Source organism: Ochlerotatus camptorhynchus, unplaced genomic scaffold, assembly GCF_037179485.1.
Source record: "Ochlerotatus camptorhynchus isolate MF236.1 unplaced genomic scaffold, CSIRO-AGI_Acam_v1.1 ptg000103l, whole genome shotgun sequence".
Taxonomy (NCBI): domain Eukaryota; kingdom Metazoa; phylum Arthropoda; class Insecta; order Diptera; family Culicidae; genus Ochlerotatus; species Ochlerotatus camptorhynchus.
Genome location: NW_027040593.1, coordinates 1,812,416 through 2,038,173, shown reverse-complemented (window position 1 = coordinate 2,038,173; position 225,758 = coordinate 1,812,416). Strand labels below are relative to the sequence as shown.

The 225,758-nt window shown below is 40.4% G+C and overlaps 4 protein-coding genes and 1 pseudogene across 8 annotated transcripts; 2 read left to right on the top strand and 3 right to left on the bottom strand.

Moving 5' to 3' along the window:
* Nucleotides 1-104: 104 nt before the first annotated feature.
* Nucleotides 105-3,266, bottom strand: LOC135699176 (uncharacterized; the record flags this gene model as incomplete). The annotated part of the gene is made up of 1 exon (XM_065219402.1): nucleotides 105-3,266. A coding segment is annotated over exon 1 (3,162 nt), but the record flags the coding sequence as incomplete, so codon positions are not given.
* Nucleotides 3,267-4,133: 867 nt separating this feature from the next.
* LOC135699175 (uncharacterized) lies at nucleotides 4,134-4,946 on the bottom strand. Its single transcript, XM_065219400.1, has one exon. The coding sequence runs from the start codon at nucleotides 4,944-4,946 to the stop codon at nucleotides 4,134-4,136; it is 813 nt and encodes a 270-aa protein (XP_065075472.1).
* Nucleotides 4,947-25,977: 21,031 nt separating this feature from the next.
* Nucleotides 25,978-27,240, top strand: LOC135699148 (allantoicase-like). The gene is made up of 2 exons (XM_065219365.1): nucleotides 25,978-26,092; nucleotides 26,159-27,240. The coding sequence occupies exons 1-2, from the start codon at nucleotides 26,000-26,002 to the stop codon at nucleotides 27,218-27,220; spliced, it is 1,155 nt and encodes a 384-aa protein (XP_065075437.1). The 5' UTR covers nucleotides 25,978-25,999; the 3' UTR covers nucleotides 27,221-27,240.
* Nucleotides 27,241-40,136: 12,896 nt separating this feature from the next.
* Nucleotides 40,137-211,585, bottom strand: LOC135699159 (protein phosphatase PP2A 55 kDa regulatory subunit). Of its 5 annotated transcripts, XM_065219385.1 has the most exons (6): nucleotides 210,480-211,585; nucleotides 183,751-184,467; nucleotides 156,250-156,540; nucleotides 81,606-81,757; nucleotides 53,286-54,095; nucleotides 40,137-41,932 (listed from the first exon to the last, which is right to left on the bottom strand). In XM_065219385.1, exons 2-6 carry the CDS (start codon nucleotides 183,851-183,853, stop codon nucleotides 41,564-41,566), a joined length of 1,725 nt encoding a protein of 574 aa, XP_065075457.1. In that variant the 5' UTR covers nucleotides 183,854-184,467; nucleotides 210,480-211,585; the 3' UTR covers nucleotides 40,137-41,563. The 5 variants fall into 5 exon arrangements, with proteins under 5 accessions (XP_065075457.1, XP_065075460.1, XP_065075459.1 ...); XM_065219388.1 differs by lacking the exons at nucleotides 156,250-156,540; nucleotides 183,751-184,467; nucleotides 210,480-211,585 and adding exons at nucleotides 138,903-139,671; nucleotides 145,991-146,065; XM_065219387.1 differs by lacking the exons at nucleotides 156,250-156,540; nucleotides 183,751-184,467; nucleotides 210,480-211,585 and adding exons at nucleotides 138,903-139,671; nucleotides 145,700-145,873.
* Nucleotides 175,972-177,244, top strand: LOC135699163 (uncharacterized; annotated as a pseudogene).
* Nucleotides 211,586-225,758: the final 14,173 nt, after the last annotated feature.

Below are 225,758 nucleotides of genomic sequence, written 5' to 3'. Positions count from 1 at the left end.
GAATTCAGGATGGCTTCTATTTGTGGCAACACTGTAGACATTTCGTCATGCTGGAGCACTCTGTCGCCGATAGTGCGCTTGAAATGCCCTTTGAACGATTTCACCGCGGCTTCCCATAAGCCGCCGAAATTGGGAGATCTTGCCGGAATGAATCGAAACTCTATTCCTTCCTCTACTGCTCCGCGTGCAACAGAATCGTGGAATCCTTGATCCATGAATAACTGCCGTAATTCATCCAACTGACGCTTGGCTCCAACAAAGTTCAGGGCATTGTCGCACATGACTAGGGCTGGTCTTCCCCTGCGTGCCACAAATCGTTTGAAGGCAGCAAGAAAGGCTTCACTGGTCAAATCGCTCACCAGTTCAAGATGGACTGCCTTCGTTACAAGGCAGACGAAGATTGCGACAAAGTGTTTCCTAGGGAAGGATCTGCGGATTGGATAGCTAATCAGGAACGGTCCGCAGTAATCCACGCCTACGTTCAGGAATGGTGGCGCTGGAGATACACGTTCGGATGGAAGGTCAGCCATTAGCTGATCCAAAACCTTCGGTCTGTTACGGAAGCACTGGACGCATTCATGAATGACAGTGTTGGCTAGGCTTCTGATGCGTGTTACCCAGAATCGCTCCCGCACTGTGGACACAAGCAGCTGCATCCCAGAATGGAAGTTCTTGCGATGATAATAGTCTAGGACCAACTTGGCCAACGGATGACGGTGACACAGGATTATCGGATGCTTCCGACTTGCTGATACTGGTGCCTTTGCTAATCGACCTCCTACACGTAATACTCCATCGATGAAGATAGGGTTGAGCTTGTTCAACTTTGACGACTGGCTGATAGACTTTCCTTTCTCCAATGCAGCGAATTCCATCGGAAACGATTCTCGTTGTGCCAGTCGAACCAGGACTGCTAGTGCTTCTTCATGCTCAGGATACGACAGGAAAGCAGTACGCCTCTCATCTCTATGCTGTGTATTATGGACGAAACGGCGTATTCTTGCGATCAATCGGACCAAGATAAAGAGCGACGAACGAAGGCTGAATATTTCACTGACTGGTTCCGATGTTGCTGGCAGTGCAACGATCTTTCTTTCCTCCAGGAGTGCTTGATCAACTTCTTCTTCTGGAACATTCGACGGCCATATACTAGCATCTTGGCGAAGCCACAGAGGACCTTCGAACCACAGCTTTTCATACTGTAACTGGGCTGGAATCATTCCTCGAGAGATAATGTCGGCCGGATTGTCTGCACCGGCTACATGCTTCCAGGAACTTCCCTTTGTAATGTGCTGGATTTCAGACACTCGATTCGCCACGAACATCTGCCATCTCGATGGCAAGGATGACAACCAGTACATCACGATCGTAGAATCGGTCCAAAAGTGAGCTGTGTGGTGGATACCGGTACTGCTCACGAACTTCTCGTACAGATGACTGAGGAGTAGCGCGCCTGACAATTCCAGTCGTGGTGTAGTTTGTTCCCTTTTCTTCCGCTTGAGATCCTCTAGAGGTGCAACTTTGGATTTCGCTGTGATGAGACGAACTTCCACTGATCCGTTGAATGTGGTACTCCGGAGGTACAGACATGCTCCGTAGGCTTTCTTGGACGCATCGCAAAAGCCGTGAATTTGAATTGAAGCAAGGTCCGTGCAGAACGCCACCCACCGAGGAATCGAAAGCGAATCTAAAGCCGAGAGATTTCTCCTGTATTCGATCCAGAAGTTCTGCATTGCTTCTGGTAGCGATTCATCCCAGTCACTCTTCTGTCTCCATAAATCTTGCACGAACATCTTCGCAATGATGACGACTGGTCCCACCAGGCCAAGAGGATCGAATAATCGAGCCGTGTCCGCAAGTACAACTCGTTTGGTAATAACTGCATCTGCATTCCAGACGGGTGACCGAAATAGGAAGCAATCAGTGCTCGTATTCCACAGCAGACCTAATGTTTTGACAGGAGCGTTCGACATATCAAGGTCCAAGGCAGATTGATCATCTACGAGATGAGTTGGTAACTCAGCCAGAAGAGCACTGGAGTTGGAATTCCACTTTCTCAAGTTAAATCCACCCGAGGAGGTTAGCTCAACCATTTCCTTCACCAAACGGATAATGGCTTCGATGTCATCGGCTCCAGTCAACATGTCATCGACGTAAAAATCATTCTTCATCGCCTTCGCTGCAACGGGATACTTGTCGGACTCAAGCTCTGCTAGACGTTGCAAACACTTGGTAGCTAAGTAAGGTGCGCACGCTGTCCCGTATGTGACTGTAGTCAACTGGTAGATACGAATTGGCTCGTTCGGTGAGTTTCTCCACAAGATGCATTGAAGTCGTTGATCCAACAGGTACACCAGTATCATTCGGTACAACTTCTCGACGTCTGCAACAACTGCTATTCGATGGAGGCGGAAACGGAGCTGAATTGATAAAAGATCGTCTTGCACGACTGGACCGACCATTAGCGCATCGTTCAGGGAAACGCCCATGGAAGTTTTGCAAGACGCATCGAACACCACACGCAGTTTTGTGGTGGTGCTGTCCGGCTTAAATACAGCGTGGTGTGGGAGAAAGTATATCGGGAAATCTGAATCGTTGATGTCCACTTGCTTCATATGGCCTAACCGCTCGTACTCGTGAATAAAATCCTGGTACTGAGCTTTCAGATCTGGATTTGCTTCCAAGCGTCTTTCCAGGGCGAGAAAACGTTTAGTAGCGATTAGTTCAGATTCTCCAAGCTGCTGCATCACGAACTCCTTCTTCGGTAGGGACACTACAAATCTTCCACTGCTGTCCCGTGTTGTTGTTTCGTCGAAAACAGCTTCGCACGATGACTCTTCCACAGAATGGATGCTGCTGGATTTGCAGGATTCCAGCTCCCAAAATCGTGCTAACTGGTCTTGGATGTCCGCTAGTGTACATGAATATGACACTGCTTGAGGCGGATTTACTGGTTGATTTGGAATGGGACCAGACACGACCCAGCCAAAGACGGTGTTCTGCAGAGTTGGGCCGGTTTTCGATATCTTGTTGCGCCCATCGGTAAGGAGATCAAAGTAATACTCCGCTCCAATGATGATATCGATGGGTCCTGGATCACTGAACTGCGGGTCTGCCAACACGATGCTGCTAGGAAGAATCCATTGACCGGTGCTGACCTTTCGAACGGGAAGTGTTGCTGTCAACTCTGGTAGCACATAGAACGGCATGTTTTCGGTATACGACGAAATATCACCAGATCGGGGAGAGATGAATGCCTTGACCATCCTTCGCGATATGGATTTTGATCCTCCAATTCCTTGGACCGCCAAATAATCCGGGAATCCTTGAAGTTTTAACCTTTGACAGAAATTGGTGCTCATAAAGCAATATTGCGAACACGAATCTAGTAAAGCTCTGGCTAGTCGTGTCACTCCGTACTGATTTTTAACGCACACCACAGCAGTGGATAGCAGTACGTCTCGAGTACGGTTTTGGTTACTGATTGACAGTGAAATTGTGTTCTGACTAGTGCATGTCTGGTTTGTGGTGAACAGTGGTTTAGTGTTCTGCGAGAGTGTAATAGGGAGAGCGCTTGTGGAAGGTTGAGTGGTTTGGTTGGGTATAGACTGGCCTTGAGTGTGTGATTGTGTCTGGTGTTGCTGTTGGTTCGCTGATGAAGATTTCGCTTGCGACGAGACGGAGGATTTGACAGACTGATTTGAGTCATTGTGCAACAGGGAATGATGTTTCTGTTGGCAATGGTGGCAGGACCCCTTGACGCACGACTTCGACTGATGTCCTGCTGATAAGCAGTTGAGGCATAATTTGTTTCGTCGTGCCATGTCGTAGCGTTCGGGAACCTTCAGTTTCAGGAACTTGATGCAGCGGAATGCAGAATGGAATGCCTCTCCACAAAATGCGCACTTGTTCCACGATTGAACTGCAGAATTACTCACTCCAAGCTTGGGCCGTTTCTCCTGGACTGGGATGGACTTCACGGGAGCGACTGATTGTAGTACGGAACAGTGTCCGCGCAGAAACTGGATTAGGTTCGTGTATGTGGGAACCTCTTTCGAGTTGTGATGTGTCTCCCAGTGTCGAAGAGTAGCGGAATCTAAGCGCGAGCAAACCATGTGTACTAATATGGTGCTTCAATTGGCGGTCTCCTCTCCGATTTTCTGCAGCATCAACAAGTGTTTCTCGAAATCACCAACCAGCTTACTCAGTGATTCGTAACTCTCCTTCTTCATAACTTCTACCGCAAACAAGGAATCCAAATGGGCCTTGACGATTAACTTTTTGTTTTCGTACCTCCGTTCCAGTGTTGTCCAAGCTACCTCGTAATTTACTTCGGACATCTCCACCGAGTTGATCTCTTGTAGAGCTTCGCCCGTCAGTGAAGATCGTAGGTACGAGAACTTATCCACAGCTGTCAACTGTTGGTTATTGTGTATCAAGCTACGGAAAGTGTCTCGGAAGGTGACCCACTCCATGAGTTGTCCACTAAAGTTCGGCAGTCTTATTTCAGGCAATTTTACTCTCGAACCATTGGCTGGAACGGCTTGCGGTACTGGTCGGGCATCAGGTCTAACTCCAACAAGATCAGGCTTCGGCATTAACCTTGAAAGAGCAGCCTTCAAGTTGTAGTAGCTGTTTTCAATCTTCATAACGATCTGCACGTTTTCTTCCTCTCTCGCCTTCTTCACAGCATCTATGCGAACTTGATGTTGTTCCTTGGATATCTTGATTTCAGTTTCTTCTGCAGGAACAATGTCATCCGTCAACAACTCAATTCTTCGACGGACTGTGTGGAATTCCTTGAACACCTCCTCCAATCTTTGCAAGCGGATTTCCACCTGATCACTCTGCTCCTCTTCATAATGATCTACGAAATACTGCATACCATCGAGAGTCCTCCGAATGTTCCTTTCCTGCTTCTGAAGTTCACGAAGATCGTTAGTCATGTTCACTACTCACTAACAGCACTAATTACTAAGAAATTGAATAGGACACTTCACTGCCACCGATACTATCACTTCCACTGTGCACTTTTTATTCACAATAAACTCCTCATCGACTCAACGTCCCGCGCGATCTCGCGAAGCTTTGGATAAAACTGTGAAGATTGACAACAGCGAGTGGAGAAACCAAACAGACAACAACCAACAGGAGAAAAAGCCAACAATTGCAAGACCAACCGTCCAATTCCGTGGAGAAAATTGCAGATACTGCCAAGGCTCGATCCCAATGGAGAAAAACACTCAGAAATAATCGAAATTTCAATTTATTTACCACTGTTCAATTACATGCAGTTTGACTCCGGCGGTTACATGCAAAACCACCACAAACCATCACAGATCATGCAACTAGTACTTCCCCGTTTCCAGCTGTGTCGGTCGTCTCGGTGCTATTGGTGTGTATTGTTGTTCTCCTCAACTGGTGCAGGAACGTGCAGCAAACTGCCTAATATCGCCTGTCTATTCTTCACTGCTATCGTCACACTTTTTATACCGCAGCTACCGTCGCCATCACACGGCACTTGTGTTACGTTAGGGTCACTGCTCTTCAAAAAAACTGCAGACCACGTATGAAAAACACTTTTTCCATAAATCACTGTTCTTTATCTTCGTGATCACACGCACTGAATCGGTCCTTTTTCAGGTGAAAAGTCCCCGAAATCCGGTTCGAAGGACCAAAAATGTTCGCACAGGATCACAAATTGATCGGATTTCGGACCTTACACTTTAATTAATTGCGGTTATTTGCAACGGGAACTGAATTTATTCTTCTTCAAAAAAAGGTCACAGGAATAATGATAAAAAACATCTGTATACGCGCGCGATTGGTGGATAACTAATTTATTGCCCCTATCAGCTGTTCACTCGTACCTACAATCTACTCGTGGAAAGGAGATTAGCTGATAAGAGAGGATCGTGAGAGCTGTGTGTGAGAGTAGGTGAAGTACGATTTCGTGTGGAACATGTTTGGTGGTAGGGTGCTTCTATTTATGTTCAAACAATGATAATTGGTTTGAACACATACTTTTTAAATAACTCAACGCATACCTGGTTACATTAGCCTCGATCCTGGTGTCTTCATATCTGCATGGCAGCTACTTATCCATTAGTCCATATACATATTGGTCAATCAACGAATTTTTGTCTATCTTACAAAATCATTAGATTCTAGATTAAGTTCAACATCTTATAAGACTGTTGTTGAGTTTATTATAATTTTATATGCCAGTAACGCTATACGACATTGTTTTGATCGAAATACGATGCATTCCCAATTACATCATAACATATGTGATTATTAGGACACTGCTACGATCATTAAATGGACCGCTAAATGATTAAGGAACAGCAGCAAAATGCTTTTTAATCAATGTTCCCAAACCAGTGGATACTAGCAATAGTACAAATTCGTCACACCAATTATTACTCCATTTTCATAGATTATTATGTGATAAGAAATTTCAGTTTCAATAAAAAACAGTTTTGGTTGATTATTGCAATTCACTTCACTATTATGTAAAGGGAAATGTGTTACATTATAAACTTTAAGAATGATATCAAAATAACAAAACTGGCTACTCTGGCACTTCATCAGTAGTGATCGGTAAATGTAAATAAACATTCGTTTTCCACTACACTGCCCTCATCACATCGAACAGCTACTTCTTCTCGTCGATTAATCACAGTAAGTTGAATTAAAACTTTATCCTCTTAAATAAACTAAAAACAAAAACAAATCTTTCAGATGTACGGAGTTGCGCAGTTTATAGAAAACGGCCGATTTCAGGTTCTGGCAGCACCCATGAGCTGGATACAAAAAGAGTTCCGATTGAAGTGATCCTAAGAATGAAAGTACAGTTTTTTTTTAAATCGTTAAATTGCTTTTAGTAAAATTTGGTTTTACCTTGGTATCGTTCATTTTCAACTATATCTTCTAAAATTTCTTTCGAATCATCCATACCGTGAGTATTCATTTCATTATCCAAAGCTTCCGTGGCCTCATTAAATTCTTCAGAGGTGACAGAAGCAGAAGAAGAAATCAATGAACTAGAATAATGCTGTTGGTCCACATCGTTATTTTTATCCGAATTATTTTGAGAAATCTGAGGGATGATCCTTTTTTTATGCTTTTGAAGCAAGCGACTGTACGTTCCACTCTTGCGGATTCGCGTCAACTTATTTTTTAAAACAAATGTATTCATACTCCGCCTGATTTTCCTGATTTTCCGAATATTTGTTTTTAATCGTAGATAGAACAATGATTCCACAATCAAATAAATAAAAACAGACAGATATGCAATATAAAATAACTTCATGTGTATCTATATGTAATGTTCATCAACTTCTCGCAATATGATTTCGGGTGGACAAATACGGTGATTTATGCAACTAGGGAAAAAAGTTTTATTTCAATCATAAAAAAATCGTTATATGTAATCTTTTTACAACTTGATGCAATATTGGCTGCCGTTATATGCAATTCTAATTTAATATGCGTGTATATACGACTTGATTTGAACATTCTTTTACGATTTATGGTTTGCTGGGTCACCTGACAAGCGAACCGGACAGCGACAACGATCTATTTGAAGGGAGGGAAAGTGTAGTAGCCCCTTCATTCTCACTGGAGAGACCGCAGCAGGCTGGAGGATCCGTCCGGGACGTCTTACCCCAACCCGTTGATGGTGAATCCTCCTCTGCGGTTGATTTTGAAGCAGCAGAACGATATTGTGCCTACAAACCTACCATAATACCACCACTTACGACTACACAACACACCCACACGGCGAATGAGAACGACTCAAATTTGAGTTTAGTTCACTCATAACCGCCAAAGGTGCAGGAACTCAGCAATGAGTAAATTTGCCTCATGGTTTCTGTTGGATCATAGCAATCACTGGAACACTATATAAACGGTTCAATTGACAAGTATTGAGGCATGATACGTTAGTCGTCGAACAAATCAAGCAAACCCTTGGCGAGATGGTCTGTGTGAGCGGTCTTAGCCGTCAAAAATAAGGACAACACAAAGGAAAAATCAAGCAAACCCTACAAGGCAAAATTCCGAGGCGTATACATCGTCAATCACATCGCTCAACACTCAAGCAAGCGAAAGTTCGTGCCAACATTCATCAACGGCGTGGAAACCAAGCTACAACTGGACACAGCGAGCGACATCACGGTAATCTCGAAGCAAACCTGGAACTATCTGGGCAAACCAACCATTGAAGCAACGAACGCGTCAGGCAAGCCGCTCCATTTGATGGGTGAGTTCGGGTGCGAAGTGAGAATCAACGGCAAAACTTCACAAGGAAGATGCTTCGTCACAACGGCTGCTAATCTGAACCTGCTAGGCATCGACTGGATCGAACCCCAAAAACCAATCGATCAGCAAGTACGAGAATTCCAGGCCAAGCACGCAGATGTGTTCAACGATTCACTAGGACATTGCAAGAACCTAAAGGTAAAGCTTATCCTCAAACCTAATGCTCAACCTGTGTTCTGTCCCAAGCGGCCAGTTCTTTTCAACACAATTCCATTGGACGATGCTGAAATTACACGGTTGGAATCATTGGGTATCATGCATTTCTCTGAGTGAGCTGCCCCAATCGTGGCTGTACGTAAACCAAACGGCCGGGTTCGTATCTGTGCGGACTATTCAACAGGACTCAATGCGGCGTTAGAAGCTAATCACTACCCGCTTCCCACTCCGGAGGAAATTTTCGCCCAACTCAATGGCAGTTCCGTATTCAGCACCATTGACCTCTCCGATGCATACTTGCAGCTCGTGGTCGATGCCGATATAAAAAAGCTGCTCACCATCAATACGCATCGGAGTTTATTCCGGTTCAATCGCTTCGCTCCAGGGGTGAAGTCTGCACCGGAGGCATTCCAACGACTGGTTGATGGAATGATTGCGGGAATACCTGGCGTCCGCTCTTTCATCGACGATTGGAGTCGCATGCAGCATCAAGGAGTATGGATTCCACGTCAAGGCAGAGAAGTGTAGCTTCTTCCAGTCGCAAATCCGCTACTTGGGACACATCGTGGACCGACAATGCCACCTCCAACCAACGTCACTGAGCTGCGATCTTTTCTGGGCGCGGTCAACTTCTACGGAAGATTCGTGCGCAACCTACACTGCCCATAATCGCATATCAGTCCCATCTTTGCTTGATTTCCTATCCATATGGGACTGTTATGCGATTATGGGCAGTACAAAAATTGCGCTATCCCATCGACAAGCTTCTCAAGAAATAAACGAAATGGAAATGGACATCCGAGTGTCAGCAAACTTTCGAAAAGTTCAAGACAGTTCTTCAATCAAAATTTTTGTTGACGCACTACGACGCCAAGCTGCCGATCATCGTGGCAGCAGACGCCTCAAGCACTGGCATCGGTGCAGTAAGCTTTCACCAGTTTCCCGATAGCATCATAAAGGCTGTGCAACACACTTCGATGACACCTGCACCCGAACAACGTAATTATGAACAACGTGAAAAGGAAGGACTTGCGTTAGTCTACGCATTGACGAAGTTCCATAAGTATTTGCTCGGACGACATTTCACATTGTTGACCGACCACAAGTCATTGACCGACCACGCAGATTTGATGTTATCCCGGCTCATCGACCGAACCAATCCACCAGAGGAAGAATTTGTGATTGCAGCACTCACCATGGAAGAAGATTTGGTAAGCATCCTGGCAGACACAACGGAAAAAGTACCAGTTTCTTTCGCAGCATTTTGAAAGGCAGCACTCTTCAAACCGTTGCAAAGCATATCCATGATGGTTGGCCCAAAAAACTCTCTTCGATGCTGAAGTTCAACCCTACTACAACAGACGAGAATCACTCATTGTAATCGACGGCTGCGTGTTGTTCGGTGATAGAGTGGTCGTTCCCAACATGTTTCGACAAAGAATCCTGCAACAATTCCACCGTGGTCATCCAGTTATGGTTCGTATGAAGGCAATAGCAAGAAGCTTTGTATACTGGCCCGGTGTGGATAACGAGATCGAGGAATTCGTCAAACGCTGCGCACCATGTTCCACAACTGGTAAAGCTCCGACGAAAACGATACTAGAATCGTGGCCCATTCCAAGTAAACCCTGGTCCCGGATTCATGTAGATGGTGTCTACTTTCTGGTGGTAGTCGACCCGCACTCCAAGTGGCCTGAGATGCACGTAACCAAATCGACAACAGCGAAAGCCACCAAAACCAGTCATTTGCTACGTTTGGTGTACCCGAGATAATAGTATCCGACAATGGCACTCAATTTTCAGGACACGGATTCCAAGTATTCTGCACCAATCTCGGTATTCGGCACATCCGCACCCTGTTGACTTGCGAGGAAATTGAAGGAATTGATTCGATAATAACTGGTTTCAGCGCACCCAAGCAGTCGAACCAAACATATGGTTGAATTTAGGCTGTCGCCCATGCCACAACTCGAAGGGAGTGTATTCCATTGTAGCAGATGGAAGACGGTTACAGATGTAGCATGCCGTCATCACCGCCTCACCCCAGTACTTCTTCTCCATTTTTGCTTCGGACAATAGACAACGTGTCATTTCCATCAACGTACGGTTAGCTCTCTCCGACTTGCCGTTCTGCTGTGGACTGTACGGCGCTGCTTGTTGAAGTGTGATTCCATTCTCCAGTAGGAACATTTTAAGTCTCGTGCTCGAATATTCGCCTCCACCATCCGTTCGCAAAACTTTCGGCTTTCTACCGAACATGTTCTGCACCAAACTGACATAATGACGATTCTTATGAAAAGCTTCAGATTTTGCCTTCAGCAGATAGACGACTGTGTATTTACTGTAGTCATCTATCATCGTCATGACGTAGACGTTGCCACTCGGAGTAGCGACCTCCATAGCACCACAAAGGTAGGAGTGCACCACATCAAGAATTTCTTGTGACTTTGATCGCGATTTTGGAAATGGCGCCCTGGCCAACATCCCCTCACAGCACACACCGCACACCGATCGTATGCCGCAGTCGGTTACCTTCAAGTCCGTTCCCATTCCTTCACTCAAAATTCGCTTCACTGAATCCGGGTGCCGGTGACCTAGACGCCGATGCCAAAGATGCTGGCACAAGTCTGAATGTCCCACCGCTGACAAAACCGACTGCTGAACTACCTGCTTAATACAGTATTGATATCTGACATCTGCCGAGTTAAAGCTCACCAGAAAACCTTCGTCGACGATCCGACTCACGGATAAGAGGTTTCCAGCCAAGCCAGGAACAAACAGGACATTTTTAATGCATATGATTTTCGATTCACCGTTTTCTGCCATCACAGTCAGCTTGCAGGAGCCCATACTTTTAGCTGAAATTTTTTTTCATCCGCCAGACAGACGCTTTCGCTAGAATCCACCAACGCACTCAGGAAATCCACTCGACCTGTCATATGCTTCGTACATCCGGAATCCAGGATCCACTTATCACTTCCAGACTCTTCTGCATTAGCATTGTAACAGTTTTCTTCAAGGCTCGTCGTTGAAAAACACACTTCGAAGTCTTTTTCTTCCTTTTTCGTCACTGACACTTTCACCTTCTGCGACTTTTCCTGGGAGTACTTTTGCTTTTCTTGCGGCTCCTTGTTTGCTTTGGGACAATCCCTTCTAAAATGTCCCTCTTGCTTGCAATAATGACACACTTTATTCTTCATCTTATCGTCACTGCGGGTCGACACTTTCAACACCTTGTTCAACGTATTATTTTCGCACCGCCGCCTCCACTCGTCAAGCAGTTTGCCCTTTACATACTCTAGCTTGAGCTCTTCGACGGGACGGCTTTCCAGTGCCGTAATCAGCGCGTTATAGTTCTCCGGAAGACTCGACAGAATGATGGCGATAATCCAATGATCCTCCAGTTTCTCACCCATACCAGTTAAAGCCTGGTACGCAGCTGAAAAGAAAACGGAAAAGTAATTTTTGAGGATTTTTCCCAAAAGAAAATTTGACAGCTATAGTCTGCTAAATTTTGAGATTATAGCGAGATGTCGTCAAATTGTAAAATCAACACTTATTAGTGTTTATGTTGTTTAAATGCATCCAAAACATCAGTTTTGCAATAAACGGCAACATTACCTAACGGAATAATTGATCAGACCATTATTCCGCAAGGAAAGTGAAATTGCATTCAGAATGCGCCACCTTCATGTCGATCACGATACTAATGTAATCGATCTTTCCTTTACCGATTTCTTTTGAACTGCGTACTGGGTCAAGAAATGCTGAGGAAAAGTAATTTCTTTTGCATTCCGTGTCCTATCCGGTAGCACATAAAAACGTCATTACTTTTCAGCTGCGTACCAGGCTTAAACGATGTACGAGTTCGGTCGCTTCCATGAGATGCTCCGACATGTTACCTCCCTTTGTCAAGTGTAAGGAACACAATCGCCGAAGAACGTGAATCTTGTTACATAGGGATCCCCGCTCGTGATAATTTTTCAACGCTAGCCACATTTCGTTTGCAGCTGTGGCTCCCATGACGTGACATAACTGGTTGTTATCAAGAGCCAAACCAATTGTGGCCCTAGCCTTACCATCCTTTGTAGTCCAGTCCGCTGTAGGCGCATCCGGCTTTGCCGACGATACCACTTCAAGGAGTTCCTCCTTCAACAACAGTAGCTCCATTCGGAACTTTCAACTACTCCAGTTGAAGTTATTCAACCGCTCCATTAGGATTTTCGCTTCCGCCATTTTGTTCGCCAACACACAATGGACTCCGAACGGATGGCAAAAAAAATCTACCACACTTTTCGATTCGATTCGCGATCAAACCACTTTATAAAACTCGCGCCGCGCAACTGGGCCCATAACCTGTTGACTTGCAAGGAAATTGAAGGAATTGATTCGATAATAACTGGTTTAATGAACAACTTAAAAGAAATTTTATTGAACGTCTTTCTCTTCCGGTAGTACAGTAACGAACGAATTGCATCAGCCTACAAAACGGCTGATGTCGGTCGATGCACGCATCGTAGTTGGCTGCGTCAGCAAAGCTGTCAAACGTGAAAAACATCGATTGGGCACACACTTATTACCAACACACCCCACCTTACCATCCACAATTCAACGGTTTGGCTGACAGATTTGTGGACACCGTGAAAAGAAGCCTTCGGGAAAATTCGTTCGGGTTGCAAACATTCCTGCAAGTATATCGCTCAACTCCAACAAGCGATCTCGGCAGAAAATTCCCTGCTGAAATGATGTTGGGTAGGTCGATACGCATCGTCTCTTCGCTGCTGCTGCCTAGTAAGCACACCACCACATCCAGAGACAGACAAAAGCAGAACGACGCTTTCAACAGGAAACACGGCGCATTTAAGAAGAGTTTCCAGCATGGCGATTTGGTGTATGCCAAGGTTCATCAAGCAAATTCTTGGCAATAGAAACCAGCGATGGTCGTTACAACGGTTTTCTCGCAGATAGGCATAGGTTGATCCAATTGCATGCTAACCAGCTAAAGAGTCGAGTTCAAGAAACCAGTCCATCAGAACATTCGACGCCACTTTCGGTTTTCTTCGACGAGTTTGGATTGACCGTTCCAGCAACAGTCATTCCTCCAGAAGAACCTGCAGCAACACCGCGTTTAGAGGAACAACTTTTGGACGACTCAGAAATTCTGGAGTTAACGGATTCAGATTTCTCCAATCCAGCATTAGACGCTGAATCTGAAGGTATTGACGATCCAGAACCAACAGATGCAATTGAGGAGGCAGCCCATCCGGGAACTCCACTCTTGGAGAGAGGACGGCATATGATTCAACTTCCGGCCCGTTTCAAACCCTACTGGATGACAAAACCTTAAGGGGGAAATGTTGGATCATAGCAATCACTGGAACACTATATAAACGGTGCAACTGACAAGTATTGAGGCATGATACGTTAGACCTTGAATAAAGAAACATCTCTAGTATTTATCAAACTATCTTTCTATTCCGGAACTACTTTCCGGACACATCAGTTTCCAGAAAATTTCACTCAGTTCAGTTGTACCAATAGACTGAGTGAATCCAATCTATACTTTTCTCATATTCGGGATGTTTTTCCTGGACGAACCTGGAAAAACATGAGGCAAATTTATTCATCGCTGAGTTCCTGCACTGAATTTGATTTATGAGTTAACTAAACTAAAATTTGGGTAATTCTCATTCGCCGTGCAGCACAATCGAAAATTCGTCGTTCGCCAACGCAAGCCACCACAGCATCTCGATCGCCCCGACGCTATCGTTTCTAGTAACCGATCTGGGGGGAAGAAGAGATGAAAGTAGCTTATCCACTTCCTACTTTGGGAGGGTCTGCTCGGGGGGAAGAAGGCGGTCCGGACCATCCGGATATATTGTCCTCGTAATTCTCCTCCCGGTTTTCGGTCGGTGAAGTCCGTTGTCGTCAGCAGCAACGTCGAGACACATTTCCACCGTCATCATCATCACATCAGCAAAGCATGATCGTAGCCCGAACCGGAGTCTATTCGGTATTCCACAATCGACGTGGAATGGGAGAGCGTAAAGTAATCTCCCCTTCCCAGGCACGGATTGGATATCCAGGGGGACGGGAGTGGGACCAGTAACGAGTGGAATCCGGCATCATCTTCGTCATCAGCAACTTTCAGCAGTAGTCAACCCACGAAATGTTTTGCCCTGCCCTCCAGTGCAACAAACGTGTTCTACGTGTTAACATCAGCGAGCTCATCAGCCAGCATGAGACGAAAGTGGATAATCGTGTGGTCGCGCCAGGCCACCCTGCTTCTTCAAACCGGTAGTCGTCGGTCAGCAAGGAGTGGGCCTTGCCATCCATGAGGGGAAAACTTCTGAGAGCACTGAAGCGCAGCAGAACAGCAGGATTTTGAAGCAGTTCAAGGAAGCAAAGGCACCCACTAAGAAGGCAGTGAAGGAAGCTAAGGAACGTTCGTGAGAGGATATATCACCTAGCAGCACAACGGCTGACATATGGCAGACGATGAACACCCTGAGAAGCAAACGACAATACAGCAAGGCGATTATCAAGCGACCCGATGGCTATCCGGAGAAGGCGGAAGAAATAGCAGAAGAACTGGCCAAGCACTACTGTGAGAGATCGGCGACCTCAAGCTATCCTCAACTGTTTCAAACATCGAAGGAAAGAGCGGAACGGGATCGCGTGGATTTTCTTCCGATATTCACGGAATTCACCCACGATGAGCTTCTGTGGGCACTCGACAAAGGACGTAGTGTCTCTACAGGTCCTGACTCGGTAGGCTATCCGACGATCCGACGTTTGCCAGTATCCGTTAAAATCGCACTGTTGCAGCTTCTAAACAGCTATCAGCTGGCGAACCGGAATAATACTGCCGATTCCTAAGGCAAATTGTTGTGAATCTGGACCTGCTTGCAGTTGCAGTTGATTTTCAGAGTGGTGCCGCATACTGTCACCGTGCTTCTCTATGCGGACGATATGTTGGTGGTACGGAGGAATAAGGAGCATCTTCTGTGTCGAGATCTTCAGGCTACAGCGACAAGTTGACGAGCGTCGGCTTCAAAATGTCCGCGTCAAAATCAAACATTTTTTACGGCAGTCCCAACGCCCGACGAAAACCCAGCAACGATATCTTCCGAGGACGAATCAACTGAACGTTGTTGGCGTCGAGCTTGACCGGTCACAGTCCTCCAAACTAAATTGCAAGATAGTCAAAACCACGTGCGATTCTACACACTTAGATTTTTTTGCCGAGATGGGCACCACTGAGCAGCTCGGCATTTTATTTTGCTGGAAATTCAGCAAAAAATATGTTTGTTAGCTGAGATCTTGGCAAAATTCCCGTTTGTTAGCTGAATCTCGGCATGTTTTTCACTGAGATCCAGTAAAATAAAATGCCGAGCTGCTCGGTGGTGCCCATCTCGGCGAAAAAATCTAAGTGTGTAGGCTGCGGATCTTGAAGATGATCGGGGTTAAACTTCCGCAACGCGATTATCTGTTGTGTATCGGATCGGCAATCGTCACGTCGCGAATTATCTACGGTATCAGGCTCGTCAGTAGAGCAACGGATTAGATGGTGCAGACTCTTGCACCCATCTACAACCGGACCGTCCGGTTCGCCTGGGGCGTACGTCACCAGTTCGATTCCAGCGATCATGGCTGAAGCAGGCACATTGCCGTTCGATCTTCGATCTAATGGTTCTGCAAGCTATAATTCGTGTTGCAATTCGTTTGATGGAGAAGGATTCCAGGAACATCGATCTTCCAGTTGTGGAACGAGTGTCCGATCGCCTGGTGACGGTTGATGTGGACCTTCCAAACATCGCTGTACGGACACGTCTCGCCAACCGAGAGTGGTATGAACCCAAACCGCGTATTGTTTGGGACAGTGCGTACAGTGCGTCCCAGCATGCAGGAGTTGCTGGCAAACTGGTTTAATCGTGCTTTGGCCATTTATACGGATGGCTCTAAGTGCGAGAACATAGTTGGAGCACGTGCAATAGGTCTTCCGTCACAGTGTAGCGTATTTTCGGCGGAGGCCTTTGCAATCTAGTCGGCCGTCATCGCAGCGAGAGCATCAATCGAACGTGTTATCATTCTGTCTGATTCGGCCAGCTATCTTTCGACCATAGAGAGTGGAAGATCGCAGCATCCGTGGATCCAGGAAATCGAGCGCTTATTACGTGGACGGCCGATCCAACTTTGTTGGATCCCTGGTCATGCCAGAATCCGCGGTAACGAAGAAGCAGATCGACTGGCCAGTGAAGCACGAAATAGTTCACCAATCAACGTCGCTGTACCAAGGAATGATGCCATAAAGAATATGAGAAGCACGTTGGGCACAATTGACAGATGTCAAGCTGAAGGAGGTCAACAGGGAAACGAAGAAGTGGATCGATCAGTACAGTTCTGCCGATCAACGCGTACTCACTCATCTGTCATACTAGGCTTACGCATAAGTTTCTGCTGAAGAAAACATCTCCGCCAGCATGTGAATGCTCTGGGACCGTTGTTGACGCGTTCGTCAGTTTATTCTGCACTACAGGAAATTTTAAGCGGCCAGGACGGAATACGGAATCGATTCCACAAGCCTTTATACGGCGTTACGCTACGACAAGGATACTGAGAAGCGGTTGCTGAAGTTCCTGCACACAACCAACGTTTATTGGAAATTTTGAAGGGCGAGATAGAAAGGAACGGAAATGGCAGGATGTAGGAAGAAAACGGAGCGGCGGAAAACTGCTGTAATAATTGATGAAGCCAATGAAGACACGGATGCAGATAAAGATAAAGCAGGCGATGCAAAAGAAGAAACGAAGTCTGCAATTAATTGGAGAAGATAATAGGGAGGAAATCAAAGAAAATGAAGCAGAAAAGGAAAGTGCGACAACAGGCGCAAATGAATATGAAGATGGAAAAGGATGAAGATAAAGATGAAGCAAAATATCCCCAATAAACGTACTATAGGAATCTTGACTGTATGCTATAAGCAATAAGCTTGAAATTCAATGTAGTAGTAATAAAAATGTTATTTTTAAGCAATAAAAACAGTTTTACAGAAGTCGCGGATTTCGCGGATCAAATTTTGAAAATCTTGTAACAGCCCTGAATGTTTGCGGGTATCTCGAGAGAAAAGGTCGTTAGGAATTTTCTTGCTCGCTATATTATTCTAACCCTCCATTTCGCTTAAGAATCCGGCTGGTGAACAAAAGTGCGTTAATTACCTTACGTTCTAACTTAAGTTCAGTTTGATTTCAGTTTCATCTTTCGCCACTATCATCAGCAGTTATCAAGCCATCGGTTCTTCGAGTAAACCCTGCACAGCTATGTTAGAGCATGTTCATGGATCCGTAGTCCAACACGAATGATTGAATGCTAAAATACAGTTTAAAAAGATAAATTTGAAGATTAGTTTCTTGTACGTTTCGAATCCTACTCCCTGCTGAATAAAACACACACACTACGTTATGTTTCGTTTACCTCCGTTTCCGCTCAGTAGTTGAGCAAGCCTTCCTTCTTTTCTCTTTCCGTTTCGTTCCGTGGGTGAGCTAGAGCAATATATTTTGTACATTTCTGGATCAACAATAGAAAAGGGCCCATCAGCATTTGTAAACAAACCGTTCCAAAGCTCATTCCTTACAAATCGAAGGCCGTCCACACAAACCAACACCATCATCGTGTAGGTGGAAGTTTTCCCTATTCGATGATGGTGTTGGTTTGCGTGGGTGGCCTTCGCTTTGTGAGTAAATGTCTTTGGAACGGTTTGTTTACAAATGTTGATGGGCCCTTTTCTATTGTTGATCCAGATTTTGGTAAATTCCTTAATACCTCTAGCTTTAAAGGACTTGACGTTTCCATAAGGTTAGTTGTTGCCGTTAGCCGATGTGCGGTATAAGAGGTGAGGAGAAAGGAAACTAGTGGACTCTTTCATTCTGACGGTGTTCTTATGCAACAGCAGACGTGACGTCACGTCTGTTGCTGCGTAAGAAGACGCGAGAACGAAAGAGTCCACTAGTTTCCTTTCTCCTCACCTCTTATACCGCACATCGGCCGTTAGCAACCAACGACCAAGGAGGTGGCACCCTACCCGAGCAAAGTCCAGCATCAAAATGACAGCAAATTGAAATCAAGTTTTGATACCAACATGAAACTGAAATCATAATTTGATTTCAGTTTAAGCAATTGACAAATTTGATACCAAATTTTGATTTCCTTTTGCTGTACATTTGCTCTTTAAAAATGTGTTGTTGGGATTTTAATTTCATTACCTTAGCATAACATCAAATTGAATACTTATTTTGTTATCAACAGGAAAAATTAACATCTAATTGAGTTTTCAGTTTGCTCTCACTGATAGCAGAAATAGTTTTCAATGTGATGTCACAGGAAGATTTTTTTGCTCTCAATTTTGATATTTTAACCGTTCAAACGACCAAAACGACAGCAACCTGAGTAATCATTATCAGCGAAATCAAAACATCAAATTTAGATTTTAATTTGATCTCAGACTTTGCTCGGGTATCTTTACTAATAACAAGTAGCCATAGACGCGGGACCGGCTTAGATTTACATGTGATCACATTTTTATGCTAACTACGAAAAGATGGCGGCGATGAGACCGTTCAAGAGGTCCCCTGAGAGAAATTCTCATTCATCGGGCAAAGTTATAAACGCGACCACTGGTCTATCTAAATCGAGAGTGGTGCATAAGTCAGTGAGTTTGATCAAAATCTCAACGAAATTTCGTGAACGGTTACAAAGCGCATCTAGCACAGTTGAGATCCGGCGAAACTCTCGCCACAGAAGCGTAAAACCCTAGATGTAGAAGAAGAATAAAAAGAAAAAGTATACACGATCATGCAGTAGCATCAACAATCAATACGAAACTAACGATTTTAAATTGGCTCACCACTTTAGTAGCCTATTGGTCCCAAGCAAACGATTAACGTACCCTATTCTAGTTGAAATTCTATTACTACACTATGTTTGTTTTGATTCGCTATGAAAGTTTGACAGATAACATCAGGGGTGTGTGGATTCATGCAGAACATGCAGGGGTGAGTGAAATAGCTTGGGACTGCTTGGGACCGTTGTTCTGGTACTGAGTGAGCCAAAAATAATAATGATTTTCTTCGGGACCCAGTGGTCTTAGAGTTACCTCTATGGTAGCATGGCGGAATTTCTTATAAAGAGGTAGTAGTAGATTGGGAAAACGATGCCACAACAGAATGGTCAACCTCTGGTTCAGCTACGAGATGAAGGTTGGATCAGATCCTTAGAATACTAGGATCAAGGAAGGTGAGGCAAGATGGGTCATCTACTTGATTTATTTTTTTGATTGTCAACATCAACAGGGTCAATGTAGTGCCCCACAGCTTATTTTAATAAACAAACCATAATCGAAGAAATTAAAGTGACGATTCACTCACAGATGGCGAGTGGGTGAAAATGGTAATGACGTTTGATATCTGCCAAATTGCATGACATTTTTTGACGTAGGACTACGTCTTTGATTTCTATATGGGGTACACTTTGTGAAAACCGAAAATGGAACATGTAACAAATTAAGAAAGATTTTGAACGTTAATAACTCAGCTGCCTCTGGTCCAATTTCAATAATTTTATCACCAATCGATCAGAAATATGGCTACGCATCGATAACAAGAAACTATTGAAAAACTGGTAAATGACCAGCATTGTCCAAAAGCGTCGAATTAACTAACAAATCCACCAATTACCTACATGCATATGCTGCTTCCCCAGCACAGTCGTCAGATAGTAGTAAGTAGACGTAACAAGTCGAAAAGGCATTCGCCTCCGATCCTTGGGCGCGTGCGAATAGGGAGGATGGAATTGCGTAATATTTTGCACACTCATCGCCATATTCAGAACCAAACGCAAATTCTTCGAGATAACCACCATTTTCGTCAATTTCCTCATTTTCTGGCAGATTTTTTAGGTTTTCCACAGGAAACCATGAGACAAATTTACTCATCGCTGAGTTCCTGCACTTTTGGCGATTATGAGTGAACTAAACTCAAATTTGGGTCGTTCTCATTCGCCATGTACGCAAAAGGAAAAGAGCCAGTGTCGCTACTTGATACCAAACTACTCATAATGGGAGGAGTCTTTATAGCTTTTATACCACTTGGTTGCACATCATTCTGCTTTAACCTGACAAGATATAAAAGAGCGCTGCTGTATGGCATTAGCTAACAACCAACCAGGACGCAAGAAGGACAAAGTCCCGGCATTTCGGACGGAGGATTTCCCGCCTCTTCGTGCTCCTCAGCCAAGGCAAGCAAATTCGCGGGTGCATACTGCTCAAGCAACTTCTGGTGATTCTGCTGGCCAAAGCTCTCCATCCCCCCCTGGATTCTGGAGACAACCACCAGCGCAAAACAATAACCCCGATCTATTCTCAGCGGATGAACTGATGGAAATTTTCGTCAACATGTCCGGTGCTCTTCGTAAGTGCCGCAATAAACCCGAACAGATCCAAGTGCTCGGTAAGTTCATCATCCAGTATGGTGTCTAAACCGCTAACCATCGCTACCTGGAACGCTTGCTCTGTAAAAGCAAAACAGATTGAGCTTGCCGACTTCCTCCGCAAGCACAGTATCGACGTGGGCCTTCTAACCGAGACCCATCTAAAGTCCGGCGACAGCTTCTGGTTGCCTGACCACAACATTATCCGGCTTGATCGCACCAGCTCCAGGGGGGGGGGTGGTGTAGCGGTCATCGTCAGAAAGGGAATCAAGTTCTGCACTCTGCCCCACGTCCGCACTTCTATCATCGAGGCAGTTAGTGTGGAGGTGGAATCACCAACTGGAAACGTCCGGTTTATCGCTGTTTACTGCCCAAGCCAGTGCACCGCCAACAATGGACTAGGAACTCAATTCAAGAACGACCTGACCGCCATCACCCGTACTAGATCCCGATTCATCGTTGGGGCGACCTGAATGCCCGCCATGAAGCTTGGCGGAACTACCAGCGGAACCGGAATGGATGTCTATTGTTCGACCACGCACAACATGGACTGTACACTGTGCAGTTTCCGGACGAACCAACTTTTATCTCTCCAGCGGGAAATCCGTCCACCCTGGACTTTTTCCTGTCAAACATAGGACTATCCAAGCCGGGGGCGCACAACGATCTCAGCTCCGACCACCAACCGGTGGTGACTGAAGTCGGTGTCAACGTGGTTCCTGCTAGAAGCTGCCTGCGTAAAGACTACCACCATGTCAACTGGGTGTAGTACGGACGAATGGTGGACAGCAACATCGATGAAAATCCACTGCTCGACACTGTAGATGATATCGACCGGGCGTTGGAAGGACTCCAACAGGCCATATCCGTGGCAGACGAGGCGTGTGTTCGACAAGTTCCTGTGAGGGGTAAGTTTGTTGCTATTGATTCCCACACCCAATTATTGATTCGGTTGAGAAATGTTCGTAGACGCCAGTTTCAGAGGACTGGAGATCTGGGCAAAAAACGTGAAATGGCCGATCTGAACAGGCAGATTGCTTCCAGAATGGACTCACTCCGAAATGAAAGTTTCGGACGTGTTGTCCAGAATCTGGACGACCGCTCCAGACCATTCTGGAAGGTAGCCAAGGTCCTGAAAAATCATCCCAAACCCGTTCCACCTCTCAAAGTCGAAAATGATGACGATCGGCTTTTAATTACCCCACAGGAGAAAGCAAATGCGATCGACGTGCATGTCGCTTCATCACATTTGCTTGGCTCGACTATCCAAAGTCCGCTCGAAGATCAGGTTGCGCAATGCGTTCAAAACCTTGATGCCTCCCCTTGTGTCGTGCCTCCGGTGGATATGATTACAGTACAACAGATTTGCTCAGCGCTGAAATGCACCAAGAACATGAAGGCTCCCGGGTTTGACGGTATATTCAACTTGATCTTGAAGAGACTCAGCATGAAAGTGCAGTCTCTTCTAACTGCTATCTTTAACAGATGTTTGGAACTGCACTACTTTCCAAGCATCTGGAAAATAGCAAAAATCATACCAATCCGCAAACCCGGTAAGGATCCAACATTGCCTTCAAGCTACAGACCAATCAGCCTCCTTTCAGCGCTGAGCAAATTGTTCGAGAAACTCATTCTCAATCGTTTGCTCAAGTTTGTCGAGGAAAATAACATTCTTCTTCCGGAACAGTTAGGTTTCAGAAAGGGGCACTCCACCAATCACCAGCTAGTGCGGGTGATGAATAACATCCGAAGTAACAAAGCTGTATCCAAGTCCACAGCCATGGCCTTGTTAGACGTTGAGAAAGCGTTTGATAATGTCTGGCACAATGGGCTTGTATACAAGCTTTGTAACTTCAACTTCCCATTACATCTGGTTAAAATCACCCGTAACTACCTCCAGCAAAGGTCGTTTAAGGTATCGTTTCGACACGTTTTCCATCCCAGCAGGTGTCCCGCAAGGCAGTCTGCTGGGCCCCTTGCTTTACAGCATTTACACTTCCGACATTTCTCCCCTCGGAGACGGTTGCGTGTTTTTCCTGTTCGCAGATGATACCGCAATAGCCGTCAAAGGAAGGATGCCTCGCGAAATAACGAACAAACTTCAACGATGCCTTAACGCCTTTGCTGATTATGCCACCACGTGGAAAATCAAAATCAATCCCCCCTATTCTGCGAGTCACGTGACTCTCTCTCACCGGTGAGGTGACAATAGTCACCTCGTGTGAGGTGACTCTCCATTTGATTTGCATGGAGAGTCACCTCACACGAGGTGACAATTGTCACCTCACCGGTGAGAGAGAGTCACGTGACTCGCAGAATAAGGGGGAATGCCTCCAAAACACAAGCGATCATGTTCCTCCATCGGCAATCGCCCAAACTGAAACCGGCTCCATCTTGTACTGTAATCATGGATGGCACAAGGGTTGAGTGGTCCGCCGAAGCAGTGGCGTCGCCCTAACCTCAATCTACCTGTTCAACAACTCTCAAAACGTAAACAAACAAAACAATATTGGTTTCAATGGATACAAATCAGTGAAACTAGAAGATCCTATGTCTTTTGAAACTGATTTGAATGTAAACATGACCCTAAATAACGTTTTCAAAGTTGTTGAACAGGTAAAAAGTGAGGTTACGCGACGCCACTGCGCCGAAGTAACCTATCTCGGGATGTTGTTTGACGAAAAGCTTCTATTCCGCTCGCATGTGGAGAAAACCGTAATCAAGTGTTCCGCCTTGGTTAGGTGTCTGTATCCGCTGATTTGCCGTAGATCCCGCCTCTCAAAGGTGAACAAACTGGCCGTCTACAAACAAATCATAGCACCTGCGATCCTCTACGCAGCTCCGGTGTGGGAATCATGTGCACAGACTCACAGGAACAAAATCCAGGTCGCTCAGAATAGAGTGCTGAGGATGGTACTTGATCGTCCTTTTGACACTAGAATAAGAAATTTACACGAAGAGGCAGGCATTGCCAAAATAGATTCCAGAATTAACGAAATTAAGACTAAATTTGCACAAAAATGTAATTTATCAGAACATGCTTTGATAAGCAATTTGCATATAGTAGGTTAGGTGTATATAGTAGTTGTAGTTGTAAATAGTAGTTATAAGTAGTTTCCCTTTTCAAATTTAAAACAAACCAATCCCACCAAGGTGGTCATACTTTAAAATAGGCCTGATAGGACTAGTAACTGTAAATAATAATTAAAATCTCAAATGAACTAAAGTTGAAAAGACGCATCTGTGTCACTTGAAAAATTCATAAATGTAAACCACACAAACACAAGAAATAAAGATCATTTTAAGTCAAGTAAGTAAGTCAATGGCATTAGCTCATTTTCGCTTCGGACGGCAGCAATAGCAGCAGTAGGAAGGTGGTGGGTAGTCCACTCCTTCACACCTAACAAGCAACAATTGACTGGTCGTGGCAAAGGAGGAAAAGGTCTGGTAAAGGAGGCGCCAAGCGTCATCGCAAAGTTCTTCGAGATAACCGCCATCGGTCGTCTGGCTCGCCGTGGTATCTCCGGTCTGATCTACGAGGTGTGCTGAAGGTGTTCCTGGAAAATGAGGTCCGTGATGCTGACACCTACACTAAACACGCCAAGCGTAAGTGGCCATGGATGTCCTCTTCAATAAAACGGCCCTTTTCATGGCCATCAAGCTTACATCAGTAAAGAGTTGGAATAGAATTTATCTGTGCTTGTTTGTCCATATTCAGAACGACAAGCCCCCAACGATTACACAAAATGCTCTCTAGAGTTGTAATCTTGCAACCAAATTTGGAAGCAGGGGTGCAAGTGATTTTGATTGATTCTCTTAATCAACTTTCTCTTTGAAAAAAAATACTACAAATTTGGTACGCCTACAATTCAAAAATGGAAAGAGTTGAGATAATAGATAATTGATCAATTAAAAGAACTAAATGCTCTTCACATTTATTCCGTCCACTAGCGGTCCTACGTCAAGCTTCCGTTCGTGCCCCTAGGCACAGACTCTTCTACTTTTTTAGTACATCATCATGTTTGTAATTGCGGATCTTAAAACTAGGTGTCGCATGACCAGTTTTGGCTTTGCTTTGATTCGGCAATTGGGGTAGCATTGTTGATTTTGATAAACAAATAAATTAACAAATGAGCTAGTTGACCCATCTATACATTATAGCACAGAGAACAGACGTCCAACTTCGGTCAGAAACTTGTGTAAAGATAAGTGTGAACGTTGCCGTTACGTAGTGCTAGCATTTCTTGATTTCCTCTATAAATTTTCCACTTTCGACCAGTTTCGGTTGAAAATTACTACTCGGCGCTACCGCCACTTGGTGTCTAGTGTAAGATGGGCAACGGCATCAGGTTGTCAAAGAAGGTTTTTTAAGTGGGGAAGTCGGAGTTGATGGCGCTTAAGTCGAATAGGAATCTTTACACTAGATTTTACATAAATTTAGTTCGAGCCTCAACGTCTGTTCTCTCTTTAATGATCGCTTAGAGCTATGGAAGATTTCGCCTTTATGCTGTGATATCCTGGAATATACATGGTATTTATTGCATATAACGAAGATTTATGAATCCATGCCTGTAATTTCAACTTCTATCTTTATTGATCCTTTTATACACTGAAGTAAAACATATCATAGATCTTATGTATACCACATATGCCTCGTTCAAAGCGACGATGGACAATGTGCAAAAGTTGTCTAACAGAGATTACCTCATCCCGTAGATAGGCATTACAAATGCGAACTCACGTTATCAATACAGGTAGCAAAGAAGAAGTTATCATCAACCGATGAAACATTCCCCTCACATTCTGTCCAACACCAACAGCCTACCCTTGTGCCACCACCGATAAGACGCAATTGGACGGACGAGCCGCACTGATAACCAAGTCAATTCAGCGTCCGACTGACCGTTTGCCAGAGTAACCTACATTGTTTTCGTAGCTGATTCTCGTTCGCTTCCTATCTGTTGTTAACTTCTGATGTAATTCAAAAAAACATCTGCCCTCCTCGTCAGCAGCAGCATCATTTAGCGTTTAGTATATGGCCGTCTTTGAACTCGGAAGGACAATGTCGGGCGCACAGAAGCTTCAGGAACCTGCATTCGTGCAGCTTAGCGAACTGGCATCGGAGGGTGTAAGATTGTTCAAAGTTGACCTTTAACTTGTGCACTTCTAACGGAACTTTTGCATCTCCCCCCAGAGCGGTGGTCGAATCTGCTTCGCCACGGACGATTGGTTTGCCCCGGCCGAATGGATGCTGAAGGATACCGAACCGGTGTTTATCCCGGACAAGTACACCTCCTATGGCAAGTGGATGGATGGTTGGGAGACGCGCCGCAAGCGGATTGCAGGTCATGATTGGTGTATCGTAAGGTTAGCGGCGCCAACGGCCATCAAGGGTATCCTGGTGGATACGGCGCATTTCACGGGGAATTACGCGCCAAAGTTTTCGATCCAAGGGGCACGTCTGACTAGTGCCGAAGAAAACATGATTCCGGAACGAGGTGAGGAGATGATAGGAACTGCGTGCAGTGAGAAGGATTCTAAAATGATGGCTCAGTTAAAAAGTGAGCAATGGACGAAGATCGTCGGGATGACTGCGTTGAAACCAGGCTACGAAGATACCCGGAAGCAGTACTTCACCATTGGCAATTGCAACGAAGTATTCACCCATCTGCGGGTCAACATGTATCCGGATGGGGGTATTGCGAGGCTGCGAGTTTTCGGAGAAGTTCAACCGGACTTGGCAGCTGTCAAGGGGAAGGCGATTGACTTGATTGGAATGCTAAGTGGAGGTCAATGTCTGGGCTTTTCCAACGCCCACTACGGTCATCCACGGAACTTGATCAAACCGAATCGTGGTCTCAACATGGGAGATGGCTGGGAAACTGCACGGAGACTGGACCGACCGGCGATCTTGACGACGAACGACAAAGGAATCCTGCAGGTGCCCGGCTGTGAATGGGCAATTTTCAAACTATGCGCGAAGGGTTTCGTGGACCGGATCGTGGTTGATACCAATCATTTTAAGGGAAATTTTCCCGATAATGTTAAGATTGAGGCTGCCTTGCTGGGTGATGAACAGACGGTACTTTCGACGCAGTGGAAAATTATGCTGGATAACAGTAAGCTGTCGGCCCATAAGGAACACACTTTCGACGATGAATCACTTGAATTTCGGGGTCCATGTACTCACGTGAGAATAACGATGGCCCCGGATGGAGGAATTTCCAGAGTGCGAATGTTTGGAAAGGTTTTGTGAGATGGCATTTCAATAACAGATTAATTTTAAATAAAGTTAATAAACGCTTTCTTATCTTTCAAACATGACGCAGACTATTTTTACCGGATAGTTATGGTACGCACGTTACGTAGGAAGATTTTTTTTTTCAAATCTAGATACAACTGAATTTAGGGCGTAACAGCTTTTGTAAACAATGACTTCTCGGGATGATTTCCCGAAAGTCATGGCTCGCCCTGACAAATCGACATTGAATATGTTGATTTGTGTAGGCTTGTCTTGAATTCCTAGAAATCAACGAGAAAAGTCATTGTTTACAAAAGCTGTTACGCCCTAATGCCAGCTCTATCTAGAAATGTGCATGTCGAGATCATCTTATCAGTTGCAGACAGGAAATGTTTACGTTTCAGATCATATCCTAACTTTACGAGCTTGTGTAGGGGCAGTTTTAATGCGTAGCGAAACGTGATACTTACGGGCTGTTCATTAACAAAGTTGACAATATTTTATTTTTGGGATTATTGTAATCTACCATATTAATAATTGAATTGTCGTTCAGTCCGCATCGTGCTCTCTTGCCGTGCGGATCTATTTACTTTTTGCTGAAGTGTTACCAATCGGTGGAAACTAACGATTTTAAATTGACTCACTACTTGACAAGCCTATTGATCCCAAGTACATCTATAAGTGCACTTCATCCTAATTGTAATTGTTCAGTGTATAGGCTGTGCCAACCGCTAAGTTGGCTTATCTAGTGTCTAACCCCCTAGTTCATACACATACTGTCCTTCCCGTTACACTCGTCAGCTCGTGCGATACTCTAGACACACATGGGTGGTCGTATCCGGGTCCTTTCCTGGGTAGGGTCGTGTCCGTTCAGGTTCTGGTACATTAACTTAACTCACATGATAATAATACTTACCAACTCACCTTTGGATTATAATGTCGATAATGCTGAAACTATATGAAGGTTAGTGATCAATGTTAGGTGTGTGCTGTGATGGAGTAGTAATTGAAGGGAATAAGGTTCTGATGTGGATTATAGGTAATTCTAAAAAAGGGTAAATCATGCAAGCACACACCTTTTACAATTCTTATCCTACTTATCAGTTCCGTCCAGTATAAATTGGCTTTCTCCAACCGGCTTGATTCTTTCTGACTGCTTGCTCTTTCCGATGAATGGCTTATTTAATTCTTCTTTTCTTGCTCATGCTTTCTCGCTATTTTTCCTCCTATTGAACATTTGGCCGTGTTCCCATTTGTTCTCAGGCAGGTCATATTGGTACATGAGAGAAAGAAAGAAATAGAACAAGTTAAGTGTGAGCCGCATGCGTTGGTTAGTCGTTTGGGTCATGGGGTGTTCCCTACTTTATTAGCCTCTCTTCAGCTCTCAGATCGCCCCCTCCCCCAAACTATTGCGGATGAAAAAGAACCCATATTTGGTAGCCTCTCGCGAGCTGCAATGCAAACGACACTATTAACAAACTAATCTAGAACTGGGCTTAAACATATAACATTTTCTAAGACTGATCATGATTAATATAGTATCAATAATGAGAATTGTATGAAGAAAAGACTATCCCAAAAGAAAGTTCCCTAGCAATAAAACTATTACTCCGTGCTAATCTGAGTTATTTCAAAATGCGAATCCACAAACAACATACACAGAAACTATACCCGATCTCAACAAACTCTACCGAAATCAGAACTGCTGAACTACTCGGTAAGATTTGGACATTTCAATTTGATTGTATTAAGCTACTTTATATCGAGTTTTTTTTTTTTTTAATAATTGCAACATGTGAATAATGCAGAACGAGTTTTAAATTGTTCTAGAGCCAAATTGGTTTTATAAAATAAAATATCCACCTGCACTGTATTGTACATTTAGAAATCATTAGACCCTAACCCACTTACTTGGCCAGACTTCAGCATCAACCGGTCGGCAGTGCCCTCTACACTTCAAGTTCCCTTTGTTTCAAATTCATCTCAAATTTCATACTTTACCCGAGTGTTGATTAATCACAATACAAATTGTGACCGAGCGCAGACTTAAGGTTATTAGACTATTAAATAATCTAGGTCCCTTTTAGGATTATATATAAACAAAAACCAATTTTTGCCGGCAGTGTTATTATAGAAGAACTCTCTCTACAATGTCGCATTTATGGTCATTGTAGACAGCTTTAGTGCGGGAGTTAGATGGTGATAGCTCTATTGCAGATCCAGCAACTTATTTCAGAATGTCTGGAGAGTCACGCCCATTCCGAGGTTACTTTCACTCACAATAAGCCCCGCATGTATGCATCACCGTTATCAAATGGATATTGGTTATATATACACACTTTCAGGCAGGGTTACTTCCACTCACTTCGCTATAAAAAATGTTTTTCGGAATTATGGAATCATTGGATGCAATTATGAAAGTTTGTACTTGTCAGAAACAAGAAGAGGTTGGAAGGTATGCATTTGACACATAAAACCTGTCAATTTCGCTTTCAGTGCATCACAATCAGCGAATTTATGACTCGTGAGCGTTCACTCAGAGTGAGTGCTCACGAGTCGTAAAATCGTTGATTGTGACGCACTGACAGCAATAATGTCAGGTTTTATGTGTCAAACACCTAGTTTACAACCTTATCTTGAGACTTACAACTACTAACTATCATTATAATATCTAATGATTTCATAATTCCGAAAAACATTTTTTTATAGCAAGTGAGTGGAAGCAAGCCTGCTTCCAGGTTCGAAAATATTTTTCAAACCTGGCATGTATTTAGTTTAATTTTGACATTAATTTTTTTTTTTAATAATTGGAAAGCTCTCACCATATTCTGCTCTTGCGCCGTCGTTAATTGCATCTTTTGGAATCCCTTGGACTTTTTCTCTAACGCTTTGTATTTCATTCCGTGCTTCACCGGCAATTTCCTTCCGTAGATCGTCCTTGGTTGGTTCCTTGGTTCTAATATGATTCCGCTTTTTTGGTCGGTTTCATGTCCACCATCTGTCATTGAATTGCCATGGTGATCTGGGACGAGGCTCACGTCCAAAGTCGCTGGTCCACCGAGCGCTCCGTGTGCGAAAAAAGAATGAAAGAAATACGAAAGGGATCAGTTTCAAGAAATGACAGTTTCATAATATTCCCCAACTAACCATACTCAAGTAAAGTAAGAATATACAAGCTATATTGCGACTATATGGTAACTTGGGTACTCATATGGCCGTCAGAATGGTTCATCGGTTGCGAAGTGAAGTATTTCTGAAAGTGATGCGTTATATCTCTCAATGTTACCTCAATGTTATATCACAGACAAGAAGACACAACACATTGAACATTTATCATTGTCAACCCTACCGCCATCTGTCGTATATACTTTAATGTATAAACATGCAATGCACTTAACAGATGGTTGCAGCAACCGGTTGAAACTAACGATTTTAAATTGGCTAACTACTTGATTAGCCTATTGGTCCCAAACAAATCGATTAACGTACCCCATTCTAGTTAAAATTCTAGTACTACACTATGTTTGTTTTGATTCGCTATGAAAATTTGACAGATAAAATGAGGGGTTCGTGGATTTTCCTATGTTTCGAGGGGTGCACCGATTAGCTTGGGACCGAAGAGAGTACCAGAGCTGAGCCAAAAAGTTGAGCACGTTTCTTCGGGACCTTCTGGTCTTAGAGTTACCTCTATGGTGTTACTGCTACCTAAAACTACAACAAATGTAAACAACCCTTTCCAGTGCTCAATATTAGCTGCAATTGTTCTACCTTGTTCGACTCTTATTCCTCTTCGATCCTTGTTTGGACCCTACCTGAGATAATCCTACTAGGAAAATTCCTCTTCGATCCTTCAGATTCTCCATGACGCCTGTTGGATAGCCGGCTTACCTCCTTCGATGTGTAGTGGCAGTGGAGCATCCGTGCCGACTCCAACACTGTTGTACCTCTTTACCAGAATATCCCAAGCTATCTGGTAATTCGCCTTGGTAATTTTCAGTGGATCCATTAGGCTTTTAGGTTCACCTTGAAGACACCCTTTCAAATAATGAAATTTCTTCACCTCTGGTAAATCAGTCCTCCAGTGGATGAGCGAGGTGAACAGGTCTCGGAAGCTCAACCAGTCATCGATGTCACCGTTGAATGATTGGAGTTTGATCTGCGGTAACCGGACATGACCGACAACACCTGACATTCCCCCTTATTCTGCGAGTCACGTGACTCTCTGTCACCGGTGAGGTGACAATTGTCACCTCACCGGTGAGAGAGAGTCACGTGACTCGCAGAATAAGGGGGATTGATTGTTCATGGGCGGATTGTTCCAACTCAGAAGAAACGCGAAGGGCCTTGCTTTTGTCCAACAGGAAGGTTTTGGCTTCATAATAGCGATCGCTCAAGTGCTTGCGTAACTTACTATAATAATTCTCCTAATCCTCGAAGTCTTCATGAGATTTTAGCTCGACCAAATTCTCACTAAATCTCTCCCACAAATCATCGATCCGTTCTAATCGAACTTCGACTTGAGTACCGGTGGTTTCATCAGAAAACTTCTGAATGAAAGACCAAATGTCATCGAACTAGGATTTCAAATCGTCCAATTGAATCCTCAGTTGCTTCAGGGATGACAATCCTTTCCGGGTGGTTTTGATGTGATGTCGAACAATCGGTAAAGAAATTGGAGGTGTAGTATTCCGCGTGTAGTCTCCGCTTCGGCGGACATATACTGCTCGCTATTACTGACCTGGCAAAACAGGTAACTGTTCTGAATCCAAATTCGAACCAAAGTAGCAAAAGGTCCGATTACGTCACATCAATCTTGCCTCGGTAGGGATCATTCAATTTTAGGTTGAAGTTCACAGAAGAGAAGAATTTAGGGTGTAATATCCAGATAAACCTAAGCCTCGGCTGGGCATATACTGTGGCAACCTACCTGGAGGTACCAACAGCAGTACCAATCCAAAGTTATCAAATTTCCACACCAAATTGGTATAAATGTGGCCTTGATCGCGGACAATGTGAACTCCAGAACGTGTGTGTGCAGGATGCAGTGCGAAGAGGAATAATGGCTATGTAGCAATCGTATGGCTAGCTTCGGTAGGACATACACCGTGCAACTAACCTGGAGGACTAACAGCTTCACCAACCAGAACGAAAAACCAGTCGAGGATGCAAATTGGGGTTTATCAGCAGACTTGCTCTAACGAACAGTTCAATTGCAGGGCTTGCGTGGCATTAATTGAAGAGGATGTACGGAAATTTCATTTAAAATGGTGTATTTCTGTATACCTAGCTCGGCAGTGACATATACAATAAAGCTCACTCACCGGGGAGGGAGTAAATGGCCGCTCCCTCTGCTGCCACCGTCCGTTGCAATCGTCCTTCACAGCGAAAACCAGGGTCGCCGACTTATGCGGGATGCACAATCGTTCCTTTGCTGAACCGTCTGCTGTAATCAGCTTGAATGCCGTCCTCAGTTCTCCGTATCACCGAAGATTCTCCGTTCCTTGCAACGAATCCAATAGCATGCATCGAAAGGATGGCGTTAGTGTAATGTAAGAAATGCTTCGGCTAGACATACACCGAACTTATGAATATTTACCTGGCCAAAGCAGATATTTCTGCTAATTCGATGCTCTGCGTAGCTACGGATGACCAAGGTTTGATCCAAATTCAGCCAAATTTCTCTGCATGCACTAATGGTCCTCGAAAGTCTCCACAGCATTCACAGGTATCCACCGATTTCACTCCTCAAAGGATTCCAAATTCCAAAATGGGTCCAATATTCGTCCACTTTCCTAAGCGGCGATGGCGCAATTTGTCCACAAACAAAAACCAGTGATTGTCCTATTATTCGCCGATTTGGTGAAGGCGGTCCACTAAAGGCTCCTTGGATCCGCGATGGCGATGAGCCAATTATGTCCTATCTCGCGATGGCGATTTCGCGCGAGTACGATGGCGCTCACTTGGCACTGTTGGTTTCGGTGTGGCGCAATTCCGTCCAACTGGTCCCCGGGTTAGGAATCCGGTTCGAAGGACCAAAATGTTGGATAGCCGGCTTACCTCCTTCGATGTGTAGTGGCAGTGGAGCCTCCGTGCCGACTCCAACACTGTTTGGGGACTCTGTTGTTGTTGGTGTTTCTTTTGGGGTGGAACGGGGTGCGGAATTCCAGGGAGTATTCTTCTTCTCCAGAGACACAAAAAGGACACTCGCGGATTGGCCAAACACTAGTCTACGAAAACTACATTTATTCCACATTTAACAAATTACTATTCACAAACAAACTTAATGCTAACAATTTAAATATTCTTCGTCCCCGATGGGAGCATCAACCGTTTCCAACGGCTACCGAAACCAACTAACTCCCGTCTCCCGATCTGATCATCGCTTGACCCGTGGCAATGTAGAACAAATCTCCCTCTCGCACTGTCCGTCCGTTCGGTCCAGCTTCGCACTCGTCGTTCGATCATCTCATCTGCTGCTCTCGATGCTATCCCTTACGTGTGGACAATAGACGCATCTCCACTTGTAGTCTAATCCCTTTGTTGGCTGCAGATCAGCTGTAGCAGCGACGGTGATAGCTCTCCAGGGTTGTAGTTTTCTAGGGGTCTTACTCTCGTACACAATCTCTTGATCCCCCTTCAGATGAGATTCATTTGAGCAATCAATTTGATATGTTCACAGGCAAAATTCCATTAAATTTTCCGGGCTTAATGCCAAGAACGAAAAGGTCCCCCTATTGTGATAACCACTTCCGATTTCCACACTATCCGCATGGAACTTTTGAACTTCGTTAAATTCATGTTTTCACTTCAAATTGGGCGTCGGGGTGAATGCCGTGTATTGACTGAAACCTTGGACGGATTCAAACGTTTTCTCAAGAATATTACTGAGAAGCAGCACATTTGTTTTACTTACGACACCAACACTGTTCAAGGTTGTCTTGAAAGGTATGCCCAGTGGTGAATCCCTGGATCAGATCAAAGATGGATTGATACAATTACTTGGAGTCAAAATAAATATGAAATACTGTCCTGACGATTCGCGCTACGGGATTTCTAATGATATTTATTTAGTTCACTTCAAGTCTAGTCAACCTACGATTCGTCTAATTTTGCATAGCATTTGCAATGTAAAATTAGACGAACTATACGTTGTATTCGGGGTACTCGTATACAACGTATATTCGTTATAAGTCAGGTAACACAGTAGCCTTATGCTCCATGTCCGAGTGATGATCCTGGACACCGAAGGGGCAGCGAGCGAAGGAGCTTAGTTGCTTGAGGAAGTATTTTCCCTCTTCTCCTGTTTCCTTTCACAACCTTTCCAGAAAATTATATTTTGATGATGATAAATTTTGCTCCCACGGAGCTATACTTGATGCTCAAGCTGGGCTCTTGCCAACCTGAGAGGGATGCGGAGTTCGTTCTCGGGTGTACATCGAGCAGAAATTTTAACTTCGTGGTGCGCTCGCGCAAAGCAGTAAACTTGGAGCTTCGTGATATATTCGTAGAGAGCTTGCCTCTTGATGGCTTCTCCCAGTGCGCATGAATGAGTGTTTTTGTATTGTATTCGAGAAAGAAGTGCACAACCAAGAAATGAAAAAAAAAAAACATTATGGAACGTATGCATAAAATTTTATTTGCGTTTCTGCGACATCTTGCAACCAACTTAAGGTTATGAATTATTCGATTCAGACTCCACCAGATTTAAACAACGCTAGACCAACAATTGAAATAGGCAGAACAACCAAACGTAAACAATGGCTTTAAACAAAAATTCCTCGAAAATCGAAGCTCATCCAAACAATCTTTTTTTTTTATAATCCATTTATTTGTCAAGGCTCAAATGCGTTAGCTTTGCGGAGCCGAATATTTTTTACATAATTGTGTGTGAATATCATTTTCTTACAACTAATGTTAGTAGAACGGGGGCCGATTACTCGCGGTTTACTCGAGATTAGGGATTACATTTATTTATCATTTGGAGGGAGGACAAGGGAAAGCATTTTGAACTAATTTAAAACTTAAACGTAAAGGATGACTAAAACACAGAACATTAAACACATACATCAACAGCTTTAAGAAAGTCGTAAATAAGCTTCATAAAGTCGATATCACGGCAAGCCAAGACGTCTCTAATTGGCTTAAAGGGTTGTTTTCCTCGGACCCTAAAGGCCCACGCACATTAGATCTGGATCGGACGCGTTGCGGCAAAGTGACAGCTAAATCTATTGTCTAACTGTCAAATTTACGTCAACGCAACGCAAACGGATCTAATGTGGGTGGCCCTTAAGGGAATCACACAGAACGGATCTCGTCTCATGATGCAAGGAGCAGGACCAAACAACATGCTCGATGTCGTGATAACCGTTTCCACAGGTACATAAGTTGCTGTCGGCGAGCGTGATACGGAAGAGGTGGGCGTTTAACGAACAGTGATTGGACATGAGCCTGGACATTACACGAATAAAATCACGACTCATATCGAACCCTTTGAACCAGGGTTTGATCGACACCTGTGGGACAATAGAATGTAGCCATCTTCCCAGATCACCATCATTCCACTTTTGTTGCCTGTTGGCGAGGACTTGCTGACGAGAAATCGTGAAAAATTCGTGGTAGGCGATTTGTCGCTCGTAAATATCGCCTTCCATAGCGCCCACCTTGGCCAGCGAGTCCGCTTTCTCATTGCCCGGGATAGAGCAATGAGAAGGGACCCAAACCAAGGTGATGATATGCGAGCTGTTTGATAAAGCACTCAATGACGATCGTATTTCCTGGAGGAAATACGCTGAGTGCTTTATCGGCCTCATTGAACGCATAGCCTCCAGAGAGCTTAGGCTATCCGTAAAAATGAAATAATGGTCACGTGGAAGTGAGGCAATACGCTCTAACGTATACGATATAGCTGCTAATTCAGCAACGTATACCGAACAAAGCTTTTGAAGCTTGCATGAGGCGCGCTATGAAGATCGTGGAATACTCCAAAACCAGTGGACGCATTTATCACCGACCCATCTGTGAAAAATCTCTTCTCGGTGGGGACGTGGCGGTATTTGTTCGCAAAAATAGTTGGGACAATCAGGGAACGATGAGGCTCTGGAATTCCTTGAATCTCCTGCCTCATTGTGAGATCGAATCTCACGGAGGAACAACTGAAATGATGGGAGACAGCGCGATTGGGGTTGAACGAGGAGGGGCCAATGTCCAGAGTCATGCCCCCTTATTCTGCGAGTCACGTGACTCTCTCTCACCGGTGAGGTGACTATTGTCACCTCACCGGTGAGAGAGAGTCACGTGACTCGCAGAATAGGGGGGATGTACTCGTAGTGCAAGCTCATGAATCGTGTTTGAGGATTCCGCTCTAGCAGCTTCTCAAAGTTTTCGATCACCAGCGGGCTCATGACTTCACAGCGGATGAGGAACCGGAAGGATAAATCTGCAAAACGATTTGTTAAGGGGAGGACGCCCGCAAGCACTTCAAGACTCATGGTATGCGTCGATTTCATACAACCTAGCGCGATTCGAATGCAACGATATTGAATCCTTTGGAGCTTCAATATGTGCGTTCCCGCCGCCGATTGAAATCAAAAGCTACCGTACTCCAAAATCGAGAGAATGGTGGTCTTGTAGAGTCTTATCAGATCTTCCGGATGGGCTCCCCATGAAGTGCCGGTAATGGAACGAAGGAAATTGATTCGCTGTTGGCATCTCTGCCCCAGATACGCTATGTGTTTTCCCCAAGTGCACTTGGAATCGAACCAGACACCTAAATACTTAAACGACATGCTGTGAGTGATTGTTCTACCCATAAGTTGAAGCTGAAACTGTGCTGGACAAAGCTTCCTAGAAAAAAACAACCATCTCTGTTTTCTCCGGAGAGAATTCGATACCCAGATTCATTGCCAAGTAGACAAATTATCCAAGGTATCTTGCAATGGTCCTTGCAGGTCCGGTGCTGTTGGTCCAACCATGGAAACCACGCCGTCATCTGCAAGCTGCCTTAGCGTGCAATTTTCGGCCAGACATTCATCAATGTCTTTGACATAGAAATTGTACAGGAGGGACTTAAACATGACCCTTGTGGAAGACCCATGTAGCTGATTCGTGCAATTTCCGAGTTGCCATGAGAGAAGCTCATTCGTTTCTCGGACAACAAATTAAACAGGAAATTGTTGATAATCGGAGAAGACCCACTCGCATGGAGTTTGTCCGAAAGGATGTCGATTAATGTCCAAGAAAACGGAACCCATCTGCTGTTTTTTCAGCATAGGCTGATTGGATTTCAGTTGAAAGCAACGCAAGGCAGTCGTTCGTCCCTTTGCCCCTACGGAATCCAAATTGCGTATCTGAGAGTAAGCCATTCGCCTCGACCCACTTGTCCAGACGAAGAAGAATCATTTGTTCTAACAGCTTCCGAATACACGACAGCATCGCGATGGGACGGTACGAATTATGATCCGACGCGGGTTTACCGGGTATCTGGATGACGATAACTCTTACTTGTCTCCAATCATCCGGAACAACGTTGAGCTCAAGGAATCGATTGAACAAGTTCAACAATCGCCTCTTTATGACTTCTGGGAGGTTCTTGAGCAGGTTGAACTTGATTCGATCAATTCCCGGAGCCGAGTTATTGCATGAAAGAAGAGCAATTGAGAAATCTACCATCGAAAACGGGGAGTCCATGTCATCGTTTTCCAGCGGCGGATCGCGAGTGTTGCGTCGAACCGGAACTGAATCGGGACAAACCTTACGCGCGAAGTCGAAAATCCACTTGTTAGAGTACTCCTTGTCCTCGTTGACCGACGATGCCGCGTTACGCATTCTCCTGCCGACATTCCAGAGCGTTTGCATGGAAGTCTCTCGCGATAGCCCTTCGACGAACCGACGCCAGTAACCGCGGTTTTTGGCCCTGACCAAGCTCTTAAACTTTTCCTCTAGCTCCGTATACCGCTCAAAGTATTCGCGGGAACCGTATTTACGAAACTGTTTAAACGCGGTAGACTTCTCGTTATTCACGTCGGTGCATTCCTGGTCCCACCACACAGTGGGAGGACGTTTGCGAATGGTAGTGCCAGGAACAGGCTTCGTTTGTGCTTGAAGCGCGCAATCCAATATGAGCCGCGATAGGAAGGAGTACTCATCCAACGGAGAGAGAACGTCGACCGATTCTGAACCGTCACGGACCGCGTTCGCCTATTCTTCCCAATTGATTTTTCTCGTGAGATCGTACGCGATGTTGATTGGACACTGTGAAGATGAACCGTTGGAAATCGAAATTTTGATGGGCAAATGATCACTACCATAGGGGTCTTGGATTACCTCCCACATGCAATCCAATGATAGTATGTTCGAACAGAGTGATCCAAACAATCTAACACCACAGACAAACAGACATAACGCTCGCAAGTTATTCATCAAACAAGCATTTAACGGACAATTTAAAACTATCGTAGTTGGTAGTGCCGCCACCTGTGGCGCTCATAGTCATTTCCCTTTCGTTTGACGTTTACACACTACCGTCATCTGTTCAGCGTAGTTCCCACCACAGTGTACTCAAGAGATGGCGGTGATGTTTTGGCGACTATGTTTTACAGTGAGAATTATTCAATGGGTTATGTCTGTTTGTCGGTGCTAACACCATCATCTGATAGAGCAAACTTCCTTTATCGAGTTGTTAGAATTTTAGTTTACGTGGTAGTGGTAGTTTTAATTCTTGAGAATTTTGTGTTCAAAGTCATTGCTTACGTTGGGTTGTTCCGCCTATTTCAATTGTTGGTCCAGAAAGATTTCCAAGCTACCGTGTGTGCAGCGAGGGTAGCGAATTGAATGAATGAACGTGTTATAAGGCAACAGGAGAACACGAAAACATCACCAAGGGATAATACGGAGTAATTAGTGCTTTTACTAGTTTTTCCCTCGTACATTCTAAGTGAGATATATATTTTCGTTTATCCACTCATAAAGCACTTAGCGGGAAAAACGATCAAAGATTTTTTTGTGACTGAGTTTGAGTAACCCAAAAAGTGGTCTCCAAGTTAAACAAATAAAACATCAATCTCTCAAAATGTTACGTTCTCTGGGAATGGTCCTATAGTCCATAGAATGTATTGTTATGTATCATATTATTGAATGTAAGAACCGTGCATCAATCAAAGGTCGTGCGTGCTCTCTCCGAATGCATAACGAAGCTCTATATTTACGGCCGATGTAAATCACACCTCACTCAAGAACGAACCCCGCATCACTCATCGTAATGCGTGTTTGTAGAAGTCCAGCTTAAGCATCAATCTGAACTCGAACTCTTTTGCGCTCTTTGGATTTGACATCATTGCTCTTAATATGTGAGGGATGAACTAGCTCACGATGAATAAGCATCTATACGGAGTTTATGCAAGCCTGGGTGACTCTCCGTGCAAATCAAATGGAGAGTCACCTCAGTCGCGGTAACTTTAGTCACCTCACTCACGGCGCAGAATAGGCCTCAATATGTCTTGCTGCAATCAGAAACGAGGAAGATGTGGCGGATTGACCACGTGCACCAACCCATTCGTTGACGTTAATCCACATTTGTTTTTGTATCGACCGTGGACCGTTAGTAGACACCTTCTGTAGATTATTTGGCAAATCACCACTTCATGGAGAAAACACTCCGTTCAGTCAACGGCTGCTGATCAGATTATCTCGGCAGGGCTTTCGAAGCTTCCAAAAATAACACCACATCTTTTTTTTATCTGTTCCAACAAAAGCGTTCGGTCGGATGATGATGACGACGACGACGACGAGAAAAGCGCTCCCAAACCCTTCCTCACTCTACGCTGTGCCTCACTTTCTCTCTCGCTCTCGTTCGTTCGTAGTTCACTCACATCGCAAGCCAAACTTTGCCATTTCTTATTTCCGAATGTTCTGTGTGTTTTTTTTTTTGTTTCACTCTCTTAGCTTCATATTCGTTTTCTTCTTGTTCCACAATTGTTTTGCTTTTTGTTACATGATTAATGGTCTTCTTTTTTTCATTAAAAAAAAAAGGAAAAGCTGGAGAAAGATTCCGCCGCCATCGCGGCTCTTTCAGAACTTTCCAGAATTGTGTTTGTGTTTGTGTGTGTGTGTGTGTATGTGTAAGTCTGTGTTTGGATGGGTGGTATGATACCATCGCCATCCGGCGGAGATGACCCCTGCCAATTAAAGCAAATACTTTCAATAATCTATGTTCATAATAATAAAGAATGCAACAAGTTGGTATGTGTGTACCATTTTAAGTTTGTGTAAGTCTGTCGTTTGTTTGTTTACTATCTGTGGGGCTTCATGATTTGCTTGTTTCATTGTAACTTTTGTTTATGTGTTTTGATTTCATTTCTCCCACTGAGGGTCACTGATTTTCGCACTGTTTTCCGATAAAGGACTAATCAATAAAACTGATGATGACGATGATGATGATGATGATGTTGATGTTGATGGCGTTGCGATATTAACTCTCTGCTCACTGCTGCTGTGGCTGCTTTTGTTGTTACTGGATGATAAAGATGATCAAATTTAAGACTAAACTATCAATTAATTGATAATAATCGTAATCGTTTCGGCTGTTGTTGTTGCTGCTGCTGCTGCTGCTGTTGCTCCTTCATGCCTTTCCTTTCTTCCTATTTTTTTTTGTGTTTGTTTTTTAAACATTTTACATCTATCACACATCCATCCGTCCGTCATGCACACTTTTCTAATCGTGTCCCCATTCATACATGCATCCATACACGATTTACATGCGCCGCTGCTGTGTTTATTTTTGTTGTTGCTGCTGCTGCTGCTGCTGCACTCGTCTTCTTATCTCAATTTTCTGTGTGTGTGTTTTTTTAGTCCTGCATTTATTTTTTGTTGATTTTCTTGTTTTTTTTTTATCTTTTGCTCTGCTTGCTACTTTTCGTTTAATTAAGGATAATTCTGTAATAATAATTGTTTTTTTTTCTTTGCCTTCCTTGCTTCTCCTTTATGCTGCTGTTTATGTGTGAGTTCTCCGTTTGTTTGTATTTGTTTCTCCTCTATTTATGGTATATTATAAAAAGCTTTCACATTGTTTGTTGTTGTGTTTTAATTTCATAACTTCTCCTCTCTTGTATCATTTCTATTCGAAATATACCACCATGATTCTATTTGCTATATTACGCTTCTCGAATTCAACTCTCTGCATTTTCCTGCGCTCAATACTAATCTGCGTACCACTTTCGGCCTCTCATACCCATCATCGATCGTATTGTTCGCTGACGCTCTGCCACTCTTGATCAGTTTCTTGCATCTCTTCTCTTCCCTTTTTTTTTGTTTGTTTCAGCCTAAACATTTATAATTGATTATTACTACTACGCTTACTATTAGCTAAAACTTATCCTGAAATATAAATAGATTATTGGTAGCGGCGACGGCGATGATGTTCTCGAGGGGGTGCCAGGCGGTGTGCAGGATCTTCTTGTTGAAGTCCAAACAGTCGACGCTGATTTCGTCCTTTTTCCGCTTGCCCCCGGTGCAGACCTTGCGCGGCTTCAGGACCGTCTTCGGCTTGATGATGTCCCGGGACGCTTCCAGCGTGACGTCCTTCTTGCTGTTGCGGTCGAACACGCGGAAGAAGTTGTTGTAGCTGCCGGTCATGATCGAACTGTCGTTGCCGTTCCAGCAGCACTCGAACTTGTCGAAGATGCAGTCGTTCTCGTACAGTGAGCACAGCTTCGTGCGGAGGTATTCGTGCACCTGGAAGGGGAGAGGCGATAAGAAGCATTAGCGAATCAGTATGCAAATTTGGACCGTGTTGGAGGACATCCAAAAGATTTTTTTCTCATTTCAATACATACAGGGAATCTGGTTCCAACTAGACCGTTTGAAGGGACGGAGATAACCATCGACTTAATATAAAACGTAGACACATATCGAGATATGGAGAGTTGAGTGTACTTCTGTCCGGTACTGTACAGTCTTCTAGAACTACTCCAGAACTTTCTGAACCTCCACAAAATTATACTGCTTTGAGATTCCTTAACAGTTGGAGTCAGATTATCAATTATCTACCTAAATAATGATAACATCATTACCGCTTCCGGTTTTCCAAATTCCAATATGGCTACTTCCGGTTTGTGGAACACTGCCAAATACTCTACAATATGGGTATTTTCTGAACGGAACCGATATGCAGAGGCCAACAATCGAAATCCGGTTTTCTAAACTCCAAGATAACGACTCCTGATTCGTGGGAAACTGTCAAACATCCAACAATATGGATATTTACAGAACGGGGACGACGTGTAGAGGCCGGAAATCGATGTTTGACGCCGTTTTGGAATCCAAGATGGCGACATCCGGTTTTCTACAACCCAAGATTATTTTTCTACAACCCAAGGTTATTTTCGAAACGAGGACAACGAGTAGGGGCCGGAAATCGATGTTTGACGTCATTCTGGAATCCAAAAAGGCGACTTTCAATGTAAAATACCGATTTAATTTAATGTTTTGAAAACTGGAACGATGTGTAGAGGCAGCAAATCAACGTTTGACATCATTTTGAGATTCAAAATGGCGACTTCCGGTTTGTGAGCTACTGTCAAGTACTCTCAGTACTCTACAATATGGGTATTTTTGGAACGGGGACGATGTTCAGAGACCAGAAATTGATGTTTGATGCCGTTTTTGAGTCCAATATGGCGACTTTCAGTTTTCTAAAATCCAAACTGTTGATTTGTGGAAAACTGTCACCCAACAATATGAACGAGACGATATGTAGAAGCCGATGTTTGACGCCATTTTGGAATCCAAGATGACGGCATCCGGTTTTCTAAAATCCTAGCTAACTGTCAAATGTCCTTCAATATGGTTTTATGATTTTGGGATTCAAGATGGCTACTTCCGGTTTGTGGGAAACTGCCAAATACTCTACAATATGGGTGTTTTTTGAAACGGGGACGATGTGAAGAGGCTGGAAATCGACGTTTGATGTCATTTTTTAATCCAATTTGGCAACTTCCGTTTTTCTAAAATCCAAGATAACGACTTCTGATTTGTGGAAAACTGTCAAACACCCAACAATATGGATATTTACAGAACGGGGACGACGAACGTGTAGAGGTCGGAAATCGAATTCAAGTGAAAAACTTTCAAATACCGACCAATACAAATGATTTCGGAACAGGGACGATGTGCAGAGACCGGAAATCGATGTTTGATGCCACTTTGCAATTCAAGATGGCGACTTCCGGTTTGTGGAAAACTGTCAACTACCCTAAAATATGGTATTTTTGGTACGGGAACGACGAGTAAAGGGCGGAAATCGATGTTTGATGCCATTTTAAGGTCCAAGATAACGGCTTCCGGATGTAAGGATGTGTCAAATACCCAACAATATGAGTATTTTTTAAATGGAGACGACGTGTAGAAGCCGGAAATATGTTTAATGTCATTCTGGAATCCAAGATGGCGACTTCCAGTTTGCGTAAAACTGTCAAATATTCTCCAATATGTGAAACTGGAACGAGAGTAAAGGTCGGAAATTGATTTTTGACGCCATTTTGAAATCCAAGATGGCGACATCCACTTTGAAAAATTGTCAAATACCCAACAATATGGGTATGTTTGGAACAGGGCCGACGTTCTCAGGCCGATAAACTATGTTAGATGCATTTTTATTCATCACAAATGGCGACTTCCAGGTTTTACTAAACTGGCAATATGGATATTTTTAAACCTAACAATAAGGATAGTTTTAGAACGACAACGACGTGTTGAGGCCGGAAACCAAAATGGCAACTTCTGGCTCTTAACAACTGTTAAGTACCCCACAATAAGGGGAATTTTTTGGAACTGAGATGATGTGTAGAGGTCGGAAATCTTCGAATGACTTCATTTTGCATTCCAATATGGCAACTTCCGGTTCTAGCAAAATTTCCAAAAAAATACGAAATGTCCAGAAAATTTGACGGAAATTCAGGGAAGCTCCGAGAACATCAATGAAGTGCCGAGAACTTCTTGATCGTTCTGAAATTTTCAGAAAAATTCCGAGAACTTTACTACCCTATGCGACACAACAATTTCATTAGCATTTTTGGCGAAAATGAGTTATACATTGGAATCGATTGTCAAAGTAACATCGCTTTTCAATTGTACACGAAAATTGTCGTATTTTGTTCAGAAAATGTCGCGAAAAATACCAAAATTAGGTTGTCCCATCTATAAGAGTCCACGGAGAAAACAATCTTCAACTGCGATTCTCAGCTTACTGTTTTAACGAAAGGGACAACTATGCTGAAAAAGGCAGTTTAAGAAAGAAGGAATTTCCAAAAGAAATGCTGAAAACTTCATTAAAATTTAGAATACATCATGGTCTAGGAGATTTAGGGGAGTTCCGAGAACTTCAGTAAAATTTCGAAACTGTAGGTTAGAATTTCACCAAATACAATTTCCTTCTGAGAACTGACATAAAGTTCTCGGAACTAAGTTCCCGTAATTTTTGAAAAGTATTCGTTGCTCTCTAGAAAACTCATAAGTTCTTGAAATTCGTATTTGAACACACTAAGAGTTCCTTGAACGTCCGTGAAGTTCTCGGAAATGTCCGTAACTTACCTCAAGTTTCCATAACAGTCCTCAAATATACGGAACTTTCCTGAAGCTCACGGAACTTTTCATATTTGTTCAGTGCTTCCCTGAAAGTCTAGGAATAGTTAAAGAATTCTCGAAACTTCCCTGAAAGTCTAGGAATAGTAAAAGAATTCTCGGACCATCCCAAAAATATTCGAAATTCGCAGAAAAAACTAGAAATTTCAGAGCTTCCCGGAAATTCCGATTTTTTTTTTAATTCGAGAACTTTCTTGAAGATCTGAGAATTTCCCACAAATTCATAGAATGATTCATAGATCATAGAACTTTCATAAAATTCCTTAAATTTCCCTAAAATTCCGAGAAATTCTCAGAATTTCCGAAAGCTCCCAAATCTTCCGAGAACTTCTATCAAATCTTAATATTCTTGGATTTTTTTAGAAGGTCTTGGATTGTCTGGGAAGTTGACAATCCGAGAACTTCTTAAATATTCCAAAAATAGTAGAGAGTTTTTCAAAAGCTTCGGTAACTAATCAGAAGTTCTGGGACTTGCCATAAATTTCTAGAACTTCACAGAAAATCCAACCACTTCCCAGAAGTTTTGTGTACTTCTCTCACAAATTCTGAGCACTACTAGATCTAGGATCTTCTAGATCTAGGAACGTCCCTTAAATTCCGAAAGTTTCCCAGAATACCCGCGAACTTCCCAGAAAATCCGAAAACTTCCCAGAAATTACTAGATATTTCCAAAAAATCCAAGAATTTCCCATAAAATTTTAGAACTTCTGAGAAATTCCAAAAACTTCTAGAAGATCCGAGTATTTCCCATAAATTCGGACAGCTTTCCAGAATTTTCGAGTGTTTCTCGGAAGATCTTCCAAAAAAAATCCAACAACTTCCCAGCAGTTGTGTGTACTTCTCTCACAAATTTCGAGTACTACTAGATCTCAAACTTCCTAGCAGGTTCGAGAATTTCCCAGAAATTACTAGAACTTTCTCAAAAATCCTAGAACTTCTCAAAAATTATGTAAATATTAGAGAGATTTTCAGAAGTTTCGGTAGCTACTCAGAAGTTCTGGGAACTGCACTGAAGTTCCGGAGACTTCCCATAAATTTCTAGAACTTCACAGAGGATCCAACAACTTTTCATCAGGTCTGTGTGCTTCTCTCGCAAGTTCCGAGTACTTCTAAATCTAGATCTTCTAGATCTCGGAACGTCTCATAAATTTCGAGAGTTTCCAGAAGACTCTCGAACTTCCCAGAAATTACTAGCACTTTTCAAAATATCCGAAAATTTCTCAGAATTTTTCAGCAATTTCAAAAGTTTCTAGAAGATCCAAGTACATCTCAGAAATTCTGATAGCTTTCCAGAATATTCGAAAGCTTCCCATAAGTTCCGAGAATTTCTCAGAAGATCTTCCCTAAAAATCCAACAACTTCCCAGAAGTTCTGTGTACTTCTCTCGCAAATCTCGAGTACTACTAGATCTAGATCTTCTCGATTTCGGAACGTCCCATCAATTCCGAGTTTTCCAGAAGACCCTCGAACTTTCTAGCAGCTGCGAGAATTTCCCAGAAATTACTAGAACTTTCCCAGAAATTACTAGAACTTTCCCAAAAATCCGAGAATTTTCCAGAAGATCTCAGAACTTCCCAGAAAATCCTAGAACTTCTCATAAATTCTAAAAATATTAGAGAGCTTATTAGAAGTTCCAGCAACTACTCAGAAGTTCTGGGAACTGCACTGAAGTTCCGGGGACTTCCCATAAATTTCGAGAACTTCACAGAAGATCCTATAACTTTCTAGAACTGCTTCTCTCACAAATTCCGTGTACTTCTAGACCTAGTTCTTGGAAAGCCCCTAAGTTTTAAGAGTTTCCCAGAAGACCCTTGAACTTCCTAGCAAACCCTCGAACTTCCCAGAAATTACTATAACTTTTCAAAATATCCGAGACTTTCTCAGAAGCTCTCAGAACTTCTCAGTAATTTCAAAAGCTTCTAGAAGATCCAAGTACATCCCAGAAATTCTGATAGCTTTTCAGAATATTCGAAAGCTTCCCATAAGTTCCGAGAATTTCTTAGAAGATCTTCCCAACAAAATCCAACAACTTCACAGAAGTTCTGTGTACCTCTCTCGCAAATTTCAAGTACTACTAGATCTAGATCTTCAAGATTTCGGAACGTCTCATAAATTCCGAGTTTTTCAGAAGACTCTCGAGCTTCCTAGCAGATCCAAAAAATCCTACAATTTTCCAGAAGATCTCAGAAATTCCAAAAACTTTTAGAAGATCCAAGTACATCCCAGAAATTCTGACAGCTTTCCATAAGTCCCGAGAATTCCTCGGAAGACCTTCCCAACAAAATTAAACAACTTCCCAGAAGTTCTGCGTACTTCTCTCACAAATTCCAAGTACTGCTAGATCTAGATCTTCTAGATCTCGGAACGTCCCATAAATTCCGAGAGTTTGAGAGTTTCCCAGAAGACTCTCAAATTTCCCAGAAATTAATAGAACTTTCCAAAAATTCCAAAAATTTCCCACAAGATCTAAGAACTTCTCAGAAATTCCCATAATATCTATTACCGAGAGCTTCCCATATGTTCCGAGAATTTCTCAGAAGATCTTCCCAAAAAAAAATCAACAGCTTCCTAGAAGTTCTGTGGACTTCTCTCACAAATTCTGAGTGCTACTAGATCTAGATCTTCTAGATTTCTTTTTTCTTTTTTTTTTTTTTTCTTTCTTCCAACAAATTCGAGAATTTCCCACAAGTTCTCATAGCTTTCAGAAATTCCAAAAACTTCTCGAAGATCTTAGAATTCCTAGAGCTTCTTATAAGTTCCGAGAATCTCTTAGAAGATTTGCGAATTTCCCAGAAGAAGAACTCACTAGACATTCTGAGGACTTTTCAAAAATTCCTAGAACTGCCCAGAATTTCCGACAGATCCTTACAAGATTCGTGCACTTCGTAGAACATCCGAGAACTGACAGTTTTCCAGAATTACCGAGAGCTTCCTATATGTACCGAGAATTTCTCAGAAGACCAACAACCTCCCAGAAGTTCTGTGTACTTCTCTCGCAAATCTCGAGTACTACTAGATCTAAATCTTCTCGATTTCGAAACGTCCCATCAATTCCGAGTTTTCCAGAAGACTCTCGAACTTCCTAGCAGGTGCGAGAATTTCCCAGAAATTACTAGAACTTTCCCAAAAATACTCTCAAACCTCCTAGCAGATCCAAAAAATCCTAAAATTTTCCTGAAGATCTCAGAACTGCTTATAAATTCCAAATTTTTTTAAAAAGATCCAAGTACTTCCCAAAAATTCTGCTTTCAATAAGTTCCGAGAATTTCTCGGAAGATCTTCCCAACAAAATTAAACAACTTCCTAGAAGTTCTACGTACTTCTCTCACAAATTTCAAGTACTGCAAGATCTAGATCTTCTAGATCTCGGATCGTCCCATAAATTCCGAGAGTTTCCCAGAAGACTCTCAAACTTCCCAGAAATTAGTAGAACGTTCCAAAAAATCCGAGAATTTCTCACAAGATCTAAGAACTTCTCAGAAATTCCCAAAACATCTAGAAGATCCGAGTACTTCCCAGAATTCTGACAGTTTTCCAGAATTACCGAGAACTTCCCATATGTTCCGAGAATTTCTCAGAAGATCTTCCATAAAAAATTCAACAGCTTCTCAGAAGTTCTGTGGACTTCTGTAACAAATTCTAAGTAGTAGATCAAAAAATCCGTGAATTTCCCGCAAGATCTCATAGCTTTTCAGAAATTCCAAAAACTTCTAGAAGATCCTAGACTTCACAGAATTTTCAAGAGCTTCCCATAAGTCCCGAGAATCTCTTAGAAGATTTGCGAATTTCCCATGAGAAGAACTTACTAGACATTCTGAGGACTTCTCGAAAATTCCTAGAACTGCCCAGAATTTCCGACAACTGTTCAGAATTTCCGACAGATCCTTACAAGATGCGTGCACTTCGTAGAACATCCGAGAACTGACAGTTTGTGTTCCTAGAATTTCTCAGAAGATCTTCCCAAAAAAATCAACAACTTCCCAGAAGTTCTGTGGACTTCTCTCACAAATTCTGAGTACTACTAGATCTAGATCTTCTAGGTTTCTTTCCAAAAAATCCGGGAATTTCCCACATAAATCTCATAAATTTTCAAAGATTCCAAAAACTTCTAGAAGATTTTCAAGAGCTTCCCACACGTTCCGAGAATTTCTGGGAAGTTTTGAGAACTTCTCAAAAAAAAATCCGTAGATTTACAACGAACTCCAAAAACTTCCCAAAAATTTCGAAAGCTTTCCAGAAGTTCCATAAATTTTCCAGAAGATTCAAGAACTTCACAAATTTCCCAGAAATTCAAAAAAAAACCTTCCCATCAGTTCCGAGAGCTGTCCAGAATTTTCGAAAGCTTTCCAGAAATTCCGAGAGTCTCTTAGAAGATTTGCGAATTTCCCAGAAGAAGAACTTACTAGAAATTCTGAGGACTTCTCGAAAATTCCTAGACCTGCCCAGAATTTCCGAAAACTTCTCAGAATTTCCGACAGCTCCTGACAAGATGCGTAGCTTTCCAGAATTACCGAGTGCTTCCCATATGTTCCGAGAATTTCTCAGAAGATCTTCCCAAAAAAAAATCAACAACTTCCCAGAAGTTCTGTAGACTTCTCCCACAAATTCTGAGTACTACTAGATCTAGATCTTCTAGATTTATTTCCAGAAAATCCGGGAATTTCCCACAAGAGCTCATAACTTTTCAGAAATTCCAAAAACTTCTAGAAGATCCTAGACTTTCCAGAATTTTCAAGAGCTTCCCATAAGTCCTGAGAATTTCTCGGAAGATTTGACAACTTCCCAAAAAAATCCGTGGATTTACAACGAACTCCGAAAACTTCCCAAACATTTCAAAAGCTTTCCAGAAGATCCATAAACTTTCCAGAAGAACCAAGAACTTCACAAAATTCCGAGAACTTTCCAAAAAAAAGCCTTCCCATCAGTTTGGAGAGCTGTCCAGAATTTTCGAAAGCTTGCCAGAAATTCCGAGAATCTCTTAGAAGATTTGCAAAGAACTTACTAGAAAGTCTAGGACTGATCAGAATTTCCGACAACTTCTCAAAATTTCCGACAGATCCTTACAAGATGCGTGCATTTCGTAGAACATCCGAGAACGACCCACAATTTATGTGAGCTTTCCAGAAGTGTCTTCTTAGAACTGTTCAGAAGATACTTGAGTTTAACAGAAAATGTCGAGAAGATCGACAAATTTCACAGAAATTCCAAGAGTCGTTCAGAAAACTTTCCAGAAATTCGGAGACTTTGCAGAGGTCTGCAAATTTTTCAAGAAATCTTGAGAACTTTTGAGATGTTCTAAGAACTTAAAAATAATTCAAAGAACGTCCCTCAATTTTCTAAATCTTCCCAGAAGTTTCAGGAACTATCCAGAATATAAGATAGAGGAAATGACGGCTTCGGCATGACAGACTATTTTCGGCAACCCAAATTGAAACACTATTTTCACTGGATTTTATTACGAAAACACTTCGCTGAATGCATGCAAACGATTTTTTATGCTTTCAGCTTCAATTTGACTATATTTTTACCACTGAGAAAAAGCAATCTAGCAAGGTTTTCTTGAAATGAAACACACGCACTACAAATTGTAGCTGATTTCGAGTTGCCGATAATAGAACAGCAGATTTACATGCAGTTCAAATGGAGCGGTTGCCGAAGAAAAACTGGTTGCCGACAATACTCGCTCTCACTAGAGAAGATTGGAGCTTTGTAAAAGCGTTTAAAAACAGTTTTTGACAATTCTTTCGACTGAAATTGTTAGAGCAGCTGGCAGCAAAAGATTGTAGACAAACCAATACTGCATATGTGTGCGTTCCATAGAGAAAAAGGCTATAGAAAGAAGGTCGCTGCTTAGGTTGCCGAGAATACGTAAATTCCCCTACTAAGAAATTGAAAACTTCCCACATTTTCTGAGATTTTCCCAGAGTTTTGAAGAACTTTCTCGATGATCCCTTCAATATCGAATTAGGAAGAAGTGACGGTATAATCATTTGAATAAGATTTCCATTAAGATGTTTGTTCGAGACTTCTGGTTCACCAGGTATTTATTTTTCTGATAATACCAATCAATATGAATTGATTGCAGACTACTAAGGTATTTTCATGAAGATCTACAATAGATCATCAATTCAAATTACATTTCCTAGATATTCATTGCAAGTTGAGCCGAAATTGTTAAAACATCTGCAGGTGATCAAAGATCTCGGTGAAGCCCTCTGGTTGTTTGTTCAAGACTTTAGGTTCATCAGGTACTATTCTGAAGATCGCCATCTGCCCAGCAATCCTAATCTCTCTCTGTTGCTGTTGCCTAAAAATCTCTGTTGAATCCTCTGGATGTTTATTCAAGATTTCAAGACCATCTGCATTTAACCACAGACAAACAGACGTAGCTCTTTGAAAAACTTGTTCTTGAAAACATATAACCTCAGTAACGACATCTCTCTGGCTTCTCGCGGAAAATAAGCTTGCTCGCTAACTCTTAAACAATATTGCATAAAAGTTCTATAGAATGTATAGAAACGTCAAAGTGATCCGATGCCAGCGCTGCGGCGAGTAGTTCGCGGAACTGATAATATTCAAATCAACCGTTAAATGCATGAACGAAGATACACAATGAAGAGTTACGTCTGCTTGTCTGTGATTTAACGGTTAGCAGTTCTATGAAGTAAGATATTTTCCCCCGATACCGCCTAGTATATGAGACGCCCCTCTACTCTATAGGTTGGCTTGCCGTTCCTTATGAAGAGGCCTGCACACGTCTATGGAAGCCAGTCACAACTTTGAGTGGATGCATAAACACTATGGTGGGTCATATTTGTATGGCGGATCACAACTCACTGCAGAGCAGTGGGCTTTAGATGTGAATTGAGCTCCCCTCAACTACCAAATTTGAACGAATTTGGTTACGTTCTGGGTTTGCGGGAGAATTTGGAATTTTGTATGGGAAAAGGAACAAAACGTTTCATTTGCTTGCCAAAAATTCAAAAAAGGCTCAAATTTTACCAAACCTTGAACTAAGATTGGTTATAGGGTAAGGTTGGGTCACGGGCAAGATGAGTTAATTCGACAGTAAGCATGCATAAGGGCGTAAACGCGATGATCGATTCTCTTCGTCGATTTTCTCTATTGCTAATAACTTGCTTGGATTAACGTTTCTCGGTGCGTTTGCTGTTACATTTGATACCCAGTACAACCAGTTACAACACTACATTGAACAAATTCCAGAAAATTGTTTCGCTTAGCTGTAGCAATGTAAAGAGAAAATCGATCATCGCGTTTACGCCCTTATGCATGCTCACTGTTGAATTGTTCCGCGCATACCTTCAGGCGTATACGCGTAGCTTGCAGGTTATGTGCGGAGAACTTGGTCTAAAGTAAAATAATAATAACTTTTTGTCTAGAAGTCGAATCGATTTACAGTTTTGGACCAAGTTGTTCCGCTTAGTATACTCAATCCATATCCGAGGTTAGGTAAAAATTGAGCTGTATTTAAATTTTTGACAGGTAGTTGAAATTCCCATGCAAACTTCACCGCTCTCCCGCGAATACAGAGCTTAACCAAATTCGATCAAAATGTTGCGCAGCTGTGGGGAACAGGGGGTTGTTATATTGTGGGTGGCACCAAAGCATCAGAGCGCATAGAGCGTTGAGAGATCCACTCAAAATTGTGGGTGTTTTTTTATAGGTAGGAACTTTAACACATTGTAGGTCATTCGTGACTTATCCGGGGATGAGATATGAACTTGTGACCGTTAGCGTGAGCGGCATGGATGTTAACCAGCATGGATGGACCATGCTATGCCGGGCTCTTCCCCAGAGGGGAATAAACGTAGTGAGTAAATTAACACAGAACCATTGGGATGTCCAGGGTGTCCCGTTGTACTCACTGCATAATGGGTAAAAATAGCCCTAGAATCACTGGAAAGTCTTTAGCTTTACTACCAAATGATTTCCTTTCACATATCTTCAGGATCCTAACAAATTAGGCTAGACCGTATTCAGAAATCCTTCAAAAGTTCCACGAAATTGGACGTAAATTTCCCTATCAACACGACTGATGAGAGTAACTCAGAATTGAGTCTAATTCGACTCAAAATGGAAAAAAAGTGGTGGTGAGAACAATTTTCCTCGATTTTCCCAAAAAAAATTGGCTCATATAAGGAAAACCAATGCAAATTTTACCTAGTTTACGACTATACTCATTAGACTGAGTAAAATATTCATCGATTTTCCTGGTATTCGAGCCGATTTTTGAGGAAAATATTACTCATCCACACTGAGTAGCACCACTTTTTACAATTTTAAGTTACTTTCAACGGTCGTGAACGAATCCTCTAGTGATTCCAATCTTCTTTACAATTATCATGCATCGACTCAACTATTCAACCTGCAAAATAGAGCAATAATGTTTACTGAAAATCTAAACAAACAAAAAACCCACACTCACCGGATACGTCTCGATCGGTTTCGTCTCCATGTGCAGATCCCACACCTTAATACTCAGATAATCTCGGGATATCATGTACCGGCCGGTGTTGCTCAGCTTGACGTCACTGATCGAGCTGATGATCTCGCGAAAAAAGCTCTTGTTGGTGATGTCCACGTCCTCCGGTTCCTCGAACAGTTTCGCGTGCCGGTCGCAGAGCGCGGACGAGCGCATATCACATAACCTAATTGTACCCTTGCTGCTCGAGTACACGAACACGTTGCACTCGGTCGGATGGAACTCGGCCGCCGTGATGACCTCCGTCAGTTCCTCCATGTTGGCCGGCTTGATGTCGACGATGTTGAAGCTCTGGTCGGTGATCTCCAGGTGCCACAGGTTGAGCCGGAGGTCGTCCGCCGAGAGGTACGTCTCCTGGTCCGAGTTGACCGATATCGAGTTGATGTGGTAGGTGTGAGCATTGGCGAAGATCCGACGGGGCGACGCCTCCACCATCAGGTCCATTGGCTTTATCGCTGGCACCCGCAGCGCGCTGATCGACGACGGATCACGCACGCTGCCGTTGTCCTCCCGCGTGTTGTACCCTTCGACCCGTTTGTCCCGCTCCGAGACCTTCCACAGCTTTATCGTCTTGTCGTTGGTCGACAGCAGGAAGTGCGACTGGTTCTTGCGCTTCAGCCATCGGATCTTGTTGATTTTCTCCTCTATTTCTAGTGACTTCAGATAGTCGAACTCGGGCTCGTGTGACTGGAAGGTGGAATAGACGTTGTACTCGCCGCGCCGCGGGGTGGACGATTTCGAGGCAGGATCTCTCTGCGAAATAGAAAGAGACAAATGGTTCCGTTTAAAATCGATTCGTAGCAGGACATTAGCATTTGGGGAACTGCGGGGTAAAATGATCAAATTGAATTGTCTGTGTGCATGAATGGTCCGCCCTTAAAACGTCAAGTGTTCATTTTGCTCGCATTTCCCCTACAGTGTTGGCTGGTCGACCGACGTCAGTCGGGGCTTATTATGCCAAAAAAAAAAAAACGGGGACAAGGACAACGGAGAAAATCATTTATTAATTATTGAGTCTTTAAGAGACACGCGACATGAGTTTTTAGAACCGAGCGGCAATTGAAGGATGAGTAGGAGGAGGAGGAGAAGAAGTGGACGAGTGAGTGTACTGCTCATGTTGTAGTAGGAAGTGGAACAACATAGAAAGCACACTCCATCTCGCTCTCTATGGCTTTATGGTCGGTTCTCGTCAGACTCTGTGCTCGCTTCGAATGGAGCACTTCACTTCTGCTGAGCTTGTCAAATCGATTGAAACACCAACCGCACTCGTCGTGGGTAGGCACTAGGCAGCAGAGCTAGTTCGCTTTTTGTCAGCCAATTTTTCTTGAATGGTGATGGTTACCTTTTACGTCAAGAATCGTCCCGGTTAGGATTGGACTTAGATGTTGTTGATGTCGCCAGTTTGAAGGTCGCCAGTTTGAAGGTACGAACGAATAAGATTGACAATTTCAATCATGCTTCAAAATTTGCGCCCACGTGCTTTAGTGGATTTGTTAGTTCTCTTGTAAGCTGCTACAAGGGCGGGGGTTTTTTTTTGCAAAAAAATGTGGCATGGACAGCCGTTAAAAACTCGGTGGTTGGTGCATAAATGACGTAGTATGTTTTTGACCGATTTTTGGCCCCGTCCTCCCCTTTCGCAGCGTATTTGTTTATATCCTAAACAAGGCCAGGCATAATTTCTGTAGACCCTTTATCCTAAACAGCTGCGTCATTGCATGGTCCAAGTGAACTACACGAGCGATTACTTTGTGCAAATCTTGAATAGTTTGGAAATCATCTAACTTTAAGGAAGCTCAAAAAGAAGAAATTCAAAGCTCTCTTCCGAACTTTCTATAAATTATTTAACATTCTGTGAGCCTTCCTGAACCCTTTCTGGAACAACAACAGAGTATGTACTCTAATAAACTTTCTTAAAGATTTTTGTTATTTCAAAGGCTCAATCGGGTTAGCTTTACGGGGCCGACAATTCATTGTTTTGTAACAACATTTAGATAATTCTACTTACATAGGTCTAGTAGGAGTTGGGCCAAATACTCGCGGTTTACCCGAGGTTAGAGGGGTACATTGTCGAAGGATAGGATCAGGAGAGGAGCTTTGTGGTGGGGTTTCGTTAGCTCATCAGAGCGTTGCCCGTCTTGAGGATCCCTGTATTTCTTTGAGTTCTTCTTGCAATTCTTTGGGGATTCCTAAAATCTTCAAATGTTTTCTTAATCCATCCGATTTGTTTCTCAAGCACTTATATTAAGTACCCTAAACTTCTCTTACGTTGCCTGAATTTCTTTGAAGTTCCCTGAACTGTTCTGAGGGTTCCTAAGCTCCCATAATATATTTTAAACTTATGCGAACTTGTAAGAAGTACTCTACAGGTTGACATAAGCAAAGGCAATAAAGTTTCCTTGGATCACACCATATGAAATCAAAAACAGCATTTACGAGGAACTATGAGGTCTTAAAATAATCCTGAAGAACTGATCTTGAAGTTCTACATGCTCAATGAAGTTTTTCTCGATGTCCCGAGGATGTCCAGAGAGCTTAGTAAGAGCTCATTACATCAGGGAAGCTACACATTTGTGTTAACAAATATCTAAGATTCTCCAAATCATACTGAAGTTCAGATCTTGATGTTGTTTAGGCTCAACGAGATTTTGTACGACATTCAGACTTAATATTGGCATTTGTAGAGCCTCATGTAGCCCCCTTACATCATGTAAGATATAAAGTTGAAATGACAAAATAACTCAAGTCCTCCAAATCATCCAGAAATTAAGATCTTCAAGTTCTACAGGCTCAACCAAAGTCTTGTACGATGTACTTGAATTCATGAAGCTACATGGGACCTCATCGCATCATGTGAGCCGTATAGATGAGTTAAAACAATATCTAAGATTCTCCAAATCACCATGGAGTTCAGATTTTGAGATTCTACATGCTCAACGGGATATCGTACGACATTTCGACTATTTTTTTTTTTGCATTCAGTGAAGTCTTACATGACGTCTCGTATGACGTTCCAACGTTCGAGTTTGTATAGCAATGTGAAAACTTATTACATCATGTATGACATATTTTTGTCAATCAAACTGCTAATATTCGATGGGTTTTCTAAAGCTTCAAAACATCGTGCAATTATCAAGACCCAATCCTCAATATAACCTGGAGACCCCAAAATATGTTGTCATTACAACTACATATTCCACAGTGAGTGAATCTGAGGTTCGCCTGAACGTCCGTATGAACTTTATGAAAATTTCCAAGATATTCAAGGAAGCATTTGAGAAGTTCGGAGTGTTCCCCAAGTTTACCCGGACAGTTACGATAACTTCCCAAACGGGTCTGAGCTTCGTTAAGGTTCCATAGAGAACCATGAAGCTCAGGGAGTTTCTCTTAAGATCTGGAATCTTTTCTAAAATTCACTGAATTGATTTTTGAAATTCTCCTGAGTTTCTCTCTACTAAACTTGTATGAAGTTTTCGGACTGCTTCTACTCATGTTTGTTTTAGCCAGTCTAAGCTTCTTCGAAGTTCACTGAACTGTTCCCTGAAGCTCTATGCACTCTCAGAAAGTTTCTGCGATTTTCAAGGAACCTTTGACAGAATCCAAATGTTTTTGATTTTCTCCTGAACATTTTCGATTATCTCTCTAACTTATCTGAGGTTCTCTGTGTCTCTTTGAGGTTCCTTAGCATGCACTAAATTTTCGTGAGTTTTGAAATAATTCGATAGTTTTCTCCCAAAATTCGCTGAATTTCTGTGAAGGTTTCTTTTTCCTCAATCTTGTAAGCTTTTTTGAAATTTCTCTGAACTTCTCGGAAATTCTTCTGAACTTCTATGAGGCATCCTAAATAAGTCATTCTGAGGTTCCTGTGATGTTCACTGAACATTTTCCGATCCAGAAGATCTGAAGATCTCAAAACTGCTCATAAATTCCAAAAACTATTAAAAGATTCAAGTACTTCCCAGAAATTCTGCTTTCCATAAGTTCCGATAATTTCTCGGAAGATCTTCCCAACAAAATTATACAACTTCCCAGAAGTTCTGCGTACTTCTCTCACAAATTCCAAGTACTGCTAGATCTAGATCTTCTAGATCTCGGATCGTCATATAAATTCCGAGAGTTTCCCAGAAGACTCTCGAACTTCCCAGAAATTAGTAGAACTTTCCAAAAAATCCAAGAATTTCCCACAAGATCTTAGAACGTCTCAGAAATTCCAAAAACATCTAGAAGATCCGAGTACTTCCCAGAATTCTGACAGTTTTTCAGAATTACCGAGAGCTTCCCATATGTTCCGAGAATTTCTCAGAAGATCTTCCCAAAAAAATCAACAACTTCCCAGAAGTTCTGTGGACTTCTCTCACAAATTCTGAGTACTACTAGATCTAGATCATCTAGGTTTCTTTCCAAAAAATCCGGGAATTTCCCACAAGATCTCATAAATTTTAAGGAATTCGAAAAACTTCTAGAAGATCCTAGACTTTCCAGAATTTTCAAGAGCTTCCCATAAGTTCCGAGAATTTCCCGGAAGATTTGACAACTTCCCAAAAAAATCCGTGAAAACTTCCCAAAAATTTCAAAAGCTTTCCAGAAGTTCCATAAACTTTCCAGAAGAACCAAGAACTTCACAATATTCCGAGAACTCCCAAAAAAAAAGCCTTCCCATCAGTTCCGAGAGCTGTCCAGAATTTTCGAAAGCTTTCCAGAAATTCCGAGAATCTCTTAGAAGATTTGCGAAGAACTTACGGGAAATTCTGAGGACTCATCAGAATTTCCGACAACTTCTCAGAATTTCTGACAGATCCTTACAAGATGCGATCCTGAACATTTTCCGAAGTACTATGAACTCTCAGAGATCTTCTGAGAAATTGAAGGAGCAGTTGAGAAGTTCGATTATCTTCTCAGAAATTCGCAGAAATTCTCCTTTAACTTTCTTGAAATTCTCCTGAGCTTCTCTGAACTTTACTGAAGTTCTTCTAAACTTCTAAGATGTTTCCTGAGACTGTCTGAGTTTCTCTGAAGTTCACTAAACTGTTTCCTGGAGTTATATGAACTCTCAGATTTTTTGGATACCGTCAGGGATCATTTGTGAAGTTCGGAGTGACACTGAAGTTTTCCAGGACATTTACGATAATTTCTCAAGTTTCTCTGAGCCTCTTTGAGTTTCGACCTGTGAGGTCCAATAAATTCCGTGAGTTTCTCGATAGTTCTGAATTTTGAGTGAAGATGGTTGCTTTTAACTTTGTGAGCTTCTCAAAGGTTCGTCCGAACTTCTTTGAAATTCTTCTAAATTCTATGAGGTTTTCTTTGAGTCACTTGGAGGTTCCATGATGTTCACTAACTACTTCTGAACTTCCATAAACTCTTAGATCACTACTGAGATTTTCAGGGAGCAGTTGGGAAGCTCGAAGTGTTTCTGAGGTTCTCCTGGACATTTGCAATACTCCCTCCTAGACTACTCCGAAGTTCCATAAGTTTCTCCGAAGTACCATGATCTTCCCAGAAATTCGCTGAAGGTAAGAACCCTTAACTTAACTTTTTTGAAAGATCTTCTACTCTTCGCTGTTGTCTCCTGAGCTTATCTTGAGGTTCTTCAAAGTTCTATGAACTGTCAGAAATTTTCTGATATTTTTAATGAGCCTCTACGTTAAACTACCAAACTTTTTTGAGATTCTCTGAGTCTCTTGTTCCCTGGACTACTCTGAAGTTCCATCAGTTTCTCTGGAGATCGGTTACTGCTTGATTTTCACGGACCAGTTGAGAAGTTCGGAGCGTTTCTTAGATTCTCCAGGACATTTACATACTACAAGTCTACTCTGAAGTTCCACAAGACTCTCTGAAATTCGATAATCTGTTAAAAAATTCGCGAAATTTCTGTGAAGCTTTCCATTAACTTTTTTTGAAATTTTCCTGAGCTTCTCTGAAGTTCTTCTATACTTCTCTGTTGTTTCTCAAAAGTTCACCAAACTGTTTCTTTGTGTTCAATGAACTCTCTCAACATTTCTGAGCTTTTCAAGGAGAATTTAAGAAGTTCAGAGTGTTTTCTAGATGACCCAGAAGTTACACGATTTTTTTTCTAAAATTTTCAGAAATGCACAGAATATTTCTCTGAACTTCAACTAAGTTGAAGGATTCCTGAGCTTCTCTGAGATTCATCCGTTCTTCGAAATTCATCTAAATTTATATGAGGTTTTCTTTGAGTCAATCTGAGGTTCCCATGATGGACTATTTCCGAACTTCTATAAACTCTCTGAGATGTTCAGGGAGCATTTGAGAAGGTCGAAGTGTTTCTGAAGTTCTCCCGGACATTTACAACATTCCCAAGACTACTCTGATGTTCCATGAGATTCTCCGATGTTTGATAATTTTCTCCGAGATTTGCTAAATTTCTGTGCAGGTTTCCTTTAATTCCTTTTAAATTTTCCTGATCTTCTTTGAAGTTCTTCTATACTTCTCTGCTGTTTCTCAGAACTTCACTAAACTGTTTCTTGATGTTCTATGAACTCTCCCAAAATTTCTGACATATTCTGGGAGAATTTGAGAAGTTCGGAATGTTTCCTAAACTACTCTGGGAGTTACACGATTTTTCTGAAGTTCGATAATCTTTTCTGAAATTCGCAGAATTTCTCTGAAGATTTGCTTCTACTTCTTTGAAGGTTTCCTGAGCGTCTCTGAGGTTCCTCCAAACTTTTTTGACATTATTCTAAACTTCTATGAGGTTTTCTCTGAGCCACTCCGAGGTTCCCATGAAGTTCGTTCGAACTTCTAGAAATTCTCAGAGGGCTACTGAGATGTTCAGGGAGCAGTTGAGAAGTTCGGTGTGTTTCTGAGGTTCTCTTGGACATTTGCGATTATCTGGTGTTCAATGAGTTTCTCTGAAGACCGATAATCTTCTCAGAAATTCATTAAATTTATATGAAGCTATCCATTAACTTCGTCGAAATTTTCCTGAGATTCTCTGAAGTTCTTCTATATCTGCTGTTTCTCAAAAGTTCACTAAACTGTTTATAGATATTCTATGAACTCTCCCAAAATTTCTGAGATTTTCATGGAGAATTAGATATGTTCAGACTGTTCTCTAGAATACTCTGAAGTTACACGAGTGTTTTTGAAGTTTGTGCTGCTCTGAGGTTCCTCCGAACTTCTTTGATATTCTTCTACACTTCTATGAGGTTTTCTCTGAGTCACTCAGAGGTTCTCATGAAGTTCAGTAGACTTGTCTGAGCATCTACAAAATCTCAGAGAACTACTGAGATGTTCAGATACCAATTGAGAAGTTTGGAGCGTTTCTGAGATTTTCCTGGACATTTACGATAATCTCCCCAAGACTGCTATGAAGCTCCATGAGTTTCTCTGAAGTTCCATAATCCTCTCAGAAATTTGCTAAATTTCTCTGGAGACTTTAACTAAACTTCTATGAAGTTCTCCTGACCTTCTCTGAAGTGCTTCTATTCTTCTCTGTTGTTTCCTGGATAGTCTGACCGTATATTGAGGTTGTCTGAAGTTCCACTCTCTCAGAAAGTTTCTAGGATTTTTGGGGATCATTTGAGATATTCCGAGTATTTTTTACGTTGTCCTGAGCATTTACGATTAACTACCAAACTTGTCTGAGAATCTCTGAGTCTCTTTGAGGTTTGTTAGACTATTCTGAAGCTCCACGAGTTTCTCTGAAGCTCGATAATCTTCTCCAATATTCGCTAAATTTTTGTGATGCTTTCCATTAAGTCTTTTGGAAAATTTTCCTATCATCCTTCTACAATCTACAAAATTTTCCTGAGGTTCTCTGAGTCTCTTTGAGGTTTCCTAGACTACTCTGTAGTTCCACGAGTTTCTCTGAAGATCGGTAACAGGTGAAATTTTCAAGGAGCAGTTGAGAAGTTCAGGGTGTTTCTGAGATACTTTTGGACATTCACGACATCCTTAAGACTACTTTGAAGTTCCATAAGTTTCTCCGAAGCTCGATAATATTCTGATAAGTTTTTGATATTTTTAGTGAGCCTTTACGTTAAACTAACAAACTTTTCTGAGGTCCTCTGAGCCTCTTTCAGGTCTTCTAGACTACTCTGAAGTTAAATCAGTTTCTCTGAAGATCTACTGCTTAGATGTTTAAGAAGCAGTTGAGAAGTTCGGAGTGCTTCTTAGATTCTCCTGGACATTTACATACTACAAGTCTACTCTGAAGTTCCATGAATTTATCTGAAGTTCGATAATCTTCTCCAAAATTCGCAGAATTTCTGTGAAGATTTCCTATAATTTAACTGAAATTTTCCTGAGTTTCTCTGAAGTTGTTCTATGCTTCTCTGTTCTTTCTCAGAAGTTCACCAAACTGTTTCTTGATGTTCTATGAACTCTCCAAATTGTCTGAGATTTTCAAGGAGATTTAAGAAGTTCAGAGCGTTCCCTTGATTACTCTGAAGTTACACAACTTTTTCTGAAGTTCGATAATATTTTCTAAAATTAGCTGAATTTCTTTGAACTTTAACTAATTTGGGTCCTGAGCTTCTCTGAGGTTCCTCCGAACTTCTTTGAAATTCTTCCAAACTTCTATCAGGTTTTCTTTGAGTAACTTTGAGGTTCCCATGATGTTCACTAGACCATTTCCGAACTTCTATAAACTCTCAGAGAACTACTGAGATGTTCAGGGAGCAATTGAAAAGGTCAAATTGTTTCTAAGGTTCTCCTGGACATTTACAACATTCCCAAGACTACTCTGAAGTTCCATGAGTTTCTCTGATGTTCGATAATCTTTTCCGAAATTCGCTAAATGTCTGTGAAGGTTTACTTTAATTCCGTTTAAATTTTCCTCAGCTTCTCTGAAATTCTTCTATACTTCTTTGCTGTTTCTCCAACAGTTCACTAAGCTGTGTCTTGATGGTCTATGACCTGTCCCAAAAATTTTGAGATTTTCTGGGAGAATTTGAGAAGTTCGGAGTGTTCCCTAAACTACTCTGGAGTTACAAGAGTTTTCTGAAGTTCGATAATCTTTTCTAAAATTCGCAGAATTTCGCTGAAGATTTCCTTTTACTTCTTTGAAGGTTTCCTGAGCGTTTCTGAGGTTCTTCCAAACTTTTTTGTGATTATCCTAAACTTCTATGAGGTTTTCTCTGAGTCACTTTGAGGTTCCCATGAAGTTCACTAGACTTTTTTTTCGAACTTCTAGAAACTCTCAGAGGGCTACTGAGATGTTCAGGAAGTAGTTGAGAAGTGCGGAGTGCTTCTGAATTTCTCCTGGACATTTGCGATTATCTGATGTTCCATGAGTTTCTCTGATGTTCGATAATCTTCTCCAAAAGTCACTCAATTTCTCTGAAGGTATGCTTTAATTCCTTCGAAATTTCCTGAGCTTCTCTGAAGTTCTTCCATACTTTTCTGCTGTTTCTCAACAGTTCACTAAACTGTGTCTTGATGTTCTATGAACTCTCAGAAAATTTCTGAGGCTTTCAGGGATAATTAGAGAAGTTCGTAGTGTTTGTGAGGTTTTCTTGGATGATAATCTGTCAAACTTCTCTGAGTACCTTGGGGTTTCATAGAGTATTCATTCCAAAAGTACCTTTAGTTACTTGGAAGTTCCATAATCTTCACCTAAAAGTAATCCAGAGCTTTTCTGAGAATTCCTAAGTCATTCTTAGACTCTTTTGAAGTTTTAGTTGCGAAGTTCTTAGTGATCTCATGGACATCTATGAAGATCTCCTGAATTTATCTGAAATTCACTTCTTTAAAGATTTCCAGTTCTAGACTGAAGTTCTGATGGGCTTCTCTAGAGATTCTAGGGCCTTCCCAAAAGTTCCTATTTATCTGAAACTGTTCTAAAATTTTCTGACGTTTTTGGAATTAACCTAAGGTCACCATGAACTTCACTGAAGATTGTTAAACTGTTTTCTGAAGTTCTATGAGCTCTCAGTGAATGTCTGGAGTATTAGGAGGCCGGTTGAGAGCTTCAGAAAACTTCTGACAGTCAGAATCTGATGCTGTGGAATTTCAATAACTTCATAGCAGTTTAGAGGGGTACGGCGAAGTGAGAGAATTTTGGCCATCTTTAGAGAGGTTCTGCCAACCTCAAAACGGTTAAGCAACGGACGATTTCAGGGAGCTTGATGGGTGATGATGGGTTGAAAATTCTAAGATGCTTTAGAAGACTTCAGAACTGTTTGAAGAGTTAGAAATCCGTCCTGGGAAATTTCAAAAATATTCTGAAAATTAAAGGACCTTCAACTGATGCAATCAAGAAATTTTAGATTCAAAAAGAGGGGTACGGCGATGCTAATTTTTTGGAAATCTTCAGAGAGGTTCTGCAAACCTCAGAACGGTTAAGCAAACTATGGAGCTTTGAAGGTGTTCGGAGAGCTCTGGACGGCTTATGGGAGCTTGATGGGTGATGATGACTTCCAATTCTAAGATGCTTTAGGAGACTTCGGAACTGTTTGAAGAGTTTGAAATCCGTCCTGGGGAATTTCAAAAATATTCTGAAAATTGAAGGGCCTTCAAGTTATTTCATCAAGAAATTTTAGATTCAAAATGGCCATCCTTAGAGAGCTTCTGCGAACCTCAGAACTGTTAAGCAAACTTTGGAGCTTCAGAGGTGTTCGGATAACTCTTGATTTCAGGTAGCTTGATGGGTGATGATGAGTGCAAACTCTAAGATGCTTTAGGAGAAAACTGTTTGACGAGTTTGAAATTCGTCCTGGGGAATTTCAAAAATATTTTGAACATTAAAGGGCCTTCAAGTGATTTAATCAAGAAATTTTAGATTCAAAAAGAGGGATACGGCGAAGTTTTTGGCCATCTTTAGAGAGGTAGAGGTATTCGGAGAGCTCAGGATGATTGATGAGTGATGATGAGTACAAATTCTAAGATGCTTTAGGAGTAAATTGAATGGCCTACAAGTGATTTAATCAAGAAATTTAAGTTTCAAAAAATCTTCTGTATAACCAAGATATATGAAAATCTCCACTTTGAGATTCTTAAGCTCGCTGAATTTCTCGAAATTACCACAAAATGTTCTTTTAAATTTATGTCGAATCCATGACAGAAGATCACAGAGACGAAAGATGAACATAAACGTAAAGGGCAAAAGGCTGAATTAAACTCAAAGGGCCCAAAGTCCGAAATTGACGAAAGGTCAAAATAGAAAACAAAAGGATAAAATGTCGAATGGAAAAGAAAACGATTAAATGCAAAAGTTAAGAAAGTCAACACCAAAATCGACAAATACGTCCCAAAGAATCGCATATGATTCAAAAGAAACTCAAAAATATCAAAACAATGAATTTGACCGTTCGTCCATTTGACTTTGAGTTCTTTTGACTTTTTGTCTGTTCGGCGTTTTCAAGTCGACCCTTTGTCCCTTTAGTTCATTCGATCTATTGTCCTCAGACACCCCCTTGTACTTGTATTCCACCTTTTAAATATGTTAATACGACAAAGGCTCAATCGGAGTAGCTTTACGGGGCCGTTGAACGTCTTTTGTTAGTAGAACGAGGACCGATTACTCGCGACATGGCCGAGATTAGGGGTAACAATTGTTAAACGTGTGATGGGGACTCAAAACCACGAACACAAGGGTTTTATTTAAAAGTGTATCTGCATCGTCTTTGTTCTGTTGTATTCGACAGATTCGCCCTTTTGTCCATTCGAATTTGACAAGGAAGCGAAAATATGAATTTCGTCTTCCCCGTCATAGTGCATTCGGCCCACGCGCGCTTCTCCAACGATGATGTACGTGTGAACATTAAGTAAAATATTCCACAGTTCATGCCAGAAGCTACTGACCGATACACATCAATTGCCGTTGGATGTGAAAAGGGTTGGGCGGACGAGATCACACTATCATACTACGGTGCTGTAAATCGACACCCCCATGCGGCGGTAATTGCAAGCGATAAATGCACATGCAAACATGAACACTTTCGTTCGTTTAAAGCATTGGCAAGCTCGGCCGACTGTAATAATAATCAATAAAAGCTGTTGTCCGTTGCTACCGCCAATCATACGGTTCTGTGCCTTTTGGGTTGATTTTGGTAAGCGGGGTTAAATGAGTGGGGCGAAGAGACCACCCTCTATCCACGAAATGTTCGGTACAGGGAGCTCGCATTCAAACTGTTTAAATTGAGTGCCCTGATGATCCCTTCCAAGTTATATTGCAAGTTTTATCGAGGTTTTAAAGCTTAAGTCATGATCCACAAGAGCACTAAAATTGCGTTTTTTTTTAATTAAAAAGCTGTGTGTTTAGAAGGCATTTTTGCGCTCTACAAAGCTGTTGAAAACCTTCTAAAAAACGAAAGGACAGACACAATGTCGCCATTTACCGATTATTTGTTTAGCAAAGCATCCCACTATCCAAATCAGTGCTGTTTATTCCCCGTCACTTATATCGAGATTTTTACTTCAAAGGAAACATTGCTGATTTTAACGATCGATTTACGAGTGTCAAAATGAAAGTCCATCCGGCCATCGAGAAGTAGATTGATTAAATTGCCCTCTCGCTGACACAGACCGCTGCAGCTGCACTGCACCCACCCAGCAGCCGCTCCCCCTGAGACCAACTGGAGATAATTGAATCAAAGTTATTTTTTTTTAAACTTAAATACCCATACACCGCAACACGTTGACAACCGACGAGTTCGAGCCAAGCTCAAGCCAAGACAGCTGATGAAAACACAACCGGACTTACGTAACCGCTCTATCTCTGAGTATCCACAGGCTGCCAAATTTGGAACTTCCTTTGATTGAATCGGCTTTCGGGTAGGTATGAATGTATTTTTGGCATTCGTTCGGACACGAATTGCCGAGACGCTAATGATTATTATTGCGACATACATATTTCGACCCACGTGTGAGTGTGTGTGTGCGTGCGAAAAACGAGTTGAACGTGAACCGGTTTCGTCATTTTCGGTGTTTATCTTTTCACCTCAATAATAGAAAGAGTGATTTATTTGCAATCACTTTCACCTAGAACCATTCGATTCTCACTCAGCATTGCTCGCTATCTTACACTACCAACAGCGAGCTTTCTCCACAGAGCAAGGGAGTTGGAATCCAGTGACCGAGATCAAAACAAACATTGCTCTTTCTGTTCGATGGACGACCAACGATGATGAAACACGTAGAACAGACAGGCGGAAGGTGATCGCATTGCGACCGCGACAAAAAACAACACTGTTTACATTAACCTAGTGGCAACCCGCACCGAAGATACACACACACACACACACAACCACATTATATGAATTATTTGTCGGAGACAAAAGGCTTGTGCTGGTTACTTTTTGCGTCTTAGTCTCACCGCAGTAGGTACATATGGGAGATTATAATCATCGTTAGAAGGCATGGTACTTTTGCGTGTGTTGCTATCTTTTTGAAGTGCCGAAGCATGAAATTGAAGGAGGAAAAAGTAGCACCACTAAGGCCATCTACCTACCTACAACAAGTCTATCACATTTTCTCAGTGACGGGCGTGTGTGTGTTGCTGCGGGGCGTGTATTACTGCGAGCAAAAATATACACCTCTATATAGCGAATCGAGGTACACGAGTCCTAACCAGACGGCGGTGACCTACATTCGAGAGAGCGCGGACCTACGCGGGTGATGTTTTGACAGTGATTTATTTGTCACCAATTTTCGGGGTATGGTTGCCGATATGAAATGGACGTGAACCTCTGGGAATCTTAACAAATATGGTTAGGAACGGCCCAGGGTGGCCCAAAACCGATTTCTTGCTAAAATTTCGACAAGAACAAATTGTAATTGCTTTCTGAATAGGAACGATTGTGGCTATTTTTTCCCCGGATATCTGGAACCGAAACAATAGAATGGTCACCTATGGTTGTGATCGAATTTAGGAAAACAAACCTTAAGGAAAGGAAGCCTCAGAGAAAATCCGACCATGATCCCACATCAACTATTGGTTTCAACCTATTTGGTTTTGTGATCTGCATAGTTCAAGATTGGTTCATCGGTTCAAGCAGGTATCTTGAACACACCTGAGATATGGCAATATGGTCAAAAAGAGCTTAAAATGGTTATAAATTGCAAAATTAAAAAAAAATATGTCTTCCACACTAATTGTTATAGGGATTTTACACACTATAAATAGTCCCAAGAATGAGGAGCATATTTAAGTTTAGTTACCCGGCGCCATACCACCCTTCAGGGCGTTCCAGGCAACAATGCATACATTCAGGCGTGAAGGAACGTACCGCTGTAAAAAAAACAGTACTTTGCAGATTAGAACGCAAATAATCCTGCCAAATATTCAAATGCACACAAATTTAAGGTAACAACCTTTAGTTTGAAATCAGTATCCTATTCTTCATTTAGCATCTAAACAAGGAAGACTCTAAAGCTACCTTCAAGTTATATGCAATAAAATATTCCAATGAACTTAAACGCAAAGGGTGGTAGTTTTGAAGTATTTTGGCCTGATTATCATTCAGGATCATTCTCAAGGACCCATTTGACAATTCCTGGAACAAGAAAGTGATGCCATGAATATTTAAATCTAACTAAAGGAGATGGGAAATACGAAAATTGAATGTTTTTGGAAAACCACCACCCTTTGCGTTTAAGTTCATTGGAACATTTTATTCCATATAACTTGAAGGTAGCTCTAGTGTCTTCCTTGTTTACATAATAAATGAAGAATGCGATACTGAGTTCAAACTAAATGTAGTTTTCTTAAATTTGTGTGCATTTGAATAAAACATAAAGTTGCAAATACTGAAGAAAGAAATACGGATCGGAACAATCGGTAAATGACCTACGCGACGAAATAAGGACTACGATTGGAAACTCGGAACATGGAACTGCAAATCACTCGGCTTCCCGGGCTGCGATAGGTTAATCTATGACGAACTTCAATAACCCAGCTTCGAAGTCGAAGCACTGCAGGAACTTTGCTGGACGGGACAAAAGGTTTGGAAAAGCGGGCATCGAGCGGGTACTTTCTACCAGAGAGGGATGTCAAAATCGTCATCGGCTACATGACCACTCAGATAGGACGGGAGGCAATGTATAGACCGGCCAAACAGCTTGCATGCCGTATCGAACGACAATCGGCCAACGATGCGTGAACTTTGCAGCCTCTCGGGGTATGGTAGTTCGAAGTACCTTTTTCCCCCGCAAGGATATCCACAAAGCCACCTGGAGTTCACCTGACCAACACACAGAAAACCAAATCGATCACGTTCTAATCGACGGGAAATTCTTCCCCGACATTATCAACGTCCGCACGTAGATTCAGACCATTACCTAGTTGCAGTATGCACACCCGTCGAAGTCGAACGTCGCGACCCAACATTGAGCAATTACGGGACGCCAGAGTTGCCCAGGACTACGCGCAGCAGCTAGAAGTTGCGCTACCTACGGAAGAGCACCTTGGCGCAGCTTCTCTTGAAGATGGCTGGAGGGACATCCGTTCCACCACAGTTAGTACTGCTTCAAAGGCACTAGGTACTGCGATCCCGGACCGAAGAAATGACTGCTTTGACGGCGAATGTAAACTGTTAGTAGAGGAGAAGAATGCAGCACGGGCAAGAATGCCGCAACACCGCACGAGATTGAATGTGGAGCGATACAGACAAGCGCGGAACAGACAGCAGGAAGACCGAGATCGTGAGGCGATGGAAAATCTGTACCGCGTAGACACACGGAAGTTCTACGAGAAGCTAAATAGTTCGCGCAAAGGCTACGTGCCGCAAGCCGATATGTGCAAGGACTTAGACGGTAACCTTCACACGAACGAGTGTGAGGTGATTGAGAGGTGGAAGCAGTACTATGACGAGCACCTCAACGGTGATGCAGCAGAAAACGAAGGTGGCACGGCAACAGACCTTGGAGCACGCTCAGAAGACGACAGGCTACCGGCCCCTGATCTTCAAGAAGTTGAGGAGGAGATCGGTCGGCTGAAGAACAACAAAGCAACTGGTGTAGATCAACTACCAAGTGAGCTATTAAAATACGGTGGTGAAGCACTGGCTAGAGCGCTGCACTGGGTAATTGCCAAGATTTGGGAGGAGGAGATATTACCGGAGGAGTGGATGGAAGGTGTCGTATGCCCAATCTACAAAAAGGGCGACAAGTTGGATTGCTGCAACTACCGCGCGAACACACTGCTGAGCGCCACTTACAAGGTACTCTCCCAAATTCAATGCCACCGCCTATCACCATTTGGAGTTCGTGGAGCAATACCAGGCGGGATTCATGGGTGCCCGCGCTACCACGGACCAAATTTTCGCGATTCGGCAGGTTCTGCAAAAATGCCGCGAATACAACGTGCCCACACATCATTTGTTCATCGATTTCAAATCCGCATACGACACAATCGATTGAGATCAGCTATGGCAGATTATGCACGAGTACGGATTTCCGGACAAACTGACGCGATTGGTCAAAGCGACGATGGATCGAGTGTTGTGCGTTGTTCGAGTATCGGGGACACTCTCGAGTCCCTTTGAATCTCGAAGGGGGTTACGGCAGGGTGATGGACTTTCGTGTCTGCTATTCAACATCGCGTTAGAAGGTGTGATCAGAAGAGCTGGGATAGACACGAGTGGCACGATATTCAGGTAGTCCATCCAGCTTCTTGGCTTCGCCGGTGACATAGACATTATATAGAAACGTATATCAGACTGAAGGCTGAAGCTAGACGGATTGGACCTGCGGGAAGACAATGTTAGCCTCCCACCCCGAGTCCAGATTGACGGTGACGAAATCGAGGTGGTCGATGAGTTCGTGTATTTGGGCTCACTGGTGACCGCCGAAAATGATACCAGAAGAGAAATTCAAAATTCAAAGACGCATTATGGCAGGGAACTTTGGACTTCGGAGGACGCTCCGGTCGAATAAAATTCGCCGCCGCAAGAAGTTGACTAAGACGCTGATTATACCGGTGGTGCTCTACGGCCACGAGACCTGAATGCTCTTGTTTTCGAACAGAAGAAGTTGCGTACCATCTACGGTGAAGTGCAGATGGATGACAGCACCTTGAGGAGGCGAATGAACCACGAATTGCACCAGCTGCTGGGAGAACCATCCGTCGTCCAAATTGCAAAAATTGGGCGACTACGGTGGGCTGGGCACGTCGTAAGAATGCCGCACTTGAAAATGGTTCTCGAAATCGACTCAACAGTAACAAGAAAAAGAGGCGCGCAGCGGGCAAGGTGGCAGTTCAAACGGACACGAAATCAGCGCATTTCTTCCATTTTGCCCTTGACTGCCCCGCTGTTTCGTCGAAGTCGCTGCTTTGAAATTGACCAGTATTTTTCGATTGGTCGAAATTCCGGGCAATTAGGAGGATTCATTAGCTTGGGGACAAAATCGATCTTGTTGGCAGCATACCACTCCAGAACCATCTTGGAGTAGTGGCAGCTGGCCAAATCGGGCCAAAAGATGACTTTGCCCCTATGCTTTCAGATGAACGGCAATACACACTTTTTCAGGCATTCTTCGATGTAAACTTGGGATGTCATCGTCGAGGATGTGACGAATGGTTCCGTTTTCAGGCCACTGAACTGCAAATCGCTTACCAAATCATGGCCTTCTTCGCGAACTTGTAGGCAAACACGAACTTGAATCTTCCCGGCCCATCCCCACGTCCAGTCGCGATGTAAAACTTTTAACCGGGAAGCTGCTTAAAATCGAGTTTGACGTATTTTTCGTCAAAACACGGTCGTACAAGAGCCTTGCACTGCTTCATGTGCCGGTTCGGAAGTTTACTGGCTTTGTACGACTTGTATCTTTCCCTGGCAAGGATGTTCCGCACCGTTTGAAAGTTGGCGTTGTACCTTCTGGCCACATCTCGGATCGAAAGACCGGGGTTGGCTTTAACGTACCTCAACAACTTGCTGCGCAGCTGACGATCCCTGATTCCAGTTTTTTCGTAGGTCCGCTGATTCCTTGCCACACTCAGCGTTTCCTTGTAGGTTTTAAGCATTCGACGAACTGTTGTTTTCGGCATCTTCATCACTTTAGCCAGCTTGGAACCGAACCACTCCGGATTTTCCAGGTGTTTGTGCTAGCGGCGCGCGTGTGGCGTACCAATTTACTTTTAGTCAGCCTTTAGAACTCCCTTTGATGTTCCCTTATAATTTGCTTCATAATATTCAAGAAATTGTCTCCAGAAGGCTCTTTGATGCACTCTTAAGATCATTCAAATTTATTATTTAGGTTCGCTGTATTACCTACGAATTCCCAAGGAATTCTCCTCAAATAAACTCTGCTCAGTATTCAGTAGCTCCTGAAATTTCCATGGAATTATGTTCTGAACTCCACTCAGAATTCTCTAAAAGTAGGCCCCTTAAATTCCATGAAATGCTTCTCAGAAATCTAGAGGAACTCTACTTTAATTTCTCTTCAAATAATTACAGGAATAGTATTGAAACTCTCCTAAGTATTCCTTTGAAATTTACCCCAAAAGTTCCTTAAAACTATCCTTTGGAATCATCCTCAAAATGTTAATTGAGTTCTCTTCAGAATTCCTCCTTACTCTCTTGAAATTCTACTCACGAGTACCTTGGAGTTCTCCTTACAAATCCCTTAGTCAGAACTATCCTTGGAATTACTATGGAATGCTTCTCAGAATGTTCATGGAAATTTCCTTTGAATCCTTTACTCAGGATGCTTTTGGAATGATTATACTCAAAACTACCTTGGAATTCTCCTTAAATTTCATCTGGAGTTCAACAGAATTCCTTAAATTGTGATCAAATTCATTCATTAAAGTCCATTAGCTGAGAAGCTTTTGCAATAGCGGTGCCGGTAAGCGTGATTACCTCTCACCCCAGCAGGCCTGGGTTCAATCCCAGTCGGCGCCACTGGGATGTTCTGAGGCATAACATCTCTGATCAAGCCTTCCTTCGGAAGGGAAGTAAAGCCGTTGGTCCCCGGTTCTTTAGTTGATGGGTCGATAGGCAGGGTCCAGATCCTTGCAAATTTCTCCCAGTCTGATTTTATTAGGTAAAGGGTTTTCAAAAATTTGTCTAAGTTTAAAATCTGAAGAAATTATTCATGATTCAGAATTCCAAAAAAAAAAACAATTCAAGATTTAGAAGATAAATCCATTACAGAATTATTATGTTAAAAGAATAAAAGTGAATAACGAGGAAGGTAAAGTTGATTGTATTTTTTTTTTAATTCTGGAGAAGTTTCCTTGGTGTACTATACTATATTCTATTCAAATGTTTAAGAATTGCTTGATGTGAGCATTTCAAAATTCCCAGAGAATTCCAAGTTTTTCCAGGACATAAAAATCCCTGAGGATTCTCGGTTATCCAGGTTTCTCAAGGTAGACTTCAGGGAGAAGTACAGAGACCTTAAACCTATTTCAGAAGTCTTAAAGTAAGAGCATAGAGAACTTGTTTAACAATTGCATAGACCTTATGACTTAAGTAGATGTCAGAGAACTGAGTGAGTGAGTGAGTGAAGATCGCAAGGCTTCAGGGAAAAATCTAGAGGCCTAGTGGGCTTAGAAGTGAAACGAAGTGAAATAAGTCCAGATACTGGTTAGGAAGTCATTTGGAAAAAATCAAGAGCATTTGAAGAGCAAGTCTAGAGGCAAATCGGAGGCTTCAGAGTCTGGATTTCATAGGCCTCAGAGGCAAGTCCAGTGGCCTAATGTGACCAGATTCCACAGTTCTCGTGGAACAGCTCCATGGACCTCAGGGGTATGTCCAGTATCCTCAAGAAGTACTTTGAGTTGAGAAGACAAGGATTTAAGTTTTATTATAGCCTAAGAAACCATGATTTAGCGATTTAGCCTAAGAAACCAATTCCTGCAAGTCTGCTTTGAAATTTAGATAAATTTTTAAATGTTGCTAGCAATTGAACTTAGATGACTTACGGGGCGAATAAAGAGGCAAAACTCAATTATGGAACAAGATCAAATGCCTAATTTTGTTGAGAATTTTAGATGTTCAGAAATGTTCTCGATTTTAACAATTGCCGAAGAGCAATATGTAAATATACTGAAGATTTCAATGTCTATTCGATCAGGGTGTCGACTCAACGAAAAAAAAAACAAAATTCCCTGATATTCCCTGATTTTCCAGTAATTTTCAAAAAGAAATCCAGGTTCAGTGCCTACCCGGTTTAGGCAATAAAGCGTTCCATACATTTTATAGAATGCAAAAATGACAGAGTCTTGCCAAAAGCGGGAAGGATTCGCATTCTACCCTAAGGCTTAAATTCATCCAAATTTTGGAAATTATCGGGGTTTAAGTTTTTTAAATTAGGCACAAAACTGAAAGCGATGAAGCCGAAAGTTAAATGGATAATTTCTAAGACAGCACCGAAGTCTCCACAATTTGTGTATGAAAATGTCGCTCAAAACTTTAAGGCTTTTAAGTGATTGTTCTCAAGCTTTCGTTCAAAGATCTCTCCAGAATTCTTCTAAAATAAATTTGAAATCCCTTGAAATTGTTTTTTTTTTTTTTATAATAGTACAGAAATTCTCTGTAGAAAACTCCAAAAAATTCTTAAAATTCAACATTTTTTCAAATTTTTAACTGTTTCTAAGAATTTACTGTAGCTTAATTTTTTTTTAATTTGCATGAAATTCTCCGTAGAATTCACCTCAGACCTACAATAGAAAATGGCCTATTAGCTATTGTGAGCAAAAATTGTAATCCCCCTTCCCTGCCACCGATCTGGCAGGGGAAATTCTCCCGCCGAGAATTGTCTTCAAATTTTACTCAGAATTATTTCGGAGTTCTCCTCTAAATTCTTCTGTAAACTGCATGGAATTCTTATTAACATTCTTTAGAAATTCCTTTCGAAATGCGCTTAGAATTATACTCAGACTATCCTTATAAATCTTCGCATACTTATTTTGGAATTTTACCCTCAAAATTCGCGATCCTTGGTATTTTTCAAGAATCCTGAAATCCTCTTCACTCTTGGGAGATCTAGTAAAAGCTCTCCTAGAGGTTTTCCTAAAAGCTACCTAGAAAATATTCTCTGAAATACCTTGGTGTTATCTCTAGAATTCATTCTAAAATCTGCTCAAATTTGCCTTGAAAAAACATTCTAAAATTCACTTAATAGTTCTTCAAAGTGTTACTGCAGTTATCCTGAAAATCTATACCAGTCCAAGGTCTTGAAATCTTATTGTTTTCGAAGAGAGGACGAGGTATATTTTTCCAGATTTGTCATGGGATTTTCCCGGTGACTTCAAATTCCAGCTTTTTCCAGTTTCCCCGGGTCACTGGTTACTCTGCATTTCACATATGAAACACTTGTTTTTAATCCCATTATATTTGTTTTGCCTTGAGCACATTTTGAGACCCAGCTCCGTAAGAAAATTATTCCGGATAATACGCATAACCAAAAGCTAATTCGTAGGTGGATTCCTCCGGTGTGAAATCGTAAAAACAGCGCTTTCACCTCCAACATTCTGTAAGTTAATTCCATTTAAATTGCAATAGCAGCAACATTACAATACTAAAACTTTACTGATAAGATCATTTGACGAGCTAACCAGGTTCCCAATGAAGACCTAACATACTTAATATAGCCACTCTATGCTGTCAAAGCAATGCTTGTCTACGTATATTTGAATCATTATTCAATAATAAAAGTGCTGCACCAAGCAATGAAAAAAAACCTCTCAAGAAAGACTATTATCCTGATTTCTCATTAAGTTAGTTCTCTGAGCTAATCAAGCTGTTAAGAACACAATAAGGAACAAGAACTAGAAGTATTCAGAAAAAAATCATTATCTTCTCTTAAAATTGGGTTTAGACAAGGCAAGTCAATTGACCAACTCAGTTTAATTCAACCGACTTGAACTAGTATTTGAGTAACTTTTGCTCCACTTACAAAAATGCAACATCAAGCATCGAGCAACCACAACTTCGCAACTCTATTTCAAATTTAAAATTGAAAACCATCCTCAAACTACAACGAGTAATTAAGTTGTATGAAACTAGCGAAGCCAGCCATACTTATTAATATGTTTCTGTTATAAAGAAATATTTCCCTGACTTTGAATGAAATTCCCTGACAATCTCTGATTTTCCAGTTTCAAAAAGGATTTCCCTGATATTCCCTGATTTTCCAGGTTTTTTTCAGGTAGTCGACACCCTGTCGATTAAAAAGCAAGGGCCAAATCTAAAAATCACAGAGCGCTTATGTTGGGAAAAGTCCAGAGGCCTTGTAGAATAAGAAATCTTATAGGAAAAGTTGAAAGGTTTTGTGATGTAAGTCCAAAAGTCTTGGTGGACAAGTTAAGACGACTTTCTGAGCAAATCCACAATAATTATGGTATGAAATGGATTATCATAGGCGCCGGTGGTGGAAAGCGTTACTGCTTCTCACTCCAAAAGACCTGGGTTCAATCCCAGTCGGCGCCGTCGGGATTTTCTGAGGCATAAACTCTCCATGAATTGATGGATCGATAGATAGGATCCAGGAGTGGGATCTGCCTCCCTGGCGTCGATAGAATTGCAGGGCTGGTAGCCATCACTGCTGTCAAAAATAGTGATTTTAGTGACCATGTTGAAGAAATAAGTGACTAAATAGTGACTGATAGTTGTAAAAATAGTGACTGAAAAGTGACCCTGAATTGAATTAAAAATAAATTTTATTGAAAACTCTTAGGAATTTCTGAGGAGCACAACTCCTGTGAACTTCAAAGGAAAATTCCAAGGGCATTCTGAGAACAATTTCATAAAGTGTGTGGGAGTCCTTGGATTTTTTTTTTAATATTAAAAGAAGGATTACAATTAAATCTGATAATAACTCCAGGATATCTTCAAATGAATTAGGAAAATAAATTCAGGAGAGCTTTCCAAACAAATTATGAGAAGAAATCTAAGGAAATTGTGAGTAGAAATGCCAATGAATTCTTAGGAGACTTTCAATGTGAGTAGAATTCCAAGGAAAGGAATGAGATTCAAAAGGAAATCTGAAATGAATTCAATGAATATTCTGATAATTATTGTGGAGAATTTCAAGGTAATTCCGATAAAAACTAAAAGAAAATTGAATTCGGAGGATAGCTTCAATTTCCGTTGAATATGAAATGGACTATTCTGAGAACTTCCCAAATTTTTCCTATGAAGTTCTCGAAATGTTTCTGAATACCACAATACTTTTTCTAAATTTCTGGAACTTTTGTGCTCCCGCAATTTTCATGGAATTAGAATGAAATAATTAGTATAGTTTTATGATTTTCACTTAAGTTCTCACGATTTTTCTAAAGTTCATGAAACTTCCATTAAATTATCGACACTAATTTAAAACTTCTTCAATAGTCTAGACTTTCCGGATGTTATTAACACCGCCTAAACGAATTTCTTTAAAGTTCTCTAGGTTGCCCTGAATTTATCAGCAACTTTAATTAAATTAATTGATTTACCTTGAGGTTTGGACAATTTTCCTTGAGTATTCTAACCATTTAAAACGCTCACTTATTTTCCCTGAACTATGGTTACCTGAAGTTCTCTAAATTTGTTTGTCCGGCAAATTTTCTGATATATATTATATATTTAAAATTCCCTGACGTTTTTAGGTCAATCATAGAATTCTTGGAATACCCCATAATTCCACGGAATTCCTTGTAAGTCGCTGCAAATTTGCTTAAGTTAATGGGATTATTCTGAAGCTATTTGATCGTCCTCGAAGTACTCGGAACTTCGCTGAATATCATGAAACTATCTAAATTCTAAGTTCTCTGGAATTTCTTGAAGATATTTATCGCTGCTTGTTAAAAGTTCTCGCATTTTTTTTAAATGAATGGAACTTCGTTGATATTATCTAATCAACTTAGCTAAACTTTCGTATTTTTTAAAGTTCTTGATATTTCCATGATATAACACCCTTAAAATACTCTCACGTTTTCCGGATGTTCATATAATTTTTATCACGTTCCAGAAGTTCTATCGGAGCTTTGTTGAAGCTTCCGGAACTTCTTTAAGGTTTCTATAATTTTCATTAACTTATTTGAACTGCCCTTGATTATCTTATCTGTCTTGATGTTCTCGAAGCTTCCCTAAAGCCCTCAATTCTATTGAAAATAAATTTCCCTGAAATTCTTTGGACTTCTGTGAAGTTCCTGAAATATTTATGAAGTTTTCTTAAATTATCTGATGGTCTCTGTACTTTCCTGAAATTCTCGGAACATCTTAAGGGTTCTCAATTTTCCTAAATTTACGATTATAGATATTTAAACTGCTCTAAAAAGTCTGAACTAAAGTCATGGGAACTGCTCTTAAGATCTGAATTTTCCCAAAGATCTCTAGATCGAGCTATTCTGAGGTGCTTAGATTTTCTTTAAATTTGCACAATACCCCTCAACGTTTCTATATTTCTCAAGTTTGCTTAACACCTGTGATGTGTTCTGAAATTCTAGGAACTTCATAAATGTTTCTGAACTTTTTTAGAATGTTAAAAGAACCGATTTGAAGATCTTAAAGCTTCCAGTAAGTTCCCCATAATTTCAGTGTGTTAACTTCCCTTATGTTCCCGCAGTTTGTTTATGGAGCTTTACTGAAATTCTCAGAATATCCTCTCATTCCTCAGAACTTCTTCAAAGTTCCTGCAATTGTTGTGAAGTTAATGGGACTGCAATGAAGATCTCTTATATTTCATAAAGTTAATTACGAACTTGAAATAATTCATTTAATGTTTTCCTTAATTCAGGCACTTTGACAACTTTCAATATCATGAACTTGTACATGGAATACGAAACTACAAGACATTCAGGGCTGGTAGTACTGGTGCGATATAATAGTAGTGACTTTAGTGACTAAAATTACGGAAATAGTGACCAAATAGTGACTTTTAAATAATAAATAAGTAACCAATGGTGACATTTATGTAATGACTCAGAAACTCAAATAAGGTTTAATATTCAAATAAACTGTTTTTGTCATGGAACTTAAAATCACATTCCATGTATTCCTCTAATTATATCAAAACTCTCAACTGAATCTCCTATTAAAAGCATTTAAAGTGCAATTTTCGGATTTTCAAAAAAAAAATTAAATGTTGCTGGTTGAGCGATATACGTTAAAATTAATGTATAAACCAATAAAGCATAATAAACCAGCATAAATAGGGTTAAATAGATCATTACAACGACAGTATTTTTTCAAAGATCTTGAATTTGATTCTACCTTTGAAATCTTTCAAATTTTGATATAACTTTGATAATTCTCTAAGAATATTTAATTTTTTTTTTCAGGATGATCTCAAGAACTTTTTTAAAATTATTCCACTCCTCTTAAACTTGCTTCTAAAACAAGCTTAACAAAAATAATATTGCATTCTTGAAATTCTTTGCAGAACAATGGAAATAGATTATTTTTGTAGTTGGATATGCTAAACGTCAAATATCAGACTTAAAGTGAACATTTTAATAGAGTATAGAGTTCATAGTTCCGTTGTACTACGGCAGTGTAAAAATTGTATATAGAAAGTAAAAAGGGAGCTTAAAACATTTTTTAGGAATGTACAAATCGGGTAGAGCATCCCTTTTACCAAACTCATTGATGAAGGATAGTGAGGGGTGTTTCACCCCGCCACACTGGCAAAAGGGATAATCGCCAATTTGCTCATGTGCCTCCGATGTGCGGAAACAGTTCTATCAATTGTTTCACACTCAAATCGCCATCTGACGTAAACATCTACCTGATTTCTCTACCTAATTCGTACCTTCCTTAAAAATGTCCTTTGCTCGCTTTCTACTTCTACTTTCTATACACAATTTTCACACTACCGCACTACAACGTAACTATCAACTCTATGCCTTCATCTCCTCATCTATCGTATAAAATGTTCACTTTAAGTCTGATATTTGACGTTAAGCATCTCCAACTATGTAAATCGATAACTTTACGCATGAATTAATAAATCATAATTAGTTAAAGTAGATTATATTCGATTTTTAATTATTCTTCCAGGATTTCCATGAAGACTCTTCCCATAAATCCATTTCAAATTTACTTGAATTCTCTTTAGAATTTCCATGTTATTAACCTCATAAATATCATAAATTTATGCTCAAAATAATCTTGGACTTCTCTGGACAGTATTTTCTCAGAATTCTCAAAAAAAAAAATCCATCCCAGAATACCCTTTGAAACTCTTCGAAGAATTCCTTTAAGATTGAACCCTCAAAAGCCGATTCCATTGGAATTCTTCTCGGAATTTATTTCGAACTCTCTAGAGTTCTCATGCTTCCATCCCGAGGAGGGCGACTCTATCTACGATGCAGGGAAACGATTCTGAAGAATTCCTGCAAAAATATTATGCGCGATGCAAGTAGATGCGAGAAATGAAAGAAGATTGATTCGCTAGTGTGAGATTTGTTGAGCATCTAGAATTGAGATTTAGATGTGTCGCCCCCCTCGTTCCATCCTCAGAAATCATCCCAGAATTCTTTTGTAACTTCCTTAGTGCTAAGTACTCAAATTAAAAATGTTGTTGATATTGTTCCATTTCACTCTATTTTAGCTGTGAAAAAGTGACTTTGGTGACTATTTTTAGGGAAATAGTGACTTTAGTGACTTTTTGGTGTGTAAAGTGACTTTTTAGTGACTGACTTCAAAATAGTGACAAAGCCACTAAAAAGTGACCAGCTACCAGCCCTGGACATTGAATGTTTTTAGATTTTGGACTTACTCAAATTAAGTACGTTTTTTTAAACTGTGAACAGTGAAAAATTAAGTTCAACATTCATTGGATTTGATTACAAACTTGTTTCTTTAAAACTGATTACCATGTCTTAAAAACGCTTGGGTTAATTACTGTTGATCTTCCAGAAAAAGCATATTTTGAACGCATTAAAAAAAAACTTTCTTATTATAAGCCTTGAATTTATCCGTTAAAGTTCTGGGAAAACCTGGAAAACGCAGGAAATTTTATTTAGAAAAATGAGTTGACAGCCTGTAGATAGAGAAAGACGATTAAACGTCACAAAGCAAATAATGATCAATATTGAAATAAATTGACGCTAAAATAGTTGAAAATAGTGACTGATTACAAGAATAAGTGACTTTAGTGACATGACCTTAAAACAAGAGACTTTTTAGTGACTGACTTGAAAAAAGTGACTCACTACCAGCCCTGGAATTGGTACTCAAGTGTACGGAAAACAAATCAAGAGAAAAATTATAAATCAAACAAATCCAACAACCTTGGGGGAAAATCCAGAGACTTGCAGAATAACTCGGATGCTTTGCGGGACAAATCTAAGAGTCTGCTGGACATCAGATTCCTGATATATCCAAGGGAGATGTTGGAAATGTGTTAACAAAATAAGTGATCAACTATACCGAAACTGTAGAGATATGATCGAAAGATTACAAGGGCAAGTTCCACAGAACTTCAGAGTGCTTTCGTCCAGTGCCATCAACAGCCTTGTCTGTGGACTCTGTGATTCATTCCGCAGCACTGTACAGCTCAAACAATTTCGAAAGAAAATCTATAGAGCTTTGATAGTAAGATCAGATAATGTTTTTGACATGTCCAGGGGATCTGTTAACTCCCAAAGGCAAGTACAACGAACCTCAATGCCCTCAATACTGGAGAATGTCCTAGAAGTGCACAGTGGACCTCGGGAAATATTCAGAAAGCATCAAGTGCTAGTTTCGATACTCAAATGTGCTATTTTAGAGCAGCCCAATAACTTCTAGGACAAAAGTAAGAAATGGTTTAAGTCCTGATGATCTGGATTACAGTTTCGAACAACCTCTTGGGAAAATACAATGGATTTCAACGTAAGAACCCTGTGGGTAAATATATTGGAAGGAGCCAAATTTGATCCTTAAAAAAATTGTGAACTCGTCCTCGAACTTGTCTTCTTAAACTAGCCTTGAAGTCCCATTGATCCTGAACCTTTCCCTACCGACTGGCTTCCAGAATTAAGTTGGATTTACCCACAATGAGATGGTCTTTGAAGTCGTCGAAGATCATTAGACCGGCTCTCTAAATGTCTTACAATGATCCCTTAATTTTATCCTAATCTAAGTTGGATTCCAGGCACATAAACCGAGGAAATTTTGCCACCATCTAATTCCCCGTAGATGCATACGTCCCACGAACGGAACGCTTCCTATCAATCATCGTTTCCATTTCGATTTTCCATACAAGAAACACGTTCCCCGGTTTGAAAATTCAATTAATGCCATCCTCCTTTCACAAGCAGCCAGTCACTGCAAATCTCCTTCCTCCAATCAATTGATGTAATCAACAACAACAACAACAGGACCGGACACGTGTCCGAATCCATATCAGGAATCCGTTTCGCACTGTATTCCCATCTCCCTTTCTCCTCACCTGGAATATGACAACTCGGCCGCCCTTGTCGCCGGTGGCCAGCAGCTCGCCATCGTGGTTGAACTCCACACACGAGATGATGTCCGCGTCGGTGACATCGTCGTCGAGGGCACCCTTTATCTGTGAAAAGCACCAGGATGTATCGCCATTGCCTAGAAATGAGAAAGAAAGCAGAAATTAGTACACTTCCATATATTGATTCAATCGAAACGATGACGACAACGGCGAACGGGGGTACATCCCGACTAAAAAAAACAATATGCATTAACTGGACGACGTTTCAATTATAAGTTGTCATTCGCCACCCAACACAGTTCGGTGTGCATTGCATGTAAAGCTATCTACAGATTTGTATATTAGAATTGTTTCGAAATGTAATTTTTATCCGGGGACGTTGGTCCACCGTTTCAATGTAAGTACATAGCAGCATTTATGAAACGACGACGGCATAAATGGAAGAGACAACCAGTGGAAAGTGGCAAACAGCGAGTCTGGGTGCACCATCTGGTCAATCAAATGACGGCAGCAAATCAAAACTCGTTTGCCATAACCTCAAATCGATATCTTGGACAGCAATGGTTTTACACGGTTCGAGTTCAGTTATGGGTAGACGCGTGTTTGATCTGTGCTCATGTCCACGATTAGTTGGTATGGTGTGTATGTTGGTGCTGTCATACGCATGTAGGTGCATGATTTTGAACGGAGATTGACCAGTTTGGGAAGGGGAAAATTGGATCGTTTGCCGGTGGCTTAGATTCAAGTATATTGAGAAAATGTTTCTAGATATAACCTGTTCAGAGAGTTCCTGCTGCAGATCTAGATGATCAGGATCTCAAGATGTAGTAGGAACAAACATAGTTATGCACACTGTCACCTACCTGAAAGTACGTAGCCTTCTTAACAACGTTGTCGAAGAAAGCAACTATCCTCCAGATGACCAGGATCTCAAGACACCGAGAACTTTCCTAAAGTTGGCACTTAATGCTGATTATGTGGCAAATTACACTGGAGTCGCTTTTTACGCGGGTGATACGTCCCGCGTAAAAAAAAACCGCGTAAAAAAAAACCGCGTAAATTCCGGAATCCGCGTAAAAAAAAACCGCGTAAATTCCGAAATCCGCGTAAAAAAAAACCGAGTAAAAAAAAAACCGTGGAAGAAAAAACCGCGTAAAAAGCGATATACCGCGTAAATTCTGAAATCCGCGTAAAAAAAAACCAAAATCCGCGTAAAAAAAAACCGCGTAAATTCCGGAATCCGCGTAAAAAAAAACCGCGTAAATTCCGAAATCCGCGTAAAAAAAAACCGCGTAAAAAAAAACCGTGTAAAAAAAAACCGCGTAAAAAGCGACTCCAGTGTATAAGACCCGTATTTTTTTTTTTATCATTAGGGTGACCATTTCCATGTTAGAGTTAGTTTAAATCTTAAAAAATTCCGGTTGTTAATATTCAACAAAAAACAAAATTGAACGCATTTTGAAGAACGTTCTGAAAGGAATTTACTGAAAGAATAAAAAAAAATGTGATTTAAGAAGATTCCCAAGATTCTGGGGCTTTAAAATTTGTGTAGAGTCTGAAACTAGAACTTCTTTTTTTTTCAAAATTTGTGATTAATAACAATCTTTGTGATGCGATTTGGAGAAACAATAATTAAAATGTGAGATTTTAAAAACATTTCAAGATCACAGATTTAAAAAAAAAATATCATACTTATGAGTCGTGGAGTCATAATTGTCACATTCTGAGACTTGGAAGCATTTTAAGGGTTATAACAAATTACAGAACAATCTATGGAATCTAGCGGACAAACCCTGGAATTTTGAGTAAAATTTAAAAGAATTCAAAGTGTTGATTTCAAACAAATATTGAAAAAGATTCCCACACAGTTTTCAAAGGAGAAGTTCTGAGCAGAATTCCAGAATTATTCTGACATGAAGTCCTTATAAATTCTTAGATGAATTTGAAGGGATTTCTGTGGAGAAGAATGCAGGTTCTTAATTAAATTGTTAGGTAATTTTTGGAAGATTTAAAAAGGAGTTGTGAAAAACAAAACTTTGAGGAAAATTCCTACGTGATTCTGAGAAGATTTGTATGGGGATCGTGAGAAAAATGACAGATGAATTTTAAGAAGAATACCAAGAGAATTATGATCAGAATTCAACAAAAAACAGAGTTCTTAGAATGTTCTGGTAATAATTTTCACCCTAGTGCGAAAGATTCATCACAGAACTCCAAGAAAATTGTTTGCTAAAAATTTGCTGATAATTAGAAAGAAATTTTTCAAAATACTCCAAGGGGTTTATAAATAAAATTTCAAAAGATTTCTGCTGTTTTGAACAGAGTTAAAAGAAATTTTTGAAAAGATTTTCAAAGAAATCAAAGTTTCCTATAGGCTCAAGGGAATTCTAAGAAGGATTCCAATTAAATTCTTAGAAAGGGTTGCAAGGAAATTCCACTTAGAATTCAACGGTAATTATTACGCGGAGTGTTTTCTGGTTTATTTCAGAACAATTTCAAAATAATTCAGAGCAGAATTCCAAGTTAATTCTGGAATTCATGTCTTGAGAATTTTGAACGAAAAATTAAATCGGGGGAATAATTCAGTTTCGGTATTTACAAATATTTGTTTCCTAAGTCCAGCATCTTCAATATTTTCTTTGAAGGACCATGCACTTTACATCTGAAATTGAAACGACAAAAATCAATTTGCAATATTGCTGAGTGATTTAATTCTAAAAACAATAAGACGGGAAACTAAAAAAAATTATACTGCAAATAGAGCAAGACATTCATCTGGTAAAGGATCACTCTGTTTTAATGGTTTATTCTGAAAATTCTGGTGTAAAAATCTCTGTTTTAATGGTTTATTCTGAAAATTCTGGTGTAAAAATCTCTGTTTTAATGGTTTATTCTGAAAATTCTGGTGTAAAAATTTGTTCCTATGGTATGGTTAATTTATTTTCCCGTTTTTCTCGTCGAATTCCCGGGTTTTTCTCGGTTACTTTTCAAATTCCCGGTTTTCCCAGTTTGCTGGCCACCCTGAGAGTAGTCCAATTTTTTTTTTCAAGAATGACTTTTTTCAAAAATTTATAACTTTTGAAACCTTGGGCCGATTTCAAAGCTTAAAATATCAAACGGAAGGTAATTAAACACACTGTTTAGAAAAAAAATTATTTAAAAAAAATAATTTTGCCCAATATTATTATGCGACTATACTATACTCAACTATACTATTTTATAATAAACTATGTGACTATGTTAGCCAGTGGCGTTTCCATAACCTCAATCTACCTGTTCTACAACTAGCAAAACATAAACAATCGTCAAAATATTGATTGCAATGGATAGATATCGAGTAAACTAGAAGATTAAGTGTATTTTTCAACCGATTCGAGTATAAATATGGCATTAAAGGGCGAACACGAAATTATTGCGACACCGAAAATGTCATGCCAATTTTCTTATAATGTTTAGAATCAAACCAAAATTTTAGGGTAGTTTTATACATATATTTACTTCAAAAATCAAAAGAAAAGTTAATCGATGGAGCCTTGAGTGTAAAATTGAACGCATTTTTGCTTGATGCCCTCCATCAAAGTCTTTACAGTGTCATCCGGTACCAGTTTCTCAGTTTTTTTTCCATTTTCTTAACATGTCCTTCTCGTCTTTGACTGTCTTCTTGCTCTTCCGAAGTTCCCGCTTCATTATTGCCCAGTACTGCTCCACCGGGCGCAGCTCCGGACAGTTTGGCGGATTCATGTCCTTTGGAACAAAATGGACAGAATTGGCCTCATACCACTCCAGGACACTTTTAGAATAGTGGTATGATGCCAAATCTGGCCAAAATAGCGGAGCTTCGTCGTGCTGCTGCAAGAACGGCAAAAGGCGCTTCTCGAGGCACTCAGATTTGTAGATCTCGCCATTTACTGTGCCCTTTGTCACGAAAGGCTCTCTCCTCAGTCCGCAAGAGCAGATGGCCTGCCAAATGAGATATTTGGAGGCGAACTTCGACATTTTCTTCTTCTTAAATTTGTCGTCCACATCGAACTTGCTCTTGCCGGTGAAAAACCCCGGAGTTTGCTTAAAATCGGCTTTTATATACGTTTCGTCGTCCATCACACAGCAGCCATATTTTGTCAGCATCTTCTCGTAGAGCTTCCGTGCCCGAGTTTTAGCCGTCGATTGTTGCCGCTCATCGCGGTTTGGGAAGTTCTGTACCTTGTATGTATGTAGTCCAGCTCTCTTCTTTGCATTCTGGACGTAGCTCTGCACTGAAAATAAAATTTCGTTTATACTACGAAAACGTTCGTTTGTGCCACGAATTCATTCGTTGCTATCTGCAACGAAATATATTCGTACTATATATGAAGCGAGATTCGTTTAATGTACCAACCTAATTGATTTCGTAGCATTCTTGCATTTTACGAATCGCTACGAATTATTCGTATGTAAAAATGCCAATGACGAAGAAAAGTACGAATAATTAGTAGACCTATAAAACAGCATTCATACATTGTACGATAAATAATACACACTTACGAAAGTTTCGTTGAAAAGTAAGAGTGACTTTCTAGCAATTGTTGTATGTACGAAAAAGTTAGTACATTCACATCTGCCCAACAATCAGTGCCAGCAGAAACAACAATAATATGAATATGGTCACCTGGGAAGACAACAGCAGAGTACTGGTGGAACAAACAATCATCATCAAATATACAAAAAAACAAATAATCATTACAATTTTACTTCTTTATTTGTCGCACTAAATATCACTCAGCGCAAACAAACCCGCTGATACGCATTGTACAACGATTTTTAATTCATATTCGGGGCATCATCACTCTGCACGTCTTTAATTCCGTGGGTTGTTTTGTCGCTGGATTTCCGCTAACACTGATTAATTAGGAACAAATCCATTGGGTAATTTCGTTTCGTAACTTGCATCCATCCAACGTGGACAGCACAAACATCCTGCGATGAAGGAATTTAAAATAAAATTCAACTGGATTAGCTGCAAACCGGATTCCATACGGGAACCACATCCTGCAAATTATCAATTGGATTATTAGTATCATCAACACATCACATCACAACACATTAATGTACTTACCGTTTTTAATATTTAGCTGTCTCATGATGATGATCGAGTTCTTCTAGCTGCCCAGGAACTAAATTGTATGCTATAAACTGATTTGCACTGACGACCAAAAGGTAGTTTTAATATCCGTACGAAATTCAGTTCGTGTATTCTACGAATTAAGTGTAATGTTGAAATTTTATCTGATGACATGCAATAGGAATGTTTCGCAGATCAAACGAAATAATTGTTTTATCTACGAAACCCGTTTTTACGAAATGAGCAAAAGAGAAATTACGAATAAAAAATTTCAGTGTGCGACATGCCGATCTTTTTAGCCAAATCACGGCTTGAGACGTTGGGATTTGCTTTAATCATCCGCTTCACCTTTCCCTCCGTCTTTTTGTTCTCCGGTCCCGGTTTTCTTCCAGCTCCTTTGCCGTGGTCCAACGTCAACCGCTCCTGGAACCGCCTCAACACTCTGGAGACGGTTGAATGGTGAGTGTTCAACATTTTTCCCAACTGCCGGTGCGACAGGTCAGGAAATTCCAGGTGTTTGGAAAGAATTTGTTCTCTCAACTCGCGTTGGTTCACCTCCATTTTCGTTGAATCGAAAAACACGACTTCGAGTTTGACAGCATGTTCACAATACACATCAATGAGAAAGTGTGCAAAATTTGGTTGATTTTTACCCAATGGTTAAAAAGTTATGCCCTGTTGAATGTGTCGCAATAATTTCGTGTTCGCCCTTTAAATCTTGGTTTGAAAGTTTCTATGCGCCACTGATGATAGCTATGCATCTATGGAGACGCATGGTTGCCCTAATGAAAAAATAGAAAAGAGCGGATCTTATAGTTTATCACAAGGAACAAAATCACCAATTTTTTTCGAAATTCTGAGAACCACGATATCGTTTTACTATGGAATGGCTGTATTATTCGAAAGATCAATAACCGATCAACAATTCAACTGATGTCTCTCAGCAGTTCCATTTCAAATGGCGAAATTCACGCAAAAAGTAATTGTTTAAGTTTGCAGCATTGGCCCTTACGAAAGTAAGCATTGACGTTGACGGTGACTCTACAACTCTTTACTCCTGGTAAAATCCCATAAGCATCTGACAATCTGTGCATGAAATCTAGCGGACTTAGTCTTATTTCTTCATTCCTCCAGCAAGCCGCCGTTTCTTCACGCAAAGATTGACAGAATCATATGGGATTTTCATAGGAGTGAAGAGTTACAGAGTGACCGAAGAGGTGAATTGTCAATAGTCACAGTAATGCAATGCGGAATGAGATGTAAACAGGTGAGGCCCAGATAATTTGTCGTCTCTTTTGTTCCTCCGCTGTTTAAATGCTTGACTGAGTTGGGCTTCTCAAAGGATTTTTAGCTAGTATTTTCAAGTTGGTCAGAAGCCAATCAAGAGCGTTGTTATTCAATAATATTTCCTATTTACAGATGCAATATTTCTTCGTCTCTTCAAACTTTTTGGTTTATATTGGATTCATTACGGAAATCATGTTAATTGCATGTAATTTAAAGCAAACAATTCGAAGATTTGATGATTACGATTTACACCTAAAACCTGTGGTATGTTGAAATATTTTTAACTGTGCTTTCAGTGGGTCAACTTATGGTTTCATCACGAAACATCCAGTTGATGCATATTAACGATTATTTTCGTTAGTACATAGTGCTTAACTTTGATACAGTTAGCTGCGAGTCTTACCCTGGGACCTTAGCCATAGTGGTCGAAAAAAATTGATATGATTGTGTGTAGCTCCTCCTTTGCCTTTTCGATCAACAAGAATCAACCTTACCACGTTTTTTTGAATTTTTTTTTCAATTGACGGCAATTCAGAAACGTAGGGAGTGTTGAAATCTTGGATATTGCAGGTATTGATAAGTGCTCGATATAATTTATCGTCCTGTCTGCAAAATTCTTGCGAATGGAACGTTGCAAAGTCAGCTCAAAACACTGCATATTTTTCAAATGGGACTTCTGACTCTTGTTCCAAATTTTGTTGCTTCTATCTGGACTTCAAAATGTAAGCACTTAATGTCAAATTTACGTGGTTGTGTTTTTCCTCCTACGAAACCTAATGAAAACAAAGTTTGATGCAATTGATTCCAAAAAATTAGAACATGTCCAAAGAAGGAAATGTTACATACATGTTTCTGCTAAGTTTACCACAGTTTTGCTGTGTGAAATTTGTTAAAGTTAGCTATATAATTATAAATAAAGCACATAAATGGTTAAGGAAATAGTAAGACATTAGTTCAGGAGTGCTAGGAACACATAGAATTATAAACCACGGTAGAATTATTTAAAAGAATTGACAAGCCCCTTGATCCCCTTTCTCATTTTACAGCTGGTATAATCAATTTGACAGCTTGATGTCCAACTATACCACTTCAAATCACTGAAATGGGGTCGATTTTTGTTGATCGAGTTCCACATATGTTATGTGCCTTCAGATGATCCAATACATCCATAAAGTTTGACCAGGAATTATTCCAAAGACCTTCATCTCCATAAAATTCTTTAGATATTTTAAGACTTCAGGTTGATCAGGTATTGTTCGTAAGTGCTTCAACTGTCCAGCACTTCAAGTCACGTTTTTCATAAACGTTTTTAAAGAAATCAGATTTTTCAGGAAATATTTCAAAGAACTGCAGTAGATTAAAGATCTCCATAAAGTCCTTCCGATATTTTCTCAAGACTTCAGGTTGGTCGGAAGATTATCCACTGTCCCAAAATTCAAGTCACGTATCTCAGATATAATTGAAAGATAGCAGGTTTATCAGGAATTATTACAAAGACCTTCAGTAGATTAAACATCTTCCTAAAGTTTTTGAGATATTCTCATGAAGATTTCAGGTTCATAAAACATTATTTCAAAGACCTCCAGTTGGTCAACGATATCCATAAATTCCTTAGGATATTTTTTTAAGACTACAGGTTTATCAGGAACTATGCTTAAGATCTCCAGCGGTACAACAATTCAAATCATGTCTCCCGGATTTTCACTAAAGATATTAACTTCATCAGAAATTCAGTTGATCAAATGTCTTCACAAAATTCGATGGATATTTTTTAAGACTTCAAGTTGATCAGATATTGCTCTGAAGACTGTGGCGTCACGTCCACATGTGCAACCTGTGCACGGCACAGGTGTAAATAATTAAAAAAAAAAATGCCGTTAGATTTTTATAGATTTTATGGTCACATTATAGCTGTACTTCTTTACTCCAGACCACAAGTGACCATGAATACATTATTTTATAGAATGGTTCAATTTAATCTTCGACCTTGGTTTGCTTCAAAAAGGATAAAATTCAGATCGAATGGTCTGCCTAATCCCTAATGCATTGATTTCTAAGCATGTCGATATCACTACCATGACAAAACTCGTTAAATAGTGCACCTAAAAGCGGGCTTTTTTGGGTGGCGGGTGGCAAGTTTGTGAATGGTTAAATGGCTGATGTAAGCCAAGCAGACCTTCTATCACCTCTTGAAACATATCACAAATTTTCCATAATACATGGCGGTTTGCACCACTAATTCTAATTGAAACCTTCAGCAGTCACGCGTCAAACGGGAGCAACACGGAAACAGCAGTCTGGTACGCTTTGGACGTGTATCATACTTGCAGATATGAGTGTGTGATTTTCAATTAGAATAACATTTATGATGTATGGGTGCCTAAAGCGTGCATTTCTCGCTGTGCACTTGGATATCTGATTTGCAGGCAAAGAGAGTAATGGAGAAAGAGAGCGCAAAAACTCGCTCTCACTCTCTTGTCAGTTGTAAATCTCTTCAATTACCGATGGTTGCGCCGGTGCGCCTGTCAAAACTTATGAGCTTCCCCTGGTTCATTCTGATAGTGTTGTTCTGATGAATAAAGAGTAGATTAATTCAAGTTTGCTACCCAGGGGACTTCAGGAATTTTCTCTAGGTTATGACACTGTTTTGTATCAAAAAATGTTTTTGGAAGTGTTTGACGGATATTATTCATTACATATGTCCCTCGAATTCATGGAGCATTGAAAAATAAAAAAATAAACTAATATGTGGTGGTAAACTATAAAGAAACAAAGTTTGGTGCACAGGTAAACAAATGAGGCAATTCTTTGGATGTTTGCTACAGGTTGATCAGGTCAATCCGTCTCGACGAAGGTGGCCGGCATCCATCATAAAGAATTCAAGCCAAAGGTCTCAGCTAATGCAGCAACAGTTTCGTATCCATTGTCTTGTTCTGACAGTCATTCAATTGGAAGATGTCCTGTGTTTCTTGGGAAGGATTTCAGCCTGAAACGCGAGGTGGTTTCCCAGAAACGATTATGTTGGTACTGCTTAAGCTTCGGTCATCAATCCAAGAAGTGTAGTTCCAAATTCACTGGTCGAACTTGTCACGACAGACATCATTCTATCTTGCACGATTCCATTCCGATGAAGAAGTTCTACCGAGTCGTCGAATCCTACTGCGCCATCAGCTTCCTCGGTTCAACAGTCGCTTCCTTCCACGTCACTAATCGTGGAACCTTCTAGCTCCCACCAAGTCAGCATGGCAGTCCAAACTGCAAGCACAATGACGTTACTGGAAAAGGTTGTTCTCAACATGATGGACCATTATGGTAAAACACCCACGAATTCCATTTCGAAACCGCTGGCTAAGAATCTCTACAGTCGTTGTTCTACAGTGAACGTGAACGTGGACCATCTACACAGAAAGTCAATACTGTCATTACCGCAACCATCGAGTCGGGAGATCGAACGATCTCGATGAAATTGCAGTTTTTGGTATTGAGCTGCCAACCACACCGATTGACATTTCGACATGGAAGATTCCGAATGTCAGGTGGGTCGAGACTTCATTCGTGTGATGTCTCGCCTCATGTCCAATCACTATTCGTTAAACTCTCACTTGTTCCGTGTTGGGCTGGGGGACAGCAATCTCTGTGAATGTGGACAAGGTTACCAAGACGCAGATCACATCATTTGGTCTTGTGCTGAGCATCGTGGAGTCAGATCTGAGCTGTACGATTTCCTTCGGACTCGAGGTAGACAACCTAATGTACCAGTTCGGGATGTTTTGACTAGACGCGACCTGGAGTTTATGAAACTCATATATGTTTTCCAGAAGAATATTAACCTTAGATTGTAAGTTTGATTAACTTGTGTTTAGTTTGTCTTTTGTGCATTTGGATTTTTTTTGTAATAATTGTAAAATTATACAGCTGATAACAAGTTGAATAGAAATTTCATGTTTTAGAAATAGTGAAATCTCCTCCTCCCTCTCCCCATCCATAAAATTGTAAATCTTCACTAACCTCGAGACGACCACGAGTATTCGATTCAATCCCTGTAACTCTAGATTTAAGATTAGGATTAAGTATGTATAACAAAAATGACAACTTAGCTCTGTAAAGTTTATACGATTGAGCCTGTACAAATTAATCTGTGGTGTACAGACACGGACGGATATGGAAGACCGAATAAACGAACGCAAAATCAACGATTTAACTTGTATTTATTTCCGCTTCAATTCTTCGCGTCGTGACACGTTCGCGATTTACTTTTTCTACCTCTCCCTCCGGAAGTGGTCTCTCTCTCTGAATGTCAGTGGCAACCAGGGGTGTGCCAATCTCCACAAATCAATTCATGAAAAAAAAAAGATTCCGGATGTAAAGCTAGCAGATCCTCAGTTCAGTATTCCCGGAAGTGTCGACATCGTCATCGGCAGTGAAGCTTACCATTTGGTTGGGCGGTTAGTGGTTCCGCAGCTCGTACGGCTACCTGCATTCCATGGTTCTGCTATCTCTCCATCGCAGATGAATGGCTGGAAGCCACGCTACAAAGGTTCTGGGAAATGGAAACAATTCCATCGGATTCGGTCCAGTCCACGGAAGAAAGTCGTTGTGAGGAGCTGTACGCTGCAACGACAACGCGCAATTCGTCAGGAAGGTACATCGTGCGTCTCTCACGGGTTGAAGAACCCGAAATCATTCTCGGAGAATCCAGATCAATAGCAGATCGACGCTTCCTGAGCTTGGAACGTCGACTCGAGCGAGATCCTGCGACCACGGACTCGTATCATAGGACACATGAAGAAGGTGGAAGGGCCTGTAGATGACCAAATTCAACACTGCTACATTCCACATCACGTCGTATTCAAGGAATCATTATTCAAATGTTTAAGAATTGCTTGATGCGAGCATTTCAAAATTCCCAGAGGATTCCCTTAGGATTCTCGGTTATCCAGGTTTCTAAATGTAGTTATTAACCTGATAGACTTCAGGGAGAAGTATACAGACCTAAAACGGGCCAATATTGAAGGCTTGTGATATATGTTCAGAGACCTTGCAAATTATTTCAGAAGTCTTAAAGTAAGAGCATAGAGAACTTGTTTAACAATTGCATAGACCTGAAGCAGATGTCAGAGAACTGAGTGAGTGACCACATTCAACACTGCTACATTCCACATCACGTCTTATTCAAGGAATCCAGTACGACCACGAAGGACAGGGTTGTCTTCGACACGCCATGCAAGACTTCGTCGGGTTATTCCTTGAACGACTTTCTGCTTGTTGGACCTGTTGGATCTCTACTCGATCTATTTGAGATTCCGGACAAGAGTTGTCGCCATCGTAGCAGATGTTGAGTATCGACAAGTGCTGCATCATCTGATCGACCTAGTATTCCTTCGCATAAGTTATCGCAGAAGTCCCACCGATCCAATCGCCACATACGAACTACAGACTGTCACCTACGGAACAACAAACGCTTCATGCTTGGCAACGAAGACACTTCAGCAGATCGCGAAGGATCATGAACATTTGTATCTCACTGCAGTTGACTCGGTCGTTGAAGATTTCTACGTCGACGATTTTTTGTCTGCAGCATCGGATGTGGAATCTGCTATTATTATCCGCTGAAGAAGTGTGCGTCAAACGCCCAAGAAGTTCCACCAAAGGATCTGCCCATTCAGGCTCTCCACAATTTACAGGATGAGCAGACAATCCCCACCGTTGGTCTACTTTGGGAACCAACCACCGATATGCTACGGTTCAAGGTTGAACTGCCTCTTCCTGCTGCCATCCTAACAAAGCGGAAAGTGATGTCGTACATCGCTCAAATGTTCGACGCACTGGGATTATTGGGTCCAACGACAACCAAGGCAAAGTTTGTGGACGTTGAAGCGCGATGGTGTTTCCTGTGAATGGGATTCTTCACTACCAGAGAAACTTCAAGACGAGTGGAAGCAGTTTCACTCTACGCTCCACATACTCGCTGATATGCGTATTCTTCGATGGTGGACTCAACAATATCCAGCTACATTTCTTCGCCTAACTAATAACCGAAGATTTAAGGTAAGTAAAGGGGAAAATCTATACACCTCTTTAATATTTAAAATTCCCAAGAACTTGGTAGCCTTGAAATTTTTATCTAGGGGATGAGTACTTAAGGGGGTTAGATTTTGATATGTCTTTAGTGGGAATGACAATGATTAAGACTGCACATTGTAGTCGAAAAACGTATCTGTCATGAATACCAACATTAATTAAGTGGAATTAAATGCAATCATTCATTTCATGTCTCCCAAGTATTCTTTCAAGATATCACGGTGACCAGGAATTATTCCAAAAACTATCAGTTGATCAAAGATCTTCATAAAGCTGTTTGGATATGTTTACAAGACTTAAGGTGGATCAGATATTGATCCGAAGATCTCACACTGTCCAACAATTTAAATCATGTTTACCGGATATTCTCTCGAGCTTCATCAGAATTTATTCTATATACCTTCAATTAATCAAAGATTTCCATTAAGTCCTTTGGATAGAAGACTTAAGTCACTTGGGTAGAAGAATTCGAGACACATCTGTAAGATATTTTCGCAGGATAGCAAGTTGATCAAGAATTATTCCAAAGCCCTTTAGGTGAATAAAGGTTCAGAGAAGTTTACACAACTATAAGTGGTGCTATAGGAGAATCTGAAGATATTTTCAGGGAAATACTAAGGAGAGTTTCAAGAGAATTCCAAATAGATTAATAAAACAAATAAATTAATTTTCAAGATTCCGTGCACATAAATGCAAGATCCTGGATTAACAAAAAACCTTAAAATTTTAAGACTTCAATTGAGATCAAATTTCAAGATCCAAACTGTTTAAAATTATGGAGCTACAAATTTCAGAAAATTCCTTTATGGACGTGCATTAAATATCATAGAAATAGTGAAATTTTCTAAAATTGTAACATGAAATGTTTTTGTGGTTCTAAAACTTTCTAAATATTCAAAATGCCAGACTCTGGGACATTGCGTGGATTTTAAGATAATCTCAGGCTTAATTTTCGGTATCCTGTACAATGGAAAAAAAATCCGGGCTTGAAGAAATATTCAAGATTTTCAAGAGAAATATTTCGGCTACAACCGAATATCGAAATCCTCCAATCAAATTCCCGGTTCTCCCGATTCAATGGTCACCCTGTCCGAGTGTATTCAGCGCCTAAAAGTCAACGTTGAACCATGCAAATTATTTCGAATTGAAAGTACCTGGCCGTGTAAAAACAACAAATTCTGCTCACGACTGACAACTAAATTGACTGAGCCAAGCCCATCAGAAAAGGTCAATTTGGGCACCAATTTGCTGTAGAACCTACCAGTATTTCACCTTTCCAGGGTAAGAGTAGCAGTAGCAAACCAAATGTGGTAACGACAACGAACCCCTTTTTTCTCGCCCTCGAATCACGTGACACGAAAAGCAACTTTCCTCGAAAGGATAATCCGTGTGCAGCTCTAGCTCGCCACACTCGGTCGAGCTGCGGTGGGTTTCACAGCAAAACAAATCCTTTCCCTCCTGGTGGGCTCCATCTTCCTCCACCCACTGCAAATTTCGCTCGATTGTTCCGCCACCAGACGGGACAAGCTCAGAGAAAATGGGGACCGGCGGCGGTGCATGGCATTTCAAGAATAGACGTCATTCTTTTGCTTTTCCACTCGATTGCCGTCCGCATGAATATTTATCCGATAGGTAGCAGGTAGGGGGAAGACAGTCCAAAATGCACCCCCGGGGCAATTTGAATTTGATGAGCAGCTTGAACTACCATATATGCACCCAAAAAGCTATGAAAAACCACAAGGGGCTTTTTTCCCCGAGGTGCATTTTGGCCTGCACTACCCTACCTACCCTAAATGGTGTATACTTTACTCAAGCTTGAAAAGCATGCGACTCAACTGAGGTGGAATGGGTGAAATTTGCGAAAGGGGAAAAATTGATTGACAAATCAAAATCGGCCAGCTTAGGAAGTGGGAACATTTTGAAGGTGATAAATCTTTACAACCTTCGTTATCAATCAGTTATCGCATTCGAACAGGTTGTAAATGGAAGGAATGTGGCGTACGGTTGACTCTAATCGGAATTTACAAGCTCACACATAAAATGCGAAATGTGAGGGGTGATTTTCGGGACTCAGGTATTCCCGCTGGGGATTCCCGGAAGAACTTACGTTGAAATTCATTTTGGGATTGAGGAATAATTTTTGAACCAATTTGACAATCTTCAACGCATGCCATAAGGTAAGATTTGTTTCTAGAATCGCTCGTGGACATTCCCGTGAAATGCATTTGTTTTGCATTCATATTGGATATTCTCCTCTACAATGGTATCGGCGGAACCACTCGGAATCGAAAACATTTGTTATCATTTCGTGGATAGAGGACAGTCTCTTTTCCCCTCTAAATATGACAACTCCCCTCCCCTTGCCAGCAGAACCAACTTCGTTTTGATCTCCATCAAAGACTATGCATTTCCATGTAAATCAACTCCAACAATCAGCAGTTCTCTTATCTCGAAATGGCCAGACAAACTCCCTCCTTTCATCCACTGGGCGCTCACACCAACAACAAGACACCATAACAGATCACGTTGATTTCTAATCTGACCTCGTTGGGGCACCGTTCGTTCGTTGTTTGTGTAGTATACCTACTTACATACATCTCCATATTGCTGCAATTTACGCACCCCGTCTATCGTATCACGGAATCGGCATTTAATCTCGGCGTTGACAACGTAGCTACAACGTTAACGACGACGGTGGCCGCCATGACAGCTGTCCTATTATGGCGAAGGGGTAATTCCAGGTCACCGTTCTCGCGGTGGTGGTACAGCGAAGTAAGTTTTTCATTATTAAGGTGTAATGGAAATTATTCGTTCGCTTACATGCTCTGATCTCGCGTTGTCAATGCACACGTAAACAGTGGTGAGCGAATTGAGTTGACTTTTTAATTTTCGGTAAAATTGCCATTTCCTTCCGGGTCACACACAGTGATAGGGTTTAGACCTGTGCGCCGGTCCAATAATCGGCGGCGACGTGCGTGGCGTAATTTGAAAAAGAGAACTTCTGCGTACTTCGGGGAAGTTCCAAGGACTTCAGAAAATTTTCATATCTTTCCTTCTAATCCATCGTACTTCAGAGTACTTCGGGGAAGTTCTAAGATAATCGAAAAAGTTTTACTAACTTCAAAAACGTCTACGAAATGTTGAAAACATATCCAATAGTCTTTTCTGAAATCATCGATCAGCTGATAAATCTTTGAATAAATCCTTATCAACAAGCAAAGTCTGAAGGAATATCTAAAAGTCTTTATTTTGATTTTGATCAATTACTAGTGCAACGTGAACGTCTTCGACCATTTTTTTTGTTTTCCATTACTTTCTGATCAGCCTGTCATGTTGAAAGAATATCTGAGAGACATTTGAAATTTTGAATACTTGGAGATCTGCGCAATGAAACGTGATCTTTCTAGACCTTTCTACATTATAGAGATCTTTGATCAACTGATGGCCTATTGAATAACTGCTGATCAACCCACATAATATCTGAGATACATGATTTGAATAACTGGATAGATGTAGACCTTCAGAATAATATGTTATCAATCTGAATTCTGTAACTATCCAAAGGACTTTATGGAAATGTTTAATCAATTAAAGGTCTCTGAAATAATTCCTGATCAATCTGCAAGCTTTAGAGATTGTGTTGAATCATCTGACTTATTGAACAATAGAGATCATCAGGATATTGTCTGATCAACATGAAGTCTTGCATGCCATAATATCTAGAGGACTTAATAAAGGTTTTTGATCAAAAGTACCTGTGCAAAAAAAATCCTGAAATCCTGAAAGGAACAGGATTTGAAAAACTGTACAGTTGGAGATCTTCAGAATAATTCCTGATCAACCTGATGTCGTGACACAAAATATCAAGAAGACAGATCAATTGAAAGTTTTAGAAATAATTCCTGATTAACCTGTTTTGAATTATTGGCCATAGATCGTCATAATAATACCTGGTCATTGCCTTGACAAAATATCCAAAGTACTTTATGCTGGTCTTTGAAAAATTTAAGGTTTTGGAATAAGTTCTGACTATCCTAACTAATCCTAATATCTCAGAGATATTACTTGATCCATTGAACAATTGGAGATCTTCAGAATAATTCCTTATCAACCTCCAGTCTTGTGAAATGATCCAGAAAACAATATGGAGAACTTCGATCCACTGAAGATTTTGGAATATTTCCTAATCATCCTTCTATCTTGAGAGAATACCTAAGAAATATGAATTAATTTAGTGAACAGTCGGAGATCTCCAGAATAATACCAGATCAACGAGAAGTCTTGACAAAATATCCAAAGAACTTTTTGGAGATCGCTGATCAACCTGATGTCGTGACAAACCATCTAGAAGACTGTAAGCAGATCTTCGATAAATTTGGGGTTTTTGGAATAATTCTGGATCAACCCCTTTTCTGAGAAACACGATTTTAAATACAGAATAGTTGGACAGTAATTCCCGATACACTAGTAGTCTTGAATTATTATCCAGAGGACGTTATGACAATCAATTGAACGTTTTTGGAATGATTCTTGGTCAACCCACTATCTTGCTAGAATATCTAAGGCCGATGCCATAGTGCGAGCGAAGACAAGTGAAGAAGCGATGAAAGGAATGTTAGAAATAATATCAATAATGAGAATTTCCATTATTGATATTATTCCTTACATTCTTTTCAACGCTTCGCTCGCCTCTTCGCTTCGCTCTAACTAAGAGATTCGATAAGATAATCATTAATCAACCAGAAGAATTGACATCCAGAGTATTTGACCAACTGAAGTACATTAGAATAATTCCTGTTCAATCTGCTTTCTAAAAAAAAAATTGAGATTGGAATTACTGGACTGTTGGAGACCTCCAGAATAAAACCTGATGGACAGAATATACAGAGAACATGATGTAGGACTTTGATGATCTGATGGTCTCTGGAATTGATCCTGATCAACCTGCTTTGATACGAGAACATCTAACGGACATGATTTATTTAACAGTAAAAGATCCAGAGAACGTTATGCAGGTCCTTGATCATCTGAAGGTCTATGGAATAATTCCAGATCAACATACTTTCTTGTGAGAATCTCTTAGAGACATGATTTGTTTTATTGAACAATTAGAGATCGTCAGAATAATTGGAAGCATATTCAGAATATTTTCAAAGCCACCTGGAATCACGAGAGAATTTCCAGGAGGCGTTAATTGAAATGCTGGACGGCTGATAATCTTCAGAATAATACCTGATCATCCTGAAAACATCCAGCGGTCTTCATCGATGTCTTTGATCACTTGAAGGTCTTTGGGAAAAATTTCGAGCAACTTAGTATCATAACTGAAAATCTAAGAGACGTGAATTGAATTGTTGGACAAATTAATATCTTCAGAAAAAAATCCTACGATCCTCGATCAATATTTTTTTCCCTTGATTTGTTTTCCCTACTGAGTACCAATGCTACCGACCCCAGGGAGGCAGCTCCCACATCTGGACCATACCTATCGACCTAACAACTCATAGACCTGGGACCAACGGATTTACTTCCCTTCCGAATGGGGAGAGTGGAAATTCCAACTCTCTGTCTTTAACATTTCATAAATAGAGGGCGGGCTCTTCCCCCCTCTCATTGGGGCATCCTTCTGTTGGATGGCTTCTTTTTTGACCGGTTGTATGATTCTGCTGTTGGAAGGGTATTCTCAATCATCCCGTAGATGCACGTCGGCGATGTTGCCCACGGATCTACCCAATCCGTTTTTGGCCCTTCACACCATGGCAGATTGAGTACAATTAGAGGTTATTAAGCTTGATCAAGTCGAACAGCGAGGACAGCCCACAGCTACTGAAAAAAAAATCTTGAAATTGATTTAGGATCACATGCTAAATAATATCAACATGAAGCTTTCTTAGCTAGAGAATGTTAAGAAGAGGATAGATTAATAGTTCGGCTAGAGTACGGCAGTGTGAAAATTGAACAGAAGTTGAAATTGAGCGAAAGACCAATAATGCGACAATACGCACTCCTTTACCTAACTCATACATTGATGGGTGAGGGGATTTGAGGTATGTCCTCAAATCCACATGCAAAAGAAGCGCATTTGACTTGCTCAATCTATCCTCTTCAGATCTTTTTCTAGCTATTGAATTATCGCACTAAAGCTTCATGTTGATATTAGTTTATCATTTCCTCCCAACTCTGAAAATTTATGATTTGCTTCGGCCAAATGTCCTTTCCTTTTAGGTTGACATCGCCACTATCAAACTTGTTCGGAACCTGAACATTTCAGCGATGGATGCAAATACTCTCGTTTGTATTTTGAGGGAATTTACCACTTTTACGGATGTTCCGGATCTTCCGGCGGACCATCTCGTAGTCACCAGAGTTCATATTCCGAACACAACTTCGAGTTCAATCTGATAAGATGTCTATGAGTGATTTTGAAAAAAACCACGGAGCTCTTGGATCAGTTTCATGAATTGACCACTTTTACGAATGTTCCGGATCTTCCGGCCTACCCTCTTGTAGTCTCCAGAGTCCGTATTCCGAACATAACTGCGAGTTCAATATGATAAGATGTCTAAGAGTCGTTTCCAAAAAATCTTCCGGATCTTCCAGCGGACCATCTCGTAGTCTCCAGAGTCCATATTCCGAACACAACTCCGAGTTCAATATGATAAGATGTCTATGAGTGGTTTCAAGTGGATCAGTTTCATGAATTGGCCACTTTTACGGATCTTCCGGATCTTCCAGCGGACCATCTCGTAGTCTCCATAGTCCATATTCCGAACATAACTGCGAGTTCAATATGATAAGATGTCTAAGAGTCGTTTCCAAAAAATCTTCCAGATCTTCCAGCGGACCATCTCGTAGTCTCCAGAGTCCATATTCCGAACACAACTCCGAGTTCAATATGATAAGATGTCTATGAGTGGTTTCAAGTGGATCAGTTTCATGAATTGGCCACTTTTACGGATCTTCCGGATCTTCCGGCGGACCATCTCGTAGTCTCCAGAGTCAATATTCCGAACATAACTGCGAGTTCAATATGATAAGATGTCTAAGAGTCGTTTCCAAACATTCTTCCGGATCTTCCAGCGGACCATCTCGTAGTCTCCAGAGTCCATATTCCGAACACAACTCCGAGTTCAATATGATAAGATGTCTATGAGTGGTTTCAAGTGGATCAGTTTCATGAATTGGCCACTTTTACGGATCTTCCGGATCTTCCAGCGGACCATCTTGTAGTCTCCATAGTCCATATTCCGAACATAATTGCGAGTTCAATATGATAAGATGTCTAAGAGTCGTTTCCAAAAAATCTTCTGGATCTTCCAGCGGACCATCTCGTAGTCTCCAGAGTCCATATTCCGAACACAACTTCGAGTTCAATCTGATAAGATGTCTATGAGTGGTTTCAAAAAACCACGAAACTCTTTGATCAGTTTCATGAATTGACCACTTTTACGGATCTTCCGGATCTTCCAGCGAACCATCTCGTAGTCTCCAGAGTCCATATTCCGAACACAACTTCGAGTTCAATTTGATAAGATGTCTATGAGTGATTTTGAAAAAACCACGGAGCTCTTGGATCAGTTTCATGAATTGACCACTTTTACGAATGTTCCGGATCCTCCGGCGGACCATCTCGTAGTCTCCAGAGTCCATATTCCGAACATAACTGCGAGTTCAATATGATAAGATGTCTAAGAGTCGTTTCCAAAAAATCTTCCAGATCTTCCAGCGGACCATCTCGTAGTCTCCAGAGTCCATATTCCGAACACAACTCCGAGTTCAATATGATAAGATGTCTATGAGTGGTTTCAAGTGGATCAGTTTCATGAATTGGCCAGTTTTACGGATCTTCCGGATCTTCCTGCGGACCATCTCGTAGTCTCCATAGTCCATATTCCGAACACAACTTCGAGTTCAATCTGATAAGATGTCTATGAGTGGTTTCAAAAAACCACGAAGCTCTTTGATCAGTTTCATGAATTGACCACTTTTACGGATCTTCCGGATCTTCCGGCGGACCATCTCGTAGTCTCCAGAGTCCATATTCCGAACATAACTGCGAGTTCAATATGATAAGATGTCTAAGAGTCGAATCCAAAAAATCTTCCGGATCTTCCGGCGGACCATCTCGTAGTCTCCAGAGTCCATATTCCGAACACAACTCCGAGTTCAATATGATAAGATGTCTATGAGTGGTTTCTAAAAAAAAACCACGGAGTTCTTGGATCAGTTTCATGAATTGACCACTTTTACGGATCTTCCGGCGGACCATCTCGTAGTCTCCAGAGTCCATATTCTGAACACATCTCCGAATTCAATCTGATAAGATGTCCATGAGTGGTTTCGAAAAACCACGGAGCTCTAGGATCAGTTTCATGAATTGACCACCTTTACGTATGTTCCGGAAAGTGACTATTACCAAAAGGTGGCCAACTAACAACTTCTCTAAAGACATCAGGAAGTTATCTCTTCAAATTGCCGTGTTTGCTCAAATCCCATATGGTACGTGTATTCGTTAATGCCGGATCGACAGCACTATAGGAATCCAGTGACACCCGTACTATAGGAATCCGGGAAAAACGAATCCGTATTATAGGAATCTTGCCAACACTGAAGAATCTATGATAAGAGTCAAGTGACTCCCTTCAATGTACCCACGGAAGGCTTCGATGGACACGAGGGCAACTAACGTTTTCTTCTCGCGCGTGGTAGTTCCTTTCCGGAGTCGTCAGCTTGTGCGAGAAGAATGCTATTGCCCTTTCATGGACCTCCTGAACCTGAGTCAGTATGCCGGCCACGTCGCTGGCGTCCGTCTGAATTGAAAATTCTATGAGCCGTTCCTTTATTACACAAATGGATTCGTCCGTCTCATTATTAAGGCAGGATTTTGCTCTTGGATTTTAGCGAAGACATCATATCAGGGGCCTCCTCCCTTAGCTCAGTCGGTAGAGGCGCAGCTACAAAGCAAGACCATGCTGGAGGTGGCTGGGTTCGATTCCCGGTCCGGCCTAGGAATTTTCCGGGGTTGAAAATTTCTCGACTTCCCTGGGCCTTAGACTGATGCAAAATTTGCCTTTTTCGCTCCACATGGTTTCAAATCGGGTCCTGATTAGCCTCCCAAAGTTACAACTCATTTGGTTAGAAACAGACTTCGCACAAGCCATTTGAAGTTTACGTGTAAATTACTATGGGAAATCTCAACTTTTTGTTCATTGCCTTCTAGTCTTTTTCTATATTGAGCTGCAAAACAGTTCGATATACATTCTTATAGAACATTTTCTCAGCTACAACTTTGCTGAAGATTGTTTCTGTTTTTAAACAAGACAGGAAAAACTTATTAATTATTTAAGAGATTGGTAAACTTATGACATGATCAAGCTGCTGCTCTGTAGGCAACACTGTATTTTGCAGTGTGACATAGTAGCCATGATTTTTGTGTCCTATTCAACGCCCCAGAAACACCAATGTTGCCTGCTGAGCAGTTGATTGAGCATGATCGAAAGACATCAGCGCATTGAACCATTGATAACTTTCGATCCTTGCATTTAATCAAAAAGTGGTCTTAGGCAAAGTTGTAGCTGGGAAAATTTCCTACAAGTACCGTTGTTTGCTTTTGATGCAGACCGATCTGGTGAATTATTAGATAGACATGAACAAAAATCTTGGTTTTACCATAGTAATTCCCATACAAACTTCAAATGGTTTGTGCCATCTCAGTTTCTCACCAAATGGGTTCAAATTTTGAGAGGTTAGTCAGGATCCGATTTGGAATCGTTTAAGTATTGTGGAGCGAAAATTTCAAATTTTGCATCACTCTACTGGGCATAGGGTATAATTGTACTTGCCACACAATTATACAAATGCAAAAATGGTACAGGCAGACATCGAAAGCTCTCAACTAACAACTGTGGAAGTGCATCTAGGATACTAAGTTGGGAGCACGCAATAAGCTAAAATGCGATAAGCAATAAGCTTGAAATGCGAAGAACAAGACATCATATCAAGAAGACTGTCAACATTTCCGGAATCCAAGCGAAGCGACAGATACAGTAGCGCTGCACTTGGGTGAAGGTGGAAGCAGCGCATACAAGTATGAGCAAATACACAAACCTATCTTCTGAGGTTGTAATCTTTGCTATCATATTCGTTCGAAGCGTTTACCTTTGAGCGGCAGATGACGCGATTGTTCCTGTCTCATAGCGATCGTATGAGAAAATAGAAGGGTTGCCAGTCTTCTTGATATGTTGCCTTCAATTTTAGTCAGTAGAGAATGGTCGAATTTTGACTTTTCGAGATTTATAGCTAAGTTGGCTTTGGTTAGCCCAATCGGCCACTTCACGAAGTAGCCTTTTGTGTTCTTCAAACGACTCGCTAGCCAGGACGAGATTGTCCAGATAAACAAATACAAACGGTTCCAATTGGTTACCGGTTAAATCAGGGAATGTTATCTGTAGAAGTTGGGAAGTTGATAATCCTCCGATGCTGGTTCCCAAAATTCTGAAGTAAGTATCTCCAGGAGGATTTTACGCAGACTTCTCGGACGATCGGCGACATTTGATCGTCTGTAATCCGTTTTTTCGACAATACGGACAATGTTGAGAATGAAATCCACACACGAAACAGATAAGTCCCTTTGTTGAACGACATCGGTCGATCTTATGGTCGGGTTGTCGACAATTCAAACATACATCAGCCGATAGTGGTTTGAATCCTGCAACCCGATAATCAAGCGTACGTTGTGGCTTAGATAGACCTTTCTTTGTACTCTGACTGAGATTTTCGGTACTCATTACCTTTCACAAAATTTGGTTTCTCTTGACTTTTGTTTCTGGGATTTCCAAGAATCAGCTTGGCCCGTGTTCCGCGGCTTTCGGCGAATATTCAGGGGGTTTAGATGGGTGGGGGATTCTTGTGAGTGACAACGTTGACGCTTTTCTCAGTACCAAACACCTTTTGGTACAAGAAACGTTAGAAACATCGATAAGGTGATCTGCCTCGATCAATTGAGGGAGATCCTGAACTGGCTTCCATAACAAAGCTTTTTCATTATCTAACGATTACGACGAACGATATCGAGCTTCTCTCGATCATCGATTTGAAAAATCATGGAGCGAACCATTCCTGATCCAGTGATGATGTGGCAGAACCAATTTCCTATTTACAGCACTAACTCCAACAAATGCTTTTATACTACTTGCTTTTTGGCGGTGGCTCAATAGTAGAACTATTTTTAAATTCAAGTTAACAGTAAAGCTTGAGTCGTTATCTCGAGTCGAATATCTGGACGCAAAAAAAACGGATGTATCTCTGCACCATCTTAATGAAATAAAAATGTAGAGTACTCAAAATTAAGGTCATTTAGTTCGATGAAATCTCGAAATTTTCTTCGAATACCACTCATCATATTTTGGACACTCTGTTCATTAACCTGAGCGACTGATTTGTTCCATCATCTCTTCATCTCTATCGCATCCCGAGTCACCTTTCCACTCTTCTTCAACTTCTGTTTGACAAAAGATTTCTCAATTGGGCGGAATTGAGGGCAGTTGAGTGGATTGTCGTCCTTTTCGAAGAAATCTACCCCGTTGTCTCGATACCACTGTAGAACTTCTCCACTGTAGTGCCAGCTGGCCAAAACTTTACAGGTCCATTGTGAGCCTCCTGCTTGTACATTTTGGAATCCATAGTCTTGTTTGTCACGAAAACCTGAGGTTTTGTCCGCAGCTGCAAATACCTTGCCAAATCATAAGCTTTCTTGCAAATTTATCGGAAAGAACGGATTTGAACTTGCTAGGGACCTTGCTTTATAGAACTTTTGTCCGGGAAGCTGCCCATAATCCATCTTCACGTACGTTCCATCGTCCATGAGACAACTTTTGGCCACTGGGTGTTCACAATTCTTCCATCAAGTATAACTTTTCAGCACTGAAAAAGGAAACATTTCAAAACAAACTGCTGTCAAAACATTCCAGATCCGCAGTAAATAAACAGTGCGTCCAGATATTAAACTACTCGCAGTTTTCAACAAGAACCAGCAAAAGCTATTTATCGAAATGATCTCAACAAAATCTAGAAATTCAGTCAGATGAACATCTATTTTAGATAGAGCTGGAATTAGGGCGTCACAGCCTTTGTAAACAATGACTTCTCTCGTTGATTTCTCGGAATTCAAGTCACGCCTACAGAAACCAACATATCCAACGGGTAGGAGAAGTCTTCCTCTACTCGATGATACTGTCGATTTACCAGGGAGAGGCATGGCTTCCGAGAAATCATCGAGAGAAGTCATTGTTTACAAAAGCTGTTACGCCTTAATTCCAGCTCTATCTAGTATTGTTCCGATTTCGAGTAGATCGGTAACAGATAGAAAAAAAAATAATTTTTACTTATAAAAATAAGCTTGAAATTATCTGTCAAAAGTTTCCAAATCTGTGCGCACCGCTCCATTATCAAGTCACCCTTATCAATGCACGATGTTTAGCAGGAGTGTACAATCCAGAAATACTAATTGATGTTCAAACTGTTTCAATGAAAACCCGGACTTTTATGAAACCATCACACAACGGGTTCAGTGTAAATTAGCTTGTATCGCCCTTCTTACTGCCACCACTATCGATTTTCCTAAGGCTCCTTAGCAAAAACCAAACCAAACCGATGTGAAAAAGTAAAACAATCTGATTCGCGCGTCCTGCGATCCGAGATTACATCATCATTCTTCCGCGAGAAGGACCCGAAGAGCAAATACCAACATCATTGTCGTCGTCCGACCGTAAGGATCCTCCTCTATATATCTATATGCTGCCATTGAAACAGCTGGCGTCCAGTGTCTGTCGGAGGAATGAGATGACCGCTTCGCCTACTGCAGTTTTCCCCTACATATCTCTTTGAGGCAGTAGTGTGCAGTGGAATGGGCGATAACAGCCATTGTCTATGGGGCGCGAAGGCATAGCGCCGTCGCTCCGGGTTGGCTATTTTTAGGCTGACCGTTTTGTGCTTTATCTGATGGGACGGTAAACGAGAATGGATGCCTGTTTATTGGGCTGTAACATTTAAAACTGGTCAAGAATTTCTAATACGAAGCGGATTCAACCGGTGAAAATGTGTCCACTGGTGTATGAATCAGAACAATTCCATTTCAATCTTTCTATCAAGTTCCGAAACTTCCAAATCGTCTTGTGACATTGTCCGTTTTTTTTCATTAACTTGAACTGCATTGTAGACAGAGAGCGAGATAGATAGAGAATTAGCGATGGATTCAATTTTCCATCGGCCAACCAAGCTGATGGAGTGCACATGTTCCCTAGGAAAGACAAATACTGATGAATACACGTGCACTTACATGAGTCGGTACACGGAGGAGGGTACTCTACTATCAATGTTTCTCGGCATTTCTCGCTGAGGCTATCTTGTGTTGTTTCTTCGCTTGCGCAAATTTTGTTTGTAGGGTGGCGCGGCACAGACGGGGCGAATCGTAAACAAGATGAATAGCGTCGGGTGCTTCAGGAGATGCAACGAGCAAAGTGAGCTTGTACCTTTTGCAGCTTGGAATGTAGTTCACCGATGTAAAATGGCATTAACAACAACAAACAGTACCACCTTGTTTGTCTATCTTGTTATGGTTGTATGGTGATACGGATGGAAAGTCCATGATTCCGCTCTGGGTTCTAGAGCAGCGCTTAGCTTTGAAAAAATGAAGGAAATTGAAAATCAAGTTTCGAAAATCTTGATTTATTACTTGAGTTTTGATGTCTGTGCTAGGGAAGTTTGTTTTCACGCTTGTAATCTACGATTGGGCGATCTTGGATCGATCTTTTTGATCTGGATTTTAGATTTTTAGGATCGATTCTTTATTTATTAAAAAAGCAAAAAATGAAAGTTTTGTGCATCGAAGATTTGAGATTTCCGGTAGTTTTATTATAATCAGGAAAGTTACAAGTACTTCGAGGATGATCAGAGATCTACAAAACAGACTCATTACCTTCAGGAAAATTGCAAGAACTTTCAAGGAGTTCCGAGGAATTATGGGATATTCCGAAGTGAATTTTAGGGATGTTTTATGAATATCAGGAAAATTATTCGATCACCAAAACACGTAAATAACTTCAGGGAATGTTGTGCTAACATCCCAGGAAATATCTGTCTGTTCGATAAGCCTTCTGACGTCCGACTTTCTCCAGAAGTTTCTTCAAATCTACCTTAGGGAGTTTTTTTTTTCGTCTTCTCAGGGAAGTTTAATTAATCTTCTACCGAATGTATCTATAGAATTCTCCCGGAAGATTCTTTCGTCTTCCTCTGGAAGTTGTTTCATAAACCGTTTTCCGTATTGGAAGGTTTTTTCTGAGTTTCTTCTGGGTTCCCCTGGAAATGGCTACTCTTGGAATTTGTTTCCGATGTCCAACTATTTCCAGGCTTCCTCTGGATGTGTCACCCGATTTTTTTCGAATGGTTCTTTAAATTTTCGCCAGAAGTTTTAGTATCTCAATATTTGTCATGGAAGTTCCCCGGATGTTTTTCCGACTTTTCTTCGAAGTTTCTTTAAACTACCTCCAGAAGAGCTTCTTTATTATTTCGCTGAAATTATTTTTTAGCTAATTAAAACATTCAAATTTCTGCCTACTTATCCTGAAAAGCAATTTGCAATTTCCGTTTCAGTCTATAAGTTTGAATTTTCGCCTTCAAAAATGGCAGCAATATAAAATTAATTAAAATTGTAAACATCGACACATACCGATTTTTTAAACATTTCATACCGATAAGCTTGAAAACAATCTGGTAACGCTGGTTATAGTATCGATCTGAGTCACACATATTAGTTATCTTACAAAATAGACATCATATTAAATTATAATTGAACCGTCTGAATTAACCGACCGTCCTTTATTCGGTGCATTACAGTAATTCAGCATTATGAAGAAAATATCGATTCGTTTGTACCGATTAAATCGATGGATCGATTCTAGTGCCATAAATGAAAACGATCCTCCAAGATCGATCTTTTACTAAAGATCGCCCAATCCTAGATTGTAATTGTCATTTAGGGGTACTTGAAATCGATGACCGTGTTAGGGAAACCATTAAGTGGCTGGTATTCTCCCATACAAATGGAACTCTGTTCGACGATTTTTTGAGCTCGTTTCAATTATATTTTATAAAAGTGTGAGTATTTCACGATCTATCTGAGAGTGGAAATATTCGGAGCAGCATTTTAGTGCAGTTTGCATTGACTGCAACCACGGAGAAAACAACTTAGATTAAACGTTTGATTTCGAATGTTCAAAACTCACTACTTGTTTCCCAGCGCTAACAGCGCATTTCTCCACTTTGACCTATAGTTCAACATTCATTGCCCCCTAAAACATATAAAAATAATAAAACAATACCAGAAAAACGAGTTTAAAGTTTTTATTTTAAACCGCAAAAATTGAAAATTTGTTTAGAGATTTTTTTAATATTTCAATATATTCCATACAACATTGCCGAAGGTACCAAACCGATTGGACAAACAAATTTCGAGTAACAGTTTTCTATATGCCCTTTTCAAAATTAAGATTCAATTTAAAATGGTGATCTGAAGATTCAACATGCCATTTTTGGCCATGAAGAACGTTTCTGAAAATTTTCTGCCGAATAAAAAAGTACAAATTCGGTTGGAATCGCTCATGTACCTTACTGAAATAATTCATTTACCATTGTCAGTGTGTCTAATCTACTTGTAACGGTGGACGACCGCAGTAATCGTCCGTAGTGATTGATTGCCATGCAAATAAAAATCACTGTTCATTCGGTCTGATGGCGGTCTATTATGGGAGGAACGTTGTGAGTTATCAATTGCTACAGATACGGGACTGCATCATCACCGTAGGGATCAACAATTGAAGCGAGCGCAATCGCTGGAATAATTTTTGATAACGTTTCCGCATACAAATATTGAGCCAACAATGATTATCCAAGGTCATTGCACGAACTTGGTTAGGTCCAAACTGATACGAGACAGTTCTAGGGTGAGATTGATCTGTCTGCGGACTTTGAAAGTGGGTCGCTACGCTACTTCCAAAAGTGGATCTGTGCAACTCCTGACTGAATTTGTCGTCAGCCGGACTTACCCCCGAGATCATCTGGGGTCGCCAGTTTTGTAGATTTGACATTGCGACCTTTAGAATTGAAGTAATACTACACGAAGGCCTATCGGAGAGCACCCCACCAAAAATTTACAATCAATTCCTGTAGTTAACAACGGTCTAGTTGGGTAAGTTGAAAAGATTTCGAAGATGTTTTCCTACGAATCTTTCGGATTTCCTTTTGAAGTTATGCTAAATTTCAAATTATCATTAACCAGCAATTCAACCTGAAATTTCTATCGAAATTCTTCGAGAAATGCGCTTCTTAAATGTTCTTGTTAATTCCCCTGAAATCTACTTGAATCAAATTTTTCAGAAACTTGCTTTGGAATTCACAGTGGAATGTTTCCGCACTGCTCATCGGAATTCAACTGGATCGTTTTTAAGGAATTCTACTGAATTTCATTTACAAAATTGACTGAATTCCTTTTCAGAACTATTCTCAAAAATCTTCCGTTACGAAATCTACTGAAACTCTTCAGTGATGCAAAATATCATGACATTCACTCGACACTCGTCAACGCATCAACCGACTATCGCTGACAGAACGTTTTGTCACGCAGTGTGGTAGAGTCATGGCAATCAACAATCACCAGTAATGGTCGCTGCTCACGTAACACTCGCTGCTGATGACGTAAAGGACAACGAAAACAGTGAAGACTTCTGCAGTACGATGATGAGTAAAAGCGAAACGACAGGAGAAAATGAAAACAATGCCTACGCATTCCAAGTTCTTTTCGGCACGCGCGACTGTATGAGTTACAAACAGAGTTGGCAAAATGAAACGGAAGGTGTTGGGCTCATTCACCAACACACTCACATAAGCAAGCCAAGCAGTAACTGCTTCAAAGCGAGCACAGATGAGTGTCGTAATTGTCGGGAATGACCAGATCGGTGATGGATCACCACTGAAGACGACATTCACCAGTTGCTTTTTACTTCTTTCGTCAATTTGATGGACGGTCATGGAGAGTGCTTCGACAAGCACATTGATAGGAATGTACCAAGCGTTACTACCATCAGCTGTTTGACGATCGTGATTGTGATAGGTCGCAACTCTGAACTCTGAATTAATTTTTTGCTAAATTCCTTTGAAGAATACTCTGGCATTTTCTCAGCTAGCATTTTCCCATGAATTTCGTAGGAATTCTTCTGAAACTTTTATTCAAATAGCACTAGTTACATTGAAAATTCTTTATGCGATTTTCTTTGAAATGTCTCAGAAAATCCTTTTCGAGTTCTCTTGGAATTTATAATGATCATTCTATTTTAAATTCTTAAATAAATACACCTCGAATTTCAAAAAAGTTATTTCGTAAACTATATGGAACTCATTTACTTACTTTGAATTAAGCTTTGAACCTCGTAACCTTTCCGTTATTCTTTCTATATAATTCCAGGGGAATTCTCTGTGAAAGTCATCCATACAATTTCAGAACTGCTACAAGATTTTCTAAATGTGTTCAGAGAAATCCACGACTTGTCAAAAGAGATCCGCAACTTCAACTACTAATCCGCGACAAAGTGTGCCCTATCGTGCCGAACAGTGTGCCATGCTGTGTTTCGGCAATGTGTGCAGAGTTGATTACCCCTTGACATCAGCCCCTTCACGATTTCAGGGCTGGTAGCAATCACTGCTGTTAAAAATAGTTGATGAAAAAAGTGACCAAATAGTGACTAAAAAGTGACCTAAAAGTAAATTTTAATGAAAACTCTTAGGAATTTCTAAGGAGCACAACTCCTGTGAGAAAACGAATCCGGAGCATAAATCCTTGGAATTTTTTTTTAAATACTAAAAGGAGGATTACAATTAAATCTGAGAATAACTCCAGGACACCTTCAAAGGAATTCGGAAAATGAATTCAGGAGAGTTCGCCAAACAAATTATGAGAAGAAATCTAAGGAATTTGTGAGTAGAAATGCCAATGAATTCTTAGGAGACTTTAAATGTAAGTAGAATTCCAAGGGAAGGAATGAGATTGAGGAGAATCTTTCGAAAGGGTTTCTTATTGTGGAGAATTTCAAGGTTATTCCAAGGAAAACTAAAAGAAAAATGAATACGGAGGATAGCTTCACAAAAATTTTGAGGAATATTTCAATGGAAATCTCCGTTGAATATGGAATGGACTATTTTGGGGTTTTCAGAACTACTTGAAAGTTCCCAAATTTTTCCTGAAGTTAATGAAACTGCCTTGAAGTTCTTTTGTAGTTTGAGATACTAGCCTGAGCCTCACAATACTTCTCATCAAATTCTTAAACTTCCCTGAACTTTTTAGGACTTCCTAAAGTTTCCTAATTTTTCTTTTCAATGATCATGGGTCTCCTCTAAAGGTTTAACAATTCGCTGAAGTTCTCTAAACTTATTTAAAATTTATGTGACTTCTCTAATGTTAACGGAACTGCTCTAAGGTTCTCTGTTCTTTTCTGAAATTCTAAAAACTTCTCTAAAGTTTTTGCAGTTCTCATGAAGCTTGTTGTACTGCGCGGAATTTAATTGAACCGTCCTAAAAATGTTTAAGCTTCAGTGAACTTTTGAACTTATGCGAACCGCCCTAAATTTCTCAGTATTTTTTAAGAACCCGCTTACCTGAAGTTCTCTCAATTTGTTTAATAATCCGGCAAATTTTCTGATATATTTTCAAAATTTCCTAACGCTTCTGACGTTTTTGGTTCAATCATAGAATTCTTGAAATACCCCTTAATTCCAGCTCTCAATTCTATGTTCTACTCGAAAATAAATGGAATTCCCGGGGGCGACCCCGCCGTAGTGGATAACCCAAGAGTGTTAAAATGACTATAATAAAAAAAAAATTGAATTCCCATAGGTACATTCAAATTTCCCAGAAATTCTCTGGACTTCTGTGAAGTTCCTGAAATATTTATGTTGTTTTCATAAATTCTCTGAAGGTCTCTGTAATTCCCTAAAATTCTCGGAACATCCCCTAAGGGTACTCGATTTTTTTCCAGCACATCATGGAACAATCCTGAATGTTTCTAAATTTACGATTATAGATCTTTAAACCGCCCCAAAAGTCTGAACTACAGTTACGGGAACTGCTCTTAAGATCTGAACTTCCCCAATGATCTCTAGATATAGCTTTTCTGAGGTGATTAGAACTTCTTAAAAATTTGAACAATACCCCTCAAGTTTTCTATATTTCTCAAGTTCGCTTGACACCTGTGAAGTTCTCTGAAATTCTAGGAACTTCATAAAAGTTCCTGAAATTTTTCTGATGCTAAAAGAACCACTTTGAAGTTCTTAAAGTTTTCAGTAAATTCTCTATATTTTCAGAGTGTTAACATCCCTAATGTTCCCGCAGTTTGTTTATGGAGTTTCACTGAAATTCTCAACATTTCCTTTCATTCCTCAGAACTTCTCTAAAGTTCCTACCGAAATTCTCAGCATTTCCTTTCATTCCTCAGAACTTCTCCAAAGTTCCTACAATTGTTGTGAAGTCAATGGGACTGGGACTGCAATAAGGATCTCTAATCTTTCATAAAGTTCATTACGAACTTGAAATAAATCATTTATTTGTTTTTCTCAATTCAGGCACATTGAAAATTTTACATGTCTTGAACTTGTACTTGGAATACGAAACTTCAAGACATTTAATATGTTTAGATGTTGGACTTACTCAAATTAAGTACGTTTTTTTTACTTTTTTAAAGCGAGAAATTAAGTAGGGGAAATGACGGCTTCGGCATGCCAGACTATTTTCGGCAACCCAAATTTAAACACTATTTTCACTGGATTTTCTGACGAAAACACTTCGCTGAATACATGCAAACGATTCTTTATGCTTTCAGCTTCAATTTGACTATATTTTTACCACTGAGAAAAAGCAATCTAGCAAGGTTTTCTTGAAATGAAACACACGCACTACAAATTGTAGCTGATTTCGAGTTGCCGATAATAGAACAGCAGATTTACATGCAGTTCAAATGGAACGGTGGCCGAAGAAAAACTGGTTGCCGACAATACTCGCTCTCACTAGAGAAGATTTGAGCTTTGTAAAAGCGTTTCAAAACAGTTTATGACAATTCTTTCGGCTGAAATTGTTAGAGCAGCTGGCAGCAAAAGATTGTAAACAAACCAATACTGCATATGTGTGCGTTTCTTAGAGAAAAAGGCTATAGAAAGAAGGTCGCTGCTTATGTTGTCGAGAATACGTAAATTCCCCTAAGTGCTAAACTTTAAAATTGAATGGATTTGATTGTACAGCTGTTTCTTTAAAACTGATTGCCATGTCTTAAAAACGTTTGAGTTGATTACTGTTGTTTTTGATCTGCCAAAAAGCATATTTTGAACGCATTTTAGAAATAGCTTTCTTTATAATAATTTGTTTATCCTGGAAAACTCAGGAAATCATTTAGAAAAATCGTCTTTCTCTATCTTAGTACAGTGATAGAGAAAGACGATTAAACGTCACAAAGAATGATCAATCTTGAAATAAATTCACGCCAAAAAAGTTGAAAATTAGGACTTATTACAAGAAAAAGTGACTTTAGAGACTTGGCCTTAAAAAAAGAGACTTTAGTGACTTGGCCTTAAAAAAAAGAGACTTTTTAGTGACTGGCTTGAAAAAAGTGACCAAGTAACTAAAAAGTGACTCGTTACCAGCCCTGCGATTTTCGCGACATCATTTAATGTAAATGTAATATGTGAAAGTTCAAATCCGAGAAAATCGTGAAATCAGCACCTGTTGTAACAGCCCTGCAATTTTGTAGAACATTTTTCAAAATGTCACTAAGCATTTTTTTCTAAAATTTCATGGATTTGTTTTGAGTTAATCTGTAATTTGCTTCAGAATCTCTCTTCCGGTTAAAAGCTCACTTCACGTTTCTCTGAAATTTCTCCATAAAAAGCAATGGAAACATTTCAAAATTCTCCTTGAAATATTTTGAACAATGTTCTTACAAATTGCGCCAACTTAGTACGGATTGTTTTTAGTCCGTATGAGGCCAACAATAACAATGTACTTTTCCCATACGGCCTCTTATGCATAGTTTATTATCTCGTTACTTATGCGCCTGATTGTAAAACTGTAAGTTGCAGGGTTCGAGGAAATTAATTGCGCTTTTCGTTAAAAATATTCCCAAGATTGGACACTCACGACTTATATTCCAAGAGGGCGAAAGTTTCCCGTGTAACACGATTAGTAAATTTTAATGAATATCTCGAAAATAGCAACACTGAGCAATTTAAGCATTATGGGTGATTTTGTTGGAAATTTAATTTATTTTAATACATATATAATAGGCAGTGGTGTTGAGTACTTGGCACTGATGAAGTCTGCAAGTAGTAGACGATTATAACGGAATTTAAAGGAAATAAACCAACCCACTCAAAGCTCTTCATAATAGGCAGTATTTTCAAAAATGGTACTTTTTTCAGAAAATCATATTTTTGTTTGTTTATTAACTGTCCAGATTAATCACATTGTCAGTAGATCACAAGTTTTTTTTTTACGATAATACACAATTATTTTTTCAGTGTATACTGTTTTCTAGAAAGGCACAATACAGCTCCACAACTTCGCCAAAGACACTATTTCGATCAAAGAAATCGTTCTCGAGATCGGTATTTTTTAATTAAAGGATATATTTTTTGCATAAGCCCTTTTAAAAAGTTAGCTACGTATAATATTCAGGAACCATATGTGTGAAGTGACCTGTTGATCAATAACAAACCACTGTGCAAAATTTCAACTTCGGTCAACAAATTCGTCATTTGAAATGGAACCGGTCAATGCCATTTCAAGACCAACAATTGAAATGGTCTCAACTCCATTTTGTAAACAAACCTTGTAAGGCCATTTTCTCGGGAACCGAAACCTACATTCGCAAACCTAAACCACAATCGGGTAAAGGATAATTTATCCTATCTGGCCATTCGTTTTTTTTGCCTTGGCGGACTTCGGTTCGCCAGAAACTGACCTTAAAGGTTTGTTTACAAAATGGAGTTGAAGTATTTTTTGTTGGTCTTGATTTGTGGACGAGAGGTTATCCAGGACTTGAGGCTTTCCTTCCGTTGAAGGCTCACAGTACTTCTAGATGAAATTCTGCAGCCTATAAATACAAATACTAAAAACAATCGAGGCCTCGAAATGCGCTAGAACTAGACATTTCTCGATTACTTTTTCGAAGGGACGTATCAGCTTTTGTAAACAATGCGATTTGGTGTAACTGGTAGCTTGCCAACGTATGCTAACACTACCAGCAGATAAGGGAAATTTTCCCTATCATAAGATTGAAAGGCACACTTTTAAAACTTTCTACTGTTGTCAAATATCTCGGAGTAATCCTTGATAGTAAACTCAGTTGGAACATGCATCTAGAGCAGTCAATAAACAAGGCTACTAATGCTCTATGGATATGCAAAAGAACATTCGGTGAACAGTGGGGACTGAAAACGAAAATGACCCATTGGGTTTACTAGGCAATTGTGGTGGCCAAAAACAAAAGAGAGTGTTGCTCAGAGAAAGTTAGAAAAACTCCAAAGGTTAGCAACTCTCTCAATAACAGGTGCAATGAGCTGTACACCATCGAAGGCATTGGATGCTTTGCTTTATATGGTACCATTGCATCAATTTGTACAATTAGAAGCTGAAAAGTGTGCTCTAAGGATTACAAGGTCAGTGAAACTCTTTGAAGGAGACCTTAGAGGACATCTTAGGATTCTAAAAACTGTTAGTATCAACTCTCTAGTCAGGAACAACGCAGACTGGATGGAGAAGAGATACAATTTCAATCGACTTTTTCAAGTATTTGACCCTGGGCGTAATTCATGGCAATTTGGTGGTCCGATTCTTCGTCCAGATGGTTCAAGATTGAACAATCAAGTGGGAGCAGGAGTAACTGGCCCAGGGATAGACATATCGGTTCCTATGGGCTGATGGCCAACTGTGTTCCAAGCTGAAATCCAAGCAATTTTAGAGTGTTCTATTATATGTTTGCGAAGAAACTATAAGAGTTCAAATTAATGCATAATAATGTCCGACCGTCAAGCTGCTATAAATGCTTTAAAATCGGCGACAAGCACATCAAAACTTGTCTGGGAGTGTGTTCAATCACTTCAAAAATTGTCTTGTCATAATCAAATCAACTTATATTGGATTCCTGGCCATTGCGGGATTGACGGAAATGCAAGAGCTGATGCACTAGCAAGACTCGAATCATCTCATAAGTTCATAGGGCCAGAGTCCTTTTGTTGCTACATATCTTAGAATGGAGCTAAAAGCGTGGGAATCTTCAAAAGTGGAGAACTGGAAACTGGAAGAACACTTCCAATGCTAGGCAGTCGAAGCGATTCATTAGTCCAAACATTTCTGTGACCCACAAAATCCTGGAACATTCTAAGGAAGATCTTAAGGGGAAGTTCACCGCTTCGAAAAAAATAATTACGTTTTGATTTTTCTAAAAATATTGAAAAAAAGTATCAAAAATCTAAAAAAAAATCACATTTTTTCTAATTTTTTAAAGAAAATTCACGTGCAAAAACATGTTTTATAAGTCATTATGGCATAAAGTTGGACTCAAAAAACCACAAAACATCAACTTTTCCGTTTTTCTGAGAGTCCAATTTTTTTTCATGATGGGATAGAAATTTTTTTTTGCATGTAATGTTTGACAAAAATCTAAGGAAGAAACTGATTTTCTTGGATGTTTGATAATTTTTCCCAATATTTTTAGAAAAATAAAAACGTACCGAAAATATTTTTTTATTTTTGGGCCGGTGAGCTTCTCCTTAAAGCCCGATTCAAAGTAAATTTGGATTCATTCAAGTGATCATAACTCAAGAATTAAACAACATTCACGGTTGATCAAAATGTCAAACAAAAGGGTATTTATTCAGCTTTCAAACGATATATAACAAGTTATTACATTTCACCGTTTCGAACGAACTGTCGCACTTTACTTGTGATCGATGCCATCATGATCTGCACAGTCGGTTGTGACACTGTACCGGCGAACTTATTCCACTTTAAACGCATTTGTTGTGCATTTGTCACTTCTTTACCGCATTCTCGAAGTTTTCGCTTGACAATTGCCCAATATTTTTCGATCGGTCTGAACTCAGGGCAATCCGGAGGATTAATCTCTTTGGCGACAAAATTAACATTGTTTGCAGCATACCATTCTAGTACCTCCGTAGAGTAGTGGCAGCTGGCTATATCCGGTCAAAACATAACGTTGGTCTTGTGTTGCCGAATGAAGGGTAAAATCCGCTTTTTCAGACACTCTTTAATGTAAACCTTCGACGTCATTGTGTGAGATGTGATGAAAACCTTGGTTTTAAGGCCACAACTGCAGATTCCTTGCCAAATCATTAGTTTCAGAGCAAACTTATCAACAAAAACCAAATTTATACCTGGAAGGGACATCCCCACGGCCAGTTACCAGGTAAAATTTTCGTCCGGGGATTTGTTTATAATCCATCTTGACATATGTTTCGTCATCCATTAAAATACAGCCCTCAAATTTCCGTCAAAACTCGTTCGTATGGTAATCGTGCTCGCTTTTTGGCCACTAAATTCTGTTTCAGGGAGCGATTCGGATGTTTACTGGCACAAAAAGACTTATATCCTTCTCTTGAAAGGATGTTACGCACGGTGGAAAAGTTGGAATCGTATTTCTTTGCCAAATCACGTATGGAGACACCTGGGTTGCTTTTCACGTACCTCAACCCCTTTCTACTCAGCTCTTTGACCCTAGTGCCACTTTTATGATAGATGCACACTCAGAGTATCCTTGTAATGTTTGATTACAAGACTCATCATTGGCTTTGGCAGGGCTGGTAGTGCTGATGCGATATAATAGTAGTGACTTTAGTGACTAAAATTACGGAAATAGTGACCAAATAGTGACTTGTAAATACTAAATAAGTAACCATTTATATGGTAACTTAGAAATTCAAATACGGTTTGATATTGAAATAAACTTTTTATGCCATGGAACTCAAAATCAAATTTCATAAATTCCTCTAATTTAATCGAATCTCACAACATGATCTCCTGTGAAGAGCATTTGAAGTGATTTGAATAATTTACTTTTATTTACGTTATACATGATAACTAGCAAATAGAAATTCCAATTTTTTGATGATCTTGAATGTGATTCTGCGTTCGAACTGTTTTAAATTTTAATATATCTAGTTAGATAACTTTGATAAATCGCTAAGAACTTTTCAAAGAATTTCTTCAGAATGATCTCAAGAACTTTTTTAGAATAATTACCCTTCTCTTAAACTTAGAGGCAAATAAGCTTTTACAAAAATAATATTGCATTCTTGAAATTCTTTGCATAACAATCAACAAAAATCTTGGAAATAGATTATTTTCGTAGTTGGAAATGCTCAACATCAAATATCAGAATTAAAGGTGACATTTTATACGATAGATGATGAGATGAAAGTAAAGAGTTGATAACTCTACATATAAAGTAGAGAGCGAACAATTTTGAGGAAGGTACGAAACGGGTAGAGTATCTCCTTTACCAAGCTCATCCGTTAATTGAGGGGTGTTTCCCCCTGCCACCACTGGCAAAAGGGATGATCGCCGATTTGCTCATGTACCTCCGATGTGCAGAAACAGTTCTATCCATTGTTTCACACTCAAGTCGCCATCTGACGTAAACAACGAACCAGGTAAAGGCTGAAAGTCTAAAAAAAAACTACCAGATTGATACCTTCCTCAAAATTGTTCTCGCTCGCTTTCTACTTTGTATGTACAATTTTCACACTGCCGTACTATAACGGAGCTATCAATTCTTTAATTTAATTTCCTCATCTATCGTATAAAATCTGCACTTTAATTCTGAAATTTGACGCGAAGCATCTCCGACTATGTAAATCGTTAAATTCACGCATCAAGTAATAACACATGATTAGTTAAAGTAGATTATTTTCTATCTTTTACTGATTCTTCTAGGAACTCCTTGAAGGCTCCTTCCATAAATCAATTTTAAATTTATTTGAATTCTTCTTAGAATTTCCATGCAAACCTCAGAAATTTCATAAATTTCTGCCTAGAATAATTGGAAATTCAATACGTATTCTTCTTAGAATTCCCATAGTATTTCCTCAGAATTCTCAAAACAAAAATCCATCACAGAATAACTTTGAAACTGTTCCCAGAATTCCTTTGAGATTGAATCCTCAAAATTCGATTCCATTGCAATTCTTCTCGGAATTTATTTTGAACTCTTTAGAATTATCTGGGAAATATCTTCAGAAATCACCCCAGAATTCTTTTAGAACTCTCCGCAGAGAGCATATTTGGAGCTCAAGAGATTTTCATGGAATTTTCATCAAGCTCTCTTAAGCAAAATTTCAGAACTCTTATTAGAATTGGACCTAGAAGCCTCATCCAATCATCATAGAATTCTTCTCAGAACTCTCGTTAAAATGCACTCTCAATTATAATGGAATTATTACCAAACTATAAAAGGAAACCTGGCTTAAGATTTAAGCGGAGATGAAGAAATCGGTCTTAACACTTAATTTTACATGAGACTTTCGTATTCTGTACTTTGGTATTATCTTCTCTGATATATCTTGGTGTCATTCCTGGAATCCTTTAAATTCTCTTAAAATTTACTTTGGATTTTTAAAGTTCTTAATAATCCTTGAAAGACTTTTGAAAATCTATAACAGGCAAATACCTTTGGAGAATTTCCAAGTTTTACAATTTATTTTCTGGGAAAAGAGGTATATTTTCCCCGATTTTTAATTGAACTTGAAGGCATTTCCCAATAGTTCTCCTGGTGTTCTAAAGTTTTGCGGTTCACTGGTCACCCTGGTTAAAAAATTCAATTTTTTAACAGTAATGTATATTTTGTACAAACTACTGTAGACTTTCTTAGTGCAAAGTACTCAATTGAAACATCTTGTTGAATTTTTTAAAATTCATTCTATTTTAGTAGTGAAAAAGTGACTTTAGTGACTATTTTTAGGGATATAGTGACTTTAGTGACTTTTTGGTGTAAAAAGTGACTTTTTAGTGACTGGCTTCAAAATAGTGACCAAGTCACTAAAAAGTGACCTGCTACCAGCCCTGCTTTGGGAATTTTAACACTTTTGCTATTTTTGAGGCAGACCACGAAGGGTTCTCTAGATGTTTGTGCACAATTAATTTTCTTTCCTCAAGCTCCATGATCCGTAATTTCGAGATGCGTCGATCAATCGAGAAAAACTTTTCACCAATTTCTTCGTTAATGAAACATCAAAAAATGCCTGTTAAACGTTGTTTGTTCCAACCACCAGGAGCGCGGTGGTGTATTAAACCGTGCGTCCAGATTTACTTTGAATCGAGCTTTAGCATGTAAATACAGGTCATTGTCCGAGCCGTTATCACTTGAAGCTGATTGAAAAACTTCAAGATGATGTATGTCGCTTCTGTGGCATAGAAAAGGAAGACTCGGAACATTTGCTATGCCACTGTCCGGCAATTTTCAATAAAAAGCGTAAGTTCTCCGACAAGGGGCTGATAGAACCCTTTGACATTTGGAGAACAACTCCCAGTACGGCAGTGCACTTTATTCGAAGTGTAATGCTTTGTTGGGATAATGCTATTAGTCAAACAATGGCGATCACTCCTAATTATTTACAAAAGCTGATACGTCCCTTCGGAAAAAATAATCGAGATTTGTCCAAATTCCGCTTCTCGATCCCAGTTCCCAGCAGTATCGCTAACGAACGTCTATACACATCTCTACACAGAGCTAGCAATGGCACACAAGCATACCTCAATGTACGAGGTGGCGGTGGCGGCGGCCGTGTAATTTGGGGAATTTCGCTACTTACGAGCGGGTTCGCGTTCTTGAGGGAATACCTCCCGTTGCTTTTGCTTTTTCACCCCAATACGAAAAAAAAGAAGAAGCTCAATGCCGGCTCGTGCTCGACGATAGCGAATATGACACTCGCACCGATGAGAAGGAAGGCGGTGTGTGCGAGGAACGGGTTCGATTCTATTCAAACGACGCCTACATTCACACACCTCTAGATAACTGCTCTATCGCGGCAACGAAGATGATGGTGCGGTTTTCCTGAGCGCGAAGAAGTAAAGGAAGATAAACGTTCTCGCTCGTGGTGTTGTTCACCCGCTTGCTCACTCCCTGGCTGTGGTTTTTACGTCGAAAATGAATGCGATCACGAGTAGGTGGAATTTGCTGCGGTTCATACATAGTTGAGTGGCAACCGACCTGTCAGACAGATGTTTTCTTGTTCATTAATCGGTTCGAGTGGCTTGTTGATGTCGGAGCAAGCTGTTCTAGGTTTGTAAATCCACTTTCTGTTTTCAAAGAGTGCTTTATCCAGGAAAAGAGATTGGATCCTTATCTTTACGAGGTCTATTTCTGTCGATTGCTTCCACTCGATTAACCTTGGTCCGAGTAGGCCACCCTTCGGAAAGGGTGTGTAAGATGACTTCCTTCTTGCAAGCGAGTTTCCACTCTTCGTTCTACCTTGACCGCCAACAAATGGAGACGGGGACGTTGAAGTACGTACGCATCTCTAGTGATTTCAGTGCCGAATTCGCAGTTGTTACCCATACGAGAATGAGATTGTGGTTGAGTGAGTGCGTGATGGGACGGGTTTATTTTTGGACCGGGTAAATATATTGCTCCATCGAATTTCACTATCACTGTCATCTTATCTTCTTTCTATCGAGCACAGTCCCCGTGGTGATTCCGCCGTGAAAATCTAGAATCATTACGTAAAACTACCCCAAACAAATTCCACCTCCAGCTGTCTTGGAAGCACTCCAGAACGACCAAAGTTCGAAAGGCGTTAATTCCTTCCCTTCCAACGCTGCTGATGATGCAGTGCTTGCTTTCAATTTGCGTCATTTAAACTTTTGAAATCGTTCGCAACCGGAAGCCTTCCTCTGTCTCTTGCGACTACACCAACAACAACAACAACAACAACGACAATGGGTTAAAGAGTGAAGCAAAAAGGGAACGAAAAAGACAGGTTGTTTCATCTCATACCACCGAACCGAAGACCGAGCGACGTCATAGTCGAGTTTCCTGCTTCTGCCTTGGCAGGAGGAGCGGGTCAGTGGAAGACGCAGATTGAAGAAAATTGCTTCCTACCATTCCCCAACCCCTTCCGTTTCAGCAGAGAGCGTCATATCAATTAAGCCAGGGTGTGCGAAACGAGGGGCTTGCAAACGAGCAGTAATTGATCGTCAATTAAAACTACTGTTCCAGCTCCCTGGCGGCTCTTTTAACCATTTAGTCACCTTTCAGCCGTAACTTTTTCTTCATTTGTCAACATCAAAGGGCTTAGTTTTGGTTAGTAGAAGCATGCCGGGAGGGAAACTATCTCGCATGTCCACATGCCAGCCCCCGAAGGCATGCAATGTCCCAGTTCGCATCTTCAAACAGTCGCAAAAAGGAGACAAATTAGCAGAATGCAGAAAATCCCATGCCTAGCGGATTTCAACTACTTGTGATTTGTTTTCGCTCCGTGCGGAATCCGAATCCAGGCGGTCAGCCAATATATGGCTGGATTAATCCAACTGCAGCAGCATATGCTGCTTCCGTGCCGTCGTCGTCGATCGCTTCCAATTAAATCATAATCCCAAACGAACTAATTTCTGTGTGTGGTTTGCCAATGTTTTGATTAGGTGCCAATTCACACACTCGAATTGCAAGGGGATGCAAAAGTCGTCGTCGTCGTCGATCGATGCTCTACAAGAGTTAAACGCTGGTTCGAAAGTATGACGATTTATCGTACAGTTTTTGGCTTGGGACCCGTTTGGTGTTGGTTAGCTGAACAGATGGATTTTAAAAATAATACACCAAAACATTATTTGTGCCGGTCTACGGACGGCACAAATGCTGAAGCTAATGATGCTGAAAATTGGGATCAGCGGCAGTGGAGGGAAGGAGCGTTCGCTTTCTTGGCAATCGGTCTTTTGCACTTTGTTTGCGGGATTGCGCTAGAGGATTGTAAACAGGCATAACGAGATTACGGCTTGTAAATCGTTTTTGCTGTAGTGCGATCATTAGGATTAGTTCAGTGGAAAAGAACGGAGACGGGAAAAGTTGTGATTTGGCAAATCAACGATGCAATGTACAATGTATACAATTGCCTTGCAGCTACGCCTTAGAGTGGACTGAGTTAGGGCCTCGAGGCGTTGACCACAGACAAACAGACGTAACGCTTTGAAGAAGTTTTTCGCAAAAACATAGTATCTCAAAACATGACATAATTTCAAATCTTAAGAAAGAAATCGAAACTAATTATCTGTATAATTATCTTTTAAAGTGTCTTATATTTCCCAAGGAATACCATTTAGATTTGTCTTAGAATTCTAATAAGTACCTCAGAATTATCTTGTAACTCTGCTCAGAGTTCTCCTGAAAAGTTCCATGACATTCTCCTCTCAGAATTTGTGTTGAAATTATCTCCCTTGAAATTGCTCGTTTAGGACGAAGCTCGGGCTTCTCGCGGAAAACAAGCTTGCTCGCTAACTCGCAAACAATATTGCATAAAAGTTCAATAGAATGTATAGAAACGTCAAAGTGATCCGATGTCAGCGCTGCGGCGACTAGTTCGCGGAACTCATAATATTCAAATCAACCGTTAAATGCGTGAACGTGAAGATACACAATGAAGCGTTACGTCTGTTTGTCTGTGCTTTGACAATATTTGTCAAATGATGTCAAAATTAGTTCGTTGATTGAAGAGCAGGCGGACTTAGATAAGGGCGTAACCAGATTTCGACATAGGGGAGGACAAAATTTGAAATCTTCTGGTATTATTCCTGAGTAATTTCTTGTGGAATTACGGGAAGTTCAAATGGCTTTCTCCAGACGCTCTGAAAGTTTCCAATAGATTCCCACGAAGGGCTTAGCCAGCCTTCGAAATAAAAGGGGATACAATATTTTTTAGTGACAGATTATAAGGCCGAATGAAATAAATCAAAATTTGAAACATCATCCATATACCGCCAAAAAAATTATCAATTTTTTTCCCAATTTCAGTAACATATTAAAATATGAAATTTCGATTACTTTTTCGAAGGGACGTATCAGCTTTTGTAAACAATGCATTTGATCGTCGGTTTGGCGTAACTGATAGCTCGCTCATGCAGATTTCATATAGTCATATTTCAAGTCCTCAAGCCATGTTTTCAAGTGTTGAGTTTTTGCAAATCTGACGACATATTTTCAAAATCTCAAAAATCATAAAATAATTAAAAAAAATTAAGAAAGAAATCGAAACAAATTATCTGCATAATTATCTTTGAAAGTGCCTCATATTTCCCAAGAAATACCCTTCAGATTCGTCTTAGAATTCTCATAAGTACCTTGGCATCTTGGAACTCTGTTCAGAGTTCTCCTGAAAAGTTCCATAACATTCTCCTCTCAGAATTCTTTTGAAATTATACCCAGAGTTCTCGCGTAACATTTGAATAGGGCCTATGATCAAAATGTAAACAAACCGATTTTTGATACCATTCTGTAGCACTGGTAATTAGCTACCAGTCGTATAGGAATGTTCCGCATTATCGATAAAAATCATTAAAAATAACTTGATTTTAAAAACGGCCGATCCACGAAATTTTTCCAATCATTCATGCTAAAACGGCCTAACCTCGGGCCTAACGTATATTTTTTTTGGTTGGATGAGGTTCCATTCATAAGCCTAGCGACGTAGAAGGGCCAATGATTGAAAAATTTCAAATCAAAGCTAGGCCCTACTGCTTGAGGCAGGGCCGATGATTTATTTGACGTTAAGAAAAGGCTTAGCAAAGGGCCTACAATTTATGATGACAAGCACAACGGCTTAACAAAAAGGGCCTAACCATTTAAAGATTCACAAAAAGGCTTATTACTGTGATATTAATTTTTTAACGATTTTCATGTATTTTTGAAAACGTTTCGCATGTTTGCGATGTTGTGTACTGAGATATAGTTACTATTGCTCTTGTGAACAATATAAATGCCTAAAATACTTCAATTTATTTATATAGGAATTAAATACTGGCGGAAAAATTTACAATTCATTTTCTGGATTGTTTATATTTTGGACATAGGCCCTTTTCAAATGTTACGCGAGAATTGTGCAGAATAGGAGATTTAATTAAAAAAAATGTTTCAGAAAAATGAACTTGGTACAAATGAGAATAAGAGCAAATTGATAGTGATATCGGATAATGAAGATGTGTATTCACTGAAAGAATATTTACTAAAAAGGTCGATTCTCAAGATTCTGGGGCTTTGAAATTTGTGTAGGGTCTGAAAAAAGAACTTTTCTTAAAAATTTGGGAATAATAATAATCTTTGTGATGCAAGATTTGGAGAAAAAATAGTTAAAATGTGAGAGTTTAAAATTTTTCCAAGATCACAGATTTGAAAAAAAAATCATATTTATTAAATAGTCCTGCAGTCATAATTGTCAAGGCTCTGAGACTTGGAAGTATTTTAAGAGTTAAAACAAATTACAGAACAATCGATAGAATCTTGCGAACAAACCCTGGAGTTTTCAGTAAAATTTAAAAGTATTCAAAGTGTTGATTTCAAAAAAAGTATTGAGGAGGATCCCACATAGTCATAGTTTTCGAAGGATAAGTTTTTAGCAGAATTCCAGAATTATTCTGACATGAAGTCCTTAGAAATTGTTACAAGAATTTGGAAGGATTTCTGTGGAGAAGTTTGCAAGTTCTAAATTAAATTATTAGGTAATTTTTGAAGAATCCCAAGAGAATTATGATGAGAATTCAACAAGAAACAGAGTTTTAAGAGTGTTCTGGCTATAATTTCAACCCTAGTGTGAATGATTCATGAAAGAGCTCCAACAAAATTGCTAATGATTAGGAAAAAATTCTTTAAAATACTCCAAGGGGTTTCTAAATAATTCCAAATTTTGAAAGATTTATGTTAGAGTTAAAAGAAAAATTTTAAAAGGATTTCAATGTAATCAAAGTCTCCGAACAGGTTAAGGGAGTTCTAAGACAGATTCCAAACAATTTCTTAGAAGGGGTTTCAATTAATTAATTAATTTAGCTTTATTTAGGAGGCTTTCAGCCTTAGGCTGGTTCGCCTCCGGAAGGGGTTTCAAGGAAATTCCAAAAAACAATTCAAAGGTAACTATTACGCAGAGTGTTTTCTGGTTAATTTTAAAAGAATTCTATAATACTACAGAGCAGAATTCCAAGCTCATTCTGAAATTCATATCATATAGAATTTTTAATAAAATTAAAACCCGGGAAAAGAATGGTTAATTTTCAGTTACAAATATTTGTTTCTTAAGTCCAGCATCTTCAATATTTTGTTTTAAGGCCATTGCACTTTACATCTGAAATTGAATCGCAAAAATAAAATTTGAAATATTGCTGAGTGATAAAGTTTTAAAAACAATAAGGCGGGAATCTGAAGAAAATTATGCAGCAAATAAAGAAAGACATTCATTTGGTAAAAAATCACTCTGTTTTAATGGTTTATTCTGAAATTCTGGTGTGAAAATTTATTCCTATGGTGTATTTTTCCCGGTTCTCTCATCGAATTCCCTGATTTTTCCGGTTACTTTTCAAATTCCCGGATATTTCCCGGTTCACTGGCCACCCTGAATACCCTTCGGATTCGTCTTAGAATTCTGATAAGAACCTCAGAATCATCTTGGAACTCTGTTCAGAGTTCACCTGAAAAGTTCCATAAATTTCTCCTCTCAGAATTCTCCTGAAATTATCCCCAGAATTGTTCTAGAATTCTGGTTTGAACTTCCTTGAAACTGCAGCGTGGCCAGTGAATTTCCATGTTGGAATTCCAGTTTTTCTCGTTTAGGAGGAAGCTCTGAACACCCATAGTGCCATCATGCAGAACCTCAAATCCAATATCTTGAATGAACTGAAAACCGAGATTAGAACAAATTTTGCCACTTTGATCAATTCGGCTTCGTTCACGCCGAGGTCGACAAGACGAAATGGCACTGAAACACATTCAAAGAAACCCCGTCGGCTGATGATACAAACCGGAACAAACAGGCACCGCTTCCTCAAGGCACTGGCAGCACTCTAGCCATAGAAATTATCCCGGCAGCTCCACCAAAGTTCTGGATGTATCTTTCACGGATTGCACTCTGGCAAAGAAGCGCCTTGGAACAGACGACATTCAAGTGGCTCGGATAGTAGCTAAGGGAAAAGACGTAAACACTCTTTCCTTTCAATGCGGGTTTGAAAACTAAAGCATCGATCTGGCTGAAAAGAGTTGTCTACCGGGAGTTCTCGGATGACAAATCTGGCAGAAATTGTTGACGACCGAAGCTTCCTGGAACTGCCGGCGCCGGTGGTGAGTGGTAAGCGTGACTGCTTTCTCACACCCCAATGGGCCTGGATTCAATCCCAGCCGAGGTCGGTGGGATTTTTCTGAGGCATAGAAATCTCTGATCACGTCTTCCTTCGGAAGGGAAGTAAAGCCGTTGGTCCCGGCCCATGTGTGTTGAATGGGTGCGATATCCTACGCAGGTGTGGAAGCTGCCTTCCTGCACATTCGATTACCATCAATGGATGGCAATCGATGTCCGTCGGTGATTGGCACTAGATTGCGGAACAGAGACCGACGTTAAAGGAATGAAGAAGAAGAAGAAGTCTCCTGGAACCGATCGGTCGAAGTCGCTGGAATCAGAAATCGATGCGATGTAATAACTATCTCCCCGAGACGCACATTTGCCGGTAGCATTAAGGAAGCCCCTGATCCTTCCATCACAGTCGAGCGCACCCTGTCAACGACATATCAGCTTATTGCGTGCTCTCAACTTAGTGTTCTAGATGCACTTCCACAGTTATTAATTGAGAGCTTTCGATGTCTGTACCATTTTTGCATTGGTATAATTGCGTGGCAAGTCCAATCATACTTCTATGCCCAGGGAAGTCGAGACATTTTCCAACTCGAAAAATTCCTAGACCGGACCGGGAATCGAACCCAGCCACCTCCAGCATGGTCTTGCTTTGTAGCTGTGCCTTTACTGACTGAGCTAAGGGAGGCCCCATCTGTAGATAAGTATGCTGTTTTTTGAGCTTTTCGCACCCTGAATTGTGTATTGCTTCCAGCCGATTATCATCAATTGTACCATCTGTTTCGCTCAACCAAACATCGGGACGCCGCTAAGAAACCATTATTATGGAAGCCCCTAATCCGCTCATCACAGTCGACCAGCAGCCGTCCGGGCCCTGTGGAGTTTGAAGAGGGGGTCTTCCGAAACCGAACTCCAGGGAATCGATTACCCTTACAACGCTACAGTTCTTCCAACCGGATACCGGGACGCACACTTGCCGCAAGAATTTTGGAAGCCCCTAATCCCCCACCGTCTCGATCCTGTGTATGGGTTTGGAGAGAGGATCTTCCGAATTCACAACGAAGGCAAGCACAATCCATCGACGAATTCGTCCCTGCCGGAAAATATTTCAGTTTTCAGTTCTGCTGGCCCTTTCAGCTGCTTCTTGACAGTGTTTTACGGTGTAAGTTGGTTCCACTGGTGAATTCCGACAGTTAAGAGCAAAAAGTGGTCTGCATTTTACTGCCAGTGCAGTCGGTCTACAGTTATTGCGTGTACATAAGATCTAACTTCGATCGTAGTGTTTACTCTAATCATGCATCTTGTGTTCAACAATTGTGCGATATCGCTGAAACTACGGACACTGTCATCGCATTGGGTGAGTGTAACCTGTCTAGGCTCGTGTAGGAATGAACTCCTACATCTAGGGGTTCAAACTGTTGACGTTTTTTACTACACTCGCTTCGTTGTCGTGCGCGGCAGTCTGTTTGTATTCGTACTCTCATGCTCTGCCGTCGTCTCTTTTACACAATACAAAAACGATAGAACAACATTCGAGCAAAAAGAAAATTATCAAATAACTATCATATGACATGTGTGATTTCGTTCTAATTCCTCAATTTGGTGTGAATTAAACCAATTTTAGTACCAGGACATCGTTGCCTGTTATTTTCAGAATTCGCACAAGCACAACATCTGCAGATCTTATTATGAGAAAAACTAAGATTCATACATTCGTGACGGTCTTCGGCGACAGTGTCATATGACATTTTAGTTTGGTACTGTAGTATGATAGCTTGTTTTGCAAGTGTCGAAAGTTAAGGCAGCCTTTTATCACAGAAAATGTGTCGACTACGGTGACCGCTTAGGCCGACAACATAGTAGAAGCGATTCGAAGCGATTCGATTCGTTGGCAATAAGCGGAGCGCTTGCGTGAAAGCACCCTCTATGAGCGTTCTATGGGAATCGCCCAAACCAGCCATAGTGAAAGCGATGCGAAGAGGTGTAAAGCGTTCAGCAAAGCGACAGAGCTGTTCGTGTTGTGTTTTGACGCCTTCGAACGCAAGTGGACTGATTCTAGTGAGGAAAAATGGACACCGAAATTTGAACAAATATTTTGCACTGCGCGCGCGACTGTAATGTTTTCAAAAACGCTTTCACTATGTCATAGGTTGCTTCGCTTGCCGCTGCATTTCGCTTTGCCAATTGCTATCGCATCGAATCGCTTCGAATCGCTTCTACTATGTTGTCGGCCTTACAAGACTGCGTACATCCCAACCAACGCTTCCTCTGAACAAGAAATCGCTTTGACACAGTCCGTCCTTCCGTACGGATTACAGCAGTACGTAATGTGAATGAGAGTTTTCTTGATCTGGCTTTCGTTAGTGATGCTAGCAGAATCGAAATTTTCGAATCACCCTGTTGAATTGTAAGACTTGTAAGACGCTCATCACAAACCTTTTTTTATCCAATTACAATCATTCTGCTGACGTCATTGCACAAGACCGATATTACAGCGGTTTCAACTCCTGCCATGAGCTCTCAATTCACGCTCGTTTGACATCGAGGGACTGGGCGACGTTTCTGCTTGAATCAACATCACATTGTGACTGTTTCTCGGTTTTGTGGTGCAATTTCGATATCATCCACGGGTACACTCCTGTCTGACGACATAGTCCCCGCGTTCGCTACAATCAACCATGAAAGACTCCTGAACTGTAACCTCCAGGTTGCGTAAAGTTAAAAAAACGTTTCTTCAAACTACGGACTGAGGATAACAAATGTTTACTTCAATACATGGAGGAGCACTACACTAGCAGGCTGAACACTGTTATCCACGAATATATATTGTGCAAAGAAGCGCCAAACAGAATCCTTCGTCCTTCAGGACGTATGTGAAGAAGCTTAAACTTAATGGTGGTATACCACATGACGTATCCGAAAGAGAAGCTCATGAGGATTCCGCTGAAGATGTTGCTGCAGCTCTCGCTTCACCTGTGTCGATTATCTTTAAACGTTCGTTGATAAGTGCTGTTTTTTTCCCAAAGTGTGGAAAGTCACATCCATCACACATGACCGGAAACATCCACAATGTTGAAAATTATCGCGGAATCTCAATCCTTAGTTGCCTCCCAAAAGCTCTGGAGAAGTTGGTATATGATGCTGTGTACCATGCGGTTCAGTATAATAATTTCGGCTTCGTTAGAAAACGTTCTACAACGACCAACCTAATGGTGTTCGTCAACTCGCTGATCAATTCTATTGAAAAACGACGACAAGTTGATGCGATCTACGTGGACTTCAGTAAGGCGTTTGATAGGATTCCGCATGCACTGTCAGTCGACAAAATGAGATGTAACGGGTGGCAACTAAAATTTTAGAATTTCTTTCTCAAGCTGTCAAAAAAAGACAAACATACTTGAAGAAGATCTGATTTATTGAAATTAAAGATACATTGTCCATTGTTGAAAAAAAATTAGTGAACATTTGAAAACGGTCCGTAATCGGATGTTCGGCGAAGCTTCCGTTTGATGTCGGAACAGGAGCGTTGTACGGCCTTCATGTCAACTTTGCGAATGTATCTCTTGATTCTACCAATCAACTGTTTGCAATTCGTGGCTCTCCAGTTATTTTTGTACACCAAGGAGCTCAAAACCCCGAAGAAATCTTCGATTAGGCGACACTGAGGCAGATTTGTCGGGTTGTGGTTTTTGGGTACAAATGGGATCGAATGGGTATTCAAGAACGATTGTGTTTTTTTGGCGTAATGCGATGACGCTTTATCCGGCCAAAACATGTATTGTCCATCAGCATGATGTTTTTGTAGAAACGGGATCAAAATTTTCTTCAAACATTCGTTCTGGTACACATATTGATTGATTACCAAACCAGAGGGCTTGAATCATGGCACGAGAAAGAGAACGAAGTCCTTTTGCGTCTATAATTTTGGCTGGTCTTCCACTACCTTGCTTGCGAGCAGTTGTTGGGGATCTTAAGATATGGTAAACAGTCGAAGCCGCAACATTTTCGCTTTTAAAATGTTGTACCGTATACTTTTTGCCGAGATTTCTGTGCAGTTCGTAGAACTGTACAACGCGCTCGCGAAATACTTCTTGTTCCGACGGCATTTTGAGCAAAACTGAGCAAGCATAAACAAAACAGAAAATACTAGCAGAAAGAGGAGAGAGAGAGCTAACACATACACACTCTTATTTCTCTCTGAGCTCATTTGTTGTTGAGCATAGAGGCCTCGAAAAAATTCCAAAATTTTAGTTGCCACCCGTTATGGGATTGCCTAACTGGGCAACGGAGTGGCTACAATCTTATTTAACTGAATACTCAACCTACGTCAGCCTTAATGGTACTTCATCGCCTAGTTTCGAGATACCCTTGGGCGTTCGTCAAGGTAGCCACTTAGGGGCCTTTGGTTTTCATCATGTTCGTGATCGGCCTGTGCACTCGAGAATGGTCTTTCAAACTTATGTTCGCCGATGACTTGAAGATGAAATTAAGTCCAGACTTGACTGCTGAATACCATGGAGGTCAATGTCGCTAAATGTTGTTCTATATCTTTCAACCATTTACGCGAACCTTTGCAGTATTATGTGATTGGCCACAGCAGCTTGCTTCGATCAAAGATTTAGGTGTTATAATTGAATCTGAAGTGCGATTCAATAGGCATGTCCTCATGGTAACTGCAAAAGTAATTTTAGGATTTTTAGAATCAGTTTTTTGGAATATGTAGTTGTTGTTTGAGCACCCTGTTCCGTGTTCTACCCAGGAGCAATGTGGGTAAATTACCGTCTTACGAAGAACGGTGCAAACGGATAGACCTGGCTTCGTTGGCAGTCAGAAGGAAGCTATCGGGCAACATATTATTGTTCTCAGAATTTTGAGAACATTCCAGAAGAGGCCATATCATCTTTCCTAAATCATATTGGTCCTGGAGCAGGTTTGGGACGCCCTGGTGGAAGTGGCCAATGTTTCACTACAACTGAAACCTATCGTGCAACATATCACTGTTTTCAGAATTTTGTGAGCAATCCAGAAGAGACGATATCGTCTTTCCTCTTTGTGGACTGGCCAGGGCTTCCGGAACCTGTTTGGAGCAGGCTTGCTGAAACTCCTCAAACTCACTGGAGATTTTAAAACACTCTTGTTCTGCGAGTTTAGCTAGCCCTCACCTCGAGTGAGTGGCGGCAGGAATATGGAAGAAGTAAACAAAAACTCCTCGAGAGAGGGAGAGTGAAATTCAGGGAGAGGATGAGTGAGAGTGAGAGTAAGAGCGTGTGATATAAAACATGAACAATGGCAGCAAACCTCACTCTCATTTTATCCTTCTTCGATCACAAGCTCTGAAGCTCAGTGGAATGATTTGGCAGTAGGCATTCTACTCCTCAGAAAAATGCTACGCTCGGCTCATTTCAAACTCGCGAGTGAATCTCCATCAAGCCTGGTTTGGAGAGGATAATTTGGCCAATATGATATGGCATCTTCTGGATTGTCCATATATGTAAATCTAAGAACAATGCTATGTCACTCGTTTATGTTACCAAGAGCAATTAAGCACCCCATGACTTTCGGAAACTTTTGATGATCAATACGATCCAAAAAAAGACGATTGGCCTCTTTTTGATTGTTTCAAATTTAGAAAACAATGACATGTTCCTGTTGCTATGACAAATTGACCTCTCGCCCAGGGCTGCCAGAACCTGATCCACGGCCAAAAGATGAGCAATGTTATCCATAAAGATCCTCTTCTGGTTAGTTCACAAGATTCTGAGAACAATGATATGTCACTGAATAGGCTTCTGATGTAGTTGAAAATTGACCACTTACCCCAGGGCTTTCGGAACCTGGAACTCATCTGGATTGTCCCAGTGGCGTCGCCTTAACATCAATCTACCTGTGCACCAACTCTCAAAACATAAACAATTACCAAAATATTGCTTGCAATGGATAAATATCGAGTTAACTAGAAGATTAAGTGTATTTTTCAACCGATTCGAGTATGAATTTGCATTAAATCTGTTTTTGAAAGTTGGTGCACAGGTAAAAAGAGAAGTTACGCGACGCCACTGATTGTCCATAATATTCTGAAAACAACCATACGTCAGACGAGAGATTTCTGCAGTAGTTGCCACTTGCTCCAGGGTTTCCACAATCTGTTCCTGAACCGCAAGGTGGCCAGCCAATGTGATTCAGAAAAAAAAATCAGGGCTTCCAGATCTTGATCTGGCTCACCAGTTTGTCAATATGATCCAAATTATATGGTTGTTTTCTGCATTGTCTACAAAATTCTGAGAACAATGTATATGTTGCTCGATAAGTTTCTGATGTAATGCAAAATTTACCTCTTCCCCTACTGCTTCGGAACCTGTTCCGGGACCACCAGATGTGATCTTTAAAAAAAATGGCCGCTTCTGGGTTGCTCACCTGTTGCTTGATAGGTTTCCATTGTAGTGCAAACAACTGGCCACTTCTCCCACGGCTTTCAGAACCTATTCCGGGGCCAACAGACGACCAATTTAATCTATTAAAGATGATATGACCTCTTCTGCATTTCTCACAAAAGTCTTAAAACAATGAAATGTCACACGATAGGTTTGTAATGTTAAGACAAATTTTGCTCTTCCCCAAGGGTTTTCAAAACCAGAAGGGTAATATGATCCATAAAAGTTTAAGACACTGAGGAAATCTGCACATTGTAGACGAAATACGCGTATCTGTCAAGGATAAGCAAATACGGTAACCGAAATTACTAATCCTTCTCTCTCTCTCTCTCTTTATAAAGGTATTCAACCAAGACGCCCACATTCATCAGGATCCATAAAAGTTGATATGGCCACTTCTGGATTGTCCAGGAAATGCTGAGATCAATTATGTGTCACTCAATAGGTTTCTGATGTAGTACAAAATTGTTCGCTTCCCCTAAGGCTTCCGGAACCTGTTCTGAGATCAACAGATGAGTAATGGGATCCAGACATGATGATAGGATTTCTGGATTTCTGAATTCTGATTCTGCGAATAATGTTATGGTACTCGATAGTGAAAAGTTATCACTTTTCCAAGGGTTTCCAGAACCAATTCTAGGCCACAAGATGGCCAATGTGATCCAGAAAAGATGATTAGGTTAGAATGTATTAATTTCAGCTAAAGGCTGGTTTGCCTTCGATCCAACAAGGATGATATGGCATCTTCTGGATTGTGCACAAAATTCTGAGAACAATGATGTGTTGCTCGATAGGTTTCTGATGTAATACATAATTGACCACTTCCATCAGGGCTTCCGGAACCTGTTCTGGAGCCATCAGATGACCAATCTGATCCAGAAAAGATTAAAGGGTCTCTCCTGGATTGCTCACAAAATTCTGAGAACAATGATATGGCACTCGATAGGTTTCTGTTACAGTGAAACATTGACCCCAGGGATTCCGAAACTTGTTCTGAGGCCACCAAATGGTCAATGTGATTCAGAAAAGATGATATGGCCGTTTCTGAATTGCCCATAAAATTCTGAAAACAGTTCGATAGTAATAATTAACCACTTCCATTAGGGCTTTCGGAGCCTGCTTTGGATGGCCATTGTTACCCAGCAAAAGATGATATGGCCTCTTCAGAATTGCTCACCAAATTCTGAGAACAGTGAAAACTCACACGATAGCTTTCTGTAGTAGTGAAAAATTGGCCACTTCCCCCAGGACTTCCGGAGAGCCTGTTCCAGGGCCACCATATGACCAATGTATCGCAGTACGATGTCATGATCATAAATGATAAGTTTTTGACGACATCTCACACAGTTATGGCACAAATTTCATCAACATAGCTGCAGTTACTAAGAAAAATAACAAATGGCACACTCATATCCGACCTCCACAAAAAGAAGGAGGGTCATAAGGAGGTGTGTGCTATGCGATCGTTTTGCCCAACTCTTCCCCTTGATGGCACATGCAAATTAGTTACGTAGTCGTCGAGAACGAGCTATTATAGAGTAAATCAAAATCCGTATCGGTCGGTTAAGGGATAACGGGATCAAATTCAAATTGTCGAAGTTATTTGTGGGAAATTTATCGTTAGTAGCAAAACTATAGAAAGCATTTAAGAGTAGAAAATCACGTCAACTAAATAGGTCACTTGATTTGTGCAAAACCGAGCCCCATAAATCTTCATGATGTTTTGATTAATTATAAACGTTCTGCAGTCATCCCACAATTCTGGGTCAGCAAATAATAGATATCAATCTGTTCAGCATATTATACAACTGGAAGTGATCCTAACTTCATCTATACTCGATATTCAGGGCGGACCATGGACTTAGGGAGCTATTGATTTACAGAACATCAGAAAAAAGATGAAAATTATTGAATTCCATACCCAAACCCAATAATTCAGTGGTCTACTTAGCTCTGATTTGGATATGAAATTGGATTGAGATGAATTTCAATGGACTCTAGGGAGGATGACAAACTAAGTTCTGAATTGAATTCCTATTTTATGCTAAGAATAATTCCAAGGGAGCTGTGAGGAGAACTTCAAGGAAAATCTGTTGAGAATTTTATGGTGGTCTTGAGGTTGAGAATTATGAGAGAATTCTTATGAGCATTCTAAGAGAATAAACATAATTTAAGGGTAGAATTGGTGCTCAGCACGGAAAACAAGATCGGCGGAAAACAAATCAAGGAAAAAAGGGAACAGATTCAAGGGAATTCCAAAAAATAAAAATAAACACTTAGAAAATTTTCAAGAAACGGAGTTACTGAGGAGAATATCCAGACTTTCGAAGGATTTCTGAAAAGAAATTCGAAGAATTTCTGAGGGGAGTTTTGACTTTGAGGATTCCGTGGAAACTCTTAGGAGGATTTCCCTTTGAAATTCCAAGGTATTACGAGAAGAGTAATGTAAATTACAGCTCATGTAAATTACATCCGGATCGGAGTATGGACGAAAAATTAATTTGCAATACGCTCAGGACTTATTTTACACAGGGGATATGTACCGCGTAAAAAAACCTACCAAGCTTTTGATTTTTCACATGCTAACATACCGGTTTTTCCGGATCAGTGGCATCCCCGTGCTTCATTTAGAGAGCTACAAATATTGATGTAGCCCTATCGAATATGCTACATTACCCCAACGCCATCACCCCGAATGTGAAAACCAACGAGCAGCAATCAAAAGAAGGCAAAATCTCTTTCGGGGAAGAGGCCATTCAGTGTAACGGCATTTAGAGGATAATGTAGCACAACCGACCCTATTAGCTCAGGAGAATGGAACCCACGACGTTTTGCTCGGTAAGCAAAAACGATCGCCACAAAGCTATCAAGCTCCTTAATTGGAATTCATGTGAGCAGCTATTGAAAAACGTGGCCTCAGAAAATGTATCGACTTCCCTGAGCAGAGAATATGATTGTACTTGCCACACAAATACATTAATGCAAAAATGGTACAGGCATCGAATGCTCTCAATCAATAACTGTGGAAGTGCATCTTGAACACTAAATTGAGAGCACGCAATAAGCTAAAATGCGATAAACAATAAGCTTGAAATGCAAAGAAGAAATTATTGAAAATCTATTTACTTTAAACAAAAATTTATTTTAATGGATTCGATCTATTATGGCTGTACGTTAGACTGGGTCTAGTTTTTTTAGGCGGATTACAATCCCCTGTTCCCCACGGCGCTTTCAGTGTGCATTGTGATTCCCAACAACTGTGCCAAGTTTGAACAAATTTGGTTGCAATTTGAATTTGCAGAATTAAAAAAAAATCAACCCGAAAGACGCACCGGGAATCGAACCCGCCGCCTCTGGCTTGATTTATTTCTGACCAAGTGTTCTGAGTGTACCTAACTGCCGTATAACAGGTCAGTGAGCTTGCACTTGGGGTGCCCAGCTAAATTCTGCTAACGAAATAGTAAAAACTTTTTGCGCAGAAGTCACAGAAAGAATCACGTCAAAGAGAATTATCATACAGTTTTTAAAATCAGTGTTGTGAAACAGGATTCGGAAGGTTCCAACGACAAGTAAGTCGCCTACAACATTTGGATCCCGTCGCTGTAATACCACGACATTTTTCTTGTTTAAAATGTTTGATGTACATCGCTTTCAATGCGTCGAAATAACCTTCGTTATTTTCATTGAACAGCTCCTCAATCGTACTTCTTAGCTGTATGAAAAAAAAATATCCTCGATAATATAGCGGTCAGTATCCCTCAAATCATGAAACCATCACGCATCTAGAACGTTCCGAATGCAATAAACAACCATTACAGCATTGCCCTTGGCTCTTGTCAGCTTGTGTCACATCTGTCAAGCATGTTACACCCTACCCCGAACGTCACCAGCAGTAGTTGAGGTACTGCATCGAGAAAAAATAAAACAGTTGAAGCAGAAAGCATAACATTTTCACTGATTACTCACCGGCCATGTCAAATCGCGTCGCAACCACCACCGGAGTATTCCTTCATACAATAACAAAAACAACAACAGCGGCTCTGCCGACGATCTCGGTGGCGACGACAGTCAATGTGTGTTGTTCTATTCCTTTTATTCCGCAGTCGGAAGACGAAAACCGTACGGACTCAATCTACAATAGTCGACGACCGGGTGATGACGATGCCGCCGAGGACGATTCTCGCTCATGAAAATCGGCAAAAATTTCAAAACTCACTTTTCTTCACTTTTCTTTTTGCACCGCAAAACTCCTTCTTCTTCGCACCAGTGTTGTAATGTTGTTTGATTTTAGGGGCTGCTTCCTGCCTCCTTACGGCTTTCAAAACTCAGCACAGCTCTTGCTCTCTTTCTCTCTCGTCTTCCGTCGAGATTGGGTTGTTTTCAGCCTTTTCAGCACTGTGTGCCCGTTTGCTTGTTATCTTTCTTGCAGCACCAACACTTGTGCCTCTTTTGTCACCACTACAACTTTCTGAATTGGCACACCTCTCACTCACACCACCAAACTATTTATTGGCAAACACTGGTCGGTTGGGGGGGTCGGGAGAAGGCCGCGCGCACGTATCGCGACTCCTTTTTCCTTTTTCTCGCGTGTTGTTTGCTTCCTTCGAAACTCCACTCCACTTACGCACTCCGCAATTCCGAAACGTGTTTCACTTTTCCTTTCTCCGAAAAACAGCTTTTCCCACACCGACTTCTTTCACTGCCAAGCTACAAACCCTTCTGCGACTTGCATCCGCTAGAAATACACCGAAAGGAAAAACCGAAACGTTACTTTTGTTGCGATTATTACTGCAAGCAAAATTTTTTGACAACCAGCGCTGGCTTGTGCCTTGTGTCTCCGACGTCGTCGCTGTTGCTACACACTCATCGACTCATCGCTTGTGCTGACTGACGGCTGCAATGACTGCTTCTGCTGTCGTTGCCACTCATACGCACACACCTGTGCAAGGTCGCGGATTTCACACACAACCAAAGCAGAAAAGTGCGAGAGAATGATTGCTCGGTACGCTACCACACCACCACTACTATTGTCAGCACACGGAGTACTACACAACTGACTGCATCTAGTACTACTGAGTACTATCGAAGCTCAAGAGTGGTTAGTAGGTGATGATAGACCTACTTGCTCTCTCGTACGGTGGGCCATGAAGTTACTGAATGGTGCTTGTGCTTTTCCTCGAACGGAGCGACGGTTCTCTTCTGTGTGTGCTGCCTACAACTCGCGATTTACGAAACGCAAAAAGTGTACCAGAATCGAGTGAAGGGTGTAAAAGAATTGCAGTGCAGTGCTGCCAGTTTGACAATTTTTTTTTTAGGTTTAACTAAATTATTAATTTGAGTTGTGAGGAGAACTTCAAAGCAGAATTGCTAGTTTATTCTGAGAAGAATTGTATGAAGACCGTGAGAAGAATTACAGGTGATTTTTAATTAACATTCCGAAAGCTGAGCTGATTGAAAGAGAATTACAAACAGAATTTGAAGAGAAAATAATGTCAATGGAATACTGTCGAAGATTAAACAGAGAACTTCAAAGGAATTTCGAATTCTGAGGTAAACAAATTAAAAGAAAATAAATCTAAAGGGTTGTTTCAAGGAAACTCAGTAGAGAATTCCAACGAATTATGAAAAAAAAAATCCAATGGATTTCTGAGGAGAACTCCGAACAAATTCTGAGAAGGGATTTGACTAGAGTTCAAAGAAATTTTAAAAGAAATCGAGCTATCTGGACAGTTTCAAAGGTTTCTAAAAAATATTCCAAGAATATTTCTACGAGAGTTTCAAGGGAATTACGAGGAGAGTTTTCTGGTAGGGTTAAGACCGAGGTTAAGACAAATGGCATGATAATTCTTAGCAGAAATCCTAGGTGTTTCTGGGATTAATACCATGGGAAAACAGAAAATAAAGTATTATTTTAGTTAGTATTTAGTTTGCACATTTTTCTTCCTAATGTCCGACACCATGACGTCAAAATTGGAACAGATACGAAGAATAAGTTACAAATATCACTGAGTAATTAAATCTAAAAAACAGATGAATAACAGATGAAGAAGTTAAAAACTCGCTCTGTTTCACTAGTTGATTCTGAAACTCCAAGTCCGGTTCTCCTGTTTAATTCCCGAATTTTAATCAAATTCTGATGAAATCCCAAAGGGAATATCGATAAGAATTCCCATGCAATCGAATTATGCTGCCAGTTCAAAAAAGCAGAATTTAAAGCTCATGCTGAAGAAAGTGACAAGGAAGCACTTCAGGGCGAATTCCGAGAAAATTTACAAGGGAATCGAGTCCTCTGAAAAGCTCCAAGGAAATTCCAAGCAATTCCAAGCTGAGTTTCAATCAACAGAATTCCGTGAATTGCTAGTTGAGCTCAATGAGAATCCTAAGGACATTTTGAGAACAATTCAAAGGGAGGAAAATTCTAAGGAAATGGAAAGATATATTGAGTATGCTAAAGATAATAGCTAGCGAATTTACATGTGATTCTTTTCAGGATTGTTCTGATTTAAATTCAAAGTTAATCCTGAGGTGAACTCAAAGATAATTCTGTGGAAATATCCCAACAACGTTTTAAAGAGCATTATGGAAAGAAGTTTAGGTGCGAGAACTATTGAGAATACGAAGATGATTGTTGAGTAAATTTCAAAAGTCTCCTAGAGGAAATTTCTAAAGTGGTATGCAAAGAATTTCAAAGTGCTGTAAATTTCCAGTATGTGTATACAAAATTCTGGAATTTGGTCTGCTGGTGAATAGAATATTGGTATTTGTATTGGATGAAGTTTGAGTACTTATAGTCTGTAGTTATAGTAAAGCAGATTTACTCTTGTTATAGTAAAGCAATTCTTCTTTGACTAGCTTTTTTTAAATTGTCTACGAACATCTCTTCTTTCTTCATCTTCTTTGCATTTCAAACTTAATGATTATCACATTTTACCTTTTTGCGTGCTCTCAACTTAGTGTTCTAGATGCACTTCCACACTTATTTATTGAGAGCTTTCGATGCCTGTACCATTTTTGCATTAGTATAATTGTGTGGCAAGAACAATCATACTTTGCCCAGGGAAGTCGAGAAATTTTCCAACCCGGAAAACTCCTATATCGGATCGGGAATCAAACCAAGCCACCAGCTTTGCAGCTGCGCATTTACCGAGTGAGCTAAGGAGGGCCACATTTCTAAACGAATTCTTCAAAAGATCCTATCTGCTTTGATCGATTCTCTTCGTCAACTTTTTCGTCACCCAGTTTGATAAAAGAAGTTCTTACCTAGCGCTCAAAACGTCAAATACAACAAGGAATGTTTTTGCAGCCTTCCTTAGCCACCCTTAGCTCAGTCGGTTAAGGCGCAACTACAAAGCAAGACCATGCTGGAGGTGGCTGAGTTCGATTCCCGGTCCTGTCTGGGAATGTTTCGGGTTGGAAAATATCTCGACTTCTCTGGGCATAGAGTTATGATTGTACTTGCCACACAATTATACTAATGCAAAAATGGTACAGGCATCGAAAGCTCTCAATTAATAACTGTGGAAGTGCATCTAGAACAATAAGTTGAGAGCACGCAATAAGCTAATATGCGATAAACAATAAGCTAAGAACTATTGACGAAAGAGAAAGTCGATCAAATCAGATAAGACCTTCTGAATAATTCGTCTAGATTTGTAATACACGGACTGCAATTTGGTTCAAAGATTGCATAACAAAATTAATAAGATTATGGGGCTAGGCCAGTTATTCACATTCTTGAACTTTTATTTTAAAAATCTCAAATTTAACAAACCTAAAGCATTGCTCTTTGAGTGGGATAAAATTTTAAGATTTTGACACTACGAAGAATTGGCGTTGGAGAATTATGAACAGAATGCCAAATTAGTTTTGAGGGCAGTTTTAGAGGAAATCTAGGGATAATGCTAAACTCTGGCTGGGGAGAATAACAATGGAATTTAACTAGAAATTTTAGGTAACCTTGAGAAGTGTCTAATGAAAACTGTAAAGAGATGTAAAGGTGAGTTTTAAGGTAATTCTAAAGAGACTATTATGGGGATTATGATTATAATTCCAGGGCACCCTAAAGCTAATTTGAAGGATTTACAGAGAGCATTCTAAGCGAATTAACCCTACGGCAAACTTGGCTACATGACTACAGTCCTGAAACAACGCCAAATGTCAGCTACGGCTGAAAATCTCTTTAATGATGATAAATAAATCAAATAGAAATTTTGAGGAGATTCAAGGAAATCCGGAGAACTTTAAGATTTAGGCTTAATTGCTTTTGTAAACAAACATGTCAATCGCTGATTTCTCGCGAATAAAAGAACAATCTCATGAACAAGCTATACCAAATGATAGAGGAACCATTCATCTACCTGTTTGTGTTAGTTTTTTAGATTGAGCTTTAATTCGCGAAAAATCGTCAAATGAAGTGTTTTTTTACAAAAGAAATTACGCCCTAATCTCGAAATTCTTCGGAAATATCGAAAATTCCATAGAAATCTAATTCTTCAATAGTTCAACAAATTCTTTGCAGAGTTTCATGCTCGTTTGAAGATGGTAGCACGTAAATTCCTAAGAGAGTTTATAATTAATTTTGATACAATTTCAAGGGAGGGGAGGAAGAAATTTTGAACTTTTTTTTTCAAAGAAACTAGTGTTACAAGAGAACTTTCCAAGAAGATACTACAAAGAGTTTCAAGAGAATTCCAAGATTAGTTCAAGAGATCCTCTTAAGGACATTTTGAGAAGAATTCTGAGATGAAATCCAAGGAAATTATAGGAGAATACATTTCTAAATCTCGTGAGAATTAATATAATTTCGAGACTGCTATGGAGAAAACTACCAGGGAATACCGGAAGACTTTTTGGAATGATTTAAAGCAAATTCAAGATTCAGAATCAACAGAAAATCTTAAAATTCTGAGACTTCGATTGCGAACAAATTTCAAAATCCTGCTGTTAGAAAACTGTTTAAGTTTATGGAGCAAAACATTTTTGAAAAGTGTAAGAGTAAGGTATGTGAGCAAAATCAGTTTTCAAAAATTATCAAAAAATTTGTTTTGTTAGATCTTTTAATTTTTGGCATCCTGTAATATGAAGTAAAAAAAAATCCGAGCTTGAAGATCAGTGGCATCGCGTAATCTTACTTTCTACCTGTTCAACAACTTTGAAAATGTTATTTAGGGTCATGTTTACATTCAAATTAGTTTCAAAAGGCACAGGGTCTTCTAGTTTCACTGATTTTTATCCATTGGAACCAATATTGTTCTGTTTGTTTAGCGTTGTTGAACAGGCAGAATGAGGTTAGAGCTACACCACTGGTGATGTATTCATGATTTTGAGAATTAAAGATATCGAACTTAAAATGCTTAAACATACGCACAACAAAATTAAGTTCACGATTATTTGCCGGTTATTTTTGATTCCCGATTCAGTGGGGTGCTTCATTTTGAAAAAAAAAGATATAAATTTCTGATTGGCAAACCCTCCAGTTCGATGCATAACTCCAAAATATGAACCTGTGAAAAATTGGTAAATATTGTTAAAGGTTTCGAGGCCAGGCCAATAAAATCTAAAGATCGGGGGAGCTTTTGTTATCTACAAAACATTCTGATCACAGGATTCGAAAAATACTGGTGATAAGAGAAAAAATAATTTTCGTCTAAATATTGATATCAGGAATTTTTAAAAATTTCGAATCTGAGACCTACACATTTTTTGGAAAATGTGCTTGATGTCCCGAATAAAAAATAACCATAAACGAACGATAACCCAAATCATTGAACTATTCTACAAATGGTTTGGATGATACCCAGAACGCGTCGTTAAGCAAATTAACCATACAATTTTTATTAGGGGTACTAGGCGTAAGTTTCAGGAAATTTTACTATAATTATTTAAAGTCATTAGGGCTGAACATTTTCAAGTCCAAGATTTTTCTTTTAGATACGAGTAGTTATGCAGATCTTCGAAACATTTGAGAGGGTGACCATACAGTTCTTGAGAGCACCTGGCACCAGCATTATTATGCGATTTTTTTTTCAAACAGAAGCTAGTTCAGTAAATTTTACATTCACAATAATAAAAATCTGCAGCGTACAACTTATAGCTACTCCATAAATAAAAACACAACAATTTATATCAAACTACATGACGAGTAACATTAAATGTAAATTGTTTTTCGTATTGTTGTAACATTATTGAAATTTAGCATCCAGAATATTATGAATCTTCCATAAAATCTGGCAGCACTGCACCGTACCACACACTTTCTCGCCAAACTCTCACTCTCTGCAAAGTAGCCCTCTCCCGTTTTCTCAATCGGCAGAGATCCTTCACTCACACAACACCAACTACTACTGCTGCTGCTGCTGAGTAGAGAGACAGAACAGCACGAACAACAAGAAGAAAATCACAAGCACCAAAATTCGCATACTGTCTTTTCTTCCACCAAACCAGAAATAAAAAGACCACCGATGTTCTTCTCTTTTCGTCTTCCGGAACCGCGTCCCAGGGGGGGGGTCACCTAACCACTATCTTCAATCAATTAGGTACCTTTTTTGACACCGTTTAAAACAAAAATCAAAAATCTGTTCCCTGTCCCTGTCCTGCAAGATAGCACCAGCTCAACACCACACCAAGGCGAATTCCGCTGACAGTAGCCTTGAGAACACAGAAAACACCTTTTCTTCTGCTACCAGCTCCGGTTTCTTCGGCTTCTTCTTGACGTCAGCCGGTTCTTCTTCCACCAGTACCACACAGATCCAAGATTGAACTACCATCTAGGCTTCAGCTGCAGCACATTTTTTTTTCTTCTTCTTCGTTTTCGCCTTCACACACCCTGCGGGACTTTTTCACGGAAAAATCGAAAAACGCGTTCCGCCACCCGAAGTTGCACGACTCCTTTGAAGTACCGATCACCCGGACAGTAGGTGCAACATAAAGGATAGAACCCGAAAGGTAATTGCACAACCTGTATACACTCCGGAATCGATTCTGCCGGATTATGCTACGAAAATGCAACGAATGAAACTTTTTCCCTACGCTTCAGATCAGAAAGAAAAATTCACCACAAGACAACGGCGACGACGACGACAAAACCAAAGACGGCGACGACGATTACCGCAATTTTGCCTGACGACTGGCTGCTGCTGCTGCTGCTTCTACTACTGACTGTGACTGCTCTCGCTCCCACTGCTGCTGTGCTGGATGATGTTTGCTCTCTCTATCTCTCACACGAACACCACTGGAGCGTGTATCCCGACATCGTAATCGTATCGCCGCACAGGCGAGTGTGTGTTGGTGCAACAAACCAGCCAAAAACATCAAACAGCCCACATTTGTGTGCGAAAATGCGCGAAGCCGAGAGACGAGATACCAGCGCCGCCACGTGACTGTGGGTGAACGGCGAGAGAACTAACCTGACGTCGCGACGATGAGCCGGTGACAAGACGGCGGGTTTTTTTTAGACGAGATTTGAATTATCGCCTATCGATCCCGCGAGTTTGCTCGCGGGTGGCGCTTAGGCAGCATGAAGGATGGTATGCAGTGAGGGAGGGTTTTTGAAATGGACGTTATTGGCACAGTGCGAACATTGTTGGCAACATGTGGTCGTTTTTCATCTACGAATGTATCAACATACCGTCATAGATTGGATGTTGGACAGTACTCGTCCCAGATTCAATAACTAAATAAACTAAATGATATTGAAATTTCATAAGTTCATGAATTATGGAATTTTGTTAAGCTTGAAGATCGTAGCAAATTATCCAAGTCCCTGGAGTATTTCGTATTTCGTTGGATTATCAACACAATTTGCATGAGAATTCCTAAGGCATTTTGGTTTGAGTATAAAGGGAATTCTGCTTAGGGATAAGATCAAGATAATTCAAAAGAGGATTCCAATAGAATTGCGAGTATATATAGCATATACAGTGCTGTTCGATAGAACATGTAACTTGCTTGTTTCCGAAAATGTATTGATCGAAACGTTTACATGCAGGAGAGTAAGATCGCAAGAGTCTCCTTTTCGATTTGAGCATATTTTTGCTCAGTCAGTTCTGCATAAAGAAAAAAACGTTTGCATGTAAGAACAAGATCGCAAGAGTCTCCTTTTCGATTTGAGCATATTTTTGCTCTGTCCTGCTCAAAATTCTTGACACAAACATTATGGTTTGCCCCTCTTGAAATGAGCACTGTTCCTAAGGCATAGCTGCTGACATCGCATTGGATTGTAGTCTCCATCTTAGGATTAAAGAACTTCAACGTTGTCATTCTGGCGATTTTCTTCTTGATGTCGTTGAACGCTCCTTCCCAGTCTTGTAAGCGGTCACCGTAGTCGATTCATTTTCTGTGATAATCGGCTGCCTTTGCTTTCGACACTTGCAAAACAAGCTATCATAGTACAGTACCAAACTAAAATGTCATATGACAGTCTCTGTCATATGACACTGTCGCCGAAGACCGTCACGAATGTATGTATTTTAGCTTTTCTCATAATATGAGCTGTTAATGTTGTGCTTGTGTGAATTTAGAAAATAGCAAGCAACGATGTTCTAAGTAGTAATAACATTTTTGATCAGAAATGTGTTAGTTTACACCAAATTGAGCAATTAGAACGAAATAACACATTGTCATATCAGGCATAACATTTGATAACGGCACAAAAACATTTGTAAACAAACTTTCTAAGGCCCTTCACACGCAAACCAAAGTACGCCCACGCAAATCAGCAACATCATCGGATAGGGGCAACTATCACCCTTCCGAAAGTGGTATTGGTTTGCATGGGCGTATTTTGGTTCGCGTGTAAAGGGCCTTAGAAATTTTGTTTACAAATGCTTTTGTGCCGTTATCAAATGTTATGCCTGAATGATAGTTATTTGATAATTTTCTTTTTGCTCGAATGTTGTTCTACCGTTTGTGTTGTGTGAGAGAGACGACGGTAGAGCATGAGTGTACGAATACAAACAGACTGTTGCGCACGACACGAAGCGAGTGTAGTAAAAAACGTCAACCGTTTCAACACCTGCTCCTTCCTGTCGATTCCTCCATTTCCTCTTTCCTGACGCCAACGCTTCCCGCCGAAGTACACTCGTCTCCGTGTATGAACTTTGCCACATGGGTTACTATATTAAAACTTGAAAAGGAGGACATTTCATTTGAGGTTCGGAGATTAAGGAGGACAATGATTCCCTTTCTTAACATCGAAGGAGGACAATGAGTTTTTATCAAACGTTTTAATAATATGTGCGCTATCACAAAATTCACGATTTGCAAAGGTTCAATTGAGATCGTTCATAACTTGTAGTCGTTACCAATTCAATTCATCTTCTCGTTATACTTATGAAAAAATGCATCAAACTAGCCTTCATAATTCATTTTTTATACTTGGAAATAATCTAGTCAAGTTGATTTGCATGAAAACTACAGCTTTACAGCCTTAAAACCATCCCAACTTTTATCATGTTCAAAAATCAGGATACATGTCATCTAAGCAACCGGTTAATTTTACCATTGATTCAGCATAGGACTCAAAGGCCACTGCCATATTGGTAGCGAAGAGGTGCGCTTAGCGTTCTATTATTGATATTATTCCTTACATTCGATTTCACGATTCGTGTGCCTCTTCGCTCTCAGTATGGTAGCGGCCTAAACAGGGGCCACATTGCGCATCTCGAAACGAAAAACTTTTTCATACAAGCGTTCGTACAAAAAGTCTTTCGTTTCGAGATTCGCAATGTGACCCCAGAAGTACCTGAAATCCCATAGAACCAGAACGTCAAAATCGAACACATGTTGAATTCAATCTGTGTGGCTGTGTAATTTATAATATATTTTTTTCAAATGTACCTGCTATTGTACCAGTCTTATTTCTGGCAGCCCAGGAATCAATTTCGACAAACACCACCAATTTGACAGATAGAAAATTTTCAAATAAACCTGCTATTGTACTAGACTTATTTCTAGTAATTAATTTTGACAAACACCTCGAAAATCACACGATCAACAACAGAGAGATTTTCGAACATTATAATTTATTTTCGAAATGTAAAATTTATGTAAAAATTCAGATCAATGGAACACAGCCTAAGACCACCGACAAACCGACATGACACTTAATTCTGATTTATGTCCGAAAATCGTAAACGTCCAATTTAAATGTGCAGTGATCCGAACTGTCAAAACCATACGATTTTTTGATCTAGATAAAAAATAATTTGTCCAGAATAGATCAGACACGAACCAAGTCATAATTTTTGCATGCGGGTTCATGGATTAGCTAAATATTTCCCGCGAACACGGAGCCAGATGTCAGTAGTGTGCTTTGGTCATAAATTGTATTGTTTTTGCTATGGTCATTCATGTCGGTTTGTCGGTGCTAAGACTGTGTTTCATTTGATAAATTTTCACTGACACTTCGAAAATAAATTATAATGTTCGAAAACCCCTCTGTTGTTGATCATCCGATTTTCGAGTAATTGTTTGTCAAAATTGATTCCTGGTTTGTCTGAAATAAGTCTGGTAAGCAGGTTTATTTGAAAATTTTCCATCTGTCAAATATACAGTGTTTCTCAAAATTGAGCGTACACCTGAATGGGCAATTTTTTGAAAGACTGTGAGTAGATAGATTTTTGAAATCTTGGCTGGTGGTTGCAACTATTTATTGATTTGTCGGTATAGCTTTGGACTTTATTGGCAGAGTGTGTATGAAGTTTGAATAACATTCATAATTTCAGTAGTAGGTGGATTTTAGCAAAAAGTAGCGGCATTTTAAAGATCTTTATTATGACTACAGATGAGCAAAATTTCAATATGTTTGACTCATTGTATTTCAAGAAAATGTGTTTTTGTTGAGAAATCTAGTTTTTCTAAAATAACTCTAACTTCTTACACACTCATTTCAAATAAGCCCAATACTATACCGATGACCTGGCTCATGAGCCAGCGGCCGGAACTTTAGAAATCTATCTTTTTAAGTTGTGCTCGTACAGCTGTTTTTCTAAAAAGGTACGGACAGCTGTAAGCTCAATTTTGAGATACACTGTAAGTTAAAATACACCAAATTAATCGCCACCAAATGTAGGGTGGTTGACAGCTGTAGTATATTCCTAGTCCCACCATCGAATGGCATTTGCTAGATAAGATAAGGTTGCGACATAATTAAACAAATAAGCTCTGCAAACAACGCTCTTTCAAAACATTTTTATGAATATGTTACTGAAAAAAATGCAAGGATTAAAAAGGAGGACATTTTCGGGCAAAAGGAGGATGTAGAAAATTTATTGAAAAAGGAGGACATGTCCTCCTTTAGGATACCATATGGTAACCCTACACATAGCTGATAACTCCAAAAAACCGCTGTAGTGCCGCTGCGTCCTTCGTTGGATCCGGTTTCAGGCCATCCTTCGAAAGTACAAGCTTTGTTAAGCTTGATTCCCACGTCACGACATTGCTGAAGCTGCACCATAAGATTTCAGTTGTGATTTTCAACAGCTTCTGATTCCGTGTTACCTCTAGCCGCGATCAGAATGTTACCCACTAGGACTTCTATTCCATCAGTTCCATCTAGTCCTAGGAGCATTTGTGGGAGTTTCTGCTGAAAAATCTCCGCTGAACAGGACAAACCGAATGGCAGTCTCTTCCACACATATCTAACGGATTCCAAAATGCCGTCACTTTGCTACTTTTCTCCGTGAACTGCACATTCCAAAAGCCATTACGTACACGGTGAATGAGAACGACCCAAATTTGAGTTTTGTCAACTCATAAATCACATAAAGTGCAGGAACTCAGCGATGAGTAAATTTGCCTCATGTTTTCCCAGGTTTTCCCAGGATTTTCTAGGGAAAAATTCCCGAATTTGAGAAAAGTAAAGATTGGATTCACTCAGTCTATTGGTACTACTCCGAGATTGAATAAAATTTTCGTCAATTTCCTAATTTTCCGGTAGATTTTTTAGGTTTTCCACAGGAAACCATGAGACAAATTTACTCATCGCTGAGTTCCTGCACTTTTGGCGATTATGAGTGAACTAAACTCAAATTTGGGTCGTTCTCGCCGTGTGTTTACTCCGTAAATTCGTCAAGTTTCTTCCAGTTCATTTTGTAGCTTATTCTGCCGCAATTGTACTGGCCCTCTTCTCGGTTCTTGTTGCTTCGAGGGCAAATCGTTCAGTTCAACGTCAACTGCACCTTTGAACCGCCCATCTTCCACAAATACGTCCTCAAATTTGTTCACAATCTTATCACCATCCGGATTCTGAACTTTACGGACAATCTCATCTTCTTCTTGATCACATAATATCACACTATTAATGCCTAAAACAACACACATATTATGTCCCAAGAGAGGCATTTGAAGTACCATCGGCGAAAGGTTCACTACCTGAAACGCAACTTTCAAACTCCAAGTGTAGTGAAATCGAAGGGTTGCTTCGAAGGTAGTTCCAAAGATGAATACTAAGATGAAACTGTTGGAAGAACAACTTTCTATTTTAGGCTGTGAACCATTTGCCGAGTTAAATTTAACTCGTGGTTAAAAGTGACATTTCGAAAGTTATTTTCTATGTTCGAAAATCCCCGTGCTGTCGATCGACCGGTTTTCGAGCCACGGTTGTCAAAATTTAACTTCTTGTCTGTCAGAAATAACCATGCTCGGATAGCAGGGTTAATCGATAACTTTTCATCTGTCAAATTTTAACCAAAAGTTAAAATAATCCACCAAATGGTTCAGAGCCTTAGTGTCTTCTTTCACGGTCCCTTTCATCCAATGAGAACCCCCCGTATTCAAGGTAATTTTGTGATTTTGCTGCCCCCTCGGAAGAGATGAAATTTTGCGCTCATTTTTATCAAAACAATCACACCAAAATCAGAGATGTCCCATTTTTTAATTACTCGATTAACAACTAATCGATTATTTTTTGTTCGCTGTGCTGCCATTTTTCCACCAATGAGAGTGCAGCACATGTTTAAAACGATCGGTGATGATCCTGTGGAGATGTTAATGCTTATATCGGCATGATCTAACCGATTGTAAATAGTTTACTTTTCGGTTCGTTAATCGATTAAGGGTGTGAACCATTTGCCGAGTTAAATTTAACTCGTGGTTAAAAGTGACATTTCGAAAGTTATTTTCTATGTTCGAAAATCCCCGTGCTGTCGATCGACCGGTTTTTGAGCCACAGTTGTCAAAATTTAACTTCTTGTCTGTCAGAAATAACCATGCTCGGATAGCAGGGTTAATCGATAACTTTCCATCTGTCAAATTTTAACCAAAAGTTAAAATAATCCACCAAATGGTTCAGAGCCTAAACGATTATTCGAATGAAAATCGGACATCACTAGATGAATGTGAAACGTCATTTCAAATATAAGGCCGTTCATAAATAATGATACAATTTGAAAGGGACCGGGGCTAATCACAAATTACGTCTCCATGGTAACTGAAATAAACACGAGTGTTCACCGGTTGGTAGTTCCGAGCGATGTTTGGAGTTGAATTCTACGGTAATTCTCAGGACCTCCTGATTTCAGACGAATTCTAAGCAAGATTTTTGGTTAGAAATCTGAGCGTTAAGCTAAGGTATTTCTGAGAACAATTTGAAAGAGAAATTTATGAATAACTTCAAGTGAATTCTTAGTTTTGGCAAGGCATCTTCTTATCTAGGTCTTTACGCTTCTGTAGCCCATTTGAAAGGGATCAGTGCTGGTCGCAGATGACGATCATGTGGTAACTAACAAAATACGGATGTTAACTGGTGTGTATAATCCTGAGCAATTAATTGTTCATTATGCTGACGGAAAAGCAGTTGAGGTATAGCGGAGAAATACGGTGAAGTGAAGCGAATTATCAGGAAGAAATTCCTTGCGTAGTTGGGTCCGAGGCCCAACATGTACACAGGTGTACGGGGTGTATACATGGACGTGAGATACGGTATCCCTAACTCGCAGCAATTCCTCAATCGGATGGCGAATACATTCTATAAAGGGAAAACAATATGTGTTTCTTGTGTAAGATGGAGGAGCACCGAATAAGTTCTTGCCAGAAAAATATAAACCGTACGAATTTGGACATTTTTGGACAACGCCCGGAGGCCGAGGAGAAATTTAGATAGAGCTCGAATTAGGGCGTAACAGCTTTTGCAAACAATGACTTCTTTCGATGATATCTAGAAAGTCAAGGCTCGTCCACGCAAATCAACATCACCATCGGTTAGGGGAAGCTATATTGCGTATTTTGGACCATTCTAATCTAATCTAATCTAATTCAAAAGCATAATGGAAAATTATTAAGTTAGATAACGCATAGTCATGTTTCATGTCAGTATTGGTTTTTATCTGAGATATGACACGAACGTCAAAACGGCCAGGCCAACTGCGTTGTATTTGCCTCGGTATTTGCCGCAAAGATGATCCTTGAAAATGATTCCAGCTCAAATAAGAATATTTAAACAACGAAGCATTTCTCGAATTCACTGGGGAAGGATGAATGGATATACCGTACCAAAGGCTCGAGTTATATGAATGTGATTGCAATAATATTGAATATCTCATATAATTTATGGTACATGTAATGTTAAACATAGCAATGGAACGGTCTAACCGTATGTCTCCTATGTTATTCATATCCCATCCTGTCCAACTGCTGTGCCCAAATTGGGTCGTTTAGGGGTATTGAGATAAATATATATTCGTTATCTGCATTAAAAATGGAACCGAAATCCAAAATTTCATCAATTTTGGTACACTGGAACTATTTTAAATAAGTACAATTACATAAGCAAAAATCACCACCTTAGCGCCCCTTGGTGGGACTTTGTATAGACTTCTCTGACGTTTGTGAAATGTACAAGTATTAGTACAAAACTTTGGGTAAATTATAAGTATTAGTGCAAGAAAACCTTTGAATTTACCCAAAGCTCTGCACTAATACTTGTGCAATTCACAAACGTCAGAGAAGTCTATGGGAGCGAGCTGTCAACGAATAGATTTAGTGTCAACGATCAAAAATTGAAATCTTGATTTAAAAATCGAGATGAATGTCTACGGGATCGATAAAAATATCGTTGTGCTCAGAAAACGAAGCTCTATCAGATGATTTATAAAAATCTGTATATTTTTCGAATTTAAGGGTATTGAGGTAAGTGCATGTTCGTAATCTGCATTAAAAATTGAACCCATACCAAAAATTTCATCAATTTCGGTACCCTGGAACTATTTTAAATAAGAACGATTACATTTGCAAAAATCACCTTATTAGCACCCCTCGATATCTTGTATGGGAGCGAGCTGTCAGTTTGTCACTTTAGTGTCAAACAGTAAAGTTATTACTATGCTTTAAATCTTGGTTTAAAAATCGAGATGAAGGTGTGTGGGTTCGAAAAAAATATTACTGTGCTCAGAAAACAAAGCTCTTTCAGAAAATATATAAAAACCGATATATTTTTCAAAATTAAAGAACCCAATTGCCGAGTTAAATTTAACTTGTAATCAAAGAGTGACATTTCGAAAGTTTATTTCAATGTTCGAAAATCCCTGTGTTGACGATTGACCGGTTTTCGAACAGAACTCAGCTACAGTTGTCAAAGTCTAACCCGGCAAATGGGACACAGCCTTAGACTTAAAACTTATCAAAGGAAATCTGTGCTGGCCTTTTTCGAGGCCTTTCTGAATTTTGTTGTGCACATGCTTGGATTTCATTTGATTGATATCGCCTTCTGATGACATCGACGATGGACCTCACCAACCGAGATCCAAATCTGAGGCCACCATGCCCGAATTTGTACCGCAGGCATCGATAAATGAAGTCCTGTAGCTTTTGAGTGCTTTCCGCTGATCTCACATGAGTTGAAACCCAGGAATTTAGTGCGTTCACTAATCTAATTTGATCCTCATATATTTCGTAAGATCGCAGAGGTAGCCCTACTAAGCCTTCTTCATTCGAGCACTTATGTCACACTTGGTCCCACCCTCTGACGCTATCTGCTAACTAAATACCAAGATATTGGAAGCTTTCGACTTTCTCCACTGCTTGCCCTGCTGTTGGCATCCAACGATTTGGTCTGGCAGAAGTTGATGCGGAGACCTACCGCAGAGGAGCTTACGGCTAGGTCGTTGAGCTTACTAAGCATTTCAGGACGCCGTTGGGCTAACAAAGCAATGCCATCAGTCAAATCGAAGTCGTTAATGCCAAAGCAGCCCATGGTTCGGTGCACGCTCAATTACACCTACCAAAATATCGTCGATTATAGCAAGGAATAGCGGTGGTAGTATACATCCTCGCCTCACACCAGCACCGCATAAGGTCGGATAAGGCTCCGTTATGCAGAGCGCCTCATGCTCATGCCCCGCAGTTTTTCGTAATTGAGTCGGGCGAATGCTTTTTCGGACTGAATGAATACCAATTACAGGGACTCTTGGAATTTGTTGACCTGCTTCATGATTACACGGAGCGTGACAATATGGTCCACACAAGACCTTCTCATCCACACAAATGACAGGCATGATCTATGGAATTGTTGGGTTTCGCGAATAGCATTATTTGCGCTTCTCATTAATATGTCATCAAGTCAATGTCAATGGTAATGTTGTCAAATGTTCCAACTCAAGCTTCGCTAGCTGAAAAATGTTTATTTTCAAACAAGTGAACGGTATTCCCTTAACTGAAATGCATTTCATAACTCAAACTAGTTATTAAATGCATTTAAAGCACAGAGAACAAACCTGATGGTACTGGTGTTGCACAATTTACACTAGACACTAAGTGCCGGTAACGCCAAGTGGCAATTTTCAACAGAAAATTTATCGATACTAGCGCCAAATTGGTCGAAAGTGGAAAGCTTATAGAGGAAGCGCCACATAACGGCGATGATCCCACTTATCTTTATACAAGTTTCTGACTGAAGTTGAACGTCTGTTCTCTGGTGTTTAAAGTGCATCACTGTGCATTTGACACTTCTAGACGATTTGATATTGCACAATTTTGACAGATACGTGTCATCACTCAGTCACAGAGAACAGACGTCCAACTTCCACCAGAAGCTTGGGTAAAGATAAGTGCGAACGTCGCCGTTACGTAGCGCTAGCGTCTCCTGATTTCCTCTATAAGTTTTCCACTTTCGACTAATAGTTCTCTGTGGCTAAAGGTCACGAGTTCAAATCGCATCCCCGGAAAAGTCACGAATGACCTAAACTGCGTTGAAATGACTACAATACAAACAAAAACTGGAAGCTTGTTGCAGTTAGCAAATGTTTCAGCTAAAATTTCGCTTATGGCGAACATTCGGTGTCCCAAAAAATCGTGTTCAAAACCAATAGATCGTACTTACCCCCGCTGCCACTGGTACTGCTGATGAACTGCTTCTTGGTCCCATTGACGGCCGTATTGATCATGTAGCCGATCTTGGTAAAGCTGGACTGTCGTATCACAGGTCGTGGTGGTATCGGTGGCGGCGAGTTGGGACTATGCGGAGGACTGACATATTCTGGACTTCCACTGCTCCCTCCTCCACCTCCGCTGCCACCCCCGCCGGGAATGGCAATCGGACTGGAGCTCAGCGTCGAACGGCCCCATCGGCCCAACGAGGGTGTGCTCTGCCTAATGCTAGTTTGAACTTTGGCTGTTTGGAAGAAAATAGAAAGGAATACCCCGATGTTAGTTGCTGGTTAATTTCAATCAACGGCACAACAACAAAGTAATCTGCGCTGAAATAAATAAGAATTTCATTGCCTACTATCGAATTTGGTGGTGCACTCATGTCATTCAAACCGTTTGTTTACGTCATAGTGACGTATATTCTATTGAAAACCTTGACAAATTTCATCCATTTATTTACTCTGGAGTGTGTTTTGCATAGGTAGTATGTGACAAACGTAAACAAATTGACATTTAAGTGCTACCGGACACTCTGCCCTCTCTTCGTAAAGGAAAATGTGGGCCCACTACCTCATTTCTGTTTCATTTAAAAAAAAAACTATTTGTCGTATGTGCCAACCGATCAAACATACCGATCAAAACACTTATGCATGGGGGCGAGAGAGAAAAAGGAAGTCTATCAAAACACTTGATTGCATTACTTATGTTTATCATTATCAAATCTACACTGCGTGTCGTCGTCGCGCGCTGATAACACGCAAAAAAACACTCCATTAAATCAGGCCAACCAGAGGAAGGATTTATGAAACACAACCGCAAATATTCACTCGGAAGTCGTACGCAGAAGAAGACCACAAAGTCTATGCAAATAAATGTAAACAAAGGCAGACGCGAAATTTAATACTTCACCACGTGGTCAGAATTTCAGTTCCGTTGCCATTGGCACCTGGCGGCATTCGCCTCCGTCCGACCGACCGACCGACCGACAGCCAGGAAGAAAAAAAGAATGAAAGCAAATTTCCAAGGAAAAGTAATCGAGAACAAAATGTTATTTTTTTTCCCTGCGGTTGTTTGGATGCACCTCAATAATTCGGTGCTGTTTGTTTATAGTTGTTGTTATTTACAGTGAAACTGGTCCACAGCTGGGCGAACGTGGATTGATCAAAACTTTCCACCGAAAGGTCTCAACTTTCTCGCTGGTTCACATTGATGAATTGCACTGTTTACGAACGGTGCTTATTACCGTATATTGCAAGGGCGTTGTTGTTGACAGCGTCTTTGGACTTTTTTTATTTTCGCATTCCGATTCTCATTGCCCACCCAGATAAAAAAAATACCGTAAGTAAACCATAAAAAAGATAACTTTTTTGTTCGAGATGATATTCACAATTCATTTTATGGTAAATTTATCTTATAAGAGATAACAACAACAATATATTTACAATATTAGATTGCGAAATTTTACCCCTTATTTATCAATAATTTCATGGTATAAACAATATAGTTTGTTGTATTTTTATGTTTATTAACCTTTTTTCTTCATCCAGTTTGTTTATTTGGAAGGCTCTATCGCGTTAGCTTTACGGAGCCGATAATTCATTGTTCACTGTTTGTAGCAAAGTTCACTTCAAGACCAACAATTGAAATGGCCTCAACTCAATTTTGTAAACAAACCTTGTAAGGCCACTTTCTCGCGAACCGAAACCTACATTCGGAAACCTAAACCACAATCGAGTAGAGAAGAATTTCTCCTACCGGTTCATTCTGTTGTTTTGCCTTTTCAGACTTCGGTTCGCGAGAAAATGGGCTTACAAGGTGTGTTTACAAAATGGAGTTGAGGCCTTTTCAATTGTTGGTCTTGACTTAATTCTATGTCTAGTAGGGGTTGGGCCGAATACTCGCGGCTTACTCGAGGTTAGAAGGGTATATTGACGAATGATATGATCAGGGGAGGAGCTTAGGGGTGGGTTTTCGTTGTCTCATCAGAGCGTTGTCGCCAGTATGAACAGTCGGTTCTAGATGTTTAAACCATTGGTTTGTAACAATAAATTGTATTGTATTTCTATAATATTTTTTATTATGGATAATTTTATGCATTGCGCGATTTTTTCTTGTAAATGAAGCAAGAAAATACCTTTATCAGCCACACAACTGGTAGAAACTAATAGCGAATTCGTTTATTATCGGGGTTGGAACCAGTTCGAAACCGAACTTTTTGCCAGTGCGAACCTCAACCTGAGCTAGGTTTTAAAAACAAACGAGCAAACTGACGTCCACGTCCGGATTACGTGCCACGTCCGGATTACGATTGCCACCGCTTCCAGGCTTCCTGGCGGTCGACAGACGCTCCCCGAACACTTTTAAAACGTTTGTCAAGGCCAGCAATTTTGCCAACTTGGCGTGTGAGAACGTCGGATACTCTTGCTGCGCGAGCAAAATTTTTACACGCTGCTCCTCTTGCTTGGACGTAATTTTGAAAACTGGAATGCAAACGGTGAAAACTCATCATAGAAACCATTGTATATGTACTCAACTTCCAAATGCAGCATTTCAGGTTTTGTTTATTCATTTTTAACAGAAATACACCTATTTGAAGTTGACCAATTTTTGTGTGTTCCAGACTTTAGAACAGCTTGAGGAAAATTTTCAGGAGATCTACTGAGAAATTTGTTGAGCTTCAGGATAGTTCGTAGATCTTGAGAACAGAACTACAAAACTTCAGAAAATTTTCCAGAAATTAAAAGAAATTAGTAGTAGATCTTCAGAAAAGTGTTATAAGAAATTTTCAAAACTTCAAGCAAGCTAAAATATTTTCAGCTCAATTTGTAAAACTATTAGGGAAATTTTGCAAATCTTTAGGGAAATTCAAAGAACTTCAGATAAGTCCAAGAATCTACAGTGAACCTTAAAGAATTTCACAGAGGTTTGGTGATCCAATGAAAAATTATCTTCAGAACAAAGCTACAGAACTTTGAAAAAAATTGCAGAACTTCTGAAAAAATCCCAAGAATGGTCATAGACCTTCAGATAAATTTGAAAAACTTCAAGAAAGTGTGCAGGTTTTCTGATACATTTTTAGAATCTCTGAAATTTTACTGGATCAGTAAAATTTGCAAAGCTTCAGGGAAGTTCGGCGATTTAAAAAAAATATTTATACGATTTCAGGGAAATTTATAGATCTTGAGAGAAACATTTAGAACTTCAAGGAATCTCAAATATGTTCAGATAAATTTTGAGAACTTTGGATAATTTAGAAGATCTTTTGGAAAATTTTCAGAGCTTCAGGGTAGCCCGAGAGCCTACAGAGAAATTTACAAAACATCTGAGAAATTTATACAGTCTCAAAGTAAGATCTTGAGAATAGAACTACGGAGCTTCAGACAACTTTGCAGATGAAGATCTTTGAGTGTGTTGGTTAATTTCCTTTTAATTCCGTTATAATTGCTTATCTTTTGACAGATACGCGTATTTCGTCTACTACTAGCAGACTCCATCAGTGCCAAGTACTCAACACCACTGAAGAATCCATCTTTTATCTACGAGTTATATACTTATCAATAGGTACTAAAAATCAAGGTGGCAAATACTCATTTCAGCTAAAACAATGTTTTTTTTTTATTATGAAATAATTAGATGCTATGATCATATTTTGAATTGGTAAGATACAAGAAGAGGTTGCAAAGAATGTGTTTGACATATTAAACCTGTTTATTTCACTGCATGAGAGTCACAATCAGCGATTTTCACATACTCACTCACTCACTCACTCACTCACTCACTCACTCACTCACTCACTTACTCACTCACTCACTCACTCACTCACTCACTCACTCAGCGATCAGCAAATCGCTGATTGTGACTCATAGAAAGCAAAATTTACAGGTTTTATGTTTCAAACGCATACTTTGTAACCTCTTCTTGTAAGTTACAAGTAAAACATGTCATCATACCAGCCTTTGGTTTTATTATTCCAAAAAACATTATTTTAGCTGAAATGAGTATTTGCAACCTTGCTAAAAATCAGCAGGTATCGACTGCCATGTTACAATTTACCTAACTAGGTACTTAAATTTAGTCTCCAACAGATAGAGAACAGAACTTTAAATATATTTGCAGAACTTCAGAAGATAAATCTGCAGAACTGCAAGGAATTTTGCAGATCTTCAGAGACATTCGGAGGTTCAGAAAGCTCCACAGTTTCAGAAAAATGTGAGATCTTCAGAAAAATTCGTAAACGTTCAGAAAAGTACTTCTATTTCAAAAACAAATCTCAGCGACGCACGAAATTCCAAGATTTTGCAGAACTCCATGGAAGTTGGAAATAGATAGTTCTGAAGAACTTCAGAGAAGTCTGTAGACTTTTAAGAGAACGCTGTAGAACTTCAGGAAGTTTGTACATTTTTAGACAAAACTACTACTACTTTAGAGAAATTCGTGTAACAGGTTCAGGGAAGTTCAAATATTTTCAGATAATTTGTAAAGCTTTGGGGAATTTCAAAGAATTTCAGAAAAATCTGCAGAACTTTTTTGGAAGTCCATGATTCCACAAAGAAGTTTACAGAAGTTTAGAGGAGATCTCCGAGCTTATAAATTTATTGAACTTCAGGGCAGTTCGTAGATCTTCAGAGCACAAATACAGTACAGATAATTTTTTTTAACAGAGAAATTTACAGAATTGCTTCAGGGAAGTACTAAGATGTTCAGGGCTTAAAGGAGTTGTGTATGTGTGCTGAGAAATTTGCAGAATTTTGGAGAAATTCCCGGAGGTAGACAGCAAACTTGTACTAGTTTTCTTGACTAATACCCGGACCAAAATGTTTTCATAGTATCACAAAACTTAAGTAGTAAAGCGTGGTCAGAAACACTATGACAGGTTTTCAGCTCATATATGCCTATAAACGGATATCATATGGAAGCAGGCCAATTCCCCCTCCCTCCATCTAACTCAGGAACCCATATGATAAATTTGTAACCAATTAGTTACAATGTCCTAGATTTTAATTTGTGCGTGTTGTTTTAGGAAACTGTAGTGTTTTTTTAGTGTCAATGTTGGGCTAGTAGCATTTGTAGGATTGTTGGTAAAATTGTTGTAACGGAAAAATGTATAAATTTGTGTTAGTAGGATTAGTTTGAAATCGATATTTTTATAACCATAATTGGGCGAGACATGATCATGTCTCGCCCAATTATGGTTATAAAAATATCGATTTCAAACTAATCCTACTAACACAAATTTATACATTTTTCCGTGTGATCAACTATGGTAGGAAAACTGAATAGGAGAAGGAGATGGTATGGATGGATGGTGATAAGCTACAAGGAAGGAAAATGGAGGAAATAAGGAACGGATGGAAAACTGGATTGGAAAAGGAGGGCTTTTGATATCTGGGATAGGCAACCATTGCTGAGAAGTAAACCGGCGTTCGTGATTACAAGACGTGAGTGGATAGTAAGTCAAAAGTACAAAAGTGAACCGAACAAAGTGCCTCAAAGTGCAGTGAACGACCTTTTTTTCTATTCCTGGTGTTCGTTCAGTAGCTTAATTTGACCAAATTCTGATTTTGGCTTGGTTTTAAACAACAATTTGTCCTTCAGGACCTTTTTTATGTTCCACGTACGATCCTCACGATCGACACGTTTGACCAAGTCAGTCACGGCTTGATAATCGCCAGATCGAGTATCCTCGGACGCGGAAGTACTAATTGAAAATGAGGAAGCCCTTCTCGGCTCAACTAAGGTGGCCTTGTCACGGTCAGCCGATATTTTCCAACGAAGGGAGACGCCGTTGACCCAGAAAAGGCTACTTCGGTAGCTGCACAGGTATCGCTACATTCCCTGGTTGCGAACCGCCATCGCAACGCGCAAACCCAAGCATCCAATCCGCCATTTTGTGACCACTGCTCCAGTCACCAGGAGCTATCTTCCAGACCAGTCAAAACCACCGATCCGCCATTGTCAAGCCACGGACCGCCATCGCGGTCAAACAACATCGGCCTAAACAAAAGCACCATCCGCGAGCGCTCGACATCGTCCAGCAAACACCACCGGTACGTACCAAACCAGCAGAAACCCATAGAACACACCCACAATAGCCCAATAAACTCCCCTCCGAATTACCCAGTAACATCCCGGCCCTGTGACACAGCTCAGGGGTCTCATGCTACTGAGCTTGTTACCCGGGAGTCTTGGTTGAGCCACTAGGGTGAGTCTCATATAGTCTCAAATTGAAGATTGAAACAGCTCTTCGCGAAACAAAACAAAACTTCCCCAACATATTAAAACTTTTCTGAATGTATACCTGAAGTTCGTTTGAAAAATGCAAATCTCTTCCGGATTATACAAAACATTTCTAAAATCGAACAACCGCAATGTCCACAGCTCATATTTACTATTATATCGGACACTTTTTGTTTGAAATAAAAACACTAACTAAACAAAAATACTGCTTATATTGCGATTAGATCCTAACTAAGGGATCATTTGTCCAGGAAGAGTATTTATCAGGGCGGTAGATTTTCTTTTCAGGATCAACTTCGCAAGGTACCAAATCCGCAATAATAAAATGATCCAATAGACGTTTCTTAGTGGAAGTGACAGCTAAAAATCTAGTGTGTGTGAGTGCTCTGGTGTTAATGGTGCTGAATGTAAACATAAACAAAGCAGAAATTCATATGAGAATAAACTGCCAGTTCTACTGTGATCTGTCAAAAGTTCTTCGTAAACAAAAAAGTCAGCTGATCGCAACTGTCTCGTGGACAGCCTTATTAACATTTCAGTGTCAACATTTCATTGGGGCGAATCTACGTTTGTAAATAATGACTTCAATCGTCAATTTCGCGTAACTCAATGCTTACTCCAGTGAGCTAAGATGCCAGCTGGTGCAGGAAATATTCCTTTACCTGATGGTGTCGATAATTTGCATGTACGATCTTTTATTCAAGAGAAATAGATGGCTAAAGGCACTTTGAAATGCTGACGATGAATCAACGCAGCCGGGGAGATACTCAACCCAAGTAACATTGCAAGATTTATCATGGTTTTAAAGCGTTCTTCAAGCCTAAATCATAGTCTTCAGAACCCTCATAAAACCCAAATTGTTACTTAGGAAAGGTGTATTCTTTAGTTTAGGGATTGCATTACTCTCAACTAGTAGAAAGTAATACGCAGTTTTGTTATTAGAAATCCTAACGTTAACGATTTCCTGGAATGCATCCTCATCACTACCGACTTTATAATAATTGCTTATTTAATTAAAAATCCCTATGGGAAGCACTATTAAAAAAAAAACGTTAAACATTACCTTAGAAATAGCTTCACGCAAAATCGTGTCCTGTTTTTCAATGTAAGGGGGAACTTTTTCCATTAGCTTGTCAATAGTTTGTATCAACATCCTGGCGATGTTTTGAAATCCTTTTTCGTCTTCATATCCTAGTTCTTGAAGGACAAGATGATCAAGGCCGGTGTTCCTCCTGAGAAACCATTTCATACTCCACAAAGTTCACCTAATGTAACAGTTCTGTAGATATGTGCAAGCAGTGTGAACATCAGCAAACAGGGGGTTCGACAAAGTGTGTCGAAAGATCGGTCGAAAGTAAAATCGAGCAGATTTTTCATCATGACGGCAGTCAAAATCAGACCAAGAAATCAGATAGTCTAAGCAAATTTTTAACTTTGCACGATAGGTAGCTGTTTGACAGCTCAATAGGTAGACTTGGCTTCACTCTTGGCGTGACTCTTATCTTAGATAGTTGAAACATAGATTTGCCACTTCGGAAAAGATACTGGCAACAAAAATGTGGCGCCTGACTGAGAATGGCGGTCAACGGGTGAACTAATGGTGTTCATATATGATTTATTTTTATGCAAATTGACATATCTTTTCCCGTGTTTTGGTTCGTCCAGTTTAGGCCCAATTTGAGAAAATATATTCTATATGTGGCTTATTTAATCATAGTGTGCAGAGTAATTTGTGATTAACGTGTATATCTGCATTTGCGTGAACAAACACTTCGAGTACCGATTTCTGTCTGAAGCAAACCCCACACGCATCAATATATTGACGCGAAGGGGAATTATTGACAATAATATTGATGATGTGAATTCAGAAATATTGTCAATCTCGATATATTGACGTCAATATAGCATGTATTGACAATACGATTATTGTCAATAAAAGCAATCGTGTAGGGTTCACTTGAAACAGTAGTGATTCCATACACGCTATTTCAAAACTACCCAAATTTGGGTATAATCCACCCAGATTGGTCGAAACTGAACCTACCCAAAAATGGGTAAACTATGTTCGGATTGACAAGTTGACAAATGAACAACATTGACATGAATCCGATCGACATTGTTCATTTGTCAACTTGTCAGTCCGATCATAGTTTACCCATTTTTGGGTAGGTTCAGTTTCGACCAATCTGGGTGGATTATACCCAAATTTGGGTAGTTTTGAAATAGCGTGTAGGCCATTCGCAATGCTGAGTTTCAAAATTCAGTGTCAACATTTCAAAGGGGCGTAATTGTATATGTAAAGAATGACTTTAGCCGTCGATTTCTCGTGAATTAAAACTTACTCATGAAGATTAATGACACTAGCAGGTAGAGGAATGTTTCCTTTACCAGCTAGCATTGTTAATTTGGAGGGATGAATTTTTATTTGCGAGAAATCGATAGCTAAAGCTATTGTTTACAAAAGCTGAAATGTTGGCACTGAATTGTCTCAAACTACTCGACAGTTCTCGCGTCACTTTTCAAATAGACCAATGTCACATATCCACCATTTTGAGAAAAACGAAATTGAAGATCGTCAGATTAATATTTTAACTGTTTAGAAACAATACATTTTGAAATACTATTTTTAATGCAGTCAGTGAATAATAACGTTGAAAATTCAGTAGAAACCGTAAAATCACAATTTTACTTTGATTTCATGCTGCAATATAGAAAAAAACACATAGGGCGTTTTGACTAGTCAAGTTGTACATCGGACATGTTACATTGGACGATTTTTCTCCTATGTCAATGAGTGTTACATTGGACGTTTTGTTCTACATGATGCTAGATTCCCTTTCACTGATTTCAAAGTAGAATACTTAACTTTAGATTGGCCGCGCCTTTATAAAATGAGCACCAATCATGTTAGGCAGTCCGAATGACCGAAGTAACAATCATGTACCCATCATTTCAAACTGTACATTGGACATTTTTTGACCTATGATTATCTTGAATAAATGAAAGTAAATTTGGATGGGTGTTTTTGTATCACATACAATGAAAGAAGCGCAATAGTTTGTATCGCTTAGCTCGATTTGTTTACATTTGTTTCTTAGGACCTTTTCCTTTTGAAAAGTGACGCGAGGGTTCTAAAATTTGAAACTATCAAAAATTAAATTGCAACACGATCAGCGCAACGAACAGTTTTAAAAGGTGTTTGGTATTCATCGCTACATAAGTGGGCGTATGCGAATTATGTTTGATTTGGTGATTTTAGTACGAACGGAGAAGGTTATTCTGATTCACGAATGTTTCCGAGGGGGGCGACACATCTAAATCTAAAGTTTAGATGGTCAACAAATCTCACACTAGCGAATCAATCTTCGAACAATCTTCTTTCATTTGTCGCATCTACTTACATCGCTCATCAATTTTTTGCAGGAAATCTTCAGAATCGTCATCAATCTTCTTTCTATCTACTCAGCGTGCGCGCAGCTAGCCACAGCAAAACACAATATTTTTTGCATCTTAGATAGAGTCGTCCCCCTCGAATGTTTCTTAGAACAAGATGATTACAACAACGTAATCCAATGTCAGGTAACGAGTTCGAACCACGATAAAAGCTCCAGGACGATTCTGCTGTCAAAACATACAGGGTGGTCACTGAACCAGGATGTCTTGGAAAAAAAATATCCAGAGATGTGTTTGGAGACCTATGAGCACCTGAAGGCTTTGCAATAATTTTGGAGACACCTAGAGTATCTCTGATATTTGATCGTATTGAAGTATTGTGAAAATATCCTGATAAATTGGAATTGAACAAAGTTAAGGAGCAATTAACCGAATTTCCAACCAACCCACTTCAGGATCCTATTCTTGTTAAGTTGCAAAATAATAGGAATAGAAAAGTGGGCCCTACACGACTGCTTTTATTAACTACAATCGTATTGTCAATTCATTCTATATTGACGTCAATACATCGATATTGACAATAATTCTGTATTCACATCATCAATATTATTGTCAATAATTCCCCTTCGCGTCTATATATTGATACGTGTGGAGTTCGTCAAAGTGCCGTGCAATATTTTCCCTCCACTTAAGATTGAACACAGCTAATAAAAAGCAAAACAAAACCAATGTGACATAAAAAAATGTCAATTATCAACGTCGGACGAGGAATGAGCCATCCAAAACATTAACGTACGCAGGGCAGTTTTGATTCAAAATGCCAAAATTCCATTTCGGCTGCTAAACTTTTAGCTCACCCGTTGGCCGACAGATAGCGTGCTAACAATTTTACTTTTCGAGTAAAAGCAGGGATGCCTACTTGGAAACCTTTGTTTTAATTGGCATTGACGAGAGCTCTGTAACTCTTTACTCCTATGGAGAAATCTCATATGTAACTGTCAGACTATGTGTGAAACATGGCGGACTTTTTCTTATTCTCTCACTCCAAAGCAAAACCCCATAAGGAACTGTCAAAATGTGTGTGAAGAAACGTCACTTCGGGACTGGTGTCAAGGCGAATTATCTAAGCTCTTATTCACCGACTCTAGTTGTCACGAACGATTTACAGCTTCTCATAATTCATTCAACCGGAGACTGACGCAATGTTTACAATGAAGGAACTGCTGTCCAGATAGGAACCCCACCTAGCGAACAGTGCTTGCGAGTAGCGCGACACGGGCACCCTCAATATAAACAAAGCATCTCGAGAGTGCGTGGCATTCGTCCGTACGTGTTATTGACATTCGGCGAAGGTGGGAAAACAATAAAAATTAACAATATTCGCAAACACTTAGCGGTAAGTGTAAATTCAAGTAGGTAGGTGTCGATAAATGAAACCGCAAATGGCCTACTTATGGCAGTTTTCAATTATCACGCCCAGCGATGTAATTTTCGAATCTGTATCTGTGTCTGATAACGCACAATAATTTAGTACTACATCTATCAAGTTAAAACATTTAAACATATGTTGAATTGTATTTTTTTTGACATTCACTTCAGGAATTACAAATTATCACGTTGTGAAATTCGTCCGTCAAAAATGCATTCCGTCTTTGGCTCAACGCTGTCGATCCCAACCGACCTGTTTACTAAACTATGTCACGTTCGTAATCCTACAGATGCCGGAGGTCGGAGGTCCGAATGGCGGTGGGGATTTGCGTAAGCATTCTGTCGTCCGCTGTCTGACGAGATGGTCCGCCTGCCAAGTAAAGACATCCATGCTCTTCTTGCCGCCGTCGTCGTCGTCTACATCGTCGTGGTTTGTCTTCTATACATATCTTGCGTACTTTTCATGGCATGCACGCGGTTCTCGTTTTTATTGTTTATTTGCCTTCACTCTTCTCGCCGCGCGGTGCGAATATTGCTAACCATCCATCCCCACGACTAACCACATAAGATTATTTAGGCACCGTTTCAGTGCGGGATCAAGAGTAGCTAGGGAACATGTTTTGACTTTCTCCACGTTCGAAAATTGTTTTCGTTCGGTCGAATTTATTTATGAGGTTAAATGTCGATTTTTATGGCAATTGATGGATAATAGAGACTTCCTCTTGCAGGTCGAGGGCCTTCTGTAAATGGTATCGTGAAATATTCACGTCAAATGTTGCACAAGGTAAACAAAAAATACCATAACATTTTGACGACGATTTAGGCTCTGAATCATTTGGATTTTTAAACTTTTGATTAAAATTTGACAGATGGAAAGTTATTGATTAACTCTGCTGTCTGAGCGTGGTTATTTCTGACAGACAAGAAGTTACATTTTGACAACCGTGGCTGAGTTCTTCTCGAAAACCGGTCAAACGACTCCACAGGGATTTTCGAACATAGGGAATAACTTTCGAAATGTCACTTTTAACCACGAGTTAAATTTAATCCGGCAAATGGTTCACAGCCTTAGCTTGAGGGGTGGTCACTCTACACACTTATTTTGTGCCAACTTTTTTCTCAGTGTACCTAATGTGGGCCAGCAAGAATGCCAGTCATAGGACTGACATTGCACAGTGGTCCAGAATGCAGATTTAGGTGGAATGATATGTTTTGAGCCTGAACAGTTATTTTGCACTAGTTTTCTTATTTCAAATTTCTCAGCAAAGGTGTCTTCAAATGACTTTTAGATCTAACATTTATTATATATATTAACATTTGAAAAGTGCATATTTTTAGTACAAAAACGTCAATAATTCTTGATCGGCGAAAGATATTGACAAGCTTTCTGCTGCAAAAATTTGCGCCTTCTTAAGATCTAAAAGTTATTTGGAGACACCTTCGCTGAGAAATTCGAAATAAGAAAACAGAGCAAAACAACTGTTTTTTTTTTAAGAGCCACCCTAAGTCAATTCAAGAAAATAGCTCTAAATCGGCCAATTTAAGAGATACAAAAAAGTTATTTTCAACAAAGTTGCTTGAAATTAGCTCAGCTATAAATTTGCCGAAGAATGTATACCTTAATTTATTCAAACAAATAAGTTAGATTTTTGATTTTAATTATAATAGGAACCACCCTAGAATTCATTATCTTAAAAATGAGGGCATAGCTATTAGGAACAACTTTGTAGAAGAGACTTTTAGTCTAAAGTTTCAATTTCAGGCTCAAAACATATCATTCCACCTAAATCTGCATTCTGGACCACTGTGCATTGTTTGTTCGTGAAAAAATAGATGTTTGGTAACCCGGTTCAAATGGTTTGTTTTGTAAAACCAACACAACAAGCAGTGGAATCCAAACCGAACCAGAAGATCCCCAGCTGGACAAGCTGATACCGGACAAACTGGCGCTCGATAAGGCGATCAAGTTCCTCCGACCGCTCGACAAAGACAACATCGGAACGCATCAGAAGCTGGGGGGGACGTGCTGTCAAATCAGCCTACTGATCATCTTGTATGAAACTGGTTCCAAACGTAAACAAACGCTGTAGGTTTCTTATGGCTTGTTTACGTTTGGAACCAGTTATGCGAGGTAGGCGACGATTGTTCGTATTTGACAGCCACCTCCCCCCCTTGATCAGAAGCTGCTGCTGATGTTGCAATCGCTGAAACGGGCTGCCGTTTGTGCGATTCGGTTCTACAAAATGTGGGATGGCAAGGTTGCTGGAAACTGTATTGATGAAAGCGTGAAGCTGGTCATCGATCGGGGACAAAAAAATCTTTACCGGGGATCTGAATTGGCTGCCGAGATCAACGTTGATGCACCGCACGTGTTCCTGCTGCTAAAGGTTGTATGCTTCAGCGGTGTCACCGAGGAGCAGTTGGATGCTTTCAAAAAGTGCTTCCAAAAGCCGTTTCCGGTGCGGTTGTGTTCGCCGATGTGTTCATGATTAGTAAACATTGCCCGCAGCTTGTGCCACTTTTTCTCGAGTGAATGAACTTAAATCCATCATTCGTCCATTATCAGTACAATTGTGCCCGGTGGAGCAATAGTCATTGAAAGCCACCATGCCTCAACTACTGCTAAATAAAAGCCAACTTAAACCATTCTCCTTAGCGCTAGCCTAGCTTAACTAGACGATTTCAATCTGTTCTAACCGAAACACAACTCACAGAGTAGTAGCAAAAATCAATACGAAACTAGCATAGAGTTACCTAGTAGTGGAGGGTACGGTTCTATCCGTTTCTCTTCCTTTCTCAATTTTAGAAGAAAGCATCACAGTCAAAAGTATTGATTTTTTTTAAATGTATGATCGACAAGCAACAACCCAAGAGTCTTGTCGGAACCCAAGAGGATTATACCAACAATCAATACTAAACTAACGATTTTAAATTGACTCACTACTTGACTAGCCTATTGGTCCCAAGCAAACGTTTAACGTACCTCATTCTAGTCGAAATTCTAGTACTACACAATGTTTGTTTTGATTCGCTATGAAAGTTTGACGGATAAAATAAGGGGTTAGTGGATTCTCCTATGTTTCGAGGGGTGAATCGATTAGCTTGGGACTGAAGAGAGTACCAGAGCTGAGCCAAAAAGTTGAGCACGTTTCTTTGGGACCTTCTAGTCTTATACCCCGTACAGACTATGGCTTATATCATGTAATATAGGCTGTCTTGCAATGAGCACTCGTATATAGGATTTCCAGTGAAAACTAGATGTATGAGTGCTCATTGCAAGATCTCTATGATAATACCGATACCGGAAGTACACCGGGATGAATTGGCCAAGATCGTTGTTGTAGCTTTCAACGCTGATGGATGATGGAATTGCCGGTGAAAAATAACACCTCGGTTTCACGACGAGCCGCGATCGTCCTGATCCTGGTAGCTCGAATGTTTTGATATTACTATTGATCCTTCAAACATTAGTCCGTCAGCTGTTTTCTCATTTCCAGCGCAAAACCGATTGCCCTGCTTTTTGTATTTACTGCTTCGAACAGCCATTAGGATGTGCGCTGCTGGGAAATCCAACTCGGTTAGCGGGTATCCGAATCCGAAAATGTGTCAACAACACTAATTTAATACATACGCTGCGCATGTGCGGAGATAGTACAGTGTTGCTAGTGACTTCAAATATCCTGGAAATGCCTGTGTGGAGTGACCATCCCCTTGGGTGTCACGAGAATTGGTTTTATGGAAGTGAATAGTTGGAAACATTTACAGTGCCTCCGGAACCTGTTCCGGGATCATCAGGTGGTCAATGTTGCTTTAGACAGTTGACATAGCCTCGATGAATTTTCTATGAAATTCTGCGAATTTTGAGCTGTCGCCGGACTTTGTTCTACGAAAACTATAAATTGGCCACCTTTCTTTCTTTCCGAAACCTGTTCCATGACCACCGCATGGCCAATGTTACCCGGACTTGTTGACATGGTATCTGATGAATTCTTCATGAAATTCTGAAAATGTTGAGGTGCCACGCGGCTTGGTTCTAGGGAAGTGATAAACTGGTCACATTTCCGGTGCCTCCGGAACCTGTTCCGGGACCAGATGGTGGCCAATGTTGCTTTAAGTTGACATAGCCTCCGATGAACTCTCCAAGAATTTTGAGGTGTCGCCGAGGGGCACGCAATAGCCTTTTTGACTGCGTTGGATTTAAAGTACAAGGTGTGTAACTATGTAATTAAGTAATTAAAAATGAAAATTAAGTATGTCATGTAATTAAAATTAATTTCGCGTAATCAAAGCAGTGCCAGTAATTACACTGTAATTAAAACACGTACTTCAATTTGATTACGTAATTAATGTAATTAAAAATTAATTTTCTGTGATAAATGTAATTAAAGCTACACAAAAGTAATTAAAAACGTACCCAAATCCTTATTCTTGAACTATTTAAAAAAAATGAAGAAAACCCTTAATACATACTCGAATGAATTAATTTATTCAAAAACTCTTCTTACACCCTGAAATTCGCATATTAATGTTTTACTAGATTACAAACATGACCAATTCTGCGAATACTTATACTAAATTTCTTGGAGCACCATGCTAGAGTTGGAAACTGAAATAATCCACTCGCGACAATCGATTTCACTTTCGTTTTGTACGTTCAACATAATGTCGTATCTAGTGTACTGTATTCGTTGAATAATGCGCTTTAATGCAGAACTAGAATAAAATCGATTGTCACGAGTGGGTTGTATCGGTTTACAACTCTAGCAACAATATACAGTGAAAAGGAAGTGATACTCATAATGAGGGCCGTGATTGCCATACAAATGAAATGGGAATCACTTAGTTGTGACGACAAGTCTTCAAATTTTACATTTCCTTAAATTCAAGCAATTCCTCGGACAAATTTCCTCCCGATCAAAAAATGTTCGAATTTTAAACCATTCTCGCAGCACAGTTCGACAGATGTTTATATTAGTTTGTGCCTGAATTAACAGATTCAATGGAAGATGTATTTGCATTTGCCTTAATTTTCTGATGTTACGCGTGAATTCTTTGATTATTTCAATATTTCTTTCAAACTTACTATTATCATACTAATAATAATTAACAGATTTAAGGCAGAGTTCATTAAAAAAAATATAATCAGGTTTTGGTTGCAGACACTAAGATGATTCAAACCAATTGTGTGCTTTTATTTGTATTATCGCCATCATATGATCACATCCGTATTCATAATTGACGCGATAGCACTTATGAAATTCACCTCCCCATTGTTCATCTTTCCATGGGTCAACTAAACAATACTATGGGCAGAACTCCAAACCGATAGGAAACGATGAGTCCCATGTGCACAGGACACGAAATGATCGTTACCGATCAACTTGACACACTCAAGTTATCCGTGCTGGGAAGACAATTGCATACCAGCTGCGATTTTGTCCCGGAAGAAGCTCAGCGTGTGAATGTCCAAAGTATTCATCAGCTCAAGTGTCCGTTCAGCTGTCTGGGATAGCAAATTTGAACTCTTAATATGGTCATTACCGACGGAGTTTCGTAAAATAATGAAGTTTGATATGTCACACGAGGGGTTCTGGTTCTCACTGGGAGTTGGATATTTACCCGGGGGGAGGGACAATTAAATGGGACTGTGAACTGTCTAAGACCATTATTAGCCGTGCAGAATCATGAAGTTTGAAGTTTTCCCGGGGACACAGGAACATGCCCGAGAGGACTAGTGTGACCGTCGAGTCTCATTAAGGCCATTACCAGCCAAAGTTTGGAAAATCATGAATATTGATGTAGCACGATGGGTTTTTGGTTCTTGTTGAGAATTGGCCACTTCTCCGGGGGCACCGGAACATTCTGGGAGGGCTAGTGTGACCATGGACTTTCAATAAGGCCATTACTGGCCAAGATTTGTAAAATCATGAAGTTTCATATGTCGCATGATGGGTTTTGGTTCTTGTTGAGAATTGACCACTTCCCCGGGGCACCGGAACATTTCCGGGATGCCCAATGTGATTGTGAACCATCGAAATAGCTGCCACTGGTCCAATTACATCGTTTGAGAGAAAAAAAAACATGATGTTCATCGTGTGTATACTTATTACAGAACAATAAATCCGAATGCCGACCAAAAGTGACCCCAACGGGAACCGATATAACTCAGGAACCATGAATTGATCAAAATATTTTCAGATGTCTTCAGAAACTTCAATAGATTCAAGACAAAATTCAATTTGTTGTAAAGAAAAATATTGAGAAATTATGTTCTTAGAGCTAATTGAATTTTGAAATCTATACAAATTTAGACGTTAGGCGCAAAGGTTAACATAATTTTTGTAATTCTGTTTTCGTTCGCATCCACTAAATTAAATTAGTTATTTCTTATGTTGAACCAGGTAGCACAAACAAACATTCCTTTCATTGTCGCATTCTCCGGTACTATGAAAGGGGCGTGATCCAGGATATAGTTCATTGCCCTGCCAACAGCTCGGCAGTATTGAAATCCGACTACATTTCCAATCACGAACCGATCGTTGCATGTGAATTGGCACCAATCACCAACGTAGATTTCCTCGTAGGTCCCAGGAGATGTATGTTCATAGGGTCTATTCTGAAGTCATAACAGCGGTAGCGATACAATTTATCAGAGCTGACATTATCCTTAACGTAGAAAAAGGGCCTGTGAAATTTTTGTTTCACGGGCTAATAACGAAAGGGTCTAACGGTACGCTGGGGGAAATTTAAGTACATTTCTCGTTGTACATTAATGGAGTAAATGTACTTAATTTATGCGACTTGTAATTAAAGCTGAAATTTGTACTTAAAAGTAATTAAATCAAAAAATCTCCGACGCTCGTAATTAAAGTAATTAATCATGTAGTTAATTGTAATTATTGTACTTAAAAAAGGCTTGCGTAGGAGTTAAAGGTTATTGCGTGCCCCTCGGGTGTCGCACGACTTGGTCCAATGAAAATTATAAATTGACCGAGTTCCGAGACCACTCGATGGCCAATGTTGCCCCGGAATTATTCATGAAATTCTGTGAACTTTAAGGTACCGCACGACTTGGTTCTATGAACATTATAAACTGGCTACGCGGAGACGAGCCAGCCAACGGCTGAAAGTCTCCTTAATAAAGATATACAAAAAAAAAAAAAAACTGGCTACATTTACGGTGCCTCCGGAACCTGTTCCGGGAACCAGGCCAATGTTGTATTAGTCTTTGATGAATTATCTATGAAATTTGGCAAATTTTGAGGTGTCGCATGAATTGGTTCTATGAAAATTATAAATAGGCCACATTTACGAAACCTGTTTCAGGGCCACTGGATTCTGTTCCGTGGTCACCGGATAACCTATGTTTCCCTGTAAAGTACACACTAAAATTATTTTACCGAAATCTGTGAAATTTTACAGAAATCTCAACAGCTGAACGTTCGGTAAACAGTTTTGTGATTTTTCATAGAATTTCTGTGATTTTCACAGATATTCGTTGACAAATTATAGGAAAGCTGTGAAAAATCACCGAACTGTTGACCGAAAATTCAGCTGTTGAGATTTCGGTAAAATTTCACAGATTTTGGTAAAATAATCTTAGTGTGTACCAGTGGCGTCCCGTAACCTCACTTTTTACCTGTGCACCAGCTTTCAAAACCAGATTTAATGCCATATTCATACTCGAATCTGTTGAAAAATACACCTAATCTTCTAGTTTACTCGATATCTATCCATTGCCAGCAATATTTTGATAATTGTTTATGTTTTGAGAGTTGGTGCACAGGTAGATTGAGGTTAAGGAAACGCCACTGGTGTGTACACAAGGGCAGTAGCGTACATTCTGATTGATGATGCATTTTACGACACCTATTGTGAAAAACACACCCGTTCAAAAATGGCCAAAATTTGATCATTCCGACACCGATTCTGAGCGGGCAATTCCAGTCAATTCTAGATTCTACGTCGGGTTCACAAACAATTAGTTTGGTTAGAAAATGCCTCCGAAATCGTTGGGTCAAGTCCGGGTCAACATGACCCGAACATCTTAAACGTAACTTATTGTGTGAACCCCTTTCAGAAACGTCCATAAATTGCAGTCTTCTTCTTCTTCTTCTTTATTTTATGGGCCGTCTTCTTGACAGCTCAAATGATTTGAGCTAGTAGCTTCGACTATATGCCCAGCTGGACTCTTTTCGGTTCACTGTGTGCATTTGCATTGCTTCACGAAATCAACTATCTCTTTCTATAGTTCATTGTTCTTGGTTTTAAACAATTCGATCAAATTTGCGTATTGCGACATTTACACCCGTTTAGACTACTCCGAAATACACGATTATCACAGTCGAAGCTCGCACACGATTTCGCTACCTGTAAAGTTGTTCTACTATCCAGGTCAACTTACATTTTTATATGGGGTTTCAATTACCGGTATCACCTCATTCTAATGGACTTGCAGCTTTGACAGCTGTTTGTTTTTGTTTTGTTTTGCGCATCGTTGATTTCGTTTTCGTATGAAGTGAAGAGGACTTTTTGCTAGCTGAAACCGTTCGGTAAGTTTTCCTCGCTGTTTAACACAATTATTAATATTATTGACTACTGTTTAGACACTCTCGACATGGAAAATCCGATCCGGGACGATGACCGTTCCATTGAGGAGGATGACGAAAAGGAGAAGCCATACCCGGAAGACGAACTCGAAAAAGAAGCTGCAAATTGTGATGCTATGAATCTCGGAATGGAAATCGGTGAGGAAGGTGGTACTGGTTGCTTGGACCAAAGCTCAGAGAAGTCTAGTGGATCGATCGGCGACGATGAAACTACTTTGTTCGTCGTCAGCCTTTTTGTGTCGCTGCGCGACTTCAAAGGACAAACTTCGGCGGGGGAGCTCGATACTTGGTTCATATACGCTGATACCGTCGAAGAATTCCTGCATAGCGTATGGGAAAAGTCCAAAAAGCATCTCATCCGACACAGCATAGCTGTTTGTGATGATGAAGGCAACATCACCTACAACTGGAGCCCGAAGGAGGTAATCGATGAAACCGATTTAGTTCATTTTGCTTTGTTTTACGACAAACAAAATCGTCGAGCAATCACAGTGGATAAACTAACAACTAATATTCTGCAAAACTGGCGCACCAAATCTTCTGTCGAGCTGCTACTTCACAAATATTCGATGACAGTCAATTCGAAGACCGTATGGAAAAAAAGTAGAGAAATCATTAATTGACACAATTCCAAGAAATCGCGGAGGTGCTGCGGCGACGGAATACGCTCAGGAGTTGGCGGAAGAATTACAACTGAAGCACGGACACATCTGGAATGGGCATGAAATAGCGTGGAGCATCTGGGCAAATACAATTTTAACTGCACCAGCTCATCAGCACGAGACATTGAAGAATGATTCGACTCCTCCTGCTAGCTGTTTGGATCTGTTTTCAATTAAAGAAGGCGAACATATTCAGAGAATCCGTCGAGAGTATCGTGTTGCTCACAACGTGAACGATGGCCATGCAGATATTACGAAAATTATGGATGCATTCACTGCGGTTAAAGAAATACATCAAGAGCAAACACAGAGGATTTCCGCTTTGGAACGACTACTGGAAAATCTGATTCTAAGGAGCCAACTGGGTGAATCTTTCATTAGTTCTGCTGAGTCAGCTCTAAACGTGAAGGAGAGTGAGTTTTCCGCTTCCATTTCGTCTAGAGTACAAGATGCTGAAGATGTTGACCACATGATGTAAGATTTTACGAAATGGGATGTGAAATAACATACATGAATTTGTTGTGGCTTATCCGAAAATAGGTACAAAAGAGTTTTATTTGATCAAACCAGAAATGTGTTGACGGTTCATCTAATTTGAAGTCCTCTTGGTGCTATTTTCTTCAAATTCAAACGCCGACAGGTTCGATTGATCGTTTACAGTAGGATCAAACTTACCACCTTTCATATATTCGCACTTCCGGAACAGGTTGTTCATATTATAGTTGGAAAAATGTTTCATTTTTTTTTAGCAACCATGTATTTGAGGTTGATTTTTCCACTTTCATCGTATTCACACTGAAGCCGTTTTTTGCACATTCCGAAAAGTACCTCGATTGGGTTCATATGGGGACAATTAGCTGGTAAGAACACCAAATGTATCCCCAGTGATCTAAAATAATACACCAAATTGGGGTCACAATGGATTCGTGCCCCATCGAGAATCCAGAGGGAATGGAACCCTGGATGGTGTTGAACATGTCCACTGTTAAGAGCAAACATTTTACAACACTCAAAGAATTTAGATCGTGTGAATGTTCCTTCAGTATGGAAAACTTCTACCGTTCCACCTTGCCCTGCAAAACACAAAAGCGATTCTCGAGGTTTGCGAACAAATTCACCTTTAAACATTGCCTTGTTATCGAAGCCCACTTCGTCAATGAACAAAAGGTTGGGGTAATCCCACTGCAGAGCTGATAGTTCATTAAAATATCTGATAATGTCACTTTCACGTATCTGAATGGCTCTTCGTTCAATTGTCTTCCACGACATTCCTTCGTGATGAAGAATTCTACAAATGGATGCTGCAGAAATGGTTATATGGAAATGTTTTAAAAAGAGTTTTGCTGCTTCGTCCAGGAATGTAGTTGGCTTGGATTGGTAAAGCTCCACTAGCCATCGTCGTTTTTCCGCCCCAAATTTTTGTGCTGTTCTGGTATAGCTGGTTCGGTTGAAGAATCCATCATCCTCGTATCTTCGTATCCAGTTAGAAATTGTCGCCTTATTTTTCTTGTATATTATGGCTAGTTGTGCTCTTTTAAGCCCCAAGAAGTAATAGCCATACAGTACATGATAAACTGTGTTGACTGTAGCTCGACGGTTTTTCACCTCTACCAGAATATTCGCCATATCTAATTGAACAGAGCAACATTATTCAATTATGTTTTTAATTAATAAATGTATTCTTTTTTAATGTTTACCAGATCACTTCTTCTGTATTAATGGAAATTATTATTATTATTTAACTTTATTAATGAGGCTTTCAGCCTTGGGCTGGTTCGCCTCCAAAGTATTAATGGAAATGAAGTTCACTCACAAGGAATAATAATGTTTTGAAATCATTTGTTTGTAAATAAACACATATGTTGATCAAACCAAACGTCACTGTAATGTCAGTTTGACAGTGCGAAATAAGAGTTGAGCCGCGGAATGATTATCACAGAAGTCGAAACAATTATAAAAGATGCAATATGCGCAATCAAAACTGCATTGCATTCTCTCGAGCCCATATCGAGGGCAGAAAAGAATCGAATGTTCTGCCGCTTCATCTAACTCGCACCATTCACATTCTGGATTGTCGACGATCTTCATCTTCGCTAACCAAAAGTTGGAGTAGCTGTGCCCCGTCATCAAACGGTTCAGCAGCCTGATGTCTTGTCCACATATCAGCGTTGCCAGAATGTTTTAAAGCTTATCGGTATCAAAGGTTTTAAAAAATCGGTAGTTGTCGGTATTTGCTATTTTAATTTGAAAGTTTTTGAAAGCGAAAATTTTAACTTTTGGACTATGATCGGAAAATTCCGGAAGAAAACTCCGGGTAATGTTTGAATTAGCTTCTGGAGGAAGCTGAAAAAAGCCAGAGAAAGAAGAAAGAAGTTTTCCTGGAGGAAATTTGAGTAGAGCTCTGAGAGAAGTCGGAAAAACATCCGCGGAACTTCTGAGACATAAATTGAGAAACTTCTGGCGAAAATTTTAAGACACTTTCAAAAAAAAATCGGATTTCCCATTCAAAGGAAGGCAGAAATGTTTCGAAAATTTGAAGTAAATTCCAAAAGTTGCTATTTCCAGGGGAAGCCAGAAGAAGCTCGGAAAAACCTTCCAATAGAAGTAAAAAAAAACCAACTGGACAAAATTCCAGAACTAGGCGAAAGAAATTTCTGGGAACAGTTTAATTGAACTTCCAGGAGAAGACGGAAGAAACTTCCTGGAGACGCAGGCAGAAAATTCCTAAGGTAGATTGGAAAAAAAATTCTGGAGAAAGTCGGAAGCTATAGCGCTTACGGAACAGTCAAAAGAAACAAGGAGATAATTCCGGAAGAAAGAGGATGTTCTAATCCAGAAATTTCCAAATGGTCATAAACATCCCTGAAGACCCCGCAATGCCCCTGAAGTTTTTAGGACATTCCTGAAATGTACTTAGGGATTTTATGCTGTGTTGGAGTACTCTGATCATTTTTGAAATACTTGGAAATTCCCTAATTATAATGAGACTACCGGAATATCTCTAATCAATTTTGAAGGTCTCTAGACTTTCTTGAAGATTACGAAATTTCTTAAGCGCAAAATTTTCTTAAATTTATTGCAACATCAGCATTGAAGTTCTCTGATCTTCCAGATTTTTCTAATTTTTAAAAGTTATCGACACTGCCATTAATAAGAACGGAACTTCCAATAAAATGTTCTCAGTCTCACAATGTGCTTATGTTCATGTAACTTCCCTTACGTTTCTTAAATCTGCATTTATCCCTCGGATCATTGCTGAAGTTTTCGGAAATTGCCTGAGTTTCTCGGAACTCCTTTAAAATTTCAGCGATTTCCTTGACATTTATTGATCTGTCCTGACGTTCTCGGAGCTTCCTAAAGTTCTCTCAATTCTCCTGAAACTAATGGAACTGTTCTGAAAACCTTAAATTTTCCAGAAGTTCTTTGGACTTGTAAAGTATCCATAATATTTATTATGTATCCTTAAGTTCACTGGAGTTCGCTTGACCGAAACTTACTCAAAAATCTGAACTTTTCCGAAGATTCAGAAATTCTTAGAAGTTCCTGTAGCTTGTTTGGATCTGCAATTAAAATCTGGAAGCATCCCTGAAGTTCCGGGAAAGTTGAAAAAACTGGCGGGAGAAGATGGAAGAATCATTCGAGCGATGGCTGAAGAAGCTTCCATGGGATAAGTTTCCGAGAGTGTAATCGGAAGAGCCATAGAAACATTAATCGAAAGAGTATCCATAAGACATTTTTGAAGATGATTTTTTTGTTTTAGAATTTTAAAGGCCTAAAACTTTTTAGTTATTCAAAAAGATATAATTCTTTCATAATAATTTTCTCCAAATTCGAGCGCGGGCAGGCAATAATCATTTTGATTATTTAAAAAAATCGGTATAAATCGGGATAAAACCTCAAAAATCGGTATTCTGAGGAACTTTATCTGTATATCGGTATCTAGTTCGGAAATCGGTATAAATACCGATAAATCTGTATATTTGGCAACGCTGCCACATATGTCGATCCCGTGATACCATGGCTTCTGTCAGATCTATGGTTGTATTTCAAAGAAGTTTCTCCCTTTCTCTTTTGAGTACTGTTTGTACCACCTGGTTGAGTTTTCTATCATTTGTAAATTCAAAAGTTCGAAAACTTCCTTGAGGAACAGGTTGTGATCTAACACTGATCCAAGCCAGCTCGTGCTAATTGATGTGCCATCTCGTTTCCGGATATCCCGGCGCGGCAATGTTTCGGCTTTCAATGTCCATGGCTACTTTTGGGGATTGTAATTCTGTTGCTTTGAAACCAGAGGGTGAGACAGTTTTACTCTGAGTTGCTTTTTTGCAGCGAGTAACCTCAAAATTTAGTCGACGTTCATCGATGTTTTTGTCTGGCTACGCCTTGGCTTACTCCGTTTATCCCTTTCACATATTAGACGTAAGTCTTGTTTGTAAACAAAATAGAATTGTTCGGCTATTGAAACGATGTGAATTTCAGATTTTGTTCAGAAAATGGCTTGAACGATGCTGGAAAAGTGTCTAAAGGGGGTGCATTGGCGTGGATTTTCATCTGCTTCTCTGTGCCGATTGGCTGCTGTTCTTGCTGTTATTGTTTTGGAAGTGCTTTTTGTTCGTATTCCTCCGTTTCAATGTGCGATTTGTTCTCGTAAAATAATCACAGGAATCGTTTTCAGATGTCCACCGAGTGAAATCGTTGTGGAAAATCACTAGCATACATAGGAAATATCTCCCTGTTGGATGAAGATCGAATAACATCCGATTCCCAATTGCAGCTCCGAAGGAAACGCTGCCAACCACTACCCCAGAATGTTCAGCCAGAGCATCAACACAGTCGACACTGCTGAAGTCGAAGAGGAGGAGGACGTTAAAGACACAGCTCCCAATATTTCCGGTGAGTACGATCCTCATCCGGACTTCAAACCCATCATCGATCTACCCGACGAAATCGAAGTGAAAACCGGTGAGGAAGACGAAGAACAAATGTTCTGCGTTCGCTCCAAGCTACTGCGGATGGTGTAAAGAGTGGAAGAAAAGGGTTCTTGGCGATCTAAAGATTCTCAAGAGTAAATCCGATCCAACCAAGTACAGGATCATCGCTATAGACTTTACTGACGAGCAACCGAACAACGAAACATGCTCCGAATATAATGAATAATAGATAATGGATGAAATATTTTCTTTAAAGAAGTTATGTTCAACTTCAACGGAGGCTTCCTTCGACGGCCGCAGCAGAATCTCGGTGGTGTATCGCAGAAAACGGCAGGTTGTTGAGCGATGGGAACGGGATCACTTCGACGAGTATCGGAGGATGGCGGGGTACGTATAATTTGCCGGATCTGGAGTATTTGGGCAGGCGAATCGAGTTCTTCTACCACATCAAGCCGGTTTTTTGTTGTTATTTTGCTTGACAGCAGCTTTTCGGCTTCGCATCTTCATATGTTGCTGTGAGTGATGTGAAAAGTGAGAATGCAAATGACAGTGATTGATTGCTCACTGAGCAATGTGAGTTACTCGAGGTGCCTCAAAAGCAACTCTAAAATTACTAATGATTAGGAGCTGTCTTACCCCTTGGATTTCACCAACGACGATTACGTGAAGCTTTGCTTCAGTTCGCTTCAATGGATGCTCTCAATCGATTGTAATGGGTAGCTCATTTCTGACAAAAATCCACATGGGACTGTTATCAGTGATACGAAATTAGCGAAGTTCCAGTGGATTTCTGCGGAGGAGGTTTAAAAAAAAATTGGCGAACAGTTTCACGGTGGAGGAAAATCAGGAAAAACCATTGTTATGGTCCATGATACAATTTCTAATGATGTTTGACCAAAAAACAAACGACCACGCACAATTAATATCGATCAACGTAATTCAGGCTTATGTATCAAATATTGAAGTGATTGCAAAAAGAAGATACAATATTACATCAATGGATGTAATTTTGTTCGCAGAATCGGTATTTATCGTACAAACGTAATATTACACAACCAGCGCAATGACCTCTGTGCAGCATGGATGTAATATTCAACAACGTTTTTTCCAGTGTGGTTACCTCTTTTGGGCAGTAAATTGTACACGCTATTTTAAAACCACAAAAATTTGGGTAGAATCCACCCAAAGTCGATCGGACTCATGTCGATGCCGTTCATTTGTCAACTTGTCACTCCCAACATAGTTTATCCTAGAGTCGGTGTATAATGAGTCACGCCAAGAGTGAAGCCAAGTCTACCTATTGAACTGTCAAACCGGCTACCTATCGTGCAAAATAAATAAACATTACGATGCTATGAAAGGTCCACGAAAGGTATTGCAATAAAATATAAAATATAATCGAAGAAATGAGCATTAACACGCAATGAGCGTTAAATTGTCATGGGATACGCTCGGTAATGATTAGTAATAAGAATTTCTACTATTTTTTGTTAAGATAATTTGACAAAATCACTGATATAATGATTTACTACAGCCGCAATATTTTTTCTCTCGCTAGAAGTCATTTGAAGTTGTTGTAGAAGTCCTCTGTTGCCAAGTGAAAAGAATGGAAATCTTCCGAAAACTGTGATGCGAGTTCAACTGTTTTTCTCTTGGCGTGACTCATTATACACCGACTCTAGTTTATCCATTTTTGGGAAGGTTCAGTTTTGACCAATCTGAGGGGATTCTACCCTAATTTGGGAAGTTTTGAAATCTCGCGCAACACGAGAAAAGGGCCTATCATTGTTGATCGATTCTCTTCATCGACTTTCTCTTTCGCGAATAACCCGACTGCAAATGAATTTCCCATTGAGTGTATTGTTTCAGGCGCAAGCTAACATCATCTTCTGTCGAACTATGCTGCGAGATTAGCGAGAAACTCGTTTATGTTGCCGTGGTAAACCAAAGAGAAAGTCGATGAAGAGAATCGATCAACGAGGATAGGCCCTTTTCAAATGTTACGCGAGAAATAGCTTGTATATTAGATTTTTGCTAAGGTCAGCATAAATTTATCCTACCCGCACGATCTATTCTACCTCGCCTCGCTAACCAGTCGCACGTTGCGCTGCTTCGCCGGAAAATCAAAATTTCCCACCCATTGCAGCGGTAAGCAAAACAAAATAAATTAGCAATAATCATAAATACAACTTACACTTCATCGAACTCTCCGACACTGTCGACGACGACGATGATGCTGCTGATGATGATGATGATGGTAATGCTCCTGATGACGGTTTGTTTGAACCATAAATCATTAATTATTCACACCGATTTCCGACCATTCGTCTGTTTGTCCTCCCGTCCCTCTCTATCACTGGCAAATGACAAATAAATCTTGACGCTCATCAACAATCATCGCGCGACAACAACAGAAAAACGCGATCGCGCGATCACCGCGACGTGCTAAAATGGAAATTTTGTTGCAGAAGTGCACTGAGTGTGTGTAACTTTTCTAGGTTACGTTGAACGTGAACGACCGCCGTCGTCGTCGGCGACGCCGCCGCCGTCTGTGATCACTGCTGTTGTTGTTGTTGTTGTTGTTGTTGCTATCGATGAGGCCGTTTGTCACAACGACGATGGGACTGGACGTTGATGGCCTTATTTTAGCAATTTCTCCTCGACGAGTGCACCGGCAGCAAATGCGAATGCGGTCGCGGCCGTTGGCGTAGAAGTAATAGCCGTTGTCGTCGTCGTCGTCGTCGTAGTCAATTTCGTGCGGTGAATGCATACGTTGTGATAGGTCTGGAAGCTGCAGCTGTGCACGGTTTGCTACTAAATGGATACGACGAAGGTTACGGCACGACCGAGGGCACGACGACGGGGTGCGTCGTCACTGAATCGGATGCACGTACGACGAGACGGTTTGGTCCTGAAAGCGGAAGTAGAATAGGGGGGAGAATGTCAATGCGGGTCGAGATTTTAATTTCTGTTCTCGGAATTGATAGTTAAGAGGGATTAGGGAAATAACTCGAATATATTACTGATTCAAATAAATCTCGATCATTTGATCAATAGGTTCTGCCGAAAATAATAAACTTGGTTGCTAAAGGAAGTAACAGGCTCTAATGTTGGCCTATGGATCTAAGATTGGGCCAATCGCTAAAATCTGCTACATATTTATCAATTTTATCTAGATGAGCGCGTCATTGGGACGGGACTAAAGGTTATTTTTGGTCGCTATTGAAAATATAGTCGATTGCTGAATTTATGTATGGGCCCAAATTAGGGACACTTGGGTTGACATTACATCCATTTCCTCTATATGGTGAGAATCTCGTGGAATAAACATCGAAGTATCCCACTGAGTGTTGACGTCCTATCAAGGGGAATGACACGTAATCTGCTGAAAGACTACGAGATCGGTAAGACTTCCTGACCGCGAACCGCTACAATCAACACTGATGGCTTGTGCATCCCTCTCTTCTCGAGGAAAAATCAAGTGATCGAGCCCAGTCCAATCATCGATATGTGATCTTCTTGGAATGATCTGATCCGAATAGTAGCTAAACAACAAACGTGCAATTGTTGAAAACATTTCCAGGTGGCAATTATCATGCAAGAAGCTCTTATACTCGTTTCGCACAATGATCCAATGATCACAAATAATTGCAATGGTGGAGATGCTCTAATACGCAAGACGTTCGGTATACTTCAGCCACCTTCAGCTATGAGCAGTTACTGTCAGATGACGAGTCGATCTACCCAAAGAGACGGATTCTGCAGTGGTGCATCACAACAATCTCTCTCCTCGTGCTGCTGTTCTCATTTTTTGACGTAGGACTACGTCTGTGATTTCTATATGGGGGTACACTTTGTGAAAACCAAAAATGGAACATGTAACAAAATTATGAAAGATTTTGAACTTTAATAACTCAGCTGCCCCAGGACCAATTTCAATAATTTTATCACCAGTCGATCAGAAATATTTTTACGCATCTGTTAAACTTAAGACTTTATCATTTTTCAAAATGTCACTATGGGAAATTGCACGAATGTGCATCTGTTGCTATGACAATTGCGCAACTGTTGCTGCGAAAAGCGATTTCCCTAACACAGATTTCAAAGTTGAATTCCATCCAGTCTCACCAAACGGTGTTTATTCAATCACTGCGTGGTGTTCTCCAGTACACAACAAAAGGCTGCCTGCAAGCAGCGAGCTGCAGCCCCCATGAGCATCCATAGAAGGAGAAAGAAGCCGCACTGCTATGAGAAAGACAGCAAGTACTTTTGTCTCTCTCATACCAAATAGTAGGTGAAGGGGGAGAGGTAGCTCATCGGAAGAATTTCCGGTTCGCCTCCTAGCATCGTGCTATAAGGTACCAGGCGATAACCAGGGTAGTTGAATGGAGATAAGTTAAGCATTGGGTACAGAACCAAGTCTCCCCTGGGTGGTGCCAAAAGATGAGGGCAATAGAATCATCAAGTTGCCATAAGGCACGGAATGAGACTATTGCATGGCTGGGTAGTCAAAGTCTTCCATTCGTTAGTCATTTCAGGTGGATTAGAACAGGTTTAGGTGGGCGTTGGCCAGATTTGGATTTTTCAGATGTAATCCTGGATAGGACCCTGTCATTGAACGTCGCGTGAAAGTGGAACTTAATGAAGGCCTAAGTACTTTTTCATAGTTTTTAGTTTTCGGATTTGAAAGATCGTCGGTTACAGTGGCCTGCTTACTGAGCAGAAAAACGCTATCCCAGGTCCTTACATATCAAAGAGATTTATGGTAAAATCGCTTGTGTATCGTGTATTTTGCGAAACTCGTTGTTGTCGTTGGTTCCGGGTTTGAAAACGCAAATTTGAGCAACGGTATTATGTGATATGAGGGCCTCGGTGGCCTTAGAGCAACCGTTTTTGCTTACTGAGCAGAACATCATGAGTCTAATCTCAGGCCCATCCACATTCAAGATTCGTCAATCGTTTAATTTGTTAATATGACTACATGGTAATAACAGCAACTCGGTGATTAAAAAGGTACTCGTCTGCCTAGTGGCAAACGTTTTTGCTTACTGAGCAGAAGACCGTGGGTTTAGTCCCAAGCTCCTTCGCGTTATATGATCGTTAGGACATTAATTCAGCTTATCGTTTACCAAAACGAACCCTGCTGCAAACCCAACCCTCTTATCCAACATCCCAGTGATTCCTCGTGGAAGTGCAGAGGTGTTCTCGGCTTCCATCAAAGCGAGTGTCATGTCAACACAATCCTTCCCATTCCTTTCTTGACCTGTGTTCGGGCGCGGCCGGCGCTGGTATTGCCTAATTTAAGATCACCAGTTTTTACACATTGAGGATGATTGCTAGTTCCAAGCATCGTCTATTGGTTCTCTGTGTAATTACAGCTGATCTGGCAGTAACAGAGTAGCAACCGTGGGCGGTCAATCAAGCTCAAGCTCAAGCTCAAGCTCTCATACCAAATAGTAGGTGAACGAATTAATCTTATTGGGAGGTTGTCTCGCGAACCTGGCACGCATCACAGACACGCATGGTCATTGATCGTTGCGAGAAGTGCTTCCGTGCCCAGCCGAAGCTTCACGAGCAACTCACGGCAGACTTACCAAACGAACGAGTACCTCCAGCTCCGTTTATCATCCAGTACCCGTGTATGTATACAGCAAGCGAACACACATCCAGTGCTTTGTCACCGTGTTCATTCACCTATAGATAGAATATCGGGATGACAGATCTGTCATGGTAAATTAAGAGCTGGTAACTCACTGATTTTTGACGTTGGATAACGTCTTTCGGCAACATACGGGGGTACAAAATTGAAAACAGTCATTTTGGATGCGTTACGAAAAATTAAAAGATTTTGAACGATAATAACTCAACCGTCTCTCGATAGATTTACGAGATAATGGCATCAATCGATTGGAAATATTTCTAGCAATTTGCTGAATGTTTCAAAACTATTGATTTCATTCTGTAAACTATTGAAAAATGGTTAAAAGTAAACCATTGTCTAAAGATGGTGAAAATCGATTGATTTTTTTTATATTCTTATACTTTCTCCAACCAAGACATCAGATGCGAGTATCTGACACCTCTGATATTTTCTGTTCTACTATATAAGCGTCCAACAAGGTCGCCCGTTCCATCATTGTCTATCCGAACGTCGACCCAGCAGCATAGCAGCAGAGCAGCAGTACCAGAGCAGCGGAAGCAGAGCAGCGGCAGCAGAGCCTGGGGGCGAAAGGGCAACTACGCCGAGTGCGTTGGTGCCAGTGCTCCGGTATACTGGGCCGCCGTCATGGAATGCCCAGCTGCTGCAGTTCTCAGTCGGTCGTATTCACCGTCTGCTCCGCAAGGGCAACTACGCCGAGCGCGTTGGAAAAATGGCCCTTTTCAGGCCCACAACATTATCAAGAAAGAGTTTAACGTACGTATGCGAGTATCTGACACCTCTGATATTTTCTGTTTTACTATATAAGCGTCCAACAAGGTCGCCCGTTTCATCATTGTCAACAACATCAGCCCAACGAAACGGCCCTTTTCAGGGCCACCAAACTTTCGCAAAAGAGTTATTAAGGAATATTCCTAAAATATAATATACACAATTAAGTACAACACATAGCAGACGTTATCCAACGCCAACCCTGTGGTCGTATCTAGTATACAACCCTTCCAACTTTTTATATGTGCGCCCCGCTATAAGGAGGTGTAATTTCGGAATGTATACACAATTCAGTTTCCCGTATTTAAAACTAAGGTACGGATAATCTTGTCTAATAAATTTTTCACATACAGTCAACCGTCGCTCGTTGGCCCAAACCCATAGCCCACTTATAGCGAATTCGTTTATTATCGGGGTTAACACCAGTTCCAACCCAGTGCGAAACTGAACTTTTTGTCAGTGTGAACCTCAACCTGAGCTAGGTTTTAAAAACAAAAGAACAAACTGACGTTTGTCAGAAAACAAGCAGACCCAATCTTGATACCCGATCCAGGTTGGAACTGAATAATAACCGAATTCGCTATTAGTGAAAGGCTTTCGTTAGTTGAGCTGAGCTCACAAGCTGAAAATTGGTTGAGGGATGCACCGATTGATAACTATCATCACAATGCTTGAGCAACTATTGTAACCCTCGTCTAGGGTAACAATTAATAACCCACCCTTTAACGTGTTTGCCATGAGCGTGTGCCTTGTCTGTTATGATTTGTTTTTGTTTTGGTCACACGCTCGACAACATACTCACCACTGCTGTATTTGTAAATATATTTGTTTTTAGGATTAGAATTTAGTGTAAAAATTATCGATTTAAATTGTCTCGCGTTTAGAATAAAATTAGGTCCCGTTTCTCCTCCCGGTGCAAAAGAAGGCGAAAAACATAAGCAGCATGACAGTCGAGCGCGGTTGCAGGAGGGCGATGGCGGTTTTGTTTTTGTTTTGTGACGTTGTGAAAGAACCAGAGGAGAAGTATCCGAGTCACGGTGGAGTGAACGTGTGTTTTGGATTCGGAGACAAATTACCCCGTTTCAGGCCGAAATCGTTCTACTCCAGCTGGGAAATCGATTCTCAGCCGTGCCGCGAGTGCCAGTATGACAACTTTTGTGTACCGCGAGTGAAAGCCGGCCCCGTGGCTGCGGTATGCGGAAAAAGGAACACTGTTCTGGTAGTGTGTGTGTGTGTGTGTACAATCTAACCCCCACTGTCCGGCAGTGTTATTATGGAAGAAAACTGCTTTTTATTACCCTTAAATTAAAGCAGGTTTAGTCCGGGAGTTAGAAGGTGTTAGCTCTATTGCAGCTCCAGTGACCCATTTCAGAATGCCTGGTAATTCACGACCACTCCGAGGTCACTTTTACTTACAATAAGCCCCGCATGTTCACTCTACCTTTATCAAATGGATAATGGTATCATAAACATACTTCCAGATTCAAAAAATATTATTTCCAAATCTGGCACGTATATAGTTTTGAAATTTGTTCAACTGTATTAAATCGATTTGAATGGACATTTCGTATCAATTTTGTTTCGAATACCTCTTGATTCATCTGCTGGCAGCACTTACTGGCCCTTACCGGCGACCAACTCATCTGCCCGCAAATGCAACAACGCCTAAATCTAAAAGCTCTCCGAACGTCCCCTCGAAAAAGCAATCGAGATATGTATAAGAACAATCTTCAACTGGAACGTACTCACCAAATCAATAAATCCGGGAGAAAATTCCCGATGCTTATTTTTCTCTCGCAAACCCGTCGTCGTCGAACGGCAAAAAAAGGAAACTCGGTGAGCAATTTTGTGACACGGAATTTTCACTGAACATAAACCGCGAATTCACGAATTTCACCACACCCAACTGCGAAACACGTTCAAAAGCACTTTTGGTACAATTTCGATGAATTTCTTTCGAAAACACAACAAAAAAAAAAGTTACAAGCGAGCCAACATCAACACCGATTGTGCCGAGCTCTTTCACGCACCTTGCAGCGCGCAAATAAACTGAAATTAAAAATTATCACTCGCGATGCCACTAATTTCTGGTCCGGGAGAAAATCAAACAACGCAGATCGCGAAATCTCTTCTGATGCTTGCAAACATGTTGAATCACGTTTTCTTTCTCTATTCTAAAACTTCCCGAAAGCGAGAAAACTACCAATCACACACGTATAATCGTTCGGGAGGCAGAGCGCCAACGATAATCTGGCAATTGCAGCCGAAAACTATGAGAGCGAACGCACGCACAAAACAGAGAACAAACTTAAAACACAACCGTATCCAAAGGCGTTCGAAACTGCACCCGCACTTTAGATGAATCATCCTGTCGCAAAAAAGCCATGCAGGAGACGGATTCTTCATCGCCTTTAACTGGTTTAGCGCATTGGTCACAGGCGGAATTCATGCTGACTCAGTTTCCAAAAGTGATTTAGAAACAGCGGTGGAGATGCTCTAATACGCAAAAAGGAATTGGATTCTCAAGATCGCGCAATGCTACACAGTATACACTACAATATGTCTGATTGGATAACTTTTTCACTGTTTTCACAACACAAAATATGCTCTAATTAGACGATTATCGCAACGAACTGCACTTTCTACTAACAACCAGTACAATATTACAGGTATACCGACCGGAAAAAACAAATAACGATAGCCCGTGTGATAAAAAATCGACAAATTTAGCAGCGCACAATCACGACGATGTGAATAACAACAACTGTCAAATGTTCGTCCATCCAGGTTCATATTTATGTCATGATCCCAAATTCATTCTGATATCACAGTTCCAAATGTTTTCGAAATAACCGCGGAGCTCTAGGATCAGTTTCATGGATTGACCACTTATACGGATGTTCAGGATCTTCCAGAGGATGGTCCCATGGCCATCCAGGTCCATATCACAGTTCCAAGAGTTTAAACAAAAAACCGCCGAGCTCTAGGATCAGTTTCATTGATTGATAATTGACCGATATTCCGGAGGACGGTCCCTTGGCCATCTGGGTCCATGTTGATGTAACTATCCTAAATTCTATCTTATATCATAGTTACAAGTGTTTTCGAAAAAACCACGGAGCTCTAAAATCAGTATCATGGATTGATCACTCTTACGGATCTTTCGGAGGACGATCCCATGGTGTAACGACTCTTTTCACTTTTAATTTCACTTTTAATACCACAAATGCCACAATTTTTGAAATTCATCAAGAAATGGCTAAGCTATGCCATTGCAAACTTGCCGTTACACGCTTCTCGGAGGCTTCGTATTCGGAGTGTTAAATAAGTTTGAGATTCTCTCTGCGAGGCCCTAAAAATGTATTTATAAGGCATGAAATTCATCCCTAGATTTTCTTCGGACCTGTCTTCCATAATTCTATTTTAAAAACGCTTGAATTCTCTTTAGAATTCCCAAGCAATTCAACTCAGAATTGTCTTAAAATGTTGTTCAGAATTATCTTGGAAATGCTGCTCCAAATTCTTCTGATATTTTGTTAAGACATTTTCTTAAAATTCTCCAGAAATTCGTTTCGCGATGCCCTTGGAGTTTCCTTAAAATTATTCGCAGACTGGAGGCGATCCCGGCGTAGTGGTTAGAATCCATACCTCTCACGCCAAAGGCACGAGTTCAAATCTCACCCCCGGACAAGTCACGAATGACTCAAGAGTGTTAAAGCGACTATATATATAAAAAAAATTCTCAGACTTCCTTTCGAATTGTACCCTCAAAATTCGAATCACTTGTTTTTTCACGGATCCTAGGATCCTCTTTACAATCAATTTGGAATTTTCCACAGCACTACTTAAAAATCCTACTCTGAACTTATGCAAGTGACTTGGAGTTTAAGTCTTAAATCTCTAAAGTGTCACCCACATTAGATCCGTTGGAGGCTGTTCATAAACTACGTAGACAGTTTAGGGGAGGTGGTGTTCTCAATTTTCCACGGCACATACAAATTTTAAAATTTGTGTATGGACAATTGTCTACGCAGGGGGAGAGGGGGTCAATAATCTTTTAAAAAAATTGTCTACGTAGTTAATGAACAGTCCCTTGACGTTGCGGTGACGTACATTTGACAGTTTGACAATCGATTTGGCTGTCACTTTTCCGCAATGCGTCCGATCCGAATCTTATGTGGATGGCCCTTTTCCGAAACTTTCTTTAATTTTCCCTGACATTCATTTTAAAATCTTCTCGAAATTGCTTCGAAAAAAATATATAAATAAATCTAGTCCAGGGCTGGCAAATGCCATTTTCCATGAAGGATCTCACACGATAATTACAGATACTACAGTCACTATCATTGGATGAGAAAACGATGATAAAGATTTTGCGTTGCTTTGCGTTTGTAACGGAGTAATCCGTAGATTGAATACTGGCAACTGTTTTGCGTCTACTTTAACGACGCCCCTCATAGATGCTACGGAGTTGTATAGTCAGGTAGAAGATGTGTCAGGATGCGCTTAAGCAGGCGATGTGACAATAGTACACACTACCAAAAAGTCATGTAAATTTCCGTGCCCTGAGACCGACACATGCAAGCGGCCCAAATGACATAAGAATCAGTTGAAAGAAACGAGAAAATAAATTCAATCAATCGTACTTTTCGTCGAGTTGCGTATGTTTCGGTTTGAGAACACTTAATTTTACATGACTAGTTTGTTTGCGTTCCATAATTTACTTCAAGAATGGATTACGTCTCTTGTAAAAATAGTTATTTTGAAGTGTGTAATTATTTTATTTTGGAGGAGCCAGGGAGTAAACCCACGATCTTCTACTCAGTAAGCAAAATCGAGAGCCACCAGCTAGAGAAGCTAGCCGAGCTTCTCAATTAAAATTTTGAGACCTTGGTAAAGTTTTTAAGAATACTGATTGAAATATAATATTTGTTTACATTAAAAGGAAGAGTCTCACCCGAATAAAAGATAGTACGGATTCGTGGTACCTAATGAAGTTTAAATGGGTAAAAGTAGAGAAAAAGAACAATCAAACCAAATCAGTCCAAGTGATAACTTCACTTTTTGAATCTAAACTAACAAATTGACAGCTCGCTCCCAAACAAAGTCCCATCGAGGGGCGCTAAGATAGCCCTTATTTAAAATAATTCCAGTGCACCAAAATTGGTTAATCTTTAATACAGATTACGAATATGCAATATGCAAAAACATCCCCAGTGTGTGGAACACTGTTCTGGTAGTGCAGTGAAAAGAGTGTCGGATCGCCATATTGGGGAGCCGAGCTATTCGTTTCCTGGCTAACCGTTAAGGATCCATCTGACACTTGCCGGCCTGACTGCGGTGGCTCCGCCAATAGAGCCAGTCTCGCCCCCGCAGTTAATCGTCAAGCAGGACGAAGCAGGCGATACCAGAGGTGAGTTCGCCTGGGCAGAAACACTGCGGTGTCTGCCGGGGTTGCCTACGGCGAGTAGGCAATCCGGTGATTCGTCACCAACGTTACCGGGGGGGTTCCAATAGACCCGCTTATCCCCTCCCCCCCCGCTAAGTGTCAAGGACAGCTGCTAAGCAGCCAAAAAAGCAAACCGCTAAGCACAGTCCGTGCTTTGTAGCAGCAGAACCGCCGCCAGACCGTCATCGAAGGGCCCCACCGAACAGCAGCAGCAACAGCGCGGAGGAGGACACAGATAAGTGGATAATAGACGTTTAAAATTGATTTCTTCTTGTTGTTTTGTTGTTTCACCCAAATCCGAATGACTTTGGGGGAAGTACCCTTTCTCGAGACCACCCCGCCGGGGTAAAATCGGGCCAGCTATAGCCACAACTTCTTCTTCTTCTTTTTTGCATTTCAAGCTTATTGCGTATGGCATTATTAGCTTATTGCGTGCTCTCAACTTAGTGTTCTAGATGCACTTCCACAGTTGAGAGCTTTCGATGCCTGTACCATTTTTGCATTAGTATAATTGTGTGGCAGTTACAATCATATTCTATGCCCAGGGAAGTCGAGAAATTTTCCAACCCGAAAAATTCCTAGATCGGACCGGGAATCGAACCCAGCCACCTTCAGCATGGTCTTGCTTTGTAGCTGCGCCTTTACCGACTGAGCTAAGGGAGGCCCCACAACTTACACTATCCAAATTGTTCATTAATGAGCCCCTCTAAAAAGAATCGGCACTGTCAGAAATGACGTTTGACTCCGATTTAGATGGGCTACAGCCCAACTAACGGGAGCTCAGCTAAAACTTAGCCCAACGAGCGAAATTCGACTGTATATGCATTTCAGTTTAACGATAAATCAAAAATTCTTTCTTTGGACTTAGCCGTCGACGATTCTTTCTTTGGACTTAGCCGTCTTCAGGGGATATAAAGTTGACCCGTCTTTCGGTAAGTACAACAATCTTTACTAAGTTAAACTAAAGCTAGTCCAGATAAAGATTCCAACCCCTGGATTGAAACGTTGACGATGATAAAACTGTAATCTACAATTTTGTTTGAAACTTAAAAATCGAAACAAAATGACTAGTTCTTCGAGATCTTTAAACTTCTCCGCAAATCAAACTTTTCTGAAGTTTCAATGCTTACTCGAAGTAACTTGAACTGCTTTAGAAAGCTGTGAATCTCCTAAAGATCCCGCAACTTTCCTGAAGTTTTAGGTACTTCTTTGAAGCTCATTGAACTTCCTTTGAAATCTCTAAACATACATGCAGTTCCTTACATTTTCCAGAAGTTCTCGGAACTTCACTTACATTCCAAGAATATTTCAGATATTCATGGAACATCCGCAGAACTTGTACATTTTTGGATCATTCCTGAAATTCATGGAATGTTTCATAAATCTTGGAACTTCTTGAAAGTTACTGTAATTAACTGATGGGAAAGTGGCGCCGGTGGTATAAAGCTGCTTAAAATTATCTAAACTTTTCCGAAGTTCTGTGGACTTTCCTGAAAATCTCAGAACATTGCTGAAGTTCCGTAAATTCCCTGAATTTCTTCGAACTTCTGTTAAGTTCTTGCAATTTTCTTGAAGTTAAATGAACTGCCCTGATTATCCCTCGAAACTACCCTGAAGTACTCAAGATTCTCCGGAAGTTCGTGGTACTGCCCAGAAATTGATGGAACTATATTAAACATCTTTAAACTACCCTGAAAAACTCTGGACATCTGTAAAGTTCCCAAAACATTTTCCGATGACTTCCATGAAATTCCTGCAAATTATTAAGATATTTAAGTTTCAACAATTTTCCTAACGTTCTCTGGAGTTGTGTGAAGTTCCTGAAGTATTTTGTATATCCCTCAATTTCCTAGAGCAGTTGCTCTAAAATTAATAAAACTTCCTGTGAGATCTCTATGCTTCCCCACGTTTTCTGCTGTGTCATGAATTTATCGGAATTTCTGTGATATTTCGGACATTTTTCATAAGTTCTCTAAACTTTCCTGATGTTCTCAACTTTTAAAACTTCATGCAGGTTCTCGTTATTTTTTTAATTTAATGTAACTGCCCTAAGGTATTTAAAATTGACCTGAAGTTGTCGGAACTTCTCTGAATTCCCCACAATTTTACTAATTATGGACCTACACTGAATTCGAAACTGGTTACTTCCCGAAGCTACGTAACTTCCCTTAGGATCTTAAACAAAACTGAAGTTTTGGCAACTTTAGCAAAGTGAAGCTCATTGATCTTCACTGAAGTTCTAGAAGTTTTTCGGAAATCTAACCTGAAACCTATCGGAGCTTACCATAACAGCTCTTTAAGCTTCCATGATGTTCTGAACGTTCTTGATGGTATCGGAGCTACCTTAAACTTTTCGGAACTTCCTTTAAATTCTTGGAATATCCATAAACTTCTCAAAAGTTCTAAAAACTTCTTGTAATTTCCTGCAATTGAACGTTAATCGAAATTAAATTTTTCAAATTGTCTATACATTCTGACACTCATGGAACTCGTAACATCGTTTAAGTTTTCTGGACTGTATAGCCGCTCTGTTACAAAGGCTCAATACAATATTTTAAATTTGCCCCATGTGATCGAGCATTCAAGTAACTCTGTATAACACTTGCGGTGAAACCCACTGGGCAGACGATACGGCCATGCTAAACGGTCAATTGCTGAATAAGGCACGGAGTCACGGGTGATGAGCTGAAGGGTTCTGCGATGTTTAAGGATCGGCCATCGTTCGTTCGTTTCAAGCGAGCGTATAAACCAGAAGTGTCTGTTGAGTATAATTTTAACCGAATACCAAGTGCGAGTAATGAATCAAGGTTAAGGGTAAATCACCAATTCCGCCGATTCAGGACCTTTTCTTCAATCAAATCGCTATCTGGTTGGCAAGTCAAGGACCACCATTGCACGCTACGGTCTAGGTGTCATTTTAGTTGCCTTGACCTAAACGTAAAGGAAATCGTTCTAGGTCTGAAGGCCTAGAGGTAAAGGAGAATTTCCCTTCCCGGTTTGCCAGAGGGTGGCCTTGCCGTCGTCGACCGGCTTTGTCAGTAGGAAGCGCCTGTGCATCGGAACCATCTCTAAAAACCGCTATACCGGCTAAAAACCAACCCCCATCGCACTAAAGCCGACGTACGGTAGACGCGCTTGTCCGACCGGTATCTCGCTGTAGTCATCGGTAGACTAGTCAGTGGTACCAACTGGTGGAAACTAACGATTTTAAATTGGCTCACTACTTGACTAGCCTTTTGGTCCCAAGCAAATCGATTAACGACCTCATTCTAATTAAAATTCTAGCACTACACTATGTTTGTTTTGATTCGCTATGAAATTTTGACAGACAAAATGAGGGGTTCGTGGATTTTACAATGTTTCGAGGGGTGCATCGATTAGCTTGGGACCGAAGATGGTAACAGAGCTGAGCCAAAAAGTTGAGCACGTTTCTTCGGGACCTACTAGCAACAATCAATACGAAACTAACGATTTTAAATTGGCTCACCACTTTAGTAGCCTAATGGTCCCAAGCAAACGATTAACGTACCCTATTCTAGTTGAAATTCTATTACTACACTATGTTTGTTTTGATTCGCTATGAAAGTTTGACAGATAACATCAGGGGTGTGTGGATTCATGCAGAACATGCAGGGGTGAGTGAAATAGCTTGGGACTGCTTGGGACCGTTGTTCTGGTACTGAGTGAGCCAAAAATAATAATAATTTTCTTCGGGACCCAGTGGTCTTAGAGTTACCTCTATGCTACTAGTCTTAGAGTTACTTCTGTCACTTCGTTTGTGCTCATATGTCGCCTGCCACCAATGAGTGGATTGCCGAGGTGAAGCAATCGGTTAAGTTGTATGAGTAAGACCAATGCATGATACCAGCAAATAATGACATCACTAATAGCGTTTTTTTGATGTAGGAATACGTCTTTCGACAACATATTGGGGGTGCAATTTCAAAAAACCAAAATCGACCGCGTTACGAAAAGGGGTCAGGTTTTGACCACTTATAACTCTGTCAATACCGGATGGATTTTAATTCTAAACTAGCCAATCGATTGGTAATTTTTCTACGAAGCTGCTAAAACTAATACTTTATCAATTTTTAATAGGTCACTATTTCCCTGGTTTCCCTAACATAGTCGCCAAATATTGATACCGAGCACGTAAATCTACGTATATAAAAAAACACACGGGAAGGAGAGTAAATCTGAGTAGCTACGCAGTAAAATAGCAGATTTTCCGAGATATAAAGAGCATTTCATCGTTTTAATAAAAATACGTTCCCATAGCTGCCATTCAGAAGCCACGCAGCTGATGATTCGATAATCGGTTTCTTCGGAACACAGTGCCGGACGTCATTCCCATAAATAAGAAAAAGGGCGATTCACCCAATGATTTATATATTGACTTGTTCGTTTGCACAACACCTCCGTTCTAAGTAGAAGTCCCTACATACATATCCACTCATTTATTTAATCTAGAGCGTAAGTGCTACTAAACGAGCCGGCGTTACTCGTTCACGACCCTTATAAAAAAGCCCTCCTGTGATCGCATGTCTTTCCGAATACACAGATTTAGGTTGACATTCATGAGAGCATAGAAAAAAAAATTATCGGGTTCTCACACTTGATGTTTCTTATCAACTTTTATTTATATCCTAAGTTCATTTCCGCGAAAATCGAGCACATCAGTTGAACTTCAACTGGCAAAGCACGTGTCGTCTATCCAAATATGCAGGCAAGCGTCAATCGCAGCAATCTATTTTCCAAGCGCACCCTTCAACCCACAGAGGGGGTGAAGGTAACTTTGTTTGTAAACACACAATTTACCCGGCACTGACTATGAAAATAATTGATTTCCAGCTTGATTCGGTTGTTGATGCTTGTTTACTCGATCAAATCAAGTTGCGAGGTGCCGAGAAAAATTTAACCGATGCGATCAATCAACAACAATCTACCAGTACCCAAACAGTAGGCAGTGCGTCATCGTTATCATTGTTGGGAAGTTCAAAATTAAAGCCGGAACGAGAAACGTTTGACAATCTTTTCGGCGACGCATTCACCTCCCCCACCCACCATTTACGACGTTTGAGGTTATCTTGATAATTAATCTCCTATTTTGTGCGCTCTCGAAGGTGTGAAACGTACCTCTATATAGTGAGCTGTGGAATTATCTAGAACTATCTGTTTTAAAGTGAGTAGAGTCACTCATTAGCACGCTCCGTTCGCAGGCCTGACGCAGACAAGGGGGAGCAGATTGCACCAGTTAGGTCTGCCACTCTCTTGTTGATGCGAGTAGCAGAGGTATCTTTTTCCATAACAGACTGATCATCATGATCATGCTGTTGTCTCAAAGTGGTTCAATCCGGTGAGCTGCGTGCTGAAGCGTTAATTATAATCATGTCTCGTTATGCAATGAATGCCGTCGGAACTTAACCTTAGCAGTTGCCATTAGCGAACGCGGTTGCTACGATTGAAGGCAGTTTATTAGATTAGTAATAAATAATTTAAAATGTCTGTCTGATCAAACACTCTCACATGTACAGTGGGGCTGACGTCAATGGAGAATATTTCAGTTCGTTGTAGGATATGAAAATGTGATTAGCACACCTGTGCTAACGTTTCCATAACCACCCATTCGAGTGTTGGCAGAAATGTAATGTTCACCTCTAATATGCAAAATGTTTATTAGTTTTTCAAGTTATCAAGACAATAATTTCCTATCAATATTTAGAATATGGGAAAGCAGGTGGCAAAATTTTGTTTTTTTATGGTGGTTGGAAAGAAAACGTGTTAGTCAAGTAGTGAACCAATTCAAAATCTTTAGTTTCGTATTGATTGTTGGTAGCACCAAGTTTCTTTAACTGAGTGAAAAGTTATTAATAAAAGAGCAATTGTGCTTGTATGCCTTTTTCACATGTTGCTCGAGAACGTTATGGTGAACTCAAATCGGTGTACGCGGCCACTAAGAATAACTCAGACAGATAGTCACTTCTACTCAGTTGTTTGAGAAATTTCTTAACACTGCAGGTACTGCGCTGAATTCCTGCAGTTTTTAGAAATTTCTTCATACCTCGGAGTAGAACCACCGGTTGGAAACTAACGATTTTAAATTGGCTCACACTGGACTAGCCTATCGGTCCCAATTTAGATACTGTAGATTCCATAGATAAGCGGAGGCACAAAAAGTGTTTTTGGCAACCGTGAAAAATAAATGCTCGTAGTGGCATTCGTGAAAAATGTTCATGCCATCATAAAACTCTCCATTGTGCAGTTTTGACTCGAGTTTTGATTCGTGCGCAAAAGTTCAAAATGAAGTGCAAAGCAAATCTTTGCAACAAAGAATCGGGGAGTGGTTTGCGTAATACTTCCTTCTCCCGCGAAATAAATCAACGGCTATTTAGAGATTGATAATTAAAATTGTGTGCTCAATGAATTAAAACTTTTCAAGTAAATAAATATAATTTATTGTTTAAAGACATTCACTTCCGATTTATTTTTTCTCAAGGAAATTAATACTGGAATGAGAATAAATAATAATTTTACTCATAATACTACAATACTTCCTCCGCAAAAAAACAGCATGATGACATCTTGCTCGTTTGACTACATAAACTGACAGTTCGTTTGGCTACATTCTACCTCGCCTCCGCTTATCTATGGAATCTATAGTATCTATAGGTCCCAAGTAAATCGATTAACGTACCCCATTCCGGTCGAAATTCTAGTACTACACTATGTTTGTTTTGATTCGCTATGAAAGTTTGACAGATAAAATGAGGGGTTCGTGGATTTTCCTATGTTTCGAGGGGTGCATCGATTAGCTTGGGACCGAAGAGAGTACCAGAGCCGAGGGGTTTCTACCAGCGTTAATTACCGGTCAGTGCCAGTCAGATTACCGAAGATTACTCTGATTATTTTTCAATTAATTGAAATTGCTTTTTTACTTTGAAATTACTTTTATTACTCTCGATTACCGAAATTAGTACGATTACTTAAATAATTTTAGGAATTACATTGGAATAACTCAATTGGGCTCTTTAAAGGTATTAAGGTAAATGCATATTCGTAATCTGCATTAAAAATGGAACCCAAACCCAAAATTTCATCAATTTTGGTACACTGGAACTATTTTAAATATGTACAATTACATTTGCAAAAATCACCTTATTAGCGCCCCTCGGTGTCACTTTGTATGAGAGCGAGCTGTCAGTTTGTCAGTTTAGTGTCAAACAGTGAAGTTATTATTTTGCTTTAAATCTTGATTAAAAAATCGAGATGAAAGTGTGTGGGTTCGAAAAAAATATCACTGTGCTCAGAAAACGAAGCTCTTTCAGATGATATATAAAAACTGATATATTTTTCAAAATTAAAGAACCCAATTATACAATAATTAACAATGTTTCCAGAGATGGAATTGTTAGAGAAATACGATGAAATCGAAGCCCGATTGATAAAAATGAGCTGCACAGCAAAAAACAAAACTGGAATCATGTTAAATTCATATTTCAAACAGAGTTAAAACAAAGTTTCATCGAAAAATTGGAATTTGAAAGTTTTACGTTATACTGTAAATACTGTATTTCAATATAGCAAGACTCGTCTGTTGCTTTTGTTTTGATTTGGATTTGGACATTTACCCGCGCTGATGAGAATGTAAACATAATTCTAGATAAACATTTCAATAGGTCCTATCTGCATTGATCGATTCTCTTCATCGACTTTCTCTTTCGTCAATAACTCAGCTGCAAAACCTTTCTCTGTTATATTTGACATTTTGGACGCTAGATAAGAACCTCCTTTGTCAAACAATGTGGTAGAATTAGCGCAAAACCTGTTTGCATAGCAGTGGTTATGAAAAGAGAAAGTCGATGAAGAGAATCGATCAAAGCAGATCGGACCATTTGAAATGTTCATCGAGAATTGGCAATCAAAGCTCGATTATCGCGCTAGGAGCACCAGCACCGGTGCGTTGCTACTAAAGCCTTACAGTAAAAGTATGGACGTCTGTCAAAAGTTGATCCAATCGAACCGTCAAAATTCACCGCTTTGTCCGATTGGAACAGCTTTTTTCAGTTTTGTGGTGACAATCGTCCATACTTTAACTAGAGGGCTTTAGTTGCTACTCGGGCTACTAGATTGACAACTTTAGCCATTGCTATTTTAGTTAGCAACTTGTTCACCGGTCGTTATCACGATTGTAAATTTATGTTTTCGGCTTTCGCACCGATAGTTGCTAAACTTATCGTCGAACTTCGAGCTGAAATTGGTCACTGAGTTTCGTGATTGTTTTAGCGAAATATTGATATATCTAACCATGAAGACTGAATATTTAAGGTTAAGATCCACTCAAGAAACGGTCCTCCGGAAAATCCGAAACATCCATAAAGATTGTCAATTCATAGAAAAAGAACCATAGCTCAGCGATTTGATTTAAAATAACTTGTTGTGATGCTACATGAATGAATTTGAATCTGGGACCAGCATGCGCACACTGGTGGTAACGGAACTATCCTCTGGGAGATCCGTAACATCCATAAAAGTGGTCAATTCGTAAAAATGATCGAAATATCGATCTACATATGCTCCTCTTAAAAAAGTTGCGCACCAAAATGCATAAAGGCATTTTTGGAAGCCCATCTGGATTACTAGATTACATATTTCAGGGGACATTATCAGAAGGGTATAACTCGAAACCAGTGGCGTCCCGTAAACTCACTTTTTACCTGTGGACCAACTTTCAAATCCAGATTTAATGCCATATTCATACTCGAATCGGCTGAAAAATACACTTAATCTTCTAGTTTACTCGATATCTATCAATTTCAAGCAATGTTTGGATAATTGTTTATGTTTTGAGAGTTAGTGCACAGGTAGATTGAAGTTAAGAAAACGCCACTGCTCGAAACGTAAAAAATGACTTTAAATGTCGATTTCTCTTGAATGGAATTTGACTACCCCAGCTCATAGAACAAACATTTCTCTGTCAGATGATTTAGTTAGTTTGAGTATGTGTGTTGTCATTCGTAAGAAACCGACGAACCAAGACACAAGACATTGTTTACGTTTCGAGTTAGACCCTTCCGACATGTTTCCTCTGATTATAGCACGTGAATGTATCAATCTCGATTGGTCGAATTTCATACGGTGGATCTATTAACATCAGAAAAAATGTTGAAACCTTTAAGAAGTTCTGATTGATAGAAATTTGGGGAAGTTAAAAGATCTATAAGAGTAAGTTTTGAAAGCTGCAGGGAAATCTAGTAGATTTCAGGAAAATTTACTTCAGTGAAGATCAAGAGTTTCAGGGCAGTTCCATTAAATTCAGGAAAATTACAACAAATTTACTGTAGTGGCCAAAACTTCAGTTAAGCTTTAAGATTTATGGATAAGTTACGTGAACTTTGAGTAAGTTCTTAAAATGTTCCATGAATATCAGAAAAAAAAAAACTGTGAGAAATTCAGGTTAGTATAGAGAACTCTATGTCCGTTTCATTTATTTCAGTAAAATAGAGGGAACCATCAAGAAATTCCGAAAATTTAAGAATAGTCTTCAGGGACTCCCTGTACTTAAACAAATTAAGAAAACTACACAGAAGTTGCAAGTTTAAAGGGAAGTTTGAAGATCTTCTGGGCAGTTCCATCAATGTCTGGACAATTCCAGGAACATCATCAGGAGAATAAAAAGAACATAAGAGACGTTCCGTAAACTACTGGAAACATTAGAGATCTTCGGGAGAGTCTGAGAAACGAAAAAAAAACTGAGAATTTCATGCAACTTGCATGAGTTAACTTTTGGAAATTTTTGTGATCTTCTGGCAAGCGAGTCATAAGAATTTCAGAGATGTGGAGATGTGAAGATAACTTGAGGAAAATGAAATTTTTAAGAACTTCCAAGTATCTCAAAGAAGTTAGACTATAGAGCTTTAGGGAATTTCAGAGATATTAACGGCACTTCCAATCACTACAGAACTTCAACAAATTCAAGAATGCTAAGTCCAGACTTTCAGGAAAGTTTGTAGATTTGTAAGCGTAAGTTTCGATAAATTCCGGTCAATTCCAAAAACCTCAGAAGAAGTTTCGAAAATTTCAAAGTAGCTTTGAGAACTTCAGAAATATTTCGAGAACTTCAATGAACTTTAAAAGTTTTTAGGACCGTTCTATTTAGTTCAAGCTAGTACCAAGAACTTCAAAATTGAGGGAACTGCTTCGAGAGCAGTGGGACTGATCTGAGATACTAAGGGCAGTTCAACTTATTTCAAGAAAATTGAAGGAATGTTTAAGAAGTTCCGAGAAACTCAGGGAATTAAATAAACTTCATAAAAGTACCAAGACCTTTATTTAAATAAGGCACCGGTGGTGTAGTGGTAAGCGTGATTACCTCTCACCCCAGCAGGCCTGGGTTCAATCCCACTCGGCGCCACCGGGATGTTCTGAGGCATAACATCTCTGAAGGGAAGTAAAGCCGTTGGTCCCCGGTTCATGAGTTGATGGGTCGATAGGTAGGATCCAGGTGTGGGAGCTGCCGGTTGGATCAACTCTGTGCATCCCAATCGGTGCCGAGTACTTTATCTGTGCTTAAAGCTAGGTCAAGCGTTGTGTCGATGTGTGGTAGTCAAGGTATCAGTCTCAGTAACGCATAAGTTTGGCAGCTCTGCATTTATGACTTTTGATATTGTGTGTTTATATTTTCAAGTCAAGGACGGAAAAAAGTAGTGAAACTTCCTATAATTCTAAGATAATATTCAACGAGCTTGTTACCGGTCATCCGCTTCAAGGAAGTGGCACTCAAAGTTTAGACCCTCCGCGAGAAGAAGAAGGCTGTCCATCCAGGAGAATCATCATCATCATAGAAGGCAGTTCTGTACCGTGCGTCATTCTGGCAGACATTTTCCGAAATCAAGTACCCAACCGGCAAGTGGAAGATGCATCTTGTCTGCATTATCATCATGCTACTCGGGTGTAGCATTATCCTGAAAAACAGGAAGGACCTAAAATGCCCCCCGGCGATAGTAGTAGCAGCAATAGACCTGCAGTAGCTTCCCAGTGTCAGCAGTCGTGGTTAGGTACTAAATCCGTCTAACTGGCCTCCCCTTTTTGGTGGGGGCTCAAACTACTTCGTCCATGGTTTAGAACCTTTGAACAACCTAATAAATAAACAGGCGACCCAGGAAATCACTGAAATTGGTCGTTTACGGTAAAACATTAACTAGTACTGGTCTTCTTCTTTCTCATTATTCTCAAATTCTAACTTTTAATCCGTTTATCCGCATCTTCCATGCAATAATTTTCAACATTATCCAAATGTGAACGGCGCCGGTGGTGTAGTGGCAAGCGTGATTACCTCTCACCCCAGCAGGCCTGGGTTCAATCCCAGTCGGCGCCGCCGGGATGTTCTGAGGCATAACATCTCTGATCACGCCTTCCTTCGGATGGGAAGTAAAGCCGTTGGTCCCCGGTTCATGAGTTGATGGGTCGATAGGTAGGGTCCAGGTGTGGGAGCTGCCTTCCTGGCACGTCGGTAGCATTGGTGCTCAGCACGGAAAACAAGATCGACAAAAAAAAAATAAACCAAAAGAAAAAAAAAAATCATCCAAATGTCACTCCAGGATCTCGATACTGGTTGCAGTCGTTTGATGACTATCTCCTTCTTGTATCTGCTTGTTGTTCCTTAATATTTTCCTCTGAAACTGCTGCCGGTTCCGATTGCGTTCAATAATACCGCGATTCAGATTGGCTCCGTTACCTCCGGTGTGGTTACCTTCACAATTCTATTCGCAGCATCTTCCTTAATATTGCTATTGCCGTCGGTGATACGAACAGTTGCGAAAGAGCGTAGAGAGACTGCAAACTGGTAATACGGGGTCCACAATCAGCTTCCACATTCAATCGAATCCGAGTTCAGTCCATAGAATGAGCTGTACGCCTTACTGATTGGTGAACCATCAATCGTACCGAGTGGTTCTGCGGGAGAAATAGTTGCGATTTCAGATACATCTGAAGAATGGTATTATGACCGTTAACTCGATATTCTGGGCTATTTTGCGGGGCGTGGTGACTCTGACTAATTCGTTTGGACCTCCCCTAAAGCTATGGATATCTCTCATGGACTTTCTGTCGAGGTTCATCTCCAAGAAGGCATAAGGGCAAAGAGAGTCTCGTCAATTATTGGAGACAATTTCGCTGGAAAATGGCACTGACAAAAAAAAATCCCTTTTCCCCCTTACTTTGAAGTAAACCTTAGCAACGATTGGTAACATGTCAACACAAAACAGTGATGCCGTTTTACATTATATTTTGTGTCATACTTGTCATCGTGTGCCATGACGTACCGATCAGTGTTCCACGATGTGTTTCGGCACAGTGTGCAGAGTTGATTATCCCTTGCTCCGCTACCTGATTGCTTCTGCTAGTCCTAGATCCTACTTCATACATGTCGCTTCAGAATAAGTGATTTCAAATAAATCGTGGAGCTCTTGGAACTTTTTTACGAATTGATCACTTTTACGCATGTTGCGAACCTCCCGAAAGTCCGGTTAGTGGCCAACAGAGTGCGCATGCTGGTCCCAGATCCAAATTCATTCATTTAGCATCACAACAAGTTGGTTAAAAAAATCTATATCTTTTTTTACTAATTCTCCACATTTACGTATGTTCCTGGTCCTCCAGAGGAACGCTTTGCTGTCCCTTGGGTCCACATTATTGTCCCAGATCCTAATTCATTTAGCATTTCCTTGAAAGCAAAAGACGCCTACGCATCCCTTGGCTTGCACAAGAGTCATAGATATTTTAATGAATGCACACTAAATCTTGAAATCAAAACAATCTGTCAGACGGCGATTGTTTGAGCATCATTTGATGAACATATTAGACTACTTTGTTTATTTTTGAGTAAATGTGAGTTACTCAAATTTACTCACTGCAAATATATTAACTCTGAGTACAGCTCTCTTGCCCCTTGGTTTTCTGTATCGATTTTGCAGTGATCTGGCTGGTGCTTCCAAATATGTTTGTTGAGAAAAATGAAGATTTATAAAACTGTCCCAGCGGTTATGAGCAATAGATAATGGTAAAATAAGACCACTCCCGATATACATTTGCAAGATGTGCAATAAAATATACATTATTTAGAGTTTTGAAAATCGCCATTATGATGTAAACAAACGGTTTGGATGACATTTCCTCTCAAAATTACGTAGCGCACTCTACATTGATGGTGCATCAAAAAAGACTATAGGCCTGAGTGTTGTGCGGAGTCACTCGAAATGGTTGTAAAAAAAAACAACGATCACACATTTAAAAATTTTCGCCGAGATTCCAACAGGCGAGTAATTCTGCAATTTAATTTGCTGAGATTCATTCAAATTGAAGAAGTGCAAGCAAGAGGGAAGCAGATAAGCGGGAAAACAAACCATCCATTTAGTCCATTGTGCTAGATGGAGAAAGACGATGAAACGTCAAAAAGGTCTATGAAAACATTAGAGATTGCTAAAATGTGATTGTATCTGTGATTTGTTTTCATCAGAAAAATGTTTTTTGTCCCTGATGAAAACATTTTGCGTATACGTATACACGACGTAGTGTGCGTACGATCAAGGGGTAATCAACTCTGCACACCTATTGAGGTGCCGAATGTTTTAACGGCGCCGATATCTGCCAATCAAGTATCCCATGAGTTTGGCAACACTGAAGTTTTAATGACTTTCGTGATTGTTTGTTTGTGATTGTGCAAGAAAAAGAAGCGTGATGAATTGATGTATTCAACAATCACTGCTGCGGTATGGAAATTCTATCCGAATAAGAAAACTGGGCAAAGTAAACCAAATCTGTTTCAAGATTCGTACCGTTCATCACCAACAAAACACTGATTGTAGCGGAAGCCGGTTCCGAAGCCCAACTCCGGCGGATCCTCATAAATCCGGAAACGCTCATCAACGAGTACATCATGACATAGTTTGAGATTCTGGTGGATTGCGGCAAGCTGGACGCGGTTCTTCGTCCGTGGCGTTGATTATGAAGCAGTATGACAACGATAGCAACTGCGAGGCGGCGGTGGAACCATAGAGGTAACTCTAAGACTAGAAGGTCCCGAAATAACGTGCTCAACTTTTTGGCTCAGCTCTGGTACTCTCTTCGGTCCCACGCTAATCGATTCACCCCTCGAAACATAGGAAAAACCAATAACCCCTCATTTTATCTGTCAAACTTTCATAGCGAATCAAATCAAACGTTGTGTAGTACTAGAATTTCGACTAGAATAGGGTACGTTAATCGTTTGCTTGGGACCAATAGGCTACTAAAGTGGTGAGGCAATTTAAAATCGTTAGTTTCGTATTGATTGTTGGTGGAACTGTTCAATCAGCTGGAAGCGGAGGGCGGTTACTTGAAGATTAGTGGGGATTTTGCAAAAAAAAATGTTCGATTTACTTCAGGTGAACAACCTTGAGGTGCCGAATGTGGTTCTGTTGTATGCCAAGGGAAAAGTTTGAAGGGCTTGAGGATCGGGTTCAGATTGTCAAAATGTGCTTAATTTGTTTTACAGAAAGCCTATCTAATAAATTGTCTAAGAATTTACAATTGGGTTGCATAATATTTATTGAAATAATCCTGATTATTTAAACAAGGTGGTGCCGTAGATCGCTCATCCGGGAGGAAGGTACCTGATTTGTATGACGCTATGTATCTGGCCACCCTGTGGCATTGACCCATGTTAACCGTGATTACCGATATTGGAAACTATACCGGAAACGCCAAGCAAGTGAGCGTTGCTAAAGTGGATGACCCTGAGAGTGACCTAGTTATTGCTGTTGCTGGTGATGATCTTGGCGCTGGTATTTATTTATCACTCAAACTTGTACAACAACTCTTGCAGGGAATTGAACGAAGTGCTGGCTGCAGGAGAGATCCGAGCAAAGTATTTGTTTGTCTTTTAATCTGGAGTCCGGAGTCTAGTCCGATGGATGTGTCAATTTCATCCTGAAGTGAACTTCGACGACTGTCAGCAAAGTGCGAAACCTTAGCAACTATTGGAACAACGATAACGAACAACAGTGATGCCGTTGCATATTATATTTTGTGTCATACTTATCAAAGTGTGCCCTAGCCGTGTGCCGTGATGTGTTTCGGCACAGTGTGCAGAGTTGATTACCCCTTGCGTACGATAAATGTCAGCAATATCTATGGGGGAAAAATGTCATATTCAAAATTTCTATGACACTTACCACCTCTACTACTATTTTCTAATTTGTTGTACACTCATAAAATAAATCACATAACCAGTGGAAAATATGTGAACTTCACATAACTTTCATGTGATCCCATAATTGGAAATTACACCACTAAATCACATGAACGTTATGCGTCCAATGAAATCTATATGATATGCTATGTGATATTCATATAACAATCATTATCATCGATTCAACCTAATGGTGAATAAAAAAACGTCAAAAAGAGTGTTGTGAGCAGAAATTTTTGCCATGAGACATAGCAAGCGGAATTTGATTCATCTGAGTTGCTCCAAAACTTGATATACAATTGAAAAATTTAATCTTGTATCGTTTTTGCAAGGATTCTGCTACTGCTCGCAAAATTTTTATTTGAAAAAAAATGAAAAATTAAAATAACGCCTTAGTAGTTATGATCTCCCGGATTTATTGAGTGTGAATAGTGCAAATCAGTTCAGATCTGTGAAAAGTCCTAAAATAAGACAGTTACTAATGGAAACTAATCTGCCAGCAATCGAAATATCGCACGTAACTTTTAAAACGGCATATCAACTTTTGTAAACAAAACTTGTTAAGCCACGCCCACGCAAACCAAGAACATCATCGTTTGTTTTGCGTGGGCGTTCTTCTGTTCGAGCGAAAAAGGCCTAGAAGTTTAGATTACAAATGTTGATAAACCCTTTTCAAATGTTGCGCAAGATATCCTCATCAATCGACCCGATCCAACCTCGATCGAAGCTGATCATGGCTAGGAATCATCAACAACAATCACTTCAAAACAAAACAATAACCACATTTCCCATTTGACAGTTCAAAGCATCTGTGTCAACAATCAACATTCCACTCTCTTCCTCCATTCATTATCATGCCGAAAAAGTTTCATTGAATCCGTGAAAAAAATTTTGCTTGACCCTTGCAGACTTACCTGAAGTGAGTGATCATCCATCCATCGCTTCTTGTATGAAATGCGCAAGTGGTTGCAGAAATGAATGGAATTTTCCATCCTTATCTATCCATACGCCAACAACGCACAATCGCAAACTGTTAACCCGAGTAGAAATTCGAATGTAAAAATCTGCATTTATTACGAAGACATCGAAATCCATCGCCAAATGGCTGCTCAATCTTTATTCGGGCTAGCATCGATCACCTTTTTTCGTGTGCAATTCAGAGCTATGGTTTTTACTACTTAGCACGGTGTCTCTAATAGGCCAAGCGTACTCCTTCGCTAATTATATTGTGAACGTTGGCAGATTTGCTAAAGCTGGACAATGCCCACCGAGGCCACACTGATGCCCAGTTGACAGACAGCTGAGGTAAGGTTAGATTTCTATCGGATCTGACCCCTCTCCATCTCTGTCGTGGGGCTCAGAATCTCAAATATTCAGTAGGCTTGGTTACTTTGGGCGTGATTTACGATCGTGGAGGAGTAAAACGAGCGAGTATACGAACAAGAGTGAGCGGTAGGTCGTAAAACAAGTTTTACGATCGAGGGTCTGTCTGTGCTTTTTTTTTTGTTGATATCTTTTTTCTCTAAAGTCGGTCAGAGACGGTTGCGCGCGCGGTGGAACCTGGCGGTGGTCACGTGGTTCCGTGCGAGAAGGGAAGAGCAATCGATCAAAATTGAAGAAAAAAATGTTTTGGTCAAGTACGCGTCGTTGATCAGGGTCATTTGCGACAAGTCGTAAAGATGGCGCTGCCAAATTTGACAAGTGTTCATTCAACCGATTTGGTTTGCGGTGGATCGCGAAACAAATGAAGCAGCGATATTGTGAGCGAGAGAGCGAGGGTCCTTAACCTACTTTCGAGTTCGTTTTTGTTTAGCTTACCTTTCTTCATGCAAAAACCGCACCGGCTGCTGCTGCTGCTGGTGGTGGTGCTACTGCTCTGCTAGAGCAAAAGTAATAATCCCGTACTTTTGAGTTTTGAATGAAATTTTCTCGGACTCTTTGTGACGTTACACACTTTCTTCACTAGACACGAACGGAAATACCGCAAATACTGCGGTGGGACTCGGGTAATCTCTCGTTGACTGTGTCGTAAATTTGCAGTTCTCCTTGCTGATGCAGCGCCGGTTGCTTTGACACGCTCGCACTTGACACTTTCACTCCCACCAGATGGCGTCCCGCTGGGCAGCCATTAATTAGAAAATTGCACTAAAACAAATTACTATTATCACACGTATAACTTCTTGCTCCGCTTTGCTCCCAGCAGTTGCAGAATTATCACACCGTAGGTTGGAGGATGTCCCGGTCCCGGTCTGATGCAACGAGCTTCACACACTTGACACAACTGATGGGCATTGGTGGCGGAGAATACGGAGATGATGACTACCTCGCCCTCCACACACTTTGCTGGTCTGCTGGCGAGATAATTCGTACCTATATGTAGTCTAAATAATGAGTCAACAGACAAGCCGCCGCACTCTATAATGTAGATACCTATATGGGTGTACTGCTATTATGAACTCCGTATCTCTTTTCTACGCCTCCTGCGCTTGAAGTACACACGGGCTATGGATGATAAACAAACAGCACCCTCTTCTACCGTCAGCTGAACGGATTTCACTCATCCACTACGACACATTATTATAGCCATATATAACAGTTCTCGCGGACCACGTCGACAACACTGACAAAGGTAAGTTAAGTTTTAAACAAACATAATTAACACTATCTGCCTAAATACCAGCGGGTTTCGCTTGTTTTAAGTCACTCGAAGACGTAAATTCCCCGCTTCCGGGTCAACAATTTTCGAACAATGAACAGCAATGTAACAATCAGAGGCACTACAAGTTACTTCGAAGAAAACAACAACAGATTTGCACTTTTCTGCAACACAGATGGCGCAGTTATCACTCAGGAGATAATCACATGTTTAGTAGTTTTGATCATTCACTTTATTGCTTCTTACTGCTCGCTTCCTGCCACAGAACTGCAAAAGAAAACAAACAATTTAATTCAAACCGCTCGCTCATCGGCTGTCCACCAGATAAATCCTCCAACGAAGACGACAACATGCGTTAGCAGCTCTGTTATATCATCTGCTGGCGATACATCTTGCGTGACGCGATTGTGTTATTATTAGAACTTGTCATCATTTTCCCGTGTGTCTTCCTTTAATCCCGACAGGCACAGATGCACACGCTGCTAAAACAGTCACACACAGATTGCCATTGTTTTCTCCCCGCGCGCACATCGAACGAGTGTGTTATCTTTTCGCGTGTGTTATCTTTGATTCCCAGAACAAGAAACGTCAAACTCATCAATCAAAGTAGGCTCGTCGTCGCTCGAATGTCTGTTGTTGACCGTGTTGCGGCGGTATCGCCTAATGCAATTTTAATATCTTCCGAGTGTAGTAAAAAACAAATCACCAACTAATCAGCGTGCGTGCGTGAACCGGAATGAGGAGCAAATTCGAATCGAATGCCTTTCGTTCGCCGTCGCGACGACGACCATGCCGGTCGTCTCTCACCCAACCAACCCAGCGTGGTGAATTCTCTCGCTCTCCATTCTAGTACTACACTCTCGTCTCACTCAGCCCACGAAGAGCGAGAAAATGCATAAAATGGGAGAGAGCGAAAAACTTCTCCTTATGTAAAATTTTGCGTATGTAAAAACGAGCATCCCCCTCGTCGTAGGCTCATCCTTGGTGGAGACGCGCGGTTGGCGGAACCATTCGCCCTCCTCACTGGCCCTATAGGGTAAACGCTTCTATAGTTGCGATGGAGATAGGTTCATATGGAGACTCCATACCCAACTATAGGAACCTAACGCTTCTAACGTACCGCAATTATAGGAGCGTTTACCCTACTCTAATAAATATTGATGGGAGTTGCGAGCGGGTGCGGTGTTGTTGTTTTTGTTATTGCACTTTTCATTCACCCCCCTCGCCGCCGCCTGCTTCGCGGTGGAGAAAAGAACTTCACGATCGAGCCGGAAATTAAAACCGACAACAGAATTTGTCCGTCGTTTTTTGGATTTTATTTTAAGGATGTGCGTGGATGCGCTCTACCGACTCTGTCTTCATCTTCGTGGTTTGGAAGTTATTGCCAAATGAAGTCTGTTACGTGAGAAACGTAATTTGTAATATTTTTTTTTTCATTTGGACTACTTCTTTAGGTCTTCCGTTTGCTCTAGCGAAGCAATTTCGGGCTGTTACATTGTTGTTGGGGAAGGTGAGATATACGTCTTTGACGTTTCGAGCGAAGGGATGATGATGACGTAGGAGGGGGGCCGGATGTGTTTGGATTAGATCAAATTATGTTGATTATTTTATACAGCTGCCAGCCCAGCAGGGAGGTGATCCGGTGCGGGGGTAGGTGTGAAATATATTAATTTTGTTTAATCTGTTAAAATGTGTTGGGTCAGGTAATTTTTCGCCAGTAAAAATCTTGATAAATCATAATAATGGGCCCTATCTGCAACGTTTCGAGGAAATTATACTAGCCCATTTTTCATTCTTGATATTTTGCTCGTCATGTGCACCAAGTACCAAATATGACCTTTCACATTATTTCATCCATTCATCATTTTTAACTTCCACCACGAAAGCAATAGGCGAATCCAATAGAAACTAAGCGATTGATTCAGCCTCTGGCGGTGAATAGAGGAACCCTCAAAATAGTGATGAGGGTGGAAATTTTTACCGTGAAGCATAGGAAGGGGAACATATTTTCACCTTTCCTGATTAATTTATCCACCGCAGGTGCTTGAAATCATCATCCACGTGGAATATTTTGTTTTCTGTTTCTGGTTTGCAGTGATCCGGCTGGTGCTTCCATATATTTTTGAAGCGAAACGTTAAGATTTATAAAATTATCGCAGCGGTTATGACCTTCCGGATTTTTAATGTGTGGTTTTTTCAGCTATAAACCAGTTCAGATCTGTAGACAATCGAAAAATAAGACCACTCCTGATAGAAATTTTCAAGTTGTGCATTAAAATGTACATTATTTTGAGTTTTGAATATCGTCATTATGGTGTAAACAAATGGGTTGGATGACATTTCCTCTCAAAATCGGCTAGCGCACTCTACATTGATGGTGCACGAAAAGAGCCTATTATGAACAAGTATTCGAATAAGGCTTGTACTCGAAAAAAAATGCACCATTTTTATCCGTGTGTAACTTTTCTATCCGTGGTTAAAAATTGATGAAAATCTGGGTATAACTAGTTTGGAGTGAATTGTTTACATTTGCAAAATTTCATAACAGTCGGTTCAGTGGTGGGAGCGATATCCTACGCAGGTGTGGAAGATGCCTTCCTGCACATTCGATTGCCGTCAATGGATAAAATCGATGTCCTTCGATGATTGGCACTAGATCGCGGAACAGAGACTGACGTTAAATAAAGGAATGAAGAACAAGAAGTGGTTATTGAGATGTCATCGAAACAAGAAGAAAATCGCCGGAGAATTTTGCGCGCCGTCATGGAAAATCCGACTGCGACCATGAGATGGATCGGAAGACAACTGGGAATCACCCATACAACTGTGACTAGGGTGGTAAAATCGTTTAAGGAGTCCCAGACGACCGAGCGGCGGGCTGGAAGTGGAAGAAAATCGAAGACAGCTGACCCTGTGAAGACCCGGAAGGTGTTGAATTATTTCAAGCGTAATCCGAACCTTTCGATTCGCAACGCGGCTCTGAAGGCAAAGTGTTCCGCCTGGTTCGTTCAGCAAACCGTGAAACGAGCTGGGCTTCGTGTATTCAAGGTCCGGAAGGCACCGAACCGGCGTGATCAACAAAACACGGCGGCCAAATCCCGCGCAAGGAAGCTTTAAGGAGAGTGGTTAACGAAACTGATGTGTGTGGTTATGGATGACGAAACCTACATCAAGGCAGACGCAAAGCAGATACCGGGGCTGGAGTTCTACGTTGCCAAATCAAGGTTTGATGTTCCGAAAGACATAAAGAAAACGAAAGTGGGCAAATTCGCTCTTGCTCTGGCAGGCCATATGCCAATGCGGTAAACTGAGTAAACCGTACATCACAATGGGTACCATCAACAGCGAAATTTACCGCACCGAGTGCCTCCAGAAGCGTCTGTTGCCCTTTCTGCGATCCCACGGAGGCGAGACATTATTTTGGCCGGATCTGGCATCAAGCCATTACGCGCGATCGACGTTGGATTGGTACCAAACACCGCCAACCCCCCAAATTCACCAGAGATTCGTCCGGTGGAAAGATTTTGGGCCATAATGAAGGCCAAAGTTCGAAAATCGTCCAAGGTGTTTAAGAACGAGCTGGAGTTGAAGAGAGAATGGATGAAAGTGACCAAAAAGGTCGGCTCCACTATTGCACAAAATGTAATGAGGGAAAGGTGCGGGCTTTCAGCGGTGGAAAGGAAATTGAATAATGTAATTATGCCGAAACATAAGCCATATGTTCATTCCCTGAAAGTTTCAAGAAAATCCGACTTAAAATAAATTTTTGGCGAACACTTTTGTCTGGTGCATTTTTTTCGAGTATAGGCCTTAGAGCAGTGCGCGAAACCTAACCTGAATAACGTCGCCAGGGATGTCAGATTTGAAGACTTGTCTTCATTTTTTCCTTGATTTGTTTTCCGTCGATCTTGATTTCCGTACTGAGTACCAATGCCCACATCATCAGAGATTTGATGCCTCAAAATATGCCGACGGCGCCGACTGGGATTGAACCCAGGCCCTTTGGAGTGAGCTGTCTTCATTTCGAAGACATTTGAAATTCTGTGTAGACATTTACTTTCGCTGGAATTCTGAAGACATTTAATCTTTTGTGAAGACTTTTGAAGACATATGAAGATATTTTATGTATGAGGTACGCAGTAAGAATAACTAATTTTGCACGTGAAGGAATCCATCTTTTACATCAAGGATGAGATTTAACCAAACAAGACATGTAAAACTAAGTGCCCCGAGACTGAAAAGTTTGCTACTCAACGAAAAGTACGTTTGATTGATCTAAATTTCGTGTCTGTTATGATTTACGAAGTTCGGAATACTGCAACTTTTTTTGCATTTAAAAAATTGCAAACGCCTAGAGTTTAAAATATTTGTTTGACTTCAAAATCTAGAAAAAACAAATTAAGATTTTTATCATGAAATCCCACAAATTTGATTTATTTTAAGTTAACAATGTTCAAACGTCCAGCATTTCGAATATTTTTGTATGTTGTATGAAACATTCCACGTAACAGAATCATGAAAATTACTTCATTTTCTGGATATTTATATTGGCAAATCAAATTTGCCTTCCGTGGAGAATAACAGAACCGAAGAACTATGAACTGTTCTTAGAGTTACCTCTATGCTAATATCAGAGGTAACTCTAAGACCAGAAGGTCCCGAAGAAACGAGCTCAACTTTTTGGCTCAGCTCTGGTACTATCTTCGGTTCCAAGCTAATCGATTCACCCCTCGAAACATAGGAAAATCCACTAACCCCTCATTTTATCTGTCAAACTTTTATAGCGAATCAAAACAAACATTGTGTAGTAGTAGAATTTCGACTAGAATGGGGTACGTTAATCGTTTGCTTGGGACCAATAGGCTAGTCAAGTAGCGAGTCGATTTAAAATCGTTAGTTTCGTATTGATTGTTGCTAATATGCCATTTGTTTTCATATTATTTGCTTAACTTCGATACGATTCGTTAGTAGGGACATCTGATAGAAGGCTAACATTTGTTGAGGGGTGTGAGCATCCTTTGTTGTAGTTGAGAAGACGGATTCAAACGCATATGGTTCCCCCTTTGATATGTTCGAATGTCGGAGCGGAGGCCCAACCAAAAAGCAGCCCAAGTATTAAAAGACCAACCAGCGAAATTTGACTGTAGTAGTTTTTGCCATAGTTGTTTTGAACAGTGATGAGATTTTTCATTGTCATCGACAGACTTTCGCACGATATTGACATTGTTTTTCACATAGTCAATAATAGACTTGATCCTCGAAGAAACCATTGTCAAAATCTCATTCATTTTATCGTCAATGACAAAGATTCATCTGGTAACAAAAAGTGTAATTTCATGCATTCTGTGTCACATTATTGTTATCCAAGCAGTTCAGGACGTAGATGCTTGTTGACTTTAACGGCTCCATGTAATTTGCTCAAGTCATCAGTGCTGATAAAAATCATTCCTTGTACACTCAACATAGCTTAAAATGAAGACAACCTTAACAGATAGACCAACTACCTGCATGAATCTGAATTTTGACATAACAAAATTCTCTTGATCAAGGCAAACCAAGGGGTAAGACAGCTTTACAGTACGTTCAGACTACAGAGTTATAACATGTTATAGCGCTATCTTGATGGTGGTTTCTGTGTTGCAATTATTTGACAACCGTTATAACATGTTATAACTCTCCAGTCTGTACAGCGTTTTACTCTGAGTTGCATTTTTGCAGCGAGTAACTTGTGAGTAACTCAATGTACCTCAAAGTTAAATCGACGTACATCGATTTTTTGCCGTTTACCTCCTTCACATATTAGGCGTCAGTCTGGCTTGTAAACAAAATAGAATTGTTCAGACCGGCTATTGACGATGACGGTACCGTCGAAAAATTTGCTCTTCTAGCAAATATAGACAGTTTCTTATGGGAACTTTCGGTGGAGTGGAAGGATAGTACAAAGTCCGCCATGTTTCATGCACAGTCCGACGTTTGCTTATGGATTTTTTTATAGGAGTAAGAGCTACAGAGCCGCCGTCAACGCCAATTGAAACGATGTGAATTCCAGAATTTGTTTACACACTTAATTTTTTTCGCCGAGATTCCAACAGCCGAGTAATTCTGCAATTTATTTTGCTGAGATTCAGTCAAACAATTGCCGAGATTCAGCCGAGGGGGGCGACACATCTAAATCTCAAGTTTAGATGCTCAACAAATCTCACACTAGCGAATCAATCTTCGAACAATCTTCTTTCATTTGTCGCATCTACTTGCATCGCTCATCAATTTTTTGCAGGAAATCTTCAGAATCGTCATCAATCTTCTTTCTATCTACTCAGCCTGCGCGCAGCTAGCCACAGCAAAACACAATCTTTTTTGCATCGTAGATAGAGTCGTCCCCCTCGGATTCAGCTAACAATTAACATTTTGCTGAGATATCAGCTAACAAACAGATATTTTGCAGAGATATCAGTAAAAGTAAATGCCGAAGTAATCGGCTGTTGGAGATTTTACTGAGCTAAATTAAGTGTGTAGAAAACGGCTCCCCCAAAGAGAACGAGAAATCCGAATTTAATAAATAATAGTTAAAAGAAAAACAAATAAAACAACAAAACAATTTGTATCCTTCTGGACGAAGTATCTTCATTAAAGTAGTTATGTTAATCTTTAACAAACACTTCCGTCGACGGTTGCAGAAGAATCCAGAAAGCGAACCACATCACGATCATTCAGAAAGCACAGCAGTAGCACCAGAAGTGGGAGGATGTCCCCTCGCAGCAGAACGGTGCCATAGGAATCCAGTGCTTGGTTCGTAGTTTCATCTAGCGGCAGGTTGTTGAGCAATGGGAATGGGATCACTTCGGCGAGTATCAGAGGACGTGCAGGGTACGTATAATTTGCCGGATGTGGAGTATTTGGTCAGGCGGATCGAGTTCTTCTACCAAATCGAGCCGGATGTTTCCTTTTTGTTGATGTTTTCGCTTGACAGCAGCTTTTCGGCTTCGCACCTCCATATGTTGCTGTGATGCGAAAAGTGAAAAAGGAAATGACAGTGATCTTGCTCTCTGAGCAACGTGAGTTATACCTTGTACAGACATACAAAGTACACTGTTGTACCAACAATCAATACGAAACTAACGATTTTAAATTGGCTCACCACTTTAGTAGCCTATTGGTCCCAAGCAAACGATTAACGTACCCTATTCTAGTTGAAATTCTATTACTACACTATTTTTGTTTTGATTCGCTATGAAAGTTTGACAGATAACATCAGGGGTGTGTTACCTCTATGGTTGTACCAAGTTGTACTACCGTTGTATTTCTTTAAGCTAGTACCTCAAATTGTACCTTTTGAGGTACTCGATTAAAGGAGTACAACCATAGAGGTAACTCTAAGACCACTGGGTCCCGAAGAAAATCATTATTATTTTTGGCTCACTCAGTACCAGAACAACGGTCCCAAGCAGTCCCAAGCTATTTCACTCACCCCTGCATGTTCTGCATGAATCCACACACCCCTGATGTTATCTGTCAAACTTTCATAGCGAATCAAAACAAACATAGTGTAGTAATAGAATTTCAACTAGAATAGGGTACGTTAATCGTTTGCTTGGGACCAATAGGCTACTAAAGTGGTGAGCCAATTTAAAATCGTTAGTTTCGTATTGATTGTTGGTACAACCAGTACAACGGTACTCCCGCATAAACGCGAACCATAAATTGACCTTACCTAAAATGGTTAAAAATTGTTTATAATCCCTGCTAAACTTTAACTGAAATGGTTATGGAACTTTACATGAACGTTTAATGATAAAGTTTCAACCTTATGTATTATGGTTTTTTGGAACTGGACCTTACAAATAATGGGTTGTTAAGAACCATTACCATTCCAAATACTTGTTTTCTCCATACATTTTCAGAAAGAGAACTATATAAGAACGTTTTTACTTATGATTTTAGAACATTAATGGTAATGGTTATGGTAGTCAGTAAGGTCCATTAATGGTTTTGTATTATCGCTCAACTTTACGTGGAATATATCGTGAATTGGTAATCAGTAAATTACAGGCAACCAATTCGCGATATATTCCACATAAAGTTGATCGATGTTACAAAACCATTCGTGGACCTTATTGACTACCATAACCATTACCATTAAAGTTCTCAAACCATAAGTTAAAAGGTTCTAATATAGTTCTCTTTCCGAAAATGTATGGAGAAAACAAGTATTTGGAATGGTAATGGTTCTTAACAACCCATTATTTGTAAGGTCCAGTTCCAAAAAACCATAATACATAAGGTTGAAACTTTATCATTAAACGTTCATGTAAAGTTCCATAACCATTTCAGTTAAAGTTTAGCAGGGATTATAAACAATTTTTAACCATTTTAGGTAAGGTCAATTTATGGTTCGCGTTTATGCGGGCTGCTTTGTATGTCTGTCAATGGTATTACTCGAGGTGCCTCAAAAGCAACTCTGAAATTGCTTATGATTAGGAGCTGTGTTACCCCTTGAGGCAAACTCTGAGTATGGACGAGTGCACCGATGGATTTGAGTTCACTCACTCGAGAAAAAGTGACACAAGCTGCGGGCAATGTTTACTAATCATGAACACTGTAGGTTCATTATTCATTATTCATGAACATACAGTGTTCATGATTAGTAAACATCTCCCGCAGCTTGTGTCACTTTTTCTTGAGTGAGTCAACTCAAATTCATCGGAGCACTTGTCCATCGTAGTCAACATTTGTTTTTCTTCATTCGTGGCTGGATGTTCATTATCGCTTTCGTTGTTGTCAATATTATTATTCGTCTTCATCTTGGTGGGGATGATTTTGAGGATCAAATGCAAAATGATTATTTTCGTATTACTCAAATATAGCGCTGAAGGACGTGTTGTGTTAGTTTTACACACAAACCGATGGCAAATTATCGCCTCAAGCTGAACTGATGATAAAATCCCGGTTTTCGGCTCTGGAGTCGACAATATTCAAAATAATCATTTTGCCCTAAATGAATTTGATTATTTTGCGTTTGAGAATCATTTCTGATTTTGACAATTTTGGGTTGGATAATCAAGCACTGGAGAATATCAACAAACGCGAACTCGTTGATGTATAATGAACTCATTAGTTCGTTTCACTCGTACGTAACAGCGAAGATTTTCAAAACAAACGCAATTCATCTACACTGGGTTGAAGCGATACTCCTTGCGTGTGATGGGAAATGATAAAAACAGACACTGCAAGTCATTTAATTTCGCTACAAATTTAGCTAATAACAAAATCTGCACATGTCCGTCAATGTCAGCATTGTCACTGACAATTGTCATGGTTTGCCTTGACGGTGACTGTTAGCTAAAATCAGTGACCAAAGCAGAATTTTGAATATCACCGTGTACTGTCGAGATTTTGCAGCACTGGTTTAGAGGATTATATTTTCCATACAAAGTAATTGATATATTTTTATTTCAAGTTATATAAGTAAATGCAATGAAATAAAGTTGCTGGTTCTCAAACTGATGCAATATAAAATTTCAGTTTACAAAAAGTGTTTTTACGAGTTGACGTTGAACTAGCAATATTCGCTAACAGGTGCTCTAAAAAGAGGTAAAAAGGGTATTTCGAACGCCAAAAAGTAATTTTGCCCCGGGGGTGCATCTTACGCCATTTTACACTAACACGACATTTTTCCCCATACTATGAAAGTAATGACATTTTTTTTACTATCAAGAGCTTTGCATATAATCCAAATAACTCACCAAATGAGCGTTAGAGGTGAATTTGTGCTATTAAAAGCATGGAACTTTTAAACGAATAATGATGACAAAATGATTAAAATCCCTAATCGATGATTACATAATCATATAATAACAGAATCGCAATATCTCTTCCTATGGTCAGACATGTTGAACGACAAAACTTTGTGAGCGAAAGAACAAAGCGAAGCCATCCACCCCTGAACCGACTGCTCCTATTGATATACATAGGGGAGAACAGCCCCACCCGGTTTTTCGTTGCTTTCCCATGGCTAATTTTGGAATTTGGTGTGCCAGAATGCTAGTTCAAGTACTGAACTAGCTATGTTGCTCATTAAATTCACGAATTGACAATCGAAAAGCTATGAAAAACATCGCGGGACCATTTTACCCCAGGGAAGCGCTTTAGGCCATCTTACCCATGTACATTTTCATCTCACCAAGCCGTCCTCGTACAGCAGCATCGCCGGAAAACGGGAGCGACACCCCGGTCGGAAAATTCCACCCAAAAGAGTTTGTTTATCGATCGAAAGCAAATTAAATATTTAGGATTTTCGGTCCAAAAGATTGGTCGGACCGTCCGTTTCGCATTGTTGCTGCTGCTACTGCTGCTCCTCCACAGCGCGAGCGAGCGATCATGCCGTGACTTTCGTTTCCCGGCGGAGATGGCTGCTAAAATCACCGCCCGACCCGAGTCGTGTTTCGGGAGTCTACGGACTTGTTGCGGTGGTGGCGCCAGACGAGAAAACAAAAGGGAACAAGGGAATTCGGGTTAAAGCTAAAACCAGAAGCCGCCGGCGTTGGCGATGGTAGCAACATGGCAACTTGGTGATGTAGTAATTGAGAATACCCGGGGAATAAGTTTGGGATCCTAATAAAGCACTCATAATGGGTCGCAAGTTTTGGGACACGTTTTGAGTTAGCAAAAGGTTTGAAGTTGGATGTAAACAAACAAAAAACAGCGAACAAGGAACGGGTGGTAGTGCATTGAGACCGTCGAGACCGACGTGTTTGACGAATGACATTTTTTCAATCGCCGGTCATATCAAAAGAGAATCGATCATAGCAGATAGGACCTTTTGAAATGTTCATCGAGATTTGGACTGGCTAAATTTCACCTCGGTCAATAACCGTTGTCAAGTTGGATGTATTTTTCAGTTAAAACAAAATGCTTAAATCGCTTTCACCACTACCATAACTCGTGTTTAGCTCGAGTCTGTTTACTTAATAGAAAAGGATTAAAGGATTGGTCTGAAACAGAAAACCCACTTATACGCTTTGTATCCACTATGTCTAACGGTACTCATCCATAAAACATATGTTTTTCCCAGCCCCACTTTTTTCCCATTATAATGAACCACCCAGCTGTGGATGTTGATGTTGTTCCGTCAAGCGGTGGGTTTCGTTTGTAAGAGAAAATGAGAGAGAGGGTCGGTCGGAATCGGGCGCCTGTGTGTATGTGCGCTTTTCACTAGAATATATCCTTTTGATTAAATTTTTCATCTTCAATTAATTATGGCAGACCCGCACACCGGCACCGCATATGTAGCATCTACTTAGTCGAGTGGGTGGGTGGATCAGAAGAGCGAACCGCTCGCTTTTCGCTTTTTCCCAACCAGCAACCCGTCGCCAACATTCTTCTCTACCCCTTCCCGTTTTGTAGGTTTGTTTGTGTTTTTGTTGTTGTTGATGTTGTCATCATTCTTCCACAGTATACACTATAGAAGATATTCACCGTCACGCGGGTTCCGCGCTTTTCAGCTCTGCTCATTAATAATCAAAACTCTCCCCACGCAGCGTTCTACACCTCTTAACTCATGTGATCGCAGTTGTAGTCGAAGCTTTCACTGCCTACTATGCATTTATTGTTAGGGTTGTTCAATTTGAGAATATGGCATGCAGTCATGTCGAACACCCCCCCAATTCAGTGCGTAACCTCTGCGAGATCCCCTTACAAATGTCAGAAATTTAGCAATCATTTCGACAGTGAGCATGCATAAGGGCGTAAACGCGACGATCGATTCTCTTCGTCGATTTTCTCTTTTGTTAATAACTCGCTAGAATTTACATTTCTCGGAGCGTTTGCTGTTGCTTTTGATAGCCAATACAACCTGTTACACAACTCTGCATTGAACAAATTCTAGAAAATTGTTTCACTTAGTTGTAGATGATCGATTAAGAGAATCGATCATCGCGTATACGCCCTTATGCATGCTCACTGTCGATTTGTTCGGTTCACCCAAATTGACCCATATTGCTTCGCTACGAACGTTACGAATCAAACCGCGGAGTGATTGGTTGGGCTGACTGCAAACATATTCTACAAAATGATGATGCACCCTAATGACAACACTAATTTGATGCACCCTAATTTTCAATTATTTTCAATTCTTAAGTACATTTGTTAATGCTTTGTTGTAAATTTTTAATTTTTGGTTACTATTTTGACGTAGGACTACGTCTTTGATTTCTATATGGAGGTACACTTTGTGAAAACCGAAAATGGAACATGTAACAAATTAAGAAAGATTTTGAACGTTAATAACTCAGCTGCCCCTGGTCCAATTTCAACAATTTTATCACCAATCGATCAGAAATATGGCTACGCATCGATAACAATGCTTTCGAATGTTGATTTTCAGCAAGAAACTATTGAAAAACTGGTAAATGTCCAGCATTGTCCAAAAGCGTCGAATTAACTAACAAATCCACCAATTACCTACATGCATATGCTGCTTCCCCAGCACAGTCGTCAAAGAGTAGTAAGTAGACAAAACAAGTCGAAGTGTCATTCGCCTCCGATCCTCGGGCGCGTGCGAATAGGAAGGATGGAATTGCGTAATATTTTGCACACTCATCGCCATATTCAGAATCAAACGCAAATTCTTCGAGATAACCACCATCCGTCGTCTGGCTCGCCGTGGCGGTGTCTGACGTATCTCCGGACTGATTTACGAGGTGTGCTGAAGGTGTTCCTGAAAAATGAGATCCGTGATGCTGTCACCTACACTAAACACGCCCAGTGTAAGCGGCCATGGATGTCATCTACGTTTTGAAGTGACAGAGACGCTCTGTTTGGTTTCGGAGGTTAAATCATCACCAACTTTGGCAACAAATCGGCTCTTTTCAGGGCCACCAAGCTTATTACAGTAAAGAGTAGGAATAGAATTCATCTGCCTGTTTGTCCATATTCAGAACCAACGAACACACAAAATGCTCATGTAATCAAACTGGAAGCAGGGGTACAAATTATTTTGATCAACCTTGATCAACTTTGAATCGCCACGGCCGGATATTTTCGATGGAAGAAGCAACAATCTAGCATCTAATTCGACGAAGACGGCAGGAAACATTTGTGAAGCCGAGTTATTTACGAAAGAGAGTGTCGATGAAGAGAATCGATCAATGTAGATAGGACCTATTGTAAAGTGACTCGAGATTTGTTTTACGTACTGAGCTCCAAAGCTACCGACGCCAGGGAGGCAGCTCCCACACCTGGACCCTACCAATCGACCCATCAACCAAACCGGGGACCAACGGCTTTACCTCCCGAAGGAAGGCGTGATCAGAGATGTTATGCCTTAGAACATGCCGGTGGCGCCGACTGAGATTGGACCCAGGCCTGCTAGGGTCAATTTCCTCATTTTCTGGCAGATTTTTTAGGTTTTCCATAGGAAACCATGAGACAAATTTACTCATCGCTGAGTTCCTGCACTTTTGGCGATTATGAGTGAACTAAACTCAAATTTGGGTCGTTCTCATTCGCCGTGTTCGCAAAAGAAAAAGAGCCAGTGTCGCTACTTGATAGCAAACTACTCATAATGGGAGGAGTCTTTGTAGCTTTTATACCACTTGGTAAAAGAGCGCTGCTGTATGGCATTAGCTTATTTTCGCTTCGGACGGCGTGGTGAACAGCAATAGCAGCAGTAGGAAGGTGGTGGCTAGTCCACTCCTTCACACCTAACAAGCAACAATTGACTGGTCGTGGCAAATTAGGAAAAGGTGTTGTTAAAGGAGGCGCCAAGCGTCATCGCAAAGTTCTTCGAGATAACCGCCATCGGTCGTCTGGCTCGCCGTGGTGGTATCAAACGTATCTCCGGCCTGATCTACGAGGTGTGCTGAAGGTGTTCCTGTAAAATGAGGTCCTGTCCTGTGGTGCTGTCACTTACACTAAACACGCCAATCGTAAGTGGCCATGGATGTCCTCTACGGCTCTTTTCAGGGCCATCAAGCTTACATCAGTAAAGAGTTGGAATAGAATTTATATGTGCTTGTTTGTCCATATTCAGAACCACAAGCCTCCAACGACCACACAAAATGCTCTCCAGAGTTGTTATCTTGTAACCAAACTTGGAAGCAGGGGTGCAAGTGATTTTGATTGATTCTCTTAATCAAAGAGAAAAAAAATTACTACAAATTTGGTATGCCTACAATTCAAAAACGGAAAGTGTTGAGATAATAGATAATTGATCAATTAAAAGAACTAAATGCTCTTCACATTTATTCCGTCCACTAGCGGTCCTACGTCAAGCTTCCGTTCGTGCCCCTAGGCACAGACCCTTCTACTTTTTTTTATTGAAAATAGCCAAAATATGTGTTCAAATGCCTGTCAATTTTGGTTGGTAGGTAAGTGAGATCAATTAAGTTAATTATTCATTTCAATTGAAGCTTTGATACATTGTGATCACTTTCACTCGAAGT

Coding starts and splice junctions, on each gene's coding strand:
- LOC135699175 (XM_065219400.1), bottom strand. CDS start 4,946: ATGACTAACGATCTTCGTGAACTTCAGAAGCAGGAAAGGAACATTCGG.
- LOC135699148 (XM_065219365.1), top strand. CDS start 26,000: ATGGCCGTCTTTGAACTCGGAAGGACAATGTCGGGCGCACAGAAGCTT. Junction 26,093..26,158: donor GCGAACTGGCATCGGAGGGT/GTAAGATTGTTC, acceptor ATCTCCCCCCAG/AGCGGTGGTCGAATCTGCTT.
- LOC135699159 (XM_065219385.1), bottom strand. CDS start 183,853: ATGATTTATGGTTCAAACAAACCGTCATCAGGAGCATTACCATCATCA. Junction 81,758..156,249: donor CAGTACCAGTGGCAGCGGGG/GTAAGTACGATC, acceptor TCTCATTTCTAG/GCAATGGCGATACATCCTGG. Junction 54,096..81,605: donor GCCGAGTTGTCATATTCCAG/GTGAGGAGAAAG, acceptor TCTATTTCGCAG/AGAGATCCTGCCTCGAAATC.